This window comes from Brachyistius frenatus, unplaced genomic scaffold, assembly GCF_029030835.1.
Source record: "Brachyistius frenatus isolate BFR_SWC_R1_liver_20210118 unplaced genomic scaffold, ASM2903083v1 Contig_265, whole genome shotgun sequence".
In the NCBI taxonomy this organism is placed as follows: Eukaryota; Metazoa; Chordata; class Actinopteri; family Embiotocidae; genus Brachyistius; species Brachyistius frenatus.
In genome coordinates, this window is record NW_027210864.1 from 125,630 (window position 1) to 339,504 (window position 213,875).

General features: G+C 43.4%; 5 protein-coding genes across 13 annotated transcripts; 2 read left to right on the forward strand and 3 right to left on the reverse strand.

Annotated features, from left to right (window-relative positions):
- Positions 1 to 3,859: 3,859 nt before the first annotated feature.
- atf5b (activating transcription factor 5b) lies at positions 3,860 to 9,559 on the reverse strand. Of its 3 annotated transcripts, XM_069721472.1 has the most exons (4): positions 9,208 to 9,559; positions 8,350 to 8,571; positions 6,787 to 7,975; positions 3,860 to 5,998 (listed from the first exon to the last, which is right to left on the reverse strand). In XM_069721472.1, the coding sequence occupies exons 2-4, from the start codon at positions 8,486 to 8,488 to the stop codon at positions 5,812 to 5,814; spliced, it is 1,515 nt and encodes a 504-aa protein (XP_069577573.1). In that variant the 5' UTR covers positions 8,489 to 8,571; positions 9,208 to 9,559; the 3' UTR covers positions 3,860 to 5,811. The 3 variants fall into 3 exon arrangements, with proteins under 3 accessions (XP_069577573.1, XP_069577575.1, XP_069577574.1); XM_069721474.1 differs by lacking the exons at positions 8,350 to 8,571; positions 9,208 to 9,559 and adding an exon at positions 8,269 to 8,305; XM_069721473.1 differs by lacking the exons at positions 8,350 to 8,571; positions 9,208 to 9,559 and adding an exon at positions 8,203 to 8,286.
- A 15,875-nt stretch (positions 9,560 to 25,434) lies between these two features.
- Positions 25,435 to 60,426, forward strand: LOC138634498 (alpha-2-macroglobulin). 3 transcript variants are annotated; one of them, XR_011311985.1, is made up of 37 exons: positions 25,435 to 25,517; positions 27,774 to 27,951; positions 28,892 to 29,048; positions 30,940 to 30,992; positions 31,761 to 31,781; positions 33,386 to 33,554; positions 33,666 to 33,750; positions 34,336 to 34,456; positions 34,580 to 34,694; positions 34,784 to 34,893; positions 36,545 to 36,700; positions 36,923 to 37,159; positions 37,638 to 37,701; positions 38,085 to 38,230; positions 38,357 to 38,506; positions 39,001 to 39,267; positions 40,292 to 40,379; positions 40,648 to 40,807; positions 41,883 to 42,108; positions 43,281 to 43,407; positions 46,211 to 46,332; positions 47,518 to 47,569; positions 48,283 to 48,366; positions 48,451 to 48,627; positions 49,144 to 49,225; positions 51,995 to 52,151; positions 53,647 to 53,721; positions 54,025 to 54,190; positions 55,617 to 55,813; positions 55,903 to 56,118; positions 56,776 to 56,894; positions 57,727 to 57,817; positions 58,040 to 58,108; positions 58,796 to 58,901; positions 59,037 to 59,078; positions 59,824 to 59,899; positions 60,016 to 60,426. XR_011311985.1 is itself a non-coding variant. In XM_069721471.1 (36 exons), exons 1-36 carry the CDS (start codon positions 25,435 to 25,437, stop codon positions 59,844 to 59,846), a joined length of 4,449 nt encoding a protein of 1,482 aa, XP_069577572.1. In that variant the 3' UTR covers positions 59,847 to 60,426. The 3 variants fall into 3 exon arrangements, 2 of the variants coding, with proteins under 2 accessions (XP_069577572.1, XP_069577571.1); XM_069721471.1 differs by lacking the exon at positions 40,648 to 40,807 and adding an exon at positions 40,476 to 40,593 and having other exon boundaries at positions 59,824 to 60,426; XM_069721470.1 differs by having other exon boundaries at positions 59,824 to 60,426.
- Positions 60,427 to 62,315: 1,889 nt separating this feature from the next.
- On the reverse strand, positions 62,316 to 150,606 carry phldb1b (pleckstrin homology-like domain, family B, member 1b). Of its 5 annotated transcripts, XM_069721464.1 has the most exons (25): positions 150,389 to 150,606; positions 149,200 to 149,301; positions 143,853 to 143,976; positions 142,426 to 142,596; positions 116,757 to 116,882; positions 108,409 to 109,913; positions 92,257 to 92,565; positions 90,577 to 90,723; positions 89,710 to 89,847; positions 88,151 to 88,279; positions 85,428 to 85,583; positions 84,807 to 84,917; positions 84,602 to 84,691; positions 83,496 to 83,630; positions 82,795 to 82,905; positions 81,570 to 81,731; positions 79,409 to 79,546; positions 76,790 to 76,906; positions 76,158 to 76,260; positions 72,877 to 73,219; positions 70,755 to 70,845; positions 69,828 to 69,974; positions 68,524 to 68,743; positions 65,630 to 65,715; positions 62,316 to 63,475 (listed from the first exon to the last, which is right to left on the reverse strand). In XM_069721464.1, exons 1-25 carry the CDS (start codon positions 150,422 to 150,424, stop codon positions 63,335 to 63,337), a joined length of 4,938 nt encoding a protein of 1,645 aa, XP_069577565.1. In that variant the 5' UTR covers positions 150,425 to 150,606; the 3' UTR covers positions 62,316 to 63,334. The 5 variants fall into 5 exon arrangements, with proteins under 5 accessions (XP_069577565.1, XP_069577569.1, XP_069577570.1 ...); XM_069721468.1 differs by lacking the exon at positions 82,795 to 82,905 and having other exon boundaries at positions 150,389 to 150,605; XM_069721469.1 differs by lacking the exons at positions 82,795 to 82,905; positions 83,496 to 83,630 and having other exon boundaries at positions 150,389 to 150,604.
- A 33,881-nt stretch (positions 150,607 to 184,487) lies between these two features.
- Positions 184,488 to 197,093, reverse strand: arcn1b (archain 1b). Its single transcript, XM_069721460.1, has 10 exons — positions 196,916 to 197,093; positions 194,885 to 195,148; positions 191,865 to 192,044; positions 191,255 to 191,460; positions 190,987 to 191,148; positions 189,977 to 190,142; positions 188,684 to 188,831; positions 188,062 to 188,170; positions 187,285 to 187,489; positions 184,488 to 186,370 (listed from the first exon to the last, which is right to left on the reverse strand). The coding sequence occupies exons 1-10, from the start codon at positions 196,916 to 196,918 to the stop codon at positions 186,281 to 186,283; spliced, it is 1,533 nt and encodes a 510-aa protein (XP_069577561.1). The 5' UTR covers positions 196,919 to 197,093; the 3' UTR covers positions 184,488 to 186,280.
- Positions 197,094 to 199,545: 2,452 nt separating this feature from the next.
- LOC138634495 (porphobilinogen deaminase-like) lies at positions 199,546 to 207,257 on the forward strand. The gene is made up of 14 exons (XM_069721461.1): positions 199,546 to 199,697; positions 201,379 to 201,432; positions 201,782 to 201,854; positions 202,677 to 202,726; positions 202,974 to 203,029; positions 203,446 to 203,523; positions 204,152 to 204,229; positions 204,317 to 204,392; positions 205,078 to 205,191; positions 205,282 to 205,320; positions 205,506 to 205,625; positions 205,842 to 205,895; positions 206,201 to 206,287; positions 206,371 to 207,257. The coding sequence occupies exons 1-14, from the start codon at positions 199,674 to 199,676 to the stop codon at positions 206,542 to 206,544; spliced, it is 1,077 nt and encodes a 358-aa protein (XP_069577562.1). The 5' UTR covers positions 199,546 to 199,673; the 3' UTR covers positions 206,545 to 207,257.
- Positions 207,258 to 213,875: the final 6,618 nt, after the last annotated feature.

Sequence of the window (213,875 nt, forward strand, 5' to 3'; positions counted from 1 at the left end):
GAGGAAAGGAGCTGTTGATGTTATTGGTCAGTAGCTGTACAGTAATGTTATAGCACATACCAGTTCCTAAGCCGATTTCCAGTATCCAGTGAATTTCCACTAAAAATACAAAGACAAAAGTACCTAAGACTAAGTAATGTCTGCAAATAGACTAAATCCTCTTAATTTCTAATTGCTGTTTATTGTTATATACGCATAAAGGAAGTGTGAAAGCCGCTCACAGCGTAAAAACAATTTGGAGAAAGACCATTTAAAACTAAAACTATGTCACTGAAACTGTTTTTCCTGTCATTGCAGAGTTTGATTGGCAGTTTTTCTACAAGGATGTCCCTCATAACATGTATTGCATCACTTCTTGTTATTCCCTCGTTCTTGTGCACTATGGAACTATAATAATCCCTTCTTAACACATCTACTGCCTAATCTTAGCAGAACATCACATCACACGTTCCCTCCAGTGGGAGTTCAACAGGTAGTGTAGAACACACCTCACCTGGCTGATTCCCTTCATACCTATACATTGTCTGAATGCCTAGTTAAACAGTTCTTTGGAAAAGGCTCAGAAGCCGCGCACGCAAATATGCAGTCTGCACAGTGTTGGTTAGGTTTGCACTCAGACTTACACGCAAACAAATCACACCCACACTGCTATTATTGTGTACTTTTCCACAGCAGTAATCTATGTAGATCTTTTTTTTTTTTTTTTTTAAAATGACTCACATTTATACTCAACCATCGTGAAGCTCTCCATGTATGTATAATTGTTTTATCTTAATTTGCAATGTGAACAGTAAACTGAAGTCTGCTGTTGAAAAATGTTTTGGTAATATCCCAATGAGGAAGTAAAGGTGTTTTTTTGAGGGTAAGAAATTTGACAAAAACTATTATATAAGCTAACAACCTAACAGTGAGTTGATTTTTTTTTATGTTTAGTTTTACTGCGGTCTGAGATTACAGACTGTACTAGCGAACGGCATCTTCAAAAGCTTTGAAAGAGTGAACATAGTGAGTTTAGTTGAGAAATGAATAAATATTATAGACAGCATAAAGACTACACTGACGGGTGAAGGGAATAGCACTGATTATGTGGTTTATAACGGAAGTTGTCATGAACCGGGATGTACGAGGCCGTCACTTCTTGAAGTTGATTTGTTGGAAGGATCTGACAAGGGCCACGTTGGGATGGCCAGAGGACCGGTCAGAGCATCTCCAAAACGGCAGGTCTTGTGGACACACCACAATGTCTCATGGTAAAGTGGCCCAAGGGAGGACAACCAGTAGGCTTTGGGTCATTGATGGACATGAAGGTTGGCCCGTTCAATCTGATGTCTTTCGTGAGGACATGCTTGAAGTTTTACTCACCGATTTGTTTCATCTGGCTTCATAGATAGAACTAGATGGGTGTCATCTGCTTAGAAATGGAACTGTATTCAGTGCCTGCTCACAATATTGACAAAGGGAAGCATGTATAGGTTGAAAAGTATTGGTCCTTGCTCAAAACCCTGTGGAACTCCATGACTAACTTTTATTTAAGTGGAAGAGTCATTGTTGATTTGAATTATTTGGAATCTGGTAACCCACCATCAACACCTGCCTTAGTGTGTGTGTGTGTGTGTGTGTGTGTGTGTGTGTGTGTGTGTGTGTGTGTGTGTGTGTGTGTGTGTGTGTGTGTGTGTGTGTGTGTGTGTGTGTGTGTGTGTGTGTGTGTCATTTACCTGGGAGAGAGATGTCAGCATGATTCATTATGGGAAGAATGTGAATCGCTGGAGATGTGTGAGGCTCTGTGCAATGATCTGCTGGGAAACGTTGGTTCCTGGCGTTCCTGTGGATGTTACTTTGACACATACCACCGACCTGAACAATTGTTTCAGACCATCTGAGTAAGTCATCCCTTGCTGGCTTTGGCTGCGTTAAGCAGAATAATGCAGCCTGTCACATTGCAAATATTGTTCAGGAATGATTTGAGGAAGAGGTAAAGGTGGCTTTGTGGGATCCATGGTGGTCTCTATTTGTTGCAGGTTGCAAACACTGAACACCCTTCGCCTCATCCTCCCCTTTGAAGCATGTAAGAGAATCTATGATGGTCGTGAAACTTACAAAATATGTGAAAGACCATCTCTCGCTCCAGAGTTTGGTTTGTCCCTTCATGGTGGGCGCCGTGGAAGAGGACCCGCTATCTATGTAGATATAAAGGACTCATTCTAAGGTAATGAAAACACGGGATGAATAAAAACACGATTATGAATATTTTATTCCGTCTCTGCTCATAGATCTGCCCGGACCTCCGGAGGTTCAGTGTGTAGCACAGGACACCTTCAGAGAACATGTGGAGTCGGTGCGTTTTCGGGTTAGAGCTGTGTTGGTTTCAGGAGGCAGAACCACACAATAATGTGGCCGAATGCTGTACGTAAAAAAATATATATAACTGCAAACTTGTATTACCACTCCAAATCCTGGTCTTGTACATTTCTACCTGATGTCATCACTCGGTCATAACAAGGAGGGAAAGAAAACACCCACAAGTATCTCACTTCTAGTGAACAAACTTGTCATGCAAATTGGGAGGAAAATGTACTTTAAGTTCAACTCCCTGCCTTTATCCAATCAATAGACTGTATGCTTTATAACGTACATCTGAAGCTTAGTGTGTATATGTACATCCACATATGGAGTAACTTCCACTTACTTTTTTAATGCTTCATTTCATATGTGGTCATAAAAAGATTCTACAGTGACAGAGTGTGTAAATAAGCACATGTACATGAATATTGAGGCACATCGCACTTTAGACTTTTTCGTCATTATTCAATTTGGCTAATTTCCATCAAACGTTCACCATCGATATCCCAAACATTCATATTATGCACTTTGACTTTTGATACTAAAATCACATATTGTTCTTCTGTACTGTTCACTTTTGCTTACAGGAGTGATTTGACCCCATGGTAATTGCTACATTTATTCAAGTGAAGGGTCTAAATGCTTATATTTATTTATTTATTTGCTCTCATGCTTCTTTTTGCTGCAGTGACACTTTGTGACCTGAGACCACACGGGTCTGGGATGTACAGTAGTGCGTTCTCACTGCTTTGTTACGCTGCAAGGTTGCTGTAGAAATCCCATTTTACAAAGCAGAGCAAGTCTTTTTCTGAGCTTGGAGGGACACCTGGTGGAGAAGCAGCTTTACAAACGGTGAATATTCCACTGGTGTCCACAAGAAATGGACTAACTTCACTTCACTCTGTATGAACAAAAATTTTTAATGCACTCAGTCACATTTGCACACCAGATACAGATTCATACACAATTAATATAGGAAAATAAAGTAGGGTCTCTCTTCTCATAGCCTGACGTGCTACTGGTCCTATAATATAACCCACATGTATATGTCACAATGTTTTTATTTCTTTCTTTATTTCATTTCTTTGTACTTCTCATTTCGTTGGCGCCCTGCCGATGTTAGCGTGAATCTAAACTCTTTGTGGATTTATTTTCTATCTTTTAGATCACAATTCAGCCCACATGGTAACATTTCATTTGTAAAACTAGATCATTCACAGACCTGAATAAGCAGCACAAAATGAATGGATGTATTTTTTTTTCTATTTTCTATTTGAGGCAGACAACCGCCCACCGCTGAGTCGGGTTCTGTTGGAGGTTTCATCCTGTTATAAGATATTATACTGTAAGTGCCCCTAAGATGTCTTGTGTTACGATTTTATGCTAAATAAATACAACATAATCAAACAGAATTAAATAAAGCATCACGTCTGACCCAGAAGTGTTTCAAAGTGTGATTATGAATCATCAGATCATGTTTTCCATCGCATCTGTATGTAACAAACAACAAACAGAAAGACTGAATCAATAGATTTAATGGCATTCTCTGTCAGCCCACTACTTTTTTATTCTGATAGTTCACTTGCATCTCTCTCCTCCTCCTGCAAGTATTGTGTGATATTGCCTCATGCACTTGAAAGGCCTACGACTGCTAGGAGAGATACCAAGAGATTTCACACACACACACACACACACACACACACACACACACACACACACATGCACACACACACACACACACACACACACACACACACACACACACACACACACACACACACACCCTCGGAGGGCTGGGAGATGAGATAGGCTACTTATGTTGTCTGTTGACTGCCGGAGCTTGATATGACTGCACTCAGCCCGGGGGATCAATCCTACCGCAGGAACAAAACACTCCGAAATTAGGAAAAAAAGTAACAAGAGATGTGCTTATTAGAGTCCCTCCAGACACTCCCATCGCTGTGTGGACAACACACAGCTCCTAAATGGAAAGAAAAAAACGGTTTTTTGGTTGTTTTTTTCTTACAGAATGGTCAGGTGTCAATCAAAGCCTGACTTCATGTGCTGCCGTCCAGCGGTGAATCCTGGGAAATAGCTTCCGACTGCATTGCAGCCAAAAAGAAGAGGGCCGGACCCCGTGGTTAAACGGGGGGCCGGGCAGAGACGAGATGGGAGGGGCCGAGGGGCTTTATTCTGCATCTCTCTATCTCCTAATCCCACCTTGTTCTTATTCTTGCTCGTGCGCTGGTCTGAGTGCAGCTCATGGCGACTGAGGCAGCCGTTCAAAATGAATGCACGATGAGGAGCATGCAGTGAAAAACAGTCCATAGGCAGAGATGAATGATACTACATAACTTGGTTTATTTGGCTGTAATTTACCTGATGCAGAATTTCCTGACATTTGACATCGATTATTAAAAGGACCTGAATTTCAGATACATCAAATTGATCAATTGAAAACAAAATTCCCATGAAGTCGTACCGTTACCCAACAACGATTTATTGTTGCGTCAACAGGTGATTGTTTGTTCGCAAAATACAGCCGAGAGAGAAGAGAAAGGAAAAAAGAGCCAGTGAATGTTTCTGTTTCTCAAGAGCAGAAAAACCAAAAACCTGAGCATGAGTCACACTGGCGGGGAGAAACTCAGAGAAAAGTTGCCAGCTGATGAGAAGAATAAAGTCAACTCAGTGAAATTGACGCGGTGGAGATCTTGAAGCCATGCAGTTAACAGAATATTGCCTTCAAATAACACTCGCACATGCTTTTCCAAAATCAAACATGCATTGGGTATTTCAGTGGGGTAAAGAGGTGTAAATACTCAACATTTTAGCAATACAAATTCTCTAAATGTTTCTCATAATGAATATTTGTAGAGCATGTTACACTTTTTCCAGCGATCCCTTTATTCAGTCGATTGTTTTTTTTTTTTTTAAGTAAATGATAAATGAACATTATTAAGTAAAAATAAAATATAAAATAAAATATATATTTAGGTATGGATCTGCCTCGATGCTGCTGATGTGTGTCACAAAAAACCACAAGCAAATTCAATCACTACTACTAATTCAAAGAGCATTTTGTAAACGATCAATCATTGCAAGCGCAAACTCAGTCATCACAAGGCTGTGAGTGCAGTTCAGATCACAGTGGTCACGGACAAGTTCAGCATCTCCTCTAGAAGCCACCTCACTAAGGCTTGTTATAGTTTTAGTCACCCATTTTGGAAACTTCTCCTTCTTTTCTTTGAGGGAAGGTGTCTGTTTGTTCAGTCATCCTCTGGGAACGATTACACATTTTTTTTTTTTTTTCTTTTTTAGAAAAAGAACTACCAAAATCATGCAACTACCATTTCATTTTGCATTGAGACAAAAAAACCAAAAGAAAAACCAGTTGGGGCTCTTTGACTTGATGTTTTTCCTCTCTGGTGCTGGTTGGGGAGGTTTTTGGAGGTGAGGTCGGCGTTGGGCGTTTTAGGCACTGCCATCCTGTTTGAGCCGCTGACTGCGAGCCTTGTAGACCTCGATCAGTAAATCTTTGACGTACTGGATTTCTCGCTCCACCGACTCCGCCTTGTCACGAAGCTCCCGGTTCTGCCCCTCGAGGCCGTGCAGCTCCTCCTCCAGAGAGTCCAGCTCCGCCCTCTTACGCAGCCTGTACCTGCAAGCAGGGGGGTGGGGGGGGGGAGACACATAGGCTTTGGTGGGTTTTACAGGTTTTCGCTGCCTTGCAACTTTAATAATGAGTCAAGTGAAGCGTGACCTTTGAGCCGCATCGGCCGGATTACTCGCACACTTCAAACATCCCTCCCCCGAGAGAACGTGACGTGCTGTTTATTTCACCGCCGGTACGCTTCTATTTCTGCCACTTTTAACTTCTACTTCTCCCCTTCTGACATGATAAAAGACTTTTCTCTGTGTGCATCTCATTTTAGACTGATGTGAATATAAATGACACACACACACACACACACACACACACACACACACACACACACACACACACACACACACACACACACACACACACACACACACAATCAGACCAAGCAGACATATAGAATGAGTTAGGTGGGGCTGAATTTGGCAGGCAGTGAGGGACTTTCCACATCCCTCCTCCACTCTAAGGGACATTTAAAGCTCCGTGGTGCTTCAACACTCCCGCCATGATGAAGTTGTAAATCCAAACAAGAACTACTCACATATCCTCAACTAATGGGTGCACGATAAACAGGACAATGATCCCTAATAAACCAATGCAACTTTTGCAAATATGGTTGAAAATCTTCTTTTTTTTTTTTTTTTTTCATTTTCGTTCTTATTGTCATTACCAGGTTTTCCATTTACGCCGCAGCAGTTTTTAAGATGTTTGTGAAGGTGGAAGGGTGTTTTTACGAGCAGTGAACAGAAGTGAGGAGTGAAATAAAGAGGAATGATCGGTTGTTTTACCTGTGAGCAGCAGTTTTGTTCTGGTCTCTCTTCTTCTGCTTCCTCTCTCCAGTGTTGCCGTCCAGAGAACCGGCGCCCATCACCAGAGCTGGTTTGACGGAGCAGGGCTCGTCCTTTAGCCTCTGGGTGGGGCGGTGGATGGGGGCACCCAGCAGTGGCCCCTCACCCTCCCCTCTGGACAGACATTCATAGCTTTGGTCTGCAAGGCATTCTGGATAGAGGTAGTGGCCATGTTGGGGCTCTACAGCCTGTGCTTGTGACGGCTGATCTAGGTCACCTATAAAGCTATGGTAAGGCTCTGTGCTGGCCATGGACTGGTGAAAGTAGCCGTCACCGGCCACCATTGTCTCTTGGGGAATACTTCCAGAAAGTCCTCCATCTTTGCTGCAGTGCAAGACCTCGAGCCCCGTGCTGTCGTAACTTACATTGACCTTCACGTTGTGCATCAACTGTCCCTCTCGCTTGTGGTGGCCGTCGTACGAGCCACCCAGACAAAAACCTCGAGCAATCTCTTCGCTGCAAAACATTCCCTCCGAAAAACAATAACTCTCCTCTTCCTTCAACGATAAAGCACATTCTCTCACCTTCTTGACGGTACCGAGGCTATTCTTGCTCACTGTCTTCAGTGTGGAGTAGTGGTTCACAGACAACTCTGTGCTTCCTGAGTAACATCCCCTGGAGCCCCACGTATCAAGTCCAACTTCGTCCCCGACTTTCACCGCCTCACTGATGATTCTTCGCCCGTTGTTGTGGTGGTAGCGGTGATGGTAGTTGTACGGAGCGGGTCGCGCTATTTTGGTTCTGCTGATGGGACCGCCACAGAAGCTGGCCAAGTCCAGTTCCCCTGTTGCCAAGGTAACAACCACAGGGCTGGTTTCTGATTGGCTGGTCCCATATGAGCCATAGGGTAACTGATAATAAGACTGGGAGCCCATGGCTTGGGCGCCCTTGTCACATTTTGAAGATTTCTCCAACTTGTTTGTCGTGGATGTGGACTCGGAGCGGAAGTAGTCCTCCAGCTGAGCCAGCTCCTCCTGCAGTAGAGAGGTCATGACCTCCAGATCCGAGGGCACCTTGACATCTTGTTCTAACGGCGAGGGGGGAAGAGAGGAGCTCGGAGAAGACTCGGTCGTCGACACAAATGAAGACAAATCAACTTTTTCCGTCATCCAATCAGAGTGACCATCACCTGTAAAAAACAAAAATCAAAATTAGATTCATAATAATGCATCATGTAATCAGTTCAACAATCCATTTTTTTTCCGATGTTTGTAAAAAAAATAGCTGAAATAAAAACTACAAATTCAGAAAAAAATGTCTTGAACAAGGCAAGGTTGAGAGCATAAATGTAAAAAAAAAAAGAAGCTTCAAATAAATTCAAGCAAGACATCCGAAATATCCAAGTGAACAACTAACCGATCATCTGAAAATGATTGAACAGCATCGTCTGCATTCGATAAATATCCACTTAGCTGTACTCACTGTACGACATTAGCCCCGTGCTGCACTGCGGCTCCGACCTCGGGATGTGGAAAAATAAAAAAGCGTCTTGGCAAAACTCACCAATTAAGTGCTGCCTCTCCACTGGCTCCGCCCCCGTCCTGGGCCGTGATTGGCTGTGGCTAGCCTGTCGGAGATGGGGAGCGCCGTGCTCGCCTGTGGAAATGGGAGGAATTTTCCTGCGAAGGATCGATGCCGCCATTGTGTCTTCTGCTTCGATCGAATTGTTCAAAAGCACAAACCGTGCACCCGGTAGACGCAAGAGTTGTCGAAACACCGAAAGAACTGTGGAGAAAAAAATGAAAAATAAATGACCGTCACAAGTTTGAAATTGGTCTGTAAATCTCCTAATTTAACCTTTAAAGCACTTAATAATTCCCCCTAATAACGAAAATGTTTACAATTATCAATATTTAAAAACCCAAATACAAAATAAATGTATTTGAAAGGTTAACTTAACCCGTTGAAATGAACTATTTTAATGAACGAAATTTTCTATTCAGCTGTCACTTTAAACTCTAAATTTATGTCACAATTTGTGACCTTGTATTAAAAAATTATATAATAATAATAAATTTAAGATTTAAAAATTGATAAAAGACCTTTATATAAAAAATAAATGCAGACTTTTATAGCAGGCATTTAACAGAGTGCAAGTTGAAGAAACATTTGTTCCACACTTATAAATGTATCAAGTCACCAAAAAAAAAAATCAAATTAATGAAATACTTTAACACTCCAAAAACTAACTTTAATGTGGTTACTCTAAACAGCAATAATCGCACAAATCCGTCCCATAAATGTTTTAAATGAAAGACTGAATCCAGCGCACAGTTTAAAGGTGTTTAAATGTGTTTGTTGGCTGAAAGCAGATGTTCCTGTCTGAACTTTCCTCCAAAGGCAGAAAGCACTTGTACTCACCCCATAGTTTCTGGATAGTCTTGTAAAGTGCGTTGCACCAGCAAAGCACACGAAGCTTTATGTTGAAGAGGAAGGCAGTCACCCCGCTTAAAAAGCCATATTTTCCCTTTTGGAAATCAGGGACTCTTCATGAAGTGCTATTTCGACGAACAGACTTGCAGAGAGAAAGTTTTTAAATCCGCTACTTCTCCAACTCCTAATGCCCGGACCTGATCACACCAGACGGGATTAATGCGCAGTTTACAGAGTTCACCCGGCCGTTACGTCATGAGGCTGGGGACTTTCCCATTATCCAGAGAGCACAGCGTGTGTGTGTGTGTGTGTGTGTGTGTGTGTGTGTGTGTGTGTGTGTGTGTGTGTGTGTGTGTGTGTGTGTGTGTGTGTGTGTGTGTGTGTGTGTGTGTGTGTGTGTGTGTGTAACCAGCACACACTCATCTGACAGGTCCTCTTATACTCTTATCGTATTTGATGGTTTTACTTTTGACTCAATGAAATTAATTTACTTGAAACAAAAATGTTGTTACTTGTAGCAGCTATGCTTTCATTAGATGCCATAAATTTTTTTTTAAAAAACCAAAACATTAAAATAACTTTACTAATAAGAAAAAAAGGTAAATCATGACTATTTATCCGGCTTGGAATATATCTGCGACAGGCAAACATGAAGTCTGCCTCCTAACACACAACAGTCTGTAAAGTCTTTAAACGCACCGCTTAACTCGTCCGCTCCGCGTTGAAACAATAAAACTGCACGTTAAAAACAACATGAAAACCTGAAAAACACTTCTAAACAGAGGCAGCGTGGAGGAATTGGAAATATGTTCGGCAGACGGTACAGTAGGGACTATTTTTCGGTGCGCCGCAGCGGAAGGACATCACGTTGCAGTTCGAAGGTGTAACTTTAGTTGCAGCCCTGTTGCATCAGATCCGCAGGGGATTCGCTGAACGCTGTAACAATGTGGCCGCACCATTGGTTATCTGGGGGAACTTTTCTATTTCTATTGGCCCGCCATCGGTCTAACACTGATTGCTCATCATTACGCATCAGCACCAACCTGGGACCAGAGTACTGTGGGTCAGCACCAGTTGATGGTGTGGTGAAAAGGAGCTCTGACGTCCTGCTGGGATCATAATCTGACAAACAGGCTCATTTCAGACTTCAGTTTCAAATAAGATATGTCTCTTTACTGTGTTAACGTCTCCCCCATCCGTTTGTAATAATGCTGTGGACATGTGTCCTCTTGTGTGACTTTACTTTGCAAAAGATTTAGTTACAAAATAGAAAGTCCCTTGCCAAAGTGGCAAACTTATAAATTTAAGAAATTCACAACTTACCTAAACACTTTTTCTCTTCTCTTCCATAATTTTGGTCGTAAATATCCCACATCATAAGCTGTATTACAAGTAATATTCATTTTTGTTTCGATTTGTCAGCTCCAATTGGATTTTAAAGCAATTTTATGAAATAATGAATACATTTTAACTAGATATAGAGGTGGAGATATATCACTGAGCATGTAGTTTAGAAAACTGAAGCATGTGGCTGTTTGCTAAAAAGGTTTAATAAAGTTTCTCAGATACGTATTGCATAAAAAATAAGTTGATTTCATTTTAAGTTGTGGACATTTTTCCACTTTATTCGATCCATCTTAAATACCTGGGAGCACATTTATATTGTCCTGCATGTGTGTGTTTTTTGTTGTTGTTTTTGTTTGGTTTTTAGGGGGGGGGGGTGTTGAAGAAACTGCAAACACAAGGAGAACATTCACAACCGACACAGAATGACCTCACAGACACATTTTAAACACTCAGTCTGAACTCACCGCTTACACATCACAAGTGATACAAGTATTTGCAGAGGTTACAAACATCCTCCGGCGTTCAGGGATGGGAAAAAAAACCCTGTTAACTGTGATGGGGAAATATGTTGTTTCGTTTTTTTTGTATCTCAGTAAGATTCATTCCCAACAAAAACTCAGTCGACGATTCTCAGCGCTGTCAAACATCAGTTCCATGTTCCAGTTCCTTTTTCCACGTCAAGAGACTAATACATGGTTTCATCCATTTTGAAAAGGCCAAAAAACAAGATCGAGGATTAGAATTTGTCTTTATCTTTCATTTACAAAACAGTGTTGGGAGCGTTTGAGGTGTTACAGAGCAGGACATGAGAGACATTAAAACCACAATCCTGGCAGCACATTTGGACATAATTACCCCTCTCTGACAGCAGTAGACCTCTGGTACGTCGCAGTATCAGCCGCTTCATGAGCATCAGTATTCAGATGAATCCAAACGTTGATCAGATTGCGGCAGAGATGTGGCTGATGAGCTGCAGGGGCACATAAAGCAGCATCAGAGTTTGACTGGCAGCAATTGTAACTCGAATGAGACACTGCTCGGTCAGCAAAGTTTAAAACTATACATGCAGCTATTTCAATACGTATTCTGTCAATTTCAAAAAAAAAAAAATAACACACCATATCCAACCTGCTGTATATTTTAATAGTGCACTGATCTGTAAAGTCAGCAGGATGATCAGAATCACATTAACAACAGGGTGACACTTTGACCCCGTTGGCATTTAAGCCATACATAAACATAACAATGTGCTCAACTACACTACAATAAAAACCTATATTGTAGTTGTGTGTTTATTTATGTATTTAATGACATCCATAAATGGAGGCTGCTGCAATACCAGATCATGATCACATCGTTTCGGTGGAGTTAACACAGCTCGTCCATTCGACTCCAGCTGAAGTTTTAGAGGCTCGTGTCCAGGTTTAATGTCCGTCTGTCTGCCTGTCTGTTTGCCCGTCTGTCTGTCTGTGTCCAGTCATTCACAAGGATGAGACAGATGTTGTTGAAGCCTGTGTGTTTGTCTTCCTTTCACAGACAAGTGGAGAATTGAATCCCTGTTTTGACTTGTCTTCAGCATGTTTTGGTAATGCAGCAATAACCCATTCTAAGTGTTACCTTCGATATTTTGTCACCAGTGAAATACACTGGAACAGTAAAATGTGTTGTTTGATTTATTCCCTTATAATTTTGGTGAAATAGATTATATTTAATGTGATAATCTCTAAATCAAAATAGTATAATTAGTTAAATTACAAAAAAAGACCTTACTCATGTTAACAAAAGATTTGAAGTGGCAATAAAGATTTGTTCTATATTATTTTGTCGATTTAATGTAAAATAGTTCATTCATACAACTCAAGCTCCTGAGAAGACATTACTAATGTGAACTAATTTTTGTTTTATGGGGTTAATTTAAACTTGATATAGCCACTGCATCCAATTGAGGTTTTACAGTATGATAATACAACTCGACCGGTTTAGTTTCACCTTTTGTAAAAACTAAAAAGGTTCAAGGCAACAGGTTTCAATGCAGTTTTCTAGTAAAGCAAAAAAGTGCAGCAAAACACAACAGCTGTAATAATATAAAGTGTGTCTTCATAGGAGGAAAAGAAAGCCCTTCAAATATCCTATACAGCTACATTAGAGTAGGTTATTTATTATTTGTATTTGTACAATTGCAACAAAATTATAATTAATTCATCAAAGAATCTGAGTGTGCCTCATATGTAATTTGTGTAGACTATCAAATCACACACAAACAAAATATGTTGCACCTGCTACTTCACACTCTGACGTCTTTATGAGTCTCATCACTGTCGCAACAACATCATTATTACTTAACAGGCGCCTCCAAACAGGATCCTATTTTAATCATGAGGCACAATGAACCATAAAGAAAACAATAAATCTATTATAACTGCCAACATATTGAAATGTAAATAAATGACACGTGGATGTTGTTTTCCAATAACAGCTGACTGTTACTTTCCGTTGGATCGACCTGAAGTCCTGAACTTTGTGATATGGTGTGATGCTGAAGCATCAAGTTTCAAAATGCGTGGGCGAGAGTGCGTTTCTGTCTAAAATGTTGTTTTAAAACATCCTGTCGTGTGATAATGATCAGTTTGTCTGTCATCAGACATATTAAATGATCTCTCTTCCTGGCTGTCACTCTGTTTGTGTTTCTCGTGCCGGACCTGCGTGCTGCTAGTGTGACATGACGGCCGGTGTGACAGGTAGGACGCGGGGAGGTCGGACAGGCAGGCTGACACCCAGCGTGTCCCGCTGCCCTCATTAGTAAAACCAGGACGTCTCTGTGCATGGCTCCCCGGCTGGAGCTCCTCTGCCTATCCTCTGCTTCCCCGACAAACCAAAAGCTGATTGAAGCAGCCAGGTCTTCCTGTTGCTATAGTAATAGGCAACACTGGCTCACCCCTCTCAAAAACATGTTTTTGGCACCCCTGTAGCCGTGGGTTTTTAACGGCCTCCCCCTCAGAGCTCTTGCACCCACATTGTTTACAATCTTGCTATTTTTTGCAGACAGTGCAGTTTGTTATTATGCATGATGCACCTCTTTAGTCGCGCATGAATTTGTAATCATCCTTGGGTCGCGGAGATCAGGAGAAGTTGTGGTGATATGTGCAATGCCCCTGCAAGGACTTTAAATTTCATCTGTTCTACGACCTCGAACAAAATGAAGTATTGAGGTCACTTATTGAAAACACAAACAGCAAAATCTAAAGATTTAAAGGACGGTTTCACAAAGAAAGATTATTTTTAAAATGGGTCACATTTCAAATTCTAAGTAAAGATTTCTCTATTTTATTTTTTACACAATATTGAAGATTATTGTACATTTAAAGAAATAAAATAGAGATGTTTTGTAATTGAAAATATTTAAAATCTCTTTGATCTTAACACAAATATACCATTATTTAGTCTGATATTAACATCTCACACTGTACACTGTATATACTGTGTTCAGTCCTCTCTATTTCAGCCCCGTGTGCAATAGTAAAACCACAATGAATTCTTAACTTGCAGGCTTTTTGTGTATTGCGGCAAAACGATTGCCTGCTCTTTGTGGAGTATTGCCCTCCATCTGTCCGTTTGTACTGTACAGCCATACAGGAGCCTTCTCCAGCAGTGCATCGTGGGATGGGAAGAGCCTCCTTCAAAGACACAGGCGGCCATGCACTCCGCTACTATGGCACATTGGTATCAGTTACACCATAATTTCATCACCAGCAGCTCCCTGTGAATCCTGCTTACATTAACTTTTTACAGGGATTGGCAACACAGAGGCAGAGATGCATGGCAGTGCCAGGACTTGAACCCATTTAGATTTTGCCTCCTATTCAATAGTTGGTCTCAATGTATTGTTATTTGTTGATGAAGTGCTGTATTTGTATGAACAAATGGTCTGAATTGTGAAGAATCCCTGCAGTTACAGTAGGATTACATCGAGAGAAAAGGCGAGGGGGATTAAAAAAACAAGAGGATGGGGAGACTTCAAAGTGGCAAAGTGTGCAGGGCTGTGTTTGAATGATGGCTGGTGTATTGTTTTGATAAGTGTTCCCTGAGGAGAACATGCAAGGCAGCGTGTCACTTTCTCCTCTCATCTCCGCGATAGGGAGCTGGGCACCGAGGGAACGTCAAAAAAAAAAACAGCCACAATTACAGCGTTCATGCAGCAATGCTGCAGCACGGTGGATTCACACACACTCACGAGTGTGAGTGCAAACACACAAAGAGCACAAATGCAAATGAATTAATTTGCTTCAAACATGAACCTAAATTAACATGTTAGGCCCTGAGATGGTGATGATAATACTGGTGCACATGGGACTGAGGAAGAATATCAAATGTAGACAATTTAATCCAAGCCCCCTGACACACACTCCTGGTTATTAGCAGTTACTGTGAGTGCTTGTTAGGAGACAAAACAATGTCAAATACTCTGCAAATTTCCATATTTGTTTACTGGGAGTTTGAAACTTTAATTAATTTTACATTCCCTCTGCCTACAAATGCAAATTACAGAAGCAGCATGAATAAACATGAATGAATTAACCCATTAGTTTGGCCATGAATATGTTTTAGATGATGAAATGATGATTACTGTTGGTGTCATTAGGAAATCTGTTTTATTATTACGTGGGGTCTTATTTCACAGTTTTGTAGATTTAAAGATTGTCAGTATAATTTTAAGGAAACACTACAAATCATATTTGAGGCCTTTTGGAGTTATTTATCAATATTTCTTTAAAATACAACCTCAGTGTATTTTTGAATGTGAATCATTTCTTTTTTTTAATAAAAGAAAGAATAAGAAAATAAGGAAAATAAATGTTGGTATCTGTATAAAATAGTGTTTATTTTTCGGACTTCTCTTTTTGGGGTTTTTGCTTTTTTTAATGAAATGCAGTTTTATCTCTTCAGGCCTCAAGACGAAACAATAATTTTTCAAACCACTGCAGTTTTGTGTGACTTTAATACAAATCAGATGCAACCTCACATTTTTCAGATGACAAACAGCTTTATAAAGCATGAATTGCACCGGTAATCAGTGACACACTGCCCTTAACGGCAGGGATTTAAATGCAATGTTGAAGTGGATTCAACATGACTGTGACTTACAGAGAGTGATGGGAAAGCTGGAAAAAGGATTTATATTTTTTAAATAATTAAATTTGATAATAATCTGTGTATGGGGACCCACATACTCTCTCCTCCTTGTAATTCTACTGTCACCTTCAAAATAAGGTCAAAACGCCAACAACAACAATAACATCTTTAAAGAAAAGTACAAGCGCTGACCTTTAAAAAGAGCCCAAATGCACTGACACAGACTTAAACTGATGGCAGGAGGAGAAACAGTGTCTTTGACTGTATATTAAACTATGATAAACTCAGAGGGTGAGTGAGGTTTATTGACCTGGACATCTTCCACCAGTGTCAGCGAGCTGAGGGACAAAAAAGGTGTGACATGAAACGCCTTTGTTTATATTCACAGCGCTCCTTCCACAGCAGGAACGTTGTGTCGAACAACCACACAGCGAACGCAGCCGAGCAGACGAGTTTACATCCACAGAAACCCACATTACTAGATTACTGTTGTCTTTCTCAGGGTGTTCCACCGCAGTCTCTCCAAACGATGTTGTGGTTGGGGGAAAGAGCGTACCGAGCCGTCCCAGCAATTTCAAGTCATTGTGGTCTCATTACAGCAGGCTGTTGGTAATCCTCTGCCTTTGATCTGGGAGCTGAAGGGAGCTGTGTTTTACTGTAGTTCAAACAATCTTCTGCCTGCTCCCTCAGCACCTCCACCAGGAGCCCCGTGGTAGCTGAGGAGCTACAGCCTGACAAAGAATAGTAGTTGGGGGTGGGGGGGAGGGGGGGTTGGTTTGTTGTCTCCACTGAACGCAGGTGAGAGACGCACAGATGGAGGTTTGCTGGCACCGCGTGCGAGTCAATCTGAGGTTAACTAGGAGATTCACTGGGGGCCACGACACTGGGTCAGGATGGTGAGGAGCCTCAGTTCAGGCTCCTTTATTTATGCTGCGAAGGATAATTCAAGGCACACGAGTCAACAAATAACAAGAGCACACATCACTCAAATAAAGACAAGACAAAAGATGAAACGACCAGATCATCATACAACATACAGTACAATACATCTAGACTGTTTACAGGGTATACAAGTGAGTATGAATCAGAATAAAATCCAGCCATCTTGTGTTTGTTTTATATCATGTAGCTTTAAAAGCACATGAACGTGCTGAAGGTAGTTTAAAAACAGGCTTTTTTTCAAAATAAGTTTCCATTGAATATAATGCAGCTCTATGATCAATAGATGATGTAAAACAACATCGACCCAGAGCTTTCATACACTAAATGGAGCTACAGTTACATCATCCTTGAAAAACAATACAATACAGTCAAACAGGAAATCTCATCCTTAAGCATTCTGTTGTTTGTTGGTGTCTTAAACCCCGTTTACACCCACATGATCTGTCCTCGGATAAGTTACAGTAAACCTAGATATGGAGATGTCGCGTTGTCGTCAGATCCCAAGAAAGTGTAAAAGCAATCTATTTCTGAAAAAAGAAAATCAGCCTATCAAGTTAAAAGGTTATCAAACGTCAGCTCTTTCTGCTAATTCAAGCCAAAGCCAAATTAAATTGGCCTGCATTGTGCGACCTTTTCGGAGGCCATCGTCTAGATATTATAGTATCCAGTAAATATCCAGATTGTATCCAGATACTGATCACATATCAGGTGCGAATAGCGCTTTGGTCAGATTAAAAAAGATGCAAAAGTTCAAAGCAAACCAAGGATGTGTTTTCAGTTTGCTGTGGCCTCAATTCACCAAAGCACGTTGCTTTTGCATAGCATACAGTAAAATGAATGATGAATGTATATTCCCTAACAAAGGACACACTATGTATAGAATTACAAGATATCAAGGAATACATTTAGGGGACAATTAGTTTAGTTCAGTTCAGTGTAAACAGTAGCTTGGCTTTTCTGAAGCTCAGAACATTGTAACGTTATAACAGAGGTCAGAGGTCTCACTGTTATCACAAGGAAAAAACGAAGATGCGATCCCTCTGTAAAACCATACATTGTTTTTATAATGTTTCTGATGGGTTGTAGCTCACTGTTTCTGTTCTCGGCCTTTATGCTAAGCTAACCAAACCATCTGTGCTATTATCTGTAGCCGCCTCGTCCTGACCAGGGTCATGGGGAGGCGGAGCCAATCCCAGCTGATAAGGTGTCCATCACGCTTCACATTGACACCTATACGGCCAACTTAGAATCACCAATCACCCCCCAAAACGCACGTCTGTGCACTGTGGGAGGAAGAAAACCCACGCAGGCACAGGAAGGATGTGCAAAGTCCTCACAGACCCTGTGGTGGCTTCATATTGGACGGATATGAAATTCACAAAGAAGCTGATGGAAGCAGTGAGAGTGAACTAAAGAGAAGAGATGCAGCTCTAAGACTATAAGCAGCAAGAAGCTGCAAAGCTTCATCAGTGGAAGCAACACTTATCATGTCAAAAGTAATGATGTGATTCATGGTTAAATTCAAAATATTGACTGTGGCTGCTTAAAGTAAATTAATGAGTTCATTGTGAAGGTGCTTTAAGTGGGTGAGCTGATAGATAGCTCATTGTAGTGTATCTGTACGTGTTGCTCCACTGGGCGTTCCCCGTGGATGCCTCTGTCATCACCCCTGACAAACCCTCCAATCAGGAACAAGCAGTTGTAACAATAAACAAGAATTGCAACATGAATTGTTATAATGCTGTTTTTTTTTCAACAAGAAAGACACAGTAATATTTCTGCGGAGCTGCTCAGGTGATACTTCAACATTTTTCTTTCAGTTTAAACTTCTTTCATGAGAGCTGACAAAAAGCAGTGTGGGAAAGGTGCTGAATAAGCATTATTCATTGAAAACGTGACAAATATTTCAATTTGTATTTAATAAATACAAAAATGTTTTTTCTAACATTTGTTTTTCTTTATTATAGCTGCACTATATAGTGGACTACATATTGAACAACTACCTATTGTCGCTGTGAGCATGTCAGCATCATCATTTTTCGTTGCACACGTCACCAAGTGTAACATTATTTTCTAAAGTCCAGCCTCAGAGAGCCGCTTAGGGACCCCAGAATCGAACAAACCAAATATGAGACATGTCATGAATGCTGAGAGGTCGTCTCAAGTTTGGATATGTCTATCTGATTTAGAAAATAAACGCATAGACAATGCAGGTTAGTTATAGGTCTTTTGTATGTAAAGGACATTGAATCCAACTTTCTGAACAAAAGCCATAAAAGGAAGCTAAAGTGTCACAGTCAGTGTTTTCATGTGGTGCTGGCTCCAGAGTCTCATGGTAAGAGCTTTCCCTGCTTTTCTAACAGCCTTTGGATGAAAGACAGATTTTTATAAAAGCATCTTTCCTGCATTGTAGACGTTTGAACACTAGAGTAAATAAAAATGTGGGACATCGTCTCAATACGCAGGACTGTGCAGTCCCACAAGAATGGTCGTCCTATAGAGCCTTTAGCATAGACTCAGCACTTAATCATGGCAAGGCCAGTTTATTTACAAAGTATGATTCAGACAGAAGGCAATTCAATGTGCTTTGCAGAAATGCATTTTTTTTTTAAATTAAAATTACATTTAAAGACAATAAAATCTAGAAACACAAGGCAGTTCAAAGTGTGTTTCCGAAATACATGAAGATAAGAAATTAAAATTATTTTTAAAAGACAAAAAAAATGGAAAGACATTATCTGATACTATAAGATGAAATTATTTTTGCTGTGATTCAGGTTTCAGAAAAGGAGACAACTTAGATGTAAAACAAACGTGTCATCAAAACTGCTCAGGGTGTTCTAGATGTCATAAAATCATGGTAAATAACAATATGAAGATCTGAGGTGGAGTTTTCCTTTAATTCTCAGGTCACACAAAAGCACACTGAAGCTCAAAGATGGTGTCCGGGTATCCGGAGCACCCGTGGGACTCTTCAAACAAAACCAAGATGGTGCTTAATAAACCTCTAGAAACTACTCAGCCAAAAGAGTTGAGGGAACCAAAGGCAGCAAGCTCTCCATTATATCCACCACCTGAAGCTCAACTTATCCCTGCTTGAGCTCTGTACACACACACACACACACACACACACACACACACACACACACACACACACACACACACACACACACACACACACACACACACACACACACACACACACACACACACACACACACACACACACACACCGTGGATTTTGTTATACCAATATGGGAATCATACACTCTGGTATGGCCTCACTGACAAAAATTCTTTGGGCTTGTGCTCATCGCTGGCTCATGTACCGCCGCTGTGGGTTTCTGTTTGTCCCTGATCTTCAACATTTTGGTAGAAGTGTGGATTCCAATAAAGGCTTGTTAAACAACAGATTTCATTCTCCGACTCAAGAGGGCCCTGCATGGCCCAGAGGCGTAAGCTGCTCCTTTGAACATCTAAATCCCCGTGCAGCGTCTGACTTCCCTTTGTTATTCGCTGGTGGACTGTTTTTTTCCGTGTGTGCTATCGCTGTGGAAAGGCTCCAGCGGGCCGTGTAGGGGGAGCTTTTAGCTGTAAAAGATCATCTCATTGAGATCATCAAGCCCCAGTTAATTGAACTTTTATATGATATCTTTGTAGGAGCACGGGGTGAGCATATTGTTTTAATAAAGAATTCATCAGCCAGAGATGGGGAGCCAGATTTAATGAGCCCCTCCCTGGGCTGCAGATGAGAGACATGAAGTCGTGTGCTCTCAGCCTGCATGTCTGCTGCCCTCTCCTGCCGGCAGCTGTAAAAACACACACACACACACACACACACACACACACACACACACACACACACACACACACACACACACACACACACACACACACACACATTCAATGTCTTCTTGTAATAAAGACATTGAATGTGTGTGTGTGTGTGTGTGTGTGTGTGTGTGTGTGTGTGTGTGTGTGTGTGTGTGTGTGTGTGTGTGTGTGTGTGTGTGTGTGTGTGTGTGGTTTAAAAGGCTAGTAGGATTTAACTTTGTCACACTTGTAAAACAGGTAGTTTCTGGATTAATGTTGGAGCAGGTTTTTTTATAGATTGTTGACTGCAAACTTTGCAATGCATGAAGTAGATGATGCAGATACAGGATTTAGATGTTAGTACATGAAAACATTTAATAATGTAGGAGTTTCTTAGGGGGACTTTTCCTTTAAATCTTTAGTCACACAAAGTCTTAGTCTGTAACTAAAAGTCTGTTTCCAGCTGTGTAAAGCCTTCGTGTTACTCCTGGACTGCCACCACAACCACCAGCTGCAGGTAAATGTGAGGAATAACTTTGAGATCTGAACTCTGTGTGGGGTTAGTGGTGGAGGGTGGACGAAGAAGCCCTGAATAAAAACATTTATGGACAGTAATATGACATTACAAATGTATTCCCTATAGTTTAAAGCATATTATTCTTGTAAAATGCTTCAGTTATAGAACTTTTGCATCGTTTTGAAAGCCCTAATTATTAAAAAGAACAAAGACTGTAAATTATACTGAAATTGAAAGATTATACAGTTCATGTCAGCCTTCATTATTCTATATTTAATTACATTTCAAGGTAAATACATTGCTCATTACGTTATAAGTTACATTATTTACAAAATGGTTAACATCAGTCAGGAGTTTTTATGATGGAGAAGTTCTCCTCATAAATGTGGAACAACTCAACTTCCAGTGACACAATAAGACACATGGCTGATTGATAAACATCAGTTTCCGCATCTTATTGATCTCTTACTTTGACAGAAATGTAAAGTGTTTTTTTCAACTGATAAGTAGCTCAGCCTTCCCGATATGCTGTCTAATACTATTATCAACAATAATATGTGCTATGATGTATAGAAGGACTCTTTGTCAAGAGAGCTCATTTGTTCTAATGTTGTGTTAAAAACATTTTTTTTCCTGGGTGGTAACTAATGAACAGCCAGCAAATCTGTATACAGGTACAATTATTGACAGTCTTTTAATTTTATAATGAAGTGATTGTTTAATGTAATAAAATACTACATCTGTTCCCTGATTCACAAGTTCAAATATCCAAATGTCTTGATTTGTCTGACCAGCTGTCAAAAGATGTCAAATTAACTATTACAAAACAAATTGAGCTGCACAGACATTTTGGCATTTTGCTAAAATGTACTTTTCAGCTGTAGAGACCTGATCTGAATGAAGGAAACAGACACGTAAAGTGAGGGTCAATACGGGCCCAGAGAGAACGTTTTGCCTATGTGCTCCCAGCAGGCTAAACCTGATGCACAACAGGTTTGTTGAAATTCTGAATACACAATAAAAGAAACACAATCAGCCCATAACTGCCTGCACTGACCAGCTTGATTTCTTTAAATTGCTGCATATAAGTTTGAACACTTCATTACATACCAAACAACTTCCCTCTCAGGTCATATAAAGTGTTAATCTGGAATTGTGACTTCTTGCTGAGGCTCAACTGTCTTCAGCAGTTTCTCTGACCTCATTCTGGAGTTCAACAGGACAAAAGCCAACAGTAAAGCACTCTGGATACATTTGACACCAGGATGAGAATAATGCTGCACACAGTCTCCCAAATAGGAAAATACTTTGTTATAATTTCTGTTCCATTCAGTCGTGCTTTTGATTGATTTCTGTGGCGGTGGAGATCAAAGGCGGGAGGAGACAAAAGATAAAAGAAGATAAAAGAAGAGCTGAAGGAAACACATCTCGGAGACTGTCACCGTGTCGCCTCCGGTCTCGTGGCAAACAGGCTCAAAACAAACCTGAAATGAATGAAAATCTCAACACAATACATTTGCCAAAGTCAGACCACACCGTGTCTGTGCTGTGGAAATGACTGTCTCCGCTGATCTGTATTCTGCCGCCTGTCCTTACACAGGAATGGGGGGGGGGGGTGGCGTGGCAGATAGAAGACTCTTAATATCCTGAGAGGAATTCTCCTCGTGTTTACCCTCTGCTGCGTCTCACAGGATGACGGGCCTCGTCGGCAGGTGCCCTTGATGCACAATTTCTTGTGCCAGATTACCTTCAGCTGTGTTTAAAGTACTCACCTCCTGCAGGGTACCGAGGCCTGTTGTCGCCAAGAAACATACGATGAACAATTCACCTCATCTACCTACAGGCTCCTAATGTTGATGGTGATGATGAGGATGATGAGGATGATGATGATGATGATGATGATAATGCTGCCCCAGAGCGGCTTTAATTTTTTTTCTTATCAACAACCTTCAAAGCGAAATACATTAAAGTTGCACTCCACCAATTTTACACACTGAGCCATGTTTACTTGTCAGAATAATAATAATAATAAACGTGGTTATTTTTTTACTTATATTGTCATCGAACTACAACTGACTGCTGCATCAAAACCTAAACAAATACATTTTCAGTTCACATTCACTGGGAACACACGTGTGTCTGACAGCTTCCCAGCATGCACTGGGGCAGGGGACTTGTCATCATTATCATCATTTTATCAGTTATGTTGTGCTGTTACTGATTTGGTTGTAGTCTAGCCTGGCTCTGTCTTCACCGTGTCTGGAAACCCTGTTAGCACTGAGGTTTGTTCAGCCAGTGGACCAATCAGCAATCAGATGTCATAGTTCCACCGGTAGTTTGTAGAGTTTTGGTGCATAACATGAAGGATATTGTGCTCATTGAAAGGCTGTATCAATAGTTAATCTGAGGTCAATGTCTATTAGGAAGCAACAGCTGGAAACAATCCTCTGTGAAGTGTGGCCAGAACCAGATACTCACACAGTGGGTTTGGGTCGGGTAATATCAAGCTCATTGTGCGCTGTAATGTTTCCGCTGCTGTACACATTTCCACACTTTTATGCAATTGATCAATATGAGTGAATGATTATTGTGAGTGATGCTGTGATTTTCCACAAGTGAAGAATTTTCATATTTTCCAAAATAATTTGTTGAAAAAAATAAACATATTATTATTCATATTTATATTCATGACATTAAATTAGGTGACATCACCACCCGAGTCATTCCAAGGGTATGACTGTTAACCATCTGAAACTTTCCTCATAAAACAGTAAGTCATACTTAAGGTCTCCAGTTTTTGAAGGGGCTTCTGCTTATAGGCCATACAGGCCTGAATGGTTTGATGGTTTGTCATTTAAGAAATGTACAAAGTAATCTGAGCCGAACAAGGTTTGCAGCAGGATAAATTAAACGTCAGCTACTGTGATTTATGAAGGAGTTTAGCTTCAGCAGGTTAAAATAAAATTCGTAAATTTCTGCAGCTTCTGAGGTCACAACAATGGGATATAAGTGATGGTGTAGATGCAGGTTTGAACCCGTCCTAAACCTTGAACTACAGCTCAGTAATGACAGAGCAGCAGCCTCAGGGGTGTTTATCCTTGAAGTCTACCAGACATGAATGCATTTCCTTTTTCATAAAACATTTACAGAGCCGATTTTCCAACATGTGCACTGTTTACATTCACGTTTGCCTCCTAGCAGTCTTCTTCACATCCTTTGTAGGCTCATAAAAACATGCTCTGCTCGGGTCCAAAAAGCTGGGCTGTATTAATGTTATGGGTGGTTTAAACTCACACTTCACATTTCAATCTCCCAGATTTAATGAAGGTAACAATCACATAATCAGCATGCAGCCAATCACAGTTTTAACTCTCATTTTCCCCTCATTTAAAGTGCAAGATAACTTCATCCATGTTTAACAAATACATTTCAATTGTCAAATTGCTTTCAAGGACATCAAAGGATTATTTTATCCTGAATTAATCAAACCACATTTGAAGAAAAGGCCCCAGTTATGACTTTTGTTCAATGAAGATGGCACTGTTCTCAAATATATTGACAAAAAGGAGAAAGGAAGTAGCTTTCTACTTTGTAAAATGTTTACTTTGAAAAAATGTAAAGCCTGCAGATACAGTAGCTTTTACTCTTTGTTTCAGACTTCTGTCCACAGCCACAGTCACCTTTCTCAAACCAAAATGAAGAAGTCAGCATATGTCTGCTTTTGCTGCCACAAGGCTGATCTTTTTTAAATAAAAATCAGACCCTGGGGTGGCAGGATGCACAATAATACAATAATCAATGAAGCCCCCCTATGTAATGTTTTTTAGATTACTTTACACTGAAAAAAGCAAAGCTGTGCATGTTGTTCATTTAGGTCATTACTGTGAAATTGATGACAGCTGAAGTCATTGTTACCTTCTGCAGGGGCCTCCTTGGAGTCACGAGGGCCCCACAGACACGGGTTATCTCTCTCGTTTTCAGTAACTGGTTGTGTCGTCAGGTCTGTTGTTGCCCAACACTACTCAGATTCAACACTCATCACCCTGAAGTTTCAACTCCCCACCCTCTCTCATTTCAGCCCCCACTCACCTCTGTGTGGACTTTTCTCAAATTCTTTAGAAACCGGAGGGCTGGACTGCTGGCCAAAGGCAGGACTCTGTGATTCAACTTTTGGAAAGTGGAATACCTCTGGGAATAGGGAGGAGGCTGCAAAATGTCCAACGAACATGGGGGGGAGTGACTCGGAGGGAGGGGCTGGCGGCGGTTTGGAGTTATAAACAGCACACCACGGCCACCCCGTCGTCCATTTGAGCAACTTTGTGCCGTGCACTTCCCTCACTGTCTCTCTCTGAGTCCGGGCCAAAGTGTGGGTAGCAGGCTGGAAGTGCGTCCTCCTCCGGTGCAGTCCGGTCCGCTCGTGTTGTTCCACTGCTTGCAAAGCACCGACTCTGTTCTGTTCTGCAGACATGGCACCTGTCCTCCAAATGTTTGCTGCCATACTGACATCAGCTCTCCTGCAAACTGCGACATCGGCCCACTTCAATGACACGTAAGTAAACTAGTTCTTTTCTAAGCTGCTGCGCAACGTGTTGTCTGCTAAAGTTTGGTGTGCGCGTTACGCGTCAATGCACGCGATGGGGTTTGCAGGTAAAGCGGCTGCACGTGCTGAAGTTTGAAAAAAAAAAAAAAAAAAAAAAGTTGCATTGTACCTATTTCTGAATTCATGTTGGAGTAAGTTTGATACCAAAGAGACTGCAACGTCCCACTGGTGAGGCAGAAAGTCCAGTGGTTGGCCTCAGGACACTGTTATGCAATCAGAAAAGAAACAGTCCCACCACTGTGTTTGTGTTTCTGGGTGTGTGAGTGGGTGCGCGCGCGCGTGTGTGTGTGCGTGCGTGCCTGCCTATGTGCCCCATCTGCAATGACTTAACCCCATTTGATTAAATGAACTGCTCAAATCTGCTCAAATGATCTGAATCAAGTGAAACGGTGATCAAAGGTTTTCATGATGCTGCCTTTATGTTGGAAGGCCAAACTGACTTTTTTCTTTCTTTCTTTTTTTTAATTAAGAAATGATTGGTTCTTATTTCTAAAGTCAGTAACTCTCTATGTCTGTATATTGACTTACCTGCTGACCTATGTTGTGAATCTCAGCTGTAGTCATGACTCAAATGCCTTTCATAGTTTACTATCAAAGTCAAATTACTTTCCATCATCATGTAACTTTCTCTCTGGCAAAAACAGCATCAATATTCTCAGCAGCACCACCCAAAACTCAATTAAATGTGTCCTTTAGTTCTCATTGGCAGCAGCAGGCCGCTATGTGCCAAGCTGCCTCCAACACAGAAAATCCAGCAGAGTGGTTAGTTGAATTTAGATAACATGGCTGTCTCAGATGTCCAATTTACATGGAAAACACGTTTTTAAGAGAGCTCGGTTCCAAATATTGATTTGCATGTGTTTGTCAGAGGTGAAAGGACTCTGATATTTAAAGTTCTAATATCAAGCAATATGTCCTTCATTCAAAATCCAATAGAAGTAGGCCGAATGTAAAACTGCATTAAAAGTATCTAGTGTCTGCTGCGGTAGTTTTCAAAGGCAAATGTTTAAAAAGTACTTTACTTTCTCTTTAAGTAGAATTAACTAGAAATACCAACTTCCTTTTCCACATTTTAAAGGTGGAGTCTGCATTTCTAGGAAAAGACTGTTGATGTTTGAACTTAAGAGCCAAAAGAATCTACCCTCTGCTCAGCACTCTGTTAGAAGCTAGGTCACCCCCAAATTCATGGATGGCCATTGCTATGGCAATGACACTAACAACTGGGCAAGCTATTTGTTCCATCTATAGATTTTATATAAAGAAATCAATGTAACTTCTGGGTTCGAAGTGCAACACCAAGGGCCACTAGGGGCTCGCTCCAAAAAGCTTCTCACTCCATAGACTTCCATTAAACAAAGTCAGTAAAATTTTTCAAGTCATTGTGTTGGGATTTGCTTAATTCACCCTTTCTCATCAGTGTTCTGGTGGTCCTCTGCACAAATACAAAAGGTGTTTGATTAGAAATGCTGACTTCTGCCACCATTTAACCTGCAGCAGCTCATTTTAAAATATTTTTTTGGATCACTTGGTGGGAGCAGAAACAAGCTGGAGCAGTCATGTCTTCAAGTATCCAACAGACAGGGAGCAATATTATCATTTATTGGCGCTCGTATTTCTGACCATTTGATGTTTGTAAGTTCAACATTTGAAATATTTTTCTCTGAAGTTGGCCTCTGGGGCTTCTAGACACTGTCTGGGGTGCTGTTGCCTGGCAACGGTGTTTTTACGACGTCACTACTTGAACACCAAGCACAGTGCGCATGACTTCCCATGTTTTAACCACGAGCTCACAAGTTCATTTTGAATGTAGCATCAGGCGAGCTGCCAGATACCTTTGTTTACTGTTGGGTGCGGCGTTGGCTGGTTTAGGAGGAAAACAATCCTGTCTGGGAAGTGATAGTGAAGCAAAAACAGCATTTATAGTTCCAGAAAAACAAAACATGGAGCTGAAAGATGCTAAAATGCTCCATGTACCTGAGGATTATTCTTTGTGGTTTGTCACCTGCACCTCATATCTTATCGCAATTACAAAATACATAAGAATAACTGTTGTATTCATAAAACAAAAATAATAATTTGAGAAATGATCCATTTGGGCTGTTTTTTTTTCTTTTTTTGTTTCTCTTTCTTTTAATGTTTTGTACCGATCAATACCTTTTTTCCAACGTTTTTTTTTTTTTTTTTACTGTCTTTTCCTACCTGCAGTATTTTTGCAGTGCTTGTGAGCTCCCGTGTGACAGGAGGGAACCAGGAGACCTTGTGTGCTCAGATCCACGGCCCCACGGAGCCCGTTACTCTGACCATCACCCTCAACAAGGGCACTGACACCGTCATCTTAGAGGAAGCTGTCAAGCAGGACTTCTACCGCTGCATAAACTTTCAGGTCAGACGCAACATGAATACAGTTTAACGAGCTGCAGATAAGCATGTGATATCATAATTCAGACAAATAAGTAAAACATTTTTTTATTTTTTTCTAGCATTTGCTTAATTGGCAGTGAAGTAGAATAGACCAGAACTAAAACTTTAAATGTTTGTAGGGATCAAATGAATCCGTGTGGTTTCCAAGCACAGTGTACTTTCCTCTTCTAATCGCTGTCCATCAAACTAATGGCGCAAATCTTGGCATCATTATGTACCTAGTTATCTAGCCGGCGCCATGACTGAGGCTGTCAACCCAAATGGGTCTCTGTAAATTACTGCGCTGGTTTCTGTCACCGCTGCTCACTGTTACGCAACTTGCGGGCCTTGCTTCACATTGATGCGGAACGACCCGCCAACCCCAATCAACTCTGTGACAATAGCACTTAGTTTCACTTCGTTCCCCAGTATTTGGCCCTGCTGCAGCACTGGTCTGCCATTTGTCTTTCTGCAACTAAACAAAGACTGCTTTCTGCCCAAGGCTGGCTATCTACCTGCATTCCTCTGGAAACCCCCCTCCCGCCCCTTACTCTCAGTCTCACCACACGCATCTGAAAAACAACAACCAAAAAACACCCCTTTTGAATTTTTTTAGAAGTGCTTCCAGTCCCTGTTATGCAATAGCTGCTCCATTAGCAAGTGGAAACATATGCTATACAACTATGATGGCATTTCATGATTAACCTTGTGGAAGAGGGCTGTTGTTGCTCAATATCTGCTCAGCTGGATTCAAGCGGTTATTCTCGACCATTATTGGTGAGAGCTATTTCACATTGTGGCCCTGGTTATAAAAACAAAACTCAAAAGCCTTTTTCTTGCTTGCTTTTCTCCCTCCTTTCATACTGAGCATTCAGATATCTCCCAGTCCTCTCTGACAGACGGGTGTTTGCTGGTGTTTGCAGGTCCCTACGGTGAGAAGCACAACTGTGGCAACCATTGGTGTCAAGATTCAGGGTGAGAGTGGATCGATGAGCAAGAAGACCAAAGTCCAAATTGAGCCTCCTGCTTTCCTCCATGTCCTCCAGACTGATAAACCCATCTACAAACCTGGACAGACTGGTAGGTGCCTCATGTTTGGAATCAGTCCACTTGGAAGATGTGTGGAAGCGTCGGAGCTTCCTGCTGTGGTAGAGTTCGTTAAAAACTCTGCTGCAGTTGTGCTGTTCACTTTGCCCACATCATCCTCTCTGCACTGCTTATCAATTCAGCTGTACTTGCACAATTTTGGACTACTTTATCATATCTGCATAATGCTGAGCCGCTACTTGACAACTTTAGGAATTATGTCTATATTCGGCACATAGAAGAATGGTGATTCCTCAAGAGTTCTTGGTGGAGGCTGTTTATTTTCACTAGAAAAAATATCCAGTGCGGAGAAAGTGTTTTTTCTCTGTGTAATGTTTGGAACCATCAATATTGTGTTGCTAAGTATAATAATCTTATACTTACTTACTGTAAAAAAAAAAAAAAAAAAAAAGATTAAACCAGTGATAATACTAAAGGGGTATATCACTCCTTTAGTATTGCACTTAACTTAAAGATATAATTTGAGGCACAAATTTAAAAAAGAACCTTTTGAAATTACAACAGCTGTCTTTTATCTGTAAGGACCCCAAAATACTAGATTCTACACATCCCATAATGCAACTCAAGAGCTTCTGTCATTAATCCCCCCCCCCCCCTCTTGTTTATTATAAATAAATGCAGCTTCCAGGGCCGAAAAGACAAGTTAATGCAGATGTTTCTTAAAGTGCAGTACCACTGAGGGCCCTGGCTTCATTGTGTACCATTGACTTTCTCTTATAAAATACAAACTCGGTACATTTTTCCGAGGAGTCATTTTGTTGTCATTTGCTAAATTGACTTCCTCCAATTTGATGTTCTGATGTTCCTTCTGAAAATAATTCCATAGTTAATCAGATATTAGAGATAATGATTGACCTGCCTTGGGTGCAGTGAGGTTTCCCGTATAGGCGGGCAGGGCATAGTGTTCTCTGGTTCTCAGTCAGGTCCACCGCTTGCTTCTCCCCAGCTCATCCAATAATTGTCACTTCTAGCCCCCCAAAAAACAAAATGGCAGAGGCTGAAAAAAAAAAAAAAGAAGCCAGCATCCAGGTTTCAAAACAGAAGTTCACATTACAATCTGTAATGTCACAGTAGGTTGCTGCTCGCTCCTTCCAGGTGAACACTGTCTAAGCCCAGAGTTTGTAACATGGCTTCAGAGGGTGTCAAAACCCAGTTTGCTTATATTTAAAATCAGTGAAGTTCCAGTTAAAAATTAAAGGGGCGTTTGTTCATTTTTTGTCAGAGGGGAAAAAGAAATGCTGAGGATGTCATTGTGATATCATTAGGGTTGTCTCAGCCTCACTTTCTAAGGAGTTTTAAAACTGAGGCAGGGGGAGTCTTAGGAAAAATACCCAATTCCACAGCATTGCATTATGGGAAATGTATCTAGCATTTTCAGATCTTTGACCCATACTAGGAATTTAGGTAAGGATATCTCGACCTCTACTTCTTTAAATTGGACCTTTTCTTGTTTTTGTTTTTTTAAATGTGTCTCATAAGTCTTCTAGCTGTATGGACCGTCTGTACTGAACTGCAGGAATACCTCTTTTAAGACCTTGTAAATCATAAACCGTTGCTCCCTGCAACTCCTTCATCTTTTTGGTGTCACTGGTTTTATGAAACGTATTTGGTTCCCTTCTTCTATATCGTCAGAAACTTTACACCTTTTTGTATGTTTTTTTGTTTGGTGCTTTAAACAATTCAGCAGGTTTCCCTTCTGATCCAATAAGCTTCTACACAACCGAAAGTGCTGTACACTGTAGGGGTTTTATTAAATGTATACTATATGCTTCTTTTTTTCTTTTTTTACAATATTATGTATGACTTTTCCTGTGTAATCGTAAGTGACTGCAGCAATGGTAATTGTTTATCTCCTTATGTAAAGTTAAGTTCCGGATTGTCTCCATGGATGTCAATTTCATCCCTGTGGCTCGAGTGGTAAGTTTTATTTTTTTAACTTATTTTTGTCCAACCAGATCTATGTCATATTGTACAATGTGTGTAGTAATTTAAAGCAGTGAACTTTGCAGTCTGCTGTGAATTTTTTTAATTTTTTTTCTACCCAGCAGTCAGTGAATCTAAGGAACGAGGTCTATTTTGGTTCAGGAGAGTGGGAGGTGAAACTAGGGCTGTTTGTTGATTTTGAAGACAGCGTGGGTGTGAAGTGCTGTGTGGAGTTGTGTGATAAACATGCTGTCAGAGTTCATTTGGCACACACTGCATTTGACCCAAACATCTGAATCAATACCGGCTCAGGGCCTTTTCCGTGTGTGTGATGAGAGGATGAAAATATGACCGCACGCAGTGAACGTGAAATCCATTCAAATATATCACATGATGAAAGTAGCTTGCTAGAAAGTGATAAATCCCATTGGTTATAATGAAGACAGCACTTTTAAAAAAAAAAAAAATTATCAGGCTCACAGCACTTCATCTGAGCTGCAATAAAAAAAAATATTTATGTATTTTTCATAATTCCATACACAAAAACCCTAAACACTAAAATGTGTTTTCATTCTCCACTTTTTGATCAAGTTATTATTGGGCTGAAGGTGTTAAATCTTAATCCAGCATTACATGAATACTAATTATTGAAATGTTAAGTAGAGCTTCATTTCTTTTTTTTACACTAAAAAAAACATTGATATGTGATTAATAATATATTGTTTTATTGTGCAGCTAATCTATTTCTTCTTTTCGTTTCAGTACAAAGAGGTTGCCCTCCAGGTAAGAAACACTTGAAATGGTAACAGTGGGCGGCACGGTGGTGCAGTGGTTAGCACTGTCACCTCACAGCAAAAAGGTTCCGGGTTCGAATCCAGTCCTGGGCCTTTCTGTGCGGAGTTTGCATGTTCTCCCTGTGCTTGCGTGGGTTCTCTCCGGGTTCTCCGGCTTCCTCCCATCATCCAAAAACATGCACCTCAGGTCAGGTTACCTGGCGCCGCGCTAGTGGCAGCCTGCTGCAGCATCTCCCCCCTGAGAGCCCCCTGCTGTAGTGAAGACATTTCCCCTCGGGGATTAATAAAGTGAATAAAAATGTGCATTGGGAAGTGATGAGGCATTGACATCCCCCCCGCCCCCCCGTAAACTGCTGACTCGTGGCTTTCCGTTTGCCAGGTTATTCTCTTCCATTATACGGCATTTTGAGCACTACCTAAGCTGAATGAATGTAAAATCATTGTGGAGTGGATCAAAACAAACTAAATAACTTTTCCCCATCAAATGGTTGTAGTTCAGCCCCTGTGAAATCCTTCAGCAAGTTTTGTCTTTAAGGTTTTTGGGTGTTTATTTATTATTTGTTTGGGCTTTTCAGATTTTTGTGAAAATTGGTCACAGGTTTCGTAAAAAGCTACATGAAATTTCATATTTTGAATTGGAAAAACCTAAAATTTTCTTTGGGGAGGACTCTCCAACCCGTCACCACATACATGCACTTAACTCCCACAAACTTGCTGAAAGCAAAACCTTTTGTGAGGAATTTATTTGGGATTGTTGCCTTTTTTTTTATTTGAGAGGACGGAGCAGACGCTGGCAGGAAATGAGGATGTAAAGAGAGGGCATTATAACATTATGATTATGAGACACCTGCATGAGGTCAAACTACCGAAGTTGTGGTTATGTGGTATGTGTCTCAGCATTTGCAGTTTAATATGAGGCATTTCTGAGTAGGCATGTTGTTGTCATTTCAATGCAGATTGGATCAAATTGTTTATTGATAGAATTCAAAAGTGAGTGAGTCCAAGTGAGCCTGATTATGTAACTTCATGGAGAACCACAACAATGCAGAACTATAGAGGACTGTTCACCTTCCTTAATGTTTACATGCAGAGGCAGTGGACTTGAAAACTTGTCAGCTGATGTCCTCTAAAATAACTCGTCTAGGTGTTTTATTAGCTAGCTAATGGCTCAAAATCAAATGTGATGGAATAAATCAATGTTCACGCCCCCAAGTACAGGATGAATATTCTAACATTTTGTAGATAGAATAGATGCATACTGTATATACCAAGACATGATTTTGATGCATGTTTCTTTCAGAAAGCCAAGATTCATGGAGGGACAAATATTACAAAATTGTAATATTTTATCATTTGTATCGTGCTTTATGTATTTTGAGACCAACATTGTAAATCCTTAATGTGTAGGACTTTTTGGTGCGTGACTTTGACCTTGACCCCCTGTGGTGAGGACCAAAACTGATCGTATGACAATAATACTGTGCAGGAGCCCCCTGAGGGCAACAGGCTGAAACCTGCTCATAGACCGACCGCTTACATTTTTGAACAATTCTACAATGGAGGCTTTAATACATATATCTTTACTGCGCGTAGGATCCCAACTCGAATCGCATTGCCCAGTGGTTGGACAGGGCCATCGTTAGCGGCATCCTCGATCTGTCACACCCCATGATCCCGGAGGCCGTGCAAGGAAGCTACACCATCACCGCCCTGACGGACAAAGGAGAGCAAATATCACACACGTTTGACATCAAGGAATACGGTGTGGTGCAGTTATATGATATGAAGAAATAGAACAGTCATTTTAACAACGTGATCCCGAATGAATTCAATGTAAATTCACAGCTTGATTCGGTTTCCTTTTTGCTCTTAGTTTTGCCAAAGTATGAAGTGACGGTTCACCTGCCTAGTGTGATAACCATCCTGGATCGGGAGGCAACGCTTCAGATCTGTGGAAAGTGAGTGTTCCACCTACAGCAGCTGGCAGCGGACAGCAGCTGGCAGTGCTAATGATATTTAGAGCAGAGAAATGTGTTTATTTCAGCTGTAAGCGGCCATCTTTTAAGGACAAACTGAAAAGCATACAGTATTCCCAAACGAGGGGTCTTGAGGTCTCTCCTTAATGGGTCCAATTGTGGGAACACTAATAGCTGAGTTTTTACAATCATGTAAATTAATCAGCAGTTATAGTAACAACCTGGCCAATATATGACCTAATGTACAGAGTCATGTTGATAAAACGGGCTTCAAATCACAGATGAAACATGGAAATTTAAAAGGTTTTTGAAAGTGAAACAAAATACTACATATTGTACCAATCGTATAACCAGTGAAGACACGGGTGGAGTCGCAACCAAACATTCATGAAGCCTTGATGGCATCTATTGAGGGTGTGTGATAACAGTGCAAAAAAAATATAATTCAATTGAAGTTTTGTGTCAAAACAAACACCAAGGAGATGTATACAGTAGACTGATTTATTAACAAAATGATCCAGTCATTTCCTTGGAAACATCTCTGTGTCCCTATGCCGTCTCCTACAGATACACCTATGGGAAGCCAGTTATCGGTTCGGTAAAGGTCGAGTTTTGTCGACGCATCAACCAGTTTTACTGGTTTACAGGCCCACCAGAAAAAGACCTCTGCAAGACTTATGAAATGACTGTGAGTATCCTGGACGCAAAAATGTCACCTGCTGTGATATCGGCCCTTTTTCAATAATTCTCAGTTGTTTTATTTTGAAATTCCCTGTTCTGTTTTTTTTTTTTTTATTTTTTATTGTCTCAGACGGATAAAAGTGGATGTGCCACACAAACCGTGAACATGGCCGACTTCTCCCTCAATAAGAGCATATACGCTGACAGCTTCGAGGTGACCGCTGAGATGGAGGAGTTCGGCACCGGTAGGTTGATTTGAATGTCAGATACTGTTCTCCGAGTTAGCGGCACCAGTTCGTGACAAGTTGCGATCTGTCTGTTGACGACCATCCAGGGGTCGTTCTTAAAGGCAACGGGGTGACCAGCTTCAGCACTCGCATCAGAACTATCACCTTCAAGGACGTTCCTGCGGCGTACAAGCCTGGCATCCCGTTTGAGGGAAAGGTAATCAGTCTCATTGACGACCAGTGGGAGTTGTAGCCTGCTGTCAGCACAATGATTTTTGGGGGTTTAGAAGAATATCTTGGCAATTGTTGAAGTTTCGCACTGACATCTTTACAGCCTGGAAGATGAATCCTAAAGTCTTCAGTATCTCATTTAATTCAGGGGCCACCAGCAACACACCTTTTAATGCAAATATTAGTCTTTTTGGTTTGTTCAGATAAACTGCTAGTAGCACAAATTTCACTGTTGGGTTCCCTCAAAACATTACAGAAGACACAATTATTTTACGCAACTTAAAAGAGCTCCATTTGAAGCTCAAACATTGAAAACAAATGCAGAATTTTTTTTTTAATTTTTTTTTTTTAAATGTATACATTGAGAAGAGTTACAGTTTAGTCAGTGGCCTACACAGATCTGTTTCCAAACTTTATTTTTCTCAGATCAGCATAACATTTCTATTTTGTTTTGTATTGTTCAAAGTTTCGTTCTTGACTTTTGGCCTTTCCACTCAGGGTTTTTATGTGCAAATGGAAAATGCGTATAAAACACACCACCTGTCTTTCTCCTTAAGAAGACGCACACTATTTCCCTATTTGGACTTTTTCAATTTTATAAGCAAAAGATTTCTTGCTGTCAGAAGGTTGTCATTGTTTCTAGTAGAAATGTGCGGAAAGGTCACATACAGACTCCGTCATTTGCATGCGAGGCTGCAGCTAATCAAGGCTAACTACATTTCTGAATGTGAAAGGCTGCTGGTAGAAAGAGCTGCTGTTTATTTATATATATATATATATATTGTCTTTAACATTGTGAACATTTGGTGTAGTTTAGATAAAATGAGATTTCATTACAAAAGCGTCCTGCACAATATAACGATAGCATGATATGCCCAAATTTATGTTTTGATTATTTCAACATCGTTGCTGAGATGGCAGCTTGGTAATGGCGGAGCTCCAGTCATGAGGATCATTGACAGATTTAAACAGCTGAGCAAGTGTCTATCAATGTGCACATTTTTTTTTAAGTCATTTTAAGCTTTGCCTTTGAATGTGTGACTTGTGTACGAGGCTGTGTATTTGCACAGGCCTGTACCTTTTAGGTTTAATGTCAAAGAACCACCTATGTTCCAATGTAGTCGCTCATTGTTGGCACTTATAGTTCAAATGAGTTTCATTGCCGTACAGGTCAGAAGCCAAACAGTGGAAAGGATTTTAATTCCTGGTTTTGTCTCGTCTGATATAAGATGTAATCATTGAGGGTCCCCAGAAAGTGAATCCTTGTGTTTTTGGGGATTCTCGTTTTTACTTCTGCCACTAATATATCAATATTTCCACTTGACCAAGTCCATGCAAAGATATTTTGGTGGTTTATGGCCAGATATCCATGAAATTCTTTTTCATGTTCCCCACAGGATGATTTCTAATCATTTAACCAGAAGATAAGCCTTCGAACTCATTCATACATCTCGAGGGATTAAAAACCTTTCGCTTTAATCTTTTAATGATCAGGACCTTTACCTTTTTAATAAATTTAATTTTTTTAGCCAGACTGGAATATTTGAGTGGCAAAATCCTAATGATGTTGAGGAATGGTGAACTTGTAGTCTCGATACATCCTGAAAGCCTGCCTCTATTTCCTGACTTGTTCGCAGGTCAAAGTGGTCGGTGCAGACAACATGCCGGTCGCCAACGAGCCAGTGTACTTATCCGCCGGCGACTCACAGAAGTTGACACTCACCACAGACACCAAAGGCATGGCTCTGTTCTCTCTGGACACGTCCCTGTGGAAGGACCAGGTGTCTCTGATGGTCAGTGACTGCTCTCTGTTGTTGTTTTGTTGTTCCCAGAAGGCCTGTTTGTTTTAGTGGAGTCGATCCTGTTAATCGTTTCATTAACAACCAGCTCAGTATTCGTCAATTTCACAATCAATGTTTAATTAAACTCATGTTGAAGATGGCTCACACTGGCCTTCAGTCTTTGGATGGAGGTTTGATGTCTGTGTGGAAAGTTTGACCTTTGACCCTCAACAGGCCACCTCTAAAAATACACGGGAGACTGAGCCGTATGCACCCAATTTGCGAAGGCCAGAATTCAGGTCGGCCCACCACCACGTGATGGCGTTTTACTCCAAGAGCAGCAGCTTTCTGAAGCTCATGCAGGTCAGAGGGAAGCTGCCCTGTAACACGGATGCAGCAGTGCGAGCTCAGTACATCATCCAGGGGGATGAGCTAAAAGTTGGACAGGAAGTCCTCGACTTCTTTTACCTGGTACGTGGTTATTGGTTGTTGGCTACTGTGAGTATTTGAGTGTCAGGCGCTGAGCGGACCTTGAACTCAGCGGTGAGTGAAACACTATCTTGCTGATTTATTTATATTTTTTTTTAGAAATATATCTGGGCATTTGTAATTTGGGAAGATGCTGTGGTTTGTAAAGTATGGTTTGTTTTTATTAACTGAACGTGAATAAACACCAGACTTTTATTATGAGAATTTTTTTTTCTGCGACACCCAAAATGTTTTTAAAGCATGTAGATCATGCATCATACAACCAGTGTTACTAGTGTTAAATTGTAGTTATTTGGCCACCCTATCGTTTCTGAAATGGCTTCTTGCAGAAATGATGTGGGCCGAATTATGTAAAATATTTGTGTATAAAAAATGTATGAGAATTCTTCCCTCATTAATGTAAAAAACAAAAAAAACACTCGTGAATAAATTTCTCTGCCTGCATTGTCTTTCTTTCTAGGTGCAGTCCAAAGGTTCAATTGTCGAACATGGTTGTGTCCCCGTGGCTGTTAAAGCAGGAACAGGTATAAACTCGTGTTTCAACTAAGACGAGGGCTAACCTCAAAGGGGACCTATTATGCTTTTCTATATTTTCCATTATCAATTACGTTCCAATGTCAGACGTTCACATTAAATGTGAACAACGTTTTAAATAATAAAGTAAAAGTAATTCCTTTTGAGGAAAAGCTCAGGCTTCAAACTGCTCTGAACATTCGGTTCACGACGAGCTGACATCCGCTCGTCATGAAGTTCTTCATGTTCTGCTTCACGCACAAAGTGCAGTTTAACACATTATGTGCCTGTGACCACTTTCATTATAATAGCTACAAGGAATATTACTTGTGTTTTAATTGTCATGCTGCCACATGCCAAATTTCTTCTCGTCTCCTTGTGTTTTGTGCCTCAGTCAACAGAGGAGAGTTGTCCGTGTCCCTCAGTCAGATGACAAATCTGGCACCGTTTGCCCAGGTGGTGGTCTACACCGTGATGCCCAGTGGAGAGGCTGTGGCCGACAGCCAGGACTTCCCCGTTCAGCTCTGCCTCAATAACAAGGTAGCTAACCTGCAAGTATTTCATCTATGTAATAACATATTAAGACGTTTAATCACGGAGGACAGACAAACCTCGTCTAATCTGCTACCAAACTAGTGACTCTCCCCCTCTGTGCCTCCTGTGCAGGTGGCGTTGAAGTTCTCCTCCCTCCAGGAGCTTCCAGCGGAAAAGACCACGCTGAGTCTGCAGGCTCACCCGGGCTCCATCTGCTCCGTCAGAGCCATCGACCAGAGCGTCCTCCTGCTGAAGGCCGAGCAGGAAATCACTGTTAACTATGTACGACACCGATCATCTTTGACCTATGTTAACGTATTCCACTGGCACCTTGGCACCTATTCTTGTTGTAAATAGCGTAATGCCTTCGCTTTGTAGTTGGGAGAAGTGGACATGGAAGTAATTTATCATCAAACTCAGGCCTGAGCCTTGCACTCGCACCAAAACTTTTAAGCAGCAGATCTGCTTTCCTTTTTTGGTTAAACTTTTAATATTACATGTATTTCTGGTGGATTCAGCTCCCATTTAATGTCATTGTCTCAAGACTGACTCATTCAACTCACTTCAGGTGACATTGTAACCTGGTGTGGTTTTCAGTTTCTCTAACTTTAATATATGCAATGACCCACCGAGTGTATACCTTATTTTTCTGGGCCTATTTCATCAATGGATTTAAAATGTTATCATCTTTTGAGAGCTGGGTTTATCTGACTGCATATACTACTGTATATAATTCAGTTCTGCCCGGGCTCATGCACAGCGGTGTGTTTGTGCAGCTGTACAGCCAGCTGCCTGTCCAGAAGCTGTCCGGATACGTCTATCATGTTGACGACTTTGAGCCGTATCCCTGCTTCCCCGTGCCGGTGCCAGAACCAGAGGCGGAACTAGAGCTGGAAATCCCACCCGCACAACCAACAACACAACCAACAACTCCAGCACCATCACCTGCACGGGCACCGGACACTCTGGCAGCTCGCCGAACCAGGAGCTCCGTCTACTTCGGACAGTCCAATCAGAAGAATGATGTCTACAGCATATTTAAAGTAGAAATTCATCCTTTTTAATTGAGATATTGGCAATAATACCTGATCTACGATTTGCATTTCGTTGTGTTCATTTGTTTATTTATCAATCTGTCTTTCTACATTTAATGCTGGGCTCAGACTGCACTAATTCAGCCCCAGTTTAGTGTCCGGGCCCAAATATGATCGTCCTGAACGGCAAATGGGGCCTTGTCGTGTGACACATTGACGAACAGCGATGCGGCGTCTGCGACACCACACGACACGCCGATGAAAATTCTAGAATTACTTTTTTTTTTTTTTTTTTTATCCTATTAGCTGCCTACTTCTATTTGTGACGTTGCTCGATAGAATGACAGAATGCTCTCTGGCTTCCATTTGTAAACATGGCAAAAGGGCCGTTGGCATCGCACCTCCTGTAGCCATGATCGACAACTTATTGACCCTCTCCACAAATGACATGCACGGACGGGAAAGATGATTGGTCCGGGTCGTCCTTGTAGTGCCGCCCCTCTCCCCACAAAGACACAAAGAATTTATGGCACATTGACTGCCTAATCTGAGATGGCGACAGAAAATGTGACAGACAAATATATTGTCGTCTGATCGCAGCCTAACTCTATCATTTTTAACTCTACTAATTCTGTCTACTGTCTCTTTCATTTCACTTGCTAGCCTCTTATCTCTCTTTTTCTCTTTGTTTCAACCTCTATCTCCGGATTTGTTTGCATTTTTCTCTTTGTCTGCCTCTAATTGTTTTTCTTTTTGCTATTGCTATATCTCTATCTGTTGATGTCTTTCTGTTTCTTTTTTCTATCTCTATTGCTTTATTTCTACAGTATCTCATTCTTTATCTCTATTTCTGTCCCTTCTGTATCTATCAATACCTAACTGTATCTTTGTATTTCTACCGATTCAATCCTCATTTAAAGTAATGTAATCATAGATTATCTTTTGTTTCATTTTCATCATCAGTAATGATTGAATCATATACAGTATTCAACTTCACTATCCCTTATTGAGTTTTCTCTCTGTCCATTTCTAGGAAATTGGAATCAAAATTGTGACCAACTCTGATGTGAAAAAACCATATAACTGCCTGGAAAGGATGCATGGCATCGACTATGTTTATGGTACGTTGTGTGGTAGGCTGCTGGTGTTATGTTATTTACTGATACTTACCTCGGAAAAGAAACTACCGTTATACTATAAACTTCATTGAGTTGCAGAAAGTTCTGGAGAGATGGATGATTTCTTCGAAGTTGCCGATGCTGATGTTGGAAAGCCCAAGGAGACTATTAGAACATACTTCCCTGAGACCTGGATCTGGGAGCTCATTTCTGTTGGGTAAGTAAAGACGTGTAATAATTTTGTTTTTTCTGTCCCGTTTTGTTTTCCAAGACATGCTCGTCCCAGATGTCCTAGACTCTCCTGTTCCTATGGCCTTCAACATGATGCCTTTGAGTGTCGGTGGTGTGCTCAGAGGTAAAGAGGAAGAGAAAAAGGAGATCATCAGAACGTTCTTCCCTGAGACCTGGATCTGGGACCTAGTTACTGTTGGGTAATAATATGTGAAAATTATCAAAGCAGTGCATTTTTTTAGGAGGTTGTGGAGGAAAGAGGAGGTGTTTGCTAGAATGTGCAGTTTGAATCTTCAGTTTAAGTAGATGTATGTTGTCTGAATGGCAGCATATACCAAACCACGTTCTGCACATATTTTAATTCCATGGCTGCAGTAGAAAAGTCTGCTGTCTAGACCCGTCTCATATTTAAGAAAATTTGGCACATAATGAAATTAAAAATGCATCAATCGAGACCCCGAAGTGTTGAGCGGCTGAAATCCTATATATGGCAAGAATGGGACAACATTTCATTTTCAAAACTCCAGCAACTGGTCTTTATGTTCCCAAATATTTACAGACTGATGTGTAAAAATTTGCAAAACATTGCATTCTGTTTTTATTTACATTTTACACAGCAACCCAACTTTTTTGGAAAGGGGGTTGTATTTTAGGAGCCAAAGTCAAACCAACAGTCTAAGACCTACAGATCTGACACTGTCTGTGCAGTAACCAAAACTGTTAATTTAGGGAGAAAAATGTGTTTTCATGTAAGCGTCCATCCCGCAGAGAAGCTTATTGAAAGGGTTTCAGGACCTTTGGCTTTTGATTTCCCTGCTTGTCATATGGTCACCATATCATTTATAATGATCTGTTTTTGCCACACTAGCAGTATTGAGCCAATGATGCCAACATCGTGCTGTTTTGAGCAACTCTCCTGTTATTTTCCTGGTAATCCATTTAATACTCCGATATATTTTTGTCAAGAGCAGACATTCAGGATCCTCATAGGAGGAATCTAATGATTATCTCCAGCTTTTCTCTTGTGCCATCATATTTTTGTCCCATTTTCTGATTCCTGGTAGAGGTATGTGCAGCTTGGTCATACAGTCTAATAGAATTAGCCATATCCATCAGCAGTTAATAATGAGTAATGGACATTGTACAGTAATATTTACTGACCAGTCAAACGTCCCAAAGAATGGAGCTTTTCCAGACCCCCAAAACCAACTGCACATGATATGTCATCAGCTGCAGATGGATTTAGATTTTACTCTCGCTGGTCTGTTTGTACAGAGACAGCGGGTCGGTGAATGTGGAGAAGACGGTCCCGGACACCATCACGAAGTGGGCCGCTGGAGCCTTCTGCGTCTCCTCTGTGGGCTTCGGCGTGGCGCCAAACATCGGACTGACAGTCTTCCAGCCGTTTTTTGTCAGTCTCACCTTGCCCTACTCTGTCATCCGAGGCGAGGTGTTCACACTCAAAGCCACAGTCTTCAATTATCTCTCCAAATGCATTATGGTAAATATTCAAGTTCTTCCAGATGCTACTCATTTACTTGTGCCCTTGTGAAATTGAAATAATACAGAACAGTCAAAGGTTTGGAGGCACCTACCAATTCAAGTTTTTTTTTTTTTTTTCTTCTATATGTTAAAATGATCTATGTTATAAAACTGTAATGCAGACATCAAAATTATGAATTGACTTACAGATCTATGTAATAAGCAAAAAATTAAGAAAAGCAGAATATCAAAGGAATCAAAAGTAGTAAATTTTGCTTTGATGGCAGCGTTGCTCTCCCTTCCTTCTGTCAGTCAGCTTTATGAAGTCATCAGCGGGAGCTTTTCCAACAGTCGTGAAGGAGTTCCCTCATAGTCTGAGTGCTCGTTCGCTTCTTTTCCTTCCCTCTGCACTAAAACGCATCCCAAACCATCTCGTCTGTGTGATTGTTTGCTCAAACCAGATGGGATGGTGTGTCGGTCCAGAATGTTGGTTAGGTGTTACCTTGAATTGTGAATAAATCACTAACAGTGTCACCAGTAAATGGTTTTTTTTATGAAACTCTGAGTTTGGTAACGGTACTTCCGTCTTCCGAACAGTCCATAGAACATTCTCCCAAAAGCGTCATCCTGGTGTCGCAAAAATGGCCTTCAGGATTAGCGGTAGTTTTCTCCTTGTGCTTTTTAATGGAGGCCACGTTTGCCTTGTGTCCTTTTGACAGTGCAGTCATGAACTCTGACCTTTATTGAGATAAGAGTAGCCTGCAGTTCCTTGGATGTTCACCTTGGATTCTTTGTGACTTCTTGGATGACTTCATGCGTGTCTGGGAAGGGTCCACTGTGGTCCCAAGTCTTCTCCACTTAATGTCTCTGACTGTGGTGTCCCAGAGCCATAACCATTCTGAGACTGATGGTTTTCAGTCACTTTCTTCCTTGTCTCCTCTGGAATTTCTTTTGATTTTGGCATAATGTACTACTGGTGAGACTTTGTAGTCAACTTCATGCTTCTGAAAATGGTCCACCCAAGGGATAAATGGATTGAACAGGGATGAAATCCGGTGGGAGGGTGTTGAATACTTTTTCACAGGATTGTAGGTATGTCCAAACTTTTGACTGGTGTTCTATCATTACTGTATTGTGCATTTATATTTATTTCCGAGACCAAGCTTTTGTCTGTTTTGTTTCTGTTTGCAGGTGAAGGTAATGCTGACTGATTCCGACCAGTACACCTTCAGAAACTGCGATGGCTGCCATTACAGCATATGTCTGTGCGGCGAGGAGAGCAGGACCTTCTCATGGATTGTGACTCCAACCGCCCTAGGTATTGACAGTCAGGTGACCAGAAATAATGCTGGCTCAGTAACACTTCACTTTAAAATATGTTATTGCAAATTATTAAGGCCAGTCAGTGTCACTCACCTCTGATATGATGCAATGAACTTTTACAATTAGATTTTATCGTAGGTTCCTTTGGTCTTGGACTGATGGGAACATTAATGTTTTTTAATGCATACAAGTGTTTTAGTATTTTTCTGACTTTGTCTATGGAGACCTTTTTTTAAAAAAAACAAAAAAAAACACGCTGTCTCTTCACTGCAGCAGCAAGTTCAAAATGTAGAGACTTGAAATATGCTGTTCATTACAAAGAACATAATGTATTGTTTTATTTATGATTTCAATTGATATAATGATGCTGCTCAAAATACAGGTTGATTTGAAATCCTCCAGTTAAGGAAAGCACGTATTCAAGTGATTACCAAATACAGCATTTTGCTCTGCTATAAATAAAGGTACCGGACAGTTTGTAAATCAATGCTCGCAGTGTAAAAATGCAGGTGCCAGTACTTCCCTTTATCACATGTTGGTGATGTTTAATCAAGGGGATGAACATTATTACATTAACAAGACTAGTTCCAAATCTAATCTAATGACTGGAATACCGGAGGGATTTTAATTTGAAACGAGGGCTTTTAAATTGGAACAGTTGGTGCTAGATTGGACGGACTGCCTGTGATTGGTTGTTACACAGTGGGAAGGTTGAGGATTAGTGAAGGGTGGATTGACAGTGAAACAACCAATCAGCACCTTTAAAGTTTGGAGGGTGCATCCCTTTGGCTGATCCAATTTAACATCAACCGTTAGATCAGCCAGAGGGAAGCATGGTCTAAACTCTACGCTTCTGTGATTGAATGTGAAACAACAAATCACAGATGCGTTAACTTCACAGCCAATCAGCTGGTCCCTAACCTAAATCCTTGCCCCAATTTAACAACCAATCACAGCAGAGCCTTCCTCCCGCTAATCCAGTCTAGCACAAGCCAAAAGCCTGAGAAAAATTCACAAGAAAAAGTCAAGATACACCAAAGGAGTAAAAAGTAGTGCTGCGTACCGGCCCATTTCAAGCACTGATGTAAAGCCATGAAATGAGTTTGAATGCAGGAACTTACTTGCAGTGACGAACCTTTTACATTGTGTCATTGCTCCTTTTATTTGCTGTAACTGAAGGTCCTAAATATGTTTCCACCACTGAAAACAACAACCAAGGCAGAACACATTCTGAAATATATTATATCCGTAGGAGACGGTTTTATCCTTACCTGAAACAAATTACATGTGATGATAATCGGAAACTAGATTTCTGTATTTTGCTCTTTTGAATTTTGGGAACATTCAAATTTTATATAAAGCCAAGAAAAAAATGATGGACTCAAAAAAGAACATTTACAGAGAGGATATCTCACGCGAGTGTTTCTCAGTGTATAACGATTACAAACATTTTAAAAGAACAGTTCAGTAAATCAAATGTGGGAAAAGCGTCCAGAATATAAAATTGTTTTCATCATGTTCAGGCCTCTCAGAAATATTTTGGATTGAACAGCTGAGCGGACTTTGAGCCGTGATTTAAAAAATGCAAAGGTCGTGTTTTGTTCCCCATTAAAATCAAATTCACATTTATTAGGTTGTGGATTGAAGCTGCAACGTTTTTTTAAAATGACCATACACGTAATAATTTCATAATAAAATCTAGATATCTTTGGAGCTCTGATAATTGTCAAACCAAACATTCAATTTAAATATGTAAACTTTGGCTCTTGAAAATTGTGGTTGTCATTTATAAGATTAAAAAAAAAAAAATTAACTGAAAACATAAAGAGTAGATTAATCCTGCTTGTTTTTGTAAAAATGAATGGTGCTACCTGAAAAAGACAAAACGCACATTAAGTTGTGCTTTACAAAATGTCCAGCAGTAATTTAAAATACGTGTGCAAAAACCAGTATGGCATTTTTCATGTCTTTGTTCAAGTTTTAATCTGAAAGCTTTACATTTAAATACATTTCTTCTAAATTCAAATGAGGGAACAGTTATTCTCCTCAGTCCAGTCCACTGATTGAACACCACCTCAGCGGGTCACAGCGCTCCTCATCGCCAGAGATATTCCCACATTTGACTGTTTTCAATTTTCGCATCTTTAAAAATGAAACACCGATGTTGTTTGTTCCGTCTGATACAATCTTATACTTTCAGTGAAAGATGAGACACGACAAGCTAATTAATCCTTATTAAGGACTCTGACAGCCGTTGCGTCTGCACTGCTTGAAGCAAAGACAGGCGCCTGGTGTTGTAACGCTGCCTGGCCTGAAAGCAGAGGATTTCTATCAGCCTCCATCAGCAGGGATGGAGACGAGGCTCTGATGAATGTCAAATTGCACTCCTCTAACTCCCCCTTAGAGGAATGCTGACAATCACTTGTACTAACAAGTCAGGTAGTATCTCTGACGAAACACTCAGAAACCTCTCCCCCGGGGGGTGATCTGTACTTGTCCTCCGTGTGAAGGATTGTGGGCTGTGACGGAATGAAGGGAGGGGGTGGGAGATAGAGCCGTACGGGGGAGAGACAGTATAATAAGGCAACAAATAGGGATTAATGAGGGTGAATAAGATGGGGAAACAGGGAGAGGAAGGAAAACACAGAGAGGAGGGATGGAGGAACAGTGAGGATAATGAGCTGGATTTGAAAAGCAGATTGGAGGCTTGTGGTGCCTCCGCACACACAATGTGATGGCGTGACAGGAGAAGAGAGCGCCAATCAATGGAATGAGGCCGTGTGTTTGTGTGCACACAGGTAAGGTGAATCTGAAGGTCAGCGCTGAGGCCCTGAAGACGGACGTACTGTGTGGCAACGAGGTGGCCGTTGTTCCCGACACGGGCCGAATCGACACGGTGATCCGCACGCTGCTGGTGGAGGTCAGTGACAGTCGGACATGACCGCGAACGTCAACACTGCAGATTGTGTCTAATACCACTGGATGTGATTGGGTTCAGTTCTCAGAACCTACAAAACAGAGTTGCTCCTTTGCTTCTGCCATTTGAACCCGTTCCACTGATGAATAGTTGGTGATGGTAGTCAAAGCAGTGAAGAGTGCAATCGAACATGAATGTAACCAATGAATGAAAATTCAAAGAAATTGGTTTGCAAATGTTTAAGAGGAAGGAAATGTGATTGTCTGACCTGCAGAATACCCACAACGCGTTTTGATGGTAAACTGTAAAAGCAAACTACAGCAATGGATGAAACAAAAATATTATTTTTATTATATTGAATTATTGGTCAATTCTGCAGTTTACCTCTGTAGGCCAGAGACTGTATATGTAAGTGGATGTAGCCTCTGTGTGGAAAAATGAGGCCAATGCAGAAGTGTCTTTAACTGCAATACCAGCAGCGCCACTAGGGGGTGTCTCCAAAAAAGCCTCCGGCTCCATAGACTCCCATTCAACTTTTCTTATGAAATACAAAGTCAAGTAATTATTGTCATTCGCTAAAGTCCCTCCTTCTGTTCAGTATTTTGGTGGTCCATTTACATTTTTTTTTCCATCATTAATGAGACATTAGGCCTCAAAGAGCTGTATGTTTGTGGGCGTGTCTGGTTTGATTGTGACGGGCCTGTGGTGAGGTCAGGTTTCTGCTATAGGTGGGCGGGCGTAGCGTCTTCTGGTTCTCAGTCAGATCCTCCACTCGCTCTTTTCCAGCTCGTCACTTCCACTTACTTTTTGGTTTTACTGTTCTTGTTCACTTTCACAGTATTGAATGACACCGGCTGAATAATTGGCTTTGCATCCAGTGAACATGAGATTGGACAGAAATCGGACCTCTAATGAATGGTAATGTTACTTGGTTACAGATATGTGATTCACCATTCATATGTATGAGGGTTTAACTCGCAGCTTGTTGAAAGATCAACTAATACTGACGCGAGAGTCCAAATACACCTGCAGTGTGCGTTCATGGTGTTCACCCAGTGTAACGATCGGTCTCACCGACGTGATATTTCACACACTTTTAGACGAGCTCGTCAGCGTTGTGTGCAGTTTGAACGTAATGAAATCAATATCATTCACTAACATTATTGTTTCTTAATCTCTCTGCACAAGGCTGAAGGAACCCCCCAGATGGTCAGTCACAACGCCCTCCTCTGTCCCGCAGGTGAGTGTTCACGGGTATCAGAGCATCAGTAAAAGTATCGGCATCTGTAATGTGAGCGCCTCGGTCTGAACCGGCCATCTGGAGCGTCGGACACCCGATAAGACCGTCTGTCACAGAGACCTGCGTCCGGGTCGAAGGTCAAAGTCGTCACCGTTGTTCAGGGTGATTGATTCTTACTGGCCGCTCATCGCTGAGAAGAAGCGTTGGTCAGATTGGAGATGAAACGGATGCTTGTAGTAATTGTCCAGCATGTCAGAGAAAAACCGTTGAGTCAGATTTCACCGTTTACATTTATTAAAGGCATGCATACAGTTTTGTTTGGCCGTGGCTCTGCACGAGTCCCCCCCCCCCCCCCTCCGCAGAGCCTGAAATTGACAACTTTTAAATAAAATTGACAACTTTCAAACGAATGGACACAATAAACGGAGAAACATTTGTTCGTGAGGAAGAAGAAGTGTCAGCCTATCATTTAATTTCAAAATAAAAGACTTCAACGATGTACTTAAGTAGACACATTGATACTTCGCAAAAAATCTTTGAAAAGTAAAACCAAACTACGTGTAAAACGATGACGCCGACTTCATCCCAAATGACAGTTGATTTTATTTTATATTTAACAAAGGAATACTTCTATTTGATGGACTTGATGATGGACAAGAGGTTTTAAGCAAATTTGATTTCCATGTCATTTTCTGTGCTTTCTTTGTCACCAGAGGGGCCAGCGGAGAAGAAGGTCTCTCTTCTGATGCCTGAGATGTTTGTGGCTGGATCAGCCAGAGCATCCGTCTCAGTTCTGGGTTAGTGACACTACATGTTGACACTCCAAGTCATTTCTTTGCCCGTGTTGGAGCGTACCCTTTATCTCTGCGCGCTTCTTGCAGGTGACCTGATGGGCCGGGCCATGAAGAACCTGGACAAGCTCCTGGCCATGCCGTACGGCTGCGGGGAGCAGAACATGGTGCTGTTTGCTCCCAACATCTTCATCCTCAACTACCTGAAGACCACCGGTCAGCTGACTCAGAAGATTCTGGAGAAGGCGACGCGCTTCCTGGAGAGCGGTGAGGCCTTCAGACTCTTTTTTTTTTAAATTTTTCCGCAATGTTCGAATCGGTTCAGGATGGGTCTGGTTTAAAAAAAAACAACAACAAAAAAAAACAGCTGAGCGCACAACTGAAAGATGAGAGAGGAATTTAAAACTTAAAGATTCACTATTTGAAAACATAAAGGACGTGTTACATGGGAAGAGTCACAGCGATCGAAAAGTAGAATGATTGTTAATGTGCGAGTGAACCATTAAACTGATGTTGGAGTTACATTCTCACTGGGAAAGGTCGTCATCTCATCCGTCAGTTGATTGTAAATACCAGTCTTCTTTCAGTAATACCAGTATGCCTGACTAGTTTGAACTATAACTGTGAAAACCTGTTTAAAAGAGGAAGATCCCGCCCTTCTAAAATGTCACACAATACAATATGCATTTTGCGCAGGTGCGTTGGTCTCTGTGTATTCAGTATGGTGATGGGGGAATCCTTTTCCAAGTATAACGGTGTTCTTCCTGTGTCTGTGTGTTGCAGGATATCAGAGGGAGCTCACCTACAAGCACGATGACGGCTCCTACAGCGCCTTCGGGAAGAGCGACGCCTCTGGAAACACCTGGTCAGTAACGGGAGGGAGAGGAAGCTGCTGAAGGGGAAACGAGGGACGTTACGATTGAGTCGTTTTGCCCCCCAAAATGCCTCGATAATGATCTGAGATCATCTCAGGATGCATATCATATCAGACATAGAGCAACTGGCCATGAGTCAGTCGCTATCAAACAGTAGAGATGGTTTTATACTGACAAGTGACGTTATATATTACATTTTTAATTAGATTTCATTTTAAATAGTTTTAGAAATGATACTAATAAATGCATTGTTTTTACATAAGTGGCCCAAAAAAAGTCCAATTTGGCAGATAAACGTCTGGCAAACTGAGAAGGAAACAGAAAGACCACCCGCTTTTACTTGTGTTCCCGTCACGTCCTCACCTGTCAACAACAACATTTTTGATGACCTATTAATAGCAAAATGATAAAGAATATATTCACGATGATAGACGTGATGGTTACTGCGGTTGCGTCAGCGGTTATAGAAGCATTTGAAACATTTATCCAGAGCTTTGCTGTTGAACTGAGTATTTTCAGCTCAAATCTCACACTTCATGTGACGAGAGAACAAAAAAATGACACGCAGACACAGTCGGAGGTACACACACACACACACACACACACACACACACACACACACACACACACACACACACACACACAATGTGTCCTCTCTGGTGTTTGGCACCCGCAAGCATCCTAATAATTTACTTTATGAGGAACCTGCCAGAAAATATTAATATTTTCATTTAATGGGCTTAAAGCACAGTGCCTCCGGGGATTTATCAAACCTTCTGCTGTTTTGAAAGGGTGCTGGGCAGTTTGGCAGTTGGTGTGTGTGGGTGTATGTTTGTTTGGGAGAAACTAGGGCTCTCAAGTGTTCAGTTGCATTGCGATTCAGACAGAAGACTGGATGAAACTGTCCGACTCACTTAAACTAACATCACCGTTTTACTGATGTACAACTTTGGAACTTTCACCCCACTGATTTTCTATTTGAAGCTGCACCATCCAATAGTCTTTACATGAACAATGGCTCGTAGGATGACGTGTAATGTGAAAGGAGTTGCTTGTAGAGATGAACCCACAGAGAATTATCACCCAGCTGTGCCGTTCCCCTCGCCGCTCTGAGATTTAAGCTTCTTAACTCTTTGTTTGTGGCCCGCAGACTCTGCTCTCGTCTGTTTTCAAGTGAAACTACTCTGATAAACCTGCTGCACACAGTTACAGACTAGCTGGTGAACACGGTGGAGCCAGCGTTCATCATGCAGTCAGAACCAAAATGACTGATAATGTTGCTCTGGGTCTGCTGGATGTGTAAATAGGTAACTGTTTGGTTTAAACTCTTGGTTGTATACAAAATTTCATGGATGCAGCTTTAAAGCTGCGCTGATCCATTTTTGTCCACTAATAATAAAGCTACCATTGGTAGTATTAAAGGTGCCAGTCACAGTGTCAAAACCTCAGGAAATGGTCACTTAGGGTAACATTTTGCGGGTACCATAATCCTTACGGGGCATGTTGGTGTCTTTTAGCTTATTGTTTTGGTTCAGCCTCACCCCTTTTAAACCTCAGAAATCCTGGTATTTGTCCAGCACCAAACAGCAGACAGACGCTGTTGGCAGCCAGAGTGTGTAATGACTGAAGAGCCACATGTTGTTGGAGACCAAACCAGAGCTCAAAGCGGAGTGAGTCTTGGATTTACATTCATTGGGCCGAAACAAACACGACTCCAAATACATGCTAATGTTTCTGCTGAATGTGTAAATAAGCACTTGTTTGGTTTTAGTCTATTGGTTTCTGGCATGTGTTGTAAGTTTACAAAAATACTTGATGCAGCTTTAAAGCTGCACCAATCCATTTTTTTTATTTATTATAGTAATAATAATAATAATAATAATTTTTTTTTAAAAAGCTTCTATTTGTGATATTAAAGGTATCGGTCATAGCATCAAACTTACAGGAAATGATTACTTAAGGTAACATTTTGCAGTCACCCTAATCCTTATTGTGCATTTTATTATCTTTTAGCTTATTGTTTTGGTTTATTAGTCTGCTTTTTTGGTTCAGCCTCACCAATATACAGCTCTGATAAACCCAATATACACCACCTGTCAAGCACCAAACAACAGACAGGCAGTTTGCAGCTGGGCTATACGATGGCTGCAGAGGCAGATGTTGTATTTCTGGAGTAGTTGGAGACCAAATCAGAGCAAAAAGGAGATGCACATTTTACAGTTACATTCACCATGCATGTGTATGAGCAGCTGTTTGCTAACACATTGAACAGTGCAAGGCAGTAATATGTCACTCGGCGTTACGTTTACAGGTTGTTCTAGTGCCCACAAGTGGCCAAAATATTGAAGAATTGCAGCTTTGAAATATTTTAGGTTCCGTTTAGCAGAGTTGACCCTGCTCTGCATCCATACTGATCACACTGCAATCCAGAATGTGATGACGTCTGTCTATAACGGGGCCCATTAAGATGTATTCCATGTGAGTTTTACTTCCCAGAAGCCCCGGAGTTTCCCGTGTTCCAGCTGCTGCTGTCTTTAAACTCCGCTGGGCTCGAGTGCGGCTCGGAGGAATTACGATTGTGTTGTTGTAGATGCAGCTCAGTCCAGCCGCTCCATCTTGAAGAAACTGTTATGTAATTGTCCTGAAGCTGGGTTCATTTCGTGGTCACCAACACAGGCTCGCATGGTTAGATGTGTTTTTTTGTTTGTTTGTTTTTTTAAGTTTATGCGTGTGTATGTTCTGTGACTTTTTTTTTTTAGGCTGACCGCTTTTGTGATGAAGTCCTTCGGCGGTGCGAGACCGTACATCTTCATGCAGCCGCAGCACGTTAAAGACGCCAGGAGGTGGCTGTCCAAACACCAGCGGCCCGACGGCTGCATCAGATCTGTCGGAAACCTCTTCCACAACGGCATGAAGGTAATGATCTCGTCTGAGTGTCTTTTTTAAATGGAACTTTCAGGTTCTTATCATCATTGAACTGTTCTGCTCGGCTGAATTTCTCCTGTAAGACAAAAACGCTGAATTAAAAGTAAGAAGTGATTTACATAGAGAGGAGTTCTTCAGAGCTGTTGATTTGAGCGGAGAGAGCCTGTGGCCTGCAGGCAAGCAGCACACACACACACACACACACACACACACACACACACACACACACACACACACACACACACACACACACAGAGCAGAGGAAACATCCCAGACAAATTATTACTAGGCTCTAATTCTCAGCCAGGCCCGACTTCCACTTCTCTTCCTCACAGGGAACAGAAGGAGCATTAAAAATGAGTTCAGGCCTTTTCTGTTAAAAGTAGCTCAATAATAGGAATCCAGTTAAAGCTGATGAGAACTTGAAAGAGTCAAACAGATAATGAATATAATCCTTCTTCATATACAGCATGAAGCAGGTTTGGTACAAGATTGTTTCATTGTTTGATATTAAAAAATCTTACAGACCCTTTTCAGAAAATTCATGAACGTATTACTTTCAGATGAGACCTTTTCCATGTTGTAGCCTCAGTATGACGTCTGGAGGTAAAGTGGTGACGTCTGGTTATGGATGTATTCTCTCTGGAGGAACTTCCCTCCTGCACTGATCCCCACACAGAAACTGTTCCTCACTTAATCCACTGTGGATCAGCTTCTCGTTTGAAAGCTCTCCACCCCTAAAGATGACCAGTACTAGACTCTTCTTAGTGTGATGAGGGACAAAAGAAAGCTGATGTTCTGGAAAGACGTAGTGTTTTTACCTGAACGCTCTGCTTCCCGTTTACACAATTAAGCTACAAATGAAACGACTTGGACGACATGGGGCTGCTACACGTCACCGTACAATGTGAGGATGCCACATCAAAGAATATGTAATTTAACTGTGTCCTCCTGAACAATTCATAAATCTACATATTGGTCAAACTTAAATTTTAATGTCCCTCAGGATAAATGCAGAGCTTTAAAACACCTCTGTGGACAGAAGACTTCATCTGTTGATTCAGGAAACCCAGCAAAGTTGTATTTGTAGGAAATATGTGGGAGTTTAATAATGCGCTCCTACGTTCATGACACGCTTCACAGTTGGCTTCATCAGCAGTGACTGACCGACTGAAGGTCATTATCTGTGATAAGCGACACCTTTCCTGCTTCTTTTTTTTTTTTCATATTCTTTCAAATGTATCATAATTTTCAGTTTTAAACACTCTTTAAATGTTTTTGCCGACGCTGCACATAAAACTGCACTGGAGAGATGAATTGTATGAACTTCCACCCACCACACCGACACGCATGCAGTGTTTGAATTGTACCGCTTTCTCACAGCATAGTGGGCTGTGATGTAAAGAAGCCACAGACTGAAAAGAAAAGCAGGAAGTAAAGCTGTAACATATCTGTGACGGAGTTTCTGATCGTGTGCTTCCACCAGGGAGGAGTCAGTGACGACGTGTCCCTGACGGCCTACATCACCGCTGCCCTGCTGGAGCTGGACGCCAACACCACGGTGAGTCCCACGTCGCTCTCCTCCGTTTTCAGTCATCACCGAGGTAATATTTAACATAATTAACATTTAAAGTGAAGTTCATTTTCACATCCTGATAACACTGTTGCATAGAAAATCGTATTTAAACCCAACTAGTGCCTTTTAGAAATGTCCACGTGCATGTCCATTGTCGCTGTAGCTTTAAACAGAAAAAAGTAGCTCAGCATTTTTATTTTTAGAAGCATACCAAAAAAATAAAAAATTCTCACTTACTGTACCGGTTGTGACACCCCGTTCCTCTTTGTGTTGCCCGGTTTGTGACAGGACCCGCTGGTCCAGAACTGCCTGAGCTGTCTGAAGGCGGCGGTGGCCGGCCAGCTGGACAACCTGTACACCACCGCCCTGCTGTCCTACACCTTCTCTCTGGCTGGAGACCAGGAGATGAAGAGCAAGCTCATCACCCTCCTGCACCAGAAGTCCAACACGCAGGGTACAAAAGCATAAACACATTTGGGTTTTACCAATTTCCCCCAAAAAAAGTCTTCTGATGAGTGCACTGGTAGTTTTTCATTAATTATATACGAGTCCTCATAGAGCGGTATGTTTTGGGGGCGTTCCTGGTTTGATTGACAAATGACAAACTGGAAGCTTCAAAAGTGCAGCTCGCAAACTAATGAGTGATGCCATGGTTGTTGCATAGTAACTAAATACTGCTTTTTCCATGTTTTGTTTGACTTTGGGAACAGTTAGCTGCTTCTCTGATGACCTGAGAGTTATTTAAACATGTATAGACGAGCAGCAGCTCTGACACACTGGAAACTGGTGCAGCGACCAGGGAACTGGTGTGATGATGGGTTCACTCTTCTTAGAGCTTCTGGATTGTGTTAAACTTGAATTTGTTGGAGGGGAAACCTGAGAAAAGACAGTTACAGCTGGAAAGAAAGCAGGAATTGAAATGAAGTTATGAATTAGTTTCTCATGTTTCTGCCTGGACATGAATATTCTGAATCTTGATTGTTTTTTTTGTTTTTTTTAAGATCCAAGAAGTCATTGTAATTGAGTTGATGTCTATTGAAGTTGAACTCTGAGATTACATCAGTATTTCTGACTTGTTTGTTTGATTTTCAGAGAGTAGTGAGCACCATCTCTCAGCCTCCTTTCAGATTAGACGGTTATCTGGAGACGGTTCCGAACAGCTAATCTTATATTTGTTAAATTCCTTTGCAGAGAAAATGAGACTTTAGTCACTTTGTGCTAGAGCGAGATAAATGTGTGTCATCCGTTTGTCACTGTTTTGTTTAATGTTGCCCAAAGGGAGCATGCGAGTCTAAATAGAAGAGGACCCATGATTGAGCCTTGGGGAACACCACACATTGTGTTGGTCTGCTCGGATGCATAAATGAGTTCCTGTCATTGAAATATGACTTGAACCACTTGAAAACCAATTTGGGCTCCCAGGTACAATGTTAATTTAATTAGTTTTAATAAATCAGGAACTGACATTTTTCATTGAGACCATTAATGAGATCCGTTAGTGGTGCCAAAATCCAGATTTCACCTGTTTTAATTCAATAAGAGTAGTTGTTGTGTAGTAGTTGTTGTAGTAGCACAGAAAGCAGATATCAGCAAAATGTTTTATTTTGTTTTTCATAGATGAAAAACTTAGAATTCAATGTGTCAGTTTAAGCCCAAGTATTGAAATGAGTTATGATGTCAAAGGAAAATCAGCTGAAGTGTAAATTGGTAAAAACTTAAAGTAATTAAAATCCCCTCTGAAACTGAAACATTAAAACAAACTCTGTACTTTACAGTTTGGGAATGTCATGGTTGTAGTCCGCCATCTATTCATTTAAGGAACTACAATGAAGTAGTCTCTGCTCACCTCCTAATCAGTGTTCCTCTGTCCTGACTGGCAGGAGGGACCCGTCACTGGGAGCGATCGGGGGCATCCAGGAAGGGCCTGGACTCTCTGGAGGTGGAGTTGACCTCCTACGTGCTGCTGGCTCTGCTCACCGGTCCCCCCATGCCGGACTTCGGTCTGGATTACTCGGCTGGAATCGTCCGCTGGCTCACCCAGCAGCAGAACCCGTACGGCGGTTTCTCTTCCACACAGGTAGGACACACACACACACACACACACACACGCGCGTTGACTGTCGTCGGGACGACCCTCACGACATGTTTCGCCCCTCTGCTCCTCAGGACACGGTGGTGGCCCTCCAGGCGCTGGCTAAGTACGGCGCTGCCATCTATAGTCCAGAGGGCAGCACTACAGTGACGGTGACGTCTCTGGGAGGCCTGAACAAAGAGTTCATGGTGAATCAGGAGAACAGGCTGCTGTACCAGGAGGAGAAGCTGAGCGAGGTCCCCGGAGAATACACCATCTCAGCCCAGGGACAGAGCTGCGTGCTGGCACAGGTAGCGTCCGTCTCCGGACCAGGTCAAATCAGGTCCATTTTAAAACGGCGACTGTAAGCCGAGTCACCGTTATGAACACTTGTAGTTGCAACAGTTCAAAAGAAAAAACCTAAAATGAGGGCAAAAATAGGTCATTTATAAGTTGAGGAGTCAGATGTCCGGTTTACAGCTGCCGATCACTCATCATACCAAAATATTAACAGCAGACTAAAAGTATATTCTCCCATCTGGAGTACGGACCAGTGAAACGGTCACCGTGAACTGCTGCCAGCTGATACATCAGCTGAGAGCAGTTTGTCATGTAGCATAACGTGTGCTGTTTTTCTCAATAATAACCCGTGTCTGTCTTAAAGTGCTTTACATGACACGTCATGAAGGCATAAAGACAAGACAGTACATGAACAAATCTAAAAGGCATGTGAATGGGTTTTAAAGGAGCAGTATGGATGATAAAAGGAGGTAACAGAAAATAAATTCAATACAATATATCAATATGTGGCAAACGGAAAGGCTTCTAGCTTTGATTCATGTATCTGGCATAAACTCGACTTCACTAAACGTACAAAACCTGTAACTGACTCGCAGAAAAGCTCCAGATGTTTTAAACACTGCTGCTCGTCCTGATACACCGTGTTCATCGTGTGTGTGTCTCCGCAGATCTCCATGCACTACAACATCCCTCCTCCTGCTGACTTCTCGGCCTTCAACATCACCGCCAACACCATGGCTAAATGTAACATCAGCAGGCCGCAGCTCATCCTCTTTATGCTCGTCAGGTACTGTGTGTGTGTGTGTGTGTGTGTGTGTGTGTGTGTGTGTGTGTGTGTGTGTGTGTGTGTGTGTGTGTGTGTGTGATTACATATTTAGTGTAGATGTGACCAAAGACTTCATGCACATGATTTCAATTTAGCTACATGTGCATGTTCTGGGATCAGTGGAGACTTTCCACAGTGGAGCTGCTGCTTCTTCTTCTGTGGTTTATTTAGTCACCGTTTGCTGATTGAACAGAAAGAACTGAGCTTTCATCTCGCTGACCTTCGTCAGCGTTGCGGTCGCTGCAACTACTCGTCATTATTCCAAACTGTACGACTGTGGCTTCTGTTAAACCTCTTCACCACTGCCGGTATAGACTCTACTCTTCTCTACCAGGTCCTTTTCTGGATTTTAGTTTTCCACTGCTGACAGTACTCCCCTAATGAAACCGTTACTACGTCTTCAACGCAACACGCACGGTTGCTGCTGTAGTCGTCTGGTGGGTTATGAAGGCGGGTTTGTGCAGGACGTCCCGTGTCCCGCGCACACATGGTGGTCAGAGACAGTCGTCACAGATGATGCCGATAGATGATGCAGATAGAACCAGAGTGGAGAAGGAGCTGTAGATGTCTGGGTTGTGGACCAGATTTAGTTTTCAGTTATTGTCTCTCTTTGAGACGTGTTGTAAAGCCCGAGAACACGTTGTTCACACGACAAGAAAGAATGTAAAACTCTTAACGCAACATCATTTGAAGATGTTGAAGGATGCTGTAACATCTAAAGTTCAGTCCCAGTGGATCCGCTCGGAGTCACATGAGCTGAAAGTGAATCTTAGTAGTGTGTGTGTGTCTGTAGGTACCAAGGGAGGAGAGAGGAAACCAACATGGTCATCATCAACATCAAACTTCTGTCTGGATACGTTCTGGAGAAGAGCTCCCTCAAACTGGTGAGCGGATGAGACCGCGGCGGACAGAGAGCGCTTCGCTGAACAGCTCATGTCACTTCCTGTGTGTGTTCGTGTTGATGTGTTGAGCTGAACGTAGTGTGTGTGTGTGTGTGTGTGTGTGTGTGTGTGTGTGTGTGTGTGTGTGTGTGTGTGTGTGTGTGTGTGTGTGTGTGTGTGTGTGTGTGTGTGTGTGTGTGTGTGTGTGTTCCTGTGTGTCAACAGCTGCAGAACGACCGCACGGTGAAACGCGTCGACGTGGACGAAGGATCCATCGACATCTACCTAGACGGGGTAGGAAGAAGTGTGTGTGTGTGTGTAATAGTTGATGTTTATCAGTGTAGAGCGATGCCTCTGATCTGACTGTACAGCCTGATGTCCTGTGTGCTCTGAGAGCGTGCTCAGGACACACTGTAAATTTAACAACAATAATGATGTCAAAGACCTTCAGTATTTTTTCAGATCTGCTGAAGGTAGCTTGTAACAAGTTAAAAAAAACAGATATAAAATCCATTTATGGATCAAATTGCAGCATCAGTCATTTCAAGGCATTTTACATATTAAGGTCAAGAATTGAGATTATTAATTAGAGAAAGCAACAAGTGAACAATTCAAATATTTTTTAATTAGTATGTTTTTGCTGTTTATCCAGCTCATCATAATGATAATTAGAAATCGACAGATCATGTCAGCTCAAATGATTCCGTTACCACCAAGACGTCCTGACAAAACTGTAAAGGAGCCAGATGTCCGAGGAGACGGTAAATAGGTCGTTGATGTCTCCGTCTTTCATTAAAACATCAGCGAAAGGTCTTCTGTCCTCTAACTGAACCGTGCAGCAGATCAGGGACTCGCCGGTGTATTTGTTCTAATGACTGAAATGGACGGAGACGTCCGCGACTCATCCTGTCCGCGCGTCTCATCCTGTGTCCATCCTGTCCGCGCGTCTCATCCTGTCCGCGGCTTGCTTGTGTTTTGCAGCTGAAGAAGGACGAGTCGGTGATCTACATGGTGACGCTGGAGGAGGATCAGCCGGTCCGGAACCTGAAACCGGCCGTGGTTAAAGTCTACGATTACTACCAGACCAGTAAGAGACGTCCACTCTGCCCCTCCTCCCCTCCCCGAACGCGTCAGCTGACTTCTGATGCAGTCGTTTTGTTTCTCGCTGTTGTTGTTTGCACTTTTTTTTTTTTTAAATGTGTTTTTCTGTTTTGCGTTTCAGGCGATGAGGCGGTCACCGACTACACGTCCGCCTGTGCAGAGAGTACGTAACACTTGTTGATCCTTCATCCTCTGCATTACATGTTATGTAGCACTCGTCATGAGAAGAAATATCATTTTGATCAGTTTTGTTGAGATTCAGAGGTTTTAAAATGAAGTATTAGTTGAGTAAGTAATTAGTTAAGTTCCACTGTTTATCCTCTATAATGATGGAGATCTAGAGGATACAGTGAGGATACAACGATGCGACCCAGAACCCAATTTCATGACTATATAGGTCTGTGCGGCCGTTCCATCCAACCGGGCGTAGACCTCCGGTTAATTTGAACCAATCAGCTCGCGCCGAAACGCTGCACTTTTTTTTTTTTTTTTCTATTTTTGCGGTCAATAACTGTTGAAAACTATATTAGCTGTGCACTGGTCACTGTCAGCAGCTGCCCAATCCCAGTGAAGGAAGGGGCGGGACAAACCTGGTTACTTACCGACACCGGTTGCTGATTGGTCCGCCCTTCAGAACCTTATCACAGCGAAGAAAACTGAAGCTGTCGGCGCAGCCTGGCTAACCTGAAGCACTCCATAATGTTTTCTTCATTTTAATCCATCTATTATCAGCTTTCAGAACACTCTTTATGAGATCAGTGTCCCACCCGACTTCCTGCCGGTCTCTGAACAGCAAGTCCTGGGTCAGATTCGCAGACAGTAACCCAAACAGACACTACTCGGACTGCGAGTCTCTGCTGACGAATGTAATGTGATGGAGGTAAACCGCAGTGTGTTTTTCTCTGCAGGTGACGGCGCCAACCAGCTGTAGAAGACGCTTCCTGCAAAGCTCAAGAATTACTGTCAAAGAAAAGCAACTTCTAGGTGTTTATTTTTTTCTTGACTTTTTTTTTACTCCTTTTTAGCAGTTTTATTGAGTAAATTTTACTTTGTGGGATTTTAGAAACAATTTATTTCTCTTTGGTATTTCCTGTTGGTAGGCGGGCTATTGTCCTTCAGTTGATGACAGTGTGATGAACCAGTCACGAGTCAGCATGAGAATCTCAACACTACACATTAGAAACCGTCAAATTCAAGCAGCCAAAACTCTGTGATAGTTGTTTTTTAATAGATTTGACAAAATCCATATTATTCATACATGAAGTGACGCATGAGACATACAGGGTACCAATAACACGGTATGGTCCGAGTACTGTGTGTGTGTGTGTGTGTGAAGGATCTACTTTCTAGAAAAAAACAAAAGTACAGTCTCATGAGTGCTTGGTGTTATTCTGTGTTCTATTGTACCAGTAAAAAAAAAAAAAAAAGGTAGATTTATACATCACTACCATACAATTTGAAATGTAACTGACCGACAATAAAATTTCTAAAATGACAAAAATAAGTAAAAATTGTACTTCTTTTCATACAATACTGTTTTCATTTCAATAGTACGATCATTTTTTGTTTTTGTTTTCATTCAGGCATCCTCTTTACAGAATATTTAGTGTTCTTTCTTTTCAACATAGACGACAACACTGTTTTTTTGTTTTTTTTTACCACCGACTATCAACAGACATGATTTAACAGCCTTGCCAGTGTTGAATAGTTTTGGTTTGCACACGCTGGCTGTGCAGGGAAAGTAAAGGCAAGGGGGGGTACACAATATATTAAGGTCTTTTCACTAGTCTTCTACTTCATCGTTCAGAAGTAAACATGTCACTATCTCAGGCACCACAACCATACATTATCAGCACTGTACCGACACGTGAAACTAAACGGCGGCTCCAATGGACCGCGGCGTCCTCAGGAAACCGCTCGATGGGTTCACAATGGGACGATCAAGACTTTACGAGGACGACTGTTTTAAAGCTGAAGATCTCCTCCTCCGTCCTCACTGGTCTCAGTGGGAAGGGGGAGTGGAAGGGGGGGGGGGGCACTCTTCAGGACTGTCAGCGACCACGCAGCAAATTAAAGGGACGTTTAACAGTTTTCTTGTTTTAAGGCAAAGAAATGCAAAGTCTGATGTTAAAAAAAAGAAAAGTAAACTCTCATTATTTCACCCTGATATACAATAAAAATCTGAATTTAATACCGTGAACAGTCATTTGCAGGTAGAGAATTAAAACCTTCACTTACTAATTGGGGACAGTTTTCCTTGTTTTGTTTTTTATTGATGTGGACCTGATAAAGGACTACGTCAGCAAGTTGGAGCGCTGGTTTCGGCCGCTGATCAGAAGGGAAGATTTCCGTTTCTGTACGTTTACATGGGTCGAGATATTTCCAATAATGAAACTCTTTCAGTCGACTGGTCAACAGACACATAAAAGTGTTAATAACGCAGCCGAGGTAACCCTGATGACATCACTATGACATCATCTGGGTCCCTCGGAGCCTCACAAGACATTGTGCAACTGATTAATGCTCCTCGGGACTCGCACATTTGGGAAAACTTGGTGAACTGTCCCTTTAACAACAAGTGGATCGGCTTAACGTCGTGTTTATTCGGCGTTTGAAGGACTAGCTGCTCCCCACCGCGCTCAGGGCCTCTGAAGTGGAAACCGTCACGCTGACACCGTCCACCGTTACGCATCACGGCTCACGAACACAAATGAAAATGCATTTACGCGCTTCGTAGCCTCCCAGCAAAGGCTGCGCTGGACTCACAGACACGCCATCAATAACGACACAGAAGTCAAAGGCACAGTTCTGAATTTGCATTAGTCCGTAGTGTTGATCCTGCGCGGTCACTGTAGCGCCCTCTGGTGGCTGCTGCTGCAGGCTGGCAGTGGTGATGGCTGCTTCCCAGCTGTTGTAGTCGCGTCATCGAGTTAGCTTCAAGGCTACTTGGCAGATGGATGAGCTTCACCTGTTTGTGTGTGCGCACGCACGCACACACACACACACACACACACACACACACACACGTGCAGTTTGCACCTGGAGTTGGCAACATGACGGCTGAATAGACACGGTGACGTATTCCTGTTTAACATATTCACAGAGAAAGTGGCCACTTTGGTGACACCAAAATGCGTTTTTTTGTTTGTTTGTCGAGTGTCCTCCAATTAATGTAATGGACTGACCACAGATTGTTTTCAAAATGTGGAAACTATTTAAAAGCCTGTCGACACAAGCTCAAAACCAAAAGACGGAAAACTAAAAGAGAAAAGTTCAGCGCCAAAGATTTAGATAAGAGGAATGATACCAGTTGGTTGTTGTTTGTTTCACTAAATATGTACCGTGTGCCAGGTGAAGAACCAGGTGAAGAACCAGGTGAAGAACCAGGTGAAGAACCAGGTGAAGAACCAGGTGAAGAACCAGGTGATGGCGAGCTCAGCACAAAAACTGGAAGCGGTGAGAAAGTCGCCGACTGGACCGAGAGTTATCGTTTTTACAGCAGCTTTTCCACTGTTTATGCCAAGTTCTTTACGTTACGGGTTCAACGGCGGGTTAATTTGAAAAGAATGATATCCAATCCTGAACCAAACACTGAGCTTCAGTATAATATCGGTACTGATTTTTTTTTTGAAGCTTTTTTCCCGGTCGAACCGCAGCGTGAACTCCTGAGTGGTGAAGCTCAACGTCTAAAGTTAAATAGCTCCACTTCCTTTGGTAAGTCCCGTGTGAAGACGTGAGCGGGACGTGGACGCCGCCTGTGTTCCGTCTGCGAGCAGCAGTGAGGCGCTGTGATTTGTCGTGGACGTGGACTCTTTGACTCTCGGATCCTCTCCCGTTCCCCGCTGACTCGCCGACTGCCATCGTTTCCGACGAGTTTGAATACCATTCGTTTTCAAATGTATTTCTAAAACAATTACAGCCTTTGATTGAAGATACTATTTCTGTCCTGACGGTACACTCCAACATAACCATTGGCATTATGTCATTTTGGCAAGTTTTCTCTATAAGTAAAAAAGAAATAAAAGGAAACAAACAATACAAAAGGTCCAACAAACAGTAACTACAAGATCTCCATTTGGCAATATAGAAAGGCTTTGTAAAGTCTTTGACAGGTATACATTTTGGTTTATATACAGAAGTGTGTGTGTGTGTGTGTGTGTGTGTGTGTGTGTGTGTGTGTGTGTGTGTGTGTGTGTGTGTGTGTCCTCCAAGGGCTCCCTTTTTCAATCCAAACAGAACAGTGGAGGTGGAAACATCTACGAATAAAATCAAAGTGTGACATTAAAAATGTAAAGTAAGAAACAAGGCGCTGTGGACTGGAAACAGGAAGGGCCTGTCGAGTGTGTGAGGGGGGGGTGAGTCCCTGCCGAAGCTACCTGCTCGTCACCTGCACTCTGTGTCCGTGTGTGTGTGTGTGTCTTAGTTCATGAACTGGGTGTATCCCTCGGCTCCCGTGACGATCACGTCCATCCAGATCCTCATGGCCTCCGCCGAGGGCGCCACCACGTAGTAGAGGCGGTCGTGGGTCTTCACGCAGAAGGTCAGGGAGGGGTTGGGGCTCTGGAGGACAGAGAGGGGACACGACTCCAATCAGGTCTCCGATGCACCAACAGAACCACAGACTCTCGGCTTTTTCTCTGCGTTCTGAGTCGCTTAACGGACGGGATATTTCCCGAAGCGCTGATCAGGACTAACTTCTCTGTCGATGTTGGTGACATTTGACTTGAATCCAACAGTCATGCGTTAGTGTTTAGAAAACAATGACATCGATGCACCGCCTCACAGGTATTACATCTACATTTAAGTCCCAGTTAAGCAGCAAACCTTGCGGGGATAAAAAATAAATAAATAAATAAAGTGATAGAAACTGCAGTTCCTTTAGTGGCCACTTGAGGCTGATTCCCAAAATGGAGTCTGGGGATCCATTGTGTACACAAGTGTATAGGGATCAACTTTCATTCAACTCTTTCTTTTAAAATGAGTGAAGGATTAAAATGATGCATTATTATGACATCGCGAAGGTGCTCAGTGGTCTCACCGCTCCTCTGAAGAGATCTCTAGAATCCTTGAAGCTGCACACTCGAGTTTTAGTTTTTAGTTTTTTAAATAATAAATGAAAAGACTGAAGTGAAAGATGTTGCTGGAAAGTTATCGCCCGACTCAGTTTTACAGAAGCCTTTCAACCCTTCACGCCAACACGTCTCGCTGTGTTTCGGTCTTCTGATCCACAACTCCACTGTTTTGCTCGTCTCACTCACATGTCACTCACATGTCTCTCATGTCACTCTCATATGTCACTCTCACATGTCACTCACATGTCTCTCATGTCACTCTCATATGTCACTCTCACATGTCACTCATTGTGCTTGTTTCCAGAGAAAAGCTATCCGTGTTGTATTTAACAGTCCCTCTGGGGTTTTTTTGTGATTGTTGCGATCAATTTTTTTTTTTTAATTTTTTTTGCAGTTTGTTTTTTTGCAATAAAATTGTGGAAATTAGAACAAAAAAAAAAATCGCAAATGGAGACAAAAAAAACCAACCAAAAAACCACTACCTGATAAACTATTAAATATAATCAGTTCCTGTGATGATAATCATGCTGTACATCACAAATATTTTAGTTTTAACCTTTTATTTCATCTTTTAGATTGCAACCGAGAGGTTACAAAAATACTCAAAGCTGTACAAACAAACAAAGTGCAGTCTCTTACACTTAAAGTGTGTATAAAACTAATTTAGCATACAGTAATACGTAATCACTTCCTTTTACAATTAGCACTTCCTGGAGGGACGGATTTAAAGCTCAAACATCCTGATGAGAAAAGACAAAAGATGAGGTAGTTCCACCGTCACCTATACGTGTCTGCATTTGTAATAAAACCATTTTTATTTAATCTTGCAGTGAATTGATTTTTGTTAAATGAGTTGAAGAGTCTTTACTGGTTGATAAATGGCCTTCAGGTTTCGACGGGTATAATTTTTTTTTTTTTTTACAAAAAATGGACGCTCATCTCTGTGATTGAAGTCTGATAGTGATTTCCAACTGCATTGTTCTGCACGGAAGAATAACATTTACAGAACTGGACACATTTCACCACAGATTTTAATGAATTACGGGAATGACAACGCTCCGCGAACTAAAAGGGGCTTTTGATGTATCGCAAGTCACGCGCTTGGTGGCTTTCTGGAGAGACGGAGTGTGTGAGAGCGTTTCATCCCGTGACATCCTCCCTCTCAAACATCAGCCTTCTCGCGCGCTAACTGCACCCGACTTTAAAACCTTCTCTCTCTGTAATGTGACATTGGAAGTGACAAGTGAAATCAAAGTTCCAGAGTTGATCAGAGCCACACAGTTAAGTCAGAAAGTGTGCTGCATTGCGACAGGCCGTCAAAACACACACACACACACACACACACACACACACACACACACACACACACACACACACACACACACACACACACACACACACACACACACACACACACACACACACACACACACACACAAAGCGCGGATACATACACTGCTCATATTCAAGTTGAAAAATCCCCTCTGTGACGTGCAGCCGGGCCAAAGCAACAAAAAAGAAAAGAAAAAAGAAAGCACAAACAGGGAGAAATGAAGCGCATGACAGAAATGTGCAGAAAGGTGTCTGAAATCATAAAGGAGGACGGCGAAAGTAAAAGACGAGGACCCCTTCGTCGGCATACCTTTGTGGCACTGCGGAGGTGGTCGTAGTAGACCTCTTCTATGGCCTGGAAGTAGATCACGCCCTTCAGCTTGGTCTCGTGTTTGTCTGCGGGAAGAACAGAGCTTTTGGTCAAAGACTAGAAGACGGCGCACCGCCGCCGGGTCGCCCGGGACGACACCATACCCTCGTAATAAAAAAGACAAAAAGACAAAAAAAAAGAAGAAGCAATCGAACTTTGATCGGGATTCATTTACGGTTCGGGATGATGGATGGGAAAAGACAAGCACAGCACTTTTTTTCTTTTTTTTTTTAACTGTTTTTAAACCAGCGCTGTTCTCATTGTATTTTCAGACTTGACTGCATTCTTACGCTACTCTGGTACATCATTGCAGTTTGTTTCATCAGCCACTGCAGAACTGCAGTGAGGAACCGGTGGGGAACTCAACAGCCCTTCTCTACCTCCAGGCACAAACACTCCACAAGCCAACTTAAGAGTAGTAGGTAGAAAGGCGAGCGCTTCATTTCGAGGAATAACGCTTTCCCCCTTTTAATACGCAGCTATTATCTGCTAATGACCTCTTTAGCATTCAAATAGCCCTGCATTTGCATCTCATTTGACTGCGGTCTGAATCACCAAAACTCTGCCGGCGGCGGGGGGGCCGATTAACGGGAATTAGCGTCGCTCCTGACTTTCTGCTCGTCAAACCTCTCGCCGTTCAAGGTCAAGAAGACGAAGGGCGAGCGACGCATCTCAATCGGCCTCCTCAGAGAGCGCTGCCGCGCCGCCTCGCCTCTCAACTCCTGGCAGAGGAGTCTCCGAACACCTCCTCAGCCTGGCTCGCTTTCAACAAGGTACGCTTTAAGCAGCTTTAAGCGGAACCTTCTGACGACTTCAAAGGGCCCCGGCAGCGAGCGAGCGTCCCAGAGCGTCGCGGCGCCACGTCAAATTACACAAGAGGGACGCCGCACACATGTAATTCCGCTCAAGGTCTGGAGGACGCATGTTCCGACTGTCACTCATCCACGGCAGCCAAAATCTTTACATGTTCGCTGCGCTGCAGCCGCTGATATTCCTCTCGTGTTCACACCGGCGCCGACTGGTTGTCAAATACAGAAATAACTCCACGTTTCCCACAACGGCAGCAGGACTCTGAATGCATCGCAGAAGCTGTTAACAAAGGGGGGGAAAAAATAAACAGGAGAATTTGGCGATGTGACGCGTTCGGTGGTGGAAGTTTTACATGTATTCCTGTATTTCAATTCCATTTTATTTATACAGCACCAAATCACCACACTTAACACAGGAATGTCCTTTCAGTCTTTTGTATTTCAGTACAGATTGGAAATATTTGTACTTTCCTTGAGCAATTTTCTGCTCCTTTAAACTCCACCACATTTAAAATGGTAACATTTTCTTTTACTGAACTATGTGTATTTGAAGTTTTAGTCCCTGCTTCACTTTTCAAGTTAAGATTTATTATAATGAACATTTGATAGTCTTAAAAAATATAGTACAGTAAGTAAAAGCAGCTCCGCCACAAATGGCTGCATCAGTAAAATGTTATTTAAAATTATGGCAGCAGCTCTAATCAGACCTTTAAGGATTTTTTTTTAACTTCGTCACTTCCTGCTATAACAAGCTGACTGCACATCACAGAAACAACCGGAAATATGTTTTTTTTTTTTATTGTCTTTACTTAAAAAAAGTCCCGATGCAGCAGAGCTTTTATTCAGCAGGTTCATGGCAGGAATTATTGTGATCATCAGATGGTGATCTCCTGGAGGAAGTGACCAACAATGCGGAACTTAATACTCATAACTGAGAACTGTTTCACTGCAGCATCTGAAGACTTTTATTACGGTAATATTGAGACGGTTGAACGTTAAAATACCCGGCTGTATGTTGCACTGTTGTTATGCCAGATTTCATGATATTCAAATCTTTTCCTGTCGCTTTTTCTACACACCTATTAAATCAAGCCACAACAGTTCGTCCTCCATGTGGGTGAGTGTCATGTAGGAAATACATTGTGAGCCAGGTTTAATAAACTGATCATTAAAAAAACTTTGCGTTCATCTGCATCTATATCTCGTTTCGCTCCAGAGGAACATTTAATGTAACAGTTACGGTGAAAGACACAAACTCAAGTTTGTTTGTTTTTTAATCAGGAAACTGATCAGTAAAAGTTTCCATTTAAGGACACGATATTTACATTGTGTGTGAACAACATCAGACGTTCTTCTCCGTGTCAGGGAGGAACGCCTACTACGGGGAGAATTGCATGATGGGCAGTGACTCCTGAACGTTTAACACCGTTCTCTTTCTGCTGTTTTCTGCCACACACAATGAATGTCTCGTGTATTCAGCGCAGAAGCTGAATACTGACTGAACCATCTGCAAAACGACCTTGATGAGGATTTTAAAACCCACTGAGAACAACTCAGACTGTTGGCAACACTTGTGTTCTGCTTTGATAATAAGTCTTTCATATTTCACTTCAAGAGAGAAAAGCATCATGGATGAGAACCTTCATCTCCTCCAACTAAAATGATCTGAGACACTTTCACAGGTTCTTCAGAGGAGAACTTAAGCGGTCTATCTGCAAGACAAAAGTCGGTGTCGTGGGTTTGTGTTATTATTATTATTCAGGTCAATACAGTGTCAAAAGTTTTATGAAAATTTAGAAAATGGGCTCGTCTATATGAACAAAAAAGTGCTACTGAAGCTGCTCTTGGCTGATTTTTCTCGCTGTCATCTGTGTTTTGCTGCTGATTCGGCACTAAGGATGTTAAAAAAAAGAAAAGAAAAAGAAGCAGAGCGGCAGCCAGATAACTTCAAACATAGAAACATTTCTTCATGAGCCCGTAGAAACACACATTAAACCCACTGAGAACAGAAAGCCGGCGTCTCACCAACATAGTAGGAGAAGGTCCTTTTGAGGCGGTCGAAGACGAACCAGCGCTTCTTCCAGGACTTGATCTTCCCTCCCATCTTCACCAGATAGCCTTTGCACATCTTCTCGGTGAGGATGAGGTGGTAGCACGTCTCCACGCTGTGGCCCGACGACTCCACGTGCGAGCGCAGGTCGAACTCCTCCTTCCTGATGGGCAGGTAGCGAGTCATGGGCCGGGCCTGGAGGAACGGTCCGACAGAAACGCAGCAGGAGGAGGGTTAGTCCGGCCGACAGAATGTTCTGGTCCCGCCTGCACGGGTGTGTTTCACCGGCTGTCTCCTGAGCGGAGACGCTCCGCGGCTCGGTTTAACCCGCCCGAAGCCCAAACGAGTGTCACGAGGCCTTTTGTTTTTCGACTGTCACGCCAAGGTCCTGCATCTCTATGGAAACAGCACAATGATGGCTGGAAGTGGGGAGAACTCGAAAATATCTAGAACGCAGTTGTATAGTCATAAATTATAAAAGAAAATTCTTTAGTAATTTATTTTACACAAAAAAAAAAAGATGGACTCTTTCCACATGTTTCCATGTACCAACAAGTGTTGCCAAGTTTGTTTGTTTGTTTGTTTTTTGAGGTGGGTGAGGGCAGGGGGCTCCGCATGGTAAACATATTGACATATTTCCAATTTTACAACCTGTCCAGGTCTCTCTTTATTCTCCGTCCTCTCCTTCGAGCTCCAGCCGGCAGTTCAGTTGAAATTGTTGCGCAATTATTGTCACTGTCAGTCTCAGCGAAATCATTCAAATATATATAGATATTTCTTTTCTTTTTTTTAACAGAATCTGGATCACGCAAAAGCTTTTTTTTTTCTCTTATAAATGAGATTTGAAATGTAGACAAAGTGATTTGGACGAAATATTACTATTCACTATTTTAGGCTCAGATTTGGTTATTTTCCCTGACTGAAAGCTTCGGGTGCACATGATTAGTTCAAGGACCATCAGAATTATATATAAAAAAAACAAACAACAACACTAATTTCTAGTGTGTGGCTGATAAATGCTTTAATTTTGACCATTTTGTCAAGAAAAGATGTCTTTTAAACCCGCCGGCCAGATTCAAAAAGGGGGTTATAATCTCAAGTCGGCGCTGAAAGTACACGTCCAGATATTTTGGTGCGACAGTGTTCATGAATGTAACGACACTGAATACTGACACGGCGTATCAGCGAGCAGCAGAAGTCCATATGAAACCCTTCCGAGGCCCAAAGTCATTTTCCACTTTTCCACCATGAAGACTCAATTCCGTCTCATTTCACTGACCTGAGAGAAGTTCTTGGCCCTCATCTTGACCTCCTTCTCCACGAGCTGCTGCCGGTGGAAAGTTTCATCCTGCAGTCTTTTCTCTGCCTCCTCCCTCCTCCTCCTCTCCTCCTCCAGCATCTGACGGCGAGCCAGGCTCTCTCGTTCCTGCAAGAGATAGTGAGAGAGCGAGAGAGGGAGAGAGAGAGAGAGCGCTTTCATTAAATATTTTTTTTGATCTATTGAAGGGCTTTGCGAGAGCGTACATGTCATTTTTTTTTTTTTTTTTTTTTTTTTTTTTACGCTCAGCTCGGCTCCACATTCATACATTTATGTACATTCCCCCCTGCTGGGAGCCGCCCGCGGACTCACACCGCTGGCCACCGTGCAGCTCCAACCGCAGCGCTCGGCTCTTTTAACAGAAAGCGCTTTGGTTATTTGGAGAAGCGAGGATCGGCTCCGCGGACGGCAACACAACACATTCATGCAGACGGGCAACTCACGGGGGAAAAAAAGTGTAGAAAGGCGACGGGGAGGGAATAAAAAGTAGCTCCGTGAATACAATACTGAGAGCCAAAAACTAAATCGATAAAATAAACACCGACGGTCGCTTTTACTCATGTTCCAATAATATTTCAGACCTTTCTTATGAATTCTCTGAATTGTAATGAAGTCGGAGACGGAGGCCTCGAGAGCAGAATGTGGATTGGATCGTCTTTTTACCGGCTTTTGTGTTTCAGACTGAGCTCCTTCATCAGGCTCCGAGAACATAAAGACGTTCGAAGGCCGATAAAAATGAATAATGGCCTCGAGTCGCTGTCACGAAGCTCTCCTTTTCAAATTCATGTTCAGTTCGGAGCTATCGACGAGAACACTGGCAGAACTCTCATCAGTCACTCAGTATGGATTAAGGATAATCAGCTCCTCTCTTTTGAAGTGGTGTCTTACCCGCGATTCGATAAGTCTGGCTTTCTCCAGCTGCGCCTCCTTCAGCATTTTCTCCATCTCCTCAATCTTCAGAGCGTCCACTCCTCCGACACTGACGTCAAACACAACGGCACAGAGTTATCACATGAAGTTCATCTCACGCTGATTTAAGGATGGGACATCAACTCCATCGACCTTTTACTTCAAAGCAGAGTTCAAACAATATCTGAGGAAGATTTTATTTATGTATTTCCACACACATCTAAGGGAATTTTTGTGAGCTGCACGATTAATCGTACTAAAGTTACGATCTTGGTTTGTGCCTCTAACGATCTCGTTTTGTAAATGTCAATAATTCTGCCACATTTACATCCTGGAGATCAGTTGCATCAAAACAAGCGCTCCTATTCTGCCTCTTCCAATAATAACGCTGCGTTGCACCGCCTGATGAAGAGCAGCAGAACCGGCCGTGTGGGAAATAAACAAAGTGTGAGACGGAAAGAAAGAAAAAGGAAACACGGAAAAATCCATGTTCAAATGTTGTGTTTAATGAAAGAAGATGAGAGACTGAACCTATTGTTTTTATGATCACTTTTAGATTCATTAATCTGCTGCATTTAAACTAAAAATATTCCCATTTTGTTGCCCCAAGTCGATGCGTTGCGCCTGCCCACTGAGAACCGCATGCGCCACAGCCACAAAGAAAACTACTAGACGCTGTAATGATTTAGCAAAGGAGTCGGTCTGCTGCTTAAAAACGATGTCATCTTCTTTGTCAGGTTCATCAGTGATGATTAATTGGGCCGATAAAACCATCTCATTCCTGTCAAACTTGGATTGGAAGTGTCATTACTGAGTGGTAAGAGGTGCACGCATTTGTCAGAAGGACTGATTTGAGTTGCCGGGGGGATGCGACCCCCCCCCCTGTTATTTCAGCTTTTGGTCATAATGAAATGTGTGAAATTCATACTGTTGAAGACAAAAAAAAAAAAAAATGGCACAAAATATGCATATTGCCTAAGCTGCATGCAATTCTCAACAGGAGGACAGAAGTCTGCGAAACACCGGCCCTTTATCAGGCACCGTTCGATTGCTTTCAAGTCGCGATTCTCGCTGCAGCCCGACTCCACGCGTGGAAAAGACTCTGAAGAAGCAGTAAAGGTCTCTTAAATTTCGGGAAACAACATCGGCGAAAGGTCAAATTACAGCATTAAGTTTGAGGCCTTTCTAATCGTCGCAGTAGCGATAGACGGTGCAACACGAGGCCTCTCGGTTACACTGCCGCAAAAAAGTGCCCTCGGTCTAAACTTGGCCCGCAAACTTTGCTCCCCGCCTCCACGGCTCGTTCCGGGATGAATCCCGTTAAGAGTCATCGCAGCCAACATTTGGGATATTGCTCCCGAGAGCTGCACAAATCTGTTTGAACAGTGGGAGCTGCGGCGAACACCGTTGGAAGGCGGCGCACAGCTTTGGCCACACTCACAGATGCTCTCCAAATTAGCCGACCTGGGGATAAAGACTTTAACTTGCGGGGAGTCTGAAGATTAGCCGTCTGTGTGTCTCTTTTTGTGTGTGTGTGTGTGTGTGTGTGTGTGTGTGTGTGTGTGTGTGTGTGTGTGTGTGTGTGTGTGTGTGTGTCGGCGTCTATTATAAATACTTTATCCGGTAGCTTAATATGAACAGTGACACGTTTTGAAAACCCTCCCTGGTGTGAACAATTTATTCTGCATTGTAATTGACTTCTGTTAATAGTTTTGTCTGCGAAACGTCAAACAAAATAATCCAATCAACAAATGTTTCGTCTCGTAAACAATATTCAGTTTAGAACCAGAGATGTTTCTTCGAACATAAACGTCATCGAGCAATTGAGTCTGACACGTTTTTTTGTTTTTTTTCATAAAGCAAGTTGAGCATTAACTCTGACATTTGCTATAATGTGATTTTCTGAGACGAGGAGGTTTTGTGGTTGATGAGATAAACGTCCGATCTATTCTCACAACACTGATTCAAAGCTTCTCGTAGCCAATCTGAGAAATGTATTTCTACGCTAAATACCATTATTAGAATCAGGGTGTTCCCGAACCTGACAGAAATAAATGATCACGACGAGCCCACAGTTTGTGCCCCCCCCCCCTCCTCTTACCCGGACATGTTGTCAGGCGAGCAGGCCGAGTTGTTCCCCGTGGACACGCTGGTGTCCATGCTGTCGGAGCTCTCCAGGCTCAGGGTGTCGTAGGGCTGCTCCCCGGCCGACGGAGGCTGGTGGTGCAGGATGGAGTGGTGAACCAGGGGAGGGGGCCCCAGGGAGCTGTGGCTCAGCGCGGGGCTGTAAGACATGATGGGGGAGTAGGAGGGCGACGGGGAGGACGAGGTCATGAGGTGGGGCTGAGAGCCGTGGAGCGCCTCCCACTGGCACTGGGCCTCGACCGCGGCCCTCTGCTTGAGCTCGGCCAGACGGCGGCGCTGCTCTTCGATCACCTGCTGACCTGCGGGGAGGAAGGGGGGGGGGGGGGGTCGGATCAGCGGGGTCCGTTCTCAAGTTTTCCATCCGAGGCGCGGAAGACCGAAGGACGACTCGACCGTTCACCCTTCAAGCGACACAATACGCAAAGTTCGTTTCCCGCAGAAACGACGAGCCGCTCTACAGCCGCTCGAACACCGAAGGCCCGCCGGTGACCCGCAGGCACCAGAACCGTGCAACCGCACATACGACGTATGTGCTCTCGCAGTAACACAAGCTCGAGGGAAAACTGCAACAACAACAAACAAAAAAAAACCGCGAAGTCCCGTCGCCGCAAAGTTGAAGCAAAAGCTGAGAATCTATCCAACTTCTCGCACTCCAGAGCGCCACGCTGCCGATAATGGGGCAGATACACGTGGAAAGAGCTCAGTTCCCAAGGAGGGGCTCACCAAACTCCCAACATGCAAGATTTATTCTCCAGCAGCAGGAACGTTCATCGAAGATTGATGGAAGAAGAAAGAGGACTCAATGTTACAGACAAAGAAAAAGATGAAAAGAAATATTTGGGGGGGAGGTGGGATGGGGAGAAGAGCTAATGACACACCAGAGAGGGAAGAGGCCGGGATGAAGGAGGAGAGGAGGGTTAGGTGGAGACGGGGTCTGAAATGAACAGCAGCCAAGTGTCAAGTTCTGGTAAATGTTACCTTTGATGGATAAATCAACAGAAGTAACCTGTCAGACTGGATTACATTTTCGATAAGCCTGAATTTGGGGATTTTTCCCAGGTACATACAGTCTTTGGTCCTTTACCGATGTTGAAGCCTTCAGACAGGTTGTTGATTGGCTGCCTGACTGTTATGGATTGTTATGGCCGAGTTCTGAATTTCGAGATTACGACCCCTTTTCCCCAAAACAGTTGGGAATACAAGTGTAAAATATAAATAAAAAGAATGAAATGATTTGCAAATCCGGTGAACCCGTATATAACTGAAAATAGACAACATATAAAATGTTGAAACTGAGAAATATTATTGTTTTATGAAAAATATATGCTCATTTTGAATTTAATGCCGGCAACACGTCTCAAAAAAAGTTTGGACAGGGTCATGTTTTGACACCGTTTTGCATCACCTCTTGTTTTTACAACGCTGTAAACGTTTGGGGACTGAGACCAGTTTCTGGAGTTTTGGAAGTTCATTAATTACGGGTTTACGGGATGTGCAAATCATGGCATTCTTTTTGTATTGATATTTGCCTACCAACCTTTTTTGGAAACAGGGTTGCAGTTAACCAGACGTAGGTTTCTAAAATGAGCCAATTAGTGGTTAAAACAGGTGAACAAAAGATCCTTCTTAACAACTCGGCTCCGAGGAGCGACAAACAGCTGATTTCAGACCCCGCTTGTGATTTATTGACAAACAAAACAACAATGAGAAAAACAAAATGAGGAAAAACCAAGAGGAGATGGTGAACTCCGGGCCGCGTCGATCAGTCTACCTGCCGAGCTTCCCTCCGTGGTGCTCTGTCTGGAGGTCGGGGGCTCTGTGATGCAGCAGCGCGGGAGGAGACGAGTCGCACACACACACGCACACGCACACACACACACACACACACACGGGCAGAAAAAAAAAAAAAAAAAAAAAAACAACTCAGACTCAGACAAATGTGACCGGCTCCGCTCTCCAACCCAGCACCCGTGGGTGGCAGCCGGCTGAGCTCAAACACCCGACTGCTCTACTCTGAACTGTTTTAGTCACACAGCATCGAGGCAGAAGGAGCACAGCGCTCTCACACACACACACACACACACACACACACACACACACACACACACACACACACACACACACACACAAATACTTTCTCTTTATTATACAAGTTGAATCTGTGAACATCCGATACTGCTTCTTTTTCTCTGCCTTCTTTTATGTGGCACCCTCATTAGATTATAAATTGTACTAATATCATTCATATTAAGGAATATTTGAAGCGTTCTAACCGGCGGGTTCATCTGTCCTCATGTTAACAGCTGTATATCGGTGCGTTGGGGCAGCCGGGGAAGTTGAGAGCGTTCACATGACAAACAACAACAAATAGGCAACACGGCAGCCGCCGGGAAATCTGCTCTATCTGCCGTCTGAATAGAAGAGAGTGACAAACGACCTCGTCGTCGCCCGTGACGACCGTCACGGGGATGAGATGGAGTCATTATTATTCGTACGCTACATTTTCTACATGTTGTTTTTAGCAGACAGTCAGCAAACTAACGAAGTAGCGGCCGTGTGGGATGGCTGTCGTTGTCTAGTCAATATAATAATTAATATTGTTTAACGCCACAACATCCCGCTCAAACTGACTAAAACTAACCACTAAGCTTAATTCTCTGTTTTCACCACAAACGTCATCATGTCGAGTGACGTCAGAGCGACTTCTCGCAGCTCTCATAAACCTCGGACTTTCCTTAGAGTGAAATTCCCAGTTGGACAAGCGCTCGAGGTGATTTCTCCCACTCAGAAGTGGGAAACTTCCCAGTTGCTTATGAACGCACCATGTGTCTCTGATATAACGGAATCAAAAAGTTGTTTTTCAGTATATTCACATGCAACAAACGCAGGTGGGTTTTTTCTTTTGTCTTTTTTTCCCCGTGTCTCACCCCATCTCACATTTTTCCTGCAAACATTCAGGAGTTTCTGACCTCCAGGTTTGGAAACCACTGACCTGGATAACAAGACTCCATTAAAAAGAAAATGTGAAATAAAGAAATGGCAGTAACTCTGGCACAGTGACTAATTCATGTTTCAAGTACTTGCAATAAGTCATTTAGCATCGATGAATAAACACTGGAGGACATCTGAGCAGCGATCAGTCAGATGTTACTGAATCGCTACACGATGCTGAACGCAGCCTCATGAACTTGACAGAGTTGAGGAGTGTCGGTTTCTGTGAAGTAAAAACTCGACTACCTTTCTGCTGCAGAGCGAGCTGCCTCTTGTTCTCGATGTCCTGCAAGGTTGCAGCCAGATTCCTGGGCAGACTCCCGGTGCTGTTGACCACCAGCAGGGGGCTCTGCAGGGTCAGACGAAGCAGACAATTGCATGTAAAAACCGGTTCATAGAGTTGATGTTTTAAGGTTGAATTGTGGCCGGGATGATCAAAATATAAAAAATGAAGATTTAATATTTCACAGATTAAAAAGTCTCTTACAAAGAGAATCATTTTGGATCTACACGTTAAAAGCTACGGGAGACCCTGGTCTGAATGGAGAACTTGATTTGTCTCCTTCTGTGTATTGTTTCTTTTTGGACATTTGGGTCATTTTTTTAAATGTTATTTGCCATTTAGTGTTTTCATGTAGTGAAAATTATCAAGAGATGTTAAGACTTTTGATGAATATCTGTATTTGGCTTTCTTTATTATGTCAGACATTTATCTACATTATGTCAGATTTTGTTTCCCATCATGAGACTTTACCCAAACTGAAGCGCACCAGAGGCGCAACCGGGTCCGCGCAGCGCTCCGGCCTTTGACGAAGGTTTAACATCTGATTAACAGGTGGACGGCTGCAATCGGTGCACCTGTTGAAAACAAACTCTACCTTGGAGTTTGTGTTGCGTCCCAGCGTTGCTGCTCCGTGCTGCAGAGGCGACACGGAGCCCGATTTCGGATGATGGAAAGACAGGCCCGGATCGCTGTCCAACTTAGAACGGAACACCTGAGGGCGGCGAGAAACAAAGAGATCAGCGCCGGAGGGGTGGGGGGGTGATGATGATGACGCATGTGAAAACAAACTGTGGCGGTAGATTGGAGGGTTTCCGCAACAAACACCCGCCACGTGAGATGGAAGCTCCTGTGGAGGTTAAACAGCACGACTGGCGTCGTGTTGCAAAGATTTTTAAACACCGACGTCACAAAATGCATCACTCAAGGTTCAATCAGCAGATTTTGCTATCAAAGATCGAATGAAAAATATCAAAGAGCCTCCAAATATCACGTGACTTAGACTGCAGGTTAACACACACACACACACACACACACACACACACACACACACACACACACACACACACACACACACACACACACACACACACACACACACACACACACACACCTGCCTAGTCCCTTTCATTGAACGGCTCTTTGATCGGACTCATTTAAGTTAATGCTGCATTCATGTCCTAAAAGGCTCTCGGTGTAGAACAGCTTAATGTTCAAAGCGGCGACTTGAAAGTGTTCACGTGTTCAAACTTTTCTTTAAGTGCTGATTGAAGTTCTTCTGTGGTCTTCCGCTGCGGGCAGATACTCTCAGCTTTCATCCACACTTTATTCCGGCAACAGAAAATCTGCAGCTGTGACCCGAAACCGCTTCAAATAGCCGCGATCGTGAAGTAATTCTTTTATTCAGATTGTTTTTAATGTAAAAGATGAGCTGAACTCAGTTTTTCTAGTCGTGTCAAGAGGCTTCAAAACTGTCTTTGCCAACTTTTTCACATGATGTGAATGCAGCATTATTAAACAACAGACACAGTGGATTGAGAAACCGCCTTCACTTTTTGCACTCGTTATTATGTCGTTCACTTTAATTAATGCTTGTCTGTAAATTGCCTGGACAAGTTATTTGGCAAACTGTAGTTTAGGAAGGCACACGCTTGTGTATATCAGCTCCCATAATTCACTCTGCATGTCAGGACACAATCCAAGCTGTGAAGCCTAAAGAGATCTCTGCGGCGACCAAGCAGAAACCTCTGAGGCGAAAAAAGCTTGAAGTCAATGCAACGGAGAAGGGCAGGATGTTGTGGGGGTGTAACATGTCAGTGGGCTCTCCTTTTTTACCTCTGCAGACGACAGATGGATATAAAATGCCCAAAACTGCAGTTCCTCAAATGGCCACTTGAGGCTGGCTCCAAAAGCGAGTCAATCCCAGGCGGCAACCAGCAGTGAGTCACCTGTTGGTTTGTGACCAGCTGTAATGAAGCCTAATTCGGAGCAGTTTGGAGCAGGAAGTGACCATATTTGGACGAGCTGGGGGGGTTTGACTCAATCTGATTGGAAACCCGGCGAAACTACGTCCCGCCCACCGCTAGCCTAACCTGACTGCAACACAGGCCTGTCAATCAAACAGACACGCCCCCAAACACACAGTTTTTTTAATCTTATTATCTAATTAATGACAGATTATTTTCAGATGGACGGCCAGAAAATGAATGAGAAGGAGCGACTTTAGCGAGCAACACTTGAGTAGTAACTTGAGGAGAAATTGTACATGAATTTTATGAGACTAGTTGAATGGGAGTCTATTGAGCCGGAAGCTTTTTGGGGACAACCTCTAGAGGCACTCGGTGGTATTGCAGCTTAAGGTGGTTCTGCATCGGCCTCATTTTTCAGACCCGGAAGCTACGTTCACTTTTATATACAGTCTATGATCAATCCTCATTGATTCGTGGCAAAATGCCAAAGTTCCCAGCAGAAGTCGTAGTTTTGGTCCTTGAAGTTAATTTTCATGTTCAAATGAATTGTACAGGGGGTAAATTTGTACATAATTCACTAGTTGAAATTGTATTAACCCTTTAAGGTCCACATTATTAAGGCCAGGGTCTGCTTTGAGTGACAGGTGGGTACCGTCACAGTTGACGAGCTTCCTACAGCTTCTCAGCCGCAGACTGACCGCCGGCGCCATACGGACCTTCAGGCAAGGTCAGGCACTGCCAAGAGGGAGATCCATGTTTTATATAGTCAGTGGCAGAGACAGATTAGAGCAGAGTACAGACAGGATTGTGTGCCTCTAAATCAGGTCTGCTCCATTCAGCGGGTCACACGTGGACTCCAGTTCAGTTCTAGACACACATCAGGATAAATGAAACAAACAGGGTACATCTGACCGCTGAGGAGAGCCACATCAAAGAGTCTAAACACTGTTGGAAATTCGACTTTTTCAGTTTCTTGTTTTCATCAATCAGGGGGGGGTGAAGGATCTGTCTTATTATGTGTTATGGAGTGTATATTGTATTATATTATATTGTATCAAATCTACAATACAATAAAGTGTGCAAAACGTCAAGGATCTGAATACTTCCCGACTGCACGGTATAAACACAGATCTCCCTCCTTCTCTGGAAGACGGCCGGCAGCAGGTCGAAGGGAGGCAGAGAAACAACAGCCGAGGAGCGACAGGGTGGAAAAACACGAGGACAAAGACGAAAAGAAGAGCCTCTACCTGCAGCACAGGCCGGCGGCCTGATAGAGACTTGGCCGGCAGAGGAGGAGGAGGACAGATGTGGCTGGAGCCAGCCATCAGCTCCTGGTACCACTGCTCTAAGTCTAGCTTGGGGAGATGAGGCCTACTACCCTCGGACTGGTGCCGGAGAGCACGGAGACGAGCGGCAAAGACGGGAAGTGGAAACAAAGGGCGAAGGAGAGAAGACAAAGAGGAGATTAGAAAGCATTCAAAGACAGTCGAAACAGGAGAGGAATGTTTGTTTTCTACACCCTCAAAAGCTGTAATTAACTTTTTTTTTTTTTTACTTTGAAAATTATTCCTAACTATATTCAACACATAATTGTTGTGAGCTGCATTGTGCTTCATACCCTCCAGCTGCTATATCCCTATTTTACATTTCAGTGTTTTAATTCCATGCTGCTGCTGCAATGACCCACTTTCCACAAGAACATTGAAGTTTCTCTTATTTCATGTCTTATTCAAATGAATCTGTTGTTGGACCTGAAGTTTAAGAATAAAGAAACTAAATGTATTTCACGTAAATGTTGTTTTTATTTCAGACAAATACGAGAGCAACATCCTTAACTCGACTTGTTGCTGACAGCAGATTGATTTTGTGGTCTTGCCTCCATTATTAGCCGTTTGTAGCACGACTGTTCACCCACCGCCTGCAGCGCCGACCCGAGACGTGCTGCTTACATAACGCCGCCCCTGACATGACCATCACATGCAGCCAGTGTTTCATTTTCTTTCATTACTGCTGCTGGAAGTGAGGCGATGAAACAGATTTATTCAAATTCGGCTCTGCCACAGTCGAATTAGAAGAGCGACAGGAAGAATACAATCTACATGATGTGAAGTTATGTTAATAAAATCATCAGTTCATTCTTCAGCGGTGAGTAAAGTCACGAGGTGATTCCCTTTTTTTTTTGGTGCGAGAGAGGGAGAAAGGAGAAGGTAACAGCGAGCGACAGTAACATTAAGGATGGAGGCGAGAAGAGGAAAAGAGAAGGGGGTTTCACTTATTAAAGTGCTGATTGATATGCTCTCCTGGAAACAGCAACGACACTCCGCTAAAACCAGATCTGCTTGGATAGTGAGTCACACAGAGCCACTGAGGCATACGTTCTCAAAAGGCACACAGCTAACACATTATGTCATCAGTGACATGTCGTATCCAAGACACTGTAAATAGACTGCAGACTGAAATGTTGGCAGAATTTCTGCATTTGCCTGTTGCCGTCTTTTAAAGATTCTATCGATCAGCCCAAACGAGGGGAAGTGTAGTTCCACGTGGATCTTACGTACTAATTATGAGCAGGTTTGAAGTTTGCAATGTTTTCCTACTTCTCCATTATTCTCCATGTCACAGGTATGAATCCTAAAAACTGATTTTAAAGTCAGTTGTCATTGCACTCGATGTCCCTGCAATGCAGTTTGGAGAAAGAAGGGGAGGTGCTCAGAAATAAAATTAATTCATCAATTAGTAATAAAATATTTTTTTGGAATAATAACAAAAGGATTGTTGGTTGTGAAGCAACTTCGGGAAGATCTAGAAAATAGGTTTGAATGTTTAGATGGGTATTTTGTCTTCTCTTTCTAAAGGGGAAATGTTCATGTGTCATAATAATATTTCTTATCAAAACAGTTAAGAATCTTACATTTTCTTGTATACTAACTGCTAAAAACAAACATGCTACGGCAATTAGCATGTGGTAAATACTGCTTACAAAGTATGTGTCGTATTTTACTTCATATGTTATCGTGTGTCTGTTTGATATGGTACAATGATGACTGTTGATGCTGTACGGAGACAAAACCGCATTTTGCTCATCTTCTCACAATCTGTCGCTTCAATTGTTTATTTCTGCATACTTGTTCCACTCGTGTCCAAATGTCACACGAGTAGTTGGGATCGCTTGCAAGTGGCCGCAAGACGATGATGAAAACCTTTCTGCTCCACCAGTTTTTTTCCCATTTTTCTTTTAGTCCTTCAATTACTGGATAACTTGACCTCCAATTATTCAAAAAAGCAGACATTATTTGCGGTCATATACCAAATAAAAAAGGTCTAAACCGCTGCGTTTCACCCATAAACGAGCGCACCCACGGGGTGACCTGGCAGGAGGAGAAGAGGGAAGGAAGGACTGCAACACACCTCCACAGAGAGAGAGAGGGAGGAGCCATGAGGAGAGGGGAGGCAGGAGAAGGCGGGGTCTACCACTCCAGACTGCAGGGGCTGGCGGAGCGGGGAGGTAGGGGACGACTCCACCTTTGGCATCCCATACATCTGATTTAACTGGCCCACTGTCACATACTCCTTTACCAAAGGTGACACACACACACACACACACACACACACACACACACACACACACACACACACACACACACACACACACACACACACACACACACACACACACACACACACACACACACACACACAGAGGAGGAGAAAGGGAGAGGAAAGGAGGTGAGAGAGAGAGACATGTCAACAAGATAGGCAGTAGGAAGGAAACATGTCCAGCACACTTCACAGAGAAGGACACACTATAACACGCAGTACGTACAGTCGGCATTAGGGTTGGACCGATATGTGGGAGCAGCACAGCCACCTTCTCATTCAGCCTCCTGCATACTAGAACTGTATCTAATCAGTACTACACTTCTTTCTATGGGAGGCCACCAGTTGTAATTTAAATGTAAGATTTTGTACATATTTGTATACATGTTACATGCAGGACTGGGGGGAAAGTACTAAAATGTGCCAACATATAATAAAGTCTATCATTCCCTCGGTTCATTTCATGGTTGCTGATTTAAAGCGAAGCACTAAAGAAATTGAAACGGATATTGATTTCTCAAACGGAAAACAGACAAAAACATGTTTAACTGCCAAATGAAAACCGTTCCTGCGTGAAATACAGCAAATGTTATTTCGAAATAAAGCTATGAGGGCGACAAGTGACAAGTTCACATTCATTAACTAAATCCAAACACGCACCTATCAATCCAACCCTAATACCCCCCTTCCCCTCTCCCCCTCCACATGTGCTGCTGTGACTTGGTGTCTCCTGGAAGCGAACACTGCCTCACGGCTGCGGGGGACTGCAAGCTGCACGCACGCACACCAAGAACACACACACACACACACACACACACACACACACACACCGAGACACACACACACACACACACACTGAGAACACACGCAGCCGAGAGCCGAGCCAATGGTAGGAGTGGGTTTGATTAGCAGCAGACCAGCAGAGGGAGCAACACCACATGGAAAAAAATGGAAGGATGGGAAGAGAGACAAAGAGACAGGAGGGCAGGAATCAGAGAGTCGGGAGAGAGAGACAGACAGGAAGCGGTGATGATACCTCGCCAGCTAACGCAGTGTCGACGGCGAACGAGCGGCCGTGCGAGTCGGGCCGGCTGCTTCGACGGCGGGCGCCGTACATCTTACCGACGTCCGGCGGCTTCATGTACTCCTGAGCAGCGGGCCAGCGGGGCAACAAACAAGACAGGGTGAGAAGCCGAGGAGGACACCGCAACCTCTCAGGGCACACAGCAACCCACACGCACACGCACACGCAAGCACAGGCGCCGGTCCACGATGCCTTCACGTGTTTCGTTCGGAGATGACACCTCTCCGCAAGCCCGACGGCCCTCCTTTTATCTGGGTTGTTGTCAGTTCGGCTAAAAAAAAAGGTGTCATCGTGCGCGTGGCGACAGACAAACGGGAAACACACTTGGCAACAAACAACAGTGTAGCCATAGCAACGCAAGGGGCTGACACACATCGGGGTAGCAAGCGGGCGCTTTGTTGGTGATTTAAATTAGGACATTTTCAAATTGCGGCCTCTGGTGGATCATAACACCGCGAGCAACCTCTGAAGGCATCGACTTGTGCTTTTCATCATCATCATCATCGTCGTGGTCGTGTACGAACACGGCACATCACAGGTGCAACCAGGACACTGACACAGGCGACGGGTGACTTTCGGGGTGAGTTACACAACACGGCGGGGTGAGGGAGGGGGGGAGGGGGGCTCATGCAGGGGAGCGTTAGTGCGGTTACCTCTGTGGGGCTGCTGGGGTACAACTGACAGGGGGGGGAAGGATGCAAGTAGGAAGGAGAGGCTCGACAGAGGGAGAGCTGGGAGGAGCGGAGGTCCTCCAACAACAGGCCAGCCCCGCTGATGTGGAGCGCTTCCTGTTTCCGGGGATAAGCCATTTTTAACGCCAGCAGAGATCTTACGGCACACTGGATACAAGTTTCTGGGCCTCAAGACGACATCAATATAAAAGAGGTGTGAAACAGGTGTTTTTGTTTGACCGCCTGCCCCCCTTGTCAAGGTGTCGGTTCAACACGCTTTACATCAGGGGTGCCCACGCTTTTTTTCAGCTACTTCTAAAATGGCCAACTCGATGTGTTCAACCCCACCCACAAAAAAAACTTGTTGCTGTAAATGCGTTTAAATGTACCTTACATTACGGTATGAACACTCGGAGCATACAGACCCGTGATTGACGTGTCGGGTCGCCGCGCAAATATGTTCAAAACTGGAATCATTGAAAACGTTCTCTCGTACAGAGAAACGAGTAAAGTCAGACCAGGTGAGTTCTGCTGGGTTTTTTATTTTATTTTTTTATACGCGGCACGTTGTGAAGCGATCTGGACTTTCGGGCGCAATTCAGTCAAGAATAGCGGGGTTAGAGATGGAGGCGGAGCCAAACGCAGTCACACTCAAGCCGTGCGGTTTCAAGAGATACGTGCTGCGCTCTCAGTGCTGCTGAACGGTCGATGCGGGAGTTTGGACGATGAAACGGGTTCGGAAAGGGCTGCTGAGCGGGCGCTATTTATGACAATCGAGTGGCATGTTGAGGCGGGATTCAAATTTGAAAAATAAATCAAGCAGTGTAAGCGTTGAGGTTGAGATCGACCTGTCGGGCACCTCCTGGTTCACAGTGAAGTAGTGACCAATAAAGGGTTCGTTGGCGACTCAGCCGGGACTTCACATAAAAAATAAAAAAACACGATTATCTGCACACCGACACGTCGGCTCACGGCGGGGAGAAAAGTCAGCCGCGAGTCGTGAAAGCTCTCCGCTTGTTTTCGGGCGCGGAGCGAGACGAGTGTGAAATCAGGAATGTGTTTTTGTTTCGCTCGGCCGTTTCTCTCACCTCCCTCATCGCAGTGGAAGACTTGGGGAAGCTCTTCCCTCCAGTCAGGCTGTGGTATCTCTTCTCCAGCGCCGACAGTCTCTCCTTCTCCTGGGGAAAAACATCCATTCTTTGTTGGGAACAACTTATAAAAAAGAAATCTACGACTGATGAAAGAAGCCTGGTGTTTCTGTACTTTTCCTTCTGCTGACGAGGCGTTTTTTACCTTTTGGAGCATTTGCAGGGTGAGCGTCCGGTCTTTGGCCAGCCGCTCGCACTCCTGAGACGCCTGCAGGCCGAGCTGGTTGGCCTGGTTCTCCAGAGCGGACACCTTCTCCTGGGGAACAAGTCACAACTCGTTTTTCTAAGTGCCAGCGCGGAAGGAATGCGGCCAGGTCAAGATCAACGAAAAAAAACAACGTACGGCGACGCCAAACGTCTGAACGCTGACTGTAATGAACGCGTGAACTACGTCTGGCTCGTGATATCGGTGCCGCTGCTGCGTCTTTGACCCATCTTAGTCCACGTTGTTACTCGCGCAACACAAACTGTAACTTATTCCCTAAACAGAAAGCCATCGCAACGTGTGTTTCACAAACAAGCCGAACCCACCGGCTTCCTGTTGACTCTCCCTGTGGTGTTCCAGAGGTCTGACATAATAATAACAGAACATAAAACTCAGGTCTTTTAGCAGGAGTGTGGTCAGACTGGAGTAAATAACCCAAAGACCTGAGCTAAACATTTGTCCCTGAAGGTTTATATAATAAGAAGGATATTGCCCCCCCTCCCCCCCCCCCAACACACACACCCCCACACACACACACAGGCTGTCCAGGTGTTTCCTCACCTTCCTCTTGGCCACGCTGCCGTGGTACTCGGCTCTCTCCTGGAGCAGCTGCTGGCTGATGGTTTCTCGTTCCTCCTCCAGGCTGCTTTCTCTCTCCAGCTGCTGAAACTCCAGGTCCTCAAACTTTTTCGTTCCCGCTTCCAGCGCCTCTCCGTCCTAATGGAGCCCCCCCACACCACATCGGCGGTTAAGTCACAAAGATTGACAAAATAAAAATGCCCACGGATCATCTCGAAGCCATCCACCGTTCTCAGATGGGAGGAGTTGCCGAGAGCAAAGCAAAAAAAACAAACAAAAAAACACGACATTTATTTTTGAAATAGAAATATTTTCCAGCGTGGCTTTTGGGGACGACTAGAAGCCTGGCGTGCTCAGGCAAGCGGACAGCGATGGAGAACATGCTTCTACTGCAGCACAGCGACCGGTGGGGGAATTAATACGACTCATATAATGGAGGCAAACACTGAAACAACCTGTTCATCACAAGTTTGGGGTTCCAGTTTTGTATAATTTGATTTTGTCCTCCACTACGTCTACTGCTTGGGCCTAAACACCTACAGTATGAGCTCACAAAGTTGTACTTCAAATACTACATGGTGAAAAAAAATATGACTAAGCAGATATCCAAACAGTACTGTGTGTTTCAGAGGTTAATGTCGGGTGCCGGCCGGTCGACCCCGCCGTTCCTGCTCCGCGACACGTTTCAGTTAAAACGCAGGAGGGAAAGCGAGTGTTGGGAGTCTTTGAAGACACTCGCCAGGGACCCGACAGCCCGTAATGGCAACTGACATCCAGTCTAAGAGTCAAAATGATTCAGTAAAAACAAACAAAAAAGAATTCTCCTCCAGGTTGTTTGTTTAGACCTGAACTTACTTACTGAGGCTGACATTCCCTCCTGCCGTGTATAAAATTCTGCAAAATTGGATCTGAAATGTGTTGAAACCTGCCGGCTGCTGTACTCTCTGCATGTGAGCCAAACATCGGGAGGCTCCATCACTCGTAGAGCTCGACGAGAGTTTCACTTTATTCTAGTGTTATCAGACCGCAGCGGCATTTAGGGAAAAACACTTCCGTGTCACACCGAGCGGCCGACGCTCGTCCCTGATTGGTCGGCCCTTCAGGCTTACTGAGCGAACCTTAAAGTTGAAAAGGGTTTCCACACTGTAATCACAGCAAAAGAAACCGAAGCTGCGGGATCTGGCAGCCGATGAGATATCTCGGCAAATGAAACTGAACCTACGTGAACTTTTCCTGCCTGTAAAAACACCGGGTCTACAGCGGAAGGTGTGTGCTGTCCTGACGAGCGTTAAAAAACAAAACATGCGGCCTGTTTTGAACCCTAAACAGCAGCAGCGTTTCTACACGAGAGCAGTCACAGGATGAGGGCGAGGGGGGAGGCAGAGAATGGATCTAGTCAGGGCCTATGTTAATTGATTAGTGAGCAGTTACAAAATTATGTAAGCCATGGCAAAAAAAAAAAAAAAAAAAAAATCACAGAAGAGATGCAGATCAGATTCACACATGCAGTGCAGCGGGGGGGGGGGGGGGGGAGTTGTATCACCACGAGGCCACATTTTGAACACGGAACACGTCACTGGCAGCTGAAGTGACTCCCGTGTCGACCCGAAGGTGCAGCTGCCGCGGGATGGGGAGGAGGCAGAAGTCCTGCAGCTCGTGGCAACGGCACGTCCGTGAGGTGGCGACCGAGAGGGCTTCTCGTCGTTAGGCCCGAGGCCCGAGGCGTGCGTGCGCCTGTCTGGAAGCCACATATGGCGGGGGAGGAGAGGCCAAGGCCGAGACCACATCAGAGGAGGATTTACTGCTGGGCTGCTGCAGCACACCGAATGCGTCACCTGTCACTGGTTTCAATGTTATGGTGGATCGGTGGTCTATTTGTTTTTTTTGGAGCAGCACCGTGCTTATGCTTATGATCTGTCTACAGCGGATAACGTGACAAACCTGGAGCACCTTGCGTTCAAACATCCCGATGTGGTCTCGGTTGGCTTCAGAGGATTCTCTGTCTGTTTGGAGTGTTCACACACGTATGTGCACAAAAACGCTGATTAATCCCTCTCAGTTTGTTTGGAGGGCTGGAAGTGTGATAGCATCCTTAGTTACCGCCTCACGTAACCAAACAGAATCACAAAAATGGATTACCGAGATATCAACTGATATTTTTCAATTCCAGATTAGAGCAAAGGGGGAAAAAAAAAATCTGTAAATAAAATGTTTTACTTTCACTGCGTCACTGTAAATATCTCATCAGCACGTTTTCACTTAATGTTCTGTAGCTTCAGCTGTCTATTTGGCTTTTTTTTCCCAGTAACTGAAATTTTCATGTCCTAAAACAATATGGACCAAATGCTGTGTTACTGCGTTTTCCCCTTAAAGGACAATATACAGTCCAAAGCCTATAATAACGCAAATACTAACATAACGCGATATAAAAAGGCTCTGCTTATTTAAAACACGGAATATAACGAACACTATGTTTAAAATAGACAGATGCTGCCTCTGGGAGTCGGACCGATGAGCTTCACCGTCGCTTTAACTCCGTTTTGCTGCAGGTGAGAGACGGGGGATGTGTTTGGTGCTGCTGTACAAGGAGGCTGCAGGCGGGATGGTGGTGGAGGCTGCAAGCTACAGTTGGGAGGACCGGGGGGGACGGGGAGGGGTGTAGGGGGTTTGTCTGAGAGTTGCTTCCGCTCGACTTGACGACCCACCCTTTTGAGCTGTTCCTGCAACTGTTCCCGCAGGGACTCGGGGCAATTATGAAGCTGGTTCTTCAGCTCAGCGTAGCCCTCCTGGAGGCTCTGCAGGGCCCGGCGCTCGGCCTCAACATTAGCCCTCTCCTAGAAAGACACAACACACACCCACACACAGGATGGATGGACGGTAGGAGAGAGAGAGACACACTGCTCAAAATCCACGCCATGCAAATAAAAAGCTGTAAGGTGTTAGCGGATTTTTAAAGCTGGTCAGAGAGCAGGAAGCAGATGAACTAAAGTCTGAGCTTCACGCTACCCTCAAGATTATAGGCAGCAACTCTGCTGAAAGAATAGCAACAGGTGGAACAGTTTTATTATTGTTAAAAACATGTTAAAGTACGGAGGCGTCATCTCTCGCTCCGCTTTTCATGCTCAGTGATCGATCAGTAAATATGAAGCTTGTTTTTCATTGGCTGAGTTGAAGCTTCAGTATTTCGCCCGATACCATCTGTATCTGGGATGTGAAGACCTGAGAAGGTAGGCAGGTCGCCTAGAGCAGCAGGCAGACGTCTTAGGTCCTCAGAGGAGTTGAGGTGAAGTTCGAGTTTGAAGCAGATCGAAGATTCATTTTTACACCAAAAAATTCATGTCAAAAAGAAGCAGAGATTGTTCTTATTTTACAGATTTTCCCAACCACGGACATGTTGTGATGCTTAATGTAGTGTATTTGTTGTACTTGTGTCTGCTGTTTTGCGCTGTCCCTGCAAAAAAATTAAACAAACGAAATGAAACGAAATTCATGGAGAATTTACCATCTAACATTTAAGAATTTAGCAGAAATATCACAACCAACGGTGAGTAAACCCAACTAGTGGTCAAGTGTTTTACGAGCAGGTAAACAGAAGAACGGGCCGCCCCCACAAAACCACTGAAACCAACATGCTGGTAGATTTGTCCTGTTCAGTACAGGAACACCTTATTAAAAAGGATTCTAGCGGAGCCCGCGTGCTGCAGAACCAAAGACGTCAGCCTCCGCCGGGTCTGACATGCGGACGGTGAAGAGAGAGGCGAGCGGGGTTGAGTTAAAGATAAGAGGAACTGTGAGTGCTGAGGAAGCAGAGGAAGGATCGAGGGGTTAATGGATGACGGTTAAGTTGGTGGAGTCGAGGACGGAACAGAGTAAACCACTCGGGAGGAAACATGCGAGAGAGAGAGAGAGAAGGACACCCGAGCAGGTCAATCGAGTCCTTCGTGTGAGCTATTTTATGTGGCTTCAAATCATTCGATCTTTTTTTAAATAAATCCATTTCTAAGAATCGAAGGAGCGCTCGGCGCGGAGAGGAGCGCCGACTGACGCAGGAACGGCAGCGAGTGATGAACCAGAAGGGGGAACGCAAGACACCAGAGAGACCGTGGAAGTGTATCGGTGTGTTTTTCTCTCTGAGTGTTAAAGAATGTGCACAATCTCCATAAAACGCTTCAATTTCATGAACTTGGAAACGTAATCGGTGCCTTTAAAAAGCGAGCTGTGCACTTTCCACCCTCCGAAGCCTTTTAGCGGCCGCCGCCTGTACCTTGTCTTTCTCCCTCTGGATGGCGCTCTCCAGCTCGTCCAGCTTGTGCTGCAGCTGAGTGATGATGTCCGTCTCCGCCTCGATCTGGTCGAGCTCCGCCTGCCTCTCGCCCTGCAGCAAGGCACGCTCCATCTCTGCCTGCACAGAGTCACGCAGTCAGACAGACAGACACACACATACACACACACACACACACACACACACACACACACACACACACACACACACACACACACACACACACACACACACACACACACACACACACACACACACAGTCAGACAGTCACACACAGACAGACAGACAGAGTCACACAGAGGTGAGCGCACACATGTAAATCACTTTCCCTACGCCGGCAAGTCAATAATGTATATTTCTATTGCTTTAATTAAATCAAGTTATTTTCAACGGTTGTTTTGGATTATTGATCTGAAGTGTGATTGTCCAGCTGTGCAATCGTTTCACAATAAAAGCCTTTTCAAGAAATGAAAGAGTTTGTGTCTAATACAACGCCAGAGGGCTTTTAATTTGAAATGACACAGGAAGTGTTCCGTTTGCTTTTCCAGCGTAACGCAATAACTTTTGACAGCGCGGATGGTAGGTGACCATAGCAACGCCTCGGGTTGATGTCAGGTGAGTCAATTAACACATCTCAAATTTGACCATTTTATTCGGTTTTATTGGCCCCCTTGAATTATGTGCCTTAGATCGTTAAACATGCAAATGAATTTCAACCGGATCAAGAAAACTGTGAACATTTTATGTCCTCACTTGAAGATGATGGTGAGTTTCAGCTGTCTACAGCTTTTATATTAAACAGACTGGAGCTGAAACAAGCTCAGCCCTGGCTGGATGGGTTTGACTACCTCCTGTTTGGACTCTTGGAGCTGTTGTTCCAGTTCTGTGAGTCGGTTCTTCAGCTCATCGATCCGAGCCAGAACCCGAACGCGCTCGTCCTCCAGGTAGCCGAGCTCCAAACGCCCGGCGCCGCCTGAACCGGAGGAGTCCTCGTGCTGCAGGGGGAACAGAGACGGGTCACTCTTAAGGAAACTGAATCCGCCTGTTGGTGTTGTGCATGAATATAATGCTATATGCTAAACCTAATGCTGTGCACTGTGACAGGTTTATACAGGGTTAGAGAGGTCTGAGTGGGAGTCGGGGTGTCACCGAGCACAAGAGCTGTTTCCATAACCCCAAAAAAAAACAAAAAAACAAATCAGAGATGAAAATGGGAATGATCATTTCAAAATGATGGAAAATGGTGTTTCAGGTTGTGAAAGCCTTGATGGACAGACAGAGAGAGAGACGTGAAAGTGAACGAGGTTCACGTATAGAAAGAGCCTGACTGATAAATGAGCTTCATGCAGGAAGCGGTGCAGGACGGCCATTAACTAAAGTGACCTGTAACGTCATGCTCTCCCACAAAGAGCACCACAAGATAATAAACCGCATTTCAAAGCATGGAGGTGCAGAGATTAAGACACCTTCCTCCCAAATTCCAGAAATATTTACAGCAAACGAGTCGTTTGTGGAGTTGATGTGTCAGCAGGTTTACAGACTGGACTACACACACACACACACACACACACACACACACACACACACACACACACACACACACACACACACACACACACACAGCACACACACACACACACAGACATGCTCATTCATCACTCTCCGACACTTGTTTTTGCGGGTCATGCGGGGTTGTTGACATTGTGGGACAAACGAGTTCAGCCGTTCATAACACATACGTGTTCACGTGACATGCCTCCCCGTGAAGCCACATTCTCAACTCGAAGCAGCAGCCGTCCGCAGCCGGACCGAAGCTGCACGATGCTACTCAATAACTGAACTGCTCAGAAGTTTTCACAGGAAATCGTTCAGTGTTCAACACTTCTCTCTCTCGTAGATCCCCGACGGCCCCCCAAAGCACTTCTACTGTGTTCCAGATGTTATACACACTGTTTTGAGTGCATCACTGTGTTCACACTGTCAAGTACAGAAACATGCAGTTCACTACAAGTACCAGGATGATGCACTCAAAACAGTGACAAAAAAAAAGTGTGAAACTCTGGACACCTTCCACCCTAAACGGTCGCCATCTTGGCTCCGTAGAGGAAGGGGGCGGGGCCACCACCGTAAATAATTTTCAAATTAAAGCGTCTGAGGAAGCTGCCGCTGTTCCTGAACACAAAACGAAAGTGTTTCTTTTTCACTGCTGCTGCTGGACAGAAGAACCAGTGTGTTTATTCAGCGTGTTAAACCGAGGGCGCGAAAACACCTGGATTTCTGAGTAAAATCATTTACGCAGCAGATGTTTTGGCGGGGTTATTTCAGGTCAGCAGTGTGCGATTTGAAAGAACACTATCCTGTCCCGAATTCCTGCACTAACACACGAGTAAGAGTCCTGACATGGGGGAAAAAAAAAAAAAAAAAAAAGCACTATTTGTTTGGCCATGCGCATCGCGTGCTCATGCTGGCTCCACAGCGGCATGCGGCGAGAGCGTCGTTGCCGGGAGGTTTCAGCGTTTCCCTCTGACCTGCCGGTCTCCGTTGCGCGGTGCCGACGGCGCGCCGGGCGTCCTCACCTCCTGATGAGTGCTCTCGGTGCTGCTGCACTCCTCCTTCAGGTTCTCCTCGTCGCTCTCCCTCTGCCTCTGCGCCAGGCGGAGCGCGGCCGAGGACGGCGTCCCTCCCAGGACGTTCTCCAGAGACGGCCTCCGCCCAGAGCCGTCAGCCGGGCCCCCGGGGAAGCCGGACCTCCCCGAGCCCAGAGGGTCCAGGCCGGTGCCCTCTCCCTTGTTGTATTCAGCGCAGAGGTTTAGGATGGTCTCCAGTCGCTGTCTCTCCTGCGGCGACACACAAACACAACCAAAAAGAACGACATCAGACCGAGGTTGGACGGGTGTGGAATAATACGCTGAAAATATTCCCCTTAAATGTAGCAATTGAAATTGGGTCTGAAAACACACAGTCAAACTTTTACTCATCAAAATGGATTAAAACTTTCAAATAGTTCAAACCTGACTGAGTATTTGTATGCAGTTTTATTTGAAAGGCCGACTTCAGCTTTATATTTCAACCCCACTGACATGTCAGTCTCGGCCGACATCAGATAGAGCCCCGCCGCGGTGAACACGTCCCCGCTACCTCATTTCCTGTTGAGCTGGTTGGAGTTGCCACGGCAGCAACTGATCACGATCAGAAGATGGCCAGCTCAGAAAGAAGACCTGATGTCGACAGTAGAGCTGCAACTAATGACCGTTTTCATGACTGATTCATCACTTGATTCATTGTTTGGTCAGGTGTGCGTCTTTCAAAATAAAAGACAAAATATATACACCACACAAGTATATCGTAAACAAACACAGTACATGAAAGGCAATAGTTAAACGAGTGGTAGCAATAAAAGTGACTATTAAAAAAAAGGACATAACAATAAAAGAATATTTAGCTTCTATAGTTGGGTTTGTTTGGAAGACAATAATCACGTCTAAAGAAACTGAATGATTCAAAACAAATATATCCAAATTAAAAAAAAAACTCATCAGTCAAGTCAAAAGCAAAGAAAAGCGTTCCTTCACAAACGTCTTTTTGTGTGTGTTGTTGAACAAAGGACGAGGGTTTGGAATAAAAAAAATGTAAAAACATTCTTAGAATCTGCTCCCCGTCACATACCAACACTCGGCGAACCAAATCGTTCTCCACCCACAAATAAAAGCTCCGGTGCGTCTTTTCTCCGTCACGCAGAGCTTTTTTCCCACCGACGGGAGCATCTGCATGATGAGGCGCTGCAGCCCCCACCATCAGCTGCGACCTCTAATCTGGGGACCCGGTTGGCTTTTAACTGAGCGGGTGGGAGTAAAAGACCCCTTTGGGCTATAGGACTTAAAAAAAAGACAAGAAAAGAAAAGAAAAAAAGAAAAGAAGCCAAATTTCAAACATTTCCTGGCGGGTCTACGACTTCCACTCGTCCTCCTACTCAAACATCTGCTTGATTGTACACACAGATTAGACCACTCAGCGCTCTTGACGCCTGTCTCCTTTCAGGCAAGAAAAGCTGACTGAAATTTGTCTCCATTTGATTTCCAGACAGCCTCGAGGCGACCGAACCCGTCTGACGGATCACGGGCAGAATTTCATGCCCTTTAAATGTGTTTTTTTACCTCAAACATAAATCAACTTTTAAATTTGACGGCTGACATATGCACTGTGCTGGAACGACCCCCCGCCCCCTCCAACCCCTCCAATTGGCTGCCTGTTGACAGGTTCGCATGAATCATATTTTACAGTGTTTCTTCATGTGGTTCTTTATAATGCCAGAGATTGTTGCTGCCAAGAGGCCGCCAAAAAAAAAAAAAAAAGTTTGGACATTTTTCTGTAGACGTCATTAGCGGGTCGGTCGGGGCTGGGAGGGAACAAGGTGGTACAACGGGTCAGTGTCGATCCCTAAACTTCTTTCCTCGACGCCGGACGCTCCGTGGCCCAGTTGGAAACGGGGGTGGTTCGGCTTGAACAACAGATATTTCCACAGTTGAAAAAAATTTGGGCTTTTCAAAAGCGCCCTGGTGACTGACTGAGAAATATGTCCCCAAATTTAAAGCAAACGGCGTCTTTTGTTTTATAAATCAGATTCAAGCGTTTCCTAACCATTTAACTAGAAACAAAAGTCAAAAGTAAATCACATCTATGCTGCAAAAAGTCCAAATTCAGGGTTTTACTCACCTTCGTGGTGAAAAAACCAGGAGAAGGCACAAAAAACAACAACAACAAAAAAAAACTCAAACCTTGAAATGAGCCACAAACTCAAGTCAATACAGCTTGGCCCGAAGACAGATGAACAAATACCGGCTTCCTGTGAGGAGCCGGTAATACCCCTGGTGTCTGACAACAACAACCCCCCCCTCCACACACACACACACACACACACACACACACACACACACACACACACACACACACACACACACACACACACACACACACACACACACACACACACACACACACACACACACACACACACACACACCGGCAGGACGGTGATAGTTGGGCTGAATCATTTCTCTGTAAAAGTTCTGCCGCGGGCGCTTCAACGCGTTAAGTGCCGTGAAATAACCCGCGTCGTGCTTTGGTGCCATGTGGAGGAAATGAAACTGAATAGCTTCTCGCGTTCCAAACAGCGGATGATGGAAAACAAGAAGTTACGAGACGCACAGCATGCAATAACACCGCATGTGGCTGTTCACCGGAATCAAACATTCAGTGCAACGAAACTGGACGTCGCAGGCCGATGAAAGAAGAGGCGCGGCAACAACAACCAGCAGAACTAAAGCCGACGTGTTAATAACTAAAACATACTGTTGTTGAGTTATTTACATTCGCTATTATATATAATGTGCATTGATCCTTTTTTTTAATTTATTTGTATTTGGCCTCAAGTTTGTCTCATTAGCCTTTATTCTACCTAAAAGAAGCTAAGATGGCTGATTGTGTGGATCACTGGCTGACAAATGCACTGTAAGCATAAACATATGTATCACAGCAACATGTATTAACCACGACTAAGACATTCAAAATGTCAAGGAAAAAAACATGTATATACCTTTTACGACAGTCACTCAATGACATATTGTACACAGCCTGGTACAGTTAGCAGGCGCAAAAGCTCATATTTGAAAATAATATATGAAGCTACAATGGAAACAAGTTTAAGTTGTTTAGAGACACAAAGTTCAACTCTTTAGCGAAGTATGTTTTCAGATGTCAAAACTTTCCAAAGTTTGCATGAAGAAAACAATGGAATGCCCGAGTTCACGAACTTCTCCTCCCACCGGACTCCCGTTCACACATTCCTCGTCCCTCCTCGTCTCACCCGGTGGACGGCGGCTGTCCCGGCGACCCGGTCGGATGAAGACACCTTCAGGCCGCTGCTGATGATTTATGGTTGAACTTTAGCCGTTTCGTGCGTTAAATGATTTCCCTTGTACTCTAAATTTCTAACAAAGTTCATGTTTTTTTTTTTTTTTACACACTGGGGGTGTTTTGTTTTTCATTATTAAAGTTTAATATTTGAATTTTTGTCATCAGTACTTTCACACTGAAGGTAAATATTACACGACCGCGTCCTCTACCGCTTCTTTCTTTACCGCTTCCTCTATCACTTCCTCTACCGCTTCCTCTCCCTCTTCCTCTTCCGCTCCCTCTTCCGCTCCCTCTTCCGCTCCCTCTCCCTCTTCCTCTACCGCTTCCTCTTCCTCTACCGCTTCCTCTACTGCTTCCTCTTCCTCTACCGCTCCCTCTTCCGCTCCCTCCCCCTCTTCCTCTACCGCTTCCTCGACTCCTGTGGTCACCCTGAGGTTACCAGCCACTTCCACAGCTGTTAAAAAGTGCCGTAATATTTCTTTACTCTGATGGCAAAAAATGAACAATAAGCCATGAAATTGTTTGGTTTGATGGTTCAGACTCCCCCTACCGGCAAAATAAGATGCCAACTTACAAGATACCGAACTAACGGTGAGGTAATTGAAACAATAAACGCCTCCTGAGTGGGAAACCAGGTGTTTACTTCCCGTTTTAAGTTCTAAACCACTGAAGTGTGACATGTTTAAAAGGCACAGAAGCCACAAGAATGTGTACATTTGGAAAAGGCTCATGGTGTCGTTTAAACACATATTGGCATTATTATTATGTCGAATGCTTTCTCCTCTTTGTAGAAATTGCATGAATATGTGCATAAACCAAATAGTACTAATCCCCTTCATTCATTCATTCATTCATTCATTCCCGTACGTACTGCAGACAGTCATCCACCATCTCACTGTTGTTTTTCCCTCATTTAGTGGCTTTACATTCCTTCTTTTCATCCTCCCAGCATCTCTTCCTCAGGTCTCCCCTCTCTCCCCTGGGAGTCGGTGTCTCCCGTTTTCTCTCATGCCCTTTAATGTCGCCCCCCCCCCCCCCCCCGTCTGCATACCTTTGATTCGAGCAGTTACTATTAAAGCGTACGCAGGCGTGTTGTTCTTCGGCCTACGTCGCGGGCGTAAACAGCAAATGTCGGGCGCGGAGTGTCGCCAGAGTAAACCGGGGAAAGTTCAACAAAGCCTTTATTCTCTACATATATCTGCAGGCGGGGGGGGGGGTGGGGGGGGGGGGGGGGGGGTGGCGTCTGTCATGTTCATGTTTAACAGTCTGCAAAACAAACCCCCGTTCATGATCCAACCGCAATGCACGGGGGAGTTGGAGGTGTTCGTGGTCCCAGAGGAGGAACAAACAAGAACATCCTCAGAGATATTTCTGTTGAATTTTCTGCTGTTGCTTTTTTTTTCTTTCTTTCTTTCTTCGTCTCTCCCTTTTCTATCCCTGCAGAGCACACGAGCATCAAAACGTGTGTGTGTGTATGGAAGGCGGTGGGAGAGGGGGGGTGAGCAGGCTCTCCAGTGGCCGCCAACCTCTCCGGATAATGAGCTGCTGGTCCTTCCATGTCGGTGTCGCCGGCACTGATCTCCAGATGAAACCGTGGTGTCGTCGCCCCCCCAGGTGGGAGGCGGCTGGCATTTAAAAGCGCTGACGCCTCCTCTTCAGAGGAATCTCTCAGGAGCGAAGGCCAGGTTCCAGCTCTCGCGTCGAACCCCTCCAGCACAGAGACCAGAGCGTCAAGGACGAGACGCAGACGACTGAAAGGGCTCGTCGTCATTTTTACATTCTTTAAACCGCGGCCGGTTGACGACGAGCGGGCGCGGTTATTGCTGCAGGACGGAGACACGCCTGCAAGATGAGCAGCCGGTTGCGTCAGCTTTGTTAAGTTTAAGCAATTTGCAGTGCACAGATGTTACGAGATGAAATATCAATATCCTAAACAACTCGACAGCAGCTGGTTGGTACAACAGTGAAACACTGTGCTGAGTATCCGTGTGAGAGCGTTTAGCCGGGGAGGGGATGACGTGATATGATTGGAAACCCGGCGATAATACGTCCCCACCCACTGCACCACAGGCCTATCAGTCAAACAGACACGCCCCCCCCCCCGCCCACCTGCCCCCCAAAACACACCTTTTTAAAGCTTATTTTGGAATTAATGATGGGATCATTTTCAGATGGACGGCCAGAAAACGAATAAGAAGGAGCGACTTTAGCTGACCACCAAGAAATCTTACTGAGACTTCTATGAGACTCGTTGAATGGGAGTCTGTGGAGGCTTTTTGAAGACCACCTCTAGTGGCACCCGGTGGTATCGCAGCTTGAGGCGCTTCCACATCGGCCTCATTTTCCAGAGCCGGAAGCTACGTCCACTTTTATACATACAGTCTGTGGCTGGAGCTCCAACTGGGAAACTCTCACTTCACTGAGAGGCGGACGAAGAGTCAAGAAGTGTAGATCGGTGTTCTGATACCAAACGACAGGCTAACGGTAGTCAGGCCTTATGGGTAATATGTGTGTAATACCTCGTAGACATTGTTTATCCCTCTCATGGATGCTCACTGATGTGTCCGGTCGAGCTCTGCTGATGTTGCAGATAATCAATTGCTGCCGGCCATGAGAGTTTTCACCGACAGATTGTTTACATTTAGCATTTTGACCCAAAAAAAAAAAAAAAAAAAAAAAAAGTTTTTTGAATGTTTTCAGATGACCGCAATGATGTCGTTCATTTCATGATCTCTTTACTATTTTCTCACGGCTGATAGCCGACACGGATTCTGTTAGATGTTTGGTCGTGTCCCTGTTTGCACCTACTCAAACAAGTTTGAGAATATATATTCTTTATGGTAAGATTTATTTTGTATTTTTAGGTTCTGAAGGTCAAGCTCACGTCTTTGGACCAAATAGGAGCGTCCCAATAAATCCTTAAAACGCCTCAGTCACTCCTCTTCGAGGGAACACGAACACCTATCGTTCAATGTAACACAATTTATTTGAAAAAAAATCTGTAACTTGACCTCCTATCGAGACAATATGTACACTGAGCAGGAAACTACAGCTAGTGACTGGTTAGCTTAGCTTAGCATAAAGGACGAGGTTGTCACGTCATTTGTTTCACTTCTCCGGTTTATGAGTGAACGGAGCTTTCCGGTTATGCAAAGCTGCAATAATGTGACGGCATGTGTCATATTTCATAAACTCAACTCATAAAACCTGCAGTGCAAAAGCGGTCGGAGTCATGAAAGCTCCCCCTTGTTGATGAGCGAAACCGAGCCGGGGAGCTCGCAAAACCGCGGCGGCATCACATGCGGCCCGACGGGCCTCAGAACGGCACTCATGCGGTACGATCTCTGTCTATTTCCATCCGGCCCGGGAGCTTTGTTAATATTAGCAGCGGCGTCGGTTACCTCCGTGAGAGCTGCCGGAGTACTGCCGAGGAGGACCGGCTTCTCCCGAGCCAGAGCCAGCAGGTACGCCGCAGCCCGCTCCCTGTTCCTGGCTTGTCCCGGCGCCGTGCGGTACCGGTCCATGACGGGACGGAACCCCCCCCCCCCCACACACACACACACACACACACATCCCCGAACCCTCCTTCCCTACATCCCTAAACCTTACCCAGGTCTTGTGAGAGGTGCCGAGGAATCTGTTCAAACGGGGGGGGGGGGGGGGGAGATCACAGCATGCAGCATGCGGGGGTGGTGGGGTGGGGGAGTGAGGGGGGCGGTTCCCTTCGAGTGGGAGGTGGCCTTGCCGGCTGCTTCTAAGAAAAGCAAAACTTTCCACGCCCGAGCAGAACTTTATCCTGCGTGCTGCTCTTCACTTGAAATAGGCAGAAACCTTCTCGCCGCCGACCGCCTTCAGCTGTTCAATCCAATATGTTCGTAGCGGGAGATAACATGGGATTAAAACAAGCTTTGAAGCACTTTTCAACAGAGTTCGCCGCGTATTCACTCAAAAGTCGAAGTCTCTGTAATTATTTCTCCTTTGACTGCTTTTAATACTGGAACAAATAAGCCGAACCCTTTGAAGTGTTTTTGTGGAGCGTTAACACGTCTGAGCGGAGGCGTGTGAAAATACCTACAAACCTGTTTTCTGATATCGGGGGGGGGGGACGTGGGAGGTGGGAAGGGGGCTTCCGGGAGGCACGTTTGGAGGGAGGACGCTGAAGAAGGTGCTGCTTACGCTGCTAAAAGTTTACATGCCAATTAACAAGGCAATCATAAGGAACCCAGTTAGTTTATGTGGTTCCAAAACAATGAAGGAGCCCGCGAGACACTCTGAGGTACAAAGACTGCATGATAGAACTATTGTGTGTGTGTGTGTGTGTGTGTGTGTGTGTGTGTGTGTGTGTGTGTGTGTGTGTGTGTGTGTGTGTGTGTGTGTGTGTGTGTGTGTGTGTGTGTGTGTGTGTGTGTGTGTGTGTGTGACATCATCAATTTATTGTGATGTAGTTATTAGTTTCATTTGTATATATATATATATATATATACACACTCGTGTATCATTAATATATAATTACAAAAATATTAAAGCCGCAGAGATTCGTTGATTATTTAATTTTGCTCATTGGTAGAAAAAAAATAATTAAACAAATCAAATAATAGTTATTTTTAATAGTTCTGATTGATCTGATTGGAAACCTGGCGATACTACGTCCCGCTCACCGATAGCTGTAACCTGACTGCACCACAGGCCTGTCAATCAAACAGACGAGCCCCCAAAAACAGGTATTTTTGAAACTTATTTTATAATTAATGACGGGATTATTTTCAGATGGACGGCCAGAAAACTAAGAAGAAGGAGTGACTTTAGCGAACGACAACAAAATAACCCGTGGAAAAAATGAGTGAGGATTTTATGAGACTGGTTGAGTGGGAGTCTGTGGAGCCTCTAGTGGCACTCGGTGGTATTGCAGCTTCTTTTCTTTTGACAGCTGGGACTGTTGGTCAGGCCTCTCCTTGGGATTTGGGACAAATATATTAATGAATCATTTATCACTATTTTCTGACATTTTACAGATCAAATGTTCAGTAGAGAAAAATCTAAAGTTAAATTCACAGCCGGTGGCAGCCATTAAAATGTATAAAGCATAGAAATATTCCATATTTATACGGCCGAAGGTCAATATGTAACATAAAATTGGTTTTGGCATTACAATACATTCGGTTTTACTGCAACTTTTCACAATGTTCTGTGAAATAACACAAACAGATCTCACGACCAACCTGCTCTGTTAATAACTGTTCAAAGGAGGAGAGCAGGAAGCTGCTCGGCGGCCCCCAAAAGTCTCACGTTTACTAAAGATTCATTTCAGTCTGCAGCATTTGAATCACTACAAATTTGTCAGGATGTACAGGATCAACTCCACCGAAGTCCTCCACCCTCAGTTTATAGTGAGCATTGATTGGAATTTTAAAGTATAAAATGTCAGAAAATAGTGAAAAACAGTAAATTACCATAATACTTTTTTTTTTTTGGTGCTGAATTTACCAGCATAGAAAACTGTGGAAAAACTACCAAATGTTCAAACTGGTGTCAATTTTGTGCATAAAAACGTAATTTTCTGTCAGTGGACTTACCAACAGTAAGGCCTGCTTAGTCGAGGTAACTATGGCAACAACAACAACTTCAGCTTAAATTGGCATCGTTTACAGCACTGCTCATTATTATTAAACATTGTGACATCCGGCCTCTTTTCACAATAATCATAACAATAAACATCTAATTATTAGATTGTTATTGTAGCAGTATTTCACGATGTGCGTTGCTTTTTTTTTATTACAAAATATTTCACTGTCGTGTTTTCAGAATATACAAAGATTTATTGGATGTTTTCGGACAGATTCTTAATTTTTTTATTTGACTTTTTCATTTTGATCATCTGATATTTTTATGCAATAGTGGAAAACTTTGTGACGTCATGTCTGAGCATTGTGTCTTAAAAGGACCTGAAATGAAATAAGTGGGCCTTTTTCCTAACTCGGTAAGTAAAAGTTTGCACTGTGGGACGACCCCCTCTAGTGGAGAGGTCACAAAACAGCAGCCTGCACTGCTGCAGTTCAAGCAGAAGCTCTGCGAGGTTTCCCGCGGCCCTCCTCCGCTGTAGACGGTGTCGATCGGTGAAACGTCACGGACAGAATAAAAGCATCCCGATGCCGCTCTTGTTTTTTCGGTGGAGAAAATCCACACGTGGCGTATTTTGTCCGTGCCGTCTCGAGACTGGATTACCGCAGCTTTCCTTTGGGAAAGATTTATCTCTGTCCCAGATAAAGAGCCATCGAGCCCGCCATCTTATCTGTCTGAGCACGCCTCTCTTTTCCTGTTTTCCAGGGACCCCCGCTTTGATTTTCAAACCCAAACGATGGGAATCGCGGTGATCTGCCCTCCACAGCAAACAGATTTATTCTGAAGTCTAAATATTTACTGCTACGTCCTTTTTTTTCCCCTCTTTTTTTTTTTTTTGCTACAGAAAAAAAAAACTCGGGTTGTCCCCTCAACCCCCCCACTGTGTTTGTGCAGTGGAGGATATATGGCAGAGCTAGGTGGGCAGTGCTTGGTGTCCCGTCAGTAGCTGGATATATTTGGTCGTGCTCTGAGGGAGATGCCGATATACGTGCTTAGCATTCAGTCTGACGAGCGCAATGGGGGGAAGAGAGGGGTGGGGGTGGGGGGTTATATTTGGTCCACCTAATCCTCGTGGACGCCGGCAAAGGTGCCAAACATGCAGGGGAAGACTCCGACATTCGGGACATCCCGCCGGGCTGCAGGAACGATGTGGCACGGGAAAAGAAACGCAGAAGAGAGGAGAGGAAAAAGGATGGAAGGGGACGGAGGGGGGACGGGGGGGGGGGGGGGGGTTGTGTGGTCGGTTCAGGTTGTCGGTGGCCGCCTGCCATGTGATGATGATGCGAGAGTCCAGAGAGAAAAAGCCTCACGCGGGCCTCTATTAAAGATGCATTAAGCAATCTGCGACCTTTCCCGACCTCCGGCAGCAACCAGTAGGGATTTGGGCAAACGGATTTCCTTCTCCGCGGGACTCTGGCGGAGGATAACGCCCCCCACGGCCCAGAGTGGAAGCAAAACGGGCTTCTTCCCAGTGAGATAATGAGTCGGTGCGCAAAGTAAACTCAACTCAGAATAGCAAATGACAAAGTGGTACCTTCGCTTCCTTCGTCATCTTCTATTCTGGGGTTGAGAGAGAAAGCTTTTTTGTAACGGCAGCTGCATGCAGCTCAACTCACGTCACGGCCCCTTCAAAGTAAAAGCAAACACACGGCGGTCTGATGCAACATCTTACAGTTACCGCTACAGCTACAGTAACCCCCCGCATCGAAAAGAATGACGTAATCCAGAATGGCGTCATCGGAAAGATGAGGTCGTCTTCAGACGGACACGGGGCGACGGGTCTTCCTACAGACGGTCCAATCAGAGGGGACCTCACCTCTGGCTCCACAGGAAGGCATCATGTCGTCTGATATACGTGCTGCCGCTTCAGACTCGAGCACCTTTTTTTATTTATTTTTTTAATGTCAATTTCTCTCCCGGTAGTATTCGATATCCTGCCGTTTCTCATTTCTTACGACGGGCAGGAAAGGACTCCTGTGAATCTGTGAGGGGAAACTCAAAACTGCAGGATAATGATGTTATGTATCAGTGTGGGACACAAAGACAATCCAGGCAATCTGTGTTCGAGTAAACGGGCGCAAACCGTACGCTGTATATAAAGACGGACGACGTATCACCACCTCCTCCCACCGTACAAAAGTGAAGCCAAAATACTCTTGAAAACGGGTGCTGCCTTCTTTTTTTTTCCCGGTGACATCGTTTCGCAGCCTGAGTCGGAAGACGTGTTATTGAACCTTCACCACGTCCAGACCCCCCCCCCCCCAACTCGCTACACAACGCAGAACGGTTGCTAAGGAACGTCACCGGAGCTCATCTCTGAGATATTTCGGCCGCACTTCTGCCGAGCCGTCGTGTCCTCCGTCTTTAAAAAGAGTCTGTGAAGTTGGAGGATTTGTGAGAGTCAAAATCTCACAATAGTCCCTTCAGAGTCTCTTCAGAGTCCCTTCAGTCCACCATCAGCCTGATGAAAGCGTGTGTCGGTGGATCGGAGGAGCTGCCGTCTCCCAGCAGCCTCCTGCTGCCTCCGATCTGCACACTCCTGCTGATTTCACAATAAGGACTCTTTTTCCTGGATAAACTTCTTTCGAGACTCGCTTGTTCACGAAACTTTGTTTTTATTCTGGTTAATCAGTTGTGTGAATGAGTAGCAGGCTGTGTGTGTGAGAAAGGCTTTTTAAACACTCACGGGCAAAAAAAAAAAAAAAAATCAGTCATGACGGTGAGTCAACTGTGACTAATTACAGACCCTGCAGCTCCAACGCCCTGCCTCCTCTCAGAGCGCCAAGTTTCTGCAGTGTAGAAAACACAATAAGATAACAGGCTGCTGAGGAATCTTCCACCGACTCTCCAGAAAGCCTCCACCCCCACCCACCTCCACCCCCTCCCCCACCGAGCACCGAGTGCCTTATTTGTCCTGACGCGATTATGTTCTTGACCTCAGGTGCTTATGCGAGTTATGTGCACATATCTAATGTCAATATTGCCCTTTGTGTTCCTGTAAGTTGTTCCAGCTCAAAGGTTGTTGTGGCTAATAACCTTTCAAAGGGAACAAAGAGGGGGTTTTAGTGTTTGATTGATTGAGGTATGCGACGGCCACTTTTAGGACCAAACAGCCTGTTTTTTTGCCTAGAATGCAGAAATGACATCTTAAATTCAGATGGGATTTCATCCGGCTGCTCCTCCTGTCCAGCTTCACCTCCTCGTAGCTCATAGTAAATCGTTGGGCCTTTTTTTTTTTTTTTTTCCATCTCCTGCATTAAACCAGCTCATGTTCAGCTAAGCAAAGAAAGCTGAAAATGTTTTCGCTTAACTGAAGAAAACATGTTAACGCCATCATATGGGCCTATTTGGGAACCAATAGGAAGACTGTCAGGTGACCCTAGCGGCTAATGTCATGTGCTGTTGTGATGGCAGTTACAGCTTCTTTTCCATTCTCCAGCGAAGCTAGTTTTTAATCCAACATTTTGTTGGATCGGTGCCATTAAAAGTATTCCAATCTAGCTCTTTCTCTTTGTACATACGATGATTAATGTGATGAGTGAGCTAAAAAGCCATTAGCCTACGCAAAGCTCCCGTGATGCCGTTTCCCCGCCACTTGCTTCACCAATATCTTTTCACTTCTTACGCTGCAGTCGAAAAAAAATGTCCCCGCTGGTTGACCCTCCATCTTTATTCTAAATCGGCCACCTCTCGACCGGTCTCACCGAGCTATTAAAACTGCCATATTAAACTAGGTGTGATACGCATGTCCACCGAATTTGGTGCATGTAGGTAAATGTAGCCGCCGGGGCATCTCTTTAGGGGGCGCTAGGGAGCCATTTGGCCACATCCGCTTGTGACACCGCTAAAATACTAAATGTTTCCCCGGGAGAGACGCGTGTACCAACTTTCAGGAGTTTTTGAGTACGATAACGCCTCTAAAAATGCAGTTGTATGCGGTTGAATAATAATAACAATAATTTTTTGAAAAACAATAGGGCCCTAATAATCACTGAATTTAGATCTACTCAGTATTGAGCATTGCTCTCAAAACAAATCTGGAGTGGAAGTTGTATGTTGAAGGGGCTGGATTCATAATTCCATTAAGGTGTTCTTTTATTCTGAATCAGAGTATGAACTGGTTTTCCCTCCAAGCTGGCAGAGCTGCTACAAACTCTCACACCACGCAGGCGACCTGATTAACAAGCAGTCTGCAGCTTCACTGCTGTGCAGGAATCCTCCAGTAAAGCCAACGGAGACTTTCATTGGCTTCAGAAACTTTGTTCTCCCCGTCGGTGCTTCGCTTACCTCAGCCTGAACTCGACCGTGACCTCAGCCCATGCCATTCAGTCAACTCTCCTCATAAATGATATTTCCATTGACGCCCACAGATGTCTACAATCTGCCCGGAGTGACAAAATGTTTTTTGTTTTTTTTTCCTGTAGAGTAACCAATTTTTTTTTTATTATTATTATTTTTTAAATCCAGCATTTTCAACCATTTTATTATTCTAAGGCAGACAGGAGACATCTGCTAGCTCTCAAAAAACACTTTTACAACCCGTGGCTGAACACGATTCATTCAAAAGAGGATTTGACCGCATCACAGAGTGACGTACAGAGTGGCGAGGTCAGAGAGTACGGTGTCGTAACCCCAACGAGTTACCTTCTCCACATACCATAATAAAACCTTCAGTAAATCCTAATTTCAAAAAAATGAAAAGGAAAGTCCAGTTTCATTTTGGCTCTGAATTTATGGTCAAAATCCAAAATATCAGCATGACAATAACTGCTATAATCTGATAAAACATCATTTCTTTTTTTAAATAAATTTTACTTTTAGACTGGATGTCATGATGATACGAGCATCTCCTGGCGCTGCGGCCCTGTAAAGTGTTAAACCCGGTCTGAGTGGATGGATGCCGCCGACGCAGCGTTTACTGGCATACCTCCGGTGTATAGGAGGTACCGGAACACCACCCGGCACAACAGGAGACGGAGGGCACGGCGTCCCTCCAGCTGAGCTGCCTTCACTCCGTCTCCTGCTTTTAACAACAACAAAAAAAACAGCCGCTCGGTAATTACAAGCCGGGCGGACAAACGCCTTCTCACACAGGGAACAAACGCATATAAAGGCCTTTTTAAAAAGGACTTTGTCCCAGCAGTTTCATTCAGCCTGGCAGACAAGTTCAAGATGTCGACCGGGCGCTCCCCCCCCCCCCCCCCCCCCCTTCCCCTTCTGTGCAGTTTGTGGAAACAACAAACAATGCGGTTGCTATGGGCCCGTCGGGGCGCCGTGGAGCAGACGGTTCACGGCCTCGATCGCTCCTCCTTCTCCAAACAAACGTGGAGATGCCGCAATCGTTGAAGCTCCAGGAGGTCACACGGATCGGAGCGAGGCCGAGCCTCCGCGACATCATTTACACCGTCCTGGGGATGATGCAACTCTCCCGGTGACAATCACCGCTCGGAGCGCTTTTTTCGTCGACGTGCCCGAATGATCTCCGGTGAAATCCTCAAACGTTACACCGGAGAGTTGCTTACTGCTGCAACTCAGACGCATTTCAGCAGAATCAAGAAAACAAGAAAAAAAAAAATTAAAAAAAAAAAAATCGGCACAAATTTGAAACTTTCTTTGCAAATTATATGCAGTAAATTATATTCCGTAGACCTCACGGGACACGCCGAGGTGACGCCGGGAGCTCTGAGCGCGATGATTACAGATGCGTTCATGTTTTTATGCAACCGGTCACTGATGAGTTTCACTGGAAACGAAATAGCTTTACACTTTTTTGGATGTTTGGTTCTCCATAAAATTTCAAGAGACTTTAATTTTCAATCTCATAATCTTTAATCTCATAAGGAGATGCCTGCGCGAATGAAGTGTTATTTCCTCGGACCTCGCTGGAAACTTTTAGTACAAAAGAGCAAAGGGCTGTCCGTTGGTTAAATTCATTCTTTTAGTGCTTTTCTTCAAAACCTCTGAAACCTAACAAAAAAAACTCAAACAAAATACATGAAAAGAGGGCTGTACCTCTGTGTCCACCTGAATCCCAAAGCCACGACTTCAACCGTTTTGTCTTGTCCGGGCAACAGTCAGTCGGCAGATATTCAGCTTTCTGTCACACGACACCAAGAACACGAGCGAGTCGCCGGATGTTTGGTGGAAATAACAACAAAGTATCATATCTTATCCGCCGACTCGTTTTCAGAGCCCTGCAATGACAACGTCGGATTCAAATCCGTTGCTTTTTGCGCACCGCTCGGTAGTTATTTGTGTAAACGCAGCCCTGCGTGCGCTCGGTCTGCCCTTGAACGTTCAGTTGAGAGGGTTCCTTGACTTTGTTCAAGGGCGCGTGGTGCAGATAAAGGTCGCTGCAGATGTAAACACCGGCGAGCTCCCAGAGGGCCGCCTGCCTGTATGTGCCAGCAGTAAACCACAAACACACTTCCATCACCGGTCGGCCTGTTGACCTCCAACCTACACTCACAAGTCAAGTGTGTTGTTCAGGCCGTAGGTTCCTCTGAGACCCGATCGTGAGTCGTGGAAATGCAAGGACGCTTCGAACCGTTTTGTCCGTTCAGCATTTCAGGCCACGTAGAAGTTACAATGGTAAAATGGCGCTACTTGACACGTTAGTTGATAAACCGATTATTTTACTGATGAAATAAATAAGAACCTAATGGGAGATTAATCATTGGCCTGGAAACATCTTTGTTTTATCATTCTTTGTTTTATCTCAGTGAGTTCAATATCTTTTTTGGAGGCAAAAAAAAACTGTAATTAGAAGGTTTTGCTTTTGTTTGTAGAAACGTTTGATGGCTGTTTGAAAACTCCTCAACAGACCGATCTTTGTTTTGGGTCCTATTCCCAAGACTGACTTGGAAGTTGCATTGAAGTGAGGGATGAAAGTCCAATAATAGACCAATAATATCAGCATTTCTGTCCAAATCCCTAAAAGATTTTGATAGGATTGTGATTATTAGCCGTCACGTACAATACAACTCGACTGTGAAATCTGAATAGGAAAAAGGTAGAAACCCTGAGAAGTATCGACTAAATCTGCTTTCGCATACGTTGAAACGATAGATCAGAAAAAAATAAATGAAATGAGTACTTTTTGAATGAACCCCGAATGAGAGCGGTTGGCCGGTGTGGTGCTGACTCACCAGTCTCTCCATCTCCTGCTCTCGAAGCCTCTCCTCTCTCTGCCGTCGGTGGTACTCCAGCAGCTCGTCCTCGTTGTCGCTGATCTCCGTGATGCTGTTCTTCCTCTCCCTCATGCCGGGGTGGGGTCTCCCAGAGGACATCTTCCTGTGGGTCCTGGGGCTGGCGACGGGGGACGAGCCGGGCAGGGAGCCCAGACTGTAAGCGGGCGACAGGGAACTCCCAAAGCTCGCCTTCCGTAACCCCGCGCCTCCACCGCCGCCCTCCATCATCATGGAGGTGGGCGATGGACTGCGGGCTCGGATCCCTCTGCTGCACGTCAACTCCTCTGACGTGGATCCGGTCTTGCGGCGTTGCCTGGGACTCTCTGGGATGAGCTTGCCCAGACCTGAGGGGCTGTCCGGAGTCCTCAACGTGGGTATCGTCCCTGGAAGAGCACCCGGGAGAACCGGGACCCCTCTACGGGCCATGGAGGGACTTAAGGGAGGCAGTTCTCTCATACTACTGGTACCTCCGCTGCCCCCGTTGAGCTCCAGGTTCCTCCTGGCCATGCGGGGGCTTTCAGGAGGCTGCAGCGAACGTGGATGCTGCTGCAGCGGCGAACCTTGGATGATGTGGACGATGGGGTCCAAGGGAGGCTGGAAGGCTCTGGTGGGTTGGGAAAGCTGCCTGGAGGGGCTGGAGGTAAGGGAGCAATCGGCCAGACCGGTCGGCTCTCTGAAGGGGCTGGCAGGCCTTTCCTGGAGCACCATGGTAGTCTTGGTCCTCGGACTGGAGGGCGACGGGGATGGACAGGTGGGGAATTTGGGAGTGAGCCTGGGGCTACTTGGCACAATGTTTCGACTACTGAGAGATTCACTGGAGGACAGAAGGAGGGTCTGTCGTGGGCTCTCAGACCCATCTTGGCCTAGTCCTCTGCGGCTTGGCTTGGGGCTCGGAGGAGCCTCCGTTAAGACCTTCCGCTGCATCCTGGGGCTTTCCTGAACCTTCTGGCCCACCCCACCGCTGCTGAAGTTAGGCAGTATGGTCCGTGGCTGGGGTACAGGCGGAGGCTGGGCGGTGAAGTTGTAGCTAGAGGAGCGTACAGGCACTGGTGGCAGAGAAGAACTCTGGTCCTGGGGTCCTCCACTAGGAGAGGGGCTAGTAAAGCTCCCACTGCTGGCAGCTGAGGGGGAGGAGAGTGGAGAGAAAGGAGGGGATGTGTTCTCGTAGCTAGACCCCACAGACATGGCCCCCGGACTGGTAGGAGGGGACAACAGATACCGGCCCCCTCCGTTAACCATGGGTGACAAGGGAGAGTGGGGAATGGATTGACCTCCGGGAGGTTTCATGGCCTCTGAGGAAGAAGCCTGGGGGTCATCCATGACTAAGGAGTCCATAATCTCCTGGAGGTCCTTCTCAATAGAGCTGACGATCGCACTGTGCTCAGACTGGACTCTCTCTCCAGGAGCTGGGGGAGACTGGACTGGCCTGGCCTGGTGATTCCCATTGACCAAACTCTCCGTGTCTAATAGGGAAGAAGACAAAAAAAAAAAACCAACAACAATAGTCGTCAGGTACAGGTACAAATATCGAATGTGTTCACATGTAACCTCTGAACGACAAAACTCCAAATTATTCTCCCATGTGTCGAATCCAAACAAACTCTTATGTCCCAAGTCATTAAATGTAAATAGAAAAAAAGCGTTTCAGGGAAGCAGTGTGCAGCGACGGCCTCATCTTCAATAAAAACACTACGTACAAAGACTGCTGGGCCGTGTTCAGACCAGGATTAGCCATGTGTAAAATTCTAGCCCCCCTCCCCATTCATTTCAAGAAAGCAGCAGCAGTGGGGGTCCGGATCCCGAGGACTCCGAAAAGACCACCAGGTCTGTCAACAAATATCATCTGGCGTGACACGACACTTGTCAATCATAAAAAATGCGCTGAGTCCACACTCTTAGCGACGCGCCACCACCGATGCTTGTCTTTCTTTCAGAGTAAAGGAGCTTGTTCACAGTTCTCTTCATCACTGGCCTGAGCTCTTAATCTAAATACCATTGATAACTCTTAATTTGAGAGGGACATATATTATCTATGGATTACCTTGCGTACGATAAAGTCTAATGGCAATCTGCTGGATGACTTAACCTCATCCGTCTAGCGCTGGAGGTAATCGGGAGAGTGATAAAGCAGACGTTGCAGGGCATTAAAATGTAACGCTTTTCAAGATCCCCGCTGTTAGCCTTTAAGACTTTGTCATGACTTTCCATAATAAATGTGGGATGCCGTCATAGTTTCTGGTGTTTAGTTAGGTTATGTTTCTGTGCAGAAAATATTTAAAAGCGTTCCAGTTACACTGAATGCAATCAGCTCATGCTCTGGGTCAGACAATTAAAAAAAAAAAAAAAAAAAAAACTTTTTTTTTTATTTGTTTTTTTTAACCAACCTCAACCTTGTCACTGTTATTTCAGATTTGTTTAAAAAGCAACACAGAGTTTCCCAAGTTTCCCACCCCAGTGTAGGATCCAGGTGAGCGTGAAGGGCAGAGGAGGGATTAGCGCTGAGGAAAGAAGGAAGGAGACAGATGAGGAGATGGACGGACAGACAGGCCGGTGCATGGGATAGGGATCAGGAGAAAATGTGCCTACATAACCCAATTACTGTGTGGCCCGAAAGCAACGTCGGACACGAGCCGGGTAATCTAATCTTAACCGTCTCCCTCTAATGTCAGCATAGTAGATTATTACTTCAGAAACACACGGCCACGTGGGAGATCCACCAGCGTGGCCTTGAGGGCAGGGATCAGTGCACAGATCAGCTTCTGGTCATGTTAAATGCAAATATGTTTTAAATGGACTTATTGTCATTTTAAATGGAAACGCAAGGATGATTGCAAAGCGGGGTCATCGGTGAAACCACTGAGAGGTAATAAAAGACAAAAAGGAATCGTGGTGTCGTGCCCAACAGTGAATTAATAGCACAAGAAAGCAGAAAAAGGTCAGCTGAGATGGAGCAAATGATAAAGATAAACAGAACACAGTGGAATAAAAATGATGTCTCTGTAAATATGGCTAATGTCAGACAGACATGTCCCACTAGCAAAACTGCTCTAAAATATAGAAGCATCACAAATAATGCATTAGCTGTGCTTCTTCAGCAGTGGTGGGAGCAGCTTTGCCTGCTCTCCTGTAACAACACTGCCATGCAATGACGCTTCTGCCCTCTGACAGCCTGATCACAATTGAATCTGAACACATTTTCATGCAAATGATGCAGAATTACGGTCCTGCAAGGCTGCCACGTCACAAAATGCCAATGTCACACCAATGCTAACAAACAACAAACCTACTTGATTCTTATGTGCAAGAGTCAAACACGAAGGAGGTGGGGGTAATAAATGCAACCGTTTGCTGAGGGGGAAGCCCATGCAATGATGTCATGGGATACAGACTATCGCCTCGAGAACACCGTGCCAAACTTCATTGAAAAATCTGCCAATTTAATGTTGGCGTAGTTGCCAGTAAAACTGAGTGTCTGCTATCAAACGAATTGGGACATTTTATCACCTGCGAGGATCTCTATTACTCGGTATGATTTCCATCGTCATCAAGTGCTTCCCGAGATAAACAAACATTTGATTCAACTGCCATTCCCTAAATCTGTCCTTATGAGAACACACTGTGATATTATGAACCCTAGTGCATTAATGCTTGTATTTCCCGAAAATGACATATTTATTGAACGGCTACACGCTGAATAAAGACTCGATGTCAAATGAATTGATTCCAGTATGTAGTGTTATCCTACGACGTGTGTGTCTTCACTGATAATTACAAGAACATGAAACCGGCAGATTTTGAATGGACTTTGGCGTGTGACCGGTTCGTATTACTTCTCTCGCCCAAAGCTCGGGCATTAAAGCAGTAGGTTTACTCACATGAAGGAATATAACTGCGACCCGGTCAGTTTCAGTGCGGTTCACCTGCTACATGACACCCACGTGAGGCCCACATCCTCCGGACACCGGTAACAGACCGGCTGTGACGGAGCCCCGCCGCGGCCGGCTCCACACACACCGAAGGAGATATGGAGATTCAACACCGCGGTGATATTTTAGCCGGCGTTGGGGTGCTGGCCGGGCACCGCTGCTTCACTACACTACCGCTGGTGTCAAGTTACCCCCACGAAACGTACCACAGCTTTTCCGGCCCTGACCTTCAAAATAAAAGCTCTGACTTAATCCGCGTAAAAAAAAAAATAATAATAATAACTTAACTGTATCGTGAACAACATATAAGAACAACCAGAGAAAATACTACTGTCCATTTCAATGTGACAGACATCGCAAATATAATTCGTGCTTGAGCAGAAATTGCAAATACTAACGTGGTCACTAGTTTTCTGAAAGGTAACATAATGCTGACTTTAGCAGCATATTTCTAAGTCCCACAGAAATTCAATCATTAAATAGAGTAGGTCAGGACAGCAGGCAATTACCTCAAACAATAATTAATATACTTTATTTTGAAGGGAAAGTTGTCTTACTTCCGTTATCGTGGCTACCTTAACCAAGCTATTCCTGTCCAAACTACTGCGAGATTTACAGCGCTGTTTTAAAGAGTCACGGCAGTTGATTTTATGGCTTGTCACTGTTTGTCTCTAATGAAGATTTTGTCGGTTTTAGTTGAGACAGGGGAGAAGCACCAACAAATGATCTTCTGGGCAACAAACTGGGACACTGTGCTGTTATTTAACCGACATGAACAAGCAGGTGTCAGAATGAACTTGGCTGCTACTGGAGCATCATTAAAAAGGACTGTTGTCATCCAGTGTCAATGGCAGCCCATAATATAGCATTGTATTAGATCTGATCACCAGAGCAACACATTAGCCGAAACAGTAAGGGCTTACATGAAGAGAAGAGAGTGTTCAAAATTCAATCAATCAAAACAAAGAACTTTGAAAGGATGGGATGAAGTGAAATTATTTCTGTGGGAGAAGCCTTCTTGCTGAATGTATGCACAAATTATACTAACTAAAACATATATTTCAAGGAGAAAAAGAGATTTTCCTCTCATCATGAAAATGTGGGTTTGTACTTGTTTTGGAAATGAAAAATAAATATCCCATTCAACGGTAAAAAGAAAAGATCCTCTGTTTGATGTCCAAAGTTGTCCTGTCCTATTGTACTGTATGATAATAAACACTAAAACGTGAGAGATTCAACATGTGGTGATGCTGCAACCATAACTGCTCACAAACCTTCAGCCCGGTCTTTGGCCGCTGCTTTTCGCAGACTGTCAAGCAGCCAGCAACTGATACAGCAGCCAAAATCACCAGGAGATAAAGGCCTGTTATTGAAAAGCGAGGCTAACACATGGCGGCCCGGTGGGTGGGTGCATGAGGGGACCGGAGGGGAAACCCAGGCAGGAGAATGGTGCAGAGATGGCAGACGGTAGACTGAAACCGGGGGTTTATAAATAGTCTCTGAAAAAAGATACTGTAACCGCAGCCGTCGGTCACTTCAAGTAAGCAGCTCAGGGCCACAAAGCCGTCTGCTGGCCCGGCACAGAGGAACAGGAAGCGTCCGATCCCAGAAAGAGCTGAAAAACATGTCGGTCGGCGGACCGTCGCTGGCAAAGCTCATCAAAAACCAAACACAGCGCAGGTGAATGTTACTGCCGTCGCAAAGATACAGCATCACTGCGTGTGCATGACAACAGGCGCATGGTGAATAAAAGGCAAAGACACTGAGGTCAGTAAAGTTCAATGACCGAGGTTCCAAGGTTTAATCCCCTGTATACAGTATATGGCAGCCTTGGAGGGTGGTGGAGCCAGTGAGGGATCAAGTCTTTGCTAAACTGCATGAACCCTTCCCCATCTGTACCGAGGTACAAAAATTGTATAAGGTGGTACTTAATTGTGCTTTTATATGGTTCCCCCTCAAAGTGGTTTAATGGAATCTGCAGTCAGAGACCCCTCCGTTGACTCTTCAAGTCGAGCACACATTTTTTTTTAGGTCTAGATATATTTCAAACGGACACTGATCCGCTGTCTCCCTCCACAGAGGAGAAGGAGAGTTGAGTACCGGAGCATGCAAGGAGTGTGCTGCTTCGGTGGAGGTGGTGGAGGGAAAAGGATGGGCCGGTCTGGAGCAAGCCCCAGATTAGAAGTTGTTTTTGACCACGCTGGTCCCTGCTGGCCTCAGACTCCACCAGGGGGGGAGGGGGATCTGCGGGAGCAGACGGGGAGAACAAGGGACCTTGGTGGCCTCAGGAGGACTAAAAGGAGGCCGAGGGGAGATCGATGGAGGACGATGCTTACGCTTCGAAATCAGACCAGGCAAGAGACCGCCCGGCACTCCGGAGACCTAAAAGAGCACCGCAGAGTATCTGATTATCAGATAGTCGCTATGGAAAAGAAAACAAATTTGTTGAATCTTCATATTGAACAGCCAAATCTGATTCTACTGAAAAACATCGGGTACAGACAAGAGCCACAATTAGAGGCTTTAGGTCAAACACAAACTAAAAAGACTCAACGATCTGCATCGATAATTATCCTTTTATATGCGTGTGTGGAGCCAGCTGTAAGCCGCAGGGAGACTTTAGTGCTCCATAGGCTTCATGAAACAAGGAGTGCACTTCAATGGTGCTGCCTGGGTGACAAGTTTTGTGGGATTTCTAAGATTTAACCGTCAAATAGCTTCAGAAACCCCCCGAATACCTTTCAGGCGTCAGGATGGCGTCGGCTGTGTTATTCTCCGACTGTCAGATGTGCGGAGGTGAGCCAGAGTTTGAACTTCTCTCAAACTATCTTCCTTCAATCATGACACAAATATTTCTCATGTATCATGAGAACATCTGAGCGCAGAGACTCTCGTCTCCATTTTTAAATGATGTCACATCTCCTCCCTCTTTACGACCGCTGGTTTTTTTTTTTTTTTACCCGAGTAGGACCATCGCAACAACCGTAAACACTTTTCCCTTCTCCTGGAAAAAACCCAACCCTTCGAGGACGGCACGCTGTAAAAGGAGCCGCAGCCATTGGCCCAGGTGTTATACAGGTATTTTAAAGGGGCATTGAGTGAGGCTTAACGACCCTGGAGAACAAACAGACTGTAAAGACGTACATCATCAGGATTCAGCCCTGATGAGTGTACCGCACATCAGAAACCGATGTTATCGACAGAAAAACAGAGACATTTGCCTTTGCCTCCATGAAAGCTTTGGTCCATGAATTGGTACACAGATAACACGTCTTCAGATGTCTCAGCCAGCTGATATGACAGATATGCCCGTTTAATGGTGGGAGTGGTACAAGCAGTCTTCATCTGAACGCGACTCAGGAATGCATAATTGGTACGTCTCCAAACAACGGAAGGCTTTCATTACTGGATCAGGAAGTCCACAGCAGCCTGTGTACTATACTTATCCCCTGGTGGCAGGCAGCGTCAACAGCGAAACGGGAGGGTATATACACAAGCACAAGCAGCTGAAAACTGCCTGGAGACGTAGAGGAATGAGATGCTCATAAAACGAGCATAGTGTGAACTCCAGCAGCACCAGGTCCCAGCTGGGCAGCGCTCAGGCTCCAGGGCTCAGCGGGTGCTGCATTGTAAAGGCTCCCACTGACAACAAGGGTCTTGTAACAGAGCTACAAACACGGTTAATAGGAAATCTATGCCTTTTCTGATTTCAGAGTTGCCAAGTAACTGAAACCAACTCGGTACATGCCCGAGACGGATTTACAGCTCCTGCGTCAGGGGTAATGGAAACCTAATGCCTTCAAAACAAGAACTAATCTATGAAACAACAGGGAAAAATTGTTTTAAAAATTCAATAAGTAAATCCAGTTTCCTTGCCGGTTAAGAGGCTAGTGTCTCTTCTCGCCCCACGCTGCCTCGGGCTGCTACACTTCTTCCACCCTCGCCAGGCTATAAAAAGGGGAAAGACGCCTGGAGTTTACTGCTGTACTAACATCCACCTGTAACCCTCCACCACCCGCCTGTAACAATCCGGCCCATTCATCCACACAGGCCGAGCAGAAACTGGAACTTCAGGCGGAAATGCTGTTTTCAAGTCTTATTATTCAACAGGGACAAAAGGCCAGCGTGACACGTCGTTTAGGGTTCGCACTGCCGTATGAAAAAAGACAGATAATACCACAGAACACGTGTGTGTGTGTGTGTGTGTGTGTGTGTGTGTGTGTGTGTGTGTGTGTGTGTGTGTGTGTGTGTGTGTGTGTGTGTGTGTGTGTGTGTGTGTGTGTGTGTGTGTGTGTGTGTGTGTGTGTGTGTGTGTGTGTGTGTGTGTGTGTGTGTGTGTGTGTGTATAATATGAGGAAGCTCATGAGCACAATACAGTACCTGCACATAGTCTGTAGTCCCCGGTGGAGACGCCTCCTCCCTGCGGCATCATGCTCTTCATCCTGAAGGCTTCCTCAGGGTGGTTGAAGCGAAAGAAGGCTGATTGGCCAAAACACAGCATACAGCCTGGAAAGCAGCAGATGGGTCCATTAGATGAATTTGTATCCACAGGAATTTGGCGGCATAACACAAACACCATTTTAAAGTAGGAGATTCATTGAGAGCGAACAAGTACGGGTCAATTCATCTGAAAACTAAAACACTAGGAGTACAATACTGTACGCTAAAATGCGAACATAAACGTTACATTAATATACTGAGTACATTAGGATAATTCAGTGCAAGGCGTCATCATTGACTAAAGCCATATTTTGGCAATGTGGACGATACGTAGGTCCGTCTGCTTTCCTGCGGAGAGAAAACTGATAACACTTTCATCTATATGCTAAATATAACGCTAAAGCCAGAAGGGGATTATCTTACTTATTTTACAGAAATAGTTACAGCATGTTCCTTCCCATTAAACAACCACCTGTGGTTTTTACATTTCTCTTTGTGTTGCAATTAATATAGAAGATTATAACTATTAAATGATTGGAGGAGGATAGGTAATTCTTTAGAAAGAACCAAGCTAGCAGTTTCCCTGTAGTCTTTATCAACTCTTATTTCTTTAATACCCTGTTTTAATTGTTTTTTATGGTTGTTTTTTACGATCATTGTGTTGTTGAGTGTTGCATTGTTTAGGCTTGTTAGAATTCACTTGTTGTTTTGTTTTAATGGCTTATTTTATGTGAAGCACTTTGTAACTGGAGTTTAGAAAAGTGCTATACAAATAAAGTTTATTATTATTATTTTTTTAGCTAAGCTAACAGGTAGCCAGTGGTGGAAGAATGCGTACTTCAACATCCTTTACTCGAAGTAAAAGTACCAATATCACAGCTTCAAAAAACTTACAAGTAAAAGTAAGTAGAAGTATGGAGGTATTATTAGATAAATGTATATTTTAAGTACTAAAAGTGAAAATACTACGAGGCAGTAGAGCGTAACATTAATAACTTGCTAATATAGAACAATGTATAGGCAGCATTTTATTGTTGTAACTGTGGAAGGTGGAGTTAGTTTTAGTTTATACTTTAGTGATGTTGTTTGTCTCAGTGGTTCTCAACCTACGGGGCCAGACACTCCAAAGGGTCACAAGACCAATCTTAGGGGTCGCAAGATGATTAATGGGGTATAAAAGAAAAAACAAAACATTCAGGAACACAAAACATTTGTTGACTTGTCTCTAATCTTTGTGAAAGTTTGGATGATTACAGTTATTTAAATGAAACCATACGAGAAGTTTCAACTGTGACAACGGGCCCCAACTGCTTCATTGTGATTTATCACAGGTCAAAATTCAACAATAGGTTGTATTTAAATTTTGTTTGTTTTTTGTTAAGCCTCACAAATTCTGAAAAGAACAGTTAGGTAAAAATGTTAAATAAATGTAATGGTGTACAAATGACAATATTTTTCTCTTAAATGTAGAGCAGTAGAAGTACAAACTACTGTAAGAAGGAAATGCACAATACTTACAATACTTAATACTTGAGCAAATGTACTTAGTTACTTTCCAGCCCTGCCAGCAGCTGGCTCTTTCTTAATATGTAGCCTACAGACATGATGGTATAGCTTCAATCTTTCAAGTGTCACCGAGACAAAGGAAATAACTGTGCAACCAAAGACGCTGCGCTGACTCAGACCACACCGAGATCACCATTAACACAAAGCGTGAGGGCACAGTCACGCTGTAGAAGACAAAGTAGAGAACACACGTTGTAGCATCATATGAGTTTGGGAGACATTTCTAACGTGCAAAAAGCCCATATTTACGAATGAATTTTAAAATCTCTAGATTTTCTTTTCCTGTCTGGGAAGCAGGATGCTGCATGAGATGTGTAATTTATTTGTAATTAGTAGGCCACAATGCCCCCCAACATCTCACTAAATGAAATCCCATCGGTTGAACAATCTGATCTGCCTCGCCCTGACATCCTGCGTCTACAGGAAATTCATCCAATTAAGGAGATAACGCGGTTTGAAAAGTGCCGTTTCAGTACATATTCAAGCCCATCATGAAAAAAACCATGAGGACAGACTGAGTTTACTATTTGAAAAATATCAAATGATCCATTTCAAAGTTTGTCAGATGTTCATTAACTAGGTCAAATGTACTAAACCATACTTACTTCATTTTAGGATTTCAGATATATGGTGGCATTATTGTTGTTATCGTCATAATGTCAGACTGACTGTACTGTACATTTGCATTTGTTGTCCGATGCTTCTTCAACACTTTAAAGTTGCACTCATCAAAATTTGTATAACATCAGTTGACAAAATGACTGTGTAATGTAAAAGGAGTCACTCATAGTGACAAACCCTCACACAATTATCATCTAACTGCAATTCTCTATTATGGTTTTTTTTAATATATTTCTTAAGTTTTCTGTAGCTTTAATGTTTTGGTTGACTCTCACAGCTCCCATCGGCTCTGTTTAGGGCTAAAAAGTAGCTGTACTCAGCAAAAAAGCTCACACGAAGCTGCTGTGCATTAAAAGCCTTTCAACAAACAAATGGAATCAAAGAGCATATAGAAAAAACAACGAGCTGTTGAACATATGGGACATTTAGCAGCCAGACATATTCCAGAGCATTTAGTGGAGACCCAAAATAGAGCCGGAATTGGAGTAAAAAAAGTAGCATACTAATTGAAGTACAAATGCTAATACGGTTTCATATCTGCTAAATGTGTGAATGGGCTTCCGTTTACAAAAGCACCTGAACACGTGCTATTGGTGGTAGGCCTGTTGCAATGATGTCATAACCGCCTGATTGCAATTATTTTAACTCGTCAGAATCATTTAGCATAATTATTTCAATCATTTTCATTCATCTGTAGAAAACAGACATGTCATATTTCCTTAACTATTTCAACGTCGTTTTCCAGCGTTTGAGGTCTGACTGGGGCTCTTTTAATGACATCATCTGCCAAGTGGTTAGAGAAATCCGTCATTACACATTGAAGTTGTCCAATGCTACTTTTAAAATGTCATATTCTGAGCAAACATGGCGCCGATCACAGGATTTACTGTTCGTAAAAAGTAAAATGGTATTCATGAAGTGGTTGTTTGATTTTGTCCTTCACTGCACACCGACTGTCAAAAGTGAAGAATATGATGTTGATTTTGCTTGAGGATGTCTCTCATCATTCATTATAAAATGGCACTCAAGGATCAGGCCAAATATCCACATACATGACACAACTCAGAGCAAACAAATCCACTGCCTCTCTACGGCAATATCAGTCCGATGCACTCATCATCTAGTTTGAAATGTCACAATCCATAATGCACTGAGCCAATTCAGCCCCTCCACGTTCCACGAGCTCGATAGCAGATAAGCAATCACACGTTTATAGCTTTCTAAGTATAGCACCATTGTGTCTCTGTGAGATTACGAGGGGAAGGCCGCCGATAAGATCCTCGCCTGTCGTCATGAGGCCCGAGGTACACGAAGACGGAAACTTCTCTATCACGCAGGAGGCTGCAGTGACACGCAGCGAAGCCAGATGCCCTTTTATTACGGACAGACGCGCACTGACAGCCTGGGAACAAAACCAGCTGATTGCATCACGAGCTGCCGGCGAGGACGCGACCGGTGGAAAAAACAGGTGTTTGGTTCGTTTTAAACAAGTGGTGTTAACATGCGGCCCGGCAGGAAGCGGAGAAGAAGATGACACATGTTGAGGCCGCGAGAGGACGAGACGCTGCTGCAGATTTAACCGGCTACTTTTGACTAGAATCTGCAGGTGTACCTGGACAGACTGGCAGCTTTAAATGCATGTGCTTGTACGGTGGGAGGAACCTGAGAGCGTCCGGAGGAAACCCATCAATACGTAACGAAAACAAGCGCAGCGCCGGGATGTACGCGGAGGTGACGGCCTCCACCTGCTTCAGGCACATCGCTGTGCTTTGCTTCGTTTGTGTATAACAGCAGCGGTCTGGGAACTCTTTGCTTGCTCCTCGTGTAATTATCTGGTGACAAGTTGATACAAGCTACTATTTTTGGCGCTGCGTACCATTTTACAGCTTTTGCCTTATTGTGGTCTGGTATCGTCCGCAGGCAAACCAGCTCGAGAAAGATCGTGTTTATTGCGCTCGCACAATAGATTATTGAAAGATGTCTCCCTTTTTCAGACTAAACGTGAACCCCTTCCATCACCTGACTGGGCTGCATCTCATCATTGCTGGCAAATGAAAAAAATCCTTTATTGCTCCCAAGCTATTGCATCAAACGTTACTCATGCGGTACCCCTGCATGAAGCCGTGCATGTACAGCATATTACTTCATTTTATTTCCACACCGTCTGCCTGTAATAGAGTAGTTGACGGCAAAAAATCAAACCGAGGGTTGGCCAGCTGTTGGCGAAGCTTGATGCACAATGCAGACAACGTGTATTATACTCTGAAATTTCCAATCACTTTTTGGACTTTGATTGATTGGCTTGTTTCTTTCAAATAGGGGAATGTGTCTCTTTGATGTCTGTCCACAAGACAAATGGTTTGACTAGTCACTGTCAATCAGCCACTGTTGTGTGAGCGACTAGAAGTCGTGACTACAGACGGCTGTAATACAGAAAAAAAAAAAAGAGAAGAGCTTCTAAAGGCTTTAATTTCTCCACTGTACCAACACTGGTGTCAGCCTGGCTCGCTATATAAACGTAGAAGGCTTTGCTAGTAAGCGTCGGTCTGATCTGAATTCTGCAGACTTAAACCCCCATTGTGAAAACCGATCTCGGAAAACATAGTCCCTCCAACAAAAAGCCCCTGGTGCCTGTGCTATTAAATGCAGCGGTGTTGCTGAATAACCACTTAAACTGATACTTTATATTGGTACAATAAATCCCTTATGCCTACATGAGCAGTCCAAATGCAGAACTTTGCTTATTTTCATTGGTAATTTTTCCACCATCAGTGTCATGAACTGGTGCAGAGGCTGGAGGTTCTGAAACTTTCCATCAGCACTCTCTTCAGTGGTTACAACACCATCCTCCGCATAACTTCAGTCTGCATTTTCCACAGTTGGAATTATTTCTGACGATATTTGGAAGTCGCATCAGCTGGAAAATGGGCGCACCATCAGTCTGGTCATGAAAGAGAAAACCCCAAAAAACACGCTGAGTAAGACGTTTGGAAGCAGTTATCGGGATGGTAATACCGTGGTCTGCAGAGCCACGTCAGCTCCGCCGCCGTGTCTTCACGCTCTCCACTTCAGCAGTCATCCGACTCCTTCACCTAAGCTCCTGTTTCCTCAGGATCCTGCCTCCACCTCCCTGACTCACACACACACTCCTACTCCCCTGACAAGCACGAACACGATCTCCCCGCTGGAGATCAATTCAGGCACTTCCAGAGAAAACACCGGTTGAAAAGGAACGTAGCTGGAAGCGGCATGTAGCCGACACAGTCATGACAAAGTCATCGCTCACCCTGGGAGCTGGAGGGGATCTTTTGGGTGATGGCTGTATGGCACGCTGCGTCATTTTCACTCAGCAGTTCTGTCAAACAATGAGCGAGTCTGTCGGAGGGGTTGGGACAACAATGGTGACGGAGATTAACAACTGTAGCTGCAGTAACTGCGTGTCTTATTACGGGCCACAATACAGCTACCGTGATGTTGTTTGGTTCTACATCTATTGTTGATCATAGAAAAAAGAAACCTCATCTTAAAAATCTACAGCCAAGTATTTCACATTAGACCTATTGGAGAGATAAAACAGTGTTGCTGCTTCAACTATGAGTTTACAAACACGTTTCCTGGTCAGAACTTTTAGGAATTACAATAAATTACATAAAGGTAGAAATTACAAAAAATTTATATATATATAAAAAAAAAATAAAAAAAAAAAGATTACATAACACCCAGGACATCAGAATTCCCATGTAAATTGAACCAACTTCAGAATACTACAACCGCCTGCTTATTTGTGGAGGATGGGGAGGCTGCACGTGAGACTGGAAGAAAAAAAATGGTGAAAACACTGGAGGCGCCGCGAGTAAATCAAACGCAGCACAAAGAGGGAAGACGTTCCTCCTCCTCGACTCCGTTCTCCCAGAACAAACTGCTGCTGGCAGCTGACACTCACTCGCTGACCGACCTTGCACCTCAGCCCCGTCCGGCCCCGATCTGTTTCCGTGTGCGCGCGTGTGCGTGTGTGCGGTCACTGACAGGCCACGAGGGATCGCCATGTGATGAGTCAGCAAAACCGAGAACACATGGTTCATACACACAGAAACACATGCTCATTCAGACACGGCGGCGGCCGTGTACCATCGGACACCGTGGTACAGCAGCGTCCCAGGAAAATAACAGGATGCAGCGGAAGCTAACGCCACTCATCTCCTTAACCGCAGAACTGCAGGTTTCCCTCCTTGGAGGCCATTAACTGTCTCTGTTCTTTATGAGAGGGGGAACAGAAAAGATTCACATTCTTCCACAAATCATCAACTCATCATCAAATGAGTCAGACCAAACGTTCTGCACCATCAGAGAAGATGATTTTAATGTTTGGCCTTCAGACTCCATGAAACATGCTGAAAAGCATCAGCTCACACTTGACTGCAAGATTATTTGTAAGCTCGAATCATTTTATGACACTGTGAGCATTCATTCCTTCACCAGTGTTTTCACAATCAAAACGCCTGTTCAAGGCGTTCAAGATGTCTCGGTACTCACGAATGGCGGACATACAAACACATCTGTCACAATCTTGATACTTTAATGAATGAAAAGCCGTCAACTGAAATTAACGATTTCATTGTCTTTTTCCGTTTATTTGATGCCACAATTAGAATGAGCCTAACCGTGATTCATTACTATTCAGTGGCGGTAAACATTATAACATATAAAAACCTTTAATCACCAACCTTATTGTTGCAAAACCAACAAATCGCCTCCTCCGAGGCTCACAGGCCTTTTTAAAACCTAAATGTGCCCACAGTGCTCTGGTGTGCAACTTAATACATGATGGTCCTGTCAATAGCTGCTCATCAAAATGCAGTCAGTCGATTATGAGCTCGAGACAAACAGTTGGTGGAGGTAAACATCCTCGTGTGCCATTGAACCACATAAAGAAGGACGTGCAACAACATGACCCCACTGAAAGAGCACCAGTCAAATTCTAAATGACGTGGAAATGGTGATGAAATATCTGTTCGTTTCATCCAGATGAATGGAAAGAGTTCTAATGATTATTGAAAATGATTGAAAATTGAAATTATGAATAACTGAAATTCCAACACACAGACCGATACGTACGAGAAGGCGGTTAAGATGAAGATATTAGATACCATTTATGTTACCAGTTTTCTGCAATAGACTAGACTAATGTATTTACCTTCAGTAGTTTTCTCTTCATGTGATGGTTTCCATCGTTAGTGTCTGAATGTGCTGTTCCCACACTGAACTCCAGCTGCCTACTCACTGCTGCTCACTCTCTTAGCACTGTATCATAAGTGTATCGAGGTGCTGCAAATCCAAACAGACCATTTCCTGCTGCTGCTGCTTTTAATTAAAAGAACTTAACCAAAGAAGCGGCAGAAACCACAGAGACTCTGACCTTTAAAGAAGATGGTTTCTAATTTATGCTCGAATCACAAAAGCAAAGCCGATGTGATAGTTTCCTAAATCAATCCATCTGCTTTGAGCTGCCGCTGCAACGCTGTGCGTGCGATGCCAATTAGCACTCATCAATTCAGCTATTACAACACCGTGCGGCCACTTATCAGTGATGGATCCTCCCGCTGCGAGGAGACGCACTTCAGCGAGCGTCAGACGACGCAGCCACACAAAAATAAGCGTAGATTTATGGCCCGGCGAGACGCCGAGCATTCATCCAGCTCCCCTGGAAAGGGGCCGGGATACGGAGATGCTCAGAAAACGGGGCCATGTATCATCCTCGGTCGGGGGAGAAGGGTGGGGAGGCTCGGGGTCGTAAATCATGCAGATAGTCGTTACAGGGCCCCCACACAGCAGTGACACAGAGAAACTGCTTCGCTTCTTCTTGCAATTACAGAACTGAAAGGTAATTTAATGGAAGCACTTGGTGTAAAGTCAATAAACCAAGCAGTGACTGATGGACATTTCAAAAAGTCAAATCCGCAGCTCGTCCCCAGCAGCCACCATCCAAACCAAATATGGACTTTCCAACCCTTTTCCTCCGGCGCTGAGCAGATCTGCCGCGGCATGTCTTCCTCATGTAAAACAGAGCTCTGGGCGGGAGACTTAATGAGACCAGAGACATGCCGAACCCAAAGAAATCAACCACTCCTCCGACCACAGAGTCCTTTACCGAGACTGGAAGGGCTTTAGGGTGAAAGATGCTTTGCTGCATGTTGCTCAACACGTGACACCTACACAACGGGACTACACGTGCAGTTTGTCCAGAAAGCACCTGCCGTAGTTGGCGGTGAGTTATAGTGTTGACGTACAATACTGTCCAACCCAAAACCTGTGGTGAGCACGTCTCCCCGGGTGGCCCCGGGGGAGCTCTAGTTTCTCTCACGCCGATCCGTCGCCGTGGGTCCTAATCGGTCGGGGTGACAGCTCAGACGAACCCAAGGGGTGACGGAGGTTGAGCTCTCTGCTGATCAGCTTTCCCCACAGCAGGGGAAGGTGGTCCTCTTTGACATTTGGAAATGAAGCTTCAAAAAAAAAACATGGCAACCGGCTATAAGCCTCGGTTCCAATAAGGAATGACACGAGTGCAATTTGGGGGTAAATGAAGGACAAATGCTGAACGCCGAGCTCCGGGTTGGACTGAGGCACAACGTCACCGAATGTTTGAGTGGCTAAAGCTCTGCATTTTTCAAGATTGAAACACTTCTTCTGTCCTCCTCGCACCTTTAGTTAAAGCACCATCAGTAGATTTTTTTTTTTTTTTAACCACTTGCGGGGAAAAACACGCCACTGACGTACACCGATGAACCAAAACATTGCGACACAGACAAAGTGAATGACATTGATTATCCCACGATAACGGCTCATGTCGAGGCCCGCGATGCAAAGCCAACCGTCGATTTGTGTAATTAATAATAATTAACAGAGCTAAAAGGCTCCAGCTGTGGAGGAGGGTGTTGATTCTCCAGTGGGTTTGACACTACTGGCAACCCCCTTTTCCAATTAAACTGAATCATCTGGGCGACCCTGGGTGTGTTCGTATATAAAGATGGTGATAAATGAGGCTTTAAAGCTTGTTTTGAACAACTGCTCATTCAGTTTCACAAAGAAAATCAAGTCTTTGATAGAACTTTTTTTTTTAAATTCTGGAATTCTTTATTCCAGCACACGTATTACCATCTCACTGTTGTGCTCGAAGGAACGGTACTACGACTGTGACGGTGGATTCACAGGGTGCTTATTCAAATGAACACATTTACATCGTGTCTCGGTGCCGATGTGGTTCCTGCTGTTCTTCTCCTCCGCCGACAGTCCCATAAAAACTGCAGCTCTGACGCCACAGTACACATCTTAACTCCATTACTCCCAATGAAATACAGCATTCCTTTCCGTCACTTTATTTGCTCCTTTTTCCACAATATTATGTGTCCAACTATTTCACAATACATGTAAGAAGAATCCACATAATTCGTTTTACATCTAAGGCTCATTACTTTTAGTGTCTGGAAAGGCAAAAAAAAAAAAAAAAGCATGTGATGGTTCCCACATGCAGCACTTAGAGGAGCCATAAATCAAAGTTCCAACCATCAAAATCATCACAGACTCTCTGAGATCTGGGTTCTATATTTGAATCTCCACATTATATCACCCATCCTGAACTGCATTCTGATTCAGGGAACAACAACTAAGTGAATAGAAATGTTATACAACGCTCCCACAGACAGCTGATCAGATTCTGGTATCGGTGGTGTCGGTGTAGGTACATTTAATTTCGTTATGTGGATGAAATCCTGCTATTTTAGTCGACTAAGCGTTAGTTGACAAGAAAAGTCTTGGAAAGGAAGTAAAGGCCCAGATCAAAGTTTCTGTTTCTCCTCATCACTGCAGAAAGGCTAGTTACCACACACACACACACACACGCACGCGCACACGCACACACACAACACACACACACACACACACACACACACACACACACACACACACACACACACACACACACACACACACACAGATCCTCTTACGTCTTGGCTGTCAATAATCTGTTAGTAGCCCACAATGAGACCAAGATAGAATTTAGTGTTGTAAAATTAACATGTCAATATAAAATTGTCATTATTTTGTATTTCTCTGTAGTGTTAACAATGTTCCTCATTACATTCTTTGTCAGCCCTCGAACTTAAACCTTTTTCGAATGCTCAAAAAAAAAAGAAGCATGTATTGCTATAATTCATTATTACTTTGTATAAAATGAATTCATCACAATCTGAAGAGATGTCAAGAAGTACTGCACATCCCTCCTCCTAAAGTCCTTCTGGATATCTCCAGCTGGTTTTGTGTACTGGGGCAGTCTTCCTATATTCTGGTAAGAACTTTTTCATCTCATTAAGATGAATATTGTAACCCGGCTGTAAAATCTTTATCTTTTCAAAGCAATTCTACACTTTTTAGAAAAGAGACATATTGAGCTGACGATGATGAGTTAATGATATGCGTATATGTATCTGAATAAAAAAAGCTCAAGAGAAAGTTGCAACCAGATTTGGGAGGCTGGTAGAAGATTTGAAAACAACCTGGTTACAATTAGGGGCCTTTTCTTTGGGTTCAACCTCAATCCCTTCATGTCGGCCATGTGCCACTTACAAAGTACAATTTCCCCGGGACCTTAAACACCTCTCCGCAGACTAACAAACAGCAGCCTGCAATCTCATCTGTGTTAAATTCCTCTCTTTTATTGGTAGACAGACTTATTGTTGTTCCTCATCAGGCATGCAAATGACTGAATTCTTGCGTTGTGATGTGAAGGTTGGGACTGTAAATATCATGTAAGAAAAATGCACTAGCACTTAACTGGCTTCTATTTCTACCTCCACGTCTATCAACCAATCACCAGCAGTTCATCAGTACTTATTTGGATCAGTGTTATTTACTGCAGGGTTTTCATTGGCAGCAGAGATCCACATCTGGCACAACCAATGGTAGCGTTAGTGATATCAAACACGCCGGTATCTCTGTGCCCCCTCTCCATAGGAACCCTCTGACCTGAGACAAGCGTGTCAGGATTCCTCCAAGAAGCAGCCATTCGCAGACATCTCAGGATTGCTTCCCTCCGAGGCTGACCTCAGCCAAACGGGCCGCGGTAGAAACCGATGTGTTTAATCGACGGGGCTTCCAACGGCGAAATATGACAAATTGCCACTTTTATAATTTGATGTGCATTAAGGTTCATAAAGGAAATGGCATGCGATGGCGTCAGAGAGCAGGATGAGTGGAGGTGTGTGTGTGTGTGTGTGTGTGTGTGTGTGTGTGTGTGTGTGTGTGTGTGTGTGTGTGTGTGTGTGTGTGTGTGTGTGGGCACGTATGTGAAAACCCAGCAGTTAATCAGCTAGATTGATTCTCTGAGAGCGAACAGTCCCCCCCTCCCCACCACCACCGGGATCCGATCAGTCTAATCGCTGGCTTCATCTCGCTGAGTGCACTCGGAGCAATTCTTGCAAGAGCAGCATCTTTCAGCCGAGCTCGGCGTCCTTCAGGAACACCTCGACTCTCGGAGGAGAGGAACAGCCAGGAGTCAGCTTTGGAAGCGCAGCGTCGCAGCACCTGCGAGGCGTCGTTCGCTACGTCGTGGCGTCAACCCTTTGTTTTCTCCCCTGGACGGAGGTTTTCCACATGGCACGACTTCTAGTGAGGTCACGTACCGATCATCACCGTCTTCCCACAAGGACACCATCACCTCATTCTCTTATTAAACTGCAGGCACATCCAAGTGGATTACAGAGTACATACTGTCATGCCAGGGGAAAAAAAGCTAATGAGAGTCATGGTGTGCAGCCTATAGATAGAATATGCAAGTCAGCAAAATAAAAGAAATCTCACAATCCCCCTTTCAAGATGAAACAGAAGACAGGTTCATTATTAAAAGAATTCCAATTTCAATATATAGAATATATGATATTTTAACTAGAAATGTGCTTTTGTGGTGTAAATTCTACATGCAGGTAAAATAAAATGAGACTAACTGACTTCCAAGTATTGCTGAAACTTAAGTATACCAATTTTGAAGAAATTAAGACATCCTGATTGGTTCCCTTCATTAAAGAATTACTGAAATGTATCCACTCAGAGCCGATTGGAGCTGAAAAGCCTCTGCTACTTTATCTAATGAAGCCGCCTCTGTCGTCCAAACCTGAAGGAGTGCTGCATGTGACTCTTCTACCAGTGAAGATAAAAGTCTGGAAATGAATTCAGTAAAAAGGGAGATTTTTTTTTTTTTTTTCAACCATGAAAAAAAGAGAAAATACTGAAAACCTGAAAAAGATGGAACTTTTAATTTGAAATCCAGGAACATTGAGTAAACCTAGTGCCTTAATACCAGAGCTGACAAGAGTAATCACTGTAAACCCTCGGGAGTGTTCCTTTGGGACAGCTCAGGCCAATCAGAGTTAATGCCACATCGTGCCTCGAGGGTATTGTGGCATTAAATGGAGAGGTGGTTAGCAGCCGCGCTCCGTCCAGCCGATCAGAAATGTGTCTGTGCACCAAATATTCCATCGTTTCTCTCATAAACATCTCCGTGTGGGTTTCTTTTTTTTTTCCTTTTGCGCTGGTACGACCACATTAAATCTTTCCAGTGTGTCGGCTTAGCCTGAAGTACATTTCCCAGAAGATTAGATCAGGGGAACGAGAGGTGGTCAGAGCAAAGACGCTCCCATATTCTACCGGAGTGAGTCCATGTAGTTTTGTTGACATTACTGTACGACAAGGAGATGCTGTTATATGTTTACACACTAGTAACACTGGTTGGGCCCAACGAAGCTCGTCACTGCTGTTGCTGCCTCTGGACCGTCCTGCCTGCCAGAAGCTTCGAAAACAGATTTCCTCTCATCTTACAGGATTCCCATCGTCCCGACGACAGAGTGAACACAAGATGCAGAATGAACACTAGTGTTTGAGCAGAGTCCAAAAAAAACAAGGTGGCAAACAGGCAAAGACGACTACAGCTGTTGACAAATTTCTGAGTGGAGCTTCTTCAAAAAAATAAATGACGATGAGCTGCAGTCAAACTCTGGCAGATCATCAGTCTGCCACAACTACGCACAGCCATTAGAGTGAAGTACCGCACAACGGTACATCCACAGATCAATTATCAAAGGCCAGACGAAGTGAGTTTGATGTTGGACGTTCGGCGCGAACAATCGGCCCGTCTCAAAGATGAAGTTAGAGACATGCTTCTCATCAGCTTCATCCAAGGCGATGGTTTTAGAAGATGGATGGCATTTGTTGAGCCCGAGTTCACAAGTGAGTCTCTCCTTCTCTTTATGTGTGTGTGTGTGTGTGTGTGTGTGTGTGTGTGTGTGTGTGTGTGTGTGTGTGTGTGTGTGTGTGTGTGTGTGTGTGTGTGTGTGTGTGTGTGTGTGTGTGTGTGTGTGTGTGTGTGCGTGTGTACGTGTGGGGTGGTATCGAATAAAAGCCAAATAATTCTGAGTGATTATATGATAGTGCTATTGCTTGAAATGCCCCTCCCACATTCACGTGACATCCCGGGGGGGTCGTCCCGCCCGCAAGTAAAGCTGCAGCAGCAAAGCCCCTGATTATAATGAACTGAACCAGTCTTGATTTCAGAGCTTAGAAATTCCACTTTTAAAGAGGAAGACGGTGTTATTTCTGCTTTTGAAAGTTTGCACAGGCTGAGTTAAAAGTGGCTTTTAAATCCCACAAAGCGTAGAGTCTCAACTCATCTAAAAAGAGCTTATACTGTACGCTACGCCCAAACTGAGCACGCCGCCGCTCCTCTACGACAGCTTACAGAGAATCTAAAAGAGCTGCAGTTTGGCGCTTTAAAGTTTTCCACTTGATGCCAAGATGAGAGCACTACACATACCGGCAGCCGCCGAGGAATTCTGCCTCCCTGAGTCCTCGCTGTGATTCCAACAGCAGAGTCACCGTAACGCCCTGAAGCTGTATATTTTAATGCAGCTACACTCCTCTCATCATCAGGCAGAATGCACCCTTCACCGTACCGACACTCTGCAGTCACTGAAACTCTTTATTCACTACGAGTTGACGGCGAGGAAAAGCTCCGGTCACTTTGTGATTTTACCACAAACAAAAGGCGCCGCCACTAAACCACCGGCGTGAGACGTCACTGAAGTGTTTGGAGGACCTGCGGACAATAGGATGCCCGCAACTACAGCCGACGGTTGCTATGGAGAGCTGGTGGTTTACAGCCTCGGTAAAAGGCCAAGGGAGTCAAACCCACCAGTTAATCAATGACCACCTCTCTCCGAGCCGGCGGCCGTCAACCACAGACGCACATACCAGAGGAAGATACGGAAACGGTCCGAGAGGAGTACACAGGGTAGGTGGGGGGGGTCAAACCTCGCATTCTCATCATGTGGGAATAAAAGTTGGAAGAAATGACTTGGAAGAAAGTGATCACATGTTTGGAAGCAGTCTGAGATGCCACGTCGGAAGATATGTGGAGACGGCGGTTGTTTCTGGGCAGCGGCTTCACACGCGTGCTTCTGAGGTCATGCTAGGCAGCCAATTCAATCAGGACAGTAAGTAAGGTTGTGCGTTTTAAAACCTGTGAACATACGTTTACTTTCGCAGTAAAACGAGGGCTTTTTGTTGGCGTGGTTTGAAAATACTTTTTTTTTTTTTTTATTCCTGATACTGGAGTCTATATTTTTGTCATTAATTTTACGAGGCCCGCGTTACGATAACCACATCAAAGCTGAGAGTTCGACGGTATGTCTTTATGGGCAGATCATGTCAGAAACCTCAGATAGTGTCTGATGTGTCAAATAACTGTGAATCGTAACTCTAGCGGAGAGCCCGACCAATGTATCCAATTTTATTTTCACAGAAATATCGATATCAGCATATGGCTGACAGGAAAACTTTTCTTTTTACAGAACACAATGCAGAAAAATCAATTTAAAAAATGGTGATTTTATATATATATATATATATATATAGTTATTCATCATTATTAAAGTCCCAGTGAAGTTTCCTGTTAGTTAGTGCACTGATATCAATCTGGATGGACAAAAACTGTAAAATGTCCCACCTCCATCAAATATTTCTGCTACAAGTGTCAACATCTTTGCTAACCACATAATATAACCAACATAATGTATTTAGTTTTTATGAAAAAAATATCAGCCGGTATATTAATACTCTAAAGACCTAGACATGCATGTGATTTATGCAAAAAGAATTAATATGTGAGTGATGACAGGGTCAAAAGTGTCTTGCAAATTAAAATAAACCTAAACAGAAAAAAGACTTTGAACTCTTTGAAAACTAATTTCCACTCTGGGAACATTTAAACCAGCCCTCCATTTATGCATTCATAATGTTGGGAGACTAACAAGAGATAGATTCAAAAACAGAGCGGTCAAAATTAAAGCAGGTTGAGGTCGAGACATTCTGACTATTAGCCTCTGCGTGTTGTCAAAAATACTGAATCCTAACGTTTTCCATCGTGCAACTGGTTGGTGATCTTTCACCGAGCTCCCTCCAAAACCACAGAAGACACCAGACGGTGTTTTTCTGTGTAGTACTTCCTTGTGGCCAGTCAACCAAAGTCCATGTGTAAAATTAGCGGAGTGGACCTTTAAAAAGCTGCTCACTGCCTCCGCATCAGAGACCAGATGCTTCATCCAGCCGGCTATCAGCTGCTGTCTCCAGTGGACACTTATCACAATAAGGTGTCAGAGGCTGGTTACAGCTCCTCCAAACAGATGTTCACCCCACCCCCCCTCCCTCATCCCTCCCCACCCACCCACTCCTCCTTTATGTCAGAACAACTACAGCCAGTTCCCCTGCTGTTAAAACATGCTCCCAGAGGCAGATGGCTGCAGGGCGAGTAGATCGACCAATATCCAACCATAATATTCGAACGAACTCCACGTGGTTTAGAGGAAGGCTGAGCGGCCTCATTTGTGTGTGATTTGTATACGACATCAGTTAGTTCATTTCCAAACCTGGATGCATCTGTGCATTCACAGTCATGACAATAGCTCGCATGCAATACTGTGCAGGATTGTATCCCGTCTGCATCCGATTTAAGTGACAGCTGAAGCAAAAAGGAGCCAAACTTCTTTGCTTTTAGACTTTTCTGGTGCTTCTAATAGAAACTCAACCATTTTTACACAAGTACACTCCCTGACCAGTCTAGTTTCATTTGTATTTAGTACTTTAATGGAGGAAAGATGGTTAAAAATTGATATTTATCTTGTTAAGACCAATAGTTTTAGGATGTTATAGTGACCTACAGGTCTAAGACGCAATGCAAACACATAAGGTGGCTGTCACTATCATAAAATTGTATTTGACAATTAATAGTCAGTGAAATGATTGCGATTACTGATTTTGTCTTTTTCTGTTCATTTTATGCCACTCTTAATAATCATAGTTTGATAATACACATTATGAAGAGGAAGGGACATTTACTGGCATTGAGAATTGCAACATATTAATACAAATTACTGGCTTTCTAAACAAAAATTGGACAGTGCTGATATTTCATAAATAACAGTGTAAGTATACAAAGCCTGTAACTGAAGTATACAAAGACATTCCTACGCGCACTACACGCTCACGTGCCATTAAATCACAGCAGAAGAAGAAGGGGGCGCCATGAGATGACGTCAGTGGAAAAAAGGTGTAGAAATAGTGACATAAATCTGACATTTCTGTTACTTAATGCAGCTGTTTCTACACGGTGATGAAAAATAACTGCAGTCAGCTCCAATAATCACAATCAGACAGTTATGTGATGACTGTGACAGGCCTAAATATCTGTGTCGAAAATCACTCACTGCTACCTAAACACACACTCAGGAACTGTCTCTGCAGTAAACTGACATCCTCCCATTTGCACAAGAGCAACTTTCACAAATAAAATTGAATCCAATGCACTGTGGGTCAAATAAAAACAAAATGCCAGATTGACAGATTTGGTTTAAAATGTAAACTTACTGTAGTGCATGAGGCATAAAGCTCATTATTTTTAGCCATTGGGTGTTGGTTGCTCAGATGTGAAGTGTGGATGCACTGATCCAATACTTTCAGATCAATGCCGGTTAACACACCGGTTGAGAACTTTGTAGAAAGAGACCCCTGATATAGAAAAATACTCCACAAGTCCAAAATCCTCACTCAAAGTCTCATCAGCATTTGTTACAACAAATACTTGAACATGCAGCCTTGAAAATATTTAGTATTTATCCACAGTCTCATTTAGACACATTGCCTTGACCTCGGTCACAAACTGTGTCAACAACAACATGCAGGAAAACACACACACACACACACACACACACACACACACACACACACACACACACACACACACACAGACCCTGCCTATGGGCTCCAGCTGCTGCCAGGCCCCCTTCCTCTCTCCTGATGCCCCTGTTGTCCCTCACACATGTCTGACCTGTGCTAGGGCCCGCTGGGGGCCCATATCACTCTCACAGCAGCCTGATGAGTGTTTGCAGAGGAGGCTTCGCTCTGCCTCATCACATCCTGTCTTTACAACGGGGTCAACACAATGTGTCAGAGATGACAGATGTTGAGGAGCAGCAGAGTAAAAGACTGCACATCTTTTTGGGCCATATGAAGAATGGATCAGCGAGAAGGTCCCGGGTTGGATCAGAAACCTCGGACACACAGAAGCCTCCAAATAAGCGGAATGCATGAAAGGGAGGCTCTATTCTATTCCAGTTCCCAGCCCCGGTTAGGTCACATTGGCATCCAGGAATAGCAGTGTAACAGTAGACAGAGACAGTGAGGTCTGGTCTTGCCAGGCTGGATGGGGGGTATCTGCAGATCTGGCAGACCTGTGTATGTTTATGGTCTATAAACAGAACTCACATGGAGGCCTGGAGAAGTTAGGACTCAGCACGGTGGGACTGAGTGGCTGGAGACAGCAACATCGGAGCAGGTGTTCTGACAAACCAAACTCCTTTAAAAAAAAACTGACAGTTTAAACTATCCTCGGTGTAAAGCAAGCTATGTCCGTGTTAAAGAGTGACCTAAACAGTTTAGTCATGTCTGAAGGCTATTTGTAAAAATTCGGCTTGAATAAAATAATCCTAAACAGCTATCTATGTAATAAAATCTGTTTGTTTGTAATTTGCTAGCACAACTAGCAGCCGCCCACCAGAGTAAACTTGTTTTAGACGACGAATAGAAAATAACAGGCAAGGGCATAATAAAATTAGTTTTTTTTAAACAGCTTGAGAAAATAATGGTTCTTGTATGTATGCCGAACAGAATAAAACCTTACACCTTTTAATGGCCATGCAGAATGAATGTTCTACTACAGGTAATTTACCTACATGGACGTAAAATGTCACGTTTGACAGATTTTTAAATGGAGTTTGGCGAGAGAGGTTTTCACTTCGAAAAACTCGAGGGAAAAATGATAGCCAACATATTTTCACATTAGCAACCAGTGTCCACACTTTGCCACCTGGTCTCATAAACTAGCCGAGAAGAAACACTCGGGTCCAGCTGGAGTTCCTCTGTTATTTGCCTCCCCGCAGTCCGTCAGTTTAAAAACACCGTTCAAAACAAACTACAAGCCACAACCACCGACTTTAAAGCAGCGAAAACCTTTAAATCAACACAGTAAAAAAACACAGACCAACTTACTTTAACTCCAATGAATGAAACTCCTCTCTCCCTCCGTTGTTTTCATCGCCTCCGCTCCTTTAAATTAAACCACGTGTTGTCCGTTTCTGCGACTTATTGTGAACAACAGGAGCGTTTATGGTCTTTCTTTTTTTTTTTTTTTTTTTTTTTTTTTGGTTCGGACGCGCTTTTGTTATGATAATCCCAAAATCCCGTAGACTCTTAATATATTCTGCAGATATTTGAAAGTTCACAATGGGGAGCTGTCTGCTTGCCCACTTGTTAAAACACGCGTTCATCCACTGATGCGTTGGTATATCACAGTTCATTGAAAGCAGTGCGGGACGTTACAGTCGTTGTTAATCTCTGTCCATTGTCTCCTTTCCCCCCTCCACGCCGGCGGCGTAGTAAAGACGCGATCTCCTGGAAGAAACAGCTGGCTCCCAGTCATCTCTCAGCCCGCAGAGAGAGTCGGGGCTGTCAGGGAGCAGGGAGCAGGGAGCGGAGAGGAGGAGGAGGAGGAGGAGCAGGAAGAAGAAAAGAAGGTGGAGATCCTGAGTCAGAGCTGTGCAATAAGAGAGAGAGAGGGAGGGCATGGAAAGGGGGGGGGGGGGCTTACACACCACTGGGGGACACAATAGGAGAATTTATCTGATCAATAACACTGCTTTATTGATTATGTTAATGTCGGACTGTGGCATGAATGTATTGTTTTGGCAGCATCCACTATAGTTTATGCCAATAAAGCATATTTTAATTTGAAAGAGAGCCAAAGGGAGAGAGCATGCAGAGGTGGGCCTCTCCCTCATATCTTACCGTGATCACTGTATAAAAGAACAAAGGTTGAAGCCTTAATTATACCAGACAGTTCTAATAAGCCATAAAAACACACACTGAAGGGAGCATTCACCATAAAAGCTCCCTGGAGACATGTCGGCCTCTGCACTAAACATTATGGTGTGTGTGTGTGTGTGTGTGTGTGTGTGTGTGTGTGTGTGTGTGTGTGTGTGTGTGTGTGTGTGTGTGTGTGTGTGTGTGTGTGTGTGTGTGTGTGTGGCATCAGATTGTGTAATTTGTCTGACCCACTGACCTCATATAAAGCCAATGTAATCGGCACATACTGTGATGTCGAGGTGAAAGTCCTCAGATCCAAAACAGAAATATTCATCGGTGGAAAGGGAATTAAGTAGAAGACTGTGAACCGAGTGCACAAAGGATTGTTGCAAGAAACTTGGCAAAGAGTGAAACTATGAAAAATAACAAGCAATCAAATGAAGTGTATCAAGTTCACAGCTGAAGAGGGACTCCAGTGATTTAATATTAGACTCTGATGACATTAGGGGACTTATGAATTTTACAAAAACAGTCATGATTGAAGGTGTAGGGTTTCTGAAGACAATCATTACATTTATATAAAAGAAAATACACTATGGGCCATAAAAACAATATTAATCACAAAATATTGGTGAAACAAGGCCTCTAGTGAATAAATTTCAACTGCACTTTTCTGACCCTCCCATAGTCAGGATTTAAAATAGGTTTATTCCATTCATTGAGCTTAGATGCTTTGATAAAAACTCTTGGGTGCGGCGCCAGATAGTTTTAATTTTAGGAAAAACCCTGACATCACAGTGACATCATCACAGGCTGAGAAAGCCCCCTTGTGACTCAGAGAGTGAATAAGATGTGTGATAGTGGTGGAATTTTAAACTTATTTTAATTGCTCAAAAAACATGACAGTTTTACGTTAACTTCATGCTCTCCGTGCGTCATGCTGTATATGGCAGATATATTATAATTAATATAATCTACCAGTCATGTTTACAGAGATGTTTAATCTTGTCCTGCTGATGTTGGTGCAGATTGGTTGAATCAAGCCGACCGACCTTCATCCATTTCAAATAGCAGCTCATCGCGCTTTGAACAAACTGGCTTAGTTTTTACATGCCCTCTCATTGTCGGGATTTCCCTCCATTGCCTCTTCTCATTTATTTTGTAAATCCGAGAGGATTACCTCCAAACCCCTTGTTGAGTGTGTTTTCATTCTGCAACAACACCAACTTGTTGCTGCTTGATTTTGTATTGACTGACAAGCCAATCGCAGGATGTAGACTTTGTTTACTACCAAGTGAAAGGTGAAGCCAAAACAGATGGCATTAAATTCCACACGGGAGTGTCTAGTCAGAGGCTCTGATGCATCCTCTGGTCATTTACAGTACTTCTCCTGTCTTGTAGTGGATATTTAAGTGTTGCGTAATGCATGACTCATGGGAGTGGTAAGTAACCAATAAAGTCTGATCTGCTTCCTGCTTTAAAATTTGATCTGTCTCAGCAGCATTAACACAGAAGGAGGAGATACCGAAGTACCTGAACGAATCCTTTCACACTTCATCTCTTCCCACTGTATGTTACTCCCCCAGGGCCCGGACAGTGAACTCTGCTTTACCCTCCTCTTTTCAACCTGAAACCCTCTCTGGGGCTGAGGCAGGTTCGGTCTGTTGTAGAGGGGGCAGTATAAATAGCCCTGTGTCCCCACTCAGGTTACTTTGCTAGAGTCCAGGTTAAAATACCAACACACACAGGGACACACACACGTTCTTCATACATCACAAAGTCGTGCTGGACTCTGTTGAGCATTTTAAAGAATATTTGCACTTTCAGCATTTTTCATTTCATTTCATTTTCTCAGAAAGAGCACCACAGTGTGAGATTACACAGCAGCGCAGAGGGAAGTTCACATCCTGTGAGTAACGATGAGTTGCGTCGCTTTAACCCCTCTCATAACACACTGTACTGAGGTAAAACTGCATGAATGACTGACATGAAAGAGTCCCACACTTTACAGTTTTACTTCCTCTAATTTGCTTCAGTGGCAAATTGAGGAAGATTACAGTGGAATGCAATCATGCAAAATACACCTGTTTGTGAGTCTAAATCACAAAGTAGGACTGCATACCAGACAAATACACAGATCAAACATCTGTCTCCCTCTAACTTTTTCTTTTGTTTCCAGGTGTTTGATTACATTTTACAGTCCTGAACAGTTTAGGAAGAAGAAAACATGGTATAATGGAGAAAAGTTTTGTTCCATCTTCAACTATGATGGAATTAATATTAAAGTTCTGGCTGTCAGTCAGTTATTAAAAAAAAAATTCTTGGTTAAGTGTGAAGATACGAAGATGTACCGTAGACTTAATTGCTGGAGATTTTTTTCATATTTGTCCAGAGGATTGGAGTTCAAAACAAAGGTGATTATTAAAGTCATCATCCAAATCCTGATGAATCCAATAGTAAGATATCTACACTGGTTCAGCAGCAGCTCAGCACCTGATGCACATTCAGGTGTGGAGATATTTTTCTCAAAAAATAAAACATTATAATTACCAGTGGAGGAGGAATTGTTTTAAAGTGATAAAATGAAAAATTCTTATTTACAAATACAAGTTTCCATTCAGCATCCTCTGTTTAGAGTTTTTATATTTATCAATATTATATTTGTGGACTATTATTAATCATTCATTAACATGAAAGCAGAATCCCAATGTTGTCTAGGTGGAACCAAAACAAATATAAAGTTGGATATTTTAATGTAGAAGGCGTATTCTGTAAACTGATCAAATGTTTTATATTGAAATGAAAGTCTTTATCTCCAAAGTAAATTATGTTTCCGGCAGTGAAATAAATGTAGCAGAGAAAACAATACGATACAAAATAGAAATAGAAATTAAAACTGCAAGCAGTGACATGCGGGCCCTCGCACGCTGCATGTCAGGGATCCAGCAGGTCGGGGCCGCCGGCTCCCCAACGTGCAGCACGCGAGGGTCCGCATATTCTCGCTTGCAGTTTTCATTTTTTTCTCGATCGAGTTTCTTATTCTTCTTTAAAAAAAAAAAAACACTTGCAAAGTTTCGTGAGGTTTGGAGCATCGTTTGACCTTAAACATCAACTTCCTGTGTCACGGCAAAACATCAAACTTAGCTGCATCGCCCTGGTTATACTATATAATATATAATATATACTATATACAAAAATTACTTTTGGGTCACATGCTGTCTTTTTTTTATCACTTTTTGGATAAAATGCTATAGTATGACTTTTTTTTTATCACTTTTTAGAGTAAGACCTTTTTCTGAACTGACTGGCAACTTCTGAGCAGTTGCCTCAATGAGAAGTAACTGGGTTCGATCCCCACTTGAGGCATCTGCTCTAACCACTGCACCACTGGGTCATGTTGTCCAAATTATGGAAACAAAGTTTCCATATATATATATATATATATATATAGCATGTTGTCCGAAATATGATTAAAAAAAAAAAAAGTTATACTATAGCATTAAAATGTATTAATGGGATTTTGAAGGATAAAGTTTGTGGTAGTTCGGACCAAAATCAAAAGAAGATTTAGCCACACTGTTTATTTGTTGTTATTTGAGCTTTTGTTGTGCTTTGGTTTGATATTAGTATGTCTGCATTTACAACACAAACCTGAACAGCTTACCCTTAGGGGAATCACCCTCCGTGAAGTGTGTGGATTACCTTGGGCGGGACTTTAACCCATATCCCCATTAAGTTGTTTCCAGTGCTAAAGCAGTGTCGTAGACCACTGTACTATCTTCAGCACTGAAGAAAAAGTCACGGTGGAGAAAGAGTTTCACAGAGTTCACTCAGAGCTTTCCAGTGACTCAACCAGCAGTCTGGTTAACTCAACAGGTAAAAGATTCTACTTCACCAAGGTTGCTATTATTGGTTCAGATTCTACCTTGGTCTGTTGATGGTGATTCAACTTTTAGTGAAGTTGAAACGTTTGGAGAAATTGAAAATCTTTGGCATACACTACACATAACAGGAAGATATTTAATATCACTGCAGACCCCCTTGAAAACATGTATATCTACTATCTAAAGAATGTCTGTGGAAATTTTGGTCACATTTGAATGAATATTTGTGGATGGTGGAGTTATAGGTTGCAGTGAACCAAAGATTTGCCACAATGCAGCCCATCTCCTGAGAAGATTGGTGGTGCAGTGGTTAGTACTGTTGCCTTGCAGCAAGAATGTTTGTGGCTCAAACCCCTCCTTTGCCATGACTTTAAAAAAAAAATCATACTATATCATGTCATCCAAATGATAAAAAATAAGTCATACTATAGCAAAAGTACTTTTTAGGTCACTTTTTGGACGACATGCCACAAGCACACCGATTGACGAAAAAAAATTATTTTGATAATTTTTAATTCCAAACATGTTAAGAGTGCACAGACTAAATTTCAAGTTGGTCCGACAAAATCTGTAGGAGGAGTTTGTTAAAGTACAACATGTGTGAATCGCCAAAAATGGCAACTAAATTAAAAATGGCAGACTTCATGTTGAGTTGACGTAATGGTGCATTGGAACTTTTTTGTACATCTCAGTGTGATACACATGTCCACCGAATTTCATACATGTAGGTAAATGTAGCCGCCGGGGCATCTCTTTAGGGGGCACTAGTGAGCCATTAGGCCACGCAGGGAGAGACGCGTTCATGAGTTTTTGAATATGATAAAGCCTCCAAAAAAATTCAGTTGTTTACGGAGAATAATGATAACGTGGAATAATAATTCCTTGAAGAACAATAGAGCTATCGCACCATCGGTGCTCGGGCCCTAAAAATGAAATAGAAATACTCAAGTAAAGTTCAAATACATCAAAACTGTACTGAAGTACAGGACGTGAGTGATGCTCTTATTTCCTGCAGATACTGAAAGTGTGAAAGTATCACATGCAGCATCACATTTGTCCTTCAGCTCTGACATGTTGTAAAAGATGGAGCAGGTCAAGTTTTGTTCCAGTAGATCTGGAAGGAATTAATGTAACGTATATATTCTACTTCATGTTTGTCGTCTGGTCCGTTTGTAAGATTTTCTAAATTGCTTGTTGGCCTCTAACCTCAGAGATTGGTCACATTATATATATATATATATATATATATATATATATATATATATATATATTATACACTGCATATAAAAGTGGACGTAGCTTCCAGGTCTGAAAAATGAGGACGATGCAGAACCACTTTAAGCTGCAATACCACCGAGTGCCACTAGAGGTTGGCTCCAAAAAGCCTCCGGCTCCATAGACTCCCATTCAACTAGTCTCATAAAATTCTCAGTCAATAAAATTTCTCCACGAGGTATCTCGGTTTTTCTAGCTAAAGTCGCTCCTTCTTATTCGTTTTCTGGCCGTCCATCTGAAAATAATCCTGTGTTGTTGGTCGACAGATGAGCTCGTGGAGGAGTCCAGTCAATCTTTGTCCTCAGCTTCCACACTTGCTTTCTATTCGAACAACCCTTTACCATTAAAATGCCAATGCCCGGAGGTAATGTTTGAGAAATTCTCCACTGAGTCCAATCTAAGCTCCACCACGGCTGCAGCAGATTGAAAATCAATTCATCTCTCCCCCGGTTTCTTCAATATCTACATGCCTGCACACAGCACAGCTCACTCTGTTAACTCCTTAACACAGGAACCTCAGGCTTCTCTTCAATCAATGCCTATTTAAAAGCACAGGCAGTGCATTTTATTGAATGGACCTGCTGCCTCTTACGCTGCACTTTCATTGACCAGGCAGGGATCGATCTTCGGCTTACAATAACTGGAATCATGCGCATCAGCAGGATGAAGAATTTACAGCTTAAAGAGAAACTGTGGATCCTTTGGTTTCCCGTAACATTTCTTCTTCATGAAGAAGATGAGCTCTACTCAAAAACAGAAAGCATCTGAAGCAGCAGAGTGTTTCCTGGGACGGAGCTGATTCCTACCTTGTGACAGGCGGGTGGGCTGTTTCAACTGCAGACCGTCAACAGAACAAAGGTTCCCACAGGGGTGCAGTGTGATGACCCCCGACCTGTTCTCTATGAAGCAGTGCTGGGCTGCCACCCCGGGGCCCTGGATGCTGATGTCCATGGGACCGTGGCCCAGAGTGGTACGGCCTAAAGAGAGGAAGAAGTATTACTCAAATCTGATGCAGTAAGTGTGGTCTGAATTTAATACCATGCAGAGATAATATCCTGTATATACAGCATATAATGTGAAGTCGATCAGTACTGATGGTTACTGCGATCTTTTAAAACTGCTTAAATGGCAGACTAAAAGTAATCCTACATGAGTTGTTTATAATTAAACTTTATTATATTCATTAGTTGAATCAGGTACGGACCCTGGAATATTTGTTGGCAGGTCTATTATAACGATAATTCGTTGCAGTAGCAGTAAGTCTAGATATTTAGACAATTAAGTAAAAAAAATAAAGCGAATAGAGCTGACATTTAGATTTTTCATTGTTGGGAAACTTAGTGGGCGGCACAGTGGAGCAATGGTTAGCATTGTTGCCTCACAGCTAAAAGATTCCAGGATCAAATCCAGGCCCAGGCCTTTCTGTGTGGAGTCTGCATGTTCTCCCTGTGCCTATGTGGGTTCTCTCCAGGTACTCCAGCTTCTTATATGTATAATATGTAAACTACTTTAAATGATTCCATTATAGACACCAGCCACTTTTTGTTCATTACAAACTTCACTACAGAATGTAGAGTATTGTGTTTAACTACCATATCTTTGACTGTTCCTGTAGCATGTTTCAGCACTAGATTACCTGAACAATGCTACGAAGGTAAAACACTGTAGGCTAATAACGACTTATTTTACTAGAAAAAAATATTTTACAATCAAATGTTGAATATTAGGGAAGAAAAAAAGGGTCGACATTTTATATAAAACTGATAAAAAACAAATTGTAGTGACTGAAGTGACTAGTGGAAGCCAGATGGTGGTATTTAATAATAACTCTCTCACATTTGACTCTTTTCTGGGATTAGAAAATGTCTTTTTATGATCAGGAATGAAGTTTGTATAACATGAATAATACAACAGCAAAATATTGCATCATAGTCCAGATAAAAGACGACTAGACTAGTTAGCCAAGTAGCAGTATTGTCGTCTCTGCAGCGTCTGACTCCAGTACAACTCACATGATATGATGTGGCTTCTTTCTCCGTACCGTATTTTTCAACGTGTTTAATTAAAGATTAATTTGACTAAACTACCTCATCAATTCAATGCAAAGAACTGATGAAGAAACAAGAAATGTATGTTTTATTTGTACATATCCTGCTGTCCAAACACAGTATGTATACGCAGGCCTCAGGTTTCACATGAGGCCTGGTGTGCTGTGTCGATGTTAAAGTCTCACCCTCAGGGAGGGGCAGCAGGGTGATGGCGGTGCTCAGCCTCCCGCTGCCCAGGCTGACCAGGTGGGGGCGCTCTGCTTGGAACTTCAGCCCCTTTCCGGTCTCGATCAGGTCCAGCGGGGTGCTCTGTAGAGAGAGTCAGATATCGGTACTTGTGTATTATGTTTGTGTAAGCCTTTTCTTTTTGTCAGAGAAAATGTTATGTTGTATGGTCAGTATTACAGAAGAAGATTTTGGTCGACTTGTGTGGAACACAGTTCATTACATAGCGTCAACCAGCAGTGACGTCACCCGTTAGTTTGTGAACGGCCGGTATGAAGACGAGAGTTTGGATTTTGGTCGGCGTCATGTTGCTAGTTCAGAGCGGTTTGGAGCAGGAAGTGACCATATTTGGACAAGCTGGGGGGGAGCAAGCGCCCCAGCTTGTCCAAATATGGTCACTTCTTGTCCCGCTTGGGGGATCTGACTCTATCTGATTGGAAACACAGCGATACCACGTCCCGCCCACCGATAGCCGTAACCTGAATGCACCAGAGGCCTGTCAATCAAACAGACACGCCCACCAAAAGACGGCTTTTTGAAGCTTATTTTACAATTAATGACGGATTATTTTCAGATGGACGGCCAGAAAACTAATAAGAAGGAGCGGTTTGAGCTGACGACACTGAAATAACTCATGGAGAAATTTTATTGACTGAGAAATTTATGAGACTAGTTGAATGGGAGTCTATGGAGTCGGAGACTTTTTGAGCCAACCTCTAGTGGCACCTGGTGGTATTACATCTTAAGGCTCTTCTGCACTGGCCTCATTTTTCAGACCCAGAAGCTACCTCCCCATTTATATACAGTCAATGCTCATATGCAAACTGTTATTATCACTATTAGATTGTAGTTATTGTCACTTTTCCAATGCAACTCAGAACAAACTGCATTTTAGTTGTTTAAATGTTTTGGTTCCAAACAACGATTATAAACGGAAGTTATAACATAATTCACATTCATTCATTCACATCCTCTGTCTCGACTTGAACAGCTACGTCTGTATGTAAGATGGCTGTGTTGTGAATGGGACCGAACAGAAGCTCATTTCCTGTCCATTAGCTGGACTAGTTGGTTGTGCGTGACACAATAATAGTGAATACGTAGCATCGCAGTGGGAGTCACAGAGGAGACACGATGCTCTGCTTTCTGTGGAGTTTTACAGCTTCACTAATGCATCAGAGCCACGGAAGCAGTTCCGCCTCCAGTCTGAGAGGAAGAGGTGTCTCCACTCTACGGGAGGCTGTTTACAGACTGAAGGGAGTGTGTGTGTGTGTGTGTGTGTGTGTGTGTGTGTGTGTGTGTGTGTGTGTGTGTGTGTGTGTGTGTGTGTGTGTGTGTGTGTGTGTGTGTGTGTGTGTGTGTGTGTGTGTGTGTGTGTGTGTGTGTGTGTGTGTGCGTGTGTGTGTGTGTGTGGGTCTTTCTTCTCGTAGCTCTGCCTAAAGCACCACCATGTACTCAGGGCACAGTGAGAGGAGGAGGAGGAGGAGGAGGAGGAGGAGGAGGGGGAGGGGAAGGAGGGCGGGTACGTCGCCATAGCAACAGCACTCCGCAATTAAGAAACACGAAGCCCCTAAAGGGCGCTCAGCGAGCTAACTTGTGATGAGCACTTTCCAGGGCAGCGAGGCCTGAACATAGAGTCATTTCTGCATTTTAGTAATCTTCTTATTGTTGAGTTACTCCCACCACCGAGCACTGAGCTCTGACTGGCCTGCAGTGAAATGTTGTGTTGTGTTTGACGTCATGGGATAAATGAGTTTTCCTGTTTAGTAACGTCTGATATTAAAAATGCACAACAGCAGGACACTGCAGCTAAGGCAGCAAAATGGAATCAATGTCATTCATTTTGTTATTTACATCTGTGCTTTTGACATAAAACAGCCTTCATGAAAAAGGCCAATGATGTTGAACTTACTGTTTCCCAAACTTTTTAAACTTGTGACTCTTTAAAGGGAAACACGATGTCTGTTCATGACTTGATGTTAAAAAGAGTACCTGTCAGACTATTATTATAAAATATTCAGATTCAAAGGTTTTTCTTTGTTTTTTACTTTTTTGAACAAAACTTAAGATATCCAAACTATGAAAGAACACTTATGGAATTATGCAAACCAAAAGGTTAAAGGACAACCTGGTTTATTTCATCCTGTTATTCTAGTGGGTGAATATGAGTAACTTAGTGCATTTACCCATACTTATTTAGATGTAGTTTACTAAAGTATTTCCTTGTTATGGAAATAAGAAGGCAAATGTTGTACTTTGTGCACTACATTTAATCTAAACCTGAAGTTCAATGTTTTGCAGATTTGCAGTTATTAATATGAAATATAAATCAACTACTAAATTATGCTGTTTTATTATAGATTAGCCCACCCGGCAGTATATAAAGTGCTCTCCCTGCCACATTAAAGTGATGTCCAAAGTCTCTTTTAACTGCTCACTACTGAGTGAACTAGTCGTGTTGATTTCATGTGGAGTGGTGCATGTGTGAAAGAGGGGATGACACAGCAAATTTAAAGATCAGACAAAGTGGATCCTTTTGTAAATGATGCATCAGTAGAAAATCTGAGTTTTACAGTACTGTGTCTGGACTCCACGAGTCACAAAACAGCAAAGTGCTCTCACATCACAGCAAAAGATTTTCCACTTCTGTGTCTTTTAGTGTTGACAGACAATGACTGGAGTTGTTTCTACAGAGCTGATGAGGCCGTGTGCCAGCTGAGGTGTTAAATGAACTCTGATGGCCGTGGAGTCATTCACTGGCATGGATTTGCATTTTAAAAACCTGCTGGGACTGCGTCTTTTTATCCAACCGCTGTGTTTTATTTACAAACCTGGACGCGATCATTGACTCGGCCGGCCCCTCTGCTGGTTAGCTAGCCGCGTGGGTCCTAATAGGATTATGTGATTGTGGTGGTCTGTCGGTGGAGTGGGGTCAGGAGGCCTAAGAGGATTGCTGAGATAGAGACTGGGCTTGCTTGGGAGGCGCTGGGAGAGCTGGGACGACTAGGGGAGGTGCCGGTGGAGCCGACGCTGCAGGATTCCTGCTGGTTTATCTGCTGTGTGCTGCTGCTCCCACGTGGTGCACTCAGCAACGGCCTGCTCCCTCTGCACACAGGCTGCACATGCAGAGGAGGACTGGAATGCACTCTAATGCACATATCCATGCAGGATACAGATTACATATTTATCACTGTAAATTCAAATGTATTATTTTTGATAGGTGCAAATTCTGTGCTGACAGACACTTATTTGTATATTGTTCATTTCCTTTGGCCTCTCTAATGCCGTGCGTCATTTCTTTGTTTACTTCTCTTTGTTTAACATATTTATTTTCTTTAATAAATGAGATTTGAAGATGTTTCTGAACAAAACTCTCCATTTGCTTCTTAAAAAGTGAAGAATTAAAGTCTATACAAAAGACAGGAAAATAAAATGGCAGATGAGTTGAAAAATAACACAAATATGAACTTATCGCTGGAACAAAACCTCACACAATCACAGAGCCTCCAGTAGAGTGAACAACATGGATAATAAAATAAAATGTGTGGGACAGCAGATATGAAAAACATTTTCTATTAAATGTTTTTTCAATTACATTTGTTCGAGGTCTGACACTGGCAGGAGCTCCATAAAAAAATGCCAACACATACAGAAATATTGTGCTTGGACACATATCGGATGTGCACACATAATCAAATACAAATTCTGTGGGTCTGCTGGTTGGACATATTTTTCATTTGCTTTCCTTGTTCCTTCTTTTTTAAGCCGCGCAGGGTTGTTTATGCATTTAGTTTTGCTGATGTTCGATTTGTAGATCTAAAAATTTGACTTTTAAGACCACCAAAGTTTGGTTATTTAATTTTAAAGGAAAACTTCCCATTAATGTGGCGATTGTAGAGCCGTGGGTCAAGCTAACGTTGCACTCTCCTCCACCGTTGGAGAGATTTGAATATTTAGGACAACAAGCTGCCCCGCTGGTTTGTTTACATGTGTGAAGCTACAGATAGCGTTCTACTAAATGCTCGTTTTCGATAAGGAGGTTGTAGCAAACGAGATATCCTGCAGATAAAATCAAATTTTACTTGTTGTAACAGCTTTTATTGGCCATATGGAGAGCTGACTGCTCAGTCAAATATGCCAAGTTGAAATAAATCAGATTTATCCTTTAAGATAAGGTGATAATCTCTGAGACATGTGCTTTTGCTTCGTCAGATACAGTATGTGAAGACAGCAGTCCAACTGTTTAAAACAGGTTCATTTTCATTCATGAACTGCCAGGTTTTTTTTCTCACATATACAAACATTATGTGTCAGATTGCTGATTGTTTTGGTAGGCAGCAATGGGAAATCATTTTCTGTCCATGGTAAACATTTAGAGTTTAATTTTCAATCATATTTCCAAAGCCTCTTCTAAAATGGAGTCAACCTACACATAAATTCCTCCAAATTTGTGATACTTATTTAAATTCCTGTTTTCTTTTGAGTATCTGCGGCAGCATCCCAACTCCCCTGCAGGAAACATTCAAGTTTAATCTCAACTTGTTTTATCTTCCATTTCTTGCTCCTTCTAACTCGCATGCATGCATGCACAGGAAAAAAAAACAGAACACACACATAAACACACACACAACACAAACACACACATACACACACAGCTTAATGCCTGATAGGATTGTCAGACCCAGCGGGGGGACAGACAGACATCCAATCTCCGGGTTGGTCTAATTACTGGCTCTGGTTGGAGATTTCCGCTTTACAACTCACTGACATATGCCGTGAGGACGCGTCCAGCTGCTCTGCTTCTGACTCGACCTGCTGCCTCTTCACACGGTGACATGTTGGCCTTCAACTCTATTTTTCATGCGTGGACAGCCAGAAATGTGTCAGAGCGGGCAATGTGGTGACATTTAACTTCAATGGATACACTTATCAGAAGAAGAGAGCGCTTACTGTGTGTGTGTGTGTGTGTGTGTGTGTGTGTGTGTGTGTGTGTGTGTGTGTGTGTGTGTGTGTGTGTGTGTGTGTGTGTGTGTGTGTGTGTGTGTGTGTGTGTGTGTGTGTGTGTGTGTGTGTGTGAACTGGAAACATGTAACAGAAGTGGTACACTGATGACATATGACAAGCTTTTTCTGTGAAGGCTGCCAAGTTTTGAACAATGAAGTCCTGATCTGAATCCTTTGGCTGACTTTTTTCCTCCTCTGTTGTCTCCTTCTCCAGACACTCACAAACACACACACACTCACAAACACACACACACACACACACGCACACACACACGCACACACACACACAAAAGCACACACTCACCCGCAACACCTGGTGAGTCTGCCGTCCACACTCAGGCATGTTCCTGTTCAGGCGGTCCATGTCCACTGAGGTGTCCACGGCTCCCTGAGATGCATGAAGGTCCTGAAAGAGGAAATGACATCAGTGAGAAAATGAGGATTATAAGTCGCAGGTGACCTCATTTCCGAAGCACAACACAGATCAGATTCTTGTGTATTTTGTCTCCTTGTGGTCGTCCTCTGACATCTGAATGAAGTGGAAACTCTTTCAAAACATCCCAAACGCACACTTTGTTCACAATAATCCAAGAAAGTCAAACCATATTTGGTGGGCTTCCCCTTCTTCACTCGACTTAATGCGTCAAAGTGTGATTCATGCTGTCAGCATGCACACACACACACACACACACACACACACACACACACACACACACACACACACACACACACACACACACACACACACACACAAATACACAACAGATGGTAGACAGTGTTTTGGGGAAGAAACACAGACACACACATTTAAATCTCTTGGTAGTCTTTGGCTGCTCTCATTTCACAGTCTCTATGAAAACACACACAAACACTGTGCACAAATCCAACCAACGCTTCTGTCCTTACTCAATCAGTTTGGGGTATTTCCATCAAGTCAGCACAGAACAAATGGCTATAAGTGTCTATATTAGTATATGTGTTAAGTAGCCACAGTCGGTAGAAGTGTGAGTGCATGTGAGACAACACTTCTGCAGTCATTATGTGAGATGTGAGAAGCCTGTGGTTGTGAGGAAGCACAGAAAACCGCACGGGAAAGGTTAGAAAACACATAATTATCCCAATCACAGGGAATCCGAGCGTACCCGGAGTCGTTTGTATGCCTAAAATGTTGTGCAGCAGGGGTGGAAAATACGGTTCTGATGTACTCTGCCCGCAGGATAACAAAACATTGCTGCAATATCATCATATTTGCTCTCCTGACAGACCCGTGAAATGATATTCAGCGGAGTCAGCCTCCAGCAAGCCTCAAACAGTAAATCACAAAACAGCCAGAAAATAAAAATAAATGTTTTAAAAACTCCATCTGCAAAACGCTTTTCTGCAAGCGAAAAGCTCTCGTCTGAGCCAGAAGAAACAGTTTTCCCTTTCAGGTTTCATGCTGTTTCTCTGATGAGTTTTAAACTATTTCTAAATGTAACTTATATATTCATTACCTTTGTCCAGTTGTCCAGCAAGTGCATCGCTTCCATTGCAAAGAGCTGCTCCAGGCTACCTGACCGACTAAATCCTACCAGTGTGAACTTGATTGAGCAGGACGCCTCTGAGACCACCGAGTGGATCCAGAACAATTTCTTCAACGCTGCTGCTTTCTATGAAACAAAGATTGTGTGTTTGTCTTTTGTTTAAAGCTACCGGTGCAGTACCATCCAAAAACTCGCATTCAGGAGGTCAGACCTGTTGCTGCTTGCTCCACTAAACTAAGACCTACATTCCTGACTGGCAGCACCACAAGCCACAGATAACAAGGAGGCGTGTGTGTGTGTGTGTGTGTGTGTGTGTGTGTGTGTGTGTGTGTGTGTGTGTGTGTGTGTGTGTGTGTGTGTGTGTGTGTGTGTGTGTGTGTGTGTGTGTGTGTGTGTGTGTGTGTGTGTGTGTGTGTGTGTGTTTTAGCAGTAATAAGAAGAGAGGAGAAGAAAAGAGGAAGAGGAAGAGGAAGAGGAGAGAGTGATGAGTGATGTGATTCGATGAAAATAAAGTTTTGAACGTGTTGAATCAGGAGAGGAGGAGCAGTGTAACCATGCACACTGTAAAGGTACCACAACTCCTGACTGAACAAGTCACTATGAATAAACCATGAATAATATAATACAGATGATCAGTCGGCCTTCAGCGGGAAAATATCTGCAGCGCGCGTTTGACTGATTTATTTCCTAAATAAATATAAGAATAGTTAAAAAGCATAAAAGCTTCTGTATTACAGGATGAAAGTACATCGCGTCTATATCTATCTCTATATTCTCTATATATCACTGTTCAAAAGTACAAACATTTTAAGAGGCTGTAGATTATGTTTGGTCATATTTAGGGACAAAAACAAAGGAAAGAGGTTAAAATTGTTGCCATGTTGAGGTTAAGGAAGCTTCGTCGTCATGGTTACAACAATAAACACTTGATATGATGATAATCCTCATCATTATTGACCCACGTCTCCGCCCCAACCTCCTCCTTACATGGAAATGATCATGTTCTAATGCCATCACGTCAATCGCTCTATTGTTTGCATCATAATTATAAACAATATAATAATTAATACAGCCGGTGGAGGGCACTGTCACTCAAACGTTAACAAATGTTGTTTTTGAGTTATTGAACATCTGCTGCTCGTTCTTCTTTAAAGGACAGAATCAAACCTGAGACTTAAAGAGACATTGGTACCAGAAGTTTATATATATATATATTTATATTTAGATATTTAGTTATATATATAATGTTACATCTGCAATATTTTTTTGTATGGTCGTTGGAGACATCTAAACCTCGAGGCTATAAGGTTTTAGGGTCTTCCAAATTTGTATCTCCTTCAGTGAAGCACTACAGATATGGTGAAAAATACAGCGTTCCCTTTTTGTCTTAAATGAGATCCAAAAACAGGTAATTTAATTTAAGAAAATGTGCTCAATTATTACTCAAACCGGGAAAAGTAGTGCACAGAGACTTTCTGCTGTTGGTTAATACACATTTGGCACTCTGTGGAGGGGATTCCCAGTTTTTTCAAAGCTCTTCAAACACCTGTGGAAAGATATGGGTTGTTATTTATTATGTATTCTGACAATAATTCCATGTTTGCTGTTGAACTTTAAATTTTTCTACACTAGAATTAAACGCCCGTGTTGCTCCGAGTATGTGTTTGTTCCCACCACATCAAAGCCTGTTTCTCTCAGACTGTGGTGAGACAACAGCAGCTTTTCTTTCTTCAGATCCAGAAACTCTCAGCGGACACAAAGAACTCTCCATCTCTCTATTTTCTCCCCCCTCCCTCCCACCTCACCCCACCCCTCTCTGCCTCTCATGCCAGGGCAGAAAGGCTGGCATTGTTTTCTGTTCAGCGGGCATGGATCTCTGCTCACACATGAGAGAATCTGTTCCTTTTGATGGGGCTGTGAGAGTGAAGGAGGGAGGCTCATCATTTAGTTGGAATGCAAAAATGTCAAAGCGGGGAGGAGGTTGGACAACTCCAGAATAACAATGTAAGACGGGATGAATGAAATCGATGATAGTAGGAGTGGAAAAAGGTGAAATGCAACAAACCCAGAAAGAGTATTATCAAGGAATGTTAAGTTTTTAACTGAAATAGTTCATCCTCTGGGGAGCGGGAATGTCAGTCCAGTACATTTGTCATAGACCAGTGCTGTGTTCCACATGTTGTACTTGTGTACTAACTATTTTGAGTGCATCAGTGTGTTCACACTGTCAAGTACAGAAACATGCAGTTCACTACAAGTACCAGGATGATGCACTCAAAACAGCCCAAAATAGAAGAGTGAAACTTGGCTCTGTATAGGAAGGGGGCGGGGCCAACAACATAAAGAATTTTCAAATTAAGGCATCTGAAGAAGTTCAAAAGTCTGCTGTTAGACAGAAACCATCCAGTGTGTTACACAGAGGGACAACACATGTTGATTTCTGGCTAAAACAATTAAAGCTGCAGATATTTTGGTGAGTGATGTGTTCACATGCTGAGGTTATTTCCTGTAGTGTGTGATTTGAAACAACACTCCTATGTCAAAACTCCTACACTACACAAGTACAAGTCCTGACATGTAAGAGCACTATTTGTTAGTGTAGTACAGGTAGTATGTCATTTGGAACACAGCACTGGATCAAGAAAGAAACTTGGCATGATGGTTGCACCGGATTCGCCAGCATCATTAAGAACTATGTTGCCTAAGAGTTGTATCTTTCTCTCGAGATCAAAGTGATTGTAAAGTCTTAGACCGAGCTCCTCTTGACATTGATCCTTGGACTGGATCACAAACAGCGGTCCAGCAGTCCAGGCTGTTGTCCAGCAGTCCAGGCTGTTGTCCAGCAGTCCAGGCTGTTGTCCAGCAGTCCAGGCTGTTGTCCAGCAGCGGTCGGTCCACTGGGACAAACAAACGGATGGTTTCCGCAGGCTTCTCAGGAAATGCAGAGATAATCAGGAATGTGAACACAAAGAAAAAGATTGGTTACTCCATACTGGTCTGAGGAGAGCATCCATCCACTGGTCCTTCAACATAGTTCAGTCTCATATGTTGTACATGTTTACATACTGCTCAGCAAAAAAAATGTATGTCCGTCACGGGGTTTCTGAAGCCACGTCCATTTTTATATGTAGTCTCTGGGAAAAAAATAACGTAAAAGTTGGTTTTACAGCTCCACGCGTGTATTCTCGTGCACTTTCTTCTTCTTTAGGAGAAGCTTTAGCACTGCTTTTTCTTGTCTCCCTTTTATCAAACACTTATGTACATCCAGATTTTTTGTTTCCTGATCACAACTAACAGAAAGGTCAAGCTCACTGTTTGTAGTTGAGGAACAAATTTAAACCCTAAAGGTGCAAAGATCTGCGTTGTATGCGATATAACTAACCCCTCCGAGCAGCCTGTGACAGACGTGGCAGGTTCGATCATGTGCTTGAATAAATTGGCCTGAGATGAGCTGCAGTCTGTAGCTACAGGCGGCAAAACAAAACCGATGAGACGCTTTACAATCACAGCAGAAAAATGCTGAGACGCTGGAAACAGGACGAAGATGTAAATGAATGGAGAGGAAGGAGGCATTGAAGGTGTGCAGGTGTGTCATGAAATTCCCTGCAAACACACCTGCTGTTTTATGATGAGCCACCTGACATGCTTTCTTGAAGAAATTGTATTTTCTTGATTCCTGTTGTTCTGGGTTTTGTACCCTCATGGTTGAAATGCACTTATTGTAAGTCGCTTTGGGTGAAAGCGTCAACTAAATGTAATGTAATGTGTCTCTGTGCAAATAATGGAAAAGTATAAAAGTCCACAGTTAAATAACTGTCTGTTCCACAACAATAAGATCTGCAGCTCGAATCTGCTGAACTTCTTTTCAAAATCTGACATGTATTTTCCCACTGTGTTGTGGCATTATACATGTTATAATTTATACCGCTGTCTATGTATTTAGTTGGTCAGCCAAAACAAAGAATTCTCTCTTCCACCAAAATTTGACAACCAAAACATCTGTCGGCCATTTTGTTAGCCAGTGAAGGCTAATGCAGCTAAAAGATAAAGTCGTTTATTTATGAATAAAAACATAATTCCGATATGACTTGTGACGGGTTTTCAGAGTCATTTCAAAACACTACCCTGCAGAGAAAGTCTCAGTCTGCTCAAAATATCAGACAGAGACTTTTGCTGTTGGTTTCATACCAGTTACAGTAGCCTTCATTGGACAGCGTGTGGTCGTTGGCCTTGTCTCAGCGTGAAAAGTAGATGCACATTACAAGACAAAGGTCACGTAGAACATCCATAGACATACGGATGTGTCTTAAACTGTGATACCACCAAGTGCCACTACAGGTTGTCTCCAAAAAGCCTCCATAGAATCCCATTCAACTAGTCTTATAAAATTCTTAGTCAATAAAATTTCTCCTCAAGTTATCTCGGTGTTGTTCGCTAAAGTCACTCCTTCTTAATAGTTTTCTGGCCGTCCATCTGAAAATAATCCCATAATTAATTTGAAAATAAGCTTCAAAAAGTGGTGTTTTTGGGGGCGTGTGTTTGATTGACAGGCCTGTGGTGCAGTCAGGTTACAGCTATCGATGCGCGGGACGTAGTATCGTCCGGTTTCCAGTCAGATATCCCGCTCGATCCCGCACAGCTCGTCCAAATATGGTCACTTCCTGCTCCAAACCGCTCTGGACTAGCAAGATGGCGCCGGACAAAATCTAAACTCTCGTCTTCATAACGCCCGTTCACAAACCAACGGGTGACGTCCCCGCTGGTTGCTGCTTGGTCGTTAAGCAGCTTTGTTGCTATGTTGTGTAAAACTATACATATAAGCAACAATGCAATTAGCAGATGATGATCTTCATAACCGCTTAAAATTAAAAATTTATTAATTAATTTATTAATTAAAGCAGATCTATTTTTTTCCCAGGAAATAAAGGCCTCCAACATGGCCGCCCGAGGATGAAGCACATCGCTTTGGAGTTTCGAAACAGGAGCGTTACTGACTCCATATGAAACAAAGTAGAGCGGATGAATAAGGAAGTGAGAGAAAGATAGGGGCGCAGCAGATACGTTCACTCTATCTTGTCGAGCCGGCTGCCACAGCACAGCTCGGCCTCCATCTCCTGACGTCAGATAGCGGAGCCTGTCAGAGAATCCTCCGTCCGCTGGGACATCCATCTTTCCATCCCTCCATCTTTCTCCTCCGTCTATCTCACTTCGTTAATCTCACTTCATAACTCTTCCTTCTTATCATTTTAATGCCTTTTGTCTCTCTGACCTTTGGGTTTCTCTCACAGACACACACACACACACACACACACACACACACACACACACACACACACACACACACACACACACACACACACACACACACACACACACACACACACACACACACACACACACACACACACACACACAATCAAATTTGCACAACTCACACATCATGATAAAATTGCATGACATGTTGTAACCTTTGACAATAGAAACAATACGAAAGACTTTATGTTTGCTACATTTCAGGTAACCTTATGAAAACTACATATTGCGGACACAACAAGAATGACACAGACGAAGAAGCTTCTGTCGCCACCATCATTCACATCCCAGCGTCCTCTGCTCAGCAAGCTGACAGCTGAAGATAAATTCTTGCCGTTTCAGGCAGTCGGCAGTTTGCATGCTGCAGCGTCGCTTTGTTTTTCTCTGCTGGATGCCACCCAAGCCAAATGACACATTCTGTTTTTAGACAGAAACCACAGAAATGCAGTAAAGTTGTGCCGTGGGAAGAAGGGTGGCTCCACTACAGGCTCCTGTCATCACGCTCACATATGCTGTATAGAAATCTGAGTCATAAAAGGTAAATCGTCTACATCATCTCTGCAACATACAGAGAAGAGCAGTTCTGAATGTCTCCATCATAAGTGTCTCCGTCAGCTGTATCTACACGTCTCCGCTTGCTGGTGTCAACTAACGGGGAAGAGATGAGGCAATGTGATTTAGATGCAACATCATAACAACAATGACAAGATATTTATAACGTGTGAAAACCACGAGATGAATTATACAGGTCTGCTTCTACACACACGCGCAGCCAAATTTATAGCAGCGAGGAGGAGGCACAGCGGCTCGTACACAACATATAGGAAACCACAGTCTGACACCACCCAGCCGGACCCTTACGGTGTGGTGCCATCCAAAAGACCCAAACCTCCTCCGCACAAAACGTGTTACTTACTGAGCACGGAAAGAGAAAAAGCAGAATATGAAACAGATATAAACTTCACATCGGAGTTACTCCTGAAATACATGCAGGTCTTAAATGTCACATAGGTTTTCTGTATCTGGTAATCAAGCGCTTCTAAAGTACTAAATACTTCACACACACTTAATGTTCTGCACCCATTGATGTTTTCATCTTGACTTAACTATGTGCCTTCAAGAACATTGCCTTCATCTGCTGCTGGCTTGCTGGAGGTTCCCAGGAAAGATAATTGGAGATTCAGTTTTTGTCATTTCTGCTCCAAAGATGTGGAACAAACTACCTGTTAGATATCAGGGAAGCTAGCTCAGTACATACTTTTAAAATAAAGCCTAAAACATATCTCTTTACTTTAGCCTTTAACTAGCTACTCCCGAAGATCTCTGGCACTTTGAACTACTGCGCCTTTGTAATGAATATTGCTTTATTGAATTTGCTTTTAACTATTTTTGTTTATTTTTATGCATTTCATCTGTTCTTATGTATTTAATTTCTTTTCTATATTTTGAAATGTTTCTTTGTCATTTTCTTGCTGTAAAGCACTTTGAGCTGCAATTCTTGCAATTTGTGCTGTACAAATAAAGTTTATTATTATTATTATTATTATTATTATACATGTTCTGATTTCCTTCAGGTGTTAGTAGATTTGACAGAGCCCCCCCCCCAAAAAAAAAAAAACCGTCACGCACCGTCAGTCACTTAAATCCACTTTATTTGCTCCATTTTGGGCCTCACAATGGCCTAATGTAAAACTCACGAGCTACATTTTTGGTTCTTTCGCGGTCAGAGTTTATGATCTGATACGCTACACAGGAGGGGCGTCGCCTTGGGCTAAACACTGAACCTCAAGCTGCTCTGGATGGCAGGTGAGCACCTTGCACTGCAGCGCTGTTGGTGTGTGAGTGTGTGTGAGAAATGACAAACCCCGAGGGTGAAAAGTTACTGTGTAAGTGTAGACGATTAACCAGAGTTTAAGTGAGTCACTCATCTCAGTGAACACACACTAATAGATGATGGACTGTACAGTTAGAAATAGTCCCATGCACATGTGACTTGCTCATGCTGTAGACTTTACACTGTGATGATGACATGGAAATAAATCTAACTTAAGGGAAAGTTTTAGATATAAAATCTCCATGGTTTAAATGTTTATTATAGACCCATGTTAGAAACAGTAAAAAAATTAACCTTTTTTTTTGCAGCTGGAGGTGTGCTGTCATCAGTTCTACAGACGTTTCTATTATAACAGAGGTCTGTGGGGAAAGTGCTTTCAGGGCTGCAGAGGGACAAAGTAGCAGCGCTGCATCCAGATCTCTTAATACATTCATGAGCTCAACAGAAAAGGAGCCGGAGGCTTGTTTTGTCACGTCAAATTGCAGATACATGAGCAAGATCTATGGCCCTCTCCTGTTCTCATTCATGAGTTGCAAGTTTGATAAGTTTAAAGTGCCAAAATCAATGTGAGAGAAGATGAGCTCATGTTGCAAGACAGAGCTTGTATGTTACAATGTGTCCCGGTGTGCCTCTGTTTGACTGGTGAGAAGAAGGTCTATTTAGAATAATGGACCAGCAGACATTTTGACTCTTCATAGCACGGGTGAAACCAACCTCCATACTACGACACTATTTAGTATGCCAGAAAAAGATCTAGTATGTCCCAATATGTAATGTGTTAAAGGTCGTACGCCAAAAGTACCAGGATGTCCGACTACATCCGGTCATATTTTTGCAGTCTGCAGGCCGGCACGCTACTCTGGCTGTTCAGACCCACAATTCTTTGGGCGCGGAAGATACGTCACATAGACTGAGGTGCTGAGACAGTTAGTGGCGCTGATGCTCCATCAGCAAAAGGAAGAAGAAGAAGAGGCATTAAAAGGAAGCGTACCCGTTCCAAATCGTATCCTTTTTCTTTTTACTTCATGTGGCGCTACGGATCGCAACGAATATGACCAAAAGTTCTAGATGCATTTTTATGATGAAGTAGTACATACTTTTTAAGGTTAGCTGCAGTACATACTAGAAGTAAAAAGACATAGTATGCGATTCGAAACGCAGGGATGGTTTGTTAACGATGGCTCAAAACAAAGATCCCGGAAGTAGCGAACTAAACAGATTTCAGTGTGTTTCAGTTGTTATTGATCCCACCTCTGGTTTTCCTATAACATGCCAAAATGTGTGCTGGGAAAAAGCACTGACTGGACCTCAGAGGACATGTGTGACCTCTCAAACTCTGCAGCAGTCTCAGAAGTTCAGGAATTTCATGGAGTATTTTAGAAGTGTATCCAGATGGGGATGTCAGGGAATATAATGCTGACTTTAACAGCCTCTGGTAGACGCAGGAAGAAGTCCATCTACAGAAATCGGAAAAGGACAAATCATGTCCTTCAACTTTTCTCCACCATGTTTCTTTTTACATAATACAGTATATAGCAGACTGTTCTGCACTCCAACCCAAACCTAAACATAGCCTCTACAAGCTTTATGAGCCCAGCCTGAATACTTCTAGTTAGTGGTGACCTTTGTTGTGGTGTCTCAGGGCTGCTGCAAAAACAACAGCAACAGCTTTCTCTTCGTGAGCTTTGATAGCTTATCGTGGTGCAAATCAAACAAATCACACGTTCAAATGGCAGAAAAATGTAGGATTGGTAACTGATATTGAGAAATATGAGGTCAACAGTGAAGTAAGTGTCATTTCTATCCAATCTGTTTGATACATTTGAAGAAAAAAATATATGATAACAACAAATGTCTGAGAATATAGAAATAAAAATAGAAATAAAAAATGTCTGATTAAATGGGTTCAATTGAATTTGCTGGTTTAGATGCTCATTAGAGCATCTTTGCTTTCACTGTCTCTACTACTGTCTGAACTAAAGCAAATTAGTGTTTGTGTTTCCAGACACTCAGTAAAGGACAGAAAAAGAGTTTGTGAGCAGCAGCAGGAAGAACGTGACAGATAAAGGAAGAAGACATTCAGAGAGGCATCCCTCAGCAGTCTGACTGTCACTATAGGGAGACTTCCTGTACAGCCAGCCAAGCCAGGGACCACTTCCTGTTTGTGGCGGAGGCCAAGGTCAGTGTTGGCCTCCGCTCTGGCACAGGACTGACCTCAACTATGAACACTGCTAAAGTCTGTTATTATCACATCTGCTCAGACTTTCGGGTGTGTTTGAGTCTCACTGTTTTCTGTAAGTGCAAAGAAAAAAAAAAAAAAAAGACTCCCACCAATAATTTTATCTGTTCTCTTCTCCTCACAAACATCAATTAGAATCAGCTTGGTACCCATATAATCTACTATATATTTCAGCACTCATGTCTGATGTACAAAATGAAGCTAGATTAGCAGTAGTTAGTTTAGCTAAAAATGATTATTTATCATTTTTGAATTTCAGTCTTTGCATGGATTTAAAAAAAATGAGAAAATGTTGTTTAATTATGTTAATAATTTGGTTTAATTAGCCTGGAGCTCCACTCTCATCGATTGTGTCTCCGGTGAGGTACTGAACTGTTTCTATACAAACAGACACAACTAGTACTTATCTGTTAAATTTAGTGAAAGTTTAGTGGCTAAAAAGACGTTTTAGGAGTTGGTGGAGACCAAAACGGAGCTCAAAGAAGAATGAATATTAGACTGCTCCGGTGATGTTGCTCGATGTCTGCAGGAAGTGTTTGCTAACATGTTAGCAAAAAAAACTCTGTTAGGCCATAAAAAGTCATCTTGGTACAGTTTTGACCAAAAGTTGCAAAACCGTTCATGTGTGTCTAAATATGTTTTAATATATGCTTTGGGAACACGTTTGACAATAACTGCTTTGTAACAGTGTGATAACATTTAGCCAGGACCATGGCGGGTTCTGCTGCCCCCAAGTGGCCAAAAGTAGTAGGATTTAGTGGCGTTGTGGTGAGGCGGAAGATGGCGACCAACTCCACTCCCCTCGCCTCACCCTACCCATGTGATGTAAGAGAATCTATGGTGGCTGCAAAACTTATAAAAAGAAAAAGAAAAGACCCTCTCTGAGGTTAGTGTTTGTCTGTTGTGAGCTACCGTAGAAACGCAGCATGCGCACTCTGTAGAAGAGGCGCTGCCGCCCCTTGTGTGCATCGATCTACGTAAACACAGCCTGTTTTAGTTTAAAAAAAAATGACATACTAATGAAAACATAATCGTGAATTTGAAATGTCTTTTGTGCCAATAAATCCTACACACTGAACCTGTAAATAAATGGAGACTACTCCTATTATACTCCATTTTAAGGTTACAGCCACAGCTAGAATTTGAACCAGCACACAGCTGCTATTTCCAAAAAATGTTTACTGTATAAATTAGGTTCAGTTTTGTTAAGCAAAGCCTCATCTGCCTTGGAGAGCTCCTTGGTGGTCATCAATTGATTCAGGAAAGGTTTTATTTTGGGATTTGTTCGGTTTTTAAATGAGATTTGGTTTAGAAACCAGAAACCAACCTTACAGGACGATCTCGTTCCAATCAATGAATTATGTATTTGACAGCAAAACTGCTTCAGGGCTGAAAATGAATGCTTGAAATAAACTCCATATGAAGTCACATTCAGAACCTTTCACCAAATATAGGTCCTTCATATTTATTGGTTCATTTGATGAATCACGTCTATTTTTCCACAGATAAAACGGAGCCTGACTGCTGCACACACATTAAAATGTAAATGTATGCACGGTGAGATAGCAGTGTATCCCTCGCAGCCTGATAGCGTGAGTAAACACTGATTCATTATTCTGGCAGCGAGCGGTACTCGTTGGAGGGACGCCATTATCGGCAGGCAGCTAAACACACCAGCTGCCCTGTCTGTGGGTTTTGTGCCGACACAGATTGGTGATCTCACACACACACACACACACACACACACACACACACACACACACACACACACACACACACACACACACACACACACACACACACACACACACACACACACACACACACACACACACACACACACTACGCTACATACACACACACTGAGTGGTAGATGAGAGGTAACAGAAATGCTATTTAATTAGAGGACTGGGAGTAAAGTGAATGAATACACCTCTCTTCTCCCTCATTGACAACCACTGAGAAGCACTTTAACACCGGCTGACAGCAGTTGCACAGGCTGACGCTCAGGTGACTTTCCATAAATGGTTATGGGAAACAATTCAAAATACACGAGTAAAAAGAGCAAATAGCACGACATGAAAAAGCCCGGCAGGATGTGTTTGTCATCAAAGTGTGAAACTGCGGTGCAGCTGTTCTGAGGAACAGAAGACCAGTCATTATCATATTACTGTCTCCACTGACAGCAGAAATTATAGCTCAGAGCATCCGCGAAAGAATACTTGTTGTCATTATCCAAACCACTGTTATCCAGCACAGCAAAGTGTTAACTTTGACCATGACAGCCAGAGATGACTCAGTTTCTCTGGCTGCCTCTTCTCTCCAGCGTGGAAGTGGAAACGGTTGTAAAACATTATTTTTTACTTTTTGAAAAGCGCACTTGTTTTTGCTACAGTAAATTATTAAAAGTGGGATACATTGCCACTGCCCTGCTCAGTTTATTTAGGTCAGATTTTCCACTTGGTCTGCTGCCAGAGGAAAACTGTAAAAGGAATGTCCCACTGAACACTAAATAGGCGAATGCAGATGCTTATTTATGGGGCTTGGTTCCTCTAATGGTCATTAAATGGTTACTTCAAAAAAAGTCTGAATTATATGATAGTCTATCCAAAAAGCCTAAAATTATGTGAAATATAAAGTCTTCAGTTTTTTTCTTCAAGACATATATTTTAAACCCAACATTTTAGATAGCCCATCAGTCCACGACAGAATAGTGAAACAGAAAAGTGCCGTGATGCCTCACCTGGGCATTAAAAATCAGGAGCGTGAGGTTTAGCCACCAAAACCATGTGGTTACGTTTAGGAAAAAAACTGCTTTTTTACACGTGTAACGTTACGTACTTTATGTCAGTTACTTAAGTTCAAGACGTCAATTTTTCTTTTAAGTAACTTCCGTAAATTAGAACATGGTATCCTGTAATGTACTGTATACACCGTATTATACGTGATGCTGGGCTGATATGTTTGTATGAACAATGGATGATATGACTGTGTAAACAGAAAAGTGTCATTTGTAGTGATGACCCCACAAAGAACTGTCGCCTGATTATGACATTTTCTTTAGTTCTGTAGTGTCTTTTAGCACTTTGTTTTGGTTTTGTTGTCCCAAATGTGCTGTATTGTGCAGCGCTCTCATCAGCGTTGTTTCCAGCTCCAGCAAAAGCGCTGTTTGCAGGAAAAAAAGAGCTCAGAGAAAACCACTACGCTACTGGCTCATCATCACACAGCAGACAGACAGAAAGCAACTATGGAGCTAAAGGTTCATTCAGGAAGACCATCTTTACATTTCATTCTTCCTCCGTTTATTCTCCCCCGCTTCTTCTGATCTCAATCAACCAATTGTTCCATTGCTGTCAAACTTTAAATCTGTTCTCTCTTTCACATCTGTTAAAAAGGGAGTTTTTCCTTCCAGCTTGCTTATGTGGGAATTGCAAAATAGTTTTTTCCTCAATAATATTATATCAAAAATGTAATTTATTTTGTATTTATCACCACCACCACCAGTGTCTAAACCCCAAAGGGGGTCTAGACACTGGTGCCTGTCCCCCTTTAAATCTGATGACATCACAATGGAGTCTAATCACCAACAACTCTCACATCTCTCACACTTCTTTTTGTTCCTTAGCTCATCAATAATATATATTCACTCAAATCGTGTCTCCCCTGATTGAACTATTGTTTCATATTTGCTTCAGTGGCAATTTAAGACTATTGGTTCTATTAAACAGATATTATAGCATCGACATAAGGATGTTCGTCCTGATTAGCAGTGTCTCCGACTTTTCCACTCAGTTGTGGGCATGCTTTTTATATTTTGGAAACACAATCTGACTGTGCTCTGAATCTGCTCTGACAAGTAAACCAAACACCAGAACCTCTGAGGTCTCATCATTAAGGTCTCGTTCACACCTGGCATCAACGTGAACCTCCACACGCATCTCTCGAGCGACTCACGCATGTAAACTTCAGGTGTGAACAGGCTATAAGAAAAGAAACGCCTGGAACACAGTAGTGAGAGTAAACGTCTCCCTCAGCTCCACCTTTCTTGAACACCAGTAGGAGAGTGATGTGGTATTCCAGTGGTGTTCCATTGCTCAGTGGCTCCGCTGACTTTTGGCTCAGTGTTTCCCAAAGACGTGGAGCTGGACAGACATTCCAGCCATGCGGGACAAAGAGGCTCTTTCAACAGCAGTAATCCTCTGGAGGAGGAGTGGGAACACTGCTTCATGTTGGACGGCAGGTCCCACACTAACGTTAAAGAACGCACAGAGAGGACAGGACCGTGTTGTGTGGAGATATGAGATCTATACCAGGCTATTAGTTTAATTTCAGAGGAAGTATTACATGATCCAGTTTGAATATGCATTTGTTTAACAATCAGTCTTTAAAGCACAAATCTGAATATCTGAATGTGACACAGGTGAAAAATATGTTGGTTTGTCGTAAACACTTCAACCCTGAGAGATACAATGTTTTTAAGATTTAAGAATTATTATGATGCAATATTACATACCGACAAAATAGTTGCAGCACTTCAGTTCATTCTTGACTGAGCTTAGCAAAACAATTGCGACTCAGTATCTTCTTACTAGTTTTTCTTCTCTCTTAATTTCCAGATGTTTGTACTGAGCCCTCATGTCAGCAGCTGTCGCCCATCTCCATGGCAACTGAGCAAACGTTATGTGTTGGTGAAGATTGTTGCCTGTGATGAGGTTGAAAGCTCTGGAAAAAGCTAGCAGGAGGTACTTGATTGCTTTGTTAAAGAAAGATGGCCAAATGTCACAAACAAGCATTCATTATTTCATCCTCTGTCTGCTTTATCCTGAACAGGGTCACGGGACTGTGAACCCACAACCTTGTTGCTGTGAGGAAACAGTGCAAAACACTGCACCACCATACCTCATACAAATGATATTAAATATTGGCAACATTAATGCAAAAGATATTTGTGTCCTTGGTGTGGAAGTTCCTAATTTGACTGGTTAAAAAAAGCATGTTTAAAAAAAAAAAATGGTCTCACTGGGTCACTTGCCAATAATTTCAATTCAATGAAACAGACGCTGCTGTTGGCCACAGAAGTTATGATGAGAGCAAAGGAGAACATGATGTGAAATAGAACCAATAACTCAGCTTGAGGAGGATGGATGAGTCAACAAAACATATTTGTTTCCCATGGTGGCTGGTCAACCTTTAACCACTTTATTAAAAACATGACAATGAAGGTCTTTTATTTGAACCCAAACCTGCTTCACAAAACTGCTGCTCACAGCTTTAGTTTTCTTCAGTTATTACAGTCTGGAAACGTTAAGCCAAACCATGATCTTTTCTCGTAACCTACAAATAGAGATGAAAAATAGGCCTGAAATCTGCACTATAGTTCCTACTGCAGGTTGGTGCACTATGGGTCATATTCAAAGGGGCAAATGATCTGTATGATTGTTCAGGTTGGGAGATTTGTTTCATTAACAACCAATATATTAAGTTTGTTTGAGTCAGCAGGAAGAGTTAGTTGACCTTTTAACATACTGGGCTTTATTTTTGGAATATGAACAGATTTAAGCTCTCAAAACTGTCTCGTGATTGTATTAAAAAATATTATAATTGGTCTGCAACTATAAAGCGCTGTAGCCCTGTATTACCTTCAAAGCACTTCACAGTTTTCCTCCCATTCACCCACTAAAACACAATTACACACCAGCAGCAGCAGAGCAGCCATGCAAGCAAATCACCAGCACCGGGAGCACCTTGTAGTTCAGCGTCCTGCCCAAGGACACTTTGGTGTGTGGACAGGAGGACACAGTGATTGAACCGCCAACCTTATGAATAGTGGGCAGCATCCAGAACCATCTGAGCCGCAGACACCCCAAAAGAAACTTCATACTTATCTGACAACTGTTACTTTTCATATTAACTCTGTAAATACATGTAATCTACTTATAAGATACATGAAAACAGTGTTATAGATTGAGCTGAAGCCTGCATTAAAAAGTGGCTTACACAGAAATGCTTTAGTCATCAAATAACACAACATAGTGCTCTTAGGGCCTCCACAATGATCAATTCAAACACACGTTCAGTATCTTTGAACTAGATAGTCTGTATGAACAGAACCAATTATCACTGAAACATTTCATATAAACAACACACATGCTTGTTTGAGCACGAGGGAGTTTGGCTGATCAATAAATATAAAAATTAAACCACCACATTCCCAAAAGGACAGTGATCATTCAGCATTAATAACAGGGTGATAGATCAAGTTGAACCCAGAGACACCACCACCACCCATACTGCATACATCTTGGTCGAACAGGTTCAAACATCGTCCTGTTTGTCACCAAAACAAACACAGCGGCGTGTTTCTGTCCTGCTGTTAGCCCGAAGGAGCAGCTTTAACTTCAACACCATCCACATACACAGTTTCACACACACACACACACACACACACACAACACACACACACACACACACACACACTCAGGGTCATTCACTCACCCTCCCGTCTCTGTTCTCTGATGCTCTCCTTCACGGCCGTCAGCTCATTCAATAGAAAGCTTTTAAAATCCATCCGGTGTCCAATACCTCAAAACTCCCTCAAATCCACCCGGCACAGTCTGAACATTGTTGGTGGTAAACTATGAAAGAAGGGAGTGACACGGAGGGGTTGGAGGCTGGGGTGGGGTGGGGTCTGGGGAGAGAAGGGAAATGAAGGGGAGGGGAGGCTGGAGGCAGCGTGGGATATCCCTTTGAGTCATGGAAACAGATCCGAGGAGCAGACATGCTCACAGACGGCCAAACAGCCCCTCAGTGTCTCTTTGTATTGTCCTGTCATTCAGCCCCCGCTACACTGAGGACATTTAGCAGCCTCTGGAAACACTTACTGTATTTCCTTCTGGTTCAATCACTGGAAAACATGCATAATATCACTGGTGAATGCACACATTCACTTCTCTGTCATGTTAATACGAAGCATAGCTTCACTTCTTTTTCCTCTGTTGGATCGTTTTCTTTATATTTTCTGATATATTTGTTCCATATATTCGATTTTCAGCATATTTATATACTCATTTCTCTAAAAACATCTTGCAGCTTTCAACTAAAATGTACTTTGAAGATCATATTATATTTTGAAATAATAGTATTTAGATGTAATTTACAGTAACATGTTCCCAAACTGTATTTTTCCATTTATATCTTATTTATTTTCATTATATTTTGCAATATCTCTGCAAGCAGCATTTCTTTTTTTTAATTCATGACACACCCGTGAACATCACAGTGCATCAGTGTGCTGCCAGAATTTGTGCCAGTTTGTCCAAATAGGCCGGGTGAAGAAGAGGAGCAGCAGCCGAAACACCATGAGCTCATCCTTAACCAGACTGCTGCCTCTGCCAAAAAATCCTTTGTTACCATGGCAACTCCTTAGGGAAAAAAATAAAAAATAAAACCCACTGTGATGTGTGTGTATTGGTTTTTGTGTGCAGGTTTACATAGAGCTGCAGCCTATTCCTCACAGCTGCTTAGATGTGGTAAATAATTATGATCCGATATTATACCTCAGACGCTCTTTATATCGGAGTGAGTGAGGTGGGGTGAGGTGAGGTGAGGTGAGGTGAGGTGAGGTGAGGTGAGGTGAGGTGGGTGAGGTGAGGTGAGGTGAGGTGAGCAGTCTGACAATGATTATTTCTTTGTTTTGGGATAGTACGCTGGCCCGAAGGCACGCTGCGCATAAAAGACAAAAGACAATGAAGGGAGGAAGACAGAAAGGAGGAGAAATCTGCAGAGGTCATTTCCCAGTCTGCAGATGACATGCATTCTGATTGGCTGATTGGCTGAGTGAGAGTGTGTGTGTGTGTGTGTGTGTGTGTGTGTGTGTGTGTGTGTGTGTGTGTGTGTGTGTGTGTGTGTGTGTGTGTGTGTGTGTGTGTGTGTGTGTGTGTGTGTGTGTGTGTGTGTGTGTGTGTGTGTGACCTGTACACACTACAGCTGTTGCAGAGGCAGCAGATTGTACAGCTGTTTGTGTGAATAATAAAGTGGACTGTGCAGTGTGTGACCTTAATCTGACCTCCAGTAACCTCTGCTGTCATGACTTCTTCCTCTCTGTGAGTGAAGAAGGTCTGAGAAAGTCCAATAATACCAGTGAAGTGCAGATTTTATCTTTAATGGCGCAAAGCTTCGACCATTAAAGGATCATTCCAGTTGATTACAACTTTGATCATATTTTGGCAGTTTTGGCCATCATTTCTATTTATTGAGAACATCACACTCAGCGACACACTGCTGAGAACTGAGGACACTGCAGTAGTAAACTACCATGAAGTCTGAAGGGGAAAAGACACGGAAATGGCCAGATGATCAGACAGGCTGTAAACAAGCCAACATTTTAGCCAGATTATCTGCGTGGTTAGGTAATTTAATCCTCCTGCCGGAGATGATTACTTGGATAGAAAATTAAAGAAATCAAAACCCTGCCACATAATTTGATGTTTACTTTTTAAACCTTTTAGTTCAATAAAAGAAGGGAAAATCCATCTTGATTAAACTACTCACAGTTTAAAGATACCAAAAGAAGATGTTGCTCTGTATTAGAGGCCGCAAGCAAAACAGTTTGGGAACCACTGATCTGATCCACTTTTATTTTGAAGGAAAACTGCTGTTCTGCTCCGGGACTGCTTGCTTTCTGGATCTGCATCTTTATTTCCCTATAACATGCCATAATCGGGGTTGCATATGCCTTATTATTTACAGTATTTGATTCGTTGAAATAAAATCGGGAAGCTACGTTGGATCAGTGGGAGGGACGCTCTGCCTGCGATTGGTTGTTACATTGTGGGAGAGTTAAGGTTTGGGTTACAAATTGGGATGGGATCGTGTGCAGCTGATTGGCAGTTAAACAACCAATCACAGCAGCGTAGCGTTTACAGTGCATCCCTCTGACTGATCTAATATAGCACCAACTATTGTCCAAAGTCCATCCCTCCTACATTGGACTGGACCCCCATCAGGACACTTTGCCAGTATGTCTTCAGTCAGTTAGTGATAAACAAAACGAATGGGCAGATTCCCCCGGCTCCAGTTTACGCATTGAGATCAATTACCACTCAAACAGCTTCATACTACATGATAAATAACCATCATCCACAGCATGATGTAATTGATTGGGTCGGATGCTAAAAGCCTGCATGTAACGATGTTTTGACTCAAAATTTAGTACCAACAACTGCCAGCATTTGCTAATTTCCTCCATAAATTCATTCACATCTCGGGTGTCTTCCACAAAGCAGCCATTACCCAGTGAAATTATAAGGTTATTACAGTCCTCTGGTGGTCAATATCCAACAAAGCCAGCTCCCTGCAGGAAAAAAAAAACATTAACCGCCTGATCAAAATCAAGGTCAGCAGTATCGCTAACAGCAGAAGTAGAGCACCCAGAGGACGCATTAAGACCCAACACAGAGGAAGCAGTAGGAGAATGGGACAGGGTGGATGTTTGGGGGGTGGAGGGGGTAGATAGAGTGCCTGTGTGCTGGCCTGATTATTCTCTCAACAGAATGAGCTCATATAACAAAGGATTTATTATCACTAGCTGGAGAGTTGCTGCAGTCTGGGAACTCTTGCGCAGCCCTTCTCTCTGCCAGGCGCACGGAAAATGTGGCCGAGCTCGGCTTTGGTCGGTAGGTTCAAACAACAGCGAAACCCTCTATGGGTCTCTCTCTCGCCACCGGCCCATAAAGGCAGCCAGTGTTTCAGGACGGTGGGAAGGTTAACGTGGCAGCGAAAAGACGGCCGCCTCGGACGGAACCGTGCTTTGCTGCTCGTCTTCTCCATCTCAAACTGTATCTGTGCTGAGGGGTTACTGGGAGAAAGTAACTGCTTATACATCGTGGGGTAACATCTATACTGTACAACTGCATCAGAATAAATCCGTCAGGTGGGTATGCGTTGAAAAAAATGTAAGTTTGACTATTATTCAAAGGGAGACCGTGACCTGCACGGAGCAGGAGTTCGCACTCACCTCGGTGGGTAAGTATTCCAAGTAACGTCACTCGGTCAACATCAGTATCTGGGTTACACACACTTTCGTGACCACTAATATTTGTGATTTCACCACAGACTTGAAACACGAGCAGAGAACACACACCAAACTCAGGAAAATCTGCTGCAGAGACCCTCGACGTGCTTTCGAAAAAATCGATGACAACGAGACGACGGGCCGGCGAGGTGTTTTGAGTGAATTCTCGTTTAAAGAGAGGCAGAACGTCGCTGTCCGAGATTGAAGAAGGTGTGTGGGGTCAGGAGCTCAACCAGGTGGATTCGCTTTGACATTCGTGGGTTTGTGACGTTCTGAGGCGTCCGAGGGGAAAAACACTCCGTGCAAAAGACCTGAACTGTTGGCACTTTGGTTCTCCAACATGTCAACGCTCAACGAGGCAGGGTTCCCGAAGCTCCCGACCGCTGCTACACACCAGATTTGGCTTTTTGAGACTTCTTTCTGGTCCCTGAAAAAATTGTGTGTTTCTCAGCCCAAGATCCATGGTGCCATCGCAAATGTGCACAGTCGTCACAAAATTGTGTGCAACATTAAACATGTATGGAGATGACAGCTTCTCCCTGCTCCGTGCAAGTCATGGTGCTACACCCCGTTTGTGAGCAACAGCAGTCTCTGATCTTCTTGATTGCAACTTGTACTGTAGTTTAGTTCAAGAGAAATAAAACTTACCTTTACTCAATTCATTACACTTCTGCTGCAGGATTATTTCTGCTAGTGGAAACAAACAACAGCACGTAACAGTGCAGAAAACATGATTTCAACTCGAGGCAAAAAGTAGTTAAAAAATAGTTCAATTAAAGTTGCAATTAAAGTTACTGTCAGTCTAACAGGTGAAGACTTTTCTGCACATCAAGCTTTGAACACAACATGTAATGTCCTCTCACAGTAGAAACTGGAAAACGTGTCAAACATGGAGCAGCGTTAACATGCTGCATCACGAGAGCGGTGAATCTGTGACAAATGTCCATCAATTTATAGCTGCTTCTTGTGGTCTCCACCGTCTCCCCAGAACAAATATCTGCTTCTTGAGCTGCTAAATGCTCCACTCTGGTCACATTGTTAACTTTGCTCGCCGTTTGGAGATAGAGATACTGTTTATGTTGAATTTATTCAACTTTGTTTACTAAAAACAGCTGTTGGCTGCAGGGCAAAAACTAAAACAGCAAAGCTTAAAGAGGCTAAAACACTCGAGCTAAAGGAAAGTGACGTCTGTTGATAATTCTTCCGTAGGCCAGTCAGTCGCTACAATCAACCCCCATCACATTACATTTAGCATTTCACCATAAGTTAAAAACAGAAGTTCCCATCACTGAAGCTATAAACAGCTCTGTATTAAATCCAACATGTCCGCCGGTCCTGCCATGTTTCTTTCAGGCTTCACACTGAGCAGACTGCACCTGCCGAGCTCGGCCTGGCCTATTGTGTCTGCACCACTGATAATAAATCAAGGATGGGCTTCTCCATACAAGAAGAAAACACCAAACACTCAATCTTCAATGAATCACTTGTGAAGAAGGCGGCAGCAGGTCCATAATTATCACCTCAGTGAGCACATGTCATAGTAAAAACACATCTGGACGTCCTGCGATCCACGCTTACAACCACACGCTGATCAAAACCCCTTCGGGACATACGTCACTTCTTACACAAACTGCATCTGCATTTATTTTTGTCACCGATAATGCTCAGTGTAAAAAAAGTACAACTGGAAAATGTCTTTCCCAAGAAAACATTCAAATCCAGTACATAAAGAATTCCTGTTATAGCTGCCACATCATTAGTCATGTAACCACAGCCTGACTTCAGATAAGTTTTGAAAACCTTATGAATTATCCCTTATTGTAACAATGTGAAGGCATGATTACTCAGAAATGATCTGGAAACACATTTTTTGTTATTTTTGCATTTTCTAAAGAACTTGTGGGAGATTTTAGTCAACTATCATATCGACATGGGTTCATACTGAGAGTAGACTGTGCAATTACTGCAATCACAGCAGCGTATAAAGTGCAGGAAATCATGACAAAGAAGGAACATCTTTTACTGCTTTTAAATCACATTGCACTTAACCAGCAAAAAGGAGAAGATGAAAACATGTTAGAGTGTCTCGCCAGCACTGTTCCCAAACACACCGTTGGTGCCTTGCAAACAAGCTGCTACTGTTAAAATAACCAGTAGCCCTATTAGTGAGGCGTCTACTGTACCTGATGGAGGTGTGGGTGGGTGTGTGCAGCAGGGCGGTCCAGTAAAACCTCAGGACTAAACAAACACACTCCTGCTGCTGCTCATAAAGACGAGATGGGACCGCTGCTGGAGCCCCAAAATTAGAAATAAAAAAATAAAAATAAATAAAAAACCACACACAAGGATCGACAGAAAACTCTGACCGGCATCCAAAGAGGATTTCTCTGTTCTCTCGTCAGGCTCTCACACACTGTCTCTGGCTGTCATAACACACACTGGGCTAAAGCCATGTGGCCGACACTCTGCTGACACACACTGTCTGGCTGCTGCTGCTGCTGCTGCTCGTCCCCTCCCTCCCTCTCTCTCTCCGTCCCTCTCTCTCTCTCTCTCAGTCCTTTGGTATTACACACACACACACACACACCCACACACACACACACCCACACACCCACACACACACACACACTACCCTCGAACACGTGTACCCTCCACTCGCCCAGCTTTCCTGTCCGCTCAGCCTCGCCCCAACACGGGGACACAAGGCGCTCATTCTTCTGGAGAAAGAAATGCAGTGTTGTCCACGAAGACCTGCACAAACGTCCACCTGAGACCGGACCCGAAAGTAAACAAGGTGCAGAACATGAGCAGAATACAGCGAGAGGGCAACGTTTCACTGGAGAACAGCCATTTCTTCTCTCACACTGGAACCACTGTTACTCCCAACTACATGTTCCTCAGAAACTATTTCGCCCCGCAGTAAAGAGTGCCCTACTATAACAGATGGATAAATGACTCATTTAATGCCTCCATTTGATGGGAATAATAGAATTTATAGAACACTTTTTACTCTGCCTTTGGGCAATTCAAGAAAAAACATTTAATTATAGCTAAAGTTACTTTGCTGAGCTCGGCGAGATCTTTTAGGACTCGTTTAGCTGCTGTTTGTTTTTGCCATTAAATAACACAACTGACTGCATGAACTGTAAGATGAAATTGGATAATCAAAATTGATTTCTGGAAAACAAATAGGAAACAGGACAGAAAATGTGGCTTCAGCTAAGCTACCTGTTACTATCTCACTATCTAGCCTTCATAGCGAACTTCCTGTCGTTCGGAGGATCTGTCTCCCCCTTCTTCCAGCGAGAGGAATTACAACAACACTGTCAACATGTGCTTATATGTGAGGCTCTACTAAAGCCAATAGTCCATCACCACTGTTGCTGCTGTCAAAACCTCTGTGACTCATTTTACTGACGACATTTGATCCATTCGGTCCGATAACATTTAGAAATTCACGAAGAGCCTAAAGATTGAATTATTTTACCCCCTTTCAAGTCAGGCTCGGGCTAAAACTGGAAGTGATCTGGCTGAGGCAGCAGAAGTCTTGAATGTGCTCGCTCAGCCCAATAGAGCGGCATTACTGCATTCATGTGGTCACTGCAGGAATGTCTCACCAGACACCAAATCAAAAACACTGTGTACAGACTTTCAATAAATGAATGGGATTCTCTGGAGAAAGAGTTTTTTGGGGATCCAGCCCCTAGAGGCCCTCAGAGGTATTGTACTTTGAAGCACTTCCACAATGGCGTTACTTTTCAGACCCATAGACCAATTTTTGTACAGTACATATTTGTATATGGTTCCATATAACTTCCAATTTGCCCCAACTGGAGCATCTTTCGATCACCAGGCAGAAGCAGCTGGTTAAATCTGGACTTTGTTTTTTGTCGGCCTTAAAGCTCATCATAAATATTTTTTAGTATTTTCAGACATTTTTACACATGGAGATTTGTTTATTTATTGGATATCCATTAGCTTCGGCTATAACAGTTGCTGATCATCCTGGGGTCCTGGCGGGGAAAAAAGAAGACAATAAACAAGTACACAATGGCTCTATGGTATTCCAACTAGTCCAGACTGCCGTGACACTGACCAAGATGTTGGCTCTGCTCTGGTAGAGAATCAACGTAAGCAGAATATAAATGTCTAGACAGACTCACAAACACGACTGAGGTCACACAAATATAGATGTGTACACCCACCATGTGGTGCAGAGAGGACATAGTGTGAGCTGTTTGTTGCGCCACAGATATGAAACAACACTTTCTGTAAGACTGAATCACATTAAAGCTCAAAAGAAAGCAAAAAAAACCTGTTTCTTATTTTCCACTGTAGGTCTACAACAGTGAGCTGCTGTGGAGAGCAGAAGTACTGCAGACTGTCATCAGTGTCCACAGCTGGTGGTTCCACTCTGACCAAACAGGTTATTTAGATGTAGTGAGCCTTTTTCTCTTTATCATGGAGCCACGACTCCAGCCGGAACCACTGCATGCATTTCTGTGTGTGTATAACCTTTACAGCACCTTTCTTGATTTGGAAAAGCTTCATTTTGACCTTCATGATAAGCTGCACATTCCCAACATTCCTGTGAGGCTGGGTGGGGTTTATCCTGATTTATATAAAACACAGCTGGGCTCCTACAGAGACAAAACATCCCAACCAAGCAGACGGAGAACGTACTCGACCTTTTTATCCAAACCAAACTCCAATATGGTTGATGGCAGCTGGTGGGAAATCTGTATTCATCAGTATTGTGACGCGAAGCTTTCCAAAGTCCCTTTATTCCTTATTCCCCATTTTGGAAACAAGCTCTGCCTTACCTCCCACCAGGGTTACCTACTCACAGCTGCTCAGAAGTACAACAACACTGCATGACGGACGGATCTCAAGCTTTAACGCTGTTTTCCTTCTTTACTGGACATCTGTGTTGGCTGTAGCCAGCTCACACTATTAGCAATATTATGTTTAGAGCTAATGTGCAGAGGAGTGAGAAGGAAGCATTCAGCGACCTTGTGTGTGGCAGCTCAGCCTGAACTCATCAGAAACTCAAACTATTTTCATCCTCTTTCCTCTCCCTCACTTTTTTGATTTTGTGCGTTTATTTTTTGGAAAAAAAGATACTTACGAAAATAAATCTCCATTATATTTTTTGATGAAACATTTCCAACTTGTTATGACTCTTCTATGCTTCACTTTGTATTCTCCAGGATGAATGTACCCTTACCCCACTGGCTTCTTTCCATGGACTTTACAATTAACGTTTTTCTGTCTGACCACACCTAAACTCCACATAAACCTGAAACACACCAACTACCGCTCTGGTTGCTGAGACTAACGTGTTGGCTGGTTGTTGCACGAATCCAGCAAGAAGACACATCGTATATACAAATGTTTGTAGTCTCCGGGTCTTAAAAGTGATGTGCCTTAAATTGCAGCACCACTGAGGGTAACTAGGGGCTGACTCGCAATGACCTCTGCCTCCAAAGACTACCATTCAAAAAGTGTCAACTTCTTTCATGAAATAAAAAGTCATTATTCTGTAAATTCCCTCCTTCTGATCAGTATCCTGGTGGTCCTTCTGAAAATAATTACATCATTAATCAGATATTAGGCCTTAACATCGCTGGAATATAAAGTTAATAATAAAATTCACTGACCTTGTATTTAATTTAAGAATTTCAACGTGAGTCAGTGCAGAAAGAGTTTATTTGGAGGCAGCCCCTAGTGGTCCTCAGCGGTATTGCAGCTTAAGGCACTTCTGCATTGGCTTCACTTTTCAGACCCAAAAACATCGTCCATTTTTATATACAGCAAAGTCCGTGGAAGGGACAGGTGAATAGAACTTGTCTTTTATGTTTCCCCTTTATCATCTAATTGGATGGGAAGACGGCCGCCAATGTGACGTGGCACTGAGCCTCATAAAGTTGATGCAGGAAAAAGGCCTTAGACATGCAGCGCAGTCGCACGACATGGATGAGCCTGCAGGTAACTACAAACCGCTGGGGGTCAAAGGTCAATTTCTCTTTTATGTAAATACACACACCCTCACACTCGCCATAAGCAGTCCTCTGAGACAGTAAAAGCTCCCTCTCCTTTCATCTTTAATGAAAAGCATATTTGGTTCTGCCCCCCTCCTCCTCCTCCTCCTCCTCCTCACCCTCCCGTGCACCACACCAGAACCCACGCACCCATTCAAATCCTAACGCCTTTATAAACATACAGCAACGGCGCTGCAGGGCTGAGCTGAGGGAAGCGCTCATTATGAACATCAAAGGCCTCGATGGGCGCTGACTTGATCCTTTGAGATGATTGGAGTATCTCACTCGGCGAAACAAAAAGCTTGGACGTCTCTGCACGCCTCTGATACCGTCAACCGGGATGAAAATTCAATTACTGGGCGATTCATGACCGGCAGAGGGGGAGGAATGTAAAGATTTGAAGGAAATGGGTCATCACTTTTTGCCAGGATGTGCTCGCAGTTGACGAGCGGTGGATCCGACTCCCACGTGTTGCCCCAGAGGCCCCGGGGCCATACTGTAGGAAGCCGCAGTCCTGTTGTGAGCCCACAATGTGCCACCGCAGAAATGTTTTATTGAAGAGCACTATCGCTGGGTGGCTGGGTAGCCCGACAATGACTCCCATGTCAGTCTTCATGTCATGCTCTGTCTTTCACCGCTGAGATGTTGTTCCTGGGTTTGACAATGGCCAGCAGTGGTTTTATGTCTGGGAGGGAGTTGCTGCTGCTCTGCAGGATTACTGAGAGTTTAGCTTCAGGCGTCGTTTCTTCATGATGCTGCGCTGCTGAGGTGGAGAGCAGCGGAGCACCAGTGCCATCTAGTGCCTCTCATGTAACCTGCTTCACCTCTGACAGGAGGAAGCAGCAGCAGCTCTACACACGTGATGGCTGACAAGTAGTGGAGAAAGGTTTATGCAGCGATAGCCAATTAATTACCATAGCAACCGCTGCTCCTGTGCAGATCGTCAGTTTAAGGACTAAAAACCAAGTAAACCTTCCCTGCTGTGTGTTTGTGTGTGTAGATGAAGAACAACATGCCAGTGTAGTGTTGTAAGGTCATATTTCATTGATGTATGTATCCATGTTGTGCATATTTACCTCCACTGTTAGCTACTGAGAGTTACCTTTATGTAGATTTCCTTATATGGTGATTATTAATTGCTGTGCATTTTGTAATTTAATTTAGTTATTAATGATAACTATTTTCTGCTAGAAACACACACGCCGACTGATATCGAGGATTTCAAGAAAGCATCAATGATTGTGCCTGTGATGTCTTCAACAGTAAGTTCTATGTAATAAAGTCCCCCCCCACACACTACACTTTGGTTGACACTAATGAGCCAGCTAAAAAGTTAAGTACAATTAGTATTGCATTTAATTGTAATTAATATTAAATTATGTTTTCGTGTAATGTAATAAATTATTAAAAATTTCCATATTTCACTAGATTTTCTGCCAGGTCAACATTCAGGTCGACTCCATGTTGAGTGATGAGAGAACTATCAAGACAGCTGAGTGCTGTTCACAGGTTATTCATACAAACTCCTGAATCACTTTTCAAATATATATTTATATTTTCAGACAACATCGCCAACCACCTTGCCGTGGTTACTTAAAGCTATGCACATTGATTTGATTGGCAGACGAGAGGCGGGGCAAATTCAAACAAGAAAACCTATCAAAAACAAGGCTGAGAACTTGAACACACATGCAGCCAAATGAATGCAGCCTGTCTGGACGTGGACCGCATGGAGAGAAAAATGCAAAGTAACAGAGGGAATAAAAAACTGTGTTATATCTATTTTTTAAGGGAAAGAATATATTCAGATGAAACCCCTTTGTAATGACCAACATTATGAATTGTAACTAATTCAATTACAGAGTTTTTACTCAGTAACTAGCACAGATTAATTGACGAAACAGTAATTTCTTTACTCTGTGACATGTAACGCCCCAAAACTGGAAATAGTTGAACAAACACAGAGACCGAATAGATTTCATTCACTGTTACTTTTCTATTACTGTGTGCTTTGTTGAACGCTGCCTCTGTGAAAGAAGCCCACACTGGGTTGGCAGGTTTGGTGAGGCCAAATAAAAACAATCATTTTTATTGTTTATTCTGTGTTTGTTGGTATTTCATGTTTTTTTTTAGGATCAGGCTACTCGGTTGAATGGTAGGACCTGAGTGGGGTCAGTCAGTCGCAGGCTTTAAAAGGCTGTCAGTTAAGATTAGAGGCGGCTGCTGTTCGGACCTCGGGCCATCTGTGGTCCACAACATGGTCATTGTGTTCTCGCTGTATGTTACATGATGGGTGAATAAACACCTCAGCTCCGCTTCAATCCCCCCACTGCCAGCCAGCGTAACATCGTTTCATATGTTGACCTGCCAGTTTTCCTTTTTATCCAGCTGCTGTGACATTTATCCACTTTAGAGAGAGACGGTGCGCGTGTGAAAGAAAACATTCAATAGTTTCATTGATTAAACAACATTATTGTATTAATGGAGTTGTGATATCATTACTTTTCTTTAGAAATGTGCACTTTTGAAACCTTTAAGTCGTACGTTTGTGTTTGAGTGTTTGGATCCAAACATGATAAAGTGGATCCATGTTTGTCAAGAAGTCAAACAGTCATAAATTCCATTTGACGGGATCCTTTCATGAAGTGGACCGAACCCGAAAGTCGAAGAAAAGGTGGCGGTCAGAATGTAGCAAGGCAGCGTGAGCAGAGACCCAAACAAAGAGCTGCTGAGGACGGAGACCTGCTGCTGTTTGAACGCTCACACAGAGGAAATTCCACATACAGACACAGAATTCATCCAACATCCCCTCCGGGTCTGTCTCATCTTCTGGAAAACTCTGCACAAACCGGTGTGTAAAAATCTGAGCTGAGCAGTCTGCTGGTGTGTGGTGGCTATAAAGAAAATTACAAACCGTGTCAGGGCGGGTTTACATACATGACGGTACTAATGGAGCTCCAAAGAACCAGCTTCGGATGGAGATCTGGGGCGGTGTTACAAATACACGGATTGTAGCCCTAATAGCATGGGCGGATTACTGAACAGGCCAACCAGGAAAGCTTGAATCATTGACAGAATGATTACAAAGAGACACAAAAGGCCTTAAAGACACACAATATTACCACAAAGCGACACAAAGTGACCACAGAGAGAGACAGAAATAACTAAAGCGAAAAGAAATCCACAGAAATAAACAGAGCGACCACAGAGACACACAAAATGGCCATAAAGAAACACAAAATAAACCAAAAGAAATATAAAGTGACCATAATAAAAAGACAGAGAAAGACCACGGGAAACCAAAACGAGACAAAGGAGACAAAATTGGGCACAAAGCTAGATTATAGTACTAAAATGACTTAAAAACAACTCAAAATGACCATAAACAAACCAGAAAATAAGCAAAAAGTTTTTTTTTTTTTTAAATTAAATTTAAAATCACAACAAATATATTAAATAAACACAAAGTGACAGAAGAGACACAGAAAATGGACATAAACAGCCGCAACACAACTACAGGATGCAAAACGACCACAACGAGGGTCGGGGTCTTGCTTCTATTGGGATGTTTGGGGAAGGAGGCCCGGCACATGTTTGTGCCCACTGACCTGATGTCTCATAATGTTGCCATGCCTACGAGGAACCATTCTAGATGTAAAGGTCAGTAACTGTTTATGAGTTACTGTGCAGGAGAACTGCTGGATTCATAACTTCCTGATAAGAGTGCACATACTGTATAGTGGAGATGAAGGTAACGATGAACCCTCCACTTCTCTCTCGCTTGACTGCCTTTGAGTCTCGCTATGTTTTTTCCAACTGGACGTCTCTCACTCTCACTTTCTCACAGTCTCACACACCCCTCAGGAAAAGTGTTGAGAACAGCTGGCACCAACAGGTGAGAGTGTAAAGTGACTCAAAACTGCAGTACTTCGTCACTCCGTCACCGCTGACCCCTGAAGAGAAAATAATGTCTCCTCTCACGGGGACAACAGGAGTGAACGTGTCGTCGGTCGCGACTGTAACGATGATCAGGACTAAGTGACTTGCAGTTTCTCTCCCAGCTCCCTGCTGTGACCTCTGCAGGCTGTTCACTCCCCTCCTCCCCCTCCTCCAGGAGCAGTAACTGAGCCATCAATATCACTCGCTCCACACCAAGCTCTGCTTTGTAACGTTTCCAAGCTGAACACGTTCACATGAAGCTCGTCGCTGCAGGGGCTCAGCTGCTGCTGATTTATGTGCCTCTTCTTTTATTTTGAAAGGTACAACTGATGGAAAACAACAGAGGGCAGTAACGATGTGAAGAAGTGCAACAACAAAAAAATGAAATACAGATATATGTGTATGTAAGTATGTACAGTATAAAATGTGCTGTGCAGATCCATCGCCATTACCATCAGGGACTCGTCTGATTGGTCCACATATTTACTCATAAAGAAGGATCTTCAGACATAAGAGGGAGAATGAGTCCTGCAACAGATGGTGTGGCCCCCACAGAACAACATCATGGAGCCAGTGTGGGATTACATGAAGACACAAAGACAAACTAAATCCACAGAACAACGGCGGAAAGTTCTCCGGGATGCTGAACAACCAACCTGCCGAGTACTTTTTAAAATCCGTGGCAAAGGAAGCTCACAGCAGATCCTGATTTTATTATTACTTGAAACGGTGAGAGCCAGTAGCTGCAGCTCCTTCTGTTCCTGTCCCTGCACTGTAATTATCGCCTGAGTGTGACCACACAGACCGAGCAGCAGGTCGTCCCTTTGAACTGCATGTTGGGCTGCTGCAGCTAATGAAGAGCCAACAGAGGCCCTGCACTGGTTTGTTCAGTAACATACTGCGGGTTGTCTTGAAAGGACGGGACACAGCCTGAGGAGTACAGGAGGAGTTCTTTGACATGGTCTGGAGATGTTTAGGTTTGTAATCCGTTCAAGTTTCATACATTTTTTTTTCTTTTACGTTAATTTGTGAGGTTTTTCCGCCTCCAGGAGGTCTGAGAAATGTTTCTTTCCTTTGCTGAAATGATTTTTTACAATTTGTAGATTTCTTCTTAACTTTTAATCAAATAAACTGGGAAAGTCAAACACTTCCTGTGAGGCACAGGGATTCAGGAAAGAGCGATACCAGCTCTGAAATGTTTAGAACACAAACAGGAAAAGATTTAAAAAGCTGATAGAGTTGGATGAGTGTGTTATCTTAAGAATGAGAGCACCAAAACCAGATTATTTCTCCCTTCATACGTCATCAACTAGATCTGTGATTGGACCATCCAACCCAGCATTTATTGGTTTAGTCAGTGACACAAAATATCTCCACAACATGATGAGCCGTAACTGTGACAGACAAACTGTCCTACCTTGAATCGCACTTTCTTCAGCATCATTCTCGACTCCAGGTGAAACAGACACTGACAAAAAAAAAAAAAAAAAGAGACGTCACAGAACTTTTGCAGCTCCACGCTCCATTCAGGAAAATCCCTCCTCCACAGAAACTCCAACCTGTTGCTCCTCTGATTCCAAATCCAGGCGAAACAGCCAGACGGACTCACCGTGTGCTGTGCAGTGTGAGGCGTCTGACTGCCGACTGTGTGCTTAACATGCCAAAGACAACAGTGTCTACCCTCCCCTCTCCCCTCTTCCCTCTCCCCCCTCCTCTGAGACCTCTTTGCAGGGTTTATCAGCCTGCTCATTCATTCGTAAAAAAGACACACCCTCTTTTTTTTCTTTTTTATGACTGGAGGAGCTGCTATTAACACTCCTGTCCTCCAGCAACACCCCGCACTCCAAATATGGGTGCTGGTAAGCTCTTTCAAACTAGCCCCCTCTGACCCAGAAAACCCTTGTCCCACCCCTCCACCCTCCTCACACTCTTCATCTCCCACCATTAACCCATCTGTTGAGCTGCAGTGTCACAAGCTCAATATCTGACTCGCCTTCATCTTCACGGCTGTTTGGCTTCTTCTCTTTGCTCAATCCATCTGTACCAATACAAACTTAGCAGAGTGCCAGTTTCAGGAATGTGGGACAAGTTTCAAACTAAAAGCCATTTTAAAAGGATGAGTTCCAGGTTTAAAAAGTTAGAAGTCAGAAACCCTTTCTCATCTCTACAGGGAGTCTGTTCAGAGTCTTGATGTGTGTGTGACTAAACAAAGCATCAGTGTAGTCTTTATCCTAGGCATCAAGTGCTGGAGCGAGGCCGCGATGGGATCAGAAAACAATAACATGCACCTTAAAATCAGTTCTACAGCTGACAGGCAGCCAGTAGACAGATTTTAGTATGAAGTGGGTGGTGATAGGTGACCTGGCTCCAGCGTTTTGAACTAAATATTACAAAAATCCATCTATTTTTTTAAGTCTAATACTGTAAAAAAAAAAAAAACTTTGTTTTTGTTCACTATGCCTGGAGCAACATTAAAAAAAAAAAAAAAAACCTCATAAGAAATTGTCTGATAGCTGAAACAGAGTCCAGGCCTTGTAAAGCATTTATGGAGTGGGGATCCACCATCAGGTTTACCTGAAAATGTCTTTACGTTGGTCCTTGTTGTGTTGCGCACAAAGATGTAACTAAACACCCATCGCTTTTTGATCCATCAGCAGACTATTTTGCCAATTCTTCACAGAGCTTTGGATTTTGGTGGAATCGCAGACGACAAAAGGCTAAAAGAACCTTTTAGTTATTTGGAAAGTTATGAGATGTTAGCTCTTAAAACAAAGTCAAAAGTTAGCCAGAGAGGAGAATATAGTGTTACAAGAAGATGCACTGTAAATCCACGACTGAACTAAGGTTCTTTCTTTTGGCCTGTTCACTGATATTCAAAATCGGTTTTGTTCTTATTTAACTGAAAGACATTTTGAGTCATTCAATCACTGATTTCTAAAACTGTGACCAGGTCCAAATAAGATGAGACAGAAATATAGAGCTGTATGTCATCTGCATAGATATAGAGCTGTATGTCATCTGCATAGAGATATAGAGCTGTATGTCATCTGCATAGATATAGAGCTGTATGTCATCTGCATAGAGATATAGAGCTGTATGTCATCTGCATAGATATAGAGCTGTATGTCATCTGCATAGAGATATAGAGCTGTATGTCATCTGCATCATCTGCATAGATATAGAGCTGTATGTCATCTGCATAGAGATATAGAGCTGTATGTCATCTGCATAGAGATATAGAGCTGTATGTCATCTGCATAGAGATATAGAGCTGTATGTCATCTGCATAGAGATATAGAGCTGTATGTCATCTGCATAGAGATATAGAGCTGTATGTCATCTGCATAGAGATATAGAGCTGTATGTCATCTGCATAGAGATATAGAGCTGTATGTCATCTGCATAGAGATATAGAGCTGTGTCATCATAGCGATGGAAATAGATGCCATATCTGTGGTCAATAGAATTTAAATGGCGACGTGTACCAGAGGACAAGAATTGGGCCCAGGATGGAGGCTTGGAGCAAACAACATGAAATGTTTTCAAATCCAAACTAATCTACTTATGTACATAAATGCTCACAGTAATGTAGAGATGTGGTAATGTAGAGTTAAACAAATATTTCAGACCACTGCTTTACATTCAATTTGATGGCTTGAGAGGCCTGATTTTAAAAAGGTGAATACAAGATGGTTCAGGATTTTTTTTTTAACCCTAACCCTGTCAAAATATTATCATGAGAAGTAAAAAAATGTGACCGTTGCGACTTCAGAAATGAAAAAGGACCGGTGTTCACATGCTACCGGAAACCCTTCCATGAATTTTTGGTAAATATATTCACGGACCCGAGTATGAATCCTATTGGTTTTGATGATCCTTGTTTTCATCTGGCATCAATATGAAATCAAAATGTGCTTGTTTAGCAAATGCTAGCATGAAAAAGATGAACAGGACAAACACGGTAAACATCAGGAAGTTAGCACTCTTAGTATTTTAGTTTGAATTTTGTTCAAAATTCACTTACGTTGAAATGATTTAAATTTAAACTAAAACACTGGGATAAAGCGCTCACAGCTCCTCGACATACTGCATGTGATAAAAAGGATGCAAGCAGATGTTGCTCCGCTTCAAAAAGGAGTTTGAAATCTGAAAAGGTTGGGGAAAACCACCGGCACAGTAAGGAACAGACATGAGTCACGCATGTAGAAACTGAACCCGCGGTCCACGGCTCCGTGTTTAGTCTGGCTCCTGTGACCCTCACGGATGATGCTAATGAATGAGGTCTTGTGTGACCGGAAAGGCTGACTCATTCCTGGGGGCTTAAAGGTGACCGTGGTTAGTCATCACACGAGACACAACAAAATGAAACCAGTCAAATTTCAATTGAGACCGAGGTAATGTAGATATCAGAAAATGTGTGTTTTGAGAAGGCACATGTCCTTCCTGACACCAACGGTGCTGACCAGACTAAATAAATCTACACCAACATGGAGCCACATTCTTTCCCTGCCCACAGCCAGAGGAAAACTCTAACCGCCACGGCTTCTTGCATTATTTACGATTACCGACAGGATACGATTCCTGTTGCTTAATTAAGACAAGCCAATTAACACAAACACCCCAAGTCAGACTTACATTTTCAATAATACACTTTATTCCATTAAAGATTCTTTTTTTTTCTAATTGTACACTGGAATGTTAAGATTCCCCTTTCAGCAATTTAGTCAAAAATGCTCAATCTTTGTCATTTTCAATCCAACATCCACACAACCACTGCTAAATTGAAATTTGGGGAGTACAAATGAAAAAAACAAAAAACAAAAAAAAACAAACATGAAAGACAAATGTTATATTTTGAGTAATGTTGATGCGCTGTGATGAATGTAAGTAAAGGATGACTGGGTGGATGAAAGGCAGAGTTTACTGCGAGGGCTGCTTCCCTTGGATGTGAGGGCAGTGGGTGGAACATCAGTTCTCTGATCCCTGCTCTGGATGTGTGACTGAGTGGATGCCAACACACAAGCACTCCCATCTCAGAGCTGATACCTGCGGTGGGTTTGTTTGATTAGGGGGGCTTAGATGTCGAGTCTGGGCCTCCTTCAAACGATTTTTTAATTTTTTAACTCTGATATCTGAGGGATGATCACTGAAACATGGCATCTCTTTTGTTTTTGACAAAGCAAAAGGAGTGGTTGTAATGGTGTTACCCCAAAAAAAAAAAAAAAAAAAAAAAGATTCAGATGCAACAAGTCAAATGTATTTACTGGCAGGTAACTTTGCCCTGCAGCTGAGAACTCCTTACAGTCCTGCTCTTCACTGTCAAAGTTCAACATCCAGATTAGTGGTAAACAATGACAAATTATACAGCAAACAGTAAAAAACAACAAGTTCAAAATAAAAAGGACAATTTTGCTGATGATAACTGCAGACAGTACACACAATATACTGAGCACGGAGCCACATTATGTTGTCCTTCAGCAAAGAGCCGCCGACAACAGAAACTGGCACAAAAAAAAAAAAAAAAAAAATATCAAAGCGTTCCCAAGAAAGAAACAAAATAAAAATAATAATCATTTGAAGTGAGATATCAATAGAGCAAATCACAAGAGTTTAACGATTAAAGGTGACAGGCGTTATAATGATTGAGACGGCTACAATTCTGCAGTTATTACGTGCGAGACAAATCTGAAAAAAAAAATAAAACAAGAACCCCATTCGACAATCGACGGACCATTTGCAATGTGAGTGATGACGGGTCGTGGAGGACGCAGGACTCTGAGGGTGGGAGGGAGGGACGGAGGGAGGGAGGGAGGGTGGTGAGGCGGGGGGGGGGGGGGGGATACTAAATTACCAGCGCTCTCTGGTGGAGACGGATACAGTGGTGTCAGGTCCCTGCTGCTCCTCCTCTCTTACCTCCCCGGCAGGGTTTCACCCGAGACGGACGCCGAGAGAGCGCCGCCGGCCCTCCTGCACCCCCCCCCTCCCCCCCACCTCCCCCCGGTCATCCTCTACTCAGTCTGAAGTCCTCTTTACAGTTCTGCTCAGCGAACACAACAGCATCAGTGTAGTTTTCTTTGCGTTTGTGGGCGTGTGTGTGTGTGTGTGTGTGTGTGTGTGTGTGTGTGTGTGTGTGTGTGTGTGTGTGTGTGTGTGTTGGTTTTTTTCCCGGTTCAATTAACTCTATATATAGATGATCCTCTCTCATACAAACATATAAATACACCACCGCTGCTCTGCTCCACCACAGGAAGAGGCTTCGCCAGAGGTGCTGACGTAGTCCTGTCGATCTCCAGAATGATATACCGGGTGGGCAGGCAAGAAATCTGCAAACTTTCTCTGTAGCATAGATTTGGACTTTTTTTTGTTGTTGTTGGTGATTTTTTTTGTTTGATTTTGTTGGGTTTTTTTTTTCTTCGAAATATGTTTACAGGATTTCGTATTTGTCAACAACGAAGGAGGTTTCTGAAGAGAATCTAACGGAGCCGTCGCCGTCCACGTGAGTCGCTTTGGTAACCTGGGAAGGACAAAAAAACAAAACAAAAAACAAGGGTTTCATTAACAGCACATATCTTGTTTCTCATGTGACAGATTGCTGAGCAGGAGCTGCACTCCGTATGGTCTTGAAATCAGCCCGTTGAAGTCCTCTGGAGAGAGAAAATGTCTCTTCCTGTTGCTTTTTACCGTCTCGATTTAAGTGCTACATAAACAAAGTTATTCATCGGGGAGGACTCCCGTTTGAATGGAACTACACTGTCGGACATTCAGTGTTCGTAGAAGAAAATCTTCTGGTCCTTTAGACTGAAGCAAGCAGGAGGCTTTAACGGAAAACTTCTGCAGACAGAAACCTTTTTAAAATCGTAGTCCGGTGAGTTCGGATCGTACTTCCATACGCTCGTCATAAATATGAGCACGACTGTAACATTCAGAGTACTTTCACATGGCGTGATTTACTTCCATCTGCTGGAAGGCAACGCTTTTTAAAAAGGTTACAAATTTAGTTACAAGCCTTCAGATATCCGCCGTGTCAAAAGTTCCTGCTGCGACACATTAAAAATCTGCCACACAAACAAGATGCTTTCATGGCGCAGGACCGACAGGAAATGACGCGTGTTTATCGCAGCGATAAAGTTGATCTGCAACACAAACAGCCTCGTTTCACATCTTAAAGCTGACGTGACCGTAGACGTCCAATAGAACAGGACGGAGATCATCTTGGGTGTTTTGGAAACAGAACGGCACCACAGAGATAGTCGGAGTGTAAACGGCTGCAGCGAGCCGGCGGGTCGATGGGCGAGAACCTTCTCCGCGCTACAGCGACCGCTTCGCAAATTTCGGATCTTCTGCTAGACGGAAAACACGCGGTCTCTACTTTGCGTCCCCCCCCACCCCTCCCGCCGAAACCCACAGACGCTCCCGTCGCCGACCCACCTGGATGTCGCAGTAGTTGCGCTTGGACACAAAGGACACATTGATAGGGAAGAAGTCGTTGGGCTGCCCGGCGATGCTGAACTCCAGGCTGCCCGTCTTGTTGTTGGCGTCGATGACAGGTAGGCACCACTCCAGCAGGTTCCGCCTGCTGTCGTGTTTGTACTCTCCGTCCAGGTCCCCGATCACAGGAGCTCCCACACCGGACCTGAGGAGGAGGAGGAGGAGGAGGAGGAGGAGCACCGACACCGTTAGCAAACACACCTTTCTGCTCCACATATCTGGAACAAACTCCCAGAAAGCTGCTTCAAATCGAGATGGAAGACTTTTCTGTTTGCTGCCTTTCACTGAACCAGATTCAAGGATGTTGATCAATTTCCTGCATTTCACTCCTGTGTTTTATTTCTTAAACTGCACTGCAGCTTGTATTCTATATATATATATATATATTTTTTAGCTTGTTTAATGTTTTAATGACTGTTTTTAATGATTCAATCAATGTTCTTAATTATTTTCAAAATTTCCTTTGGCCTTATGTTTTGATGCTTTTACACTTTGAAGTGCCTCGTTGTTAAAATGTGCTCTTCAAACAAACCCGCCTCGCCTTTCGCTGCTCCGCGTCGATAAGATGAGGACACGCTTCAAACACACTTTGTGTTTATTGTGAATTTATGTGATCGCGGTTTCCTACAACAGTGTTCAGACCGATATGTTGAGGGGGACGACAACCTAACCGGTGTTTGAAGTCTAAACGAGGTGCAGGAGCAGAGGTATACTCACGGTACGGGGATGCTGATGACCACGTCGTTGAGCTCCAGGCTCTCCTCCTGCAGCTCGTACTCGATGTTGACGTCGCAGCCGGTGCCGCTCTCTGAAGGCCAGCAGTTTACTGTGAAACAGAATCCAGGTGAGAAAGCGTCCTGTGGGACTCCAACGCTCCGTTACCGAGGTTTCAACGCCTCCTACCGACGACAGCCCGGGACAACAATCGAACGGTAGAATAAAGCTAAAGTTGTCCACGTCAATCTCAGACCTCAAGTCTCCCCTCATCCGGTGAAACCCAGCAGAGCAATCGCATCAATTCATCTCCTCGTTGATTTACACAACATTCATTAACAATTCTTTTGTCGATCAAACAATCATAATTTTTAAGCAACAAAGTCGAACTTTGCTGGTTCCAGCTTCTTGAAACTCAAAACCGAAAGTTGGGACGCAAAAAAAAAACAAAACACGTTCACTTTCTTTTATTTGGACATTTAACAGTCCCAAAATTAAAAAAAAATTAAAAAATGAATGAACTGATTGAGAAAATTATCACTGACTAATCGATAATGAACACAGTCCTTCAGTAAAACTCGGCATCACATCAAAGCACGTAGGAGCTGCATGCACGAGGACGTACTGGTTAGCGGTATGAGGGACTCGTCCGTGGTCTGTAGTCTCCACTTCAGGACGCCCACGTCGTTGTTGAGGGGGAAAGACTTCTCGGTGTTCTTCAGGCCGATCACCGACTCGGCTGTGAACAACTTCTTGTCCACGTTGGGATGTGTCTGCGAAGAAAAGGACGGGAAGACACACGTTAATAACATTATTAATAGCTCGTGAAAACGTTTTGTTGATGGGGTTGTTGGACCGGCCTGCAGGTCCAGTCAAGCCGAGTTCAGACAAATAGGAAGTTCAGACAATATAGGAAGTTCAGACATATAGGAGGTTCAGACATATAGGAAGTTCATCCGTGCGGCGTGTTCAGCTCTCGTGTTTTTCAGGGAATCTATCGTCCTGTGTGGCGTCATAACTGGGCGGAACATCCTTTGAAAAGAAATTTCGCCATCTTCCGAGGCGTTTGCTCTTTTTCTTCATGCGTTTAAGGCCACAGTGCTGAAAGACTTGTTCTTAGTGCCCCTACGACCTGATTTGTGTATCAAGCGAGGAGGAGAGTCGTCAGGTTTGTCGGTAAAACTCTTTACGGATACTTTTACAGAGCTTCTGAGGAGCTTCAGTGTCGTGATGATTGGACGTGTTTGGCTTTGCTCTCCAGTGAAATCCTCCATTTCTGTTGATTAGTTTAGTTTAGCGAGAGGTTGGTGGGGCAGGTGCAGCGGAGAGCGCCCTCTGCTGGACCTCAACACAAACTACTCTAAGTGCTCTTGCTCTGAAGTCCAACAGGGAGTTACAGGATGAGTTTTAGTTTGTTTCAACAGAATAAAAAGTTTGTACAGTAGCCCAGAAGGGACAAACCCAACTCTGGCTGGAGAGAGGACCTTTCTGGAGTTTCACAGCCACCGTAGATTCTCCGACATGTCCGGAAGGGGACGGTGAGGCGAGGGGTTGTTCATCTGGCTCGTACTCTGCAGCCTCACCACTGGATGCCGCTAAATGCTACAAACGGCTCCTTTAACGTCACTAAGTAGAGCAGAATGAAACTCGTAGTGGTCGGCACCAGTTCACCGCTCTGAGAACCTTCTTCTCTGCACTCCTGTTTAAACACCAGTCCGTCTCACCACGAAGACAAACACGGAGAAGACTGCCGCCTCTCGATTAGAACGGACACCTCGCTTATGATGTTTATTCTTTCTCCCGGATCCTCACCGCCGGGGTTGCCATGGCAACAGCAGACGACAGGTCCGCTAAACCTAACGAGGAGCGGCCCGGAAGGAGGAAGGCCGCGGTGGTTCGCGTGTGCGCTCGCACTCACCTGCAGCTGCAAGCCTTTGTTGTCGTTGTTGATGATGACGAGGCGGATGCGGCCGTTTTTGTCGTCGGTGACTCGCAGCGTCACCATGCCGAGCAGCTCCATGTTCTGGAGGCCGCCGTCGCGGCCGCAGGTCAGCGAGATCTTCTCCTCCACGCGCAGATGGACGCTGGAGAGGAAGCACATACGCGCACGCACACACTTCAGAACGGGAATCGACGCGCGAAAGTGTCCACGGCGAGTTGAGGCGAGGCCGCCGGGAGATTTTACAGACAGCTGCAACTCTCAATTTCGGACACGACTCGTTTTCCATCAAACCGCGACGTCGTTCTAATCAAAGAGAAAACATGAACATCGTCGCGATTCCGTTCACTTCATTTCTCGCTGCGCCGTGATCAGCTCGGCTCGAGTGGAATTCCGTTTTCACTTCATTTTCAAACAAGTGTGAAAAACAAGTGTGTAAAATGTGTGTACACATCTAAGTGAAGATCAACCCACACAAGTATGAATTTTGAGTCCGTCTTTACACGTACATGTGATTGGACAGAAACAAGCCAATCACAAAGCAAAGTCAGACTGTCCAATCAGGGGGTAGGGGGTGATGACTGACCCTAAGTTGAGCTTCCACATTAGAAAAGATGTTGAAAATAAATGTATATGGAACAGCTGTTGCAGTAATAACATTATAAAAACAAAGCTTTGTTTAATTTGAGCTTAAAAGCATTTCTTTCTGCCCCGTTTCAAACTCCTACAAGAGGCTGCATGTAAAGACTGAAAATATCTGAAAAAATTCATCTTCAACATATATTTTACTCAAAGCCTGAATGAGCCACAGTGTCAGCAGCCTGAACCCTGCGGCGTCGCCTCGGACCTCTTACTATATAAAAGGTTCACACAAATCCAGGTACCGTCGCATGTATCACACGACCTTCGGTGGAAACGAGCACCGGCTGCTGATCAAACGGTTGATGTCGGAGGAATCGACACGAATAGCGAGCACGATGAGCGTGTACCTCTCCACGTTGACCGGTGGCGGCAGAGCTTTGGATACGTCGGAGCCTCTCTTCCCGGTGCTGGGCATGATGGTTTCACCCTCGGACTTCAGCTTGTCGACAAAGTTGTCCACCTCTTTCCCTTTAGCGCCCAGTTTCAGAGCCTTACTGGGTCCAGTTGGTCTGCATGAGGAAAGAAAACAACAACAACAACAACACACGATGCTTCACCAGTTTATCAAAAAAAAGTACAGAGTGCAATGCGTGGTGTGTTCCTCGGGACACGTACCTGACTGCAGCTGGTGTGATCTTGGGTTTCTCGGGCTCAACGATGGTGTCTGTGATGATGGACCCCGAGGACACGCTGGTCATGCCGGCGCTGCCGAAACCGCCGAAGGCCGGCACCTTCTTCCCGGAGCGCTCGGCGTCCCTCCGGGCCTGCTGGAGCTCCTTGGCCTTCCTCCTCATCTCTGCCTTGGCCTCTCTTTCCTGAGTCTGTGGATTCACGGCGCAGAGTTTAACAAGGCGGCACGTGGACTTTAAGCGTCTGCCGTGCGGTCGTGTCTCCACCCGCGCGGTTTAATACACTTCGTGCACCCTGTAACTGAACACATCCTCCAAACACGGAATAAATCTGTTGCTTAACGTTCTCGCTTTACTGTACTTCTGTCTTCCTCCTGTATTTCACTGTTACGTCCTTTTCTTCCTCTGGTGTCTGTACGATCTGCCCAGTGGGACTTTACATAACGTCGCTTTTTATTTTTCCAAATGTTCTCCAACACACACTTTCGGTTTCTTTTCCACTATTTCCTTATTTTGTTTTCTGCCGCGACGAAACCATTTCCGCCCGGCGAGCGCTACGCTTTGGTTTGACCCGGTGAAGCCGGAGCAGATCTCACCTCTCTGACGGCACGGAACACTTTCTCCTCGTGGGAGTCCATCTCTGTGAAGGTGCGGATCTGAGCCAGGTTGACGTTCTCTCTGTAGCCGAGCGCCACGATCTCATCGAAGGCGAAGATCAGGTCGAAGCAGTGCTCGGATATTTCGCTCTCCTCCAGCACGCGGCAGTATTCGGGGATCTGGAACGGTAGGAAGGACGAGTTAATATCAGACGACCAGGACCGGAGCAAACATGACTGCTGCCCGCGGTGGCTGAGAAACGTGAGGAATCGACGCGTTGATTCGCTCGGCTTTATGAACGAGGTTTATTACCTCCGCTGAGAAGGTTATGTTTTCAGTGTGGCTTGTTTGTTTCCTTGTTTCTCAGCTGGATAACTGAAAAAACAACAACAACAACAAAAAAACCTACCAGTCTGGTTATCAGGAAACTTGGCGAAAGGGTGCAGCGCGGGCCGAAGGATGTGAAGCACGGGACGGGTTCACCAGTTATGTTTCACTTTCACTAACATTGTGAGACGATTCCGGCAATATCATGACTACATATCTCAGTCCACATTCAGGAGGACCAGTAATCCTCTGGATCATCTACCTGCTCAAACAAGCAGTAGTTATGGAGCACTTGGGCAACATGATGAACCAGAGCCAATACGATACCACAACTGTAATAATAGATCAATTATAACAAACATCTGTTCTCTTAACTGAAGGCGGATTTTAAAATACACATGCAACTAACATATACTCTCGCACATATCGAGCTGTGAATTGCATTTGATAAACTATACTGGAAATATTAAGGTAAAGAAAACATTCAAATGTACTCTTCACAAGATGAAGCAACAATATTGACTGGAAACATTGTTTCAAACTGCATCCTAAAGTTTCCGCTTGTGGACTTCAAATCACGTCTCATTCTGATCTTTTATTTCTTTTCAATATGTAAAATTATATTTCACTTGAATCAATTCCGTTTTTGGGGTTTTCACATATATGTTAAGCATAAGAAATATTTTCAGTACATAAATGCACAGCTGAGATGTGAGGCTTCAGCTTGACATTAACTTATTTTGACGTCATTCTGTTAGTTGCAGAAACATTTGCATCAATAAAACGGTGTCAGTTTTCAGATTTGCATATCATAGAAGAGTGGACTATTGGCCCTGGTGCAGCTCTGTGCTCGCTGCTTTCCAGATTATTTTGGAGGTGTGAATGCACCATTCACTTATTCATGAAAAGCTGTTGGCTTTCTGCAATAAAAATACATGTAATAATGATCCTTTAACAAGTCATCCCATTCACTGCATACCATAAGGCTATTTAATGTAACAAGGTTCAGTTAATATGGCCAAAAATTCCAATTTCACTGTTACTGTCAATTCTTTTTTCAACATAAATTTCAGGAAAGATTTCATACTTTTCACCCAAAACTAGTGTGACATGTGCTACAGCAAGAGAGAACCACTAAGAGGTCCATTATCCTTTTACACATTACAACACTGTCAAGAAAAACACATTGACGGAGCTCTTCAAAACTGATATTGAAAATTGGGTTATCCATTTGTCTGATGCTGGACTTTGCACAACCAAACTACATCCACGTGCTTATTTGTAGCAGGTGATACTGCCCTCAAATAATACAACAATATTTCAGGGGTAATTCTGTGTGATCACGTTACAACTTCAAGAAAATACATATTAAATAAACGTGACAGTTTGCCTTGAAGTGTTCAGTGCAAATGACGGTGGTTCGTGTCTTTTGGATCGTTTTGGAACCAACTCCTCCATCAGGAAGCCGCTATCTATCGGCCACGCTGGTGCTGCTCTGTTAAAGTTCAGCATGTAACATGCGGCATGCCGTCAAGAGGCACAACGGTGACGACGTCATTGCATCAACAAGTTGAAACATTATCGTGATATGAATATGGTTTTTAAAAATCATATTGCAAATTGTGCAGATTTCATTGTAAACAATACAATGTGATATAGCTATGATGGCAATAAGACCGTCTTACTTCAGTCTTATTTTGAATTGTTCCTGACTGACGCTGCCATGAGTCAAGTTGTATTTGATGGCCAAAGCTTCCACAGGCAGGCGTCTTTAGGGAAACCGTGACAGCTTACGTTGCCGTCGAGATTCCAGGGAACCATTTCTCACTAAAAGCGCTGCTGTTGATTGCGAGACAGCAAAAGAAACGATCTCTATTGTGATCTTTCGTTCCCTTTCAGAAAAGAAAAGTGAGTCACCAGATAAAGGTCCACCTTCATCCCATTTCACCGCCTGTGTTCCCCCTACAATGTGTTTATTAAAAGGTAAAGTGAGTTTTAGTCAAATACAAACTATACATCAATTTATTTTCTGCCTACTTGTGTCATCAACAAAAAGCAAATAAACTAAAATGAAAAAACCCCAAAATCAAGAAGGGTTCTTAAATTAATGACACCAAGCAGAAAATACAACCGAGGAAAGCAGCGCAGAACGTATCACCGCTACACGACTGAAACACGTTCAGTCTGCCGACTAATTTACGTTTTTAATGAACCCAGAGATGAAACGTTTAGTTAACATTCCTAAATGAATTTTTTTGTTCCCACACAAGATATGCTTCTGTTTCGTCACAATGTCCCACCCATCATTTAATGTAACAGAGAGATTAGGAGTAGAACATCTTTTCCCTGTTTTAACTGGCAAGAATTACAAAGACAGCACAAGTGTCATGTTATAAGCTACATCAGGAATTAAAGACTGGTGGGAAGAATAATTACTATAAATAGTTTTAAGCACCGTGGATGTGGCACTAACATGTGGCGATTTCTTCAGGGTACGTTTGATTAATCCAAAACGGAGACGTCACAAATCTGGCAACTCGTTTGTCTAAAGAATGTCGTAAACCTACAGATTGCTCAACGCGAGGCGGGCCAACGTGACGATGTTGACTCTCCGTCTCGCTGAAGACCGACGCCGTCTATTTAAACAGATGTTGCGTGGCGTCTTTAACTGAGGCTGCCCAGGTTTCCTTACCACGCGGGAGAAGAGTCTGAGTGTCTCCAGGTCCTCCAGGATGTTGCTGTTCTTGGTGGTGATGAGGACCATGTAGAGCTTCTCCAGCGGCTGGTACACGTAGCGAACGCTGTCTGTTTCCACGAAGGTGTGCTGCTTGCCCGTGTTCATCAGTTTAGGGAACGCGGCCAGGAGACCCTCGATTCGCGTTCGGGTCATTTCCACGAACTGCCGCGAGACGATGGCCTTGCCGGCCTTGGTGCACACCGCCGCTGCCAACAGCACCTGAGGGCGACGAGGAAAACGGGAACGTTAAGAGAGCCGACAGACCTTCACCGGTACGACGTCTAATGCGCTCCTAGATTCCCTGAGTGTGCACGTATTGCTGAAAGTGGTTTGTTTAAAAGAATTTCAGCAGCACATTGGGCTGTCACTTACTTCTTTCACTAGGTCTGTCAATTATTTAAAAACAAAAATCACATGATCGCAAATAGTTTAGTTCGTACAAAAACAGCTGGATGAAATTATCAGAATTTTCAGATCTCACTATTTCCACATCGCCGTCCCCCGGTTGATGTTTCATGCTCTTTTCATGGCTTTTGTTTTCTCCCCTTCCTGGCGCATGGAAATGAGCGCCACCAGGTGTTTATTTTAAAGTGCTTAATCCCTGACATTTCAACAGCATTTTGATGAGAATCTAGAGATTAAATTCATGGATTTAGTGGCAAAGTCAAACACCGCAGCACTGCTGCAAGTACATTTTAGTTTTAAACCAAAAGAAAAGAATAGATCAATAACTTGGAGGTGATTAATTGGATTTACAGAAGAAAAAAAAAAGGTGGCGGTCAACACTGCGATTAGTATGTTCCAATGTTTGGTGCCAATAAATAACTCCTCTTCTTCTGAATGCGTTTTATTCAAATATCAATAGTGCCGTAAATTACACAGACAGATTCACAACTCTTTGTGAGACCATTTGTCGTCAATCGTCTCCGGGAGTGCAGATTTGAACAAGTTTAACATCAGATTATTCAACGTGGTCTTAAACTTGTGTGACACTGAATTGAAGGCCTTGAGTAAATCTTGACACAGCCTCGCTTGTCCAGCAAGCATGTCGCTTTATATTACTGTCTCACAAGGCTCAAAGCAGCCTGTTGACTCTTGGTGCAAGAAGACAGGAGGAGCAGCTGGCTGCCAAACGGCGAAAGAAATGGAAATCATTGCGACAGCAGAGATGATGATGATGATGATGTTGTTGTGCCGAATTTGTCAAACGTGAGAGGCGATTCGGACGAGCTCGTGTTTTTGTTCACGGTGTGAACTTGTGTTTGTCAAGAAGCAAAACCAAGTTTAAATCCGCAATAATTTGGCCGGTGTTTGGTGAGACGACCTCAGCCCGGGAGAGACGGCGGCATACACCGGGAATAAACGTGTCCGACGGCAGATCAGTAACTCACAGACGTGAGTTAGGCTGGAAATGAGCAGTATGATCAAATAAAGACATTATTTGACTGTGTTGAATGAATGAAGGAAGTTGATCTGCTCCACGTTAACAAACCAGACACGAGACAACCAGCTGGGTTTGACGTAAACAGGCAGAAGCAGCTGTGAACGACGCCGTGTTCAAACCACAGTGTTCATCCAACATGTTCACGGTTTGTTCATCCAACATGTTCACGGTTTGTTCATCCAACATGTTCACGGTTTGCTGGATGTTTGTTGACTGACAGCATTAGCATTAGCTACCGACGGCTAGCGCTAGCTTTGCAGAGCTGGTTAACGTCAGCCATGTCTGCCCACTCCGGACGGAGCGCTCCTCCACCCAGATCAGACTCTCTGGCACGAAACGACAATTCAGTTGCTCGTTTTTTTGACACCGAACCGACCGAACAACGCGGTCAGCTCCTCCTGGTTCCTCCGAGCTCCGGAGAGGAGACGCGAGCTCGCTGCTCCGAGCCGGAGCTGCCTGGCCGAGTGAGCTGGTGTTGTGATAATCACGAGGCCCGGTAATAAAGCACCAAAAGAACCCGCCTTCTCCCGACTGTCACTCACCATTTTGGTCTCTCTGCGGGACGACGGTCTTCAGTTTGTCGTGTTATCTCGCTTTGGGGGTTTTCTATTCACTTCAGGAGGAGCGAGGAGCGAATATACAGCTGACTTCCAAGTTGTGTGATTGTTAGCTGGTCAGCGTCAATATGGCAGCAGAGAGCCACGTCTCCACCGGAAGAGAGCACCGAGCACCGGAAGAGAGCACCGGAAGAGAGCACCGAGCACCGGAAGAGAGCACCGGATCGGCGCGCCGCGGGGACCGATGACGTGTTGGCCCTGTTGCATAAACACGTTACCTACCGGCAGCACCTCCCCGGACCTCTCTCCGTCTGACTGGCACCATTGATTCTTCCTACACGGAACATTTAATAACGCATTTCTAAAAAACTATAAACAACAACAACAACAACAACAACTCCACAGGTACACAGACCTGAACGGGCTGGAAGGACAAAACCCATAAAATGCCCAATCCCTCTTAAATTTAAAGAATTACATTTCAAAACTTGTAATGAAATTCATCCCTCAAAGTAATTAATTAAAACAATATTTAAATGTATGCAGCATGAAGAAACAACCGAACGCCTCTTTTACACTTTGTGAAACCAAATCCAAAAATGATGAAGATCCCTGCATGATTGGTTCAAATCCAAATCCGTGAATATAGATTTCTTCTCCTTTGAATGTATAACTTGACTTGACTTTGAAGGACAAACAAATATAATTTCTTGTTAACAACATAATAATCATAACCAAATATTATATACATAAATGTCGATTTTGCTAAATTCTCTTACTCCAAAGCAAATGTAGAAGAAAAGTTAAGCAAACCCACAAAGTTAGTTGCACTTCGGTCTGAATATGATTTGTTGTACTGTTTGTTTGTTTTTTTACTTTGGTATTGCATTTTAGGAAGTGTGACTGTAAGGCAGCTGATACTCGGCTGACATGTAAAGACACCAGACTGTCATTGTTCTGTACAGGGTTTTTTTGTATGTTGTAAATAAAGTTAAAAAAAAAATTGTTATTATAACCATTATAATATAGACATTATAACCAATTACTGAAACTTTAATGCTCATCATCAAAATAAAGTTGATCACAATCAGGCAATCTGAGAAGACACTAAAATATGAAAATATCTTCCAGTAAATTAGCCTCATACAACGTGTTTTGTATTACTCAATATACTAATGATGTTATACAGCTGTGATGTGACCTCTAATATTTATCTGCTGTCCCTGGATATTTAACTTATAGTTGTTCAGACTGGCTCCACTGGCAGCTGCTAACAGTAGCATGCTGCTTACACACTGATGCTTCAGTATTAATAATGTAATTATGTCTGTCAAAGGGACCAAACCAAGACTTACTTTTACACTTGAACTACATTTTGCCTCTGATACTTCCATACTTTTACCTAAGTAGGATTTTTCATGCGGACACTTTTATATTACTGTATTTGTACTTTTACTGAAGGAAAGGATGTGAATACATTTTCTACCCTATGATACAAGATGCAGTCACGCATTTTCTGCAGTAGTCTACATCTGCATTTCAATCATTGCAATTTAAAATATAATTTAAAACAAGTATTCAATTACTCTCCCCTATGGACTACATGATAAATAAAATAATTTACATAAAACAGAGTAAACTCACTGGATCCAAAATTTTTTAAAAGACAATAACTTTCATTAAAAAAAAGTATGTTTCAATTGAACATTTGGTTTACAAACACAGACTTTTTTGCATGAGTGGAGGAAAACCAATGAAAACAATTTCAGCGTGTGAAAAATGATGGATTACAAAATATAAAATGAAATTGGAGTTAATGGGTCTTTTACACAGAAAATGTTTTGATTTGTCACAGTAGTAAAAGGCACAACCGTAACTACGAAAATAAATGATGGTTGAATTTGATCTGGCTGCACCGTACCAAGAGTTTAGGCCCTTGGTGTTGAGGATGTTTAAACATCAGGAGCCCAGAAGCTCATTTTTGCCCGTCAGGCCCCACAGCATGGCACTTTTTAATGGTGACAATTACAGCAGTCAAATTTTCACTGTACTAGTTGCATATGTTGCTGTTCTTAACTAAAGGTCATCCACCATTATAGTGGAGTTGTCTGTGTTGCAGTAACTCATTGTGGCCACCAGGTGTCGCAATATAGACAACGTGAGGGGGGAAACGATACACACACTTTACTGTATTTAACAGGGGGGAAAAAAGTGGTTTTATTTATATCAATTCAAAATATTTGTCGGTTGTTTCCCCTTATTTATTCACTCACGCTCGTTTCCCGAAGACTTTGACTGTGGCATGTTTTTCTGACGGATGGAGGAGACAGGTGTGGCACTTGATAAACAAGTCCAAAGTTGATCTACAGGGAGTTTTTCGGAGGGCCACATCATCATGTCACAACAATAACACGAGAGGAGCTTTAAAGTACATCCCTTTACAGAAGTCATACATTAATCGTTGCGCTTTCTCTTCACGTGGATTAAAGATGTCAGGTACAAACAAATGTGACGCCTCCTCGTGTGCGACACTGCCCGCAAGAGGAAGCTGGTCGACGGAACACGGAAATGACCTCTGGCCGGCCCAATGACGTCAGAGCTGGCGGATTCATTCATATGAGGAGCAGGACGAGAGAAGCGCTCTGGTCTGTACCGAGGATTTAGGGATTTTTAATGGATTCCGCGTCCGGAGAAACGCGCTGTTGACTCGTGCACCATCGGAAGAGCGAACCGGATCACCAACATGTCGGAGGAAGCAAGTTCAGCGGTAGGTTTTTTAATTCGAGTCGAACCGGTGGGTTTTCAGCATGCAGCACGCCCAAACGGAAATTCCGTACGCGCGGTCATGTGCAGCGCTGTGATTGGCTGATTTCTTTGTCACTCTGTGAATCCGGCTCTCCCATTGGATAGGAGGAAGGAGGGGGGGGGGGCTGGAGGTTACATTTATCAGATAGGAGCTAGAAAACGTGCATAAAAAGGCTTAAAAAGGCTCCGTGATTCAGTTTGAGTTCACATCGTTTCGACTGGCTTTGTACGTGCCCTGAATATTTAACAAGCTGTGGACTTCACCTTTATAAATCATTACAGCTATCATTAATAACGCAGAAATAGTGACCCTGGCAAGTGTGGTAGAAATGTTTGATTTACCAACACATTGTTCAGATTAAAAGCTTACCAGGGCTGTTTGCTCCTCGTTACTGAAGCCGAATGAATGTTTGCCGCCCACTAAACCTCTTACAATATTCAGAATCTTTTCTTTAAGTGTGGTCACCTGGTGCTTCGCAGGGAAACATAAAATTCATATATTTTTGAACGAAGTTTCCAGACAGACGTAAGAAAACAGACTGCTGAACATTCAAATGCTATTTTGACCGCATTAACGTTTTTCTACGGTCAAAAAAAGAATACAAACCTGTACTGTCTGTCTACACAGTAAATGCATATGTTATAAATAATCTAGATAGTGTTACAATCTAGGTATGAAGTTAGAAATGAAAAATTTGAATAACCTATTGAAACTCATCAAATTATTGTTATCATTTAGGTAGAATCTTTCTATTTCAGCAAATTATAAACATGTTATTTCATTTTATTGTTTACTTCACTGATGTTTTCATTTAATCCAATGAAATTAAAGTGTCCAATGAGATTTTAGATTAAACATTGTATTTCAGTAAGAAGCTTTTTATTATGGGAAACAGTTTTTTTCTTTGTTACATTTTCACAATGAAGAATTTATTTCCACCCCGTGTGTCTCAGGTAAAATAAGCAGTCAAAAGCAATGAAGTAATGTAACACCATTTTTATTTGGTATTGTTCTGTCCTCTCGGGTATTTTACAGCTATGATGTTAGCTACTGTCCATTCATAGAATAAAGAGAGTGAGAGGAGTACGGTCTCCACACACAGTCTGCTGTTTGACCACACCTCACAACCAGGACCCTCCTTAGCTGCCCATCCCTGCTCTTTATAACGGACTCTATGAATTGGCACACTTATCTTTTGGTACCAGAGATATCTGGCGTGGGGTGGAGGTCCGAAAGGAGGGAAGAAGGGGGAGGTGGTGGGTGATGGGAGGGTGGGGTGGGGGGTGGTGGGGGTCTGGTAAGAAAGACCACTGTTTAGTATCTAGAGGCTATATGACCTCAGCACGGCTCCTTACCAAGACACAGCAGGCACTTCCAGCCACACAGCGGACACAATAGCCTCTACAGTGCAGGAGCTCAGTGCGGACTCTCAGGATTATGGAGGAAGGACCTTACAAATACATCAGGGTGAGGCCAGCAGGGAAAACGCTTCTGTTCGGTTCTGAACGTATCGCAGACGTGGTTGTCGGTGTGTCGGGGTGATTGACAGACATCAGGAAAACTATTTTGGAAGAGCTGTTTTTGCAGAAAGTGTGTTTGAAACTCTTGTCGCTGATTTTTATTTATTTTTTTGTCCCGGCAGGATGGGAACGGCAAGGTTAGACGGCTCATCCGGATGGGGACCCGCAAGAGCCAGGTACGGTACTACATTTATTATAAAATCAGGAGCTTCACATACATTATGCATTCCAGACAGTGTGTCTCTTTTTTGTTGGTCTTAAATGGGGATTTAACTTTAATTGAAACGTGAACAAAAGCCTCGTAGAGTCAGTTAATGTGAACGATCTGATGCACTGGTCCTCCTCCTCGCTGGTTCAGATACAACAGAGTGAGATGTCTGGAGCTTCCTCCTTGCACAGATAACACAATCCGGCTTAAAATGATAACTGCTCCTCCTCCAGTGTGTCCAACTGATTTGATGATCACTCTCTCTGTGGATGGGTGACAAATATGAAAGCTAACGTCCGGTGTTCCTCTGTTCGCAGCTGGCTCGCATCCAGACTGACAGCGTGGCCGACAAGTTGAAAGAGCTCAACTCTGACATCCACTTGGAAATAGGTGAGAATCATCAAAGTCCTTGATTTCTGTCAAACGATGCTGTCGGCGTTTTATAGCTGTGCCACAACATTTCCTAGTTAAAGGCCCCCAAAAACTCTCCGGGTCCACCCACACAACAATAATGTAGAAGGACATGTGCACTCTGGTTAAATGAATGTTAAACACATCCGCAGCCTCCTCGCCTTTCCATCGATCCGTGTCGCCCTCTCTGTGTATTTGCATCTGGCTGTGAGGTGCCGACATTGAACGATGATGGCACGTAAAAGAAAAAAAAAACGTGATTTTCAATCGGATGGTTCTGGCACCAGTCACACGGAGAGATTGGATCAAAGTAGCTCAGATCTGACCTGGAAAAAAAAAAAAATCAGGTTTGAAAAACATGGTGAAAAAGTCTGATCATACTCAGTGGAGGGAAAACACGTCGGATTTAAAGTGGGACTGAAGCGGCAACCAGCAGTGACGTCACCCGTTGGTTTGTGAACGGCCGTTAAGAAGCCTTAAGTTTGGATTTTGTCCGGCGCCATCTTGCTAGTTCAGAGCGGTTTGGAGCCGGTAGTGGGTGGATCTGACTCAATCTGATTGGAAAGCCAACGATACTACGTCCCGCCCACTGATAGCCGTAGTCTGACTGCACCCCAGCCCTGTCAATCAAACAGACACACACCCCCAAAACACATCTTTTTGAAGCTCCTCCACATGCTTTGTCTCATTTAGTGGCAAAACAATAAGAAGTTGTGAAAAACCTGTCTTCAGTAACATGTTCCTGGTGTTCTGTCTACTAATTTATTTTCATACCAAAACCTTGTGTCTTCTGTCTTTCAGTTGCCATGTCAACAATAGGAGACAAAATCCTTGACACAGCATTATCGAAGGTGAGGCTCTTCACGACTACGACCAATCAAATGTGACATTATAACTGACGTATCTACTAAGTCTGCAGAACCAAAGTAGACCATATTTATATGTTGCATGAAATGATCCACTCAAAGGACGTGTGGGGCTCCATATTTAAATGACCTGAAAGCCACGTCTCAGTCTCTTCTCATTATAGGCAACACAAAGTCTCATTTTTAATGCTGAGAAATTAAACAGATAATTTGTGTTTTCTTTTTAATGCAGATTGGTGAGAAGAGTTTGTTCACCAAAGAGTTGGAGAACGCTCTGGAGAGGAACGAGTGAGTGTGACCGGTGTCATCTGTGGCTGACACCACGCTGGCTCCTCTTGCATTGTTTCACCAATGGACCCTTTCTGTTAAGCCAAAGGCTTTCCGTGACTTGCTGATAGAAAGCTGATACTTGTGTACTGTGGCAAACGTTTGGTGTGAATACTCGACAAATGTGGATTTGAGGGATTTTCGGCGATTCAATGATTTTTGCTGTTTTTTTATGCTTTTCTTAATGGAAACGTCCAAACAACTGTCTGATGTTGAATCCATAAGAGCATCTACTGCATGTTCACATGAATTCCATGCAGTGAGAAACCCTTTGATTTCTCGCACAGCCTCAGATGTAGCAGGTGGATCCTTTCTGTAACTCAATGGCTGCATTATACCGTGAAACGTACGTGACCTCGTTCCTCTGTGTCCTTCAGGGTCGATCTGGTGGTTCACTCGCTCAAAGACCTTCCCACCACCCTGCCTCCGGGATTCACCATCGGAGCCGTGCTGAAGTGAGTGTACTCGCACATTTAGCGTGTCGTAAATGAGAGACTCATCCATCCTTTCCATCCTGTATGCCGTTCAAAATGAATTTGACCAAGTAAACACCTCCAATACTCGGTTATCTCACCTGGCAACAATTTCAACTGCTCAAAAGTGGAGAAGGTTATTTTGATTTCTAAAACGGAATTTTAACTTGTCATGATTAGAATTCAAGATATTTGCAATTTAGATGTAGATATATAAGGTATCTACGACGACATTCGGACTCGCTGACGTCATCTCGGCATTCATCGTTAGAAAACGCGTAAAACCCGCATCGTCCTTCTTTAGAAATGTGTTCATCTCTGGATGGGGGAAGTTATTTGGAGGAAAAGTAAAGGGACGATGATGTGTGACGGCAGCTCGGTCGACTGCCGTGTAAAAACCTCATCAGGGCGTCTTCATTGTTTGTGAGGAGCTGCTGCCACTGAAGCGGCGTGCAGGAGACAGAGAGGGCAGTGTGTGCAGGATCAGCTCTTCCTTTGTTGGAACACTTCCGATTTACAACGAGTCCAATATCACTCGCCGCCCCTCCACGTCAGTGTCGTATCTGTGTGGTTTGACCAGCTGTAACCACCTACTTCCTGCTGCTTTCAGGAGAGAAAACCCCCATGATGCAGTGGTGTTGCATCCAAAGCACGCGGGGAAAGCTCTGGACACTCTGCCAGACCGCAGGTACAGTCCGACTCATGAGCATAAACCAGTTGCGTTTGTTTTTTCGGAAATATGGATCAGTGAACTTCCCGCTGTGTGTTTGTGCAGTGTGATCGGCACCAGCTCGCTGCGCCGCGCCGCTCAGCTCAAGAAGAGGTTTCCTCACCTGGAGTTCAAAGATATCGTATCCTTCTGCAGCAACTCCTATGTTCACTTCCTGTTCCCGAAGTTATGAAAAAGCTGGTGTCGTGAAGTTTTTATGTGTTTTTTGTCACGATGTGACCCAGTTTTCCTGTTGTCAGTCAGACCTCATAATACAAAAATGATAGTTTGACTTCACCGAATGACAAACAATGATAATCACTGGCATCGTGTCAGTCGGGTCTTTTTCTCAGTTCGTCCAAATATGGTCACTCGCGGCTCCAAAAAAAACAAGATCGCAACAGCTACAACGACTCAAAGCTTCAGAACAGCAGTTCACAAACTTACCGCTTGTGTTTACCACCTGCAAGCATGCTACCATTGGCTAAATAGCACCGAACACATACACCCGGGGCTGATGGGAATGCTACTGAATTGAAAATGAATCAATAAAATTTCAACCCGATGATGAGGAACATAAATTGAATGGTATCCTGTCAGCCAGCGATGGACTCACTGCCACACCGCCCGACATTTCCATCCCTGTAGAGCTACGCTGCTAACACGGATAATTAAAAACTGTGGAGTCTGTGTTCGCCTTTGAAAACCGATATGGATACACTTTTACATATGAATTCAACAGAAATATGTTTTATTAATCTGTGTGAGGATTCTTGGAGTGGTCAGATTTGCGTTTTGAAGGCGTTTTCCTCAGCTTCAGTCTTCAGCGTGGGAACCTGAACACGCGGCTGAAGAAGCTGGACGAGAAGGACGACTTCGCCGCCATCATCCTGGCTGCTGCTGGCCTCAGGAGGATGGGCTGGGAGAACCGGATCAGCCAGGTACACGGTCCTATCAGGTCCTCCTTTTCAAGTCTCTGTGGGGTCAACAACGGTTCTCATCTAACAAGTCTGATTCTCTTCCACTGGTAGATCCTCGGACCTGAAGACTGCATGTACGCAGTTGGACAGGTAGGACGGAAAACATGACTAATACACAGAAGAGAGGGATAATTAATAGCTACTAATAAGACACTAAATGTGTGTGTGTATAAACCTCTGTGTGTGTGTGTGTGTGTGTGTGTGTGTGTGTGTGTGTGTGTGTGTGTGTGTGTGTGTGTGTGTGTGTGTGTGTGTGTGTGTGTGTGTGTTGTCAGGGAGCTCTGGCAGTGGAGGTTCGAGCCAGAGATGCAGACATCCTGGAGATGGTGTCCGTCCTCCATGACCCTGACACCGTGCTGCGCTGCATAGCTGAGAGAGCCTTTCTCAGACACCTGGTAACCCCCCCCCCACTCACTCACACACACACACACACACACACACACACACACACACACACACACACACACACACACACACACACACACACACACACACACACACACACACACACACACACACACACACACACACACACACACACACACACATCCTGTGACTCATTTTCACATTGTGTGAAGCCCCTGTGTATTCAACTGAACTCTTGTTTGTAGGAGGGTGGCTGCAGTGTTCCTGTGGCTGTGCACACTCAAATCAAAGACTCCCAGGTAAGGACACGAGGTAGATGGAGAATAAGCTCCGCTCCTCTGTTGCTACGTTCATCAAGCTTTCTGTTCTGACTATAGATGGTAAATAAAGATGGTGGTGGCTGCTGGGTCTTGAAAGGTTAAGCAGAAGGGCCACTCGGGGCTGCCTCTAAAAAAAATATCTGTGGCTCCCATTGACTGTATAAAAGTGGACGTAGCTTCTGGCTCTGAAAAAAATGAGGCCCAATGCAGAAGTGCCTTAAACTGCGATACCACCACTTGCCACTAGAGGTAGGTTGATCTTTTTCTGCGGAATGTGTTTCCAGCTGTACCTGACGGGGGCGGTGTACAGTCTGGATGGAGCCGACAGCCTGAAGGAGACCATGCAGACTAGCGTCGCTGCTGGCGACAAGGTACCACTGATCACACCCACCACTGTTGCCCTCAGTCGGTCCTCTCCCAGGATTCTTAACAATAACCTGTGCGTGTGTGGCAGAGCTCGGAGGAGGTGGACGAGCAGCTCCAGCGAGTCGGAGTCACAGCCAGCAAGATCGCCGGCGACGCCCAGGACAGGGCTGAGCAGCTGGGGGTCGACCTGGCCAACCTGCTGCTGAGCAAAGGAGCCAAAGAGATCCTGACGGTGGCCCGGCAGCTCAACGACGCCAGATAATCCTGCCCGGCCGGGGGGAGGTGCGGATGGGTGCAGAGTTCCGGAGTGAGCATACAGGCGCAGCCTTGTTTCAAATAAAAACCTGAATTGCTTCTTTCTGATGTCGAGTGGAGAGACCGACGGATGACTTGCACCAGGTGAGGATTTCAAACACTACTTGGACCAAAGTTGCGCTCGGTGTGGTACAAAGCTGCTAAACGCACCGCCGTCTTCAGCTCGTCGAGAGTCCCTGCTGTCCGCAAGCGCTTCTTGGTCTTAGTTCCAGCCTGTTCTCACTCGCAGTACCTCACGGAACCATCTCCTGATCCGTGGAGAGAACTCCTCCCTCGCTGGGATTGTCAACGAGAAACACAAAGTGGCCTTCAGACGTTGCCGGCAGAACTTACAGTACCGGCACTGACTGATATCCTCATGGTCAAACCCCCATTGTGTTTTTAAGCAGAGCAGTATATTAACTCAGTGGCAATAACACTCTGCATTCTCAATTATTTTCCCCTTGTTGCCAAGGATGTTGAATCAACATCTATTATTGCAGGTTTTGCCTTTTTCGATGCTACCAAAGATGAGTTTCCAAGTTTCCATATTGTGGTTCAGGGCGGCAGTGAAGTGAAACTCATTTAGGTGTAAAAGTTTGGGAAGTGTAAATATAAAAGAAAATTTTGAGTCATTATCAACTTTGGTTTTTGAACTGTTACACTCATTTGACGTGCTTCATTCACCCCTGCATCGTTGTCACATGTTGAATGCCATATTTCCAGTTCAGGACATTTGGAGAGTTCGCTTGCTACCTCTTAAACAGAGACAACACGCAGTATAAAACATACATGATAAGCTTGAGGGAGCTTTTTGTTTGGCTCCACCTGTGATGCCAAGAGCTGTTCCGCTTTTGCACTGAATCTACACGAGTGTCGCTTACATGACTGAGTGTTGAACATCGGAGCTGTAGATCCCACCCGGTCTCTGCATTGGCTTTCAGCTCTGACTTTAAATGTGCACTGTTGCCCTGTTTTATGCTTTGTTACCATAGCGTGTTGTGTAATAGCGCTACGGAAGGCCTTGCAGGTATCAGCTGAGAGCTCATGAAGATATTTAAATGGTTTAAAAGGTGTAAATGTTACAGTTGAGGACGTACAGGAAATATGATTTACTGTTCCAGAAGTGAGCTGACTGCTTGGCCCTTTATGAACTTATTGAACAGACCAGTTCTTTGAACCAGAGAGGTTTCCAGCTGTATGTTCCGTGGAAGCACATTGCATTTGTCAAGCAAAGCAAAAATCAGACTTCATTTCTCATATTTTCTATAAATTATATGACATAGTTGGTCATAATTATGAGAAAGAAAACTTAAACTAAAGTTTTTGCCTTCAGGAGATGGTGATTATCATCCTCACAATAGAGAATACTATCTCAAACTTTTCTATCATATTGTAATTATGATTGAACATCATAATTACAGCTTCTCTATCCTCTTATTATGAGATACTGATCTCATATTTATGGTCTACATGCTTATAATTATCAGACTTTTTCTTATAATTATGAAATCTATATTTCATATCTACAGTGTAATTATTAGAAGCCATAATGTGTAGTTTTCTTGTAAATTGGAAGATATATATAATAATAATAATAATAATAATAATGTGATGTGTAGTCATCAGCAGAAGATACAGAAGTCACAAGTTGGAGGAGTGCAGTGCTCGGTAAAGTTCTTCCACAGCAATTCAACGTTTTAGAAGTTTGTCTCTGAAATTAACAAAAGAAAATGTCCCGTTTGCTGTAATGTTGTCCTGCGACATGCTGTACTCGACATATCACCTCGTATGCCTAATGAGAAAAAAAAAGAAAAAAGTCTCGAACGCTATCGTTCATCTTTCATCGTGCCATCTCAGTAAATGTGATTAAACTGCGTATCTGCCTTACACACATCTGTTCTGTTACTTTGATCAAAGCCTTCATTCTGCATCGGTATAGTTAGTGATGGGATGTGTTGTTTATTTTACAGGTCTTTGTTGTATGTTATTCTATATTTAAACCTCCTGAGACAGCGGGCGGTAATGTTAACCATATTTGTTTTCCAGCTTTAATTTCTGTTTGAACTAATGACAAACATTTCTCTGTTTAGGTTTGTTATGACAATTTCAGTCCGTTAATAATAAAATACCAACATGGTGCGTGCCTTCATTGTGACATGGTAATCGTGTCAAAATGAAACTACTGATGTCAATAAAGTTGTCTGTGGCACAATAAGCTGTGTGTTGCTTATTAAACAAGGAATGTTTTGAGTGAAAAATAAGTACAGACAGAGTTTTATATGGTCTTGATGTATTCTGCATTTTATGAGAAGGGAAGAGTTATTTTAGATAAGAAAAAAAAGGTTAGAGTGCAGTGTTATTCTATACTATTACGCAGTAGTGTCAGTGAACAGCCAGCAGGTGTCGGTATCATTGGACAAATTTTGGAAACCAAAATGTAGACAAAAATAATGTACAACAGATCATTTTATTGTTTAAACAAACGCCCTCATAATACGACGGTGGACTGGCCGGTTGCTCGGCAAATCAATCGGAACGTGACCGATCCCTGTTTTTATCGACGGCTTTACTTTGGCTTCGCCGACGCCCCTTTCAGCTGCGCTTCCTCCTCGGTTCCCCTGATCCAATCAAACTGCAGCCGTCCGTACTGAGTCGCAAGGAGCTGCGGTGAAGAAGTTGAGTTATGAGGCCATTGGTATTATACGACCGAAGGAAGTGGAAGCCGGCTCCTTGGTGTCTTTCATTTCAATCTTCTGCACCACCCTCTGATGTCTCGCGACCTGTCCGACCTGCAGAGAGGGGATGGCTGCTGGCGCGAGCTCTGTCGCTGGAAGGTATCACCGGAGGCTCCGGAGCGGCCAAATTTGCTCCCCGTCGAGAACGGAAACCTTGGTTTGCGATCTGTGTGTACAGTCTCTTTCTCCACTCGGGCATGGACTCGTCCACTTTGTCCATGACAGGATGACCGGTTTGGGAAGAGAGGGTAGGGTCATCGGGAAAGAGCAGGCTGCCGGAACCTTCCGGATGGATCATTTTGGTGGTGGTTGTCGGAACGGTGGAGGGTTGAAACTGAGAAGTCAACTGTCGTTTAGCGTTGGTTGAGAATCCTTTAAGGTGGGATGCGTTCTTTTCGTAGGCTTTGGCCTTCTTATAGAGGTCCAAGATTTTTTTATTAGGGGGCACACGTGATCGGTCTTTGATGTGTTTTTGTTTGTCCGCGTCCATGAGGGGCTCTTTGTTGCTGATTGGCAAGCTTTCAGGGGGGCCAAGTTCTGGTTGGGGTTGATGATCCTCTGGACTTGGACAAGGAGGAGGATGGTCCTCGGGCTTTGTCGATGTCAGGTAGTTGGTAATCCTGGGTTCTACAAGCATGGAAAGGCACATGACACACAAAGAATGGGGATTTAAATGATGTCAGAAACAAGAGGCCTCCGGCAAGATCCTGAACACTGCTGGCTGTTTCCTGTGAGGTTTGCTTGTACAAGCGTGCTGAGTCAGATTCAGCAAAATCATACAACTGTACACCTTAGCTGAATAGCTTTACCAACTTTCATGACAGATATTTGATCATTATTGTAATCAACATCCCTAAATTGAATATAAGATTTCAGATATCCCACTAAGTAACATTTGACATCAGGTCTAACAATCTACAGCCATGTTGGTGTCTTTGTGACACTTCACTTCTTGAATACCAGCGTTGAAAACAAACAAACTATAGCGGATGCTGATGGAAGCATCATGAGCTTTATCAATTTATGTAAAGAAATATAACAAATATAAAAAAAATATATATATATTTCAGTTTGACCCAAAGTAGGGGGCCACATGACTGACATTGCCATCCCACAATAAAACTGTTGGAGATGGTTGGAGAGCCCGCTGTGAGCCAGTCGAGGTTGGGTGCCGGGGCTTTGCCGGCCACACGTTGATGCGAACACTCAAACTCCTGCCGCAGGACTGCCGCAGCAGAAGAGCCACCAAAAACATCCTCGAGGCTGCTGTGGTTCCGGACGGGGGATCCGTGGGTTAGTGCGGTACTTGGACACAAGTTGTCGCCTGATCGCCCCCGGCCGGGTTGACCGGCCGAGGGCGTCCGATGATTAACACCTGAAGTACCCTAAGACCCCGGGTTCATCACTGAGGACGTAATTCCCCAAATGCGCACAAGGCCTGTGTACAACAACGCTGCTGTCGCTGTTGTTGTCAGCAGGCTGGTAAAAAACAAATCTGTTCATGTGAGTACTTCTTGCAATGAGGCACAGCGTACTCTTCATGTGTCCTTGATGACCGTTACCTTCATTTGGGATGACCGAATCTGAAGACACAACAGGACTTTCTACTGGAAGCTCCTGCTGGTCTAAAGATAAAGAAAACCATTAAAAACATTGCAAAAAGGAAATAAAATGAAGAGAGGACTATGCAGTGTTGATGACGGTTACCTTGCTTTGAGATGATCGTATCTGCAGACACCATGGGACTTTCAGTTGGAAGCTCCTGACAGTCTTTGGAAATGTAATTTTTTTTTTTTTTTTAGCAAAACAGGTTTCTACTCATGCCGGCTAAAATATGTCAGACCATAATCTACATTATTTTCTGGTACCGTTAGAAATGGAGCTGAGCTTCTGTTTATGGGGCAGCGGAGGTGTGATGGTTTCACGAAGGCACTCATCCTCCTCCAGCTCTCTCAGTGGTTTACCGTCATTTTCGTCACGGGAGGGTGGTCTAGAACGTTTTACACAGGTTGCATAAATTCAGTTCTGTGTTATGTTTGCATAACTTGCATTAGATCTTCTAAAAAATTGCACATCATTTTTTCAAATTCAGCACTTACATCGAGTTTCTTGAACTGTACCTCGAATCGAACTCTGGCTTCTGAGGCGCCACTTCCATCTCATCAGAAGCCGTCACTTGTTTCTTGTGAAGATCGTCCGCCGGGTTGTCACACGACGGCTTCAGGAAGACAAACATCCCTTCGTCTTCGTTCTCGTCCTTCTCATTCTTATTTCCTCTTTTATTCATCCCCATCTCTTCGTTCTCGTCCTTCTCATTCTTATTTCCTCTTTTATTCATCCCCATCTCTTCGTTCTCGTCCTTCTCATTCTTATTTCTTCTTTTATTCATCCCCATCTCTTCGTTCTCGTCCTTCTCATTCTTCTCATTTCTTCTTTTATTCATCCCCATTTTTCCCTTCTGGTCCTCCTCATTCTTCTCATTTCTTCTTTCATTCTCCCCCATTTCTTCGTTCTTGTCCTTCTCATTCTTCTCATTTCTTCTTTCATTCATCTCCATTTCTTCGTTCTTGTCCTTCTCATTCTTCTCATTTTTTCTTTCATTCATCCCCATTTCTTTGTTCTTCTCATTCTTCTCATTTCTTCTTTTATTCATCCCCATTTTTTCCTTCTTGTTCTTCTTATTCTTCTCATTTCTTCTTTTATTCATCCCCATTTTTTCCTTCTTGTTCTTCTCATTCTGCTCATTTATTATTTGATTCATCCACATTTCTTCCATCTGGTCCTCCTCATCCTGCTCATTTCTTTCATTCATCCACATTTCTTCCATCTGGTCCTCCTCATTCTGCTTATTTCTTCTTTCATTCACCCCCATTTCTTCCTTCTGGTCTTTCTTATCTTTGTCATCTTTGTTCGTAACTGTTCTATCCTCCACCTGCTGAAAATAGTGAGGAAGGATCTCATCACAAGGGTCCGTCTGACTCTGCAATTTGTCCTTCCTCTTCCAGCTCCGGATCACGGAGTTGGGGATGTATCCATCAGGAGCGAACGGCCATCTCTCAGGCTTCGTGTCCGCATCAGGATTCTGGGACATGTTGTGATATTCAGCCCTCCATCAGCTCAGGCTTGTTTTACCCAACATGCACCTGTAACTGCACAGCACATGCATGTTAAAGAGGGACGTTTGATATTTTACGGAAACACTCATTTGCTTTCTTGTTGAGAGTACTGGCCAGCAGATAGCTTAGCTTATCATAGAGACCCAGCGTCCAAAGGCAGCTAACAAAATTTGCCTACCAGTATTTTTAAACATACAATATTTTGTTCATTTAACCTGAATTTAAAACTGAAGTGGAAAAAGGACACGTGGATTTACAGAGGTCAGAGGTTAAACTCTTGGCCAGAAAAAGCCAAGCAACTGTTTCCAGGTGTGTTTGTCTTCGTACTGAAGCTAAGTTAATGAGCTTTTGGCTCCAGCTCAAATAATCGAATGCTATATTTATATAGACTATAGCAAATTATAATATACAGACACATTGTTTCTGACTCACCAAGATGAGTCTCTTGTATACGCTATGATTCACCGTTGTTCCTTTTAGCAACGACTTCCTGCAGGTTGCTGTAACCTGCTGTAGGCCGTCACTTCTACTGGGTTCAATTCAAATCTAAACATTCACGTTAGAATTTTCACCATTTCAAAGACTAACAGGGATTGAGTGGCTGAAATGGTCAAATTGTTTGGAAAAATAAATATCAAATATAGACACAATGATTGGGGTCCAAGCACATTGCAAGAAGAAGAAGACAAGAAGCACACGATAAGAAGTCACACAGACACACTGCATCACTGTTGAACTTGTCCACTAATGGATTTGAACCAGGAACATTTGTATCTCCAGAGAGGTGACTTACAGACTGCGCAACTGGGGAGACATGTGTTCACACAAACTAACTTGAGACATTACATGTGTAAAAACAAAAATCACATTGTTCTGATGATGTCAGGTGTACTGTGACGACAGCATGGTGGTGCAGTGGTCAATGGTGCTGCCCCACAGCGAGAAGGTTGGGGAATAAAAGTTTTACTCAGTGCAAACTACAGGAAGATATTGAATATCACTGCAGACTTGTCGTTTTACCAACCAGAACCCCTTTTAAAACATGTGATATGTAGTATCTAAACAATGTCTGAGTCAATTTTAGTAGCATCTGACTAAATATTTGTTGAGTTATAGGTTGTAACCCAAAGGGTTCGTGCCCCGCCTGGGTCTCGGTTAGCACCTCAACTGGGGACGGAGATTTGTTGTGACGAGGATTCACTTCAACTACAGTCGAAGGTAAAAAGAGTTAAACAGTCTGTTTTCTGTTGGAAAAGCTGGATCACACCAGACTGCAGGTGCAGTTTCCCAGTGACTCTGCTTACAGGTGGGCAAGCTCAACTGGTAGAGATGCTACTGCATCAAGATCAGGATTGACAGTTCAAATCCCACCTTGTTCTGTTCATAGTGCCAATTTATGTTTGACTAGACACAGAAAGAGACGGACAGACACCGCTTTCTTTAAT

Excerpts from the sequence above, each read along its gene's own strand:
- atf5b (XM_069721472.1), bottom strand. The coding sequence starts at position 8,488 with ATGGCGGCATCGATCCTTCGCAGGAAAATTCCTCCCATTTCCACAGGC. Across the intron at positions 7,976-8,349 it reads GGAGAGGCAGCACTTAATTG|GTGATGGTCACTCTGATTGG; the intron begins GTGAGTTTTGCC and ends TGTTTTTTACAG. Across the intron at positions 5,999-6,786 it reads AACAAAACTGCTGCTCACAG|GTACAGGCTGCGTAAGAGGG; the intron begins GTAAAACAACCG and ends CCCTGCTTGCAG.
- LOC138634498 (XM_069721470.1), top strand. The coding sequence starts at position 25,435 with ATGGCACCTGTCCTCCAAATGTTTGCTGCCATACTGACATCAGCTCTC. Across the intron at positions 37,160-37,637 it reads TCCTCGACTTCTTTTACCTG|GTGCAGTCCAAAGGTTCAAT; the intron begins GTACGTGGTTAT and ends CTTTCTTTCTAG. Across the intron at positions 39,268-40,291 it reads ATGTCTACAGCATATTTAAA|GAAATTGGAATCAAAATTGT; the intron begins GTAGAAATTCAT and ends GTCCATTTCTAG.
- phldb1b (XM_069721464.1), bottom strand. The coding sequence starts at position 150,424 with ATGGAAGCGATGCACTTGCTGGACAACTGGACAAAG. Across the intron at positions 83,631-84,601 it reads CTTCCACTGCGATGAGGGAG|GAAGCGCTCCACATCAGCGG; the intron begins GTGAGAGAAACG and ends CCCCGGAAACAG. Across the intron at positions 76,261-76,789 it reads GACGCAACACAAACTCCAAG|AGCCCCCTGCTGGTGGTCAA; the intron begins GTAGAGTTTGTT and ends CTGACCCTGCAG.
- arcn1b (XM_069721460.1), bottom strand. Across the intron at positions 187,490-188,061 it reads GTCATCAGCATCCCCGTACC|GTCCGGTGTGGGAGCTCCTG; the intron begins GTGAGTATACCT and ends CCTCCTCCTCAG. Across the intron at positions 186,371-187,284 it reads GCAACTACTGCGACATCCAG|GTTACCAAAGCGACTCACGT; the intron begins GTGGGTCGGCGA and ends TGTCCTTCCCAG.
- LOC138634495 (XM_069721461.1), top strand. The coding sequence starts at position 199,674 with ATGTCGGAGGAAGCAAGTTCAGCG. Across the intron at positions 204,393-205,077 it reads ACCTGGAGTTCAAAGATATC|CGTGGGAACCTGAACACGCG; the intron begins GTATCCTTCTGC and ends TTCAGTCTTCAG. Across the intron at positions 205,626-205,841 it reads GAGCCTTTCTCAGACACCTG|GAGGGTGGCTGCAGTGTTCC; the intron begins GTAACCCCCCCC and ends TCTTGTTTGTAG.